The sequence below is a fragment of the Carassius carassius genome, chromosome 30, assembly GCF_963082965.1.
Source record: "Carassius carassius chromosome 30, fCarCar2.1, whole genome shotgun sequence".
NCBI lineage: Eukaryota > Metazoa > Chordata > Actinopteri > Cypriniformes > Cyprinidae > Carassius > Carassius carassius.
Window position 1 is genome coordinate 7914889 of NC_081784.1, and position 288358 is coordinate 8203246.

The 288358-nt window shown below is 38.3% G+C and overlaps 14 protein-coding genes and 1 long non-coding RNA gene across 23 annotated transcripts in view; 8 read left to right on the top strand and 7 right to left on the bottom strand.

Annotated features, from left to right (window-relative positions):
* Nucleotides 1-4479: 4479 nt before the first annotated feature.
* LOC132110523 (uncharacterized protein KIAA1522-like) lies at nt 4480-39962 on the top strand. 2 transcript variants are annotated; one of them, XM_059517210.1, is made up of 7 exons: nt 4480-4757; nt 17697-17945; nt 35028-35165; nt 35293-35336; nt 35558-35699; nt 35844-35954; nt 36080-39962. In XM_059517210.1, exons 2-7 carry the CDS (start codon nt 17705-17707, stop codon nt 39280-39282), a joined length of 3879 nt encoding a protein of 1292 aa, XP_059373193.1. In that variant the 5' UTR covers nt 4480-4757; nt 17697-17704; the 3' UTR covers nt 39283-39962. The 2 variants fall into 2 exon arrangements, with proteins under 2 accessions (XP_059373193.1, XP_059373194.1); XM_059517211.1 differs by lacking the exon at nt 4480-4757 and adding an exon at nt 17560-17607.
* A 6822-nt stretch (nt 39963-46784) lies between these two features.
* Nucleotides 46785-148653, top strand: LOC132110529 (CD276 antigen-like). Of its 2 annotated transcripts, XR_009424657.1 has the most exons (5): nt 46785-47017; nt 49875-50222; nt 50340-50624; nt 50731-51111; nt 148633-148653. XR_009424657.1 is itself a non-coding variant. In XM_059517218.1 (4 exons), exons 1-4 carry the CDS (start codon nt 46963-46965, stop codon nt 50943-50945), a joined length of 903 nt encoding a protein of 300 aa, XP_059373201.1. In that variant the 5' UTR covers nt 46785-46962; the 3' UTR covers nt 50946-51612. The 2 variants fall into 2 exon arrangements, 1 of the variants encoding a protein (XP_059373201.1); XM_059517218.1 differs by lacking the exon at nt 148633-148653 and having other exon boundaries at nt 50731-51612.
* On the top strand, nt 59514-61644 carry LOC132110295 (putative nuclease HARBI1). The gene is made up of 7 exons (XM_059516864.1): nt 59514-59553; nt 59622-59796; nt 59876-59911; nt 60010-60564; nt 60634-60749; nt 60846-60957; nt 61052-61644. Exons 4-7 carry the CDS (start codon nt 60093-60095, stop codon nt 61420-61422), a joined length of 1071 nt encoding a protein of 356 aa, XP_059372847.1. The 5' UTR covers nt 59514-59553; nt 59622-59796; nt 59876-59911; nt 60010-60092; the 3' UTR covers nt 61423-61644.
* LOC132110524 (sodium-dependent lysophosphatidylcholine symporter 1-A-like) lies at nt 64480-103792 on the bottom strand. The gene is made up of 13 exons (XM_059517212.1): nt 103524-103792; nt 100685-100822; nt 100177-100301; nt 91167-91290; nt 90600-90678; nt 90003-90172; nt 89809-89899; nt 67570-67691; nt 67033-67116; nt 66814-66897; nt 66619-66731; nt 64932-65075; nt 64480-64790 (listed from the first exon to the last, which is right to left on the bottom strand). Exons 1-13 carry the CDS (start codon nt 103611-103613, stop codon nt 64607-64609), a joined length of 1548 nt encoding a protein of 515 aa, XP_059373195.1. The 5' UTR covers nt 103614-103792; the 3' UTR covers nt 64480-64606.
* Nucleotides 126199-129450, top strand: LOC132110525 (protein L-Myc-1a-like). The gene is made up of 3 exons (XM_059517213.1): nt 126199-126538; nt 127185-127774; nt 128421-129450. The coding sequence occupies exons 2-3, from the start codon at nt 127210-127212 to the stop codon at nt 128975-128977; spliced, it is 1122 nt and encodes a 373-aa protein (XP_059373196.1). The 5' UTR covers nt 126199-126538; nt 127185-127209; the 3' UTR covers nt 128978-129450.
* On the top strand, nt 133439-141469 carry LOC132110526 (transforming acidic coiled-coil-containing protein 3-like). Of its 3 annotated transcripts, XM_059517215.1 has the most exons (17): nt 133483-133589; nt 134198-134319; nt 134810-134975; nt 135384-135511; nt 135885-137036; nt 137287-137353; nt 137438-137612; nt 137702-137763; nt 137923-138056; nt 138241-138322; nt 138444-138593; nt 138671-138738; nt 140472-140515; nt 140596-140756; nt 140841-140947; nt 141074-141194; nt 141316-141469. In XM_059517215.1, exons 3-17 carry the CDS (start codon nt 134811-134813, stop codon nt 141385-141387), a joined length of 2688 nt encoding a protein of 895 aa, XP_059373198.1. In that variant the 5' UTR covers nt 133483-133589; nt 134198-134319; nt 134810; the 3' UTR covers nt 141388-141469. The 3 variants fall into 3 exon arrangements, with proteins under 3 accessions (XP_059373197.1, XP_059373199.1, XP_059373198.1); XM_059517214.1 differs by lacking the exon at nt 134198-134319 and having other exon boundaries at nt 133439-133589; XM_059517216.1 differs by lacking the exon at nt 134198-134319 and having other exon boundaries at nt 133439-133589; nt 137489-137612.
* LOC132110528 (potassium channel subfamily K member 1-like) lies at nt 143848-149401 on the bottom strand. Its single transcript, XM_059517217.1, has 3 exons — nt 148852-149401; nt 145669-146064; nt 143848-144244 (listed from the first exon to the last, which is right to left on the bottom strand). The coding sequence occupies exons 1-3, from the start codon at nt 149204-149206 to the stop codon at nt 143982-143984; spliced, it is 1014 nt and encodes a 337-aa protein (XP_059373200.1). The 5' UTR covers nt 149207-149401; the 3' UTR covers nt 143848-143981.
* On the top strand, nt 149065-151120 carry LOC132110530 (uncharacterized). The gene is made up of 3 exons (XR_009424658.1): nt 149065-149189; nt 149275-149441; nt 150557-151120. It is a non-coding gene; the product is annotated as an uncharacterized LOC132110530 (long non-coding RNA).
* A 2235-nt stretch (nt 151121-153355) lies between these two features.
* On the top strand, nt 153356-182802 carry LOC132110531 (mitogen-activated protein kinase kinase kinase 4-like). Of its 2 annotated transcripts, XM_059517220.1 has the most exons (27): nt 153356-153628; nt 162880-163055; nt 163837-165149; nt 166348-166605; nt 167262-167414; nt 167563-167720; nt 167891-168007; nt 168581-168680; nt 168761-168844; nt 168937-169206; nt 171387-171536; nt 171922-172083; nt 172291-172424; nt 172957-173035; nt 173118-173196; nt 174365-174464; nt 174798-174926; nt 176874-176974; nt 177057-177137; nt 178261-178452; nt 178532-178602; nt 178728-178844; nt 178936-179095; nt 179273-179395; nt 180564-180670; nt 181031-181210; nt 182000-182802. In XM_059517220.1, exons 1-27 carry the CDS (start codon nt 153606-153608, stop codon nt 182018-182020), a joined length of 4638 nt encoding a protein of 1545 aa, XP_059373203.1. In that variant the 5' UTR covers nt 153356-153605; the 3' UTR covers nt 182021-182802. The 2 variants fall into 2 exon arrangements, with proteins under 2 accessions (XP_059373203.1, XP_059373204.1); XM_059517221.1 differs by lacking the exon at nt 174798-174926.
* A 29-nt stretch (nt 182803-182831) lies between these two features.
* On the bottom strand, nt 182832-189184 carry LOC132110532 (1-acyl-sn-glycerol-3-phosphate acyltransferase delta-like). Its single transcript, XM_059517222.1, has 9 exons — nt 188855-189184; nt 186774-186985; nt 186154-186323; nt 185838-185999; nt 185290-185443; nt 185002-185104; nt 184722-184797; nt 184256-184454; nt 182832-183094 (listed from the first exon to the last, which is right to left on the bottom strand). Exons 2-9 carry the CDS (start codon nt 186949-186951, stop codon nt 183003-183005), a joined length of 1134 nt encoding a protein of 377 aa, XP_059373205.1. The 5' UTR covers nt 186952-186985; nt 188855-189184; the 3' UTR covers nt 182832-183002.
* Nucleotides 189185-191555: 2371 nt separating this feature from the next.
* LOC132110533 (endoplasmic reticulum lectin 1-like) lies at nt 191556-197049 on the top strand. Its single transcript, XM_059517223.1, has 14 exons — nt 191556-191684; nt 191998-192102; nt 192205-192285; nt 192427-192504; nt 192917-192971; nt 193051-193103; nt 193182-193405; nt 193620-193773; nt 194026-194187; nt 194275-194334; nt 194423-194547; nt 195771-195848; nt 195931-196006; nt 196183-197049. The coding sequence occupies exons 1-14, from the start codon at nt 191556-191558 to the stop codon at nt 196252-196254; spliced, it is 1452 nt and encodes a 483-aa protein (XP_059373206.1). The 3' UTR covers nt 196255-197049.
* A 779-nt stretch (nt 197050-197828) lies between these two features.
* LOC132111108 (probable G-protein coupled receptor 75) lies at nt 197829-200366 on the bottom strand. The gene is made up of 2 exons (XM_059518278.1): nt 200157-200366; nt 197829-199611 (listed from the first exon to the last, which is right to left on the bottom strand). Exon 2 carries the CDS (start codon nt 199496-199498, stop codon nt 197840-197842), a length of 1659 nt encoding a protein of 552 aa, XP_059374261.1. The 5' UTR covers nt 199499-199611; nt 200157-200366; the 3' UTR covers nt 197829-197839.
* Nucleotides 200367-200671: 305 nt separating this feature from the next.
* LOC132110534 (proteasome activator complex subunit 4A-like) lies at nt 200672-224881 on the bottom strand. Of its 2 annotated transcripts, XM_059517224.1 has the most exons (48): nt 224358-224881; nt 222721-222861; nt 222272-222388; nt 221867-221923; nt 219926-219970; nt 218870-219019; nt 218150-218213; nt 217991-218065; nt 217780-217902; nt 217588-217680; nt 216350-216615; nt 215935-216121; nt 215442-215531; nt 215294-215358; nt 215046-215196; nt 214485-214583; nt 214321-214390; nt 214158-214225; nt 213827-214042; nt 212265-212422; nt 211204-211299; nt 210987-211042; nt 210830-210886; nt 210566-210621; nt 210348-210446; nt 210201-210263; nt 209697-209792; nt 209477-209608; nt 209174-209383; nt 208817-208953; nt 208661-208714; nt 208432-208561; nt 208236-208344; nt 207991-208144; nt 207468-207537; nt 207232-207357; nt 206945-207097; nt 206711-206815; nt 205989-206080; nt 205713-205844; nt 205371-205579; nt 205162-205247; nt 204951-205079; nt 204664-204819; nt 203031-203193; nt 202487-202620; nt 202130-202264; nt 200672-201728 (listed from the first exon to the last, which is right to left on the bottom strand). In XM_059517224.1, exons 1-47 carry the CDS (start codon nt 224606-224608, stop codon nt 202130-202132), a joined length of 5625 nt encoding a protein of 1874 aa, XP_059373207.1. In that variant the 5' UTR covers nt 224609-224881; the 3' UTR covers nt 200672-201728. The 2 variants fall into 2 exon arrangements, with proteins under 2 accessions (XP_059373207.1, XP_059373208.1); XM_059517225.1 differs by lacking the exon at nt 221867-221923.
* Nucleotides 224882-235803: 10922 nt separating this feature from the next.
* LOC132110535 (thrombospondin-2-like) lies at nt 235804-254740 on the bottom strand. Of its 2 annotated transcripts, none has more exons than XM_059517228.1 (22): nt 254445-254740; nt 253452-253523; nt 252618-253171; nt 252375-252459; nt 250464-250657; nt 248715-248855; nt 248530-248623; nt 246178-246348; nt 243746-243922; nt 243403-243576; nt 242456-242583; nt 242052-242204; nt 240991-241209; nt 240667-240774; nt 240420-240579; nt 240069-240187; nt 239720-239954; nt 238096-238323; nt 237722-237993; nt 237538-237635; nt 237314-237453; nt 235804-236886 (listed from the first exon to the last, which is right to left on the bottom strand). In XM_059517228.1, the coding sequence occupies exons 2-22, from the start codon at nt 253516-253518 to the stop codon at nt 236879-236881; spliced, it is 3525 nt and encodes a 1174-aa protein (XP_059373211.1). In that variant the 5' UTR covers nt 253519-253523; nt 254445-254740; the 3' UTR covers nt 235804-236878. The 2 variants fall into 2 exon arrangements, with proteins under 2 accessions (XP_059373211.1, XP_059373209.1); XM_059517226.1 differs by having other exon boundaries at nt 250464-250660; nt 254445-254739.
* A 5750-nt stretch (nt 254741-260490) lies between these two features.
* The window catches only part of LOC132110536 (WD repeat-containing protein 27-like), a 42524-nt gene continuing 14656 nt past the window's right edge, over nt 260491-288358 (bottom strand). For both annotated transcript variants that reach the window (XM_059517229.1, XM_059517230.1), the window contains exons 22-25: nt 285923-286020; nt 280048-280150; nt 277520-277618; nt 260491-260864 (exon numbers count right to left, since the gene is read on the bottom strand). In XM_059517229.1, the coding sequence (XP_059373212.1) occupies nt 260799-260864; nt 277520-277618; nt 280048-280150; nt 285923-286020 (366 nt within the window). In that variant the 3' untranslated portion in view covers nt 260491-260798. The remainder of the gene's footprint in view (nt 260865-277519; nt 277619-280047; nt 280151-285922; nt 286021-288358) is intronic.

The following is a 288358-nucleotide window of genomic DNA, read 5'->3' on the forward strand; positions in this document are numbered from 1 at the left end:
CACAGGATGTTGAACATGTGCATTCAAACAATGTAAAACAAACACTAGCTAGACATGTTTAAATACAAGCTGCACTAAGATTTAATTTTTTATTTTTATTTTTTTATCTGCTTGTTGACAGAGCCATGACAATACACAATTTCTTTCCTGTAGTTAAATCAAAGAACTTTTCCTTGGTTACTGACTAAATGTATACTTATTAAACTAAAATGAAAACTAACCTAAATATCTGAAGGCTGTGGTAATACATAACAATAAGTGTCTTAAATAACTGAGATCACTGCTTGAAAACAGCTGTAGTTTTAGCAGTTAATGAGTGGGTGTGTTTAGTGTAATGGTTGATGTGTCAAGTGCCCTCTGTTTAGAATAATTTGAGGCCACAAACCACTGAACTTGAGGGAGATGTTATGTTTGAGGAGTGTTTGCTGGAGTTTGAGCTCTGTAAGAAAAGTGACTTTGCACTGACAACATGGGATAAACACTTTGTGAAACGATACACTGAACTACTGTCAGTGTTAAGCAGTGAGTTATTGATTATAAAAGCCATAATAAACCTGAATTGAATGGTGAATTTGTTGAATGTATTTTTTCTTTTTTTTTCAATCCAAGTTACAGCTGAATTCTGCTGACAAATAAATACTTGTTACTAGATGGAAATTTTAATTGCATTTTTTTTCTTATGTCATATAGAAACCCATTTTCTTTGCTATATTAGATTAAATTATATAAGAAATAATTTATGTAGCAACACAACTCATTAGTTGTAGGGAATATTTGCAATACATATGCAGTGATTCAGTATGGAAAAGAATCACCCCCTTTACAATAATAAAATGTTGCTTTGCAGGCTGAAATGAAGATGTACACAGTTTTTGTTTCATCCAGCTGTATTTATAAAGTGCAACTTATAACAACCAAGTGAAAGATATAACACCAACATGTCAGAAAAGCAAAAACAGAATGATTGATCACCCGTCTCCTAAAAATGACTTGCAAATTTAATCAGTTGTAGCTAATCACCTTCTTGGCACACAAAGCCATTTGACTTTCAGCTGTGGTCAGCTGTGCTCATTTTGATTAGCTCAGCATTTCAGTCCTTGTATGTGCAATTGAAGCAAACAATCAACTATGGGAGGCAAGGCACTGTTAAAAGATCGAGGATAAAGTTGTGGACAGGTACAAGTCAGGAGGTGAATAAAAAAAAAAATTCAAAGGCTTGATCAATGCATAGAAGCACAGTGACGTATATTATTAAGAAGTGGAAGGTCAGGGAGTCACTCCAAACTGGATAAAAGAGCCAGGATAGTGTAACACTATTTAGAGTCCCAGCTTGGAGCAGACAAGAAGAAGTGGATTTATTTATTTATTTACTGTATATTAGACTCCTGCCACAGAGATCTAATATAAGAATGCAATTGCTTTCCCAACTGTTTATCTTCACAGACATAACTGTTTTTGTAACTCATGTGTTTTTAACAAACTTTTGTGTATTTGACAATTTAATCACAATAAGACATGAAAGAGAACTTAGTTTAGTACTCACATTCCGTATGACAGATGCTTTCTGTGTGCGTGTTTGGGACGTGTGCACTCCAAAAACACTATCAGAAGTTTAATCTAATGTGGCTATAAAATGCATGATTTCAGCATGATAGACATGATAATCAAAACCAAACACTTGTTTATTTTTTTATCAGAGTATCTTGAAGTACAGCTGGAAAAGGGGGCGGGGAGCAGCAGCTCATTTGCATTTAAAGAGAAAGGCACTAAAACGGTGCATTTTCTGCTTCCACTCAAAATAGGCATTCTCTAAATGATATAATAAATTATCTGTGGAGAATTTTGAGCTGAAACTTCACAGACACATTCTGGGGAAACCTGAGACTTATATTAAATATTGTAGAAATGGGCATAATAGGGCACCTTAAAGGAAAATCTGTTGTCATTGGGAAGAAGGTTTACCTTCCAACGACAATGACCCAAAGCACACAAAACTGACCACACAGTGGTTAAAGGAGAAAAAGGTGAATGTCCTTGCATGACCTAGTCAGAGCCCAGACTTAAACCCCACTGAAAATCTGTGTAAGGAGCAGTTCTGCAAAGAAGAGTGGAAAAATATTGCAAATCTAGATGTGCAAAGTTAGTAGAGACATATCCCAACAGACTAAAGGCTGTAATTAAAGCAAAAGGCGGTTCAACAAAATACTGACACAAGGGGGTGATCCTTTTTTCAACTCTGACAAAAGTCAGATACTGACTTTTTTCTGACATGTTGGTGTTATAGCTTTCACTTTGATGTTATAAATTGCATTGACTAAATACAGCTGGATAAACAAAAACTGTGTCTCTCTTAATTTCCACCACCTATGACTTCGATGTGGAGGATGCCCAGAAGCAGCTTCAGGTGAACACTGGTGACATCACAATTGAGGAAGTGACGATTGTGATCAAAAGCCTAAAGAACAAAAGGTGGCTGGCTTGGATGAAATAATGGCAGAGATCTTGAAGTACAGAGGGCAGCCCATGGCGGAGAAGCTAATGTTGCTCTTTAACAAATGCTGGTGGAATGGCGAAGTCCCGGAGGACTTGCGAAGGGGCGCCATAGTCAAGATCCCCAAGAAAGGCAATATTTCTGAGTGTACAAACTAGTGAGGCATCACCCTACTCTCTGTGCCTGGAAAGGCATTCTGTGTGGTCCTCCTCCAACACCTGCAGAGTGCCGGTTTCCGTCGCGGAAGGTCATGCAGCGAGCAAATCTTCATCCTCAATAACACCTTTGAGCATTGTGTCTGCTAGCCATTAACTTCATAGACTTCAAGAAAGTCTTTGACAGCATCCACCGTGAGTCCCTTTGGCGGATCCTGTGCTTGTATGGGGTCCCAGGAGCCTTTGTCACCATCTTCAAGGACCTGTTTCTATGCTTGAGCTGCTCAAGACCGAAAATGGCCACACAGACTTCTTCAAGATTGTGACTGGGGTCAGGCTAGAATGCCTCCTGTCCCCCCTCCTTTTCCTCGTTGCCCTCAATTACGTCATGTGGTGAGCTGGAGCATGTGTTGGGGCCAGCATCCACTGGTTCGAACTTGATCATCTCAGTGACCTGGATTGCACAGATGACATCGCTCTGCTTGAAGAAGATTAATCAAAGTTGTAGCATGCCATTACCGCACTGGAAGGAGAAGCAGGCAAAGTTGGCCTCAGGATCAGCGCCGAGAAGTCTAAGATCATCCACGTGAGCAACACGGCCCAGACATGGGGAGTCAAAGTCAGGCCACAGAAATTGGAGGAAGTAGAGAAATGTACCAACTTGGGTAGTGTGATCTCCCAGAACAGCGACACAGAGGCGGACATCAAGTGCTGCATTGGGAAGGCGGCAGCCGTTTTTTCAGAGGATGAATAAGATCTGGACCATCTCGTTGAAAGTCAAGCTTTGACTAATCACCTCAATCGTGGTTCCAACTGCCATCTACACCAGTGAGACCTGGTAGGTGTCAGGAAACAGAAGTGTCTACGCCAAATTCTGAAGATCAGATTTTATGATCACATTATCAGTGAAGAGGTACTTCTAAAGAGTGACTGTCCGGCCACATCCTTGGTATGGAGAACAACACCCTAAGATGGCCATGCGATGAGTCCCCCTTGGCGCCAAACGACCACAAGGACGCGCGCAGAACACCTGGCAAAGAACGTTCCTACAAGATCTGAATACCATTAACACAGCATGGGATGCCACCCAAGAACGAAGTTGATGGAAAATGATTGCTGCCCAATATACTACATAACATGGGAGGAAGAAAGTTGTCCAAATCTAGAATAATAGGTTTGAATGATAGCTTATGTTTCATAGAGGAACAAATAGTAGCACCTTATAAGTTTTCCACAATGCAACAGAAATATGAGAAATGCACGTAGAGGGTGGATCTGCCCATCAAAAAAACAGAAAGTGATGATTCAAGAATCAACAAGGTATAATTCAACTCTTACGTTCTCAAAAAAGAAAAAAAAAAGCAGCACATTTCACAAGCCAGGAAACTTGACTCACAGCGGTTTCCACAAGATCACAATGTTCATCATGTTGGGATTGTGTTTATACATGCAACTCCATAATCATGGACGTGACTGTGGTGGGAATGACGACATGTTCTTTGATGCATGATGTTGTGGTACCAATGTCTGACTGCCTGATATTGATAAAACTACGATGAGATCCTGCACTAGATCTGTATTTACTACATACTCAGACACTTAAAAACAGGAGATTATAATTGAACATTAGACCTGTGTATAAGACCCTATATATATAAATAGATATAATTAAATAGATATTTAATTATTATTTCATTCATAAAACTGTGTCCTGCACTTTACATAATACAATGACATATAAATCAATCACGCCCTTTAATCAGTGTGTTACGTAATCAGGTCTACAGGAAGTGTGTGTCTGTTTATTGTGTGACCGCGGAATGGCGCCACTGAGCGTTCAAGTACCTAAGAGCGTTTGGGAACTCCCTTTTAATTCTCACCTGGAGCCTCTTGAAGAGTAAGCAGAGAGGAGTATCTCATGCCAGAGGAGAGCACAGTCTGCAAGTACTGTTCAAGACTGGCTGCTCTCTAAGGAACAAGAGTTTCCTAAGAAAACCGGAATACTGTGGATATGTCTCACCTGAACTTTCCAGACCAGATTAACATGGACCGTCCGATGTAAAGGATTTTATAGCACCGAGCAAAGAAACTGAGGGATCCCGGAGTTACAGGTAAAAGCCCTGCCAAGTCTGCCAACATGACATTAAACTTGTGTAATTATTATACTGCAAAGTCAGAACTAAAGTTAGAATTAAAATGTCTAAGAACTATACTCCATACTCTTTGTAAGCTCCAGTGTTTGTTTAATCATTAAAATGTGGGCGCCCTTATATTTTGGTTTTACTTTCAGTAGTATGTGTGTCTTGGTCTCTCTTTTACTTCTTTGCTAGTTTTCATTTACTAACCCCATATATTTCTAATTCTTAAAGTCAGCGTAGTATTTCTTAAGATCTAATTATATATATATATATATATATATATATATACACACACATAAATTCAATTCACAATACAAAATACATTAAGAATTTTATGTAATTCTAATATTTCTGTGGGTCTTGTCTAAAATGACAAGTTTTTTTATTTATTTATTTTTTATAAACAATCTTCCAATGATATATATATATATATATATATACCCCTTAATTTTTTTGTCTAAACTCCATACACCATACTGACAAAGCAAAAACAGAATAGTCACAACTTCATAAATGTATTAAAATTAAAAATCTGCAATAGGTCCATTGCATAAGTATTCATAACTAAATATGAAGCACATTTACAGTCTCAAGTTTTTTTTATGTTTGATGCAACAAGCTTTGCTCATCAGCATTTGGCAATTATCTGCCATCCTTCTCCTCATCTCTTTACCTCTCAAGCTCTGCCAGGTTGGATGGGGGCACATTTTCAGGTTTCTTCAGAAATATTTGATTGGATTCAAGCTCAGGCTGTGGCTGGGCCATTCAAGGACATTCACAGAGTTGTCTAATGGTGCGTTTCCACCGAGTGGTACGGTACGGTACGGTACGGGTCAGTACGGGTCGGGTCTGTTAACCATGATTTGGCTAGCGTTTCCACCGCCAACAGTACCCTTACTTGATAGGCGTGGTGTATTCCAGAAAGTAGTGATAACGTCACTTGATAGGCGTGGTGTATGACGGAAAGTAGCTTGACGTCATGCGCGGCGACATTGTTGCGACGTTGTTGTAATTTAAAAATGGCGCCTCGTGTGTTGTGTCTTTCCCCTTGCGGCACGCGCAAATGACGATTCTCTGTCAACCAATCAACGTTCTGCAGTGAGTCTAGCTCCACCCTTTAGTACCGTTCCACTGTGCTAGGTACCCCAACGGAAGGGTACCCAAAAAGTGGTACGGTACGGTTCGGCTTTTTGGTACCATTCTCAACTTTTGGCAGTGGAAACGCAAATAAAAGGGTACCGACCTGACCCGTACCGTACCGTACCACTCGGTGGAAACGCGCCATATATGCCACTCTTGCTGTGTGCTTAGGGTCCCTGTCCTGCTGGAAGGTCAACCTTCTGCCCAGTCTGAGCTTCTGAATGCTCTAGACTGGGTTTTCATCAAGGCTATCTCTATATTTTGCTGCACTGAGCGTTCCTTTTACTCTGATGAGTCCCTGCCACTGAAAAACAGCCCAAAGCTTGAGGCTACTACCAGCTCACTTTACTTTTGGGATGGTTCTCTGCAGGTGATGAGCAGAGCTGGTTTCCTTTAAACATGATGTTTAGAATTGAGGTTCATCAGACCAGATAATCTTGTTTCTCAGAGTCTGAGGGTCCTTTAGGTACTTTTTTGTAAATTCCAAGTGTGTTTTCATGTGTCTTAACTGAGGAGAGGATTGAATTTGGCAACACCACCATAAAGACTGGATCGGTGGAGTGTTGGAGTGATGTTTGTCCTTCTGTAGATTTCTTCTATCTCCACATATGATCATGGAGCTCAACTAGAGTGACTCTCAGGTTCTTGGTCACCACACTAAACAAATCCCTTCTCCATCAATTGCTCAGTTTGGCCAGGAGGCCAGCTCTAGGAACAGACCTGGGGTGCGTTTCCCAAAACCATAGTTGCTAACCTGTTAGCAACATAGTTGGTTGGCAATGGGAAATTGCATTGCAACCAACAAAGTTGCTAACTTAGTTAGCAACTATGGTTTTGGGAAACGCACCCCTGGTTGTTTCAAACTTTTTCCAGTAAGGGTAACAGAGACCACATGCTGTGACCCTTCAATGAAGCCACATTTTTTTCTGAACTCTTCCACAGATGTGTGGCTTGAAGCAAACCAGTTTTTGAGCTCTATAGGCAGTTCTTTTGACCTTTGGTTTTTTGCTCTAATATGCATTATCATTAGTTAGACCTAGACAAAACAAAATGTGAACAAAATGAAGGGGTATGAATACATTTGCAAGGCACTATATATATATATATATATATATATATATATATATAAAATCAAAACCAACAAAAATGATATCAGTAAGTTTTCATAGGGTTACTTGATTTGACCTTAGCTAACCCTTTGCCTTTTGGTCAAAAAACAAAACAAACAAATAAACAAACTATATATATATATATATATATATAAGGCAAAGGGTTAGCTAAGGTCAAATCAAGTAACCCTATGAAAACTTACTGATGTCATTTTTGTTGGTTTTGATTTTACATTGAAAACCTTTTAAAAGAAAATAATAATTGAAACTCAAGTATGTTCACGTTGTAAGAAAAATATTTTATTACTTTTAACTTGTGGGTTACACCACATTACATTTTTTATTTTAAATAATGATTTTTGCTGAAAATTAGCAAAAAATACACAAATTAACATGAATTACAATATTCAGTTCCTACATATACTTCACACTTCTTTGTTTCAGCTTTTTTTTAAAAATCCCATTTGTAATTGTTTTTTACATTTTTGTATTATCTCCGACATTCTTATCCGTCGTTCACCTATAGAATTCCTATAAATCATTAAATTCTGGGGGGGGGGGGGGGTCTGTAACAGTTCTGGGCATGCATATTTCTGCAGTTTGTGAGTTCCCTTTACACGTGTATCTCAAAAACGCTTCACCTTGAGCAGGTTTGTACATTAACCTGAAACAGATAAGAGACCTGCAGGGGTTTGGAGGAGGTGGAGCAAGACAGAGACTTCTGGTCTTAGCTAGTATGTTGTTGATCATGGGTGACTTGAGGGAGAGTGATAGAGAAAGAAAGGTGATTGTAGGCATTGTTGATGTTGGGTGTGTCGCTGTGAGGCTGCCATGCTGGGGCTTGTTTCTTTAGAGATTCCAGATCAGTTGCGCAAGTGTGTGCAGAAGCAGGAAGTGTGTGTGTGTGTTCTCCACTGCCAAACTGTAGGAAATAAAGTTACTGACTGTTTTTTTCATGGCTGATTTGCTTTTGCATGATCTGAATCTATTACTCACACTGTTTAAATGTGTATCAGATGCACATATTTGAACACGTGGTGAGGTCAGAGCAAGTTGTCATGAAGACGAGTCGTTTATGAAATGTGTGCAAGTGGTACTCTGAGTGTTGTCAACGTGTCAAGAATATTAATGTTAGCTTGGCATTCCCATTAAAGACCTCATAAGATTTTGGTCATATCGCCCACCCCTAAAAACATTATATCATTATATCATGATATGAGAAATTTTATATCATGATAGCAGTATATATCTTGATCTAGTTATTTTTTCTTTTAATAAGGTTTTTTTGTATTAAATTAAGATTTGATACCATAGAATTTTCATAATCCTTGTCACCAATATCAAACTAATACAAGAAAATAATAATAATAATAATAAAAAAACTCAAGTTCTCTGGAGATACATAAACAGTCAGTGATGAAATAAGAACAAGAAACTAATTACAAGCAATAGGACAAAAACTACAATAAATAAGAAATACATTGTGTAAATGAATTAGTCTTCACTGTGTAAGTTATAGCCATCTATCCACACACACACACACACACACACATATATATATATATATATATATATATATATATATATATATATATATATATATATATATATATATATATATATATATATTAGGGGTGTAACGGTACGCAAAAATCACGGTTCGGTACGTACCTCGGTTTTAAAGTCACGGTTCGGTTCATTTTCGGTACAGTAAGGGAAAGAAATGCAAACATTAAACTGCAGGATGTTTATTACTATACACTTTTTTAAAATACTTTTTAATAAAATATATATAAAATAAAAAATAATAAGAAATAAAATACTGCTGCAAAGTTCTCCACTAAATAAAATACTCTGTCTCAAACCAATATCATATAATAAAATATAATGAAAAATATAAATAACTATGATTACAGTGCAGCATTACCAATCCCAGCATGCTTTACCAGAACCGTGCTGTGCCTGCTGCTGTAGGTGACAGGGAGACCGCCGACAGACCAGGCTCTTGTCTTCATGACAACAATATCTATACTTCATGTTGAGCATATATATGAAGCCTACTGATAAGGCCTAAAAAAAAAAAAAGTTTGGTTCCGGTTGGTTGTCAGTTGAGGTCATTGGTCGGTAGGGATTTTTTTTATTTTATTATTATTATTTTTTTTCTCCAGTGGCAGTTTTACACACACACACACACACACACGCGCTGATTTTAAATGTGTGTACCCGGTACTTTTACGACAGTGATTCTGTATTCCCGTTTAAAGTCTGTTGTTGCCATAGACACGCAAAACGCACACACACACACAAAAAGCCTTCGCGGGAGTTTGACAGGCGATCTCATAGTAGATTAACATGGAGGATTTGAACTTGAAAAACGGAGTGTACAGACATCTTTTTGTAGTCAAACAACATTCTTTGTTATGTTCATTTATGTGGTTTATTTGATTTTGATGCTATAAATTAACTAGAAGCAAGAGACGATCAGTTAGTTTTAACTGATGATCTAACTTACAGCGATCTGTTCGACACATTCAAGAGCCACAAAACGGTATTTATTGTTTACATTTCTTTAAAAAATGACCACATTTGAAAGGTGAAATAACCAAATGAGACTTTGTTTCATATTAAAAGTAAGCTGGTAATGTTAATGTCCTGTCTGTCAGCATGTTGTCAGTGCCCTCTCTGTTCCGCGATATAATATTGTTGACTCCCCCCGTGTTTCTCTTAATGTTACGATTTCCAAACCTTAAGTTATAGCTCACTTTAGGAATTGACAGTTAAAGGGTTTTGATGCAATACTTAATGGTTTTTAACGGATTACTTAAGTGTAAAACAGCATTTAAAGGAAACTGTAATTTAATTAACGATGTGTGAAAGACCGTTCTTCCCCAGTCTCATAAAATAAATTTGGGTCGCACATAAATTGACAGGGTCGGTCGGAAACCGGAACCAAACAATTTTTTTTTTAGGCCTAAAGGACACCGTCAACAGTTTGACGGCAAAACAGACTATGTTTGACAGGTGCAATATTTGAAAATCGATAATTATTCATTTATTTTTTAAATTACATTTATATCTGAATTTATGTCAACCTATAGACTTTCAAACATCAAAGTGTCATGAATTAATATGTATTTGTGTACAAAATGACATATAAACATATTTTCCTATTCTATTTTGCCTGGAAATGCTTCCAACACGCTTGCGTGTCGCGTGAAAAATAGGCGTCGGTTCTATTTCTAGCATGCACGCGTTTTCCGCGCGGCTCGAGCCGCGCCTAAGATTCGCGTCTCACGCAGGCAGTCTGCAAGCTCTAACCTGTTAACATGAGACGCCGGCCTTATAATCAGCTGCAGGGCGGGATTTGCGCTGAACGCAGAGACTTCCGCCACTTAATATGTTCGTTTGTAAACACGAAAATGAACTTGTGTTCCGCGCACAAAATATTGCATTCCGTCATTCGGTACACACGTGCACCGTACCGAAAGCCCTGAACAGAAACGGTTCCGGTACGAATACACGTCCCGTTACACCCCTAATATATATATATATATATATATATATATATATATATATATATATATATATATATATATATATATATATATATATAATATGCGTAATCATTTGCATTATTTATTTATTTATTCTCTTCTTACTCTAGTTACTAAAAGTGATTTAGGCAGAGCAGTGAGAGATTTTCCTGAATGGCAGAGAGGACGAATATTGAACAGGTTCCCCTTTAAGACTGAAGTCCGGATCCAATATACTGTTACATATGCTTTTTCTCTCACAACTGTTTACATTCCCTTAAGACCTAAATGACTTGCATTTGGACGCATATAAGGGTTTATGCAATCGTTCAAAGCCAATAAAGTGGCAAAAATGCTCAAACACTCTATTAGCAGGTGATGCGCAGCTTACGCACTTACAGGGTTTAATTTGGTTTTGTTTGTGCTTTTTTTTTTATTGTATGTTTTAGCCGTGATTCCCATCCATTTACATTATAAGATTGATAGACTGCAACGGTTTGAGTTAAAAATCTTTGTTTGTGTTCTACTAAAGAAACAAAGTCATCTACATCTTGAATGCCCTGGGGGTAAGCAAATAAACAACATTTTCATTTTTGGGTGAACTATCCCTTTAACTAAATCCTGTAGTGGCTCTTTATTTATTTTTTATTTCTTTAAGGGATTTGTCCTTCAAAATGTCTCACTCAAGTCCTGTTTCAGTTGGAAATATGCCACCACAGGACAGAAAACCACTCTAAGCAAATACAAACCCAACTTGATATTACCAATGCCATACTGTCCCAGTTGTATTCTTAAAGGTATTTCACTAAAGCAAGTGTCCTGAGAAATTGTACCTGTCAAGAAAAAGTCAGTGCTTGAATAAGAAACTCTGTCAGCAAAACTTGAAATCACTTACTGTAATTGATCATTTTCCCACACTTGCAAATGTTGCTTTATTCAGAGGGAATTAAAACTGGTTTTCTTTGGCTGATGTGAGGTAAAGTGACTGACAATTGTCTGATTTTGCCCAGGGACATCATGGGTTGTAAAGTAACCTTTAGTAAACCTTCAGCTGGGACCACAGAACTTGATTAGTATTGCCACCCTGCAGCTGATTGATCACTGTGATAGCTTCATCAAGATTTTATAACTTTGATGTGTGTGTTTGTGGAAAATTATATTAGTACAGAGCTTGAGCTGTTTTAATCTAAAACTCTTGATGAAACAGGCTAATCTGACGCTTAATCATTATTTCATCAGCCCTGATACCTGCGGGACTAATTGAGTGCGAGACACTGCTAATTAGTGTATGTGAATAGTTTAGTAAAACATAATGAAAGTGAAACTGTTTTGGATTACATCAGCAATCAGCATGACACAGTGAGTTCTTGATTTATAAAGATAATACAGTGAAACAGTTCTGATTTCTTTTAAGATAATGCAAGTCGATTCTGGATTGTAAGATGATACATTGAGACATTTCTTGGTTTTATGACATTTATATTTCACATTTAGCTGACGCTTTTATCCAAAGCGACTTACAATTGCTACATATGTCAGAGGTCGCATGCCTCTGGAGCAACTAGGGGTTAAGTGTCTTGCTCAGGGACATATTGGTGTCTCACAGTGGATTCGAACCCGGGTCTCTCACACCAAAGGCATGTGTCTTATCCACTGCGCCAACACCACCCCAATGACCCCATCTTATGAAGATGATACAGTCATTATGCTTCCATCCAAAAATGCTAATTTGACTTATGCACAAAACTGGAACATTGCATAAAACATTTGCCAATAAAGCACCGTTTCTATCCAATGAGTCAAATAGAGTAAAATCATCACTTTCTGATAAACTGTCACTAAATATCTCTAAGAAAACTAGGAGTAGTCACTAAATATAATACTTTTCATGTGCAATAAATTACTTGCACTTCAAAGAGCACAGACATAACACAATAAATGCGGTCATTGCTTTTAGAGGTGGATGCCTGCTGTTTGAGAACGCAGTCATGTAAGACAGTAATTATAAAGAAATGCTATGATGACAGACTTTCCTCAGGCATTTCAGAATGACCGAAACAACATGTAGATGCTGACAATCCTCATAAGGCTGCAGTTCTCTCAGTGGGTTGTGCATCTTTGTCTTACACACGTTTTCCTTCCACTCAACTTTCTGTTAACATGCTTGGATACAGCACTCTGTGAACAGCCAGCTTCTTTTGCAGTTAATGTTCGTGGCTTACCCTCCTTGTGAAGGGTGTCAATGATTGTCTTCTGGACAACTGTCAGATCAGCAGTCTTCCCCATGATTGTGGAGCCTAGTGAACCAAACTGAGAGACCACTTTGAAGGCTCAGGAAACCTTTGCAGGTGTTTTGAGTTGATTAGCTGATTGGCATGTCACCATATTCTAATTTGTTGAATTGGTGGGTTTTTGTTAAATGTGAGCCAAAATCATCACAATAAAAAGAACCAAAGACTTAAACTACTTCAGTCTGTGTACATTGAATTTACTTAATGCATAAAAACAACTTCTTTCTTAAAATAGCCTTATGAATTTAATTTTTTTCTCAGAAATTCTGTTGTGTATTTAAATTTTTCTGGTCATCAAATGAAGGCATAAAACATTAATTTAATTTTTATGCCTTTATCAGCTCTATTAAAACCCATACATTAGTAATCTCATCGAAGAAGCATTGAGGAAAAAACAGGATGAGAGAAAAAAGACAATGATGGAAGGAGAGGTGGAGCTGGAGGAGGAACCCACAGGAATTATACAATTAGCAGTTGTTTAGGAATGTTACTCCTGCTCTCAACAAGCTGCTGCAAATCCCTAGAACACACGTGCACACACACACACAACACTGAACAAAAGAACAGATCACATCTAAACGTCAGTGTTTTGTGCAGATGAAATCAGACTGAAATGTGATCCGAATGTCAGTGCACATCTCTGAAGTTTGGAAAAGAAATAGTGATTGTTATTTCTTCGTCACAAGACGATGAAATCCGCTGGATTTCTTTCATGTCACATGGATATCTGATATAAAAACATACCTCGGGTGGTCTTCTCAGATTCATGTGTTTTGTGTCAGTCTGTGTTGTTGTGTGTTAATGCACTGTAATGGTAGCTGTGAGGAAAAAGACACTCCCATAAGAATATAATGTGCAGTTAGCATGACGGCTATCAGCACTTTCCTTCTTTGTTTACCAGAAGCACTGCAAAGACCCTCAGCACTTATAGGGAGGAATTAAGTTCCTTAACCCTGAATTCCTTAGGTTTGGAGCTTAGAAAGAAAGGCGTTTCCTAAATGCTTTTACAACATTCTGCGTTTTAGAGACAGAACTGCTCCTGTCTAGCACAGTTGTGATGCTGCATATAGTTGTGCACATAATGTCTTTTGTGTAACCATCTCAAGATGCGTATCTCATAAGTGAATGTCTCATTTCTTTGACTGGAAAACCCCTGTGCACTGTGTGTGTGTGAGAGAGAGCGAGAGAGAGAGAATGCCAGTCTGTACCATCCACCTGGTGAACATCGTGCCATGATAATAGTACAATCAAACTCTATATAAGGCAAGCATAGTTAAATTCTGCATGTGTCTGTTCATGTGACCACAGCTTTCCTGGTTAATACACCTCAGGTATTTTATCTTCCAGATTTACCTCCTTTTCCTGTAACCCACATGAACACACACCCTCTCCTGCTTTGCAGACCTGCACACACTACAGCAGAGATGATAAGCCAGGTGTCTTGCACAAGATCTCTTGCACACACACCTCAGACTGAGTTAGAGAGTGTAGCTGCTAATCTAGTTTTGGAGTCATTAAGATTTAAAAAAAAAAAAATGAATATTTTTATTTAGCAAGAATGCATCAAATTGATCAAAATTGATAGTAAAGACATTTTATAATGTAAAAAAAAATATTATAAATGCTGTTTTTTAAAATGATCTGTTAATCAAAGAACACTGAATAAAAATTCCACAAAAATATTAAGCAGCACAACTGTTTTCATCAATGATCACCACATGAGCATATTAGAATGATTTCTGAAGGATCATGTGACACTGAAGACTGGACTAATAATGCTAAAATGTTTTACTTTGGCATCAAAGGAATAAATCATGTTTTGAAATATATTAAAACAGACAATGGTTTGTTTAAATTGTAATAATTTTTCACAATATTGCTATTTTTAACTGTATTTTTGGTCAAATAAATGCCTTGGTGAGCATAAAAGACTCTTTTTATTTTGTTTTTCGTAATATTCAAAAATGTGCATTTACAGTATGCAAAAGACTGAGTGAAACCATAGGCGTAATTCCATACAGTATGTTATGTTTAATGTTTCAAACATTAGTATGATATATTGTTGTCACATGACATATGCTGCATGTTAAATTGTTGTTCGGAGATCAAGTTTATCTTGTAAATGTACTACTGAGTAAAGAAAGAGATTTTAAATCTGATATTACTACTGATTCATCATCACACTTGAAATTAAAGCAAAACTGTCTGATCACATTGCATCTTACATTTTGGCATATTTAGTATACCATCTGTGCACAGTATACACTGCAGCAGTATGAAGATAAAGCACTGCTAAAATACTAGTGCAATTCTGTATCCCAGGATGCAGTGCACACAACGTTCCATTTCCAGTGTGATAAACAAACAGAAAGAACTTATCTTCTAATTTTTCATTTTGATTTTTGAATTGAACCACACCATGCTGGTTTTGTCTGACCAGGGGAAAACTGGCCCCCCAACTGAGCCTGGTTTCACCCCAGGATTTCTCGATTTCTGTCACTGATGGAGTTTTGGTTCCTTGCCATTGTTACCTTTGGCTTAGTTGGGGATGCTTGACTGATTGCACAGACGGTATTGGAAGAGAGTGGAACTGGATAATGACATCCCTGAATAATCAGTGAACTGACTTTAGCTGGAAAATACCACAAAAACTTTTTGTTTCTGAGTACCACATTTGAATCCACCCTAAAAACTGTTGAATCAAATGACACACAGACACGCCTGTTGGGATAACAGTGCATTTTTCTCAGATCTGTGAAAGTTTTAGTATAGGAGTGTGTACAGTAATTGTCTGCAAGTGTGTATGTGAGGATTAGACCACAGGAAGAACATCCAAACAAAACAGACCTGTGATGTCATGCAAATGAGTTCCTAACATGTATATTATAATAACTAATGTGACGTAACTGAATGTAAATGAATCATCTGCAGCTTGAAAAGAACATGTGAGTCAGTGTTTATAAAGCTGATCCTGGATCAAACTGATATAATTACAATGAAGAGTGGATAAAGTCTATGGCACCGCTGCATGCTGGTTCTGCTCTGTTTGTTTTTGGACATTTCCATGGTGACAGAGTGAGTCAGAATGCTGCACTCTGATTGGTCCGTTGACCTGATAAACAGAGCTCTACAGCCATGTGAAAAAAGTTGCTCTCAGTCTCACTCTCACACGTGAAATCCACTCCAGTTTCCAGATTTATACCATTGTGTTAGTGTGTCGCTGTACATTTTCTTCTTTTCCATTTCTCCATCATCCCTCTCTCTTTTTAGCGTCCTGCTTTTGAACGAGCTCTGTTAATGTTAAACAGCATACATTTTAAGTTGATGTTTATTTTATGCCTTGTGCATTCATGTGACGTTCTGCTTTTTGTGAATGTTTGTGCATTTCCATTAATTGAGTAAAATGACTTCCCTTGGTAAATACATCTGTTTGTGTATATTCAAGATTATATAATGCCTTAAATGTTTTACACATCATGAATGTGTGTGCTGTGCTGTGTGAGGGTGTGTATTACTATCTGTGTGTATGTAAGGGTGCAGTCCATTACTAGAGGGTCTGGAATGAGACTCCAGTGCAATTTTGGGTGTACGATGTACATTATTAGGGTCATACCCTGATCTATGCAGACCACCGTCTGTAAATAACAATTCCACTTCATCATATGGGACACAATTAGCAGTATTTGGTTTCCTTAGTAAGACATTTTCAAAATAAACAGTTTTTAAAAGATTTATAGTATGTCATTTTTATACTTATTGGCCCTTTCACACTAAGAATCATATCTATAAAGTTAACTATAGTGTGCTGCAGTTATATTGTCTGCGTCTTTAAAGGGTTAGTTCACTTCCAGAATTAAAATTTCCTGGTAGTTTACTTAACCCCATCATCCAAGATGTCCATGTCTGTCTTCAGTTGCAAAGAAATTAATGTTTTTGAGGAAAACGTTCCTGGATTTTGCTCTGTATAATGGACTTTAATGGTCCAATGTTCTGAAGGTCCAAATTAAAGTGTCAATGCAGCTTCAAAGTGCTCTACACGATACCAGCCGAAGAATAAGGTTCTTATCTAACAAAACAATCTGTTATTTTCTTGCAAAAATAAAAATGTATAGTTGGATTCAGTTGGATTTAAACAACTGAAAAATAGTGATCAGGTAATTGACCCTTTGCAAAGACCCGACCCCCTTAGTTACTGTTGCTATGTCCGACAAGCAATGGCATTCTCATACCACACATCATGTTCTCTCGCAGTCGAAAATACATCGCAGAGCAAAGAGGAAACTTACCATGCGCCGACAGACAAGACAGAGCAGTCTTTGCTTTCTAATTTTGTAAAACAATTGTAAGAAATTCAAACAATAAATACTGTTTTGTGGCTCTTTAATGTCTCATGACAGATCGAGTGGCACGTGAACCATTTATCTCTTCCTTTTTCCTATTAATAGCAAGAAATGAACATAAATAAACATCATGAGGTTTCTTGTTTTATTCACAGATGATTTCAATGCACACCATTTTGTCCACCAATGTTTATCTTCTCTCCTGTCTGGTTTGTTTGTCGGTCAAAATGGTAGATTTTGCAATATGTTTGGTCAGAGAGCCTGTCAATCAAACTCCCGGCGAAAGGTCATTTTCTCAGAACTGCATTCTGCATTACTGAGGTCTAAAGTTGAATTTCCAGCATTGGAAATGCTGTATGAGAAGATGTCTACAGATGACCAATGATTTGTTTTGAAGGGCATTTAAACTAGTGAGCAATTCCAGGGAATTTACAGCCTTGACAAAAAACAAGCTTTACAAAACAATGACTCATGTGAATTATTTCTGTTTTTGTGGCAGGCTGCGCAATGTCATCTGGCCGTGAGTCTGTAGGGGATCTGATTCCCCCAGATATGCTGCAGGTGTTTAATGAGGAGTGGCAGGGCAGCAGGGGCAAACGGGGCAGGAGAAAGGCAGGATCCTTCAGCCGTGCCTTCAAGTGGTTGAAGAGCCAGCGTAGGAAAACCCGCCAACGTGGTACAGAGATTCATGGAGACTTGCTCATCGCTGGATCACCTGTAGAACTACCAAAATCTACACTTGCAACAGGTAATACTTTTGATAACATGTACTTCAGATGTTTATCGTTTTACAATGATGCAAGGGTTTTTGTTTGCTGGTGGGCCTGTTTCTCTCTTTTTTTTTTCTAGCTTGAAAGACTTGTTTTTATGTTAACCACTAGTTTCACATCAGTTATAACATAAACTGGTTCTGTAAGCAGATGAGTCTCAGGGAAATTAAAGAAAGAAAGGGGAAGTGCAGCCTGGCTAAGGAAAGGTATGTTGTGCCCGGTGTGTGTTGGAAATGAATGTAGGAAGCAAGCAACAGCATCAGCACAAATCTATAAATGTATGTTTAAATTAATGTATTTGACAGACTCTTTTATCTAGAGTGACTTGTATTGCATAGGGCTGCAACTAACGATTGTTTTGATAATCGATTAATCTGTCGATTATTTTTACGATTAATCGATTAATCTTTATGTACTTATATTTCAGTTTTGCCCATTTTTTCCAATTAAATTATTAACAAAGGGTCTTTATCATTCAACATAGACTTTTAGAGATTTTAACCATTTTGCATTGTCATATCCTCATCAAAAATATACCTGGAGTTGTTTTATTATGTGTTAGTAATCCTGTCGAACTCTTCTGCAATCAAAACACTAGGGCTGTTTCGAATGCCATTTTTTGAGCTTCGAAGCTTAGGTGGCAATCAATATCGAATATTCGAAGCTTCGGTGGGTGGGGCTAAATATATAATAATAGTGTCGGTTTGCATTTGTATCATCTTTCACGACTTCACGTTTCACTCTTCGGCATCGTAAATGTGTTGCGGCAGACCCAGTGGAGTGCAGTGTTGCATTTGGTGCAATATGATCAGGTGGCACACATTCTTTAAATATTAATAAACATTTAATAATCTTTTAAATAGAACAGTTTCCGGTACGCATTACACGGGCAGGTTTATGCTCCGAAAACGGACAGTGCACAAGTGATACAAAACACAAAGTCTGTTGAGAGCAAGAACTTTAATAAGGTATTAATAACGAACATTTCTTTAAAACAAATGAATCCCAAAACAGAAATTAAATTAGTAACACACAGTGATTTCAACGAACTGTAATAAATAAAGAACACGGTAGCATGCTTATAAACAGTTGAATAAGAATAAATGAATTGTTTTTAAAATGACACAAAATGTAATATCTATTACAATTAGTTTTATTCTATATAAGGGATTTATTTTGTCTTATTCTGACTTTTTGTTAATTTAAATCTTTAAAATGCGCGATGCTTTTATTGAAAGCATGTTGCGGTGTTTTTTTTAATTTATTATTATTAGCCTGCAGTTCGTTGAACTACACACTGACCCATACTCTAGCCAATTTCACAAGGAGATTTCAAATAATGTTTTCACCATGGCAGTCCTTAGAGCTCCTAAAGTAGTTTAACATCCCGAACAAAGCTTAAGGAATCTTTCAGAACATATTTTCACGAAGAATAAGAATAAAACAGAATAAGATTGCATTACATTGCATTTTATTTATTTTTTTCCTGTAAACACACAGCTTATACCTGGGAAACAGCTTTATAGCTTATGTTGTGAAATTGTAAACAATCCTTTCGAATAAAGTGCCAGCGGCATGAAACCTGAATGGAACTCACATTTTAAAGTAAAATCCATCAGAATGTGAGCGAAAAGAAGTCTAGAAAATATTTGCTTTATCGCAAAGGCATGAGTTTTCCGGGCTGGAATTTCAACATGCCACAGAGATAAAATTTGGCCTCTGCTTGAGGTCACTTTAAGTACTCGCATTGTGTGTATGTGTCTTAAGTGTTTATTGAATGGATGTGAATTATGCCTTGTTTGTTTTTTTTTTTTTTGTCTGTGTGTGCTTTATGTGCTAAGCAGAGGATGAATGCGAAGGTTCCATATGGGATGTAATAGCAGGGAGACCTTTGTGAGACCATACCCCACCCATTTACTGGAGCATGAATCCACACAAACACACACACACACACACACACATGCCAGGCTGACAGAACAGATTGCAGCTTTCTTAAGTAAAAGATAATGTACATCCAGCCGGTTGTTATCTCAGAATGACTCCTGACAGGGTAATCAGGATCTTTAAGTTGAAATATTTGAACGCAAGGCTTCTGTTGAGACAGCAGTTACGAGCAAGCAGCAAGTTCCAACTGGACGGATATTTAAGGGAAATGGTGCAGTCAAACCACTTATTACATTTCACCACAAATAATTAAGGCGATTAAAATATATTGATTTAAGATGTATTTAAAATCTGCGATACCAGGATGGCATAATTAAATAACTGTATACATAATATACTGATTTGAGTTTAAATATTTTATTAGCTAACTAAACGCAAAGCTTCCACAAAGAAAAAATGTTCCTAGCAAGAGTGCAACTAACGATTATTTTGATAATTATTTTTACGATTAATCGATGTAATAATAAAACCTTCGTAATCTTCGGGAAGAAGGAGGCGGGAACCGGCGGACAATCAAACAAAGACTTTAATAACAAAATAAAGACAAAACAGCGCATCAGCCCCTCATGGACGACTGACGCGCACAAATAAAAACCAAAACATAAAATAAAGCCCAGGCCTGGTCCTCTCTCGTCCTTCACTGTCGTCGCTCCAGTTTTATATCCTTCCATCTCCTCTGTGGGACTTTGAGACCGGTGGTGGGTCGCAGGTCGCTGGTTTCCCAATCACTCCACCGGCCTCGCTCGTGTTCCCACATCCCTCGGCCCCGCCCCACTCGTCACAATCAATTAATCGGTTTATGTACTTATATTTTTGCCCATTTTTTCCCCAAGTAAATTATTTATAAAGGGTCTTTATCATTCAGCATGGATTTGTAAGAGATTTTAACCATTTTGCATTGTCATATCCTCATCAAAAATATACCTGGAGTTGTTTTATTATGTGTTAGTAATCCTGTCGAACTCTTCTGCAATCAAACACTGACCCATACTCTAGCAAATTTAACAAGGAGATTTCAAATAATGTTTTCACCATGGCAGTCATTAGAGCTCCTAAAGTAGTTTAAAATTCTGAACAAAGCTTAAGGAATCTTTCAGAAAATATTTTCACGAAGAATAAGGATAAAACTTGAATAAAATTGCAGTACATTGCATTTTATTATTTACTGGGAAACAGCTTTATAGCTTATGCTGTGAAATTGTAAACAATCCTTCGAAAAAAGTGCCAGTGGCATGAAACCTGAATGTAACTCACATTTAAAGTAAAATCCATCAGAAGGTTGTCCAGAAAAAAATTGGACACACACAAAAAACCTGCTGTGTGAAAAAGAGCAGTGAATGCTTGGAAAAAAGTGCATTTCAAATATATTTAAACATTTACCTCTCTTATTCAGTCATAATTAGGCTGCTAGACTGAATTATGAACTGGTAAACGACAAACTGATCACAGAACATGTTTGTAAAGCTTTAAATGTTAACTGTTAAAAAGCAATGTTATTAGCTTTTACGACTAAACATTTGCAAACAACATTGTACTGGAGAATCTGCACAAATAGGGGCCGTTCACATATCACGCCTAAAAACGCGTGGAAAACGCTAGGCGCGCCGCTTTCTCCTTCTTTCCAAAGCGCTCGGGCAGTTGCGCCCCTGAGGTGTCTGCCTTTGCCTTAGCAACCATGACGTGCTCTCTCCATGAAGACGCGGAAATTTCAGCAAAGGATAAATGGATTTGCAGCTCTAAAAATCGCTTGCAGTAGCTCTGCTACTAAATTTATTTCAAAATGGCAATCCATATACAACTATGATCAGCTGTTCCTTCATCTTGGCTGAGCTTTCAACGTTGTTACGGGAAAGGATGAAGCTGATTGGTTAGTTCTTGTCACATGACCCGCGGTCTTTGAAAAGTTGAGATGTTTTTAACTCGATGCGGTGCGGACGCGCCTGGAAAAACGGGCGCGTCACGACCGCGTCGCTTCCATTATGAGCGTGCATACCGCGCGCATACATTGGAAATAACGAACTTGAGCATGCAAAAGACGCGATATGTGAACGGCCCCTTAAACAGTTAAGTAGTGCAGAGTTTACAGGTTACTGTTATTTTTTGAAGGCTCAAAGTAAAGTACTCTCACATCCATAGACCGTAAAAGAAATGGACACAGCGACCCCATTGGAACTCAATTGAGACAAGTGAAGCCCATTTTTAGCTATTTTTGGCACTTCCGTTTCTGACGCGCAGACTCAAACTAAGCTCGATGACGTCAGCAACCTGTCTGACAGATGTAAATCTTCTAGTAGCTGTGCGTGCAAACTGCCATCGTTAATCTTGCAGAGACGGCGAGCTTGAGCGGGAGTTCTTTGGCGTGAGTGAGCAGGAGTAAGTATTCCGATTAATTATTTTGTATAGTATTTTAAAATGTAACGCCAGGGCTTGTATCTATGGGCTTCTCTCTTGACGTCTCCCCGATTGCCTGCGAGCTTCTCCTCCTGTCTGTACGGTAATTTCTCTACTGTGCGACAGAGAGTCGGGTGGTTATGACGCAATCGTTAGCCTATTTTTACAAAAACTGTTTCTATGTTGCCATAATGTAACATAGAAGGTAATGGAGCCCTTTATACATTGTTGTGTATCTTTAGAAATAAATAATGGACAAATGGAGTCTTTAAACGCCTCAGATGTAAAGTTATTCGCTGTCAAAGTGACGCCAAAATGAATGGGAGTCAATGGGATGCTAACGCAAGTGAAGTTCTGCTACAAGATGGCGGCACGTGGCCAACTTCAACTTCCGGTCGACTTCCTTCCCGCCTGCCCACATCCCGCTGAATGCTGCAGAGAAGCTGTTCAGGAAGCATGTGACATAAAACGAGGCCAGCTATTGGCTATTCGCTACTTCTCCTGCTGTACTGGCTGAGTAAAACTGAGCTCATTACTGCCACACTTTGGTCACAGCAGATTCGAAATATGCACGAAATAAGCCGCTTATGTCAAATAAAAGTTATTTAGCAACTAATCGATGACTAAATTAGTTGACAACTATTTTAATCGATTAAATCGATTAGTTGTTTCAGCTCTAGTGCATAACCACAAAAATGTTACTTCTTTTATGTGATTGTTCTGAGGGTGCATTGCTGCCTAACACTGTACAAACAAGCAACCGGATGGATTATTTAAACCCTTCATACTTACCCTGAAATTATGCTGAAATTAAATAGGCAGTGTGCAAACCATCATGACACAATTAGTATTACGCACTGGAGAATGTTACTCACAGTTGATTTCAGTACGGTTTGATGTGGAATATTGCTAAACTTAAGGCATGATACTCTAAAACTCTTATTTCTGTGTTTGTTTGTTTTTTTGTTTTTTAGATTTATAAATACTTTTCATTACTGAGTTTAGTTTTGAGGATTATGGAATTGTCTTCTCAGTAAAGGACACATGCAGAACTGCTTTAGAATTTGGCTAATAGTAGGGACAATATTGTTACCTTTTGGAGCTTGCTTAGCTTTTGTAGAGCATCTATTATGTTTTAAAATTGTGTGATGTGATCAGTCTGGGTCCTTGTGAATGATCCTCTGTGTTGATTTTAAGAATGTCACTTTAAAAAAACACAAAATCTTACAGTGTGTTTTGAAATGTGATAAGATTATCTATGCTGCTCCCATATGGAGTTGACGTTCAGTCTCAGTAAGCGAATTGATTAGATTAGTTTGTCTGGGTAAATTGCACCTTGTTTTCTTGTGACCAGTTTAATTTTTATGTTGTCATTTATGCTTTTGACACAATAACTAAATAATTATTGGATTACAATAAAAAAAACGTGCAGTATAAATACTTTTATAATTACTATTATAATATACACAACTTTTCAACAGTTTGGTATCTGTACTTTTTTTTTGTCTTTGGAAAAAAGTCTGCATTTGTTTGATTTAAAATAAGTATAAACCGTAATATGGTGAAATATTATTACAGTTTTAAATAACTGTTTTCTATTTTATTATACTTGAATTCAAATTTAAACCTGTGACGTCAAAGCATAATTTTAAGCATATAAATTTGTATTTTATATAAAATTATAATATTTTAACTAATAACTTTTATAACCTTTGTAACATCATTGTATTTACTTATTTTATCAATTAAATCTGTCCTTGCTGAATTAAAGTATTAATTTCTATTAAAAGTTTTTCCTGACCACAAACTCATGAATTACTGTTGTACACAAAGTTTAAATATTATATATTAAATTTGACTAAATCAACCAGACTTACAGTAAAAGTAATTTTAATGTTCAGATCAGGTAGAAATAGCTCCTTAAGTTAACAACTGCATAATCTTTACATTTTAGTGCCTAAAGAAAGAAACTACACATCGTATTTTAGTGGTTCTTAGGATATTTTAAGCTTTGAAAACATTTGGGCACCAAAAACCAGCCCATGTTACAGCAACATTTAGCCTTTTATTTAGGGCTTGTTCATGCCCTTAATACGAGCGATTGGAATAGTAATGCTTACTTTAGGAAGCGCCACTAATAAGAGGGTCACAGCTACTGAGAACACACACATACAGTAATATTGTGTTTTGTATCCTGTATCCCAGACCTTGCAATGTCAAAACTTCCTGTGGGAAGTTGCCAGTTCAGTCTGAACAAAGAGCTGTTACCTTAAACCCGTTTCCCATGAAATGTTCCATTGACACACATATACACACACACACACACACACACACACACACACACAGCTATTTCCAATGTTTTTGACATCTCCCGTTGGAAGTTACGCGCTTGCCAAGGGTTACCCACAATCCTGACCTTTCTATTCAACTCATCATGAGAAGTGCCAGTCATTCCTCAACACCTTTTTGAACACTGTCCCTGTGAACATTTGAGACCTGAAGACAGACCGAGATGTTATGTGTCCATTTGTTTATTGTTACGTGTGGGCATGTTTGTGCAGAATTCCATACCTTCCTGAAGATTCTGATACAACAAACGGGTGTAAAGTTGGGAAACTGGTTCTCTGCTTAGCATCATTCTGCTTTTTCAGTTCTTGTAAACAAAACCCAGCTCTACGCCAGAACTAGACTGATTAAGAGTGACTTTTAACATTGCTCTTTCTTCCAAAAATGTTTTTAAGTCATAGTTTTTTAGAATATGTCTAACATCCATATTTAGTTTGGTATGCGCGTGTAGCCTCTTCAAAGCTGTTTCAGCTTGCCTTTTCCTTTGCACCTGGTCTGAATTTAAACTGATCTAAACAAAAAAAAATGTTTTTTTTGTTTTTTTTTTATAATAATTGCATCATAGACTGGCAGTTTCCAATCCTCAGTTGTGTGTGCTTTCATTGTATAAGCACATGTTAGAACCTGATTTAAGGCAAAAGTGAATTTTCAGAAAGACATTTCCGAATTAGAATAATTATTTGCATGGTGCAAGTGACCCACAGCAGTTATGACCACTGGGAATTAAACTATAGTTTGCACCAAGCAATCAAAACCAAGTTTGATTTATCAAATAAAAATAAATATAAATAAAAAGTTACACAAAATGAAAGTATCTAATACATGGGCACACAGAGCTCAACCAGTAGACTTTAATGCATGGCTGCGGCTTTGTGTTTTCGATGATACCAACTGAAGGAGGGACTTTTATCAAAATATTTAATTTTGTTAGCCAGAAATATAGTTCGAGTGACGAATTGAACTCAAACGTAGTCAATCAATCACGCTCAGCTGATTTTAAACTCCTTCCAGTAATTGAATAAGATGTATATTTTCATCCTTACTCACACTTGCCTTAGTCTGTTGCACAGATGTGAACTTAGTCAGCATCAGTTCTGTCATACAGAAACGTGCTAAAACAGCTTGAGTTCTGTCACGTGTCAAATCAGCTTTCAGTTTCATTGAACAGAACATGCGCTAAATCAGACTTTGGTTCTGTCGCACAGAACACGTTGTCAGCTTTCGTTCTGTCGCACAGAAACGCACTGGTCTGTTACACAGACAAACGTTAAGTCAGTTCTGATGGATAGATGCATTAAGTCAGCTTTCAGTCACTAGTCTGTCACAGACACTTTTTATATCATCTCTCAGTCTGTCGCACAGGCACTTGTTTCTAGTTTGGCACCAGACACTTGCTCGACAGCTTCAAAATGTAAATGTTCCCACAGATACTCTCTTATAGGGGTGGTTCATTGCGATTTGACTTTTTTTCAACATTAGTGTGTAATGTTGCTGTTTGAGCATAAACCGTATCGGCAAAGTTACGAAGCTGAAAGTTTAATGCAAACAGAGATATCGTCTTTTAAAATGCAGGCAGTTTAATGCCTATAAAAATGGCTGGTAGGGACTACAACAATTTACTTCCCGGGTTCGTGACATCACAAACCCAGTTAAACACTGCTCTTGGGGAAAAGGCAGCAAAGGTGGTGAGGCCATGCTGCGCTGCTTTAGAGAAGAGGAAGAGAAAGCTAGGGGTGCACGTAAAAATCTATTCATATATGAATCACGATTCTGCTTTCTAATGATTCTAATGGATTCACAAGTTTCAAAATTAATGTTCTAAAGCAGCGGTTCTTAATACTGTGCCTCACATCCCCCTGCTCTTTCTCTCTATCTCTTTCCCTCTCTCTCTTATTCAGATAAGCTCCAGCAATGAGCTGTTACAATTATACACTTATTTTCACATAGCAATGAGAAGCATTAAACATGGACGCCTGTGCAGTTGCCGTACTGTATTAAAGCTTTAAACAGGATAAAACCATATATTAAAAGCTAACATAAGCAGTAGCATTTGCAAATAACAGCATATCTACAAGTTTGAAACAACAACAAACAAAAAAAACAAAGGCTTACCATAAATGGAACTCCAATGTAGTTCAGGCAGACCATGGCTCAGCTGCTTGTAATTCCTCCCATTACAGTTAAATAAGATATTTAAATTCCGTAATCCCACTTGTCTTAGTCTGTTGCACAAACATGTGCTTACCCTTCTCCATCCCCAACTCCTTATACAGGCATGAGCATCTGAGCATGAGCGTCTTCTCCATGGAAATCATCAGCTTATCGTTGCTTAATCTTGTCCAGTCTAATTTACAGACCTGTAACACTTCTGCATGGGATTTTACATCTGTTGCTTACAAAATATTCTGGTAATTGCATAGGCTTTGGGGGGTTTCAAGCCTTCAAGGTTTGCTTGTGGACGGCTCCGAATCTGAACTCTTCAGAGCAAAGCCTGCCACCAAAATGATGTTCAGGAACTCTACAATAATCTTAATCAAACAGAACGGTCCTGAATGCATTATATTATTGATTGATTTATGCAGTGATTGTAACTCTTCTGGGTGCGTTTAACTGATGAAATATTACTGCAAATATTACATTACTGTTGTGATAAAGGTGTGGTAGGCCTTTCCTTACCATTTGCTGAAAATCATCCAAAATCGAAATGCAGGTTGTGTGCATGTGTGTGCATAAGTAAATTTGAATGAATACAAACAATTGAAGCAATTTATAGTCTTTAACGTTTGAGTTTTGTGTACATTTTTGAATAATCTGATGTAAATGAATGTTTGATTTCAACTCCTGAAACCCATTTTTTAATTTACAGCATTTTTCAAAGAAAATACTCAGTGTGGTAAATTAGCAATCACTTTTTCTGCATTAGATTAATACAGTTATTAAATAATTATTTAAGCCTTTATCACTGTTTAAAGGGATACTCCACCGTGTTTTCATATTAAACTATGTTTTTCCCTTAACTAAGACGAGTTGATACATACCTCTCTCGTCTCAGTGCGTGCACTCAATCGCTTTGGCGCGCGGTGTCACTTTGAAAGCACTTAGCAGTAATATCTTCACTCGTGAAAAATCCTCTCACCGGCCCCCGCTCCCTCTAGTGAAGATATTACTGCGCCAAGACAAAGTGCTTACAAGCACTTGCCATGGTATTTCGCCACACAATATAGTTATCCATTTTACATGCTTAGAAAAGTGCAACGTTTTGTTTTGTGTTACCGTCCTAGGTCGAGTTACACTACGCGAGTAACTGTATTTAAATAGGGAAAACGTGGAGGTGTTTGGTAGCTTCTCTGCTTGGCCCATATTGAATGAATGGGCTCAGCTAAGTGCTTTCAAAGTGTCACCGCGCGCCAAAGCGATTGAGTGCACGCACTGAGACGAGAGAGGTATGTATCAACTCGTCTTAGTTAAGGGAAAAACATAGTTTAATATGAAAACACGGTGGAGTATCCCTTTAAGACAATGAACAAGATATTGATGCCAATATAGATACCTATTTTTTATATACAATTGCTGAAGATTTCTTCCAACATAATTATTTTCATGCTAAACATTAATGTTAACATAATAAAATATAAAAAATATAAATATTAATATAGTAATTTAAGACAATTAATATATATATATATATATATATAATATATATTAGTGTATATAATGTTATATATAATATGAAAAAATAAATTGCAATAATTTATAATTAAATTAAAATTTATAAATACATTATATAATAATTAACCAATAAATTGGTACATTTTCTTATCATAAAATCATATCATAGAATATTTAACACTTTTGTTTGCATAATTATTCTTATAAATTGTCATAAAAGCTCAAAAAGTACTTGCGTACCCTATGAAAGCTCAATGTATATACATTGATGTGAGAAAGCTGGTGACTTTATACATTGAAAACAAAAGCAGTCTTTTTGTATGACATGAAAACAGCTACAATGTGATGCCCCCTACTGCCCAAATTCAACACAGTCAAGTCAGGGCAGGACAGTCCCGAGCTCCTGGCAGGACACACATTGCCTGTGGGATCTGGCTGCTAGTAATTCTCTTGCTTCTCCGTCTCTTCACCTATGATTCGACTTTAATGATTAAATGTTTATAACCTTTATTCAATCTACTCTGAAGGACAGCAGCATCAGGCGCCAGGATAAAGTCTCTCTTTGCGATAAAGTCAGGTTTTTTGCTTTGTTTTTTCAAAACCTGAGATAAGCTGATGTTTTTCTGTTGTTTTATTTTTAAGGGTTTTTGCTTTTTAAAAGAAAGCCACAACCACCATAAAACATTAGGTTTAGTTTGATGATAAATGTACAGCTGCTCAGGGAGTCTGTGTGTTTTATCCTGTTTGAGACTCATTGCAGCTGTTCTGACATCTGCCCTCGGCAGGTCCAGGCATGCCCAATCTTTCTCATTCTGTGTTGCTTTTCTTTGGCTTCCTCAGAAGGTTATCAGAGTTTTTAGAAGGTCTCTGAACTACTGAGAATACATGCAAAGATGATCAGGTCATGGTCCAGATTATACAACCTTTAGCAATCAGCATAGTTTTGTGCACACATACATATTTGCACACCCACAAGGAGTAGTAACTATAAGATTACAGCTTTTAAAAAGATTTTTTTCACTAATGTTGTTTTATAAAACAAATCGTTCTAATTTCTGAATTGATAAGCCATATTAAAACATTTAAAATGTTGATGCACTGACCTGCAAATATGGGCAGTCATGTAAATGTTTTGGGTGTCTATTTTTTTTTTTAATGTTGTGGATTTAAAATTATTATAAAAAAATAAAATAAATAAAATATAATAAAAGCAGGAGGACATTAAGCATTTGCATCATGCTTGAGGACGCCATCTCTCTTGGCTTTTGGTATGTTCCTCAGGGCTGAAAAGATGACCTCTGTGGTTGTTCAACTATTTTAATTGTATAAAACCATTTTATCTTCATTTTAAACTTCATTTTATCTAGGGGTGCAGCAGATATGATTTCACATAGAGCAGCTGTTACTACACAGAGCCATTGTTAACTGAGAAGATGCGCAAATCCACTTCATTTTCAGCGTTTATTTGCGCATTTCTCAGTTAACAACGGCTCTGTGTAATAACAGCTGCTCTATGTGAAATCACGCACCTGATGGAATTTACCGCTGATTAGAGAACTGGGTTTAATGACGAGATGCGCATAACGATCGACGGTTCGTGATCGGCACAGCCCTAATTTTATCTGTGGTTTGGCTGTCTAGAAATGAACATATATCACTAGTGAGACAAACAAAGTACTCAGAAATATCAACGGTCAGATAAAAGTTATAACCTCTTTCTAACACTCTTTCATTTTTGTTTTGTTCATTCTTCATTTATTTGGTTCTTTAACTTTGTAGTTGTGAATTAATTATTTCCCATCTGAAAAAAGTTGTAAATATCATTGTAGCTCTTACTGGTTGTCTTCTCTTGCTGTGATTAATGAAGTTGGATTAGGTAGGCCAGTCACATGGGATAAATGAGTGGGCAGGGCTTTCTGTGGTGTATGGCATGTCTTGCCTGGTTTGGAGGTGCATTGAGATTGAGATGGGCTGAGGTTGGATTTTAGCATTCCTGCTGCAATCCTCGCTGACCAGAGATCAACTACAGTCGTGGCCAAAAGTTTTGAGAATTACATAAATATTGGAAATTGGAAAAGTTGCTGCTTAAGTTTTTATAATAGCAATTTGCATATACTCAAGAATGTTATGAAGAGTGATCAGATGAATTGTATAGTCCTTCTTTGCCATGAAAATTAACTTAATCCCCAAAAAACCTTTCCACTGCATTTCATTGCTAATAATAATAATAATAATAACAATACATTTTATTTGTAATGCGCTTTTCTTAGACCCAAAGCGCTACAGTAATAAAGTAATAAATAAAGTAAAACAAAACACCAAAAGCAATACAACAATTCATTATAGAAAGACAGTCTTGAATAAATGTGACTTAATCAACTTTTTAAAATCATCCAACGTTGGTGCATTTCTGACGTGCAGAGGAAGTACATTCCATAGCTTAGGGGCTTTATATGAAAAGGCTCTTTCCCCCATGGTCTTTAGCTTGCATGATGGCTGGTTAAGTGAAAGAGAGTTAGTAGAGCGAAGAGAGCGTGATGGAATATAAGGGCTGATGAGTTCACAAAGATACTCAGGTGCAGTCCCATGAAGTGCCTTGTATGTTAAAGTAAGAATTTTAAAATCAATTCTCGCATTTACGGGAAGCCAGTGTAATTGTGAAAGAACCGGTGTAATGTGTTCACGAGGAGAAGTACAAGTGAACACACGAGCGGCAGAATTTTGTATATACTGAAGCTTGCTCAACGATTTAGCTGGAAGGCCAGAGAACAAGGCATTACAATAATCTAACCTAGTTGTTATGAAGGCATGTATAAGCCTTTCTGTGTCTGCAAAAGAGAGAAAAGGTCTAAGTCGAGCTATGTTTCTCAGGTGGAAAAATGCAGTTTTAGAGATGTGTTTTATGTGTGCTTCAAATGATAATTGTGAATCAAAAATGACACCAAGATTTCGCACCTGTGAAGTGGGGATTACCGTGCAGGAATCAACAATCAAACTGATCTGCTCGGCCTTACGTGTGGCTGCCACTGTACCAATCCGCATCAGTTCAGTTTTGGGGCCATTCAGCTTCAGGAAGTTGTTATGCATCCAGTTACTGATCTCTGCTAAACAACCACGTAAAGCTATTAATGAGCAATGGACATCAGGACTAGTGGTGATGTAAATCTGCGTATCATCCGCATAGCAGTGATACCCAAGACCATGTTTCCTAATGATCTGCCCAAGTGGAAGCATATAAATATTAAATAATATTGGACCCAGTACTGAACCCTGAGGAACTCCCTGTCGAACAGGCACGGTATCTGATTTATAGTTACCCAAGCCAACAAACTGGGCACGTTTAGTTTAATAAGACCGAAACCAATTGAGGACAGCTCCAGAAAGACCCAACCAATTTTCCAGCCTGTCAAGCAGAAGAGAGTGACATATAGTGTCAAAAGCAGCACTGAGGTCTAACAAGACCAAAATACTGTATGCACCTGAATCCGCTGTGATAAGAAGATCATTTATGACCCTAATTAAAGCGGTTTCAGTACTATGCCCTCTTCTGAACCCAGATTGAAAAGGTTCAAAGAGACTGTTAAGAGCTAGGTGATTATTTAACTGAACAGCCACAACACGCTCAAGAACTTTAGCCAAGAATGGGAGGTTAGAAATCGGCCTGTAATTGGATAAATCAGATACATCACAACCATTCTTCTTAGGGACTGGTGTAATGGCAGCTACTTTTAGTTCTGGAGGAACAATTCCAGAGGTCAATGACAAGTTCACAATTGAAGTCATAAAAGGGCAGATTGATGCAAGGCAGTTCATGATGACCGAGCAGGGAACCGGATCTAAAATACTGGTTGTAGAGTTCATGGACTTCACTGTACTTATAATAAAATCATCTCCGACCATTTCAAAGTTTGAAAAGGTAGTAGTTGGGAAGTTTGAAGGCTGGATATTAACTAGCTCATTAACTAGCTGGATATTAATTGCTGTCATTAAAGGACTTGCTGAGATCATTTCAGTAATCGTCTTGTTAACTCAGGTGAGAATGTTGACGAGCACAAGGCTGGAGATCATTATGTCAGGCTGATTGGGTTAGAATGGCAGACTTGACATGTTAAAAGGAGGGTGATGCTTGAAATCATTGTTCTTCCAAAGTTAACCATGGTGACCGGCAAAGAAACGCGTGCAGCCATCATTGCGTTGCATAAAAATGGCTTCACAGGCAAGGATATTGTGGCTACTAAGATTGCACCTAAATCAACAATTTATAGGATCATCAAGAACTTCAAGGAAAGAGGTTCAATTCTTGTAAAGAAGGCTTCAGGGCGTCCAAGAAAGTCCAGCAAGCACCAGGATCGTCTCCTAAAGAGGATTCAGCTGCGGGATCGGAGTGCCACCAGTGCAGAGCTTGCTCAGGAATGGCAGCAGGCAGGTGTGAGCGCATCTGCACGTACAGTGAGGCCAAGACTTTTGGAAGATGGCCTGGTGTCAAGAAGGGCAGCAAAGAAGCCACTTCTCTCCAAAAAAAACATCAGGGACAGATTGATCTTCTGCAGAAAGTATAGTGAATGGACTGCTGAGGACTGGGGCAAAGTCATATTCTCAGATGAAGCCCCTTTCCCTTATCTGGAAAAAGGCTTGTCCGGAGAAGAAAAGGTGAGCGCTACCATCAGTCCTGTGTCATGCCAACAGTAAAGCATCCTGACACCATTCATGTGTGAGGTTACTTCTCATCCAAGGGAGTGGGCTCACTCACAATTCTGCCCAAAAACACAGCCATGAATAAAGAATGGTACCAAAACACCCTCCAACAGCAACTTCTTCCAACAATCCTACAACAGTTTGGTGAAGAACAATGCATTTTCCAGCACGATGGAGCACCGTGCCATAAGGCAAAAGTGATAACTAAGTGGCTCGGGGACCAGAATGTTGAAATTATGGGTCCATGGCCTGGAAACTCCCCAGATCTTAATCCCATTGAGAACTTGTGGTCAATCCTCAAGAGGCGGGTGGACAAACAAAAACCCACTAATTCTGACAAACTCCAAGAAGTGATTATGAAAGAATGGGTTGCTATCAGTCAGGATTTGGCCCAGAAGTTGATTGAGAGCATGCCCAGTCGAATTGCAGAGGTCCTGAAAAAGAAGGGCCAACACTGCAAATACTGACTCTTTGCATAAATGTCATGTAATTGATGATAAAAGCCTTTGAAACGTATGAAGTGCTTGTAATTATATTTCAGTACATCACAGAAACAACTGAAACAAAGATCTAAAAGCAGTTTAGCAGCAAACTTTTTGAAAACTAATATTTATGTAATTCTCAAAACTTTTGGCCACGACTGTAGTGTATGAGAGTTAAAAATTTATATAAATACTGTTCAGTTTCTTGCACAGACTGATCGTTTCGTGTCTTTACACATCAACGTATTGTCACGAGCTGCAGGGTTTAATTTGGTTTTGTTGTGTATGTTTTTTTTGACTCGCCATTATTCCCTTTCACTTCCATTATATGACTAACAGACTGCAATGGTTTGAGTTAAAAAAAATATTTCTTTCTGTTGAACATGTTGGATGCCCTTGGGAAAGCAGATAAACATCAAATTTTCATTTTTGTGTGAACTAACCCTTTAAGCACACCTGTGACCTAACAGTTCCTTTGTTCTCCTACTCCATCTAGTGGTGCTTTGATAAAAGCACTGTAATTGTGTCTTAAACGTGGTCCAAAACGACAGAGGTACTTTATTCCAAGCTTTAAGCATTTTATTTTCATATTCACATGATTCATCTTTATATTCATATTCAGTGAAGAGTCTGTTTACTACAACCTAGAACCTTAAGAAAAACAGTACATAATCTATAACTACCTTTTTTTCTGCAGTTACACTGTTGATATAGCTTTTGTAAGCTTTACTAAAGCTTTCTAAATAATGTTAATAAGTTAGTGAAGCTTTTCACTCTAAAATTAGTCTTTACTAAAGAGTGTGCCATCAAATGGAGGATGTAATCACTTTAAACTCTTGTGGTAATGCAGAAATTATGTTCTAGCTAAATCAAAATGACTGTTCTCTTCTGTCCATCTTTAAAACAAAAGAAAGTCTTTGTCAGATTTTGTTATATGTCACATTTTGGTTAAATTGACTAAGAAACTTTTTACAGTAGCTGTCTTATGCATATGTTCTTCATTAATTTCTCATTTTCAATTTGCGTTATCAATCATGTAAAGTTGTGTGTACATTTAAAGGCTGAATGATGAGTTTGTGAAAAGTATTGTTTTTAACATTTTTCTGTTTTTATTCTGCAAAGGTTGTTATCAGTATTTTGCCTGGTAAATAATTGTGTGGTTATGGTAGTACAGTAAATCACAAACATAGCATTTCTATCAGGAGATGCAATGGATAGAAAATGCTTCAGAAGACCCAAATGACTGGAAAATAATAAGTGAGTCAGCTGGTTGAATCAGGACACATGGTTAATTTGAGCATGGTCTTTTATACATTTAGCATGGTAATTGATTTTGCATTAGCTATAGTTGTTACTGAAACTGAGCTTCCTTAGATCAGATAAGTTGCTATATTATTTGCTTGTGTGTGTGTGTGTGTGTGTGTGTGTACTTTTAAAACATCCAAACCCTGTACATTGAAACATCCCATACTGGATTTGCCATCTGAAAATATATTAAATATTAAATGCAGTTATTTGTATTTATCTCTACAGGCCATAAAGAGGAAGCTGTGGGTGCTACTTCTGTTCAGGGGTTCCAAGAAAATGTGTTTGTGGAGGGTAATCAGCCTAAATATGTGTTGGACCTTCACACAGAGGCACAGCAGGGCCTTAAAATGCAGCAGCAAGAGGGTGAGAAAAGTCAAACTCCAAATCTGTTTAAATTGCACACTTTCTTTTGCTCTGATCCAAGCACATGCATTTCTTCAACATACAGCAGTTTATTTTATTTGGCTAAGAGTGATGTTTTATTTTACAGATGATAGGAATGGGATTGATTACCCTGATGACCAAAGTATGATTGTAAGTGTTATTGATTGTAATATGATTGTAGTGTTACTCCATGCATCAATCAATCTTCAGTTCCTGTTATGAGTGATTATTTATGTTCCCACCAAAACAGTGACATCCAGGTTTTTAAACTGTGCACATAAGCAGCTCCATAACTGCAATATCACTGACTACTTTTAAATGGCAGACAAATTATTATAAATTTGAAAGGTTAACCATGCTGTTTGCTTTAGTCAACAGTAACAGCTCAGACTGAATACAGCATGGCCTTCAGTGAACTGCGAGGCTTTGAGTCTGAGAGCACAGCTGCTGATTCGGTTTCCATGCGCTCATCCATTTCTTCACGATCAACACGCTCAGGACTCAAACGTCAAGGTGACAGTTTATACATAAATTGTATCATATAATGTTTTTCATGAAACATCTTGACCTAGTAAAGTTACATCCATAAAGTGATGTAATCATTCATGTCACATAAGCATTGTCAGAGCAACATTGTTTTCTGTTTCCTTTCTCCAGCCTCAACGTTCAGACCTTTGAAGCCAGATAAGACTGCAGAGAAGACAAAGTCTCGTAGGAGACATGTGAGAACTGTTGTAGGAATTCCTCGACACATCCAGAGAGAACTGGGTATGTTTTACCGCAGTCTTCTATAGTGCAGAGAACATCTGGAGTTTTTTAATGGAAAACACTCAAATGTAAAAAATATATACATGTTTAGGTATATTTTATTTTTGCATATTTTATATCTGAAGGTTTGGACAGGGCAGCATGGATCACCACCAGTCCTCTTGATGGAGACATGATCATACCCACCATAATTTCCACTGTGGATGGTGTGTCTTTCAGCTCTGAACAAGAAAGTGTACAAGACCATCTACAAGTTGTGCAGAACCTGTACACTGTTAAGGAAAACAATGCAGAGCTCCTCACACTGACAAAACCTAAAAATGACATCTTCCAAGGGCTCATGAACCATTCTGTAGATCCAGAAAAGTCAGGAGCAGGCATTCTAGGTGTTCCTTGGACAGAGAACCAAACTGGTGCGGTGATGTCCATCTCACCTCAGGCCACATACATGTCTAAAATCATTCCAAATGCTGTTCTTCCACCATCTGTGGATGTTGTGGAAATCAGTCGGAGCCAAAGTCGCAGCAGTGTCCGAACCGTCAGCAAGAGCAGTCTGGTGTCAGCCAGCCCAGCATCCACACGTGCTTCCTCCAGAGTCTCTTCACATCGTTCCACAGCCTGCTCACACTACTCTGGGTGGAGCCACTCGGGATCGTCAGAAACACTAGTATCAGATTCTTCTACCATCTCCAGCAGTAGCACTCCCCGTGTGGCCAGCAGAGGGAGTCAGGTTGAAAACACTGATAGACCAGCCAAGCTGAAAAATGATGGTTCCCATGTTAAAACTACTCATGTGAATGGGGGCTCTACAGAGGAGGAGGATAGCAGAAAAACAGGATCTGCTGCTGCTTTCACACGTAACCTATCAGTGATTAAAAGGGGAAACAAACCTCCAGCTCCTCCCAGCAGGTCATACTCTTTACACAATGGGAAACAGGCCTGGAAGGCATCTAAGAGTAATACCTATTTTGCTGATGTCAGCACTCCAGATGAGTCCCCATACCCAGGTGTAATTTCTGTATCTAAAACGAAGGCCACCATTCACAAGTTGAGCCCTAAAATAGGCATACCTTCCTCCAGTGGACCCACAACTATCACATCAGAGGAGAGCCAGCCAGTCAGCAGAAACAAGAAAACAATGTTACCTGAAATAAAGATATACAGCAATAACCTTCAAGTGTCTTCCATTGATGCACCCTATTCATACACAAATGGCACCAGTAAGCTTGCTGAACTTAAGAACACCCTTCTGTCAAAAAGTCTAATTAATAGTAACAGTTCCTCCCCAGCTGTAATGGCTCTCCGATCTCTGTTTGAGATTCCCTCCCACCCCAAAGTACTGGCTCCGCCAGCTCCTCCTCCTGAGACCTGGGCTCACAACCAACGAACTTTTGAACTGCTGTGTGGACCCGGACCTGTTAACTATGCACGCTGGGCCAAAAAGAGAGGTCTTAAAATAGCAGATGAACCAGAAGTAGCCTTGGCAAACGCTGACCGAGTAAATGCAACATCTCTATTGCAGGCAGTAGAGATAAAAGGCAAAATTGAATCCATAGCACCATTTGCTTGTGTTGCCCCATCTCCATCACCTCCCCCAGAACATTGCCCACCAATACCATACAACAGCCAAGCCATACCTCCTCCACCCCCTCCAGACTTTGTTCCTCCAACTCCTACCCTAGCTGCCAAAGCAATAAAGGACTTAACTAGTTGGATCCCTCCACCTCCTCTGTTTCCTCCTCCGGCGCCTCCAGCAGGTACGGCTTCGGCAACTCCTATCGCTGTGCAAAATGATACCGACTTTCCTCCACCGCCCCCACCATTTTCGCCAGAGTTTTTACTGACAATGCCTCAATTACCTCCAGATATTCCCTTGCCACCGCCGCAGGAAGTTCCACCTCCACCAAGACCACCTTCTGAACCACAGAAAATCCCATCCCCTCCACAAGAATCTTCAACACACAATGTGTTAGTAACATCATCTGAAACTTCTCAACAAATCAACGTTCCTCCACCTCCTCCACTGCTCACTGATGTAAGATCTCAACGAGTCAGTGTTTCTCCACCTCCTCCTCCACTACGTACTGATGTAATATCTCAACAAGTCAGTGTTCCTCCCCCTCCTCCTCCACTACCTAGTAATGTAAAAATGGAGGACAGACTAGAGACAACAGAATCAGAAAAACGGACGAGCACTCCCTCTCCTGCCAAAGAGGAGACCTCTGGTCCTTTGGTCACCCAGTCTCTCCTACAGATGGTTCATCTTAGGTCAGTTAAGTCCAATCAGAGCCTTGCTGTAGAAACTGATAAAACATCACAACCCAAACCTAAATCAAGTGGCAATCAAGAGGCACCTCCAAAGCCAATCAGAAGGTCTTTGATTATAACATCATTGCCCCCTGATGTGGAAGCTCTTTCCAACACAGAGCAAAAAACTGAAGCTTCGTCCCTCAACACAAACGCAACCACTGTATTAAGTACTCAGCAAGGATCATCTGAACGAGAAACTCAATCAAATAAGATTTCTCAACAAACAGAAAAAACAATACTTGAGCCAAATGTTCCATCAGCTACATGTCCACCTACCGAACCAAGTAACAATCCAGCTCCTCCTGAACCAGCAACTAAACAACCCTGTGCTGAAATAGAACTCAAACCCCAAACCCTCATGGAACAAATTCAACATTTAGTGCCTGACCCAGCAACCCTGCTAAGCACAACAGAACCAAACGACCAATCAATCAAAGAGCAAAAGTCTCAACATCAGGCACAAGAACCCAAAAAGACCCCACATAATTCAGAGAAGCAATTAAGCAATGTTGAAATGCACTCAAAGGTAGAAGAGGAGCAGCCAAAGACCCAAACAGCAATGCCTATTGTCTCTTCCACACCTCCCATAGTCTCTTCGCCAGCTAACCCCTCCATGCGTCTCCAGGATGCCATTCGTCTAAAGGCTGCCACTATGTCTTCAAAAGACAACCAAGCCAAGCGTTTTGGTCTGTGCTCCCCTCCCCCAGCCATGGCTAGTGGCACCACTGTACCAAACTCCCCTGCATCTACAGCCAGCTTCGTCTTCTCCAAAAGCCCAAAGAATAGAGAAAAAAAGCCCATAATAGAGACACCATCATCCTTAGAGGTTCAGGGTGACCTGAGGAAAACTCTGGTGGCAGAGTTAGCATCTGTCTCTGATTTAGCCAAGTCTACTGACTCGCACAAGATGGCTAACAAAGTTCCTCCACCTATTGCTAAGAAACCCAACACTAAGGTTGAGAGAGTTGCTCAGAACTCTGCAGAGGCCGAATCTGTAGCCAAGACTGAGCATGTGTAAACAGAAACTGTACAAACTGCCGGACAGGAAGTACAGAGAACTATGAGAAAAGAAGTGAATGAACGTGCACAAATGATTAATAACCCTTGAGTTTTTGCTTTATTTTGCAGATAAACCAGGCTTTAGATCCTAGGCCCAAACTGCTTAAGCAATTTTTAAATATACCAAAAAAGTCTTTATGTACAGATAGGCATATTGCACTTTTTGTACACTGGTTTAGTGTTACTGATTCTCATTCATCATGGGAATGCATGTCACTGGTATTTGGAAATTATAAATATTCTTATTTTATTTATATGTCCTCAGACTTAAACAGAAGCCATGCTACCTTCTAGTTTAGTGAACTCCTCCCTACTGGTAGCACTATAATAACTGTGTGGCAACATAGCAGGAACGCACCAAAAGAGAAGTTTGTAAGTTTATAATGGAATTGAGCAATCAATCTCTATGCTGGATTTTTACAGATATCAATGAATGACTGAATATGGGAGCAGTACGAAAGGAAATTAAGGTAAAGAATGTAAAGAAGGTGAACAAAAAGACAGAGAACAGATGGGAGAATAGACCACTTGTTTTGGGGTGGGGGTTGTGACTATTCTGTTTTCCATTTGCAGAGTGTAGCTAAGCCTATTTTTACTAAAACGCCAACTCCTTAAAGGTAATGTTAATGACATTCCCCACCCCAAGTATCTATATGTAGAAATGTGGAGAAGGAATCGGAGCAAATCTAAATGTAACAGAAGGATAGAGCCAATGAATGAAACCGAAGCTGTGTTCTCAACATTGTGAGGTGGCAGGTAGGGCCAAGAAGGTGGTCAGAAGTCATGAAACTGCCGAAACAAAAGACCTAAGGTCTTCATCTCTGTGTAATCAGTACTTTTGGTTTAACTGTTTTTATTTTAACATAAGTTCCATTAGTTTACACAGGTCATGTACATTATAGTCTACAGACAGGACAAATAAAAGAAAATGAATGTTTTTAATACATTAATTTTTTTTCTCATGCACTATGCTTACTTTTTTATTGTTGTTCCTTTGATTTCAGCAATCTCTGTCTCTGATTATAATCTCTTATAAAGGAGAAATGTCTTTACATATTGTGTCAACTGATTTTCTACAAATATAAAAAACTTTATTCATTGTGTTTCATCATGTGATGAATAATAACAAAGTTATTAATGTAGCTTCATGGTGACTTCTGATACTTTCAGGTTTTATTTTATTTTTTTATTTTTTTTATCCAATGCTGCAACATATAAAAATTATACTTCATTCAAAATAAAGAACACTGACTGCTTTACAATTCATAAGAACTGTTATATCAGGATGGTGGTAGATTAATCTTTAACACCCAGGTCAGTATTGCAAATGTTGTTGTCATAGGCATTACATATTCAGCTAATAGTATGGACTTCAAACAACAGTCAGACCAGTGTAGACTTACCATTTACCTACCATGTTATTTTTTCCCCCCAAGCGGGGAATTGGGGATTAGATATTCATCTATAGGACCTGTTCTTTTTTACGTACTGGAGTAGACGTACTCAGTGAGAATGCTTTTTTCACTGCAGAAGGCTCTGGCTGTGTTTCTGTGAGCATGGTGGGAGACTAGTTGACCGTGGAAAATTATAGTCCACAACATAGTCGTCCAGGTGCTTAGGAAGCTTACTCTGTCTCACTGATTTCCCAGCTGAATGATCTAGACTGGACAGATTATCATCAGGCAATGACATATCTGCAGTAGTCAAATCTGGCTCGAAGGACCATGTTTTGATTTAGGATTTATAGCTGGATTGATTTGCACCAACCACTACAGTATGTGGGGCAGCTGTGGCCTAATGGTTAGAGACTTGGACTTGTAACTGGAAGGTTGCAGGTTCGAATCTTGGTGCTGATGGGAGTTGTAGGTGGGAGGGAGTTAATGAACAGCGCTCTCTTCCACCCTCAATACCCATGGCTGAAGTGCCCTTGAGCAAGGCACTGAAACCCCAGTAGCTTCCCAGGTGCTGGATATATAGCTGCCCACTGCTCCTTGTGTGTGTGTGTGTGTGTGTGTGTGTGTTCACTTCTCACTGCTCTGTGTGTGCACTTGGATGGGTTAAATGCAGAGCACCAATTCCGAGTATGGGTTACCAAACTTGCCAAATGTTACGACTCTTTTTTCACTTTCAGTATTCTTGTCAGAGAACTGTCTTGTCTCAGTGATAGCCTTTTAATGATTGCTCTGGCATAAACATAGATGGACATGTCCAAGGTTTTCTAGAACAATAAAATAAAAATAATAATTAGCAGATAGAGCACTTAAGACTCTGAGTTCTCTGACAAGAGCAGTCAGTGCAAATCGATCCAGCTATAAATCCTAAATCAAAACAATTTATATAATATATGAAAAACGTGATTAATGGAGTTATTTAGTATATATTTAGGATATATAGTTTTGCTACAATAACCATTGTTTAACCATGATATTTGTAGTAAAACTGGTTATAGGCTACGATTGGTAATATAAATGCCAAAAAATTAACTACATGGCTAGCCTTTTACTATAATAATGTCATTGCTAATTTTCATAAGGAATTGTGTATAATAATATGAAAAATGTTTTAATATATTATGACATCACAAAATATCAGGGAGTGAGATTTATTTAATTGTGATGCAAAGGATGGTTATTGTTAGGGTTGTGCATTTTAAGCAAAAGTAATATTTGATAATAGCTGGGTATTATTTGATTAGTAGTTGAAAATTGCACCCCTCCCACACACCCATAAAAAGAGAGAGAGGGAGAGAGACTATTCAGGCTTTCAATCTGTTATGATAACAAACTGTTTAATTCATTAGAGAAGGTCTATCCTAACCCAAGCCAATTAATGCTTGTATGATAGCGGAAACATATTAATATAACATAAACGAATGACATCACTTATTAATATAACAGTCCGTTGATTATCAACTGCTCACAAGGCTGTAGGAGCCTAGGACATTTCTATAAAAAAAAAAACATTAAAATTGATAGCATTTTAAAAAAAGTTTACAGATTAAGATTAGAACAGATTAATTCAGCCATAGTCTTAAAACACATTATAATATATAGGTAATATTTGACAGTTTGCATGATAATCCAAATTTGGCATCTGGAGTCACTCATTACATCACTTTATTCCCATGGTCACCTGTGATCCCTAGCATCCCTAGGCAGCATGGGATTTAACATTTAAATAGGATTCTCAGAATTCCTCAACTCTTGTGAGAACCAGAAGTTATATTATCTAAATAATAAATCATCAGTGTGGCTATTTCAGTTCAATTGGCTCTGTCTTAAACACAAAAATAACACATAGGAAAAGTGAATATTGTCAATTATATTCTAACAAGGTCACATGTAAGGTTCTGGGTAATTTATATGGTAAATGAGTGTCTTTGACAAGGGCTTGTAGGGTGCTCCTGGTCAGTATTTGCCCAATGTTGTGTGCTCAATAGCCCTTTTAATGTCATGTCCTGAACCTCTATCTCTCTCAGCTTATTCCTCATCAGCTCTCTCTGAACCTCATACCTGCTGCACCTCAAGACCACATGCTCCAAGAGTAAAGATTTTTATTCGTCACATACACAATTATATAGAGCACATATAACCAGCAGTGAAATGTGAGTCAGGTTCGCTCCATGGACAGTGCAATTATTAAAGAATACAACACAGATGAAAATATACATAAATATAGCTATGAAAGAATGAAATAAAAGTAAACAATAAAAATCTAAGAATAAAATATAAAATTTTGTTTAATAAACAATGTCCCAATCTTAACCTAGAAATGACTGTTTCCTTTCTGCAATTTCCACTTCCAATTACTGAACATTTAAACATCCTTCTGGATTTGCTATAAATTCCTTCCTTTTCCCACTCTATCCCACCTCTCCTGCCACATTTGATTTACTGTCTTCCATATTACATTTTTAACCTCTGCTTTACTAATACTTACTTGCATTTCTATGTTTCCTTTTGTTAATGCTGTTTTGGCTAATTTATCTGCCTTTTCATTTCCCTTTATCCCTACATGTCCTGGTACCCATACAAATTTGCCATCCTAGATTAAATATTCTTGTAACTGACTGTAGTACTTCATACAGTATATCTTGCCGACTTTTTTTTTTATAAAATGACCTTATAATTGCTAAAACTGATGGTGAATCTGGACAAATTAAAACATCTTGGGTATAATCAAACACATTTTTGATTACTTTTAGATTTAGATTACTTTTTAGAACTCATTTATCACATTGTTTTAAAAAGGATAATCCATAGTGATAAAAATACAAAAAGAAAGAAAATATTTTCCAGTCACTGTTACTGACAAAATGAAACATTACACCACATCAGGGTAACAAAACAGTAGCAATTCTTATCTTACTAGTCAGATTTTACTAGTCTTATAATATGATGTTCAAAGTTCAATTAAATATTAGTTAAATTAAAAATCTTACTAACAATTTTAATAAGCACTAGTATCTAATGCATACAGACCAGTAGGCTATTTAATAAATAATAACTAGTATCTATTTAATCTGTAATATCTAATAAATAAGTACTTGTATCTAATGAATAACTACTAGTACATACAAATTATGTAGTCACAACTAGAATACATATAGTCAAGACTGAATAGATATCTCAAAAATCCTCATAGAAGTCAATGGCAAAAATGTAACAATAGAATAGTGTACTAATCTGCTGATTAGCTTCATCACTCTGTCTCCTCTCCACCAGTAAGCTGGTGTGTGGTGGGCATTCTGGTGCAATATGGCTGCCATCGCATCATCCAGGTGGATGCTGCACACTGGTGGTGGATGAGGAGAGCCCCTGACAACGAAAGCGCTTTGAGTGCCTAGAAAAGCGCTATATAAATGTAAGGAATTATTATTAGTAATTATTATTATAATCACTATTGAAAGTCTAATGAATAAGTATATATATTTAATGGGAACTTAAATAAATACTTTTATGGGCAAATAAATACTATTATCTAATAATAAATACCAGTATCTAATAAATAAGATACATAGCCTAGTGGTTAGAGAGTTTGGTTGTGGGTTCGAGTCTTGGGCTGACAATACCAGCAGTTTGCCCTCTGTGGGATTACAACTTTATAAAATGTTAAATCTAGGTTCCAATGTAATGCTATATGAACTGAAAAAGTTATGTACATTGTGATTCACATTTTTGATGTAAAAAAGGATTACATTTCTAAAAGATCAAATCAGGAAGCCCAGGTGTCTTGCTAATGATCTTTTTATCTTTATGCTTTTCCTGACCATTTGGCATGTTAAATTCAAGACATAGCTTTGCCTTTTGTCTCTATGATAATGTGAAGGTATGGGCGAGACTGTCAGGCTGATTGGATTTAGCATCTATGCATTTGGTGCCAGTGTCTGATTCCTGTACTGCATTTGCATTTTATTGTGTTGATTGTCTCCACCTCTACTGTATGTATCTCTCCCCCTTGAATCTATATAAACTCCAAAGTATCACTGCATTGGTTGGACTTTTTGATGAATACAGTGCTGCAACGCGTTTCTCATTAAAGAAATCTACTGAAGATTACTCAAGAGTCTAGATGGGAACATTTGTAACAAAACTTCTTTGTATGCAATATTGAGATTATCTGTAATTTTATTTTTGGTACCTTGGCATTAATAAAATAAAAAATAACTTATCAATTCTCTTTCCGGCTCAGACTGCATTGGTTAGCTTATGGGTCTGTCACGTGATAAAGGAACGACTCAAAAACCCAAAAGACTCATGAGATGAACTAATCAATTCTCTTTGTGGCTCAGATTGCATTGACTGAAACAGGTGTACTAGACTAATTCCAGTACAGAACCTATAGAATTTTGCGCATACGCGACTGAATGAATCACTCCCCGAGCCGATACACTTTTTAGGCTAAAGGTGCATTACTAAAAGTACACATCCTTTAGTAATGCACACTCAGTCCTATTTTGAGCATAAATAGGAAAAATATTACTTCTCTCTAAATACATTTTAAGTAAACATATGATAATCCATGTTTTTCTCCAGTGAAGAATTGACGTAGGAGTGTAGCATACAGGAGTTTCCCTGTCAGTGCTGCATGTGGCTGGTTGTTCAGGGTTCAGTATCATATCTTGCTATAATGCAGCCATCTGTCACACAATATTGTTGAGAAAATGCTTCTGTGTGCTTAAAAATTCCTTCTTGTGACTGTACAGTAGCTTAACTGCTTTAACTCATGAGTAGCTTGTAGCTTATCAAGTCACATGTAGTTTATCAAGTTACAGTTTCAGAGTAGCTTCACAACACACGGATGTGTATCTATGTAAACAATCGTGCCATGTGACGCAATGACGTAGTGTTTCCATGAGAACAGATACTAGGCGTATCCATAACTTTCTAATTCTTGCTGTTCAGGTTTCTATGTTTATGTAACTTATCTCGACGTTTTATTAACCAGTAAAACGACAACACAGTAACAAAGTTATTTTCTGTGTGTAGTCTTGTTTGTTTACCTGGTAATCTTAATTACTATGATATTTGTTCTATCCTTCGTGAACTGCGATATCAAGAGGTTTGTGTTAGGGTAAGATATAGGGCTGTTAGGATTGGGGGTTTAATAAATATTACTTTTGTATAAACACGCAACACGCAAATGCTGAAAGACAGAACCAATCGACCCCAGATCAGCGTTGGTGAACTTGAGACTTAAAAATAATATTTAAAAAATCGTACTGACCCCAAAATTTTGTATACATGTATTATTTTAAATTGGCCAGTTTGTGCAAGTAAATGTATTTAAACTTGTTAAAAGTTCAAATGGATTGTGTTATATTTTCTGTAATTGCTGTTATGAAATCTGTCAGAAAGAATATGCTAAAGTTTCATCTTTAAGGGGTACAACCGTACAACAGCCTGGCAGCCTTTTACAAAAATTAATAATGGTTTATGACATTAACCACAGTTAACCACAGTATCACAAATTTACCATGTTAATAATAATAATGCATTTTAGTACTTATGTAACCCTTTGTCTATTTTTCATGAGGTACCCTCAAATGTGCACCTTTGTAACTTATCTGCCCTTAAAGCATGCATACTTGTATGGTACTAATATGCTCCATTTTAGGGGAATATGTGCACCTTTGAGGTTACTGTCCCAGTAAAAGGCTAAAATACAATTATTGTATATTTTATTTCTGACAGTGTAAACAAAAAAAGACCCATGAAAAGTTAAAAACACGGTTTTAAAATCTAATATTAAGTGAGTATAATTACTGGTTATATTATTTTAATTATGTAAAAGATCAGTTTAGATGTATCGGTATCAATATACTATATAAGAGGTTACGTCTATCACTACTATTGATTGTTTTGGAACAAACAATGGTTGCTCCATAATACGTAGCTTCCGGAATCTCCCATGGGGCGTGACGTCTGCGTGTGAGACCAGGAAGTGTCGAACAACTCGATAAATACAATGGCGTTGTGGACTGACATTTTAAAGTCCGTCAGATGTGATCGGTACAAGATCTCTGTTGTCAATCTCGGAGGGCTTCCCCGACATACACTAGAGGACGTCATCAAGTTTGATCTGGTGATTCAGGGATTTACAGAGGATTTATCTGTTACCATCGGCCGTGGACCGTGATATGAACCTGAAAGTGTTGTGCCTGACTCTCCTTCTTTCTGAAGCCACCTGTTTCAGTAAGTATTTCTGATAAATTATTGAAACTATAAATTATTATAAATTAATTAACTATAAATTATTAATTATTAAAACAATCTTTATAAAGCCCCTCAAAGAAGTCCAAGTTATTGAGTCAGTATTTACAGTTATGTTTCGCGAAACTATCGCTTATGAAATTACAAAATGTAATCTGATAATACCTTTTTATTAGACTCCATAACACAGGACTAAACAAACTTCTCAAAATAACAAAGTGGTCAAGTGGCTAAACAGCTCTAGTTTAATAACTTAAACTTTTTTGAAGTTCATTCATAAGTCCATCCACGTGTGTGCAGTGCGCGTGATGTGAATTTGTTTATCAGTAATGTACGCGTAGCGTTGACCAGTTTAGACAAAACAGGTGCTGGCAGGGACTTATTACGCGGGGGACGTGTCCCCCCACTTTTAATATCACAGAAATTTGTCCCCCGCACCCTTTCGGTCAAGTGTGTTCGAATAGAGGTTTTTAAGAGCTGGTGTGAGTGTATATATAGATTTAAATTCAAAGAGACAGGATACTCTGCGCATGACATAATATCTTTTTCGAACCCAGAAGGCGTGATGAACATCAAGGAGCGCTAAACACTCATGCAGTGTGTGTTTCATTCATACTCGAAGCCAGAGGGCACTCTCGCGCAGAAAGCCGTACCAGAAAACTGCTTATATGGGCAAAAGCGTCCAACTATCACTGTATGATAACAGTTGTTTTCACAGAAAAACAGACACTTTTGGCAACACGAACACACAATTGCGACAATATATGTTTTTTTTTTCGAGTCATCTCCGGCAGGTGATTAATAAAATATGAACAATGCAGTGCTAATTGCATTTATTACACTATAAAATCTATTCTGCCTTATTTTTATGTGATGAAAAAAAGTTTGTAGTATGTAATCAAATCATTATTATTTGTTATTGTCCAGCAGTTATATATTTCTTCGCTAATTAAAAGCTAGATATTAAAGAAAATTTGAAGTTGCCTATAGTATCCACTACCAGTCAGAAGTTTTTGAACAGTAAACTTAATGTTTTTTTTTAAAGAAGTCTCTTCTGTTCACCAAGCCTGCATTTATTTGATCCAAAGTACAGTAAAACAGTACAATTTTGATTTTTTTTTACTAGCCTATTTAAAATAACTGTTTTCTATTTGAATATTTCAAAATGTAATTTATTGAGATTTTAAAACAGAATGTTTAGCATCATTACTCCAGTCACACAATCCTTCAGAAATAATTCTGATTTGCTGCTAAAAAAAAACTTATTATGATAATGTTGAAAACAGCAGAGTAGAATTTTTCAGGTTTCTTTGATGAATAGAAAATTCAGAAGAACAGCATTTATCTGAAATAGAAATCTTTGGTAAAATGATGTCTTTATCATCACTTTTGTTCAATTTAAAGAATCCTTTCTAAATAAAAGTATTCATTTCTATAATTTATTTTCCAAAAATTTGACAAAAAAATAGACTAAGCTTTTGAATGGTATAGGCTATAATGTTGTTTTGTTACACATAAATGCTGATTTTTGGATCCTTCTGTTCATCAAAGAATACTGAAAAAATTTACTCCTCTGTTTTAAATATTGATAATCAGCAAATCAGCATAATCATTTCTGAAGGATGTAACACTGAAGACTGGAGTAATGATGCTGAAAATTCAGCTTTGATCACAGGAATAAATTACATTTTATAATATATTCAAATAGAAAACAATTATTTTAAATAGTAAAAATATTTCACAATATTACTGCGTTTGCTGTACTTTGGATCAAATAAATGCAGGCTTGGTGAGCAGAAGAGACTTCTTTAAAAACATTACAAATCTTACTGTTCAAAAACTGTTGACTGGTAGGCTATAATGATTACAGGAATGTTATATTGTAATGTTTTATATTATATTGTAATGTTATATATAACAATTTGGTTGTCAGTTATAATGATCAACATTAAAAGAAATAAACATTTGAAATACATCAGTCGGTGTGTAATAAATGAATATAATATACAAGTTTCACTTTTTGAATGGAATTAGTGAAATAAATCAACTTTTTGAGTATATTCTAATTATATGATCAGCACCTGTGTAACACTGGGACTGAAATAAATAAATAAAGTTTTGAAGTCCTTTGATTAAATTCTGATTTTGATTTAGACGTTTTCTCTGAACCATAAAAGAACCAGAAACCCTTCTGTTCTGCTTCAATAGGGCAGCTTAAATCATTAACAATGTTTTGTATTTATAATATTTAACATGTATGTATACCTTATTTATTTCTAAATGATATATTAGTACCTTATTAGTAGTTACTACATTTTAAAAGGCTGGCAGGTTTGGTACCTTGTTTTCTTGAAGTTGAACAGAAAAAAGAAAATGTTGAAAAAAGAAAAAACAACTCTAATATGATCACAAACTTTTGTTCATTTTCACTAAAACTTTTTAAATTCTTCAGCTTACTGAAATTGAGACTTATTAGAACTAATAGATCTATTACTGGACTGATCAATCAAACTTGAGACTTCTCAGCATTCCTTGCATCTGTGCAATAACAATTTTCCATTCCTAGTTTGGAAAGTTTTGTGAGTTGTAGGGGTTTTCATAACTCATGTTTAAGGATATAAGGAAACATTTTATCTTGGTTTCAGTGCAGTTAAAAATTATCTCTGTCCCATATCATTCATCCTTGCCAAAAATGGCATTACAGCTTAAACGGCTAGTTGAATAATGTTTAGAGGAGGAAATGCTGTGAAATACTTACTTAAATTATCATCTCATTAATCAAGTAATAAGTGATTGTGAAACTCAGTTGTGGATATATTTTCTCTCTTTCACTCTCTAGCTGGGTTTGAGATTACTGTTCCCAGAGACACAGTCACTGGCTTTTACAGTGAGGATCTGATCCTCCCCTGCACGTTTCCTGTGGACAGTTCATGGGATCTGAGAAGCACTGTTATTACCTGGCAGCGTGGACTGGATGTTGTTCATAGTTTCTACTACAACCAGGACCAGCTCGAGCGTCAGAATCAACCTTATGTCAATCGCACCAGTCTGTTCAGTCAGGAGATAGCACAAGGAAACGCATCACTCAAACTGGACAAAGTCACTCTTCAGGATGCTGGTGTTTACACTTGCTCTGTCAGCACAAACACTGGCAGCCAGAAGAAGAGCTTTGGAGTGAAAATTGCAGGTAACAAAGCAACATTCATTCATATTCATAGAAAACCGTGTGAATCAATATCAGGGTCTTACAATGTGACTGAAACTGCCCTGTGTTTTAATGCCTTTGTTTTATCGTGTTTTTCAGCGTTCTACTCTGAACCTCGTCTGCAGTTCTCTCTGTTAACTGATGGAGTGAATCTTCTAGTGACTTCAGATGGGGGTTACCCTTCTCCTACACTGCAGTGGCTGATGGAGAACTCAGACATCACTAACCAGACACAAACGCACCTCATGCAGGACACTCATACCGGACTTTATGTTGTGTCTAGTTGGATAAATCTCACTGAAGTCACAAACTCCTCTCTGACGTTCATACTGCACAACAAACCCCTTGGACAAGACATCAGGAGAGAGATCCAGCTCTATTCAGGTAAGGACTTTCAAAAACAAGTTGTTTAAAATTCTCTTGAATTATCAACCATATTTGTGTCTAAAACTAATTTGCAGTTTATTTAATTTTCTTTTCTACTGTACAGATAAGAGTGAGAAGCAAGTAGAGTCAGCAAACAGAGACCCTGGACGCTTCATATTGATCTCTGTTATTCTGCTGCTGCTGCTGTTCGTGATGAGTGTATTGTTTGTGTTCATTACAAGAAGAAGGAAAGAACAGACCAAACCAAATGACTTTATAGAAGAGAAACAAGCTTCTGAAATTCAGATTCTTCATGGAAAAAATACAACATATCTATAAAGGTTATGTTACAAAACCACTTAAACTAAGTTATATATTATGAAACCTATGTTCTCTGATTTGCAATACAGACATAGCATATTTTTTATATTGAATGAAATATATTTATAATGTACTGTACACATTATTTTCTAACCTTGGCAGCTTTTAACAAATAATAAAGTTAGTGTTACATGACACTGATCCCTTACATTATGTAACATTTCAATTCAACATTCATCATTGTTGTCTTAACAGACCCAAAATAAATTCTAAATAGAATTTGTCCCTCATGATATATGCTCTATGAAGCATTGTTCTTTTTCTACATTGCAAAATTAAGATTGAGATCACTTCCATTAGTGTTCCATTTAATATTCATGATTGTGTTCTGCGCAATTGGAAAACCTTTTTTTTCACCTGCTGGCAGGATGACATTGCAGTGTAATAACAGCATGTTTGCAACATTATTTATTGAATATTATAGTGTTTTGTTTATTGTTTTTAGACTGGTTTTTAAATTCATTAAACTTTTATTTTTTTACTATTGTAAACTACATTGTATTGAGATTTTAACTAGTATGGATCATGTAAAATCACTAGTGATATTAGAGATGGTAGTATTCCAAATGTTCTGTTCAGAATAATCATACTAGGCCTGTTATAGGTTTATCTTATTACACTGACAAAACACTGCAGAAAAAAAAAAAAATACTTGCAAAGTATTTCACCAGTGTGGTTTCATAGATCATGACTGTACATGTACATCTATCTTTTTCCTTAAAAAAAATAAAATAACGTGGGTTAGTGCTAATGGAAACCAAATCGGATGGAATTGTTCCAGGAATAATGGCAGTACAAACAATCAGTTAATTCAAATTACAACCATTATAAGTCCTGTAGAGATTATCACACACATGAAAAGGTCAGTGTGGGTGAGGAACACAAAATGTATTTTTATATCCAAAACTGATATGATGTGAAAAGGCATTCCAATGAATGAATTTTGTCTAACTTTACCCACAAGTCTTGAAATTTCATTGTACAGACAGAAAGACCCAACATGTTCCCATGAAGACCCATAATGACATTACACATGATCCTAAAGATCACAACTGTTCTATGTTCTGATTCAATCATTACAGTGGAAACCATTTAACCAAAGGAATTTGTTATCTCTTTTAATATATTTTCAATACATGCCGTAACAAGAAAATTTATTTCTTGCAATACTGGTTTTAATGATTAAGCATTACATGATTCTTTGGTTTATTAATAAAAAATAAAATAAAAAAGAGAATAGAATAGAAGTAGAAAAAAATAAAATAGTATCCCATTCCATCTGAAAAACAATGATTATCTGATTTTTGTGTAAGGTGTAGTTTTCTCACAGTGCCCTGCTGTACCAGTTTATCAGATCCTGGAAACTGTTTTTTCAAACGGTGAAAAAAAAAAAAAACCTGGTAATTCAAACCTTCTTCCTTTTTATTTTCTGAAGAATTTTCATCTTCTGTTTCCTTTTGCTCTAAGTTGAATGATGGCAGAAACACCTCACCCAGTTGTCTGTCTCTCAGTGTTGATTCATCCATATTGGAATGTTGCTCAATGGATTCATTGTCCTTACCTGAAGTCTTTGTGGAAACTTTGTCCTTCTCAGGGACTTGTCCCATTCTCTGAACTTCCCTCAGTGAGTAATGTGAACCATTATACGTGTTGTGCATTTTCCTGGCGCCAGACGAGCCCAAGGATGTAATGTCAGTCTGCTCCATGGGATCTAAATCTGGCCTTTCAGATCACACAATACTCTTACTGATTACCATAAAAATCTCAACATCCCCATGTTTCTCTTCCTCCATCTCTTTCCTTTTCTCATCTGTGAGCTCCACTATGCTGATTTGAGACATGTGCTGTCTCTTATTATGGTCCTCTCTAGAAGATATCAGGTTAACAGAAGCAAAGAAGTCCTTGTGGGTGTAGGACCTCTGCGGCTCTCTGGCCAGTTTGGCTTCAAACCAGATGAAAGCATCATTTCTGTTATAACAGTGGAGTGCAGAGTTGAGGAAGCCAAAGTAGAGAGAGGAGAAGTCACAGGATTAGAGAAGAGTACTTGTTTACTGTTTACGAACCCTGATGCACAGAAAAAAGACCTTTATTTACTCTGTGACCTTTATTAGCTATGCAGCTGAGAGAGAGAGATTCATTTCCTGTGTACTAATTTCACCAAGTTAACCTAAAACCTCTCCTTAATCTCCTTAATATTAATCCATGTTTTAAAGCCACAACCTTGTACCCATAAACATATAGGAAAAGCTTAATAATTTTGGACCAAATAAAATAAAGGGAAAAGAAAAGGTCAGTCCATGATATCACCAAAAATCAATTCCATAGATTTCACTGGTGTTTGTGCACTAATGATGAAATATACTTTTTAACTTAACCTTAAAATAATTAAAACAAGAATTAATATAAAGCTCAATAAAACAAACGTTAGTTGGAAAAATGTAAGCTTAGTTCATTTAGTTTGCCAAGGCAACATTTAGATTTTATTTCTTGCAAAAAAATGAATAAAAAATAACTCAAGCGAAATAGAAATATTAAAAACACTATTTAAGGTGAAAATATAGAAATATAAATGAATTTAAAACATTAATAAATTGTGTAAAAAAATATGTAAATAATAAAAAATGTACTGACACAATTTGTACTTTTTTGCCGTAATATATATATATATATATATATATATATATATATATATATATATATAGTACAGACCAAAAGTTTGGACACACCTTCTCATTCAAAGAGTTTTCTTTATTTTCATGACTATGAAAATTGTAGAGTCACACTGAAGGCATCAAGGGCTATTTGACCAAGAAAGAGAGTGATGGGGTGCTGCGCCAGATGACCTGGCCTCCACAGTCACCGGACCTGAACCCAATCGAGATGGTTTAGGGGTGAGCTGGACCGCAGACAGAAGGCAAAAGGGCCAACAAGTGCTAAGCATCTCTCGGGGAACTCCTTCAAGACTGTTGGAAGACCATTTCAGGTGACTACCTCTTGAAGCTCATCAAGATAATGCCAAGAGTGTGCAAAGCAGTAATCAAAGCAAAAGGTGGCTACTTTGAAGAACCTAGAATATGACATATTTTCAGTTGTATCACACTTTTTTGTTATGTATATAATTCCATATATAATTCCAAATGTGTTAATTCATAGTTTTGATGCCTTCAGTGTGCATCTACAATTTTCATAGTCATGAAAATAAAGAAAACTCTTTGAATGAGGTGTGTCCAAACTTTTGGTCTGTACTGTATATATATATATATATATATATATATATACATTTATACATTTCTTCTGTGGATATTGTGCAGATTTTGTCTTCCCTTTAAGGACTTTTTTTAGCTGATACACCATTAACGTGTTTTTGACCAGCACCGTAAGAAATAAAGTGAACCAATTGGTCAGTTTCAGAGTTCTACTGGATTTAGGTTTGATTATTTACTTTCTTCCGTATGGAGTTCGTTTAGTTTTAGGATGGTTGCAGACTGACTCACAGCAGTCACAGACAGAATCTTGACGCAGAGATCGGTCTAACCAATGAAAAGTTGTGGTAAAAGAGGTTTTTATGACCGAAAAAGAGTGATTCGTGATCTTTACAATGCTTTTTTCTGCGTGGCTGTTAAAACAAGACTTCTGTACTGGACTATGGCCTCCACCAGACACAGAGAGCTCACAATGGAGAGCAACCTACAATAAATCAGATAACATGATGAATCTGAATCACACAATGAATGAACGCATCACAACACACAGTACAACACTGTATTGTCTTCACAAATGCGTCAACAGTGAGAAAAGAATCAAAAGTACAAACACACCTGGCCATCAATGAATTGGAAGGCACCAAAGGAGAACCGAACAATATTATCTGCTCTGGAGAACCTGAATGCTGAAGCACCTGGATTTTTCCGTCTTTCCCGTAAACACCTGGATGTGTGTGTGAGACAGTGTTTGTGTCTGATAAATGGTCCACAAAGTCAGTGTTTTGTTCCACTCACTCGTAGTTGCCTATGATGCTGTGTTTGGTGGCTTGACTCAAGGGGTTGTAGCTGCATAACAACTGTTGATAAAAAAGCTTGACCCCACGGTAATCATGTCGGGTAGAGACCTGCATATTAATCTACTGACCCAGCAGGTACACAGCAGACCTGACTGGAGAAGACCAGGGACCGGTTCTTCGTACGTCGCTAACTCAGTTAGCTGGATTTGAATGTTGACGATTTGGCGTGATCTTGGATCATTTGGTTCTTCGAAGCTCATCCCGGAGCTGCTGTCATAGCAACAGTTCCGTAAGCTTAAACCTGCTCGGGAGCAGCTTACTTCATGTAAACAGGATTAGATCGCTTCTTTTCAACCAGAAGTGATACTCAAAATATGTCTGCTACCACCGCTACTTTATTACAAGAGTATCGTACTGATCCAGGGACAATAATTTAAAATAATAATCATTTAAAAAATTATTTTAAAATAATATAAAAATGCTGTGTAGTCCATAACAGCCTACTATATTCAATTCAATTCAATTCAAGTTTATTTGTATAGCGCTTTTTACAATACAAATCGTTACAAAGCAACTTTACAGAAAATTATGTTTCTACAATATTTAGTAGTAGCTAGTAGTTTGTGCACGTTTGACAGGATTTTAGAAAAATAAAAATAATAATAATAATAATACAAGACGTAGTCAGCTAGATGATGAACTATCAATATTATTAATTAATAGTAATTATAGGATGCAGTCACACATGTAGCAATAATTGTTAGTTCTGTTTGTTGATTCAAGGTTAGCATCATCTGGGGTCCTCTGAGGGTCAGCATCATCTCTTCTCAGGTGTTCTGGATCCAGACTGGAGCTTGTGTAAATCCTAGTTACCACGGGATGTAAATCCCGTGGCAAAACATAGAAACAAAATAGAGACATCATTAGCATAGCTGCTGATCCAACAAAGTAAAATTAGTTTAACCCAAGCTAAAGAATAAAAATGCAGATGCAACTACACTCACAATTTAAGAGATACATTATTCGAATGCTTGGTGAAAGAGATGCGTTTTTAATCTAGATTTAAACAGAGAGAGTGTGTCTGAACCCCGAACATTATCAGGAAGGCTATTCCAGAGTTTGGGAGCCAAATGTGAAAAAGCTCTACCTCCTTTAGTGAACTTTGCTATCCTAGGAACTACCAAAAGTCCAGCGTTTTGTGACCTTAGGGTGCGTGATGGGTTGTAGCGTGGTAGAAGGCTAGTTAGGTACGCAGGAGCTAAACCATTTAGGGCCTTATAGGTAAGTAATGATAATTTGTAACTGATACGGAACTTAATAGGTAGCCAGTGCAGAGACTGTAAAATTGGGGTAATATGATCATATTTTCTTGACCTGGTAAGGACTCTAGCTGCTGCATTTTGGACTACCTGTAGCTTGTTTATTGACGAAGCTGGACAACCACCTAGAAGTCCATTACAATAGTCCAGTCTAGAGGTCATGAATGCATGAACTAGCTTTTCTGCATCAGAAACAGATAACATGTTTCGTAGCTTGGCAATGTTTTTAAGATGGAAGAATGCGGTTTTTGTAACATTGGAAATATGATTTTCAAAAGACAAATTGCTGTCCAATATAACACCCAGATTTCTGACTGTAGAGAAAGTAACAGTACATCCGTCTAGTTGCAGATTGTAATCTACAAGATTCTGTGTGGTGTTTTTTGGTCCAATAATTAATATCTCTGTCTTATCCGAATTTAATTGGAGAAAATTATTTGTCATCCAATCTTTTACATTTTTAACACACTCTGTTAGCTTAGATAATTGGGAAGTTTCATCTGGTCTCGTTGAAATATATAGCTGAGTATCATCAGCATAACAGTGGAATAGACAGCTAGTTTAACTCACTGGAATATTTATTTGTCATAAAATTATTACTTCATAATTGTATTAGAGTCTTACACACATGCTATACAGATAATAGAGTCGTGCATTATTTGGAGTGATGACTGCTATTATAAGAGTGGCTTGATGGAGTGCAGGAGATGCAGATAACATGATATTGACCCTTAAGAAACTTTCATTAATTCTGTCACGTAACAAATTTGTCCAAATATAAAATGAAATGAATAGATAATTTCTACATTGAAATAAAAATTTAAAGACTGTACAACTATTATAAATTGCGAATATAAATAATTGGGAATCATGAAAAAAATTCTAATAAAATCAAAACATGCATCTATTATCTGTTTCATGTATCTATTATAACATTTATGTAGTTTTGTTTGCTTGGCTGTTTCCTTATAAAAGTCCAGAAATTTGTCAAGTTTTTCGTCGGGTGTCATTTTAAATTATATGACGTCATTACATTGCCGTCTTGCCACCAGCCAATCGCTGCACTGCTGATCATGGTTTCGAGTATCGATACATATCCCCTTTTAAACCAACACATGAACGCGCAATTATCTCAGATAACTCAATCCAGCGATACTAATCATACACAACAGAGGCCTGTTGCACAAAAGTAGAATTAAGACATCCGGGATAAATGACTCAGCTGAGCTCAATGAAGCCAAAACATGTGCGTCCAGGCTTAATTGGTTGCACAAAAACCAAGCCAGGATGAGCAGACACGGATTCATTAAGCCAGGTGAAACCAATCCTGGATAGGTGCGCGCTCACGGCTCACTCAAATAGACCCCGCCACAGATCACAAATTAACTGATTTACCATGGCAACTAGAGCCGCGTACTTTTCCCCGTCGGAAGCACAAATCCTCATGGAGGCATACGAGGAGGTAAAAGATATAATTAAGAAGAAAGGCAACACCGCCATAGTGATAAAGCAAAGAGAAAAAGCCTGGCAAAGTATTGCAGACCGCCTGAATGCGTAAGTAGTGCACAATTACACACTCACCGCTCCGCTGAAACATCACAATTACAATTCAAATATTTAATTCACATCTCCAAAAACGCAGTTGTACTGTAATTATGAAACGGTTAAATTTTTAATTGAAATGCACTGCAGATATGAGTGAAATTGTGTAAAGTAACTCCATCACACTTGTATAAAGTTATGATAAATTATTATTAAAGCCGTACATTATTATTTAACGTTACTACGCTCAGTACGGTTTAATCTTAGCCGTTGTACTCTGCTTCTTATGTTGTCCACCGTTTTTTTTTGTGTGTTTCTCCTGCTTTTATTAATGTAAAGCGTCTTTGACAGAATGAAACAATTGTGAAAAGTGCTATATAAATAAAATTTAATTGAATAAATAGATGAGCTATAATAATAATCACTTTAATTTATATAGCGCCTTTCAAAGGACCCAAGGTCGGTTGCTCACTGCACTGCAAAAATGTCTTTCTTACTTAGTATTTTTGTCTTGTTTTCAGTAAAAAAAAAAATATCTAAAAAAAATCTTAAATATTTTCTTGAGCAAAATTACCTAGGAAAATAAGCAAAAAAAATCTGCCAGTGAAACAAGAGAACTTTTCTAAAATTAAGTGTTTATGGAAAAAGTAAACTTATTTCAAGAGAATTTTTCTTATTATATTGACAGATTTTTTTTATTTTTTTGCTTGTTTTAAGCACACATTTACTTAAAGGTTATATTTTTTGTCTAAACTATACTTATTTTGCTAGGTCATTTAGCAAATCAAGAAAATACATCTTTAAGATTTTTTTTTTATATATATATATTTTTACTGAAAACAAGACAAAAATACCAAGTCATTTTTGCAGTGTGACACCATTAAATGTTCTTGTGATAAAGAATGTGTGTGTGCGTGTGATGTAGATTAAACATGAATGGGCCAAAACAGACATGGCAGCAGGTCAAAATCAAATACAAGAACATTCTGCAGAATGGTATGGTCCCTGACTAATATTTAACAAAGCACAAGCATATATTGTACCCAGAAGGTGCCTGCTCACACATTGTCTGTACTGTTTTAGCAGTGAAAAAGAATACCCACAGACAAGGCACGGGTGGTGGGTCACCAAAGGCTGACCTTACCCCAGCAGAGGACATGGCCTTGGAGCTAAATAAAGGCAGGCCCGTCTTAGAGGGGATCCCTGGGGGGAAAGAGACGAGCATAGGTTCCTCCCAAGATGCCACCCGCTTCATTCAAGGTATGTTCTTCCATCTCTACATGGGATACAACCACATTCATATTGAATCAATTTGGACTGTCTGACTTTGGTTTACCTATTGCCTTGCAGTGTCTGGCAGCACTGTGTTCCTGTTAGAGCCACCAGCACAAGCACCAGACGATGCTGATCCAGTGAGTACTCCATCAAAGGCATACTGTAGGCCTGGCATGTCTTGTCTACTAGCTTCAATATGAATCCGATTAAATGTGATAGGGTGAAAGCCCCAGTGCAACAGCACATGATGGAGACGATGATGAGGAGGAGACCATCTCTCTGGATTCCAGAAGGCATGAGGTATCATGTTAAGACTGTGAAAGTACTATTTACTCTACAATGGTGAGGAGTCCTCATCAAAATCAAAAAATCTAATTTCTTTTACAGGACCCAGATGCTATACAGTGGGGAAAACCAGCCTGGCAACATAGTGCGTATTAATAAAAGGACACCACATCCTGCCAAATTCCAGCTGCGCTAATTGTATTGTGTTCACAGAGCTCACAAGCTATCAGAAAGTTGTATGGCAACCACCTCCGGCGCCAAATAGAACTGGCAGACATAGACATTCAGTACAAGAAGAAAAAGATGGAAAATCTTGCACTGGAGTCCGAAATAAAAAAAGAGGACAATTAGGAAACTGGACCTTGAAATAAAAAAACTTGAGAGGGAGGTGAGATATGCCTTCAATGTACACTGTATGCTAACTGTAATACAAATGTATTAATCATTATTTTTCTTTCCTCCCCCAGCTCCAAGAAGATGACACAGCTCAAAATAAAAATTAGGTATATTCTCGTTAAGTCAAGTGAGCCATGACATATGAGCTCTTATTGTGAGCACACAGGACGGTGGCATCTTTCTAAGGTTTTTTTTATTTTCCCAGCAATCAGTACAACCAAGTCATCGTTATAAGGCACCGGCCTCTTTTGCCCACCCCCCCAGCACCAGGTGTGGCCACTAGCCTATATGAAGGCCCAAAATTGTTTGTTCCTTTCTGCTCTGACAATGGCATGCCCATTCTTGCGAGATGTGGTGGATGAAGAAGCACTTGTGCTGAGGAGAGCCTTCAGGCAAGAAAGGGTCTTCAGGGACCGGTTGGACCCACTGGCCTTCCCTGATGACCATCTATATGAAAGATACAGGTTTTCTGCAGATGGCATCAGGTATCTATGCAGACTACTGGGTCCCAGGATTAAGCACCGCACTGCGCGGAGCCATGCACTGAGTGTGGAGCAAATGGTTTGTGTGGCCTTGCGCTTTTTTGCTAGTGGAGCCTTCCTGTACTCAGTGGGGGATGCAGAACAGCTGAACAAGGCCACAATTTGCCGCACAATAAGGAGTGTGTGTCTGGCTATCAAAGCATTAGCAGATGTCTTCATCTCCTTCCCTGGCCACAGAAGACTCTGTGACATCAAAGAGGAGTTCTATAGGATTGCAGGTAAGAGGATCTACAAATTACAAGACAACTGTTAACACATTGTAGGATACTCATTACTTTGTGTGACAGGTTTCCCCAATGTCATTGGTGCAGTGGACTGCACACACATAAGGATAAAAGCCCCCTCAGGTGCCCATGAGGCCGGTTTTGTGAATAGGAAATCCTTCCACAGCATTAATGTTCAGGTGAACATAACTTTTTGATATTGTCCATTGACGAACACTCTGCATTGCCAGTGATGTGCATTGATTGGTGTAATATTCCTCATCTTATGATTTCAGATGGTCTGCAATGCTGACTGTGTGATCAGCAATGTCGTGGCAAAATGGCCTGGCTCAGTCCATGACTCCAGAATCTTTCGGGCCTCTGAAATCTATCAGTGCCTATCACAAGGTAAGCCACACAACCCCTATTTATAACCATCATGGCTGTGTCAAGAATATCACTGTGTTTATGAGGTAGTAATGATGAGATTTTGTGTTGACAGGTGAATTCTCTGGTGTGTTGCTGGGAGACAGGGGGTATGGCTGCCAGCCTTTTCTCCTGACACCTTTCAGAGACCCCCAGGAAGCACAGCAGGCCTACAACCATGCCCATGCCAGGACCAGGGCCAGAGTTGAAATGACCTTTGGCCTCCTGAAGGCACGCTTTCACTGCCTTCACAAATTAAGGGTCAGCCCTGTTAGGGCATGTGATATTACTGTGGCTTGTGCTGTCCTCCACAATGTGGCCTGCCTGAGGAAGGAGAGGGCCCCCAGAGTGCCACCAGCCATGGACTGGGACAATCCTGCAATCTTCCCTGATGACGACAGTGGTCGGCTGCTGAGGGACCAATATGTGTTGAATTATTTTAGTTAGTATGTGTGCTTTCAATTTTGGTTAAATATGTCCTGCGGTGGCAGAGGAATTTGGGTTTTTTTGGGTTCGTTTTTTTACGAATTTGGCCTCTTATGATGTTTGTGCGGTATACTGTGTGTAATACAAGGCTGCAGGGAGGCTACTGCATCCATTCATTTGTCTGTTCAGTTGATGTGTATGGATTTGTCCTGCATTTATTTTAGTGTGCAGACATGCAGGGTGTGTTATACAGACCTTTGAATGTGTATGTATCATTTTGTATAATATGCTTTGATTCTGTGCTTTTCATCTTGTAGAGTCACTGTGACTTCAGTTTCGAAAGGAGCTGATGGTTTGCCTGCTTTGTTTTGTCCTTATTCAATAAAGGAACATAATGTTACACATTGTGTTTTTATATTCATATGGAATGTGTATTTGTTTATATGACAGAGTACTAGGGCCACACTGAGGAAAAAGGATAGTCATAAATTTATGAGGCTGGTTCTTTCTGCAGAAAAGCTACATATTCTTTTACAGTTTTGATACCTATGACAATGTGATGCTTAATATTCTGGCACATCAGCATGTCTTTGTTTATGAAACCATACTGAAGTACAATTTCACGAAATGCCCCACATCTGTCATTTTAACAACTGTCCTCCTTTAAAACAACTGGTTACAATATTATGACTTGTCTTTTTTTTTTCCCTCTGTGGCCCTAATATTCTATCACTTTATATATAGCCTTATAGTCTATGGGAAACTGTAAATTATCTAATGATAGCAACATCTAAAAATCATTATTTATCCAAAATGAATGAAATTAATGATCACAAACGTTTAAATAATGACAGTGGGTCTAGTTATATGTGATAACAATGTATAGTGAGCAGTGAAATAACTATTGGTTTCCATTTGTGGTGACTGCTGACTGACATTAGGGATGAGATTAAATAGATCCTGGAATTTAGCCTGGTCTGGAGCAGGCTAGCTCCACAGAATAAATCTCCATGGTAATTTATACCATAACATATCCTCCTGCCCCCTATCCAGCTTTAGTGCAACCGGATTACGGATCAATTGAGCCAGGATCACCAAGACATCCTGGCTTAATCCCTTATCCTAGTTTTGTGCAACAGGCCCCAGTAGTGTATATTGTTATTACAAAATATTTATATTTTAAAAACATAGCTTTTTTTTTCCTTTTTTTTTTTTTTTCCTTTTTATTCATCAAAGTATCCTAAAAAAGTATCACATGTTCTGAAAAAATATTAAGCAGCAGAACTGTTTCCAACTTTGATAATGAATCATCATATTAGAATGATTTCTAAAGGTTCATGTGATAATGATCCTAAAAATTCAGCTTTGCATCACAGAAATAAATGATAATTTAAAGTATAATAAATTTAAAAACAATTATTTTAAATTGTAATAATATATCACAATATTACATTATTTTCTGTATTTTTGATCAAATAAATGCAGGCTTGATGAGCAGAAGAAACTTCTTTCAAAAACATTAAAAATAGTAATGTTTCCAAACTTTTGGTCTGTACTGTATATATATATATATATATATATATATACAGTCTAATATATATATATATATATATATATATATATATATATATATATATATATATATTATATGGTCTGTGGTAAACAATAAAAAAAAAAACCTTTATAGCGACACTCAATGCCCACGTTGACTGTGATAATGGAGGGAGATTCGGTGTGATAGCAGCAAGTAATGAAGGACATATTTGTACAGTTTACCCATGGGCAAAGAAAGAAAATAGTCTATGTATGATTATTTATTTATATCCAAAACAAGACGATGTGAACATTATGGAGTGCTGAACCATTTAGTTTCTTTAAATAAATACCATTAGTGGTCTGGTCTTATATTTTTCTCAAAACAATCGGTCCCTTCATTGTTCTAGACAGGATTACAGCCTTGTTTTCTATAAATAAAAAAGGTTGAAAAGTGTCACCAGTGTAGAAACAATGAACCAGATAAAGAGTACAAAGAGAGGTTTTTCTTTACTATTCAATGAAGAAAAAGTTTATTTTGCTGTGAAAGTGCATTATATTTTTCTAGGTTACACTTTTCAGTGTACATATACTTTAATATGGTTAATATACAGTATAAATATCTTCTAGACTATATGTGATATGATGACTAAAAAATGCCCACCCAGGATATCTCCCAGCCCACCCTTCTATAGCCATCAAGAACCGGACCTGATACATAACCTCTGAATACATAAACCTGTGCTTGCTCTCATATGCATGTACTGTCACGATCTAACGGATCCTTAAAAACAATTACCAGAAAGCAAAAATCCTAAATCTGACACTTTCTGGAACAGGATCTGGCTCAAATTAACACAGTCTGTGAAATAGCCGAACTACTTCATGTGTACAATCACTTTTTGAACACACACACAAAACAATGTAAAGAGATACTGACATTTCATGCTGGAAAAAACAATGCACCGATGGACATTCAAAATTATAATCATTCCTTTGGTCCGTCACTAACTCTAATTCAGGGAATTGTTGTTCCTATATGAGCTGTGACTAAAACTTTACATGTGTCAATTCTTCACCAAACTGAAACACGTCCTCAAACAATTGCAACTCAACATATCCTTCACATTCAGAAAACAAAATATAAATCCATCATCTCAAATGAGAAAATATATTTGCAAGAATATGTGATGTATAAGTAGTTGTTAGATTTGTACCTCATATTTATCATACAAGTATCCCTTTGTTGACCAGGGAGAGCTGTTAGTGCGAGTGAAAGCAGCAAATAGTATCTTATAGTTAGTTGGTTATAGTAGCGTTCATAACAGGAGTGCAGTTTTTTTCAAAGGTTAAGCATCCTTCATTGTTCCATTTACACTTCTGAGTGAGGAAAGTTCTGTCCCTGAAAGATCAGCCTATAGATTTCCTCATTACAGCGGTTAAGATGTGTTTTGTCGCCCTCTGTATAGACCAGAGCCGGTATTTCATGCTGTGATGTCGTGCTTCTAGGCCATCTCAGACATCTCAGACTCTAGTAGCTACTTCGTTCCTGGAGGTGAGAAACGACACTCTTATTTTCAACAGGAAGTGCTGCTAACATGACTATAGTGGCATTCGTGATATTTTTATAAGACCTCTGAAGAAAATACAGATATGATCATAAGTGTATGTCCTACTGCAGCAGCAGCTGAAGCTGTTTGTTGTTGTACTGTCTGCGTTCTTCATTGATGGGATACATTTTAAAGATGAGCAGCCCCAGAGCTATAAGTGATACAGGAGCAGCCGACACCAACATCCTCAACGTCAGATTCACAGAATCAGACTGAACACAAACTCCTGTCTCATAACCTGCAAAGCTAAAGGGACAGAAATTAGAAGAACCTAAATATGAGCTGATGAATGTAAAAAGCCAGAATGTAAATCACAGATCATGATCTGTTCACAAAGGTTTTAGCTTTTTAATGTACATGCACTGAGGAAGATAGAGAATGAGCTACCCTAATGCTAGTGTTGATACTCCAAGCGACACTCCAGAGGCAAATTTGGTGAAAAAAACATAAAAAGAGTAGAAAATAGCTTCATGCCCTTGAGAGGTGGGATTCTGGAGTTTAAAATCATCGACCACATCTGGAAGCATGGACCTGAAATGGAAGCATTTGTAAGTGTGAAATTATGAACTTGATATTTAATGCTTATATTCATTATGGTATTGTTTTATGGGATCAGCTGAGTTAGTTATATCAAACTGTTGAATCTAGAAAAATTATCAACAACTTGTAAATATGGCTATTTATTCAAGGAATTCATATCATTTACTGCTGTGACACAGAGGAGCACATGGAAATAAGCAATGAGCATTTTCTTGCATGTCAAAGGCAGGAAAATATATTATGAGACAACTAAATATAACTATTCAAACATTTGGGGTCTGTAAGGTTTTTTTAATATTTTTACAAGAAGTCTTTACAAGAATGTAGTTTATTCCTGACGCCAGTCTTCAGTGTCACATCATCATTCTAAAACGCTGACTTTGATTATTAAGATTTTAAGATTAAGATTTGTTATTATCATCAGTGTTGAAAACATCTGCTTAATATTTTTGTGGAAACCATGATAAAGTTTTTCAGGATTCTTTAATGAATAAAAAAATTCAAAAGAACATCTTTTACTTGAAACATGACATTATAAATGCCCGTAATTCATCCTTGCTGAATAAAACTATTAATTTCCTATTGAACCCAAACTCTCCAATGGTAGTATATAAAATACCTAGATAAGTTATCTTAATTTGTTTGTTTCAATGAAGGGTATTTTGGTTTTTAATACATTAATTTATTTTTAAGTCAAAATTTCTTGATATATTACCACATACAGAATATTTAATAAAATGTTCCTTACTCATTGTTTAACTTGAATTAACGTGAATAATCTCCAGCAAAGTAAGAAAAAGGGATTATTAGCTGTATCAATGATTTATGTTCATATTAGTGAATGGCACTAGCAACATTGCTTTTTTTCCCATGTTTAACAAACTAGCAAATTAAAAGGATGACATTATGTCATTAATCACTTACCCCCATGTCGTTCTAAACCCGTAAAAGCTTAGTTCATCTTCGGAACACATTTTAAGATATTTTGGATGAAAACCTGCAGGTTTGAGTCTGTCCCAACTAAAGACTGCCAAGTAAATAACACTGTCAAGATCCAGGAAAGTATGAAAAGCAGAAAAGTCCATCTGTCGTCAGTGATTCAACTGTAACGTTATGAAGCGACGAGAATACTTATTGTACATGAAGAAAACAAAAATAACGACTTTATTCAACAATTCCTCTCCTCTGTGTCTCTCCAAATCAGTGTAACGCCATTTTGACAAATCTTAGCAGTACGCAGGGGGCTTACACTCTTCTGTGTCAGCTGAACCAAAAGTATACACTTTTTACGTGTATTTACTCTTTGATTTGAATGAAAATAGCGCATCGGCACAGTGTGGGGGTAAGTGATTAATGACAGAATCAATCATCATTTTGCAGTAGAGTAACCCTTTAAGTCACGTTGGTGTCTGCTGAATGTATAAACATAAATATATTTTTTGGGAAGTGTTTTGTTATAGATAATTCCTTTTAATATCAGCTTTTAAAATCCTGACATACAGCTCTGTCACAACTGCCATAGAAAACCCCTCACCAGGGCAGGAGGAAGGCCGCTGCCACACTGGCACCAGCTGCAACTGATACGATGTAGCACACCAAGAGACTACTGTTTATACACACCACCAGAATCATGAAGGGCACCGCCCACTAAAACACAAACACACAGACCATTAATCATGACTGCCAGTACACCTCTCTCACTAATGGAACCCAAGCATCAGAAACTCACTGTTATGCCAATGTATACAGCTGTCTTTTTCCCAAACCGGCAGAGGAACCACTGCCACATGGGAATAGTAAGAGTGGCAGACAGCTGGGAAGACAAATCACACAAACATGTATTTATGTCTGATCACTACAAAACCTCATTAGCATATTATACAACACCAAGATAATCGTGCAAAAACACAAAAAACATATTCAAGCAGTCAGTTGAAAACACTCTCACCATGATGAACAGTAAGATGTTCTGAAAATCCTCTCTGAATCCCAGTGTGTACTTGATGAACACAGCAAAATTTCCCTCCATCAGCTGTGAAAGGAAAACAGACAGATTAAATGAGATTCCATCAAGTGACTGATGATTTTTGTCCACACAGTGTCTTCATTTCAAACCCAACTTCAATCTCAAAACAATTCTGAACTTCACTTTTGATCGCAAACCTGTCCTAATGCTGACTATGATTCTAAACCTAATCTCTTGCATGGCAGCTTCTCTCGCTCTCTCTCTCTCTCTTTGTGGCTCTCTTTGTTTTAACACACATAGCTCATCTCTGTAATGTAGAGCTGTGCCGTGGTCAGTTCCAGAAACTGCTTTCTCATACATATCACAGATGTTTGTCACCTGAGAAACTGTTTAGTTAAAACACCAATTTTGCATTTTTTGTAAATGATATGGAATTAGATATCTATCATCATAAAACAGGAATAAAAATAAGTACAAGAGTGACATGTTTCAGGTGCACTTCTAAAGTGTTGTTCTTACCATGAAGGCCAGAGAAGTGAAGAGGAAGGCCACCACCAGTTTCACATACGGCCCATGACCCATCACCAACCGCAAAGACTTCTGAAATGACACATGCTTCTGTGCTTTTAAACCACTCTGATCTGAAAAATACAACCATAAAAAAACCATTAAATGCATCAAAATACACATTTAGTGTTAATACACCAAGTTTCATGGTGAAATGTAAACAGCCTACAATTAGAACAGGGTTTCCCAAACTTGGGTTCGCAAACCCATGGGGCTTCATGAGAAAACTGCAGGGAGTATAAGTTACTGAAGAGGTAATTTTTAAAACACATTTAATTTATAAAAAAAAAAAAATATATATATATATATTCATGTACATTTATAAGATATTATTATTAGGATTTATGTTTTTAAATGATGAAAATGTAAAATTTAAACAATTTAAAAATCAAAACAATTAGCAATCAAAAATAAAACACCACAAATATGAAATATTTTAACTTATTTACCTGCATAGGTAAATACGGTTCAATTCGTTATGAGTAATTAATGCATTTGGTCTCATCAACTAACTCAGAACACATAGAAATATTATTAGATTATATTAATCTAGGTTTGGAGTTAATTTAGAAATACTACTCTTGTTTATTATCGATCCAAGTTCATTCATGCATTTTATTCATTTATCCATCAATCCACGTTCATGTTTGTGTGTGTGTGTGTGTGTGTGTGTGTGTGTGGGTTTTTGTGATTTACGAGGACATTTTATATGAATACACGCCACACTACGAGGACATTTTGGATTATGAGGACAGTGTCAGTGTCCTCATAATTCAGACAACGTAGAAGTGCTTCTACATGTGGGAGGAGCTCAAATTCAAATTTTCTCCAAAAGTCCTTATAGTTCACAATCATCGGACTTTGTGTTAAGAGTGTGTATCGGAACTGCGCTCCTGCAGGTGGGTCTTGGTACTGCACCTCCTCATTAATATTCACACTTGTGAATGGAATCGCGGGTTTTGATTGGCTGAAAGGTGAGAAGTCCTTGTAAATTCGGGTTTTGTCTAACCACTGTGTTTTAGCCATTCACACAAAGGACAATAACGATAAAGATATGTTTGTAAAATAGATCTAAATATAAAGGAATAACAAAGTCCACACCACAACTATAAAAATAAAAACACAGAGAAGCAATATCATTGGAATCATTTTCCTACCCTCCCCCACCTCCGACCGAGTCTCTTCCGGCTGAGATAATCAGCAAGTCACCCTGAAGACACTTAAGGTAAGATTGATGATAAAACTCAATAAACAATAAAACAGTATATTATATTAGTTAACGTTATAAAACAGACAAACAGCTTTGGTCACGTTTGTAAGCTTTTATCTAGCGTTTCCTCACAAAATATAAGGAGTATAAGGATATATAAGGAATTAACTATTGACTTTCTAACGTTAGTCTGACAAATAAACAAGCAATAACTAAACCGCTTGTATTATGTATGTTTTGGGTTTAAAAGTTAATGGCTAATGGTTAAATAACTCATGATGCCAGATTGAGATCATATTTATTTTGCTATCTGGGCAGTTCAGTGTTGTGATAATGGGGTTAATCTATGAAAGGCCTAATGGACAAATATTGTAGTGTTTGATGTAGTAAATTGGAGTTTACTGCAGTATGTTAGTATAATAGTGATTACTACACTTTGTTAATGCACTTCAGTATCCTGTAATATTAGTGAATTGATAAACCATAGTATTCTTTAATTTTTACTATGGTAAGTTTAAAAAAACCTATTGTATCTAGGATTATTACTCTAGTTTACTATAGTACAGAAGTCTACTACATGTATTTTTCATATGGGAATGGTGAACTTGAGGTTTTTCAGGGCACACAGCTGTTTAGTTGTAAACTATTTGTGTGTCTGATCAGATCCTTTTAATAGAGCTCCGGGGGCTGACGTCATGCAATCTAAACTCCGCCATTTTGGCAGTCAACCAGGAGAGCACCAGAGCGGCTTTTGCGTTATCGATAGCGGTCGGGTCGAATAATAATTCAAAACAATTACTATTTCAACATGGTGGACAGCTGCTGTGTGCCTGGATTCCAGAACAGGTGGAGGAAAGCATTTAAAAGCATTTTAAATGCTTATGGAAAGTGTATGAAATTATTTTTTTTTATGTTCAGTCACAATTGTGACCGGTGGGATAATGTGTAAACTAATATCAGTTTATATATATATATATATATATATATATATATATATATATATATATATATATATATATATATATATATATATATATCAATCAGATACATTATCCCACCGGTTTATGATTGGACATAAACTCACATTTTCACACACTGTCCATAAACATAAAAAAAAAACAGGCTTTTGTAGGCCTTTAAAGAGTCTCCGGAATAGGCCGAGGAAAAGTTAATGAAGTAACGTTAGTTATATAACGTTATATCAGGATACTGCAGTTCAGGAAAGCTATAAGTTCCTTTATTAATACACATGAAAAGCACCCCGGGGGCATTATAGGGATCTGTTATGTTTAATCTATTAAGTTTTGCTATGTACAGGTCTATATCTTTTTAATTAAAGTGCGCAGTGAACTCTGTTGCCTTAAAACTCATGCTGCCGTCATCCGTTCACGCTCGTCTCGTACGGCCTCTTTACTGCCAAAATGGCGGTGTAAACAGAATAGGTCACGTGGCGTCCGGAGCTCTATTGTTTACAGTTCTTTGTGAAGGTTATTCCTGTAATAGTACAGTAAGGGTAATCGGTGTTGTTTTATCAGACCTGCTGTTAGTTTTAACCTTGCTGTAGGTGTCTGTAGAGGTTTCATATACTGTATACAGGTCATTCTCAAAAAATTAGCATATTGTGATAAAGTTCATTATTTTCCATAATGTAATGATAAAAATTACACTTTCATATATTTGATTTATTGCACACCAACTGAAATATTTCAGGTTTTTTATTGTTTTAATACTGATGATTTTGGCATACAGCTCATGAAAACCCCAAATTCCTATCTCAAAAAATTAGCATATTTCATCCGACCAATAAAAGAAAAGTGTTTTTAATTAAAAAAAAAAGTCAACCTTCAAATAATTATGTTCAGTTATGCACTCAATACTTGGTCGGGAATCCTTTTGCAGAAATGACTGCTTCAATGCGGCGTGGCATGGAGGCAATCAGCCTGTGGCACTGCTGAGGTGTTATGGAGGCCCAGGATGCTTCGATAGCGGCCTTAAGCTCACCCAGAGTGTTGGGTTTTGCGTCTCTCAACTTTCTCTTCACAATATCCCACAGATTCTCTATGGGGTTCAGGTCAGGAGAGTTGGCAGGCCAATTGAGCACAGTAATACCATGGTCAGTAAACCATTTACCAGTGGTTTTGGCACTGTGAGCAGGTGCCAGGTCGTGCTGAAAAACGAAATCTTCATCTCCATAAAGCTTTTCAGCAGATGGAAGCATGAAGTGCTCCAAAATCTCCTGATAGCTAGCTGCATTGACCCTGCCCTTGATAAAACACAGTGGACCAACACCAGCAGCTGACATAGCACCCCAGACCATCACTGACTCTGGGTACTTGACACTGGACTTCAGGCATTTTGGCATTTGCTTCTCCCCAGTCTTCCTCCAGACTCTGGCACCTTGATTTCCGAATGACATGCAAAATTTGAGCAACAGTCCAGTGCTGCTTCTCTGTAGCCCAGGTCAGGCGCTTCTGCCGCAGTTTCTGGTTCAAAAGTGGCTTGACCAGGGGAATGCGGCACCTGTAGCCCAGTTCCTGCACACGCCTGTGCACGGTGGCTCTGGATGTTTCTACTCCAGACTCAGTCCACTGCTTCCGCAGGTCCCCCAAGGTCTGGAATCGGTCCTTCTCCACAATCTTCCTCAGGGTCCGGTCACCTCTTCTCGTTGTGCAGCGTTTTTTGCCACACTTTTTCCTTCCCACAGACTTCCCACTGAGGTGCCTTGATACAGCACTCTGGGAACAGCCTATTCGTTCAGAAATTTCTTTCTGTGTCTTACCCTCTTGCTTGAGGGTGTCAATGATGGCCTTCTGGAGAGCAGTCAGGTCGGCAGTCTTACCCATGATTGCGGTTTTGAGTAATGAACCAGGCTCAGAGTTTTTAAATGCCTCAGGAATCTTTTGCAGGTGTTTAGAGTTAATTAGTTGATTCAGATGATTAGGTTAATAGCTCGTTTAGAGAACCTTTTCATGAAATGCAAATTTTTTGAGATAGGAATTTTGGTTTTCATGAGCTGTATGCCAAAATCATCAGTATTAAAACAATAAAAGACCTGAAATATTTCAGTTGGTGTGCAATGAATCTAAAATATATGAAAGTTTAATTTTTATCATTACATTATGGAAAATAATGAACTTTATCACAATATGCTAATTTTTTGAGAAGGACCTGTAAAAGTCTGATAGCCATAATCATAATGTTTCTCTTTAGTGACAGTCACAGTGTAGTTGAGAAGGAGAAAAGCAGCATGTTTCAGATTGTTAAAAATACTAAACACATTTGTAAGGTCTAAGATGCTTTCCTGTTTCACTGACCTGCAAGTAGTACATAATGATCCCTATTGTTTATATTTAAGCCCTCTACAGCAAATAAAAGTATAAACTCATTGTTGATTAGGTCAGTGATGTCTAAAAAAAACATATAATTATTATAATTTCATCAAGTGACCAAATACATCATCTGGCTTTTGCAGGAAATGGCAGGAACAAGGTCCCGGAGGGCCAAACTAAAACCAAAGGATGAAGCTGCATATTTTTCATCCATGCTCAAAGATAAGGATGGATTTGAAATAAAATACATAAATTCATTTAAAGGTGAGTAACACAATTGTCTATGTTTTAAGTATTGTTTTAACTTCTACCCTGACTGATCTGCTCTTGGTTAGGTCGAGGAGTGTTCAGCTGTCGCCACTTTCAAAAGGGAGATTTCCTCATTGAATATCGAGGGGAAATCATATCTAAAAAAGAATATGAAAGAAGGCACAGAGTATACCATGCTGCACTTGAAGTTTTTTTATTTGAATTTCGTTGTGATGGAAAACAGTTGTGGTATGTATAAACTTTGCATTTCCTGATGCAGCAGTGGTAAACTAGAATTAACTTTTTATTATTATTATTATTATTCTGTGAAACTTTCCTATTGTATGATTCAGTCAATATTACACCGTGGAGATAGCACTATGTTCTTGCTGTTTCAGGGTTGATGCTGCCAGAGAAGATGCTTCTTTAGGGAGAATCGTCAATGATGATCATGTGAACCCCAACAGCAAAATGAAAACAATCAGAGTGGACGGAAAGCCCCATCTGTGCTTATTTGCAGTAAAGGACATAAGTCCTGGGGAAGAGATAACGTATAACTATGGAGATTCTGACTGGCCATGGAGAACAAAGGTATTAACAGATTGAAATAATCCTTTTACTTTAATTTAAAGACACAGTTTACAGTTACATGTGGAGAAGTGTTAGTATTTGATTTTGAACCCACACAGGTTTGTTCTGAGGTTGTACGAATTGATTTCTTTAAAATTTTCATAAAAAGTGTTTTATAACGTAGTATAGTTGACCTTTTGTCAATCTGATTACACAAATCTTTCATATTTCACAGGTTTGTTCTGAGACCGAACAACAGGTGCATGCTTTGGTCAGCTGTGCAGCAGGAGATGGGTCAAAGGAGGTAAGTGTGTGTTTCTAATGCTCAACAGGTAGTTAAATCTCCATTAACTTTGGTAAGATGATGCAAAATCCTTATAAACTATTGATTTCTTTAAAATTTCCATAAAAAGTGTTTTATAGCATAGTATAGTTGACCTTTTGTCAATCTGATTACACAAATCTTTCATATTTCACAGGTTTGTTCTGAGATTGAACAACAGGTGCATGCTTTGGTCAGCTGTGCAGCAGGAGATGGGTCAAAGGAGGTAAGTGTGTGTTTCTAATGCTCAACAGGTAGTTAAATCTCCATTAACTTTGGTAAGATGATGCAAAATCCTTATAAACTATTGATTTCTTTAAAATTTCCATAAAAAGTGTTTTATAGCATAGTATAGTTGACCTTTTGTCAATCTGATTACACAAATCTTTCATATTTCACAGGTTTGTTCTGAGATTGAACAACAGGTGCATGCTTTGGTCAGCTGTGCAGCAAGAGATGGGTCAAAGGAGGTAAGTGTGTGTTTCTAATGCTCAACAGGTAGTTAAATCTCCATCAACTTTGGTAAGATGATGTAGAATCATTACCTTAGCATTACAGACGATTAGGACTGTGTGCTGCAATGAATTCTCACATGCCCTGATTGTTTGATCTAAGAATTCACTTGTATTATGTCATTTTCACATTAGTTGTTTTGGATACTCAAAGCATCACCATGTACTGCCGTGTTATCCAAATTTAATGTTCAGTACTCAAACCTTTTCAGATCTCAACAACGTCTGATTCTCAGCTGACATGTCATGACAACACTCAACAGGTAATGTACTTTCCATTAAAAATGAGCATTTAATAAGCATTTATTTCTTAAATGTTCTTTAGTTGGCAACAACAGTGATTTTTAATTACAAACTTAAAGAATTAAAAAAGATAGTGATAGGCTGATGATACACAGGACAACATTTTGAGCAATCTTGCCAGGCAACTTTTTTTGAACAATGTTGCTTGGGCACTTTCCCAACTGAGAATGGGTAAAAAAAAATTTTTTCAGACTTTAAATCAGTCATGGAACCTGTGTCTCTTCTGGTTGCCCACTGATGCCAACATTAACCCAAGTTGCCCCGCAACGTTGCTCATAAAGTTGCCCCATGTATCATCAGTCATAGGAATTGTTTAATTTACAATGGTATATGGATGATGGTTCATTCTAAACTAGCATGTGTATCATATGTTGTATGTCCCCATACTTACTGCTTTTGTCATTTTGTGGGGGATGGGTAGAAGTTCAGGGTACGTTTTGTCAAACTGCACAATGGTTTGTGTGTCGTATGTCCCCCATACTTACTGCTTTTGTCATGTTGTGGGGGATGGGTAGAAGTTCAGGGTGTGTTTTGTCAAACTGCACAATGGTTTGTGTATCATATGTCCCCCATACTTACTGCTTTTGTCGTATGTCCCCATACTTACTGCTTTTGTCATGTTGTGGGGGATGGGTAGAAGTTCAGTGTGTGTTTTGTCAAACTGCACCATGGTTTGTGTATCGTATGTCCCCCATACTTACTGCTTTTGTCGTATGTCCCCATACTTACTGCTTTTGTCATGTTGTGGGGGATGGGTAGAAGTTCAGGGTGTGTTTTGTCAAACTGCACCATGGTTTGTGTATCGTATGTCCCCCATACTTACTGCTTTTGTCGTATGTCCCCATACTTACTGCTTTTGTCATGTTGTGGGGGATGGGTAGAAGTTCAGGGTGTGTTTTGTCAAACTGCACAATGGTTTGTGTATCGTATGTCCCCCATACTTACTGCTTTTGTCGTATGTCCCCATACTTACTGCTTTTGTCATGTTGTGGGGGATGGGTAGTTGTCATGTTGTGGGGGATGGGTAGAAGTTCAGGGTGTGTTTTGTCAAACTGCACAATGGTTTGTGTATCGTATGTCCCCCATACTTACTGCTTTTGTCGTTGTGGGGGATGGGTAGAAGTTCAGGGTGTGTTTTGTCAAACTGCACAATGGTTTGTGTATCATATGTCCCCCATACTTACTGCTTTTGTCGTATGTCCCCATACTTACTGCTTTTGTCATGTTGTGGGGGATGGGTAGTTGTCATGTTGTGGGGGATGGGTAGAAGTTCAGGGTGTGTTTTGTCAAACTGCACAATGGTTTGTGTATCGTATGTCCCCCATACTTACTGCTTTTGTCATGTTGTGGGGGATGGGTAGAAGTTCAGTGTGTGTTTTGTCAAACTGCACCATGGTTTGTGTATCGTATGTCCCCCATACTTACTGCTTTTGTCGTATGTCCCCATACTTACTGCTTTTGTCATGTTGTGGGGGATGGGTAGAAGTTCAGGGTGTGTTTTGTCAAACTGCACCATGGTTTGTGTATCGTATGTCCCCCATACTTACTGCTTTTGTCGTATGTCCCCATACTTACTGCTTTTGTCATGTTGTGGGGGATGGGTAGAAGTTCAGGGTGTGTTTTGTCAAACTGCACCATGGTTTGTGAATCGTATGTCCCCCATACTTACTGCTTTTGTCGTATGTCCCCATACTTACTGCTTTTGTCATGTTGTGGGGGATGGGTAGAAGTTCAGGGTGTGTTTTGTCAAACTGCACCATGGTTTGTGTATCGTATGTCCCCCATACTTACTGCTTTTGTCATGTTGTGGGGGATGGGTAGAAGTTCAGTGTGTGTTTTGTCAAACTGCACAATGGTTTGTGTATCGTAAGTCCCCCATACTTACTGCTTTTGTCATACTACAGTGCAGTACATTTGTGATATACATTTTGTTATTTGTGAAATTAAAATAACTTGTTCAAACCTTAGCCCTATGTCTTAAAGGTGCCATATAATGAAAAACCTTGAAATTTACCTTGGCATTGTTGAATAATATGGAAAGATAAAACTGTTTCTAAATCATTTTTGCCCTTACCTAAGCCACATACCTTCTGTATAGATATCAGAGACCAATTTAAATATTGTATTAATGCATTATATTGTGCCTTTAACACCTAACTATAGTAATACAGTATAATTTCCTCTAATCAATTATAACTTTTTTTTTTCAACAGAACTGTAAACATGTCATAATATCTACAGTACTATCAAGCTTGAATAAATGTGATTGCTGTAGTGGTCCTTATTCCGCTTTTAAGTGGGCTGGTGTGAGATGTAAGGGTAAGTATTTTGTTCAGACAATTTTAATACTTTTAAAAATGCTTTACCATTGAAACCCTAAAACTGTGTAATCTTGACGTTCTAAATGCATCTTTAAATTAGCTTGAAAAAGTTAACTTTTCATTCTTTCTTTCTGTCTTGCTCAGTCTGTCTGCCTGTGTAATTGTGTAATCGATTCATATTTATATTAGTCTTCTCCTTTCTCTGTTCTCTTCCATCTTATAGCCACACTTTCAAACACACTGATCATCTATCACTGCTTTATCTATCACTTTTTAAAGCATCTTTTCTTAAATCACCTTTTATTCAAATGAAACCAACCTTGTTTATTATATGCTCAATCTAGTTTGTTCCCGCTTCTGGCATAAAACTTGCTACGAGAAAAATGTGAAGCCCAAACCTGACCCCTCAACATCCGTAAGTATGATTTATTAAATAGTCAGATATGTTTTATTTTTCAGCAATTTTCTTCCTTAGAACTAAACTTTCTGAGTATTTACAAAAGATATGTTTACTATTTCAGGATTCCGAAGTAGAATTTTCCAGTGAGAACATGTCGGATGAGGACTATGTACCTAATTCTGTCTCAGAAGGTTCAGACGTAAGCATAGCGCCTCCAGAAAAACTCTTAAACATTAAAAATACTGAAGTGTTCTGCATCAAATCTACTGCAGAAATTCAAAATGGCAGACCATGCCAAGAAAGTGTCATAGGTTCACTCCCAAAAGTTCCAGTCTGCACAGCACAGCTTGAAATGCCTAGTAGGAAAGCCATACAAGTACAAATATCGAAAGTTCACAGCGATGGCAATACTGAAAGCACTGTTGAGGATATCACAGGCACAGGGGAAGATCCATCTTTACAATCTTCAAATATATCCTCTTCAGTAAGCAAGAAGAATTACTGCTACATTTGTGGAAAACCGCAGTCAAAATTTACACGCCACTTAAAAGTCCATGAGAATTCAAACGTCGATGTTGCTCGGGCTTTGGCTCTACCAAAACATTCCAAAGAGCGTCAAAAACTTCTGAACAAACTGCGGAACAAAGGAAACTATGAACACAATGCAGATGTTTTAGCGAATGGGACTGGATTGTTAAAACTCAGACGTAAGCCAAAGAAAAGATATGATTCAAAAGATTATGTGCACTGTATGTATTGCCATGCAATGTTTCTCCGAAGGGATCTCTGGAGACACGTTCGAAATTGTCTTTCCAAACCAGTGGAAGATCAGGCAGAGCCAGGAAGAACTAGGGTCTTGTCTTTGGCAACAATGTCTAATGCAGCCCTCTGCCAACAAATATCACAAGGTGTTTGGAAACTGCTAACTGTGATGAAAGACGATGACATCTCTGCTGCTGTGCGGAGTGACTTTTGCATTCTTCAGCTGGCCCAGTCATTTTACAATAAACATGGGCAAGATCCCACTAAATTTGACTATATTCGACAGAAGCTCCGGGAAGTTGGAAGACTTCTGCTGATTCTGAGAAAGGAATTTTCTGTACAGACTCTTGAAGATGCTGTGAGACCTGAAAATTTCAATGTGGTTATCCAGGCTGTCAAAAAGGTATCTGGGTTTGATGATGTAAAACACTCATTCCAGACTCCAAGCCTTGCCCTTAAGTTGGGCCACTCACTGAATAAGATATGTGACATTGTACATTGCCGAGCTCTAATGGCAGAAGATGGTGAGGGGATAAAGTCAACCCAAGCATTCAAAAAGCTGTATGATGCTAAATGGTCTGAACTCGTTTCCCACACAGCTTTGACCACCTTGAATGAGGGGCGCTTTAACAAGCCGTCTACCCTCCCTTTCACAGAGGATGTACAACTTCTTCACCAGCATCTTGAAAAGGTTGTTGATTTAGGTTCTGAGAACTTGAAACAGATGCCATCAGCACAAGTCTATGGCGACCTATGCAAAGCAACTCTTGCAAAAATAATTGTGTTCAACCGGCGACGTGGAGGAGAGGTTGCAAAAATGCAACTCAAAGGTTTTCTAGAGAGGGATACAGCTCCCCTACACAAAGATGTTGCTGTTGGGCTAACAAAGTTTGAACAAAAACTTTGTACACATTTTAGTCGGGTGGAACTTAGGGGTAAAAGAGGGCGAAAAGTGGCAGTTTTGCTGTCACCAGACATGGTTGATGCCTTAACCCTCCTCATAAGCAGAAGAAGGGAATGTGGAGTCCCTGAGGAAAACCAATTCCTGTTTGCTCGACCAAGCTGTTTGAGTTGTTATAGAGGACAAGACTGTCTGAGGATCTATGCACACGAGTGTGGTGCACAAAACCCGGAACTCCTCCGGTCGACCCAACTGCGCAAACATGTGGCAACTTTGTCGCAGGTGCTTAACCTGAAAAACCACGAGTTGGACCAAGTTGCGGACTTCTTGGGCCACGATATTCGTGTGCACAGAGAATATTATCGACTTCCGGAGGCTACAACCCAGCTGGCCAAGATTTCAAAGTTACTCCTCGCTATGGAGAAAGATTCTCTTTCAAATCTCCACGGCAAAACCCTAGAAGAAATTGAAATTGAAGGTAATGCTACTAAAGTTGTTACAAATGACATTTTGAAGTTAAGTAAGTATATTCATATCCTAAAGATAATCCCTAACGTAGATCTTAATGTAATGTTCACCAGATATTAGAGTTATCACTATGTCTTCTATTTTTACTCTAACATTAGCAATGTTAAGCTTACTTGATACTCAATTTTTTTTTTAGACAAGTTAGACTTTTCTGATTCGGAACATAGTGAAGACAGTGATGCTGAGGAGGCGCATCCACAGACACAAACAGAAACAGGTAAAAGCACATAAACATACAAACATCAAATCAGTAAAGTCAGTGTAAGAAGTGCACCATATGATGCACCAAAACATTATACAGTAGTTCAGAGATGTCACAGAAGCATAATTCATATAGACCAAGCGCCGCTGCTGTTTGTTATAGCATTTTATTTTTCTATTCACAGATACTGATCCTGCCTTAGGAGGCCCATCTAAAGGTATGACAATACTAAAACTTTTTTAACTTCAAACCCACATGTGTATATATACTTTTGAAACCAAAATGACTGTTAGAAATGTTTAAAATGCAGTTTAGGTTGCTTTTGATTGCTTAAATTATAACATTGTGTAAATGATGCAAGTTTTTGGGGAGCACTTTACAGTAGGGGTACATGAATTACCATGAATTAATGCATAAATTAATGAAGAATTATGAATTACTTCATCCATTAATATCTCAATTATCAGGAACTAGCATGAGTTCAAAATCTTTTATTCATGACCTCATAGATGAAAAACACCTTAAGACATTCACTAAGATGAGTACATCATCATGATTAATAGGTTATTATGCATGATCTTGATGTTTTCTTTTTCACAGAAAACAAGATTTTTAATATCCATTATGGATAAAGCTATGCTTTTGGTACATGTACTAAAACATTTGTTTTCTCAAATAAGATTACTTGAATTATTATAATAATATATACAAAAATCTGCATTGCCTCATGCATGCATACAGGTTAGAACAGTATATCAGTAACAGTAATTAATGTGAGAACTAATGTTTTTCATTAATTATGATGAGTTATCAAGCACGTATACAGTATGTCTTCTTCATAGCAGCCTGCATGTAAATGGACAGACCCCCAACACTGGCCAATCACAGCACAGAGTATGTGAATTCTGTTGACATCCAAATACAGTAGTCATCATTAACTAAGCATTAATTTCTTATGACCTCATCGTGTGTGAACCCTCAAGTAAAGTGGTAACTTGGTCTTCTGGAAATACTGATAAACAGTGTGTTATTAAAGCGATAGTTCACCCAGAAATGAAAATGTGAGGTTCAACTGCTAATCCCTAGGAGTCAGTGATGTAGATGACTTTGTTTCTTCAGTAGAACTCAAAGATTTTTAACTCAAACCGCTGCAGTCTTTCAGTCATATCCCTGATAGCGCACGTACATCTAGAAGATGTCTATTTGACGTCTGCATTTACATCTGCAAGATGTATTATTTAGGTTATTTGCTCATCTGCAATACGTCTATTGGATGTCTCTTTTTAGATGTCACATAGACGTCTGTTAGATGTCTTTAAGATGTTTATAATTTAGAATGTATGTAAAACTGACATCTGAAAGAAAGTTTTTAGACAGCGGATGTTTCCAGATCAAGAGATCTTTAACAGACATCTTGCAGACTTGCGTGTGTCATCTGGGATATAATGGCAGTCAATGGGTCCCAAACATGCACAGACTAAACCAAATACATGCTCTGGCATAGTAGTATTCTATCTTGTGTATAGGTCACTTATTTGTTTATACAGTGCAGAGTGATTGTGGTCACTACAGCTAATCAGAATGGTAATTACTTGTGCTTATCCTGATTGTTGCAACCGAATTTTGTTTAACCGTTGTATTCACAATCTCTGCACTGTGTAAACAATGAGTGACATATACAGTCTGTATTTGGATGTAAGACTACTGTATTTGGATTTACATTTACATTTACATTTAGTAATTTGAAAGGAAAAGTAGAGAGGTAGGTCTGTAGTTCTCTACAAGTGATGTGTTAAGTGTTGATTTTTTCAGCAGTTGAGTTACCAGAGCCTGCTTGAATGCAGTAGGAAAAGTGCCAGTATGGAGGGATGAGTTGATGATGTGTGTGAGAGCTGGTAGAAGTGTGTGAGATATGGCTTGTAGAAGGTGTGAGGGGATGGGGTCAAGAGGGCAGGTGGTAGGATGACTGGAGAGGAGAAGTGTAGATACTTTTTCCTCGGTTAGCGGAGAGAAGGAGGAGAGAGGGTGATTGGCTGTGAAAGGGGTCGGTCTGTGCTCCTGTGTGTGAGGAGCTGAGAACTGACTGCTGATAGTTGTTGTCTTGTTGGTGAAGAAGTTCGCAAAATCGTCAGCAGTTAAAGAGGAGGTGGGTGGTGGTGGTGGAGGAGGACAGAATAGAGAGTTGAATGTCTTGAAGAGTGATCGTGTGTTGGAGGAGCTGTTGATCTTGTTGTGGAAGTAGGAAGATTTTGCAGCATGAACATCAACGGAAAAGGAAGAGAGGAGAGATTGATACATACTCAGGTCAGATGTGTCTTTTGATTTGCGCCATTTCCTCTCCATTGCCCTGAGTTCGGTCCGGTGTTCACGAAGAACCTCAGACAACCAGGGGTTAGAGGGAGTAGCGTGTGCTGGCCTGGAGGAAAGAGGGCAGATATTGTCTAGAGAAGAGGTTAGAGTGGAGCATAAGGTGTCCGTTGCGGTATTCACATCCAGAGATGAGAATTGTGGGGGTGAGGGAAGAGAAAATGACACGGCAGATGAAAGATGGGCGAGAGAAAGTGAGCGCAGGTTTCGCCTGAAAGTGACTGGTGGTGGGGTTGGTGGTGCAGGGGCAGAGAGTTGTAGACTGAAAGTGATGAGGAAATGATCTGAAACATGGAGAGGTCTCACCAAGATGTTGTCTGTGATGCAGTTGCGTGTGTAAACCAGATCCAGTTGGTTGCCTGATTTGTGAGTGCCTGTGGTGATGAATTGTTTGAGATGTCAACAAATTTTGCACACTGTGCTGTGATTGGCCAGTGTTGCGCTCTGTCCATATTCCTACAGGCTACTATGAAGAAGACATGAACATGCTTGATACCTCATCTTTAATGAAAAACATGAGTTCTGACATTAATTGATATACTCTTCTAGCCTGTATGCATGCATGAGGTAATATTTATTATTTTTCTATATTCCTTTTAATAATTCAAGTAGTCTTACATGCACAAAATGTTTTTTTGTATTTTGAATCATGTGCCATGACTATAGGTTTATCTACAATGTATAGTAAATACCTTGTTTTTTGTGAACAATGAAAACATCATGATCATGCATAATAAACATAAATCATGATGATGTACTTGTCTTAATGTCTTAGGCTATGTTCACACTTAGTGTCTTTTTTGACAAGAAAAAGTTGACAATGCCGTTTTTTTAGCAAAAAAGAAAACGCTGGCAGCGTTCGGTTCTTTTGTTGCTATAACAACAGCTGCAACAGTAGCCTAGTGCTGTGTGATGCAAAAAATGTCGAGAAAGAGAAAGTTGGCTCTTGCGTTGGCTTTTGAAGTTACCGGGGAGGAGAATGTCGGTTCACAAAGACGTTTGTGGGTGCATGACATTATACGGGAAAGGAAACGCGAAAGGAAAAAGACGCCGGCGGTGGCGTCTAAAAAAGCGCTCAGGACTTTTTTGAAAAAACGGTTTACTCCATAGGGTTATAATGTAGAACAGACGCTGGTAGTTCGAAAAAAGACGCTAAGTGTGAACATAACCTTAAGGTGTTTTTCATCCATGAAGTCATGAATGAAAGACTTTGAGCTTGTGTTAGTTCCTGATAATTCATGAGATTCACACTTGCCATAAAGTGTTACCATGTTTTGAATATGTATTTATTTATTTATTTTTAAAGCTCATTGCATGAAGGACAAATATCACAGCAGGAGGGAGGAGCATGAACAACCTGGTAAAAGCACACAATCATATAAAGAAAGAACACTGTACTAGGGAATTCTCTAGATCAATCATTTTAGCTGGTTTTATAGTAAAGGAGGATTTTTTGCTAGAGATTTACAGTTTCCACTTAAATGTGTAGAATAATTTATGAAATGTTTGAGTATGTTCCATCAGAACCTTTATTCTGAGCCATTCTATTCATACCACAGGAATGAAGAAAGCTAGGCGGCCTGTTGTGAACCCTACAGGCACCTCAGATGGTATGAGCATCTACCTCACTCAGCCAGCATATCCATTAAGGTTTGATTCAATTCATGCAGACCAAGCAATACTACTGTTTGTTATAGTGTTTTATTTGTCTATTCACAGATATTGAGACTTCCTTTGGAGGCTCATCTCAAGGTATGATGAGAATACTACTAGTATAATGAGAACTACTTATCTATATTGGCCTGTCATGATAACTTTTTGTTGGTCGATATATTGCCCCTTAAAATAATTGTGATAAGTGATATTATTGTCATTTTAAGACCATTTTATGCCAGTGAATGTAAAATAATAATATAACAGCATAATAATGCAAGAAGGCCACACACTTTCAATTAATAAACAAACATTTAATTCATAAATGATTTAGATCATGAAAATTAAGTGTCCAAATATTAGATACCTTAAAAAACTTGAATAATAGTAAAAAAAATTAATAATAATAGTAAATCCACATTTTCTTACAAATAGAAAAAAGACAAATGGACGAAGAACTGTTATGGAGATTTTTCCATCTACAGATTTTTCCTTTTTTTATGTTTTATGTTATGTTTTATGTTATTGTGTTTTTTATGTAAATATAAATGGTGATGTATTGCATTGGCAAAAATTGAGATCATGTACATTTATTGTGCGATAAGTCGATATATTGATTATCGTGACAGGGTGGGATGCAGCGATTATAGATTTTGGCTGTACGATTATAGTCTGAGGAATAATCACGGTTTCACAGTTATCACAGTAATTATTATTCATTAATTCATTTCAAAACACTATTAGTTAAAACAAATAATAGTCCATTTCCAGTCCTGTAATAATTTTACACTGAAAATATATAACAGAATAATGAATAAATAAATAAAAATAAGAATAAAAAATAATAGTATTTGTCTATATAAAATCTTAGCTAAATATTAGCTAAGTATTTCCCTATTAAAGAGGACAAATGTAGTTAAATGCACTTTAAGTTGTGATCAACTATATTACAAAATTGTTTGGTATTTTCATTTTTTTTGGACCAGAGTAGAAACATTGAAAATAAAAAAGCTCTAACTGGCTTTTGACTTAACAATATAGCCTCCTTTTGAAAATGAATAATGCAGTACAGTGAAAATAAATAAAAAGAAACACATCTCTGGTATTGAATATTAGCAAGCTATACATATCCTTTTGGAACAAAACAAGGAGTCAAAAGCTGCAGGACCCACATACAACATGGCCCTCAAATTGCACACTTATCTTCAGTCCTTTCTGTTCATATTATAGTGCAGAAATGTAAGCATGTTCACATTCTCAGTGCTCAGTCTTGACCTCTGAACTTTAAGCTAGCGCACAGTTGGAAAAACTTTTAGTTGCAGCAGTTTTATTCCGTGCAGAAGAAACGCTGTGTTGAGAAGCCTTAACGATTAATTAACCGTGACGAATTAAAGCACGGTTAATAGTGAAATCAGTTTATCGTTGCATCCCTAGTGACAGGCCTAAATCTATATTAGGAAATAAGCAACCATGTAGTCAGGTCTTTAATTTTATTCTTTTATTTACAATTTGATATTTGATGTATGAGGAATGTAACATTGGGCCAACAGTTAAAACCAATTTTACTCTTACGGATTAGTGACCTATACAACAAGACTTGACTAAAGACAAGGGTTGGTAAGAGTGTGGCTGGTTGGGAGAAGAGGGAGAGGAGCTCTGGCCATCATAGTGTTCAACCCAGGGTTCAGGAACCTGTTTTCCTCTTTTGTAGGGAATCATGAAAATTCTGCTGAAAAAAATCTGGATGATGCTAAAAGGAAGCAGAAACAAGCCTGGTCTCCAACTGAAATTGCAGCAGTACAGAGGCATTTCCGCGACCACATAGCAAGGGGTAAACTCGCCACTAAAATTGAATGCCAGCAGTGCAAGAATGCTGAGCATCCAGCTTTGGCTACTCGCACGCTCCAAAACATTAGGGATTTTGTCAGGAATCGCGGCTTAACCCTAAAAAAGAAACAGTCTCATTAGGTGTTTTTGTTTTTTACTTTTTGTTTATATGTAAGCAGAATATTCTTCTGCTGTTAAAGTTTGTTCATGGATTCAGTATGCTTTCAGCAATGTTTAGTTTAGCTGTTATGCTTAGGAACAGTTAAAATATTTAAGTTGTTCTCTTTACACTTACAGTAAGAGCGTTTGTTTTTTCATTACACACAGTACACACAGGATGTTTCTTGATACACAAAATGATCTTGTGATGTAAAATATTAAGGGCAACTACAGTAATTTTGCTGTAAACAAGAACAAAATAAACTTTGCTCTTTGTTCACAGAATGTGCATACTGTTATGTCTGCACCGCTTGTTTGAATGTTGTTTCTTCGCTTAAATATGATCACCCACTCTCGGTTTTTCTGCAAACAACCGGCTAGATTTACATTATGTGTATAGATAGATAGATAGATAGACAGACAGACAGACAGACAATCCCTTATGTCACTCCCAAATAGTACATCCTTGAATACACACTATAAAAGGTAAGGTAGCATATTTACAGCACTATACAAAAATATTTTACACACTTGCAAAATGCGTGCACCATGTTCTGAGTCTGATCATTGGTCCTCAAATATCAGGTATGTCCCTTTAATACACAGTATTTACTATTGTGTATGTGTTAAACCATTAGTCCTCATATATCAGGTATGTCCCTTTAATACACAGTCTTTACTATTGTGTATGTGTTAAACCATTAGTCCTCATATATCAGGTATGTCCCTTTAATACACAGTCTTTACTATTGTGTATGTGTTAAGCCATTAGTCCTAATATATCAGGTATGTTCCTTTAATACACAGTCTTTACTATTGTGTATGTGTTAAGCCATTAGTCCTAATATATCAGGTATGTTCCTTTAATACACAGTCTTTACTATTGTGTATGTGTTAAACCATTAGTCCTCATATATCAGGTATGTCCCTTTAATACACAGTCTTTACTATTGTGTATGTGTTAAACCATTAGTCCTCATATATCAGGTATGTCCCTTTAATACACAGTATTTACTATTGTGTATGTGTTAAACCATTAGTCCTCATATATCAGGTATGTCCCTTTAATACACAGTCTTTACTATTGTGTATGTTAAACCATTAGTCCTCATATATCAGGTATGTCCCTTTAATACACAGTCTTTACTATTGTGTATGTGTTAAGCCATTAGTCCTCATATATCAGGTATGTCCCTTTAATACACAGTCTTTACTATTGTGTATGTGTTAAGCCATTAGTCCTAATATATCAGGTATGTCCCTTTAATACACAGTCTTTACTATTGTGTATGTGTTAAGCCATTAGTCCTCATATATCAGGTATGTCCCTTTAATACACAGTCTTTACTATTGTGTATGTGTTAAGCCATTAGTCCTCATATATCAGGTATGTCCCTTTAATACACAGTCTTTACTATTGTGTATGTGTTAAGCCATTAGTCCTCATATATCAGGTATGTTCCTTTAATACACAGTCTTTACTATTGTGTATGTGTTAAGCCATTAGTCCTCATATATCAGGTATGTCCCTTTAATACACAGTCTTTACTATTGTGTATGTGTTAAGCCATTAGTCCTCATATATCAGGTATGTCCCTTTAATACACAGTATTTACTATTGTGTATGTGTTAAGCCATTAGTCCTCATATATCAGGTATGTCCCTTTAATACACAGTCTTTACTATTGTGTATGTGTTAAGCCATTAGTCCTCATATATCAGGTATGTCCCTTTAATACACAGTCTTTACTATTGTGTATGTGTTAAGCCATTAGTCCTCATATATCAGGTATGTCCCTTTAATACACAGTCTTTACTATTGTGTATGTGTTAAGCCATTAGTCCTCATATATCAGGTATGTCCCTTTAATACACAGTCTTTACTATTGTGTATGTGTTAAGCCATTAGTCCTCATATATCAGGTATGTCCCTTTAATACACAGTCTTTACTATTGTGTATGTGTTAAGCCATTAGTCCTCATATATCAGGTATGTCCCTTTAATACACTCAAATGACACTTTTGTGTGTTGTATATCTAGTGTCCTCAGAAATCACTTTAGTCCTTATAATAACGTTTTGTGTCATAGGTGGGGCTTGTGTATCAAATTATAAATTGTCCTCATAATTGTGTATATTTTCAGGTTGTTACATTATAGATTGTGTTTTGTGTAAACAAACTTTAAAGTGAAATCTGTGTTGTATGGGTCAAAATAGATTTTTTGATCTTCACCACATCTCTGTACAGCAAGTGGAAAGGGGTGTCCCCCTAATACACCAACACACCTGTTTGGGCTGCAGTGTCCTGGTAATTCACAAAAACCAGTATGTGTGTGTGTGCAGGGGCGTCGGACTGGGGGGGTAAAGGGTACCGAGTACCCAGGGCCCGAGGCAGGGGGGGGGCCCTTAGACGTCAGTTTTCTATACATACATGCACTAACATTTGTATAGCATTTATGTACAACTAAAAAAGTTCCTGTGCAAAACTAAACTTGTAGTTAGGCGCTGGTTTGGTATAAAAAAGTCATTTTCATGCTGTGCAGGGCCCCACACCCCTCTCGAATCAATGCAAATGGTACGACCCGCAGGCCAGGTGCTTCTGCTGCGGACCCGCGGTGATTGAATCAGTTGATGAGACAGGAGCTGGAGTGAGCCGTGAAGAGTCATGTCTCTCCTTAAGAAAGGAAAATCAGGGGCTCAAAAACGAAAAGAGAAGCAGAATAAAGAGAGAAGGGCAAATGAGGGCAAGCAGTTGCTCACAAATTTTTTTGAAAAGAGAGGTGAGCTCCAAATGCATCATCAAGCATTGACATTGTTTTAACATAAATATCTACTCCCGGTAGAATAGCATACATTTATGTTTGCATTTATGAATAATATACCAATACTTTATAGTATCACACCCTTCATAGCGAGCAAACAATGTTTCTGATTATTACATGGCTTGGCTGAATTCCAATGTAGAATGCGGTCTGTTATTTCTTGATAACAGACCGCTGCGAAGTATAACAGACCGTTGCCATGAAAAACAGCGCGTTGCTATGGACGCGGAACGGACTATTTTCTTTGGCGGAAGCAATACAATCGTTTTTAAATCAATAAACTCTTCTGCTGCAGTTCTCCCCACTCTCAGAGTCAGAAGTTTACATGAAAACACTGTATATTTCCCTCCATTGTCAAAATCTAACACCCGCGAAAACACAGATCGTTAGCGCCTATTTTACCGCATTGTTATGCAAATTAGCTCGCACACGCTCTTACATTAAGTACAGGATTGTTCTCAGTATAATAATGCACATCTTAATGATTGAAAAATGACTTATTTTAAAACATAATTCAAAGACTGAATGTCTAGTTTGGCGGTTAGTTTACCCTGTGATTCTATAGTGTAGTCTGCATTTATTTTAAACAGACAAATAATCATCAATTATCTTGTACTTAGCCTACACTTTAAAAAAAAGGTATTGTGACAATAAAGGATATTTTAGCAACCATTTGAAGCCATATATTTCAGTTTCCGAGTCAGACCCTGCAGCAGCAGGCCCCTCATCATGGCTAGGTGAAAGCAGTGACAGTGAGGTGGATGTGAGTGTGACAGTGAGACAAGGTGAGCTTTTTAACACTTAGTAATTAGTAATTAAGTGTTAAGAGGAAATAAGCAAAATTAGTACATTGTTATTGTACACATTTAAACTTTAAAGTGTAATTACTAATTACAGTTTAAAGTTTACAGTTTAAAGTTTAAATGTGTGCAATAACAATGTACCCATTTTGTTTATTTCCTCTTGTAGCAGAGGCAGAAATAGAAGATGAGGTTGATATAAGTGATCAGAGGGAAAGTGAAGAATGTGATGAAGGTAGTCAGGAGCAGGAGGACAGAGCTGAAGAGGAAAGAGAAGAGAATGAGAGACTTAGGGATACTGGAGAGGGATTGTCAGAGGACCCAGGATTATGGCCAACAACTCTTACTGATAAGCACAGGAAAACTATTGTTCAAATGCTAGCAAAAAACTGGACTTTAAAGACCTGATCAGCAAATTTGCGCATGCAAAGACCCGTCAATGGGCATTTAGTAAAAACTGACATTATTTAGTTTGTGTTTCAGACCAAAGTTTTTCTCATTTGGTATGGTCATTTTCAGAACTGCTTTACAGTATATTTGATTTAGTCCAGGTTTGGACCTGCTAGACCTTTTGTCATCTCAGTAAGTAGTACTTTCGACAATAAAACAAAAATATATTAATCAGAGTGTGGCCTATTTTGTTTACATTTTAAGTGTTTTTATGATAAAAATGCAATACCTTACCCATTGGTATCACTATGGTATTGGGGGCCCAGCAAGATGGTTTGTACCCAGGGCCCAAAATTTGGTGCTACGCCCCTGTGTGTGTGTGTGTGTGTATGAGGGAGTGTATATGTACAAATACATAAAGTATTACCATTAGATCACTGTTACTTAAAATCACTGTAACTCATGGTTTCTCTTAGCATATTTTGATGTTTTTGTATTCCATATTTTGTACTGACTCAGCATGAATAATGTGAATGTGTATAGTATGTAAAGGGAAGTAACTCACTGTCCTGCTCTCTCACTCCGAAAAACAGCACAACAGCACACAAAACATAGATCAAACTTATGACTGCAGATGCAATCATATACGCACGCCTCTGTGAAAGAGAGAGAGAGAGAAAGAGAGATGATAATTCAGGTGCTAGAGGTAGATGAGATATGAAACGTCTTCTGCTTTATAATGATCATGGCCCCTCTCACCTCATTAAATAATTTGTTGTCCAGTAAGATCTGAGAGTTATTAACATACATAGAGTGGCCGGATGTGTTGGTCGGGGATGTGCTGTTAATGCAAGGTGTGTTGGCCATGCCTACAATCTGCCCCTGAATGGCAGTGCCTATTACTGTACCCAACACCTCTACAGTCATACCTGAAAGAGAGAGAGAATAGAAAAGACATCACTAAAAGAGTCAAATTGTTTATACTTGGAAGGACAGGTGTCATACATAATACACTATGATTGATATGAGCGTGTGTGTGTGTGTTTTTTTTTTTAAGAAATTAGAACTTTTCAGCAGGGATGTATTAAATTGATCAGTGACAGTAAAGACCTTTAAATTGTTACAAAATAATTTTATTTCAAATGAATGCTGTTCGTTTGAACTTTCTGTGCATCACAGAATCCTGAAAATAATGTTTAATGGTTTCCCCAAAAAAAAGAAAGAAATTAGCAGCACAACTTTTTCATCATTGATAATATTAAGGAATGTTTCTTGATGTCACAGTTATAATGTGTTGCATGTATTATGTAGCTGATTGCAACAGTAAGGCATTAAAATGTGTGTAAATGCTCTTACGGTACGCTGTGGCTGAATCTCGTTCCTTCAGCTCAGTGCTGATGAACATGGTCAGAGATGAGTAAGGCACATGAAAGCACTACACACACAAACACACAGAGTAACTCATGGATGGCTCACAACAAAAAGGCATAAATATGCAAATTAATGCAATTATCATGCACTACCAGTCAAAAGTTTGAGCACACCTTCTCAATCTTTATTATATAATAAACACAAATGGAAGTGTGAATATGTGATTTAAATAAAACTTGTATGCCGGATGGATCCCATGTATGCTCTCCTACTCATTCATTAAAAAAAAAAAAAAAATTACAAAAAAAATGATTGTACTAAAAATATATTTGCGTAGTTTAAATATTAACTTTAGTGTTAAAATATTATTTAATAAAGACATTCATATATAATTTTAAGCATTTAAGCATAAATGTTTAGATTAACCCTTTTTTATAGTGTCCAGATGTTTGACAAGTAGTTGACATACATGTAAATAAATATAATGTTGAACAGAAAACAGAATATAATGTTGCATTTAATTCATCAAAAACTATGTGAATGTGTACTAACTGTCTGTAGAGTTTGGAAGAGACAGTAGAAGAACAGATACCACCAGATCTTTCCCTGTTCTACAGGTGGAACTACCCATATGAGGAAATAACACAACACAGCTGGTGTGGTGGAGATCAGAATCCTGCAGAGAGAAAGCAGTCATCATCATCTAATTTTACTAAAGCTTGTTACAGTTGTTGAGCCTTAGGGGAAGAACCGAGAAAGAACTGATTGGTTAAGAACTGGTGTAATAAAAAACCCATATAGGATCTCCGTTCATTTGATGTTTGAGGTTGAATACGGTCACTTCTGTATTAACTCATCTGTATGAGGTTAGGTGAGATAATGAGTGCGAATCACATCTCTGTGAGGTTCACTGATCTTTCCCCTATGGCTCTAAACAAAAGTCAGTGCTGCATGTTGTTTCATTAGATATTTAACTAACAGAGTCAGCTAGAGTTTGGCAGGCCGTGAAAATGATTTCTAATCACACTACCTCATTCCAAAATTCCTCGCACTAGTCCAATCAGAGAGTCTACTAGGAAAACAGTTGTAGCAAATTTAAGCTCAAAAGGGAAATGTATATAAATAATTACAATTAATTATGATTAAAATTATTTATATGACTTGCCAGCAGTAACTGTAGTGGAATTAAATTGGCATCAACTAATAATTTCATATAAACTTTTAAAAAAGGATATTTACGTGGCCACAGAAAATACTTTTATACAGTATTAATGCATTAACAAAATTGGAATCGTAAAGGGACATTGGGGTTGCAAAAATTACTAAAGGCTCTTAGAAAACTAATCTGTTGCATAAGCACAAACATATAATATACACTCTCCTTTAGATAATCAGAAGACAAATTCATAGATAATAAACATGGTAAGACTACATATAGGTAAGATTACATAAACGAGTGCTTCTATCATAAGCATGCATAAAACAGTCAAATTCAACAGACAATATACAAAAGCAGCAATAATGTACACAATGACCTAAAGGATATGTGTGTTCATTTAAAGAGAGGTTTTCTTATGAACCTATTAGAGAAGAGTCCCTTTCTATGGGCATTATGTGTCTGTTTTTGAGATTCTGTTTGTTTTTAGTTAAGAATTGCTTTGCAACATTCCCGGGAGCCATAAACTAGAGCTATCAGATAGTGTGCCTGTTCTGCCTTTTTTTGAGGTGATTGTTGCATTTCGGGGGAAGGGTCCATAGACCCTTTGGTTAGATGAGGGGGCGTTAGATATTATTTGTTAAATATAACTAATAGTTGTGTGTCTGATTGGTCCAAATGCTACACAGTGATCAATAGGAGACGCTCTGAAATCAATGGTTCAGACTGACAGCAGTGTATACAGCGGGATAGAAAAACCTCGTACAATAAGCTGATCTTTCTTTTCTATTAGACTGCAGAATTTGTGTTGGCCACACTGCATTTTGGGATGCAGTAATTTTTTGTGCTGTGTGTTCCATTGTATAAAGATATTTTTGGAAATGTAATGGGTTTCATAAATACAGCACAATATGTGTAGTATGAGTTGTAAACAAATGACTATTAGAAGCAAATTCCTTTAAAGGGATAGTTCACCCAAATATTTTAATTCTGTCATAAATTACTCACCCTAATGTCGTTCCAAACCCTTAAGACAGTTCGTCTTTGGAATACAAATTAAGATGTTTTTGATGAAAACCAAAACACAACTACCACATTCAAGGCCCAGAAATATTGTGAAGACATTGTTAAAATATATGGTTCAGCCTTTATTTTTATGAAGCTACAACAATAGTTTTTGTGTGCAAGAAAATATAAAATAACTACTTAAATGGTTAGTTCACCCAAAAATGAAAATTAGGCTGTGTTTAACTCCCCCCAGAGGCAGTCTAGGTGTAGCTGACTTTCTTCTTTCAGATGAATCCAGTCAGAGTTACATAAAAAATTGTCTTTGATGTTTCAAGCTGTTTAATGCCACTCAGCTGGTGTTGCATGCATCAGTCCAAAAGAAGTTAAATAAAAAGCACCCATCCATAAAAATAAAAATAATTACTGTCTCACACATCTCCGGGGGGTGAACAAAGGCCTCCTGCAGCGAATTGATGCATTTTTTAAGAAAGAAATCCATATTCAAAATGCAATAATCACTTTAATGTAGCTTGCGCCAACAGTTTAGACAGAAGCAGCTCCGGGCTGATGAAGTATGAGGTTGGTGCTGTGCATGCGCCTTTGAGTCTCATGAAAACCAATGTCTTCTGAGCGGCACATACACAAAGCCAAACTCCATACGTCGTCCGCCCAGAACTGCTTCCATGTACAACAAGCTAAATTAAAGTGATTACGTTTTGAATATGGATATTTTTCTTTAAAAAAATCCATCAATTCACTACTAGAGGCCTTTTTTCACACCCCAGAGCAGTGTAAGACACTTTTTTTTTTATAGATTGATGCTTTTTATTTAACTTCTTTTGGATTGATGCATGCAACACCAGCTGAATGGCATTAAACAGCTTGAAAGATCAAAGACAATATTTAATAAAACTGGATTTGTCTGAAAGAAGAAAGTTATATACACCTAGAATGCCTTGGGGGTGAGTAAAACACAGCATAATTTTAATTTTTGGGTGAACTAACCCTTTAATTCAACAATTTCTTCTCTTCGGTGCCAGTCTTCAAAGCGCATTCATGAGAGTACCCCGACGTATGCATGTGCATTCCTCTACTTGTAAACAAGATGCAGTGCATCCGGGTTCTACATCAGAATGTCGGCTCCTGTGTCAACAGCACCACACCAATGCAATTGATTTTCATACAAATAGTTAGAAACCATATAGTTATATAATGTGTGGTTATATATGTGTGGTTTTAACTGTGGTTATGATGACGTAAATGTTTCTTACTATGTAAGACCAATGGTTAATTTTAATAAAACCCAAACAGTCAGAATAATTAAAATTCACCATATAAAAATAGATTACTATTTTACAGATGTTACTGTTTTTGAAAATGAACAAATTTACATCTGCATCCTAATTTAAGCTACTGCTATTGTCAACTCAAGTTACTTTCAAATGTGCATTTCTACGGGGAACAAAAAGATAAAAATTATTAATATTGCAGCCTGCATCAAAGTCAGGCAACAAAACTGTTTCATGATTTGAAATGATATCACTCAGAGCATACCGAAAATAATAAATGGATTTTTCTATTAAGATTAGGGCTGTCATAACGCTTGCGATTGATTTTACAATCCTTAATGCGTAAAAATAATTTAATGCAATTAACGCAAAATAAATGGAAACCAGCCTTATTATTACATTAGAGATTGTAGAGTGAACAGAAACTCGCTTTGCATTATCAGTGAATTATTAATTCCAGCATGTTTCCATTTTTTCCATTTTTCTCTGAAGAGCACAAGACCTCACACGTGCTGTGTGAAGTACAGACTGAGTGTATGAGTGCTCTTGACGCACTGATAGCACATTTGGCCTCATTCATGAAACTTAAGTAAATATATGAGTAATTTATGAGTCATAAATTAATGAGGCACATAAATCTCAATTTCGACACTTAAGACTGGTTTTGTGGTCCAGTAATCTTCAAATCTTTTTGTTGGCTAGAGATGGTTTTTTCACTTCTTAAACTATTTTGAATTTACATTGTGAATATAAATTAATAGTACCCACTGCAAATCATCCTAGGGGTGGCCACAGGGGTGGCCAGAGTTTATACAGTGGTGGCCGTGTCCACCCCTGGCCACCCCTTGGGGGCGCCCCTGGTGTGGAAAGGTCTGAAAAAGCTCATCAACTACAAGACACCATCCCACAGCACTGTGGATAATCAATAACTTGCAGAAGATCTGAATGAGTTTTACTGCAGGTTTAAACACCCCCCACCCGCCCAGAACACCTCTTCACACAACCATTCACTGCACCTCCTGCATCCCCCTTCTCCTCCACACCTTCATCAGTGAAGATGATGTGTGCCAGGTCATCCAGTAGCAGAAAAGGAAAAAAGCACCAGGCCCAGATTGTATTACACCAGCCTGTTTGAAATCCCGTGCTGACCAGCTGGCCGTGATCTTCACAGAGACCTTCAACAGATCACTGGAGCCGTGCAAAGTCCCTTCATGCTTCAGACACTCCACCATCGTTCATAAGTCCACCTCTGCTTCATTTACAGCAGAAAACAAGGAAATGCTTTAAGCACCACCTGGCAGAGAGTGAATCTGCGTCTCATATATTGTTTCAAGCAGATATTTTTATGTATAGTTTCACAAAATTGAAGTCAAAACATTGTTTTTGCTTCAAATTTCGAAATTATACAATACTAATGATACAATACTAATTTAGATTAAAAACTGCTAATGTTGCATGTATGCAGCATCCTTGTTTGGATAATGATTAAAATGCAGTGGTTGCCTCTCATTTTAAACGGAAATAGCACATTTTTATTTGTGTTATTTATTTGATTTGGGGCTTGTTTTAAAATTTCAAATAGTTTTGCTATTTACATTTACATTAGATTTAAATTTTGCAATTTAGCAGATGCTTTTATCCAAAGTGACCTACAAATAAGAACAACAGAAGCAATCAAAACTAACAAAAAAGTAATATGGAAGTGCTATATTAGAATATTATTACAGTATTATATTTCAGTTTCACAAAGAAATGTACAGCATTTTCTCCAAGCAATTAAAAGGACAAATTTAATTTATAATTTGTCTTAAATCTCATTTTGTAAAAAATAATAATAATCATGAATCGAATCAAAATGTGAAATCAAAATAGTGAATCGAATCGAATCGTAAGTTGAGTGAATCTTTACATCCCTAATTCCCATCCCAAAGAAATCCACAATTACAGGACTAAATGACTACAGGCCTGTGGCTCTAACATCTGTGGTCATGAAGTCATTTGAAAAACTGGTGCTTGCCCACCTGAAGGACATTATTGAACCCTTGCTGGTCCCTCTTTAGTTTGCCTACAGAGCAAACAGGTCTGTGGACAATGCAGTCAATATGGGACTGCAATACTTTCTGCACCATCTAAACAGATCTGGGACTTGGGTGAGGATCCTGTTTGTGGACTTTTCATTCCAAACCTCCTCCTGCCCAAACTAACTCAGCTCTCCGTGCCCACCTCCATCTGTCAGTTGATTAACAGCTTCCTGATAGACAGGCACCAGCTAGTGAGGCTGGGAAAATTCTAATCCAGTACCCATATAATCAGCACTGGAGCTCCTCAGGTTTGTGTTCTCTCCTTACTGCTCTTCCCTCTATACACCAATGACTGCACATCTAAAAAACCCTCTGTCAAACTCCTGAAGTTTGAACTCCCTCTGTCCCTTATTTGGGAGCGAGCAGACCTTTTCAGTGGCTCGTCTTCTGGGCTGGGTGCAGCTTTCCTCCTCCGAGAGACAGTGTCAGGAACATGGCTTTGATTGCAGTGCCGGTGACCTGCCGTCTCTGTCAGGATGGGGTCTCTTGCACTTTGAGCCCTGATGGTGCTTTGGCCAAGGCTGTTTTGGCCTCACCGCTGGCTCATGTTCGCACCGAACAGCAGCAGAATACCTGATACACATGGAGTATCACCATGACATGCAGTGCTGAAGCGGCCTGGCCTGCCGCGGAGAAAGCCACCAAAATGGCATCATCTTCATCCTCAGTTTACTCCATGGCACTGAAAGACATCATATCCCGCATGCTGGGGGAGGGAAAGAGATCCGCGGTCTTGAATTGCGCTGGAAGGGAACCTGCAACAGGGGGGTGAGGAGCGTGTGGACACTGAGGTGCGAGCTTGTCACCTGAAGAGTGCGGCAGAGCTATTTGGGCGAGTTCATCACCTTGGGTGATGACCGAAGGGTCGTATCTCCACAGTGGGGGCAGTCCGATCCCTCAAGCGCCGCCTCTGTGTGTGTGCGACCCAAGCAGAAGACGCACGATTCGTGGCCATCAGCCCCCTCATATTTTGTGCACTTGACCACCATTGGCCAGTTTCACTGGTGTGATTCAATAAGACTTCAGTAGTATTTGGAGGAAAGTGTACTTCCCATAGCAATGTAGAGTGACCGAATCGAAAGGGAACTGAAACTGTCCTACACAGCATAAACAAACCACCTTTTAAACTGCCTCTCTCTTATCTCTGATTGGTGAATTCTGGTGGTGTTGTCGGCGGAGCCAATCAGAAAGCAAAATTTTTCCCTATGTCATACACACACGCACACCTTACAAATATAACAATAGATTTGCATTGTATTTCACTTCAACTCAACAAATATGCCTGTATTCTTACTGCACAAACTAAATATTGGTGTTACAACATAATATTCAATCAACTCATTTTACCAATAAGTTTCTATTTCAAACCATTAAACAAGTATAATTTTCTCAGTACTGTTATTCTGTATAGCTTTCATAATGAACGCAAATAAAAAAAGAACTAGTAAGCTCCTAACTGGAGTGTGTGTGCCCTTTTCTATTGGCTTACCGATTGGGATTGAAGATTTTTGTTTTAGTTTAGGTAAGTCAGTACTGGTAATATTTAAATACAATTTCTAAAATATTGATAAAATATCCATCAAACTGTTTTTTTTTTGTTTTGTTTTGTTTTGCTCTAGTTCTTGTACAAGTTCTAAATTGGATTTCTCAATTTTTAAATGTAATAAAAATGTTGTAATAACATGTTAAAACCTGTTAACATAAAAAATGTGTACATTCACTCAAAAGATACATTATTCGTTAATAAATTAACTCAACTTGGCTGAATGTCACTTCACTTTTATATTGTAATGTTATATATATATATATATATATATATATATATATATATATATATATATATAAAGATCGACCTGAAATTAGTTCAGAGGCTGTATCGCGTCCAAAATTTGATCAATCGACAAAAAAACTTGGTACGCTTCATCAACACACCATGATCTAAGAGTCCATGCCAAAGTTGGGAACAGTGCCACCTATGGGTTAAGAGATGCCCAAAATACACATTTTAGCTTGAACAATCAGTCTGAAAATTAAGATCTTGGCATCACATTACAATATAACATAAAACATTACAATATAACATTTCTGTAATCAATATAGCATAAGTCAAGAGTTTTTGAACAGTAAGAATTTTATGCTTTTAAAGAAGTCTCTTCTGCTCACTGAGCCTGCATTTATTTGATCCAAAATACAGCAAAAGCAGGAATATAGTGAAATATTTTTACTATTTAAAATAACTGTTTTCTATTTGAATACATTGTTAAATGTAATTTATTCCTGTGATCAAAGCTGAATTTTCAGCATCAGCATCATCAAATCCTTAACATATGTAAACCTACTTACATACAGTGAGTCAGAAGTTCCAGACTGTCCTTGTAAAGAGTTAGGAATGGCCAGTGGCTTGAGTGAGGAATAGCCGGGGGCTTGAGTAAGGAATAGGCCGCAGCTTAAGTTAGCAGCAGCCAGCAGCTAAAGCGAGGAATGGCCAACGGATTCAACGAAGGAGCAGCCGGGGGTTGCGGCAACCACATGTGACGAACCAGGTCTAGACTACAGTGAAAAGCAGTGAAAGCAGATCCGGAGATCCACAGCATGAAGTTGATGTATTTCCTCAGCGACCAGCATGGATCAGCTCTAGGCATGACGAAGCCGATATTGTGCTCTTTTGGAAGGCCTAACAAAGTAGTTTCACTTTCAGAATGAAACACACAGCTTCTCCACAGCGAGAATAAAAGGTATGCTGCCTTTCTTTGCATGAACATTTGGGCGGCGTTTTGCAAATCTTCCCAAGCAGTGACATAGATGTGGGGGCATGTTTAAACAACCCGTTTCTTGACTTTTATAAAGAGTATCTCTTTGGATTTGAGACTTTAGTCTTTGCAACTTTACAGATCTTCTTTATGCACCAAAAGCTTGTAACAGTCAAAAGAGAAAGGAAAAATTGAAATCGCATCATATGACCCCTTTAATCATTGGCATCTATGGATTTTAAATTCAAGTCCTGCTCTGTGTTCTATGCTAATAACCCGACTGAGAATGATGCAAGCGGTGTCAGTATGTTGTCACTGAAGCTGCAGCCATGGCGGGTATGTTTTTTGGTGTGCAGGCAAAACATCAACAACAATGTGCTACATGTTTCTTTTCCCGGTTTTTTTTTTCAATTGATGAAAATCCATTGTAGCAATGAAAAACTTTAATCCCTGCATAAACAAAATTGATTTCAAATTTAATTTATACCCTTATTAATAGACCTATGTTTGTTTTTAAGTAATTTCCAGGATTTGAATCCACATTTATTTTTATTCAAGAACTTCAAATACTTTCAAGAAGCGTGGGAACCCTGTGCAGAGTTTAGCTCTAACCCTAATCAAACACATCTGAAAAAGGTAATCAAGGTCTTCAGGATTACTAAGGTTACAAATAAGTGAGGTTTTTTTCAGGGTTGGAGCTAAACTCGGCAAGACAACGGCACTCCAGGACCAATGTTGCCTATCCCTGGGATACATAATCCAGAGCAGATGGACTTGGCTTGGACCACCATGGCTAATGTTCATTTCTCTGTTTTAAATACATCTCTCTTTCTCTTTCTGTGAACAACCACCCAATCCCAGAGTTCCAGTTTATAAAATACAGAGTTTTAATTTCCTTTTAATTTTCTCATGAATTTAGAAAACACTATCATGCATATTGTACATCCGGCACATTACAACTCAACTCATCTGCACATTGTTTACATCTCTGCACATCATCTGTATAACAGTTCTTGTATGAGCATCTGTGTAGTACTTTAATATATTGTGTATATTTCATTATTTGTATTTAATTATCTTTTATTATTATTTTTTCCCCCTTCGGATATTTCATTATTGCATTTAATTTTCTCTTCTTTTTTTTGCACAGTCTAAAAAGAGTATGCCAGATCTACATTTCACTGCTTGTTGTATGTCATATAATTTGTACATGACAAATAAAATCTTGATTCTTGAAACAATATAATTTCATGGTGTGGATTTCTGACAATCACATACCAGGGCATCATGCGTCCATGCCGTGTCCATGGGGTTCTGCTTACTAAAAACCCAACTGTAGGATCAGTCACAGCATCCCAGGCCCGACCCACAAACAGGATCACAGAAGCATTGAGGGGATCCAACTAGAAAGACAGATTTGGTCATTAGTTAATGTAGGATTTACACACAGCATTGCTTTCTAAAAAAAAAATGACTAGAAAAAAAACATTTTGAAGAACATTAATTTCAGTATTTTATTTAAAGCTGCTTCGAAACAATGTGTATTGTGAAAAGTGCTACAAAAAATATAATCTACTTGACTTGACTAAACATGATAGTTCTTTAACCACATCTCACTTCATCTGGTACCAATCCTTCATTTGCTCGACAGACTCGGATGAGAAGATCTGATTGGTTATCGCTATGGAATCGATTGTAATAATGAGGCAGCAGGAGTTTTGATCAAGATAACTGGAGCTGAGGATCCTCTGCCATTCAGTTATAGTGTTCACATATGCATGCTCACCAGTGCCACATCAAGCAAAAAGATTTGTAGAAAGAAGCCCAGGGCACTGCCTGTGATCTGATATGGAGCCCCTCCAATTGCAAAACACACCTTACTCCATACAGTCAGACCTCTTTTGCTCTCCTGCTGTGGTGAGAGCTGAAAGGAGGTTTAAAAAAATGTGATTATAAAAGAACGGACAATGACAGTGATTTAAGCAAGTAAAACTAGACCCATGAGAAACCAATGAACTTTTCACTGCAAGAGGACACAATAAAATCCTAACTGAAGGAGTTGATTAAGCTTGGATTCTGTTTTTGGGACTTTCCATTTAAAGCTCTTAAAAAATACCAGTGTTCAGCATCAAAAACCCTTCATAACTGCTGGAATGCTCTTAGCATTACAGTCCAGCAGTAATAAAACAATCAATGTTCTCCTGCTTTGGCTCTGCAGGGACATTACAGATAAACTGGACATTTAAAGGGATCATATGATGCAATTTCAAGTTTTTCTTTCTCTTTGGAGTGTTACAAGCTGTTCATGCATAGAAGAGATCCCTAAAGTTGCAAAGACTTAAGTCTCAAACCCAAAGAGCTATTCTGTATAAAAGTCAAGACTCATCCACGCCCTCCAAAAACGCCTCATTTAAACACACCCCCACATGTCTACATCACTGTGTGGGAAGATTTGCATAACACCACCCAAATGTTCATGGTTAATTTATATTTAGAATCAGAATCAGAATCAGAATGAGGTTTAGACAAAGATAATAAAAAGAATAATATAAAAATAGACAAAAAAACAATGTGCAAAAAAGCAAAAACACAAAATATAATATAGACAATTATGTACAGGTATGATATATGCAAAATCATAACTGCTCCAGAACAGTTTTTTCAGCTTTTAAGAACATCCAGGTTACCGGTAGCGGGCGGAACTAATGCACAAACGGCAATCTCATTGGCTGTCGTTCACCTATTATCGTCCCTGTTTTGATTTTAGCAAATAAGTTCAAGCGAATGCACACAACCTGATTAATATTCATGAATCCAGTAGCTGTTAATCCTTAGTGTGTTTTTTTAGTTCTTATTAGTATTCTTATCATTATTATCTTAACAGTAAGTTTTTTCCCCTTTTTGTTTTACAGAAGCACTGATTCTTCAAAAAAGCACCACCACCAATCCTAAATTCAGATAAAATGACTAATAGCTACATCAAGTTTTAATTCTAAATAGATACTCAATCAATCTAAATTCTAAAGTTCTATCATTAAGTAATACTTGATTATCATGTTATAATGTTTGATTGACTGATGTTAAGAGTTTACATATAAAAATGGCACACACACATTTTTTTTTTTACTTTAAGAAATATAACCATGCAATATAGTGACAACAAAAGCACGTTTTTAAAGAGATTCAGTGTTTCTGGCGTTAGCAAATAAAATAATATTTTCCAAAGACAAGATCATCATGATTAGCTCTGTCATAAGCGATAAGAGTGAATCAAATAATATGACTGTAAAGGTCAGAGTAGTGACGGCCTACTTGTCCCTAGACACGGTTCTAATTACTTTTACCTGAGAAGATTTTGCTGCTTCATTTCAAAGTTTATCTTTACATTTCCCTTCTTTATTCTTCATAACCGCTGCGACCAACACGTTCTCACTCCCAACTCGTCACATATGGACGGCTTGGTCAGGACCTCTTGGCGTCACATTTTAACGCACTGGGTATCCCTTTGGCGTCATTTTTCAACGAGCAGGGCAGTCCGTTAGACTTCTATGGAACCCTGAACCCGAGCCTGAGGCACCAAAATTTGACGTTTTGGGTAAGCACACGCGGCCCTTTGTTTGCTGTGGATGAAAAAAATAAAAAAGTTTGCTGTGGATGGATCGAGACTACAATAAATACGAATAGATAGGCTACAATAAATGATCTTTGCCGAGGCTGGTCAAATGGTGTCCTCCATATCATCTTTATCTGGCCACACAACTAGGTTTTAATGTTAAGAAATCCCTCGCAGTCTGATATCAAAGCGAACCTCTAAGAAATAGGGGGAGCGTTCATCGTGTAGTTTAACAGCATTCAGCGGTGAGTTTAACAACGCTCTACTGCAGGTAGAACAGCATCCAGATGTGAGTTTAACCAAAACAACGCTCAACTGTAGGTAAAACACTATTCAGAGGTGAGTTTAACAACGCTCTACTGCAGGTGGAATAGCATCCAGATGTGAGTTTACCAAAACAACGCTCAACTGCAGGTAAAACACTATTCAGAGATGAGTTTAACAACGCTCCGCGGTGCGTGCAGTAAGCAGTTTAAGCGTTTTCTGCCAGGTCACAGGGTAAGTGACTAATTATAGGTGATGCATGCTGGATAATGTACTTTTTTAATAGGAGTCTGGTATTGATAAATAAATGTATATATGCTTGTGTTCGATTAATCAATGTCTTGTTTATTTATTTATTAAATATCCTCTAAATGAATAACTCTTTCGTGAAACGGACATGAAACGGCTTGGGATTCGTTAAAAAAATTACGCATTTCAATGATTCAGAGTCGACTCTTTCTTTTGAGAGACAATAAATGTATACACGGTGCACTTTCAGATGTAAAACTTTGCATGATATTTTTATTCACTTAGAGCTGTGTTACACAATGCATTTCAAATATCTATAACGGGGCACTTTAATCATTATATTCAACATCAATCTAAACCCCCGCCTTATTATTTAACCCCACCGTCTGCTCTGAAAGTACCTACTTGGAGCCAAAAATACAAAGTACCTACTTGGAGCCAAAAATACAAAGTGCAAAAATCAAACATCAGTGATTTAATTCATATCCAAGTAACCTACCGTGGGAATTCTAATTCCATCTTGATTGATAGTTATGGCTGTAGGTAACAAACCGGATGAGAACTGTTCGGCTCCCTCTTCACTTGCCATAACACTAATCAGAGGTATTTTTTATTTCAGGTGCAGAGCGTGCTTTATTCTTGCGTTCAGGCTAAGAAACACTGTTTGATAAAGTGCTGCTTCCACGAGCGAACAAACGTATGCTGCTCTCCACTTCTGCCTTGTTGCTGAAGTGCCCGTGTTCACGCCCACGCGCTTTTTTTATTCACCGTCACGTATCGAAAGATGAGCACACGCAGGCGAATGCCGATATGAACATCTATATGGTGGGGTGGTGGATAATCCAAAAATATCTGGTGTCTCGTATCATAAGATAAATGTTTTAACCTTGGGCCAAACAGAATGAGCCCAGAAGCGCTCTTGGGCAAGGTACCCATGTTGCTGTGATTGTTAACATAAATTGGTAGAAGTGTGAATTAAAGTTGCAGTGAAATTGTGACATGGATCTGAGTGTAACAGATTTTCAAAAAATACAAAAAAGTAAGAAGATGACTTGGTTTTATCCACCAAGTCTGTTCATTAAATGAAAAACATTAAAAGCAGAAAATAATAAATGCATAAACATTCACCTTCTACATTCACATTCTACCTCTAAAAGTTGTTGACTTTATCTCTTCATCTCGAGCTAAGCCTAGATGCTATGATATTTTCAAACCTGTAATCTCGTAATGTGAGCGACACAGTGCCAAGTGGAACTAATCCAACCAATCACAGTGCAAATGGCATAAACACACATTCATCTTAACGAACAGAAACGAAACGCCCAAAATGAATCAAATCAACTAAATAAAAAGAAAAAAATAAGAAAGAAAAATTACCGCTTCAAAAGGCACCTATAGCAAATAATGAATTTGCATTTTCATTCAGCCCACCGCCGAGAACACCAAGTGAGCGGGCAATATGGGGGCAATACGACTCGTTTCAATGATAGCTGACTTTGTTTCTGAGAGACAATAACTTTATGCATGTTGCACTTTCAGATGTAAAACTTTGCAGTAGGTTTTCATTCAGTTAGAGCTGTGTTACACTATGCATATAAGGTCATTTTCAGATATCCATAATAGGGGCACTTTAATCATATTCAACATCAATTTTAACTCCAGCCTTAATAGTTAACCCCATCGTCTGCTCTGGATGTATCTACTTGGAGCCAAAATTACATAGCTCAAAAAATCAAACATCAGTGATTTAATTCATATCCAGGTAACCTACCTTAAAAATTTAAATCTTAATTGACAGTTTTGTCTGGAGGTAACAAACTGAATGAAAACTGTTTGGCTCCATCTTCTCTCGCCAAAACACTAATCCTAATTAAATATAAAAACTTTATAAAAAAAAAAATTCATCAGCATTCTTGTATTCTGTCTGGAATATGTTTCTGGACTCTGCATCACATCTGGCGATTTAAAAAGGTCATTGTGATGACGAGTGCTAGGGTGACCTCATCACTACCGCCATAGTAGGAGCATGTGAAGTCTGTATAAGCAACTGTTTTATGTATCTTTACATTTGCTATTAATGTTGGAGTAATTGGCCGGCAGACATATCACCCTGGAGCCCAAGACCGGTTTCCCACTGAAGCAAAGCAAGGCTGAGCCTGGTCAGTACCTGGATGGGAGACTTCCTGGGAAAACTATAGGTTGCTGCTGGAAGAGGTACTAGTGAAGCCAGCAGGGGGTGCTCACTCTGTGGTCTGTGTGGGTCCTAGTCAAACCAACTATTATTCAGACACCAGATATATATTTATATACTAGGTGCAGAACACTATAATACATTTATGCAAGTGAGTATAGCAAAATAAAGTGAACTGTGACATATTCAGAATCAGAATCAGAATCAGAATGTTTTATTGTCATTATGCTCACACATAACGAAATTTTGTGTGAGACTCTCGGCTTAAAACAGTTATCATACAAAAAATGACACAGCAATTATATAAACACAAGCAATATATAAATATAAAATAGAAATAAATACCTCAAGTAAACACCGGACACCAGAATACATTCAATAGCAGCAGAGTAAATATATATAGGCCTACTAGAGTATTAAAATCAAGTAGATTAAAAACATAGTGCAGCAATGCAAAACAATCAGAGTTTTTGTATTCAAGTAAGTATTTTGCATCAGTAGGAGTAGGGTGCATGTGAGCGAGTAAGTGTGTGGCTATATAGGGAGGTTGCATGTGTGTTTGACTGCGAGGGAATGGAGGGGGTTGATAGCTTTCACAGCTCTGGGGAAAAAGCTGTTTTTGAGTCTGGTTGTGGTGGTCTTGATGTTTCTGTACCGCCTTCCTGAAGGAAGCGGTACAAACAGTCCATTTCCCGGGTGGATGGGGTCGGCCACGATGCGGCTGGCCTTCTTCCTGATTCGGACAGCATATATCGTGTCCAGGTCTTGGAGATGGCAGCCCACAATCCTCTGAGCAGTTCTCACCACCCGTGCCAAGTCCTTCCTTTCCTTTGCAGTGCAGCTGCCATACCACACCGTTGCATTTAAGCAAAGTATGCTTTCTATTGTAGCACTGTAGAAGTTCTTGAGCAGCTGAGAGGAGAGTCCAGTACGTTTTAACTTCCTGAGGAAGAAAAGACGTTGTTGCGCCTTCTTCACCAGGTGTGATGTGTTGACAGACCAGGACAGGTCAGATGAAATATGGACGCCCAGGAACTTAATACTATCCACACGCTCCACTTCATCCCCCCGTATGCAAAGAGGAGCGTGCTTTGTCTTCCTGGACCTCCTGAAGTCCACTATGACCTCCTTGGTCTTGTTGGTGTTCAAAATAAGATTATTTGTTGAACACCAATGTATCAGGTGCTGGATCTCCTCTCTGTATTGAGTCTCATCATTGTCAGATATGAGACCCACCACGGTGGTGTTGTCTGCAAACTTCACGAGCGTGTTTGTGGAATGAATAGCAGAACAGTCATGAGTAAAGAGGCTGAAGAGGACCGGGCTGAGCACACAGCCCTGCGGTGTTCCAGTGTTCAGGATCAGGGTGGAAGATGTATAGTTCCCTATCCTCACCAACTGTGGACGATTTGTGAGAAAGTCCCTGATCCAGGAACACAGTGAAACTGATAGTCCCAGGTTGTGGAGCTTCAGCACCAGCTTATCCGGGAGAACAGTGTTAAAAGCTGAGCTGAAGTCCACGAATAGCATCCTAACATAAGTGTTGGGGTGCTGCAGGTGTGTCATGGCTATATGGAGTGCTAGCGAGACAGCATCCTCCGTAGAGCGGTTCTTCCTGTAAGCGAACTGAAGGCTGTCAAGTCCAACAGGGATAGCATCTCTGATGTAATTAAGGAGGATCCTCTCAAAACACTTCATAATTACCGGGGTTAGGGCAACTGGACGATAATCATTGAGGCATGTGGCGACTGATTTTTTGGGTACAGGCACAATGATAGAGGTTTTGAGGCAAACAGGGACCATAGAAAGCTGCAGGGACAGGTTGAAAATGTCCAGGAAAACTCCTGCCAGCTGGTCAGCACATGATTTCAGAGCCCAACCCGACACCTTATCGGGTCCTGCAGCCTTGTTGATATTGATGTTCTTTAGGGTAGAACACACTTGGTGCCGCTGCAGGACTAGGGGCTGGTGCTGCTCCTCTAGTTGGGGGAGGTGTACAGTCTCTCTGCTGCTCACTGAGTCAAAGCGTGCAAAGAAGCTGTTCAGGGTATCTGGCAGAGTGGGGTCATGGCTGACCTGCCGGTCACTGTGCTTATAGTCCGTAATGGTCCTTATACCTCTCCACATATTACGTGGATTGTTGTTGTTGAAATGCTCCTCAATGCGCTGTTTATATCTGAGTTTTGCTAATTGGATACCCTTTTTCAGTTCTTTCCGGGCCCTACTGTAAGCCAGCCTGTCTCCTGACCCGTAAGCTGCGTCCCGGGCTTTAAGCAGGTGCCACACTGTGCCGTCCATCCATGGCTTCTGGTTGGGAAAAACCATAATGGTCTTTGTGGGCAGGACAACATCAGTGCAGTAATGAACATAGGACAGAACAGCAGATATTATACCCCAAAATTCTTCATACAGTGGACTACTAGTGAAATTGATTATTATTATTATTAATAATAATAATAATAATAATAAAATTGGGACCAAAAATTATTCAGCACCATATAAAGCAACATGTTTTACTTATGTGTTTTTTCCTGAATTGCTAATGCAATCTTTTCACAACAGTCAGAACAAAATTAAGCATTGCTTGGTAACTGGTCAACAAAGTATTGATTGTTGTGTAAATATTGTCATTACTTTATTTTTAAGTTCTTGCCATATTTTATTACCATTTTCCAAACTATAGCAAATAAACTGTGATAATGTGAGAAATGTTGATGGTGTCTGATTACATTTAGGTTTGATTGTATATTTTATTTTACATTGAAGACTATGCAGTGTTATTTTACATTTGATTATTTAGTTTCTGTACCTGGACACCTACAGACTTAAAAAAAAGTAAACTCTGTGTAAATAGCACTAATAATAAAAAAAAAATGAACATACAAATTAAAAATTTCGAACAGGGCCCACCGGTTCAACCTGCACCGGGGCCCCGCAAACCCCAGCTACGGCCCTGAATAACCCACAACGAACTGTTGCACACTGTAACATGCAAAAAACTTGTATCGATGTTATTGGTTACTTCAGTAACACAAGCTTACTTCAAGCTGCCTTGAAGGACAAGCGAAGGAGGAAGATGATGCCACTCCGTGTCTCTCCTGAGAGCTCATGTCTACAGACTGAGACAATCAAAGGTCAAATATTATTTACATATTTATTAATACAAAGCACAACGTATTGCATACAAATCACCGTGAGAGCTTTCCAATATGCACGCCACTGAGTAACGTCTGTACTTCCAGGTCAGAGAGCACCTGTCCATCAAAAGCTCATTACCCAAATCAGAGTAGATCACCATTAAGCCCGCCCCCACGAGAGTTTTGTGTCAAAACACCAAACGAAAAACTGTGAAGCGTAAGCGAAATCTGTGGCAATGCATTCAGAATCCACGATTAGCAAAAACGAATCTTTGAAAAACATTAACAAAGAATGAAGCATATTTGAAGAGCCTGTTAAATTTGTGCAACTGAGTTCATTTTTTTTCATTTTCATTGTGTTTGTATTCTTTTGTAATGACATATTTTTGATAGTTTCTGAAAAAGTTACGTTCAGTTTTATAAAGTCACTTTCATTTTTATTTTTTTTTGAAGCAAATATAATTCCATAGGACTACAGCTTCCCTTTTTGGTGATGTTGACATTTAGAGATGTCTTATGGTGTAGATAACATTTGGTTTATGTTGAAGAAATTGCATTTATGTTTTTATTGTATGTATATTTGAAGTTTAAGAGTTTGAATTGTTAAATGATTTTGTGTGTATGCTTCAAAAGTTTTGGGTACTGATGCCCCTGCAGTTGGTATGGTCTTCTATGTAATGAGCCTGTCTTAGGCTATATAAGCCAGTCTAAACTGAACCTTGGAGAGAGAGGTGGGGGTATACTGCTTAAAGTTTCTATGTAGATTTTGCTGCCTGTAGCAATTTGTGTTCTTTGGTCGTTTATATACAAAGTGAGCACTGAGTTAAGTGTCTATTTTTTTGTAAGTTTTTATATTTTATAAAATATTTTGTAAATTTGTTTGTATTTTTACTGTGAATATGTACACCCCTACTTCTCCACTGGCATTTAATAAAAGTCCTCTTTGGATGACATCAGGGTTCTGAGCCTATCTACCACCTCCTATTGATCCCTTCGGGACATGTTATGACAAATGGTGGCAGTGGTGGGATCCAGTGCAGTAGAGGGCTTCAGTAAGACATCAAGATGCAACCCAAGAAGCAGACTTATCAGAGAACAGTGGAGGAAGATGAATATAGTGGTGAGTCAAGGACGGACCAAGAGGGTATAGGGTCAGTGGTAACAACTTCAGTGATGGCAGACCCAATGGGGGAGAAAATGAGAGTCTCTTTTAGAAAAGGAAGCACAGCGTCAAGAACACAGGTGGCATACTCTTCAACATCAGTTTGGGCAGTTGCAGACAGAGGTACAGAAAGAGCTTCGGGTGCGGCAAACATTGGGAGGTGTGTCAGAGCAAGCCCTTCCCCCTTCAACATCTTCATACCATTCAACTTTGCCCCCATGTATTCTCCACAGCAGGAAGAATAGTGAAGAGGGGGAGCAAGAGATAGCACCACCTGTAACTAGGCAAGGAGTTGCTTCACTACAATGAATGGGCTGGCAAGGCCCAAAGATGTTAACTCTTCAAGAGGATGATGACATCGAGCACTATTTGACAACATTTGAGCGGATTGCTCAAGCCTGTAGATGGCCAACTGAGGATTGGGTGTTACATCTAATGCCACTGCTGACAGGCAAGGCAAGAGCAGCTTATGTTGCCATGGAGCTTGAAGATACTTTTAAGCAGGCAGCCATATCACTCTGGAGCCCAAGACCGGTTTCCCACTGAAGCTAAGCAGGGCTGAGCCTGGTCATTCCTGGATGGGAGACTTCCTGTGAAAACTAGGTTGCTGCTGGAAGAGGTGCTAGTGAGGCCAGCAGGGCATGCTCACCCTGTGGTCTGTGTGGGTCCTAGCGCCCCAGTGTAGTGATGGGGACACTATACTGTCAACAAGCACCATCCTTCGGATGAGCCGTTAACCCGAGGTCCTGACTCTCTGTGGTCATGCAAAATCCTGGCAAAATTTGCCCCTTGGCCTTCGACCATTATAGAATCCTAACAATCCCCATATCCACTGATTGGCTTCATCACTCTGTCTCCTCTCCACCAGTAAGCTGGTTTGTGGTGAGTGTTCTGGCACACTATGGCTGCCGTTGCATCATCCAGGTGGATGAGGAGATACCCCTCTGACAATGTAAAGCGCTTTGAGTGCCTAGAAAAGCGCTATATAAATGCAATTAATTATTGTTATTATTATTATTATTATTATTATTATTGAGTATGTTAGGGTGAAAGAAGCAATCTTGGTTAAGTTCGAGATTAATGCAGAGACCAATAGACAACGTTTTAGGGCAAAAGCCCTCCGACAAGGGGAGACTTCCAAAGAGCTGCAGGCAAGATTGAAAGATCTTTATGACAAATGGATAACATCCAGGCATTGGACTAAGGAGGAAATTGGAGAGATGATTATTCTGGAACAGTTTCTGGCAACCCTGGTTAACCCTGAAATCAGAACTTTGATCTGTGAGCACAACCCCACCTCTTCGAGACAAGCAGCAGAGCTGGCTGAGACATTCATTGAATCATTGAACTGCTAGACGATCAACTTACCAACTGGGTCACTGTCAAGGCGGCATCTACAGTGCGACTGGTAAGTCTGGGAGAGGGTTTGGCAGTGGTCAACCTTATAGCAGTATAATACAGCCTCAAGCCTCAACAGCTTACTCTCCCTTTGAATTGCTCTATGGTCACCAGGTACGTGGGCCACTGGACATTCTGAAAGAGGCCTGGGAGGGAGAAAAACCAAGAGAAAAGGTGAATGCATTTCATACATCTTTAAAATGAGAGAAAAAATGGACAGAACTGGTCCACACCAATATAGTTAAGTCCCAGCAGCAACAGAAGTCATGGTATGACCAGTCGTCCAGGAAAAGAACTTTGAACCCTGGCCAAAAAGTGTTACTTCTCCTTCCAACGTCAGACAGTGGGCTGCTTGCCAAGTGGCAGGGCCCTTATGAGATACTGAGGAAGTTGGGTCCTGTCAATTATGAACTATACCTGCCTGACCGACGGAAAAAGAATCAAATCTTTCACATCAACTTGCTAAAACCCTGGCAGGATAGGTCAGGGCCACTGTCAGATCAGCTGTTTGCACTGAAAATTGAGGAGGAGGAAGAATCCAACGAGCAATACTTCCCGACAGCTATGAATTCTCCCGTCTTTTCTGAGTTGAGTCATCTGACGTCAGAGCAGCAGGAAAATCTTCAATCAAGGGTCACAGAGGTTCTTTTCAGTGATAGACCAGGTAGAACAGAGGTAATGCAGCATGACATCCACCTTCTATCACCTGGTCAAATTTGACGGACCTGCTGTAGGGTTCCTGCAAGGCTCATCCCAGAGTTAAAGAATGAAGAAAAGTAATGGTGGAAATTGGAGTCGAGGAGCGAGTGGTGTAGTCCAGTTGTCTTGGTGCCGAAAATAGATGGCACATTAAGATTCTGTGTAGATTTCTCCAAGCTGAACGCTATTTCTGCCTTTGACTCTTACCCCATGCCAAGGGTTGATGAACTCATAGAGCGTTTGGGAAAAACCAAATATCTGAGCATACTGGACCTATGTAAGGGGTATTGGCAGATTCCTTTGATGGACACTTCCAAGGAGCTAACTGCTTTAAGGGTCCCAAGTGGGCTTTTTCATTTTATGGTCATGCTGTTTGTCCTTCATGGGGCCGCAGCCACTTTTCAGAGTACTATGGACTGTGTATTGAGAGGTACTGAGGACTTAACAGCAGCCTACATTGATGATGTGGTGATTTACAGCTCGTCATGGGAAGACCAGCTGGAGCACCTGTCGGCTGTATTTTCAAGAATTTTAGATGCTGGGCTGGTGGTTAACGCCACTAAATGTCATTTAGTAAAGCCTAAAGTGTCTTATTTGGGGTATGTGCTGGGAGGTGGGGTAATTAAACCTCAAGTTGACAAAGTGGAGGCTGTACGTTCTTGCCCACCTCCAACAACCAAAAAGAGGGTGAGCTCCTTTTTAGGTCTGGTAGGCTGGTATAGGCAGTTTATTCCCAATTTTTCCATTCGAACGGCCGTACTCACAGACCTCACTCAGAAGGGCAGCCCCCAAAAGGTTGTGTGGTCACCTGAGTGTGAGGAGGCCTTTCAAGATCTCAAGGACTGTTTGTGTCAGGGTCCAGTGTTGCAGAACCCCAAATTTGATTTTTCTTTCACAGTTCAAACAGATGCATCAGGAGTAGGTCTAGGAGCCGACATGTTGCAAGGTGACAGCGAAAGTCGAAAGCTGGTGTAGTTTATTAGTCTGAAATTTTTCCCCTGACAGATTAGGTATTCTACTGTGGAGAAAAAGGCACTGGCTATCAAGTGGGCATTAGATACTTTGAAGTATTACCTCATTGTTAAAGACTTTACATTAGAGACTGATCATTGTGCCTTACAATAGATGAAAGACAGCAATGCCCGCATTACCCACTGGTTCCTTTCGCTGCAACCTTTTAAATTTCAAGTTAAATATAGGGCTGAAGCTCAGAATGTTGTAGCTGACTTTTTGTCCCATCCCTATGATGAGTGACAGGCTTAAGGGGTGTGATGACGGGTACTAGGGTAACCTCATCACTACCGTGATAGCAGGAGCATGTGAAGTCTGTACAAACAACAGTTTTATGTATCTTTACATATTAGGTTTAAAATATAATTATGTTTGATCTGGTTTGATCATTATGCTTCAACATTTATTTATATACAGTTAGATATCATGTGGTTAGTGTTGCAGATAGGTGCACATATCAGTGGTCATCGCATCGTGTTATGTCTACCATAGTTCCCCTATGATACATTTATCCCCATTTAACCACACAGAGACAAGTTGTAGTTTCTGTTATTTATTTCGAGTCTGTATTTATCTTCACATTGCAAACAGCCTCCTTCCATGCGGTGTACTCACCATCTCCTGGTCCGGTGACTCCTCAAAGGAGGAGGCAGGACTACAGCTTCCCTTTTTCTTGTGATGGATTAAACCATTTCTACTAATGCAGAGGGGACCTATCTCTTAGTGATGTAGACATGTAGAGATGTCTTATGGTGTAGTTAACATTTGGTTTATGTTGAAGAAATTTCATTTATGTTTTTATTGTATGTATATTTGAAGTTTAAGAGTTTAAACGGTTAAATGATTTTGTGTGTATGCTTCAAAGGTTTCGGGTACTGATGCCCCTGCAGTTGGTATGGTCTTCTATGTAATGAGCCTGTCTTAGGCTATATAAGCCAGTCTAAACTGAACCTTGGAGAGAGAGGTGAGGGCATACTGCTTAAATTGTCTATTTATTTTATTTTGCTGCCTGTAGCAATTTGTTTTCTTTGGTCATTTATATACCACAGTGGTCAATGAGTTAATTGTCTATTTTTTTGGAAGTTTTTTGTTATTTTGTAAATTATATTTAAATTATATTTTAATTTTTTTTTTTTTTACACTTACTGTGAATATGTACTTTTATTTAATAAAAGTCCTATTTGGATGACATCAGGGTTCTGAGCCTATCTACCACCTCCTCTTGACCACTCCGGGACATGTTATGACATATGTCATGAACTGCCTTTTTTTTTTTTCGTACTGTTCTCTGAGGTCCACTAAAATGTTATAATTACTATCAAAATACATCATCATTTGGAAGTAATAGGGTACTTTTCTCCTGTTTTGACCTCCTCATCCGAATTCTCAGTTTGAATAGGCGTGGGGTATGGTAAATTCAGACATAAACGCCCACTGCTAGGATTGGCTAACAGTTGTGTATGTTGGCAGCCTACAGCCTTCGCAATGATCAGTAATAACAGTTATGGCAACAGTGGTCACATAATAAAAACAGTTACTTATGCTCTCAGTTCGGCTCAGTTACAGCTTTCTCAGTTCATGACTGCTTTAAAGGGAAACGCCACCCACAAATGAAAATGCTCTCATCATTTGGTCATCCTCATGTTATCCTAGATGATATATGGCTTTCTTTCTTCAGATGAACAAAAACAACGATTTTTAGTCAATAAAATGGAAATGTATGGGACTGCTTCAAAAACCAGCAAGTGAACGCAAAGGTAAAGCTTAAAGTATAAGTATTTTTTCCCACACACACCTATCATTTCACTTCAGAAGACACTGATGCATAAAAGGTGTCATACAGATTATAGTCATTTTCAATTTGTGTAGTTTTTCAAGCATCATCTTTGGACATCCTGTACATTTGCATTATATTCAGAGAGATGGATTTTTTTCTAAAGAATTACTGTATGTATTTATCTGAAGAAAGTCAAACATGTTTGCACAAGGGTGTGAATGGGATGATTCAGTATGATGAAACAATGTCCTCTCTCTCTCTCTCTCTCTCTCTCTCTCTCTTTTATTTAATTTTTTATTTTTTTGCTAGGTTACTTCTATTTTTTTAATACTTTTTTTTTTACTTTTACTCAAGAATGTTTTCGGTTATATACTTGTACTTTTAACTGAGTAAAATTTTCACTGAGTATCTGTACTTTCACTTAAAGGTTTACACCCCTGCTCATTACCAACTGTGTTATTTATATATTTATGGGGATTTATCAGTGTTTTATAAGGGTACAAATCTTTTTAGTGCTTCAGTAGGTTGTCATTTTAACATTAAATTTAAGTTAAATTCTTAAAACCTAAAATGTCACTACCATATTTTTACTTTAAAGTTTTGGAAAACACAGCTGCCATTATCTTACTGTAAAATTCCCTGATTATTTATTTATTTTTACAGTGCTAACAGTTGTTCCAGGATCAACAGGGATGATGATCCAGGAACATGTTGTACTTGGCTTCAGTAAGACATCAAGATGCAACCCAAGAAGCAGACTTATCAGATAACAGTGGAGGAAGATGAATATAGTGGTGAGTCAAGGACAGACCAAGATGGTATAGGGTCAGTGGTAACAACTTCAGTGATGGCAGACCCAATGGGGGAGAAAATGGATCAGCTCAAAAAGACGTTGGAGAGCTTTATGCAGTCACAGCATACCAAAGAGTCTCTTCTAGAAAAGGAAGTACAGCGTCAAGAACACAGGTGTCATACTCTTCAACATAAGTTTGGGCAGTTGCAGACAGAGGTACAGAAAGAGCTTCGGGTGCAGCAAACATTGGGAGGTGTGTCAGAGCAAGCCCTTCCCCCTTCAACGTCTTCATACCATGCAACTTTGCCCCCATGTATTCTCCACAGCAGGAAGAATAGTGAAGAGGGGGAGCAAGAGATAGCACCACCTGTAACTAGGCAAGGAGTTGCTTCACTACAATGGATGGGCTGGCAAGGCCCAAAGATGTTAACTCTTCAAGAGGATGAAGACATCGAGCACTATTTGACAACATTCGAGCGGATTGCTCAAGCCTGTAGATGGCCAACTGAGGATTGGGTGTTACATCTAATGCCACTGCTGACAGGCAAGGCAAGAGCAGCTTATGTTGCCATGGAGCTTGAAGATACTTTTGAGCAGGCAGCCATATCACCCTGGAGCCCAAGACCGGTTTCCCACTGAAGCTAAGCAGGGCTGAGCCTGGTCAGTACCTGGATGGGAGACTTCCTGTGAAAACTAGGTTGCTGCTGGAAGAGGTGCTAGTGAGGCCAGCAGGGCATGCTCACCCTGTGGTCTGTGTGGGTCCTAGTGCCCCAGTGTAGTGATGGGGACACTATACTGTCAACAAGCACCATCCTTCGGATGAGCCGTTAACCCGAGGTCCTGACTCTCTGTGGTCATGCAAAATCCCAGGATGTCTTTCGAAAAGAGTAGAGGTGTGACCTTGGCATCCTGGCTAAATTTGCCCCTTGGCCTTCGACCATCATAGAATCCTAACAATCCCCATATCCACTGATTGGCTTCATCACTCTGTCTCCTCTCCACCAGTAAGCTGGTGTGTGGTGAGTGTTCTGGCGCACTATGGCTGGCGTTGCATCATCCAGGTGGATGAGGAGATACCCCCTGACAATGTAAAGCGCTTTGAGTGCCTAGTAAAAGCGCTATATAAATGCAATTAATTATTGTTATATTATTATTATTATTATTATTGAGTATGTTAGGGTGAAAGAAGCAATCTTGGTTAAGTTCGAGATTAATGCAGAGACCAATAGGCAACATTTTAGGGCAAAAGCCCTCCGACAAGGGGAGACTTCCAAAGAGCTGCAGGCAAGATTGAAAGATCTTTATGACAAATGGATAACATCCAGACATTGGACTAAGGAGGAAATTGGAGAGATGATTATTCTGGAACAGTTTCTGGCAACCCTGGTTAACCCTGAAATCAGAACTTTGATCTGTGAGCACAACCCCACCTCTTCGAGACAAGCAGCAGAGCTGGCTGTGACATTCATTGCTGCTAGACGATCAACTTACCAACTGGGTCACTGTCAAGGTGGCATCTACAGTGCGACTGGTAAGTCTGGGAGAGGGTTTGGTAGTGATCAACCTTATACTGCTATAAGGTTGACCACTACCAAACCCTCTCCCAGACTTACCAGCATTAAAGGCTATAGTTCACAGACTCCCCAATCCAAAGCTTACCCTAAAAGTTATCAGCAGTCAGAAGGTCAACACAAAGAGAAGCCAATGATTATCTGTCATGGATGTGGCCAAGTAGGACATAAGTAATGTAGTAACTGTAGAGTCAGTAATGGGCGTCTTTGTTATGTCCCCAAACCGTCTCAAATACTAGGTGAAGCAAGTCGGAATATAGATACAGTGGTCCAGGTAAAAATAGGAGGTAAGCAGTTCATGGCTTTGGTAGATACTGGATCTAGTCAGACGCTGGTGAGACAGGAGTATGTTCAAGATCTACAGATGTCCAGTCAAGGTAAATTAAGGGTATGTTGTGTCCATGGAGACGAAAGAGAGTATACTACTGTTGATTTCAAGATGGAGATTGAGGGACAACCCTACCTTTTGACAGTAGGCATTGTGGACAAAGCCCCTTATGCAGTTATTTTGGGTAGGGATGTGCCTGTACTGGTTGACTTATTGCAAAGACAGATTGTTGTAGCTGATGTCAGAGCAGTTACAAGAGCAAAGGTAAGATGGGTAGAAGAGCATAATCAGACTCTTGACTTGTTGCCTTTTACAGAGGAGCCCAAAGGTAAAAGGCCCTAGAAGAGAGAAAATAAAGGGAAAAGTCAGGGGAACAGTTTTGGCTGAGCAACTCCCTGAACCAGACAGTGATGACCTGTATGACATACCTCATAATATGGCCGATTTGCAGAAGCAGGATGTTGCACTTGAAGGTCTATTTCAGAAGGCTGATAGTTCACAATTGGGAAACAGATTTCAAGACAAAGAACAGTTTGTGATGAAGGATAACATGTTGTACCCGACAAACAGATAGTGGTGATCAGCTAGTTGTCCCACAGTTAATCAGGGCTAAAGTGTTGCAATTTTACTGGACCCGATTGTACATGGATGTGCTTGACTATTGTAAGTCTTGCCCAGAGTGCCAGTTAACAGCCCCTGTTAAGAAGGGTGACAGAGCACCCCTGGTTAGCCTACCTATAATTGATGTACCTTTCACAAGAGTAGCTATGGACATAGTAGGTCCTTTATAGCGAAGTAGGTCAGGGAAACCGTTTTATTTTGGTTGGTGCAATTATGCTACCAGATCCCCCGAAGCCTTTCCTCTTAAAAAGATTAAGGCCAGGCAAATTATGAAAGCCCTTGTGCAGTTGTTTCCACGGGTAGGGATACCTACAGAAATCCTTAAAGATCAAGGCCCGAATTTCACTTCCAGACAGATCAGAGAAGTCTATTCACTGTTAGGCATACAGGCCATTAAGACCACTCCGTACCACCCCCAGACTGATGGCATGGTTGAACGGTTCAATCAAACCTTAAAGGCGATGCTCCGCAATTTCATATCTGAAACTGGCTCAGAGTGGGATCAGTGGCTGCCATACCTTCTCTTTGCCTATCGAGAGGTTCCTCGAGCCTCAACAGGTTACTCTCCCTTTGAATTGCTCTATGGTCACCAGGTACGTGGGGCGCTGGACATTATGAAAGAGGCCTGGGAGGGAGAAAAACCAAGAGAACAGGTGAATGCGTTTCATACGTCTTTAAAATGAGAGAAAAAATGGACAGAACTGGTCCACCAATATGGTTAAGTCCCAGCAGCAACAGAAGTCATGGTATGACCAGTCGTCCAGGAAAAGAACTTTGAACCCTGGCCAAAAAGTGTTACTTCTCCTTCCAACGTCAGACAGTGGGCTGCTTGCCAAGTGGCAGGGCCCTTATGAGATACTGAGGAAATTGGGTCCTTTCAATTATGAACTATACCTGCCTGACCGACGGAAAAAGAATCAAGTCTTTCACATCAACTTGCTAAAACCCTGGCAGGATAGGTCAGGGCCACTGTCAGATCAGCTGTTTGCACTGAAAATTGAGGAGGAGGAAGAATCCAACGAGCAATACTTCCATACAGCTATGAATTCTCCTGTCTTTTCTGAGTTGAGTCATCTGACATCAGAGCAGCAGGAAAACCTTCAATCAAGGGTCACAGAGGGTCTTTTCAGTGATAGACCAGGTAGAACAGAGGTAATGCAGCATGACATCCACCTTCTATCACCTGGCCAATTCGACGGACCTGCTGTAGGGTTCCTGCAAGGCTCATCCCAGAGTTAAAGAATGAAGTAAAGTAATGGTGGAAATGAGTCATTGAGCCATCGAGGAGCGAGTGGTGTAGTCCAGTTGTCTTGGTGCCGAAAATAGATGGCACATTAAGATTCTGTGTAGATTTCTCCAAGCTGAACGCTATTTCTGCCTTTGACTCTTACCCCATGCCAAGGGTTGATGAACTCATAGAGCGTTTGGGAAAAACCAAATATCTGAGCATACTGGACCTATGTAAGGGGTATTGGCAGATTCCTTTGATGGACACTTCCAAGGAGCTAACTGCTTTAAGGGTCCCAAGTGGGCTCTTTCATTTTATGGTCATGCTGTTTGTCCTTCATGGGGCCGCAGCCACTTTTCAGAGTACTATGGACTGTGTTTTGAGAGGTACTGAGGACTTTGCAGCAGCCTACATTGATGATGTGGTGATTTACAGCTCGTCATGGGAAGACCAGCTGGAGCACCTGTCGGCTGTATTTTCAAGAATTTTAGATGCTGGGCTGGTGGTTAACGCCACTAAATGTCATTTAGTAAAGCCTAAAGTGTCTTATTTGGGGTATGTGCTGGGAGGTGGGGTAATTAAACCTCGAGTTGACAAAGTGGAGGCTGTACGTTCTTGCCCACCTCCAACAACCAAAAAGAGGGTGAGCTCCTTTTTAGGTCTGGTAGGCTGGTACAGGCAGTTTATTCCCAATTTTTCCATTCGAACGGCCGTACTCACAGACCTCACTCAGAAGGGCAGCCCCCAAAAGGTTGTGTGGTCACCTGAGTGTGAGGAGGCCTTTCAAGATCTCAAGGACTGTTTGTGTCAGGGTCCAGTGGTGCAGAACCCCAAATTTGATTTTTCTTTCACAGTTCAAACAGATGCATCAGGAGTAGGTCTAGGAGCCGACATGTTGCAAGGTGACAGCGAAATTCGAAAGCTGGTGTAGTTTATTAGTCTGAAATTTTTCCCCTGACAGATTAGGTATTCTACTGTTAAGAAAAAGGCACTGGCTATCAAGTGGGAATTAGATACTTTGAAGTATTACCTCATTGTTAAAGACTTTACATTAGAGACTGATCATTGTGCCTTACAATAGATGAAAGACAGCAATGCCTGCATTACCCACTGGTTCCTTTCGCTGCAACCTTTTAAATTTCAAGTTAAATATAGGGCTGAAGCTCAGAATGTTGTAGCTGACTTTTTGTCCCGTCCCTATGATGAGTGACAGGCTTAAGGGGTGTGATGACGGGTACTAGGGTGACCTCATCACTAACGTGATAGCAGGAGCATGTGAAGTCTGTACAAACAACAGTTTTATGTATCTTTACATATCAGGTTTAATATATAATTATGTTTGATCTGGTTTTATCATTATGCTTTAACATTTATTTATATACAGTTAGATATCATGTGGTTAGTGTTGCAGATAGGTGCACATATCAGTGGTCATCGCATCGTGTTATGTCTACCATAGTTCCCCTATGATACATTTATCCCCATTTAACCACACAGAGACAAGTTGTAGTTTCTGTTATTTATTTCAAGTCTGTATTTATCTTCACATTGCAAACAGCCTCCTTCCATGCGGTGTACTCACCATCTCCTGGTCCGGTGACTCCTCAAAGGAGGAGGCAGGACTACAGCTTCCCTTTTTCTTGTGATGGATTAAACCATTTCTACTAATGCAGAGGGGACCTATCTCTTAGTGATGTAGACATGTAGAGATGTCTTATGGTGTAGTTAACATTTGGTTTATGTTGAAGAAATTTCATTTATGTTTTTATTGTATGTATATTTGAAGTTTAAGAGTTTAAACGGTTAAATGATTTTGTGTGTATGCTTCAAAGGTTTCGGTTACTGATGCCCCTGCAGTTGGTATGGTTTTCTATGTAATGAGCCTGTCTTAGGCTATATAAGCCAGTCTAAACTGAACCTTGGAGAGAGAGGTGAGGGCATACTGCTTAAATTGTCTATTTATTTTATTTTGCTGCCTGTAGCAATTTGTTTTCTTTGGTCATTTATATACCACAGTGGTCAATGAGTTAAGTGTCTATTTTTTTTGGAAGTTTTTTGTTATTTTGTAAATTACATTTAATTTTTTTTTTTACACTTACTGTGAATATGTAGTTTTATTTAATAAAAGTCCTATTTGGATGACATCAGGGTTCTGAGCCTATCTACCACCTCCTCTTGACCACTCCGGGACATGTTATGACATATGTCATGAACTGCCTTTTTTTTTTTTTACTGTTCTCTGAAGTCCACTAAAATGTTATAATTACTATCAAAATACATCATCATTTGGAAGTAATAGGCTACTTTTCTCCTGTTTTGACCTCCTCATCCGAATTCTCAGTTTGAATAGGCGTGGGGTATGGTAAATTCAGACATAAACGCCCACTGCTAGGATTGGCTAACAGTTGTGTATGTTGGCAGCCTACAGCCTTCGCAATGATCAGTAATAACAGTTATGGCAACAGTGGTCACATAATAAAAACAGTTACTTATGCTCTCAGTTCGGCTCAGTTACAGCTTTCTCAGTTCATGACTGCTTTAAAGGGAAACGCCACACACAAAATGAAAATGCTCTCATCATTTAGTCATCCTCATGTTATCCTAGATGATATATGGCTTTCTTTCTTCAGATGAACAAAAACAACGATTTTTAGTCAATAAAATGGAAATGTATGGGACTGCTTCAAAAACCAGCAAGTGAACGCAATGGTAAAGCTTAAAGTATAAGTATTTTTTCCCACACACACCTATCATTTCACTTCAGAAGACACTGATGCATAACAGGTGTCATACAGATTATAGTCATTTTCAATTTGTGTAGTTTTTCAAGCATCATCTTTGGACATCCTGTACATTTGCATTATATTCAGAGAGATGGATTTTTTTCTAAAGAATTACTGTATGTATTTATCTGAAGAAAGTCATACATGTTTTCACAAGGGTGTGAATGGGATGATTCAGTATGATGAAACAATCTCCCCTCTCTCTCTCTCTCTCTCTCTTTTATTTAATTTTTAATTCTTTAATTCTTTATTTAATTTTTATTCTATTTTTTTTATACTTTTTTTTTTTACTTTTAGCCTACTCAAGAATGTTTTCGGTTATATACTTGTACTTTTAACTGAGTAAAATTTTCACTGAGTATCTGTACTTTCACTTAAAGGGTTACACCCCTGCTCATTACCAACTGTGTTATTTATATATTTATGGGGATTTATCAGTGTTTTATAAGGGTACAAATCTTTTTAGTGCTTCAGTAGGTTGCCATTTTAACATTAAATTTAAGTTAAATTCTTAAAACCTAAAATGTCACTACCATATTTTTACTTTAAAGTTTTGGAAAACACAGCTGCCATTATCTTACTGTAAAATTCCCTGATTATTTATTTATTTATTTTCACAGTGCTAACGGTTGTTCCAGGATCAACAGGGATGATGATCCAGGAACATGTTGTACTTGGTGAAATCACACTCACCAACTGCTCCCACTGCACACACACACATTGTGAAATGAGTTTGCTGTATGTGAACCTGATACTGTGGACATCTGTCTTCTGTAACTCGCACCTGTTTTCATAAGCGTGTGCGTATATTAATTCATGCACACACGTTGTGTATTTGATAAGACAGGAGAATGGCTTGAAATTTTTGTTAGATGTGTTAAGAAATTCTCCATTTCTTTTGTGTGTGCCTCGTAAATGTTTATTTCAAACTGATTTCTCGTTTGCAGAGCTATTGACATAATTTGCTACAGATATATTCTGTATTGTTGTTATCTATTATTATCACAATGATTCAGAGAAGTAACATGACCAGCGATTCAACTATTAAACTCCTCCACTTTCAACAAAAACTGTATTCTGAGGCTGTCCCTGCATGAATTTAAGGTTGTGCTGCCATCTGCTGGAAAAGATCTGCATCTGCAACTACAAACAATAAATAGATGAGGTATAATTTGCTCATTTGGAAATATGATCAGTTCAACCGAATCAGTTTTTTTTAGTTCAAATGATCGTACATACAATAAAATCATACTTAATTGTCCAATAAAAGAAGACTATATGATTTAGCCAAGCACATGAAAATAGAAAATAAAATGCCACCCTTTACAAAGATTACAATGTCACTTTCCAACTTCACTGTGAAAAATTAGTATGAGCTCACTGAATGTGTCTGGGGTCATGACATTTTAAACAGACTTCTCTAATCTCTGTTGTTGACTTGTTATATGAATTTTACATTTTGTATGGCCCATCCTCAGAACACAATGGCATTTGTGCTTACATTTTTTTTATATTTTTAACCCTTTCTTTTGAAAGATGCGGCCAAACTTCAGTGTCTTTTTGAACAGTACTATATAAACGGCAAGATTAACTTCATAAACTTGCAACATGTATTGAAACTCATTCAGAGTTTCAGCACATAAAATCTTTCATCTTACAGTATAGTCTATAAGGTAAGACTGTTTGAGGTTATTTGGGTCCAAGGGGTTAAAGGTGAAGTGGGGGTAAAAGGGGTTTGAGAGCAGAAAGTTGATCTAAAGATCAGACTATTCTCAAACACTCATCAAATAACTGAGGAATTATTTCAGCAGATCTTCATCCATAGCTTGTGTTTACTTTAACTCTGGGTCAGAACATATACTTGGTCTTTCACCATCAGTCAATTTGCATGTGTACAATCAGTTATTATCCATGTACAGCACCTCAGTTTCCTAATGAAGCTGTTTGCTCTTCTCAGTTCTTCTTTAGAGAGTGTTAGTGTGTATAGATAATAGTTTATAATAACTGCCGAGAGGTGTCAAGTCTCCATTTTTTTCTCCACACGTACATATGAGACTGAGGCTTGAACAATACCAGCTCCCAGCACACGGAACGACTGCTAGCCTGCAGCGCTAACCATCCCTAAACCCATTGTTAGGGGCTAATCTGTTGCCTTAACAAAGGACAGTAGCATGTTTTTGTCTCCCTTGACGGGGGGATGGTGGGGTAAAGAAGCAAGGGAGTGGAAGAAGAGGAGAGAAAGAAAAAACTGAGAAGCAGAGTGGGGGATTTGGATAATATTGGAATGTCTTTGGGCAACAGCTTTTGTTTCGGTGAGTTGTGGTGATGCTCAGATAGGGTTAAGTCTAGGGTTTAAACACCCACTGATATAAATTACATTCAAATTTTGAAAATGTCTAAATATATTCACATTATGTGCTGTTTTATTTAATTTCATTGCCGTCAGTATTATAGAATTGTCTGTATACAAACCCTTCCGGCAGGAAAGAAGAGAGTATGAGCTTTCTTTTTGAATGGGGGATGGAAGAAGAAGGAGAAGAAAATCTTTTGTTTCTTTCATGCAAGCCAGTGATGGGTTAGGAAGTGTCATGCATCCTTTATGCAGTAGGAGGCGCCCGAATGCAGTCTGAGCAGTCTGAGTTGAGAATGTACACGTGCTACTTGAGAGGTCTGTGGGGGTTCTTTGTGTGTCTAAGTACTGCTCACTATAAGCTTTTACCACTTGACTGGGTGTTTAGGCTGACCAGACTTATCAGCAGATGTTCCGAGCAGTTAATAGAGCATATCACGCTCAAATGCGTGTCTCCCAGACTTTTAAATTAAGTAAAAATAAACTGAATGTACTCAACAGTGCTGACCTGTACAGTATATGAAAATGCTGAACTGGTTGTTAAGAAAATAGTCACTGTTTCAGAACTTCCATTTCTCTAACTTTCCTGTATGTGTGTAGGGGTTTGATGATGGTGTAAAGTATATTCAGTTTTCAACTTAACTGCACACACTTTCACGTCCAAATTGCATGTCTACATTAGTATTGAACCCTTTCTTTGTCTTTATCCCATAAATACATGGGATGAGTACTAATGTAATTAGTACTCAATAATAACTCAATATAATGAGTACACCAGACACATTTCTCTTTTAGCACTGACACTTTTTACTGTAATACTTCAACTTTATTTTTTACTTCCATATTTACAAAGTATCTGTACACAGCTTGTGAAATAGAGCAGTTTTAAAGATATTTCCGCATGATATTACCTAATAGAAATGTCTCTGTGCAGTGCTGGTTCTGCTCTGGTTATTTGCGTAGATGTGTGATGCCCTGTAAGGTCAAGTATTAGATCACACCTCTACTAGACTATCGTTCACGCTGTGCTCTCAAATGTGTTGGGTGGCCAGGGGGTGGAGGGGTGCGTGGATGGACTCTGATGTCAACACAACCATTAACTGCTCCAATCCAGATGACACGAAGAACACAACACAAGAGTAGCAGAGTTGGAATCTCTGACTGAAATCATGTATTAAAAAGAAATCCATAAACAGTTCTTCAACAAATTTGAATAATACAACACTTATCAATGATCCATAAGACATGGGACAAAACGTCCCAGAACTATATGTGCAATTGGTTTGGTGGAATACATTAATAGATTAACTGAATAAAAACATCAATTGAAAAAGAAATCCACCTTTGTTGGTTTGTTTGGTCTGACTGGTGATGATTTAATGGGCAAGACAAAAAATTTAGCAAAATGGGAGCATGATGAGATAGACCCACAATTAATACAAAATATTGTATTATATAAACTTTTTATTTTCTTTCATTAGTCTAGGTTGTGTAGGCTCTTTTGTCCCAGAATCAGTGACACCCCAAATCTGGTGAGGAAAACTATATATATATATATATATATATATATATATATATATATATATATATATATATATTTTTTTTTTTTTTTTTTTTTTTTTTCTTATTGAATGTTATATAATGTTTTGTTTTAATTCTCTACAATATATTGCTTTCGAATTGCCATTTTATAAAACTTTTATAATACTAAATTATTTTTTATTTTATTATTTTTAGATATATTTTTTTCTTTGATGTTCAGTATATTTGATCATGCTAATAAAGCATTCTTAAAAAACCTTAAATAAAATCCTTAAAAAAAACTTGTATATAATTTACACACATTAACAGTACAGATACAACTCCGTCTGCTTCTTGGTTTTTAATTAGTGCGTGTTGTCCTCAGTTCAGAGCTGTTTTTATACAGTACAGTCTATGTTTCAGACACAACATATTGATTAGTGCGTCATGCATTAGAACACAGTTAAAACGACGCATCAGCGTAGATTGGATCGGATTGGAGTAGTGAGGTAGAGGGTTCTATTTTCATTCAAATACTTGTTTTAGTGCTGCAAATTGCCTTCACATTCACAATAAACGGCGGTTCACACGCTCTCCCCGCCCTGCTCCTCCGGTGGGTGGGACCAAACTGAGCTCTCGCACACAAAGACGTAGATCTGGCGCGAAAGCACTTTTACCGGCAGCGGGCTGGGGGAGGGTGCGGCTGCACCACGCGGATCGATCGTTGCTGCCGTTGTAACAGGACACCTGCTTTATTTCCACAAGGGGAAAAAAACTTTTCTAGTTGTTCTAGTTAAACGACCGTGAAACAAGGGCGGTTGGAGTCGCGCGCTATTGTTTAGTGAGCGCGTGTGTACCGGAGTTCTACCGGACGCTGCGCTTCTTTGTTCTGATCTGCGCGTCCCGTAGACTCTCACTGTACTTTGCAGGTTTGCTACCCCATGGTAAGTGAATTTTTACTCCAGGATACCATTAACTTGATTTGACATGAATTCAAAGTTAATTTCGTAGGCGTTAACTCGTGGACTGTTGAACATTTCCTGGGTCCTTTAATCGGACAGGGAACTCCTTTACCCCCTTGTTAGTGCGTCTAATCTTTGTGGGAGTAGTAGAGTTACTTAACGGTTGCGTTACTACAGTCACTTCGCAACCGTTGGTTTCTGTGGGACTTTCAATTTGCTGTGGTTCGTTATTATTTCCTGCTAATGTTGGTAAACTTGACGTGTTACTTTGGTGGTTCTGGTGCTGCAAAAAGCTTTCTTCGTGCGGTTAACGTATCTGTAGTAATGCATATGCTACAGAAATATTCTGTCCTATGCATAAAGTATTTTATCAAGCGCGAGCATTTGAGTTTGCGTGCAAAAATCGAATTTGCAATGCACTTATTGATGATGTTTGCGTGTAAATATTGTGCTTTATGCTTTGCAAATGTGCATTGAAGTATATTGTGAGATTTACCAATGCATTTACTGAGTTGACTGAATAGTGAATACATGCAATTAGTGAGTGCGTTTTGCCTGTGCACTGCGACGCATCTTAACTCCACGCTGGGCAGGTATCGTTTGATCTAATGACCCGTTGTCTTCTCAGACAATCTTGTAGAAGTTCTGCAGCAATGCCTGGAGTCAACACACACACTCTCTACGGCTGGGACATGGAGCACTACTTTTTCGACGAGATGGACACCGAGGAGGATTTCTTTAAATCTACAGCCCCCAGCGAGGATATATGGAAGAAATTCGAGCTGCTTCCCACCCCGCCTATGTCGCCCTCGAGGACGCTGGATGGAGACTGGCTCCTGTCGCTACCGGGTGACCGCCTCGGGTGGGCGATGCCTAAGGTTTTAACATGTGACGAGGAGTACGACGGGCTGCATAATTTCGACCCACTGGACATTTTTGGGAATTTGGGCTCTATCGTTATCAAAGACTGCATGTGGAGCGGCTTTTCCACGAGTCACCGACTGGAAAAAGTTGCTCATGTCGAGCGAACACCGGTGACTGCTCCGATTCAGACCTCGACCGCACAGAAAGCTGCTCGTTCCGCATCGGGCACGCTCGTGACTGGGACCCAGGCGGCACAGTATGTGAACCCCGCCGCGGTCCTGGAACTACCTGTTCCGCGTAACAAGAAGGTGGCTGCAGGCTCCTCCGGTTCCGAGTGTCGATCAGATTCGTCCGGTAAGTGACAACATGTTATTACCTTCTAGCATTGGCATAAGTCGATATGCACTTCAGAGTAATCCTGAGACAATGATGTGATGGTATGTTGTATAAGATGTTATGAAGTTAAGTGATAAAGTAATTAATATCTAACTTGCGATTCAGACCAAAATTGACAGCTGGTTAGTGTACATCTCCAAATAAAATGATTCCACAAGAAGCCAAACCACCAGGCTTTCCCTGTGACCATGTCTCTTGCCAAATAAAAGTTGATGTGGAGTCTGATTTAGTGGAGCAGATTCAATTTTCCTCATCTAAATGCTGTATTCCATTCCATTTCCACTCCTAGTTTTTTCCTGCTCCTTCCACAATAGTGAGGGGAAACTCCGTTCCTATCACCAGGGACACCTAATGTTTTGCTGAAGGCAAGGTCATGCCATTTGCCATTGAAATGACCATGAAAGCTGACATCGTGTTAAAAACCAGCTCATGTAGCTGTAGAGATGGAGTGCAACTTCCTTGCCAAAAACTGTAAAGCATTCAGCAGACTGACTTATTAGTGAGGTCAAGTGTGTAAATGAGCATACATTGGTTAATAGTTATACAGTGGATGCACTGATGGCATTTGCTTTTTCTTAATGTGCCAAACCTTTTGTTGTTTTAGATGATGATGATGATGACGAGATTGACGTGGTGACAGTGGACAACCGACCAAAGCGTGGCCGTCCTCCAAGTCGCCGTACGCCGGTAACCATTACCGTAAGCGCTGATCCATTTGGACCATGTCCCAAGCGCTTCCATGTGTCTTTGCACCGGCAACAGCACAATTACGCTGCCCCCTCCCCTGACACGGATCCGGAGGATGACTTTGATGAGATTGAGTCTGTGAGCAAGCGGCCACGTCTGGAGCCCTCATCCTCTCCGTCGTCTCCACTTTCTTCACCTGCCACATCAGACTCTGAGGACTCCAGCGAGCAGCGTCGGAACTTCTTGGAGAGAAAGAGGAGAGATGACCTTCGCTCGAGGTTCCAGGCGCTCCGGGAGGAGATTCCAGATCTGTCTGCATCCTCAAAGACCTCGAAGGTGGCGATTCTGACACAGGCAACGGAATACTTGCTGCAGTTGCATGCATGCCAACGGCGTCAAGCTCAGGAGAAGAGAAAACTCAAAGCCAAACAACAGCAGCTTCTCCGCAGGATCAACGTATTACAGAACTCCTAAAAAAACGTCTGCTTTAACATTAATATTTGCAGAGCTCATTATGGATGAGAACTCATTGTCATTCGATAAAATGACACTTAAAACACTGCAGGGAGATCTTTAAAGCCACACTGAATTATGCCCTCCTTGAGGGATCTGTACATTTGAGATGTGGAGAACTTTGTGTGAGCAGACAATTACAAATGTGCACATGCAATGCCTTCATAAACCTCAGCAGATGGAGATGCCAGAGGAAGTTATATTGGCGAATTTACAATCTAGCAAGCAGGGTGGGTGGCATTTGTATGCATGTGGGTGGTGAGGGGAGCATGGTGTTCAAACCCATTGTGTGGAAAATTTGAAGTGTCTTGTTCATAACTTGATCTGTACAAAATCTGCTGTAAATACTATATTCAGAGGATTTTCTCCTCCTGTATCTACTCACAAAACTGCCAGAGATTCTATTTTGTTAAAGAATAAAGCATCTAAAATGACATTTTCTCAAGTACACAGTCTTTTCTGAAATTTCCAGAGTTTGGGTCCAAAACTAACACTTGCCAAATAACTGTGAACTGCTGACTTTCTCTTTCTAGTTCCTGATATAATGCAAGTGGCATAATTCCACTGAATCAATGAAGTAACAATCAAACTAAGCTTATATCAAGTTCTTGATTCACCTGGTGAAAATTAGATTTTTGTATCCTTGCCAAAAATGAGATGTTTGTCTTAAACTTCTTGTGCAGCGGAACCATTAAGGTTAAAATGATAAGTTTTTCAGATCCTTCCCTCTATGGTCCTGTTGTTAAAGCAGAAAGAGGAAGTAGTTTGGACTGAAAAAACGGGTAGTTTAAAATCACTTTTACCCCTTTTATCCTGAACAACAGGTTAAACAGTGATGGTAGAGACGTGAAAACTGACTTGTGCTTATGAGAGTATAATTTCACTTGCAATTTGAATAAAAACAAAATTTGTCAGTCACTAACAGAAGTTTATTCTTTCCCTCACACACACTTTAAATGAAATCACAAATGTCTAATTTTTTCAAAAGAATTCTTTGAGCTGCAGATGTGGGAGAAGTGCACTTTAGGATGCAGGAAGCCAAAAGAGGAAGTGATGCAAGCAGCCAAGTGCCTTTTCCTCTATGTCTGAATTTCTTCACCACATTGGGATTAGTTTAGTGTGTTGTTAGAAAAGTTTCAATCTCAAATAAATGCTGTTCTTTTAAACTTTGTATTCATCAAAACATCCTGGAAACAGTTTAATGATTGCCACAGAAGTATTTTCAGTGTTTTAAACTTTAATAAGCAAATGTTTCTTGAACACAAAATCACCATATTAGAATGATTACTGAAGGATCATATGACATTGAGGACTGGAGTAATGGCTGCTGAAATTTAATTTGTAAATACATTTTTTTATTACCTTTTTAAATCATAACATTTAACAATAATGTTTTCCAGTTTTTTTTTAAATAAAGTAATACACTTATTTAAAAAAATAAAAAACATTTTACCCTATATATAGGGTTTTTTTTAGGTGAAAAAGATGTTTATGGATAAAGTTAGATATGAAACTTGCCTGCTACTTTATATACATCCCACTGTTAAAATTTGTAATTTTATCTATTGGATATTTTTGTTGGTGCAGATATTACTGGGATCTGGTGTGTTTGTTTTCCATCAGTGCTAAAAAGGTCATATCCATCTCTTTTCCCTTTTATTCAAAGTATATTAAATAAGAATCCACACATAAACAGTGTCTCCTTCTTTCAGACATACAGCCAATACTGGCACCACTGCTGCCAACAACTGACCCAGACTCCATTCCCATTGAATCACAGGAAGTCAGACAGCTCCAAACAACTGCTGACCCACTGATCCTAATGAAGCTAATCTCTTATTTCGTTCCCACTTCCTAATCCTGTCTGTGATTCTTTCTCTCTTCAATCTCTTTCATTTCTCTTTTTCTCTTTGTCAGAGAGTTATGTAACTGTAGTTACACAGAGGACAAGCAGTGTTTATGTTTCTCCACTCTCAGTCTGTCTCTCACCTCGCTGTCTGTGAATGTTTTGGTCTGGGTGTGGCACAGAAGCAAGTTTATTGCATTTTACTCACTCTGAAACTCATCTCAATCTTTTTGTCCACATTGTTTATATATATATATATATATATATATATGTGTGTGTGTGTGTGTGTGTGTAATTAAATCAGCAACAGCCTTTATTGGGTGTGAAATAACCTTAATCTCATTGGTTTAAAAACTACAGCAATCTGGTTGCAATACACATGTCTTAGGCACCGAAAGTCATCTCAAAATGGATATGTATATTTTAATGTGTGTTATTGGTCTAATTGTGAATGAATCATTTGTGCATACATTTTATTAGAATTTTTTTTTAAATATAATTTTTAATCAGAACTTGCTCTTCCCGTGATATGCTCACTACTCTCTGCTGACGCATACAAGGCCACACTTCGCTTAAATCAAATGTATTTAGATCTGCCTATATTACAGTATTCAACATTCACTTTTCAGTGTTTTTTTATCTTGTTTGATAGCCATTTCACTTAGAAATGCATACAAAGTAAAAGTAATGCGAAATGTCACGCTTACCTTGCCAGCAGGGACTTTCTGAGGGGCATTTTTTTACCTGGAACATTATTTAGTTCCCGGTTCCTGCGATGGAATCACACCAAGTACCAGGCCAAAGTCCCTAGTTCCTGGCTTAAGTTCCTGCGGTGGAAACGCGGCATTAGTAACCTTTTTTTAATAAAAATCTCTCACTGTTCCTGAGTCATTGTGCCATTCTTTTTGTTGAAGTGTTGAAAGACTTAATTAAATCAAGATTATTTTGTATTAAGTAAAACTAAATTAAATTGTTGTCTTAAATGCAGGAAATACATTTTTTTTTTGTGAACAGTTTTGCATTTAGAAGTAGAAAAATGAAATATTTTCTTGTAAAATATACTCCCAATTTTGTTTTATGTACAATTTCATTTGTAAGATTTTGTGTTTGTGTGTGTTAGATTCCTAAGTGGTTTTTACATAGGATTTCAGGGGATTGTCTCTATATGTACGTTTAAACAGTTGCATCGTGTGGATGCACTCTCAGAAGAATAGAGAAAACCTTCAACTGAACCTAGACCCAGTGGCATCATTTGAAACCGCCCCTCTGTACTGTGATTGGCTGAAGAGGTTGTATCTTTGTATCTAGCAGTTGGCATTAGATTGGTGGGGGGGTCTTTGTCTATTTGGGCTTTTGTCTTCAATGAGATTTAGACTGCCAACCATCAGACCAAAGCTTCAGTTATCGGCAGCACCATGACTGCATTATAACTTCAATGCATGATCACTAAAGCTGTTTACAGTTTTCCTGAATGCAATATTAAATTACAGGAATTCTGTGTGCAATTTGGATATAATAGGTAAAGAGGTGCATCATTTCTAAAAGGCAATACAACAATACATTTACATTTTATTGTAATTTTGTACTAGGCAAGCACTAGAAACTCTGACTCAATGCATATTTGTATTATAACTTAAAAAAATAAAATAATCATAATAATAAGTAGTCACCTGGGAAAGAAGAGCCCTGTAGCGTGTTAAATTATGGTCTGTGATGAAGCATGTATGTTCAGTGTATATGTAGACTTGACTGATGTAAAATGTGGGGAAAGGGCGTACAAGCTGAGCTCAGCACAAACATGCTATTGTTATGTAACTCTTCTCTTCCCTGCTCTCCCTCATTCTCTCACTCTTCCTTTTTTTTAAGATTCATACTCTGATTTTTCAAGCTTTTTGGCATGATAAAATAATCTTTAATCAGCAACATCCACATTTACATATAAACACAAACTGTTTTTATCTCACCAACCCATTGATGATCTCATAAACGCCATGCAGTGTGGTATTAGTTGATCCGTTGCTGCCCTCTGGTGGAAAAATACGCATAAGTTATTGTCGCGTGGATAGTAGTCACTGATCCCTTCATCGTTTTGTTGTTCGTGCTGTTGTTGTGGGCTATTGTATAATTTTATTGCCTACAGATCAAGTGTATTGATTTTAATTTCAATTCAAGGGATAGTTAATCCATAAATGAAAATTCTGTCAGATACAAACGAATTGTAAAGAAAAAAAATTAAATAACAATAATAATAAAAATTATATATATAATATAACGCTACCAAATGTGTAGAGCTAAATACTCTATGACGAAAACAACACAGACACTTATATTTAATATTCAAAATGCAAAAGCAATACTAGTTTACGCGGTCAAATTGTATACTTATTTTACTCTACTGGCAAAAAGGTTAAACGAGGACATATTTATTTTCTTTCATAAGCTGTCTACGTCAGCGACTTTTCCCCATTGGATGATTTTGATGTCTATGAAATGAACAGCCGCTAGAACGACACAGTTCGACGCGCATTTCTATTGGTCGATTCATATGATCGCCCCGCCTGACGGGCGCCGAATCTTGCGTTTAATTGGCTGAGACGGCGCCGTTTAAATTTGAACCGTTTCAAACAGGGAAAGTTATAAACGCAAAGGAATCTGTCTGTGTGTCCTGCTGTCTTTCTTTGAGAAGAAAACGATTTATTTTTTTAAGTTTTGAGCAGTCTGAGTAAGGTACGTATTCCAGAAAACCGTGTGCCCGCATTAAAGTGAGCAATAATGAGATTTTGCGCGATACTGAACAGTAAAAGTAACGTTAGTTGCTATTGACTAATTTGCTAAGTTAGTGCTAGGTTTCTAGTATGTTGATAACTGCGCATGTGATGCTGTCATTTAAAAAAAAATATACGTTATATAATTAATTTAACAGTTTTTACGCAGAGGTGTTTGCCTTTACTGTTATTTTTAAGAAATAAATTGTTTGATAATTGTTAGAGATTTAGAGACGTTGTATGTATTTCAAATAAAAAAATCCAGTGTTTTGCCTGTCTTGAATTTTATGGTCGTTTCATGATTTAGTTTCTAATCAACCCTGTCATCCATGTAGGCACATGTTAGTTTTTAGGGGAAGCTAGTTTGAAATTTCCAGAGTTTCACTAATTTAATTAGTAGAATATGAAATCGTTTCAATTTCCCACTCATTCCACTGGCTGTTCTTGTTTAGTTTCTTTTATGTTCTTGCTTTCACTTGCACTGGAGTGGTGGCATTGTCTGAGATCTGACTGTGGCCAGGTTATAACTTGATCTCACTTATGATGGTGAGCTGTTTATCACCTGTCCAGGCAGGCTGTAGAGGGGAGAAGCTGTCAGAAGTACCTGTCATTACAAAGCTGACAATCTTATTGACAGTCCTAACTTACACAGTTGAGCAGAATCCAGGAAAGGACAGATGAGGCCAGCATTGGTCACGACCCTTTGAAGAGTTTATCAGTCTCTTCCTTGTTCCTCCTTATTCTCATAAAAAATAAAAAATGCAATCAAAGGATTGCCACAGTGTCTGGTGGATCATATCTCACTATTAACCAAATTACAAGACTTCGCTGCCATCAAAATGCTTAGTTATTTGTTTGTTGTAACCTTTTAACATCTCTCTAAGGCATGATTCCTTCACAGATACAGAACCACTTTGTTCTCTCAGCACATGGCTGAATTACACCGGTTGGTATCACATGTTTGGGTTGTTAGTCATAGTGGGTTAGTCTGATATCTCTGAGTGATGCCATAGAGAGTGATGCTCAAAAGAAATGCAACAGATTTGAAGGGTCTCTGGGTGTTGGAAGAAGATCGGATGCCAGCCTCCAGGTCTTATCAGTAAAACCAGCTGTGTGTGGTGCCCACTGGGCGTAGTTTCCCCTAAAACCCGTGTAGTCATATTCTGTGTCTCTGTTTTGCAGTATGAGTTCTGAGGCACTAAAGGAGAATCAGGGAGCTGTATGGATAAACAGCAGTTCTGAAGCTGCTTGTGATATTTTCGCATTGGAACAGTTGACTGGCAGGCCCTCGATCTTACGGCAGTCACAGGCTGACAACATCAGCAAGGCTGTGCACAGAGGTGCAAAGGTAGGCTTTCTAGAGGTTTCCATGCAATTTTCACTACTACTTCAAGCAGTAAAAAAAATATTTTCTATTTTAATAATTAAAAATGTAACTTATTCCTTTGGCAAAGATGAGGTTTCTGCATTTATTACTCCAGGCTTCAGTGTCACATGATCTTTCAGAAATCATTCTTGCATGCTGATTTGGTGCTCAAGAAATGCTTATCAGTTTTAAAAACCATTGTGCTGATTAATTTGTGAAAATAGGGATACTTGAGATTCTTTGAGTAGAAAGTTCTTTAACATATAGGAGTATTAATTTCTTTTAAAAAACATATTTACCCAAAACTTTATGGTATAAAGCATTTGTTTATGGTGTTGTCAGGCTTGTACTGGAGTTAAGATTTACATAGTTCTTGTTGATTTTGTATAGGTTTGTTTTCAAACTCCACGGCGAGACCCAGTCACAAAGAAGATCATGTCCCCGAGCCGCACCAGTATGCCGTCCAGCCAGGAGGACAGTAATAAAGCACTGGACACTCTCACGGCCTCTACTGACCAGTGAGCAAATTTCTTTTAGGGCTGTAGAAGTAAATTGTATACTATTTTAAGGGTATTTTCTTTAAATATCCTGTTTGTGCATATTCACACCCATCTTCACTGAAATGGTCATGGTTCTCATGCTGGTGCCTATCCAATGGAACTGCTAACTGACCCGCTTTTCCTCAGACTTCCAGTGATCTTGACGTTACCTGGCCACAAACACTGTTTCTATTTATGAGCCTGTTGAAATATTCTAAGTCATTTAATTAAGAATCTTTGTTTGGTCACAAGCAGTAACATTCAGAGTTTATGTATGAGTAACATTCATAGTAATCTATTTACACGAAAATGGCAAAATCCATGAACATGTAAAATTGAATGTGTTTTACAGGAGTTCACTGTTGAGTAACCCTTCCACCATACCGATTGACATGCAGAGTAACAGCGTTGCCTTCCCTGATGATGAGATCCCTGTCCAGAGCAGAGGTGCCTATACCTTCAATCCTGACAATCTAGATGCCATCAACCCTTTTGTGGGGTCCAATAAAATGGAGAATTCTCCTCCTAAATCTTCTGCTTTACCGGAGTCTTGGACATCAGAGCTTTTAGGGTCAGATGCGTCTGCAGCCCATGTTTCTGTACCTCAAGCTGAGGTTCCAGAGGTGACTGACACTGCACTTGATGAGACTCTTCCCTTTGTTCCATCAGTGGAGAATTCCTTTGCAGAATGTTCTGCCAACATATCTTCAGCAGAAGGCACCGTCATCATCAAGACTGACAATATTGAACACAGTGCCACAGATGTGGAGGAGTCTGATATGACTGAACAAGCACCCGCGTCACAGCAGATTCCTGTTTTAGAAGATCAGCCTGAGATCCAGGACTCGCCGCGACCCCCTGTGGGATCCTACAACTTGGATTTTGATGATCTCAGTTTGCTCAACCCATTCCAAACTGGTGGCTCAAAGATCCCAAACTCTCCTCTTATTGGCAAGGCATCAGAAGTTTCCGATCCACCCCTGCCAAGCCAAGAAACTAAACAGGAGCTCTCAGTCCATACCCCAGATATCCCAACATCTTCAGAGGCCTCCATGCCTCCTCAGGACAACACCACGACCATGGAAGCCTCATCTACAACACCTCCTAAAGAGAACCAGATGCTCCTAGAGTTTAATTTTGATGATGGCACTGAAGTCAAGCGCAAACCTCCTCCGAAACGTCTTGGGGTCAAAAAACCTGCAGGTCCAAAACCTGTTTCCAAAAAAACAGCTGCACCAGCCATGGAAAAGAAAGAACAAGAACCCAAGCAGTTGTCTCCTAAGAATCCAGAGGAGACTGGGCCTGTGGATGTTCCTATTGCTAAAAGTTCTTATACATTTGATTTTGACAAGTTTGATGACCCAAACTTTAACCCCTTTGGCACAAAGGTTAAGATGGGTAACTCTCCACCTCGTGGTGTCCAGACAAGCCCAGTTTTGATGAAAGAACCAGCTCCACTTCAGCAATCTGAGGCTCCTGCACAGGATGACCAACCAGAGCACTGGTACAGAAACTAGAACTTGAACAGCATTTATAAACATAACATATATTTTATTTGTATAGGCTAATTATGTTTGAGGTACAGGTATGCTTCTGATTCTGAAAGTTGAGGTCATTGGTTTGAATTTGAGGGAGTGCATGAAATAATTAAATATGTACCCTGAATGCAGTGAAGGTTTCTTTAGATAAAAGCATTTGCCAATTGCATAAATGTAAATAATCATTGAGCTCAGATTTTTCTTTTTCTCATACAGGTCTCCCCCCTCAGTTTCTGAAACCATTGAAAATATGGCAGATGCTGATCTTCCTGTCACTAAGCTGGTAAAAGTGTTGTTAAATGTACCAATTCAATAGAAAATTTGTTTCCACAAACTCTGATCATGTTGACACCTGTTCTCTTACTAGCCGACAGAAAGTGCAGAGTCATTCAATGTGCCCGTTACTAACATATCCCAGAATCCAGCAATACAGGAGCCAGAGCTCATGGCAACACAAGAATCTAAATTGGATCTACAGAATCAGACCTGTGATCTTGGAGTGGTGGCACCAAGTGAGGATGAGTTTGTGCCGGGAGCATTGTGTGAGTAAACCTGTTGCACTTTGATCTACACCGACTCATCTGGCGTCTCAAGCTTTATACATCATGCGCAATATTGTTGTTTGTCTCAGTCATGCCAGGGGGAGATTTGGATGGACAGATTGATTATCTAGAGCAGTTTGGATCAAGCACTGTGAGTTTCTGTTTATGAGCCTTTCCATAAAACCCAGGTAGTGTTCAAGTAATGCATTTTATTAAAATTTTTAAAGATTATTGCACCAAATATATTAGAGTCTGTAGTTTATTAAGCAACATTTCACTTGTTCAGTGCTAACTAAAACACTTTTTATAGTTTAAGGAGTCTGCCTTGCGGAAGCAGTCACTGTATTTGAAGTTTGACCCACTCTTGAAGGAGAGTCCAAAGAAAACTGGAGTGGACAGTGGCAACTCTGGATTCAGCCTGCCACGGCCTTCTCTTGCCATCAGGTCAGTCATCCTCAAAAACATTCATATTAACAATGTTTCATAATCTTCTGCCCTCCTTTGAAATCTTACTGGAAGTATTACAAATATGCCTTTAAATTGAGCTAAATGGTTCATTGCAATAGATATTGTGAGCAAAATCCAGAGTGCACACATAATTATCAAACATTTTTTCTGTGCATGTTAGAATGATGGAGGCTGCAAAGTCTGAAGTAAAGCAGAAGTCTTGCAGTGACAGTATGAAGCTGCTGGATTATCTGCCACCACAAGTAAGATGTTGAAACAAACATGCTTTTTTGCATCTTTAACATTCTGACTTCATCAGTAGTCACCAAAACATTCAGACTTTTGCCCACTGAAGTCCATTCAACAATGTCTGTTAATCTCAAGCCAGTGGAAACTGTGGTGCCAGATCCAGCTGTTCTGGACTTGCTGGTTCCCACTTTAAAACAGCCAGTGAAGACGGAGGACTCCATCATAGAAGTTCTGAAGTACAGTCAGAGAGACATGGATGCTGCATTACAGAAAGCAGAGAGACAGGTTACTTCCCATAGCCTCACTCACAATGACTGGCACATCGGATTGGTCTTTCTAACATTTTAGTTTTCTTTTCTTAGGCAGAGGAACGGCATCAAGAGCTTAAGACTCAGATTGAGAAGCTGCAACTGGAAAATCAACACATGCTGTGAGTCTCTGATTTGACACATTCATATGATACCTGGAGAATGAATGAATTAGGGTTCCTATAATATGCAAATCCTAGAATTGTCATTCAGCATTGGAAACGTGATGGAAATTCCTATAGTCGGCTTGATCCACTCTTGAATTGTGAGTTAGGGTGCTTTCATGCCTGCCTCATTTAGTTAGGTTGAATCGTACCAGAGTTCGTTTCCCCCTTTGGTGCGGTTCGATTGGGCAGGTGTGAAAGCAGCAATCGCACTCGGGTGCAGACTAAAAGCGGACCAAACAAGCGTACCGAGACCTGCTTGAAGAGGTGGTCTCAGTACGCTTTCAAACGAACTCTGGAGCGGTTCGTTTGTGGTGAGAACGTGATCCGACCTCGAATAGACCCAACTGCAAAAAGTACTGATCATTTTTGGACTAAACCAGCTGCTGTAGTCAGCTGCGTTGTGCATTATGGGATGAGGAAGTGTTTGTTGATAGTTTGCACTTTGGCATGGCAGCTCATGGACAAACTTGGAGTAGTGAGGAGGTGCGGAGCCTCAGAAATTTGGTCAGATGAGCATGTCAGAGTTAAGAAGAATTAATGCACGCCTCCACTTGAAGTTACGAGTGATTCAACCTCGCCGTTTGCAGTGCATTAGAACCGAGCGCCAACCTCCCGCTCTCTCTCGTGACGCCAATAAGGAAGTGACTAAAGCTGCAATTCATCGACTGGCCGCTTGAGGCTGGCTGCAAAAGGGAGTCGGTCCCATAGACTCCCCATGTTAAATTGCCCAACTTTACAGCAGGAAAAAACATGTTTACAGCCTGGTTCAAAAAATGATTGTGGTCTAAATAGCTAATTTTGCCCTTCGTGACAACTGTGAGGGGGGTGAATTTTTTTATAACTCATCCATTTAAATTATATTAAGACTTAAAGTTCTGCATAATTAAGGGCGTAGCCACTTGAGTGACAGGTGGATTGCCGCTGCTGACACTGCCATCGTGCTAGGTGGGTGTGGCTACAGCAACTAGCTCCCGCCTTTTTGCCCATTTTTGATTGTCCAGGAGAGACGCGCGGTGACGCGCTGCCAAGATGGCGACGGCCCGCTCTACACACTTTAGGCTTCAAAAACACATTTCAGGAGTGTACGGGAGACGTCACGGACACTACGTCCATGTTTTTATACGGTCTATGATTAGAACGTTGTTTTCAAGCTGCATCCGTGCTTCATTATAGAAATGTATTTTTTGCATATTGTGGTGCATACAAACAATGTAATAGATTATGGCCAGGGACAAAACCAGCCCGTGTTGTCGTGTAGTTGTGTTGTCTCCGTGTTGTTTGCTGGCTTTTCCTCTTATGTTGGAATTTTCCCACACGTAAATTCTGACCAATCGAAAAGCAGTTTAGGAAATACGTCATGGCCAATGAGTGATGTAGATGTTGTCATGTGACTGCATTTTGGTTCGTTTCAACTGGTACGGACCAAAGCAATCAGTGTGGTGTGAAAAGGTACCAAAAAAGCTGAAAAATGCTACAATGTATAATTGTTTGCCCTTGGTTCGGACCAAATTAATCGAACTAGAGATGTGAAAGCACCCTTACTTTGAGTGTCATTTTCGGTTTGATTCTCAAATGAGTCTGTCATTGGATTCTCTAGTGAATGATTGAAGGTGTTTTTCCACAAAGTGTGGGATCCCTGATTTATGACTGACATTTGAACAGCATGCCTGTCTTTAATCTCTTTTCAGGTTTATAGTGTCAGAGTTTGAGGCCACCATCACTCAAATCACAGGTATGACAGTTGTTTGATCAGATTCTGTACATTATTTTGAAGGCAGTATGTCAGATACAAACAAATCACTGTGTTTACAGATGAGCATAAACAGAAGGAAGATTTGGCTAAAATTGAGTTGGAGCGAGTCCTTCAGGAAAAGGATCAGCTGTCCAAAGATTTGAATGAGTTGGAGGGATCCTTCTCATCTGTTGTCAAACGCCTTGACAGATGCAAGGAAGTTATTGAGGGATTCAAAAAGGTATGCTTTGAGACGTCTGCAACAAGACCGTTTAGACATAATTTTAGTGTAGAATCGTTATTTGTTCCCCCTTCTATCATATAGAACGAGGAAACTCTGAAGCAGTATGCGCAGAACTGCATGGACAGACTGCAGAAAGAGGAAAAGCGTTATCAAGCTTTAAAGGCCCATGCTGAGGAGAAACTAGATCAGTATGTGCTTATCAAACAGTCTGAAACATGTTCTCTCTTATGAGCATGATAAAACAGTCTCTCATAATGAATACTGAGTGATAAATATTCCTGAAAGCATCACTAATGACACTGATGTTGTTTTAGTGCGAATAAGGCCATAGCTGAGGTTCGTACTAAACAGGGCGCAGAGGTGGCAGCACTGCAGGTGCAGCTCAAGAGGGAACAGCTGAAGGTTCAGTCCCTAGAAAAGGATCTGGAACAAAAGGTAAACGTGCACACACACACACAGGGGAAGTCACTGTTACAGTGGTTTCCTTTTGAGTGTAGTTCTGAATTGCTTTTAAAATGTAATATCTAAAATATGACTTTCTATTTTCTCTTCTCAGGTTAAAGAAGTCAAAGATGTCACAGAATTGTGTGATGAGCTGCTGCTTAAAGTGCAAAAGCATGGTTTTTAGTTTTTTTTTGTTCATTATTGGTGTTTGTTCGTTTTTTGTATTTGTTCAAAGCAATTTTAATAAATAATAATAATTAAAAGTATGAATGCACAAACCTTCGTCTTGATGTGAGTACCCATGAGGAATGCCTCTAATACTTTACTGTCTAAAATATACTAACTCATAAAATTACTACTTTTTAGTAATTTAAGTTCCTTCGAAGTTGCACTGGAAGCACTTTTTTTGGTGGCACAGATATTAATTATTTTATATTATATAACAATATATATTTTTTTTAACAGGATAATAGTATGTCATTACAATACAAGATATCTTTTTTTTTCTTCTCTCAAGTCAGATTTTCCTTATTTTTTTGTCCTTTAGTTGATCACCTGAATTATTTAGAATATTTAAATAGATTAATAATAGCTTTCCAATTAAAAATAAATGTATTCAATACTATAGATCCATTTATCTTTGGAAATGACAACAACTGAAGCCAATCATGACATTATGCCTTTTGTATTTCTAAACATATTACTGATAGACAAAAAATGAAATATTCAATAACAAATGCATACATGATTCTGTGCTGCACTGATACAATGTCAAGACACAGTAGCTGATCATAGAGACTCATGCGGCAAAACACCAAGGGCAAATCAGCACAAAGAATCCAGCAGTGATGTCACAGAGCATTTCATTATTCACACAATAAAAATGTCACATCAGCCCATTCAAATTCCCATGGCCGGAGGTGCTCATATTCAGTATGTTCATGTAAAAATGACACCATCTGTAAATTATCTCTACAGTCAGACACAACAGCTGTTAAAATGAGGCCTTAAAACATTCAGCTTTTATTCTATTGTGATAAACATGTCATGCCATTCTACTGCGGTGACAGTGATACAACAAAATCTGCAAATATCTGTAAAGTGTGATCTTCCAACATGACCTTAAACAATAGTCATCAGTCTATGCCTACAAGTCATTCTCATAAAACAAACGCAAGCATTCTATTGTAAACAACTCCTCAAAGCATGTTTAAAAAATATAATTTATTCTTTTATGTTTATTAAATAGCCACAGAAATGTTCTGAATGCAAACAAGTTAAAGATCTGGATGATCTACGTTTTATACAGTCAATTAGTCGATAATACTGAACCTTTTTTGGTATGTAACGGCATAGCTTAGAAAAAGGACACATGAAGCCAGCCATTATTCAAAATGAATTCAAAAATCCATGTAATCGGAGTTCCACCTACTCTGTCGAGCTGCGCATTTTAATATTTAGATCAAGGTAAAATATCACTTTCTAAAATAAGAAAATGATATAGTATAACAGGTGTTTCCCTTTAAAACATTTAAAATATCCCTTCAGATAAATGTTAGATTATTTTAACTACAAATGTCACCTAGAAGGTGTAATGACTCCTTTTTGAGCAGGCACATTTTTTTGTGTTTCTACACTGATTATGCTACATTATAGTCTTATTAGAGCAATACAGGTTCATGAGAGATAGTTTCTTTCACCACTAGTGGCAGATATTCTTTGAGTCTTACTCTAGTTAAGCTGGTGCAAGCTCACAAAGTAGATCACACCAGAAATCAAACTTAACACATGATGTGCAACTACTATGTTTGATGACAGTTCTCCACTATATGTAAGTGAGCTTCACAATCTTTATGAAGATCTGAGAATATGGTGGTCTTTATTCAAAGCTTAGATCAGAGATTGAATGTTTTTTGAGTCCAGTATTTAAAATTTGGAGTGTTAAAGAATATTCCATGTTCCATACCTGAAAAGTAAAGCTCAACTGGCAGCAATTGTGGCAAAAGTTGGTTAGCACAATTTTTTTAATTAAAATTGTAATTTCATAATCATAATTTTTTTTTTATTTTAGACATATTCTATTTAAAACGTCCACTCAAAAAAGAAAATTCTGTCATCATTTATTAATCTACTGTCACATAACAAAATAGTCTCTGTTCCTATTGACTTCCATTGTATTTTTTGTCCATAGAATAGAAGTCAATGGGAACTGAAATTACCAACATTCTTTGTGTTCCACAAATGAAATACAGGTTGAGGGTGAGTAAAAAAAAAAATTATTTTCACACTAAAATCATTTTAATTCACACATACCATGTAGGTCATGTGTCTACACTATTAAAATTGTGTTTTAGAGGTCACAGATTGGCGTCATTCATGTCAGAAGTGCGTCACTGAAACCCAGAATTTTTGTGAAAATTTTTGTCCTAATCAACATTATGCCACAAATGCTGTCAGCATTACTTCTACCATATCTGCAATCTCAGTTTGCAAGTACATACTATAGTTTAGTGTAATTATGTATGCTTTTTAATGTAGTTTGCTGATGTAATGGGGCAGCCTAAGTGTGCTAATAATCATTTACAGATATTCAGTCAGTGAATGATTTTATCACGTCAAGGAACAGGAAGCCAGACTGGCACGGTTTTGTAGAGGGCTGTTAAATCTGACATATTCAAGTAATTTTTAACAATTCTGTATCCTGCCAATCACTTGCAAGACCCCTCGGCTACAGATGTCTCCCTCGAATGAGAGTTATGTTGATGGAGGCTAAAACATCTACTTGATCATGGGGTCATCACCTCCCGGAGAGGTTAAGATGGGGAAGTCCACAAAGGGTTCGGTTTTGTCCTCCTGGGGCGAGTTGACGGTACCGTTCGGCATGGAGCTAAAAGCCAGATGGTCATGTTCCATGATGGTCAGGCGGTCCTGGGGCTTCTCCTTCTTCAGATAAAACATCTTCCTCAGCTGCTTCAACTGCTGCAGCTCACAGAAGGTTTCCAACACCACCAGCATGGCAATCAGGCCGAGGAGGAGATACACTGTGGGACACGAAGGAGAGACAGATTTATTTATTCCATTTCTAACCACCTGGGTCCAGTATGGCATAATGACACCCATTTCCACAATCCAATTCCTGATGGATAAAGTTATGTCTAGCTCTACATTTCTTCATGAAAATACACACAACAAAATAGAGCACAAAATAGGTTAGGTTGCAACTGTTTCAACTTTACAGGAAAAGTGTGTAAATTAAAAATGACATGGTTAAAATAAAGTAGTGAACTCTCTTGGCCACCTCAAGGATCATGAATAAGATTATTTTAGCCTGCATCTTATCTTTCATCTCAGCCACATCCTGATAACATAAATGCAGAAAGAGTCAGAGTGAAAGCAATATGAGACTTCAAGACAATTCTCAGCATCCGTGGGCCTCACGTATGCCACATCCTCCACATTTACACTTCAAGTCTTTCTCACAGTCCCTCACACACGGAACAGGAAGACGGGACAATCTGCAGCAACTGAACCCACACACGTACGAAAGCCATGTGGCATTTTCATGCAACTTTTTTGAAAATGAGAGCTGTACTGCTTCATAAGACAAACACTAGATGGAACCATAGAGTGGCAGTGAAAGAACAGCCTTGAATCACATGCACTTCATTTTTATCTTCAGACAAGACTTACACATGATGTTTCAATAAATAAAAATATGTCACCGGAGTGTAAGTCTCGTACCCATTTTAATTTAGAATTTATCTTAATTTGATTTGTTAAGAAAGCCAAATTTTTAAGTGTAGGCCTATTTAGAATGCTGAGATGTTACGATGTTACTGAGGACTTATTTTATTTTTTCCAACTTCCAAGTGGCCTATAGCCTAAGTTTGTCATGTATAAATAAACCATTCTTGACAAAAGGCATAAGGGCTGTGTGCGTGTGCACATTTGAATAATGTCGGGCTTTCGAAAAGCTGTCAATCAAAATGTACTTGTCAGGCCTAACTTAAGGCCCAATTACAGCTCTACTTTCTTCTGTGAAACATGAATATTGGTAACCAACAATGCAAGTGTTGACTATCCCTTTAAATCAGTTTACATGACAAATATATCACAGAACATGTTTACTATTCAGCATTTCCAAGACTTTTGAGTATGTTTTCAGTTCAAGGCTTTCTGTCAGTTCTGTTTTGCATTTTGGAAAGCAGAATCTACACTTCAACTTCGAATGCCCTCTCAAGGACTATTAGGTGTTACATTAAAATATAAAAATTCAGATAACGTAATGTAGGACCTACTTACTTAGTGCTATTCAGGTGTGCAAATCTGTAAACGTCTGTTTCTTTAAATAACAAATTATATTTGGTAAAATCACATTCTTCCATATAAAACTCTATATGTAAGTCCCACCATTTTAAATAGATTCAATGCACACCAAAACAAAGCATACCGAAACCATACCTACCAGTGATGCCCAGTTTGTAAAGCTCACGAAACCTTTGGTTAAAGGCCTCTCCGGGCACATAGTCACCAAGACCGATAGTGGAGAGTGAGATAAAGCAGAAGTAGAAGGACTCCAGAAAGTTCCAGTTCTTTTCTAGGGCAGAGAAGATGGCGGCAGGGATGAGGAAGAAACAGGACACGGCCAAGAAGGCCAGCAGGGTTGCATGAATGACGGCCACCAGGGGTTTAGAAAGACCCCAATGTGTATGAATGAACATAATGGGCCGCCATGTGCTATAGACCATGATCCTTTGCACCACAGCCGTGAGGAATAGGAGGGTGAAGGGGATGCCAATCACAGAGTAAATGATACAGAACGCCTTTCCACCATCAGAGAGAGGGGCGGTGTGACCATATCCTGTGAATTATAAGAGTGGAAAATGACACATTAAACACATTTACTTCATGAACACATTCCCCTCCATTTTTTTTCATGGATGAGCACATTCTATCAGGGACGGCGTTTCTGTATGGCAGTCATTCTGGGCTCTGTAATTTCCTTTCTGTTTGTGTATCCCGGATATAAACAGATTATTTTACTCTACTTTCTGCTCTCAGCAGTTTGATGCCTCCCTAGAGCACACATCTAATGGACGATCTCACATTATGGACAGGAACAATCAGGTTTCAGTCTGCAGGGTCTCTCTGACAACAACCTTGCTAGACGGATTTGCATCAAGGAGAAAAGTCTTATACACGTGTCACTTTTAACAGGAAATGGCCAAAGAAAATCTCTTTCTAGTGATAACTAAGTGCACAGAAGCCAAAATGCTTCTGTTTGTTTTAAAAGCTACATTACCATTCACAAGTTTAGGGTCAGTAAAGAAATGTACTTTTATTCAGTAAGAACACAAGAAATAAAGACTGGAGTAATGGCTGCTGAAAATTCAGCTTTGACATCACAAGAATAAATTACGTTTTAAAATATATCTATTAAAATAGATTTTAGATTTTAAATTGTAATAATATTTCACAATATTACAGTTTAAATTGTAGTTTTGATCCAATAAATGCAGCCTTGTTGAGTATAAGAGACTTCTTTCAGTCATTAAACAATTTACTGGCCATAGACTTTAGTATTAAACCTCAGCTTGTCTGGTTGGATAGCTGAAATGTGCCACATAAGATCAGTGCTAACAACCATTCAGGACACCTTAGCATCGCCCAGATTGTGGTAATCAGCTTTCCAAACAATGCAGTTTTTGTAGTTTGTCCCATTTGAATAGTGCCAAGTATAATGGTCTATATTGCTATATCAATCAATTAACAATCTGCAATCAAAATTTGTAGTTGTAAGAGGAACCAAAAAAAAAACCCCTGCAGAATCTAACGGTTCCATTTATGTGAAACACATATTAACATTGTTATTTTCACTGAGACAATTATTTTCATTGTCTAAAAGTAGAGCCAAAGTAGTTCTCTATTCCTTTACTTTCACTAAAATGAGGAACATCATGCCTGTGTAGCCAACCTGTGCCAAGAAAAAATGGTCAGTGCTAAGGCTTAATTCCACTTTCTATCAACCTGTCTTGTTCAAATTCCTTTTGTAGATAAAAAAAGATGATTTGAAAATATCTTTTGCAGAACAAATGCAAAGGGGAACTAGATATTGCACGTCTGTCGTAATAAGACTGTTGCAAATCATTCTTCCCTTGTAAATCATGACAGCGCTTTTACTCATATGGCTGGCTCACACTTCCCCAAAAGAAGCAAACAAGCATCAAATTCCAGTGGTATCCATGCGTTTACCTGGTGGTGTTTGCTTGGGCAGTGGGAACCAATTGTTAACTCTAAAACGCCCTATAAAAAGATTTTTCAAATATACATTTCTAAGGCCTCTAAATTACCAACTTGATAAAAATTTTGCCAAGAAACCTGTTGTTAACAATCTGCTACATGCCTTCTGTTGTCTGACTGATAGTTATGCATTTAATATATATATATATGTATATATATATATTTTTATCTTTCAACAATTTTACATAAATAAGCTTAGGTATACTGTAACTTATGGTTACATTTCAAAATGAACTCTTACTGGATTGAAGCTGGATAGGTGTTTAACTATAGGTGTTTCTTTTCTCCTTGAGTATGATCTTCACAATCTCATTATATAACACACATGCAAACACTAAATTATTTACTAAATTATTCCATTTAAAAATGTAGATTATTTCATATGTCAGGTTTTACAGAGTTAAAAAAGCTGGGTTATCTATCATTTAATACTGGTTTGGATGTATTGGTGCATGCTAGGTGGAGAGTTACATCTGGAAAGACAAAAGGGCGATTTAATTTTAATTATTATTATTTTTATAACTGGGAAATACTAGTATACTTTAAAGGGGTCATGAACTGCTTTTTTAAAATGTATCATTCTCTGAAGTCCACTTGTGTTATTAAGATTTTTACATCAAAAAACAACATAATTTGTCCTGTCCTGTTTTGACCCCCTCTTCAGAACGGTCTGTTTCAATAGACATGGCGGATTGTAGACTTCATAATATAATCAGCACAACATCATCTTTTAGTTTCAATCTTTCCGAAAATCCTGCATCACATTGTGCCTTGTTTGTAAATGAAACCGCTGAAAAATAGTGAACAAAGGCCAAGTTTTTACTGATCCACTTTCTAAGGTTGGGATCAGAAGAGAGGCAATGTAAAGAATATCAAGAAAGCTTGTTTTTACAGTACAATGACCTCTTATCTCAAAAGATCAAGGGAATTTTAATGATCATTTTAATAAAACTGAAAATGAAAGTGATCTTTATGTCTGCACTTCTTCCTGTATGTGAACATAGAGACTTATACCTGCATATAGTTCACAGAATAAAACTGATTTGTAGAGATCTTCTTTAAAGTGTTCTGTTTTATATGTCTGTTTGAGAATTGGACACATGTCTTAAGGTAGCACCACTGTGTTAAGGCACGTGTTAAATGACACGGAACAAAGAAAACGAGATTGGCGCATTAATTTTCTTTTTTTTTAAGGTAAACGAGATATACAAATATGGGTCGCCGGCTGCAAATATTCAGACCCATCAAATGGTGCACTATCCACGGAGTCACCACAGAGATGCCACGTTAGCTATTAAATGTCATGCTGTATCAGTTTTTGACATATCCGCATTTTTCAGCGACTCACCTGTGGTTGATAAGACCGTGCTTGCGAAAAACAAAGACGAAGTGAAGTCCCAGTTCCAGCTTGCCGACGCGTTGTTGAGAATAGACACCCCATAGTTGCTGGCCTCCAGCGCTTTGGACAGAAAGCGCTCCAGCCTTTCCTCGGATAGACATTTGTGCTCCTGAAGGAACTGCCGTTTGATTCCTCTGAGCTGCTGGCGCAGGAGGTCTTCATACGGCAGCTCCACCGAGGAGAAAACCACCGCTCCGAATATGAGATACAGAATATAGCCGAGCACGAGAAACAGAAAATACCATGCCGATTTGTTGCTCTGTATCAAGCGCACGCACGAATTACCGGTGAGGGACTGAAGCATCTTCAGCTTTAATATCAAATCCGATGATGATGTGGTTTAGATGCGTTTTAATGCTCGTGATTGTACAGGCTGCTCCGAATGCAGCGCGGAGGAGATGGGGCTCAGCTCGGGGACGTGACGTCACCGATAACTCGCCCACCAGGTAACGTCAAGAGAGGAAAGATCATCGACTGTCTGTGCCGAGTTTAACATCCTCCTACTTGAATCATGATGGCAGCCTCAGACAGAAGAGGGGGTATAATATGTAGGCTACTTTGTAATTGTGCTAGCCATGGGAATCGATTCTGATTCCATTTCTGATTATCGGTAAAAATAATGTTATTGTTATAAGGGAGAATCATTGAGTTTAACAGTCTGTCGCCAGTGATTGACTCGATTTGTTTATTTATTTATTTATTTTATTTATTTATTTTTTTGAGGCAGCATAAATTCTGTCCAATAACTGGTCTTAAAATGAACAGACTCTTAAGAGTCGTTCTTTGGAGAATCTATACGCTGTTAATATGTATGTTTTGGATAGACTAAAATGGTAGTCTCTCTTTTCTTTTCTTTTTCCTTTTTTTGTTTTCTCCCCTAAACATCATATGCACTTGCCTAATGTATGAAAAAAAATCCCATATAACACATGGGATCTCATTTCATCATTCAGACTTTAACCTTATGTGGCAATAAAGATATATAGCTAAGCTTACTGATAAACACAAACTAAGTGTCACATTTTTCAGAACTATGGCTCTGTCTTCTATAAACAGTGACAGTTTCATTCTTTCATATGGCCTTGTGTTTCTTGAAGATGATGCAGACGACTATCTCCAAGGTAACAGTCTTTGGGATGTTGGTGAGGCGGTGGAATCTGGGTTCTGATAGGCCAGCTGGGAAAAAGGTTCATTCACCAGCATCCCAGCTCAGAGGGGTGGACAAAATAACATACAAACATGTCCAAATTTTGTCATGGGAAAATACTTTGTAAAAACGTAATGACAAAAAGTGTCAAACAGATTGAGTGCATTAATACAGTGACTAGAAATTGCAATATGTGCAATAAGTGAAGCCACAAAATAACCTCAGGATAGAATGAGCTTCTCTTCTTAACAAAAACTTTATTGTGAGTTGAAATATCTGGCAAGGGTGTTATTTAAAAGCAACGTGTATAAAAGAGATAACTTGGTGTAGTGCAAAACATGTGCAATGGGAAAAATAGTGATTTGATCTGATGAGTCTTCCTGATATCAAGATGTCTAGCCTGGTTAGAGAAACCAATTTATACCCAAACTTTCAATTCTGACCAACATCAAGCAAGCCTTCTGTGACTTTAATATGAATTTTCTTATCCTCTTCTTTGCCAGGCAGTACAGATGCTAAAAATAGAGGCTGTTCTACTGGGAATTTAAACCTTATGAGAAGTAAGATGTTATGCAGGAGGTTGATTGCAAAAGTTTTTTTGTTTTTTTTGCTGCTCGCACAATGCGTAAATGATCTATTTGCTTAAAGCAGGGAAAATGTGTGTGTTACAGGACCATAACCAGACTTTGACTAGGACAAATCTCTCTAGTATTCAGATAAGAAATCAGTCAGTATGGATTTTACAGTGAATTTAAACTACAGTAGACTGCAGCAGTGTTTCTTTGCAATAAAGTATCCATACACTGTCTACCTAAATAATAAACAGGTGTACACTAAGACAACATTATCAATCCTAGAATCCATAATGTCAAGTCATTATAACTTCCAAAAAAAAAAAAAAAAAATTACCAAATAAACAGACATATTGTGTTCACACATGTATGAAACATATGTTTTATCATTTAGAAATTCCTGCAAATTGTGGCTTTTTTTCAGAGCAATGGAGTCTGAGATCACATGATTATGTGTTAATGAAGCATTCTTATGATTTGTTGTTGACAGGTTTTCAGGACAAATACAATTTCAAATACAATAAAGTTTACTATTATTAACCACAGCAAGTAAGTTTTATTGCTGCTTGAATGTTGGAAATCCCCAAACTGCACTCGTAACAAGGTCTGCATGATTTCAAGGACTTTAATGGAGTCTAACCATGGCTCTATTTTGGACCTTTTGACCTTAAAGGAAAAGATTAAAAAAAGAGTCAATCGTTTTTAACATGGAAGTCAAGAAATATAAAAAGATAATCATAATATTGTAAATTAAACAGTGTGTGTCTTACATGTGCAACACTGGAATCTTCATGAATGGCACACTGGGTCCCAAATACCCCCTTTTTGCAGTTGGTTCTGCCCATCTTCACAGTGAAGATGTATTTCAGGCCAGAGACAACCCTGGACTGTTAACCAGAAACATGTTCAGGTTCAGACACAGTCGGACCAACCCTGAGTTGAAAAAAAAAAAAAAGTCTGGCGCCCAAAATTCGTAAAATAAATAATTTGTGGTGCAGCCACCACTGTAACAAAACCATGCTGGAGAAAGCTCTCTCTCTCTTTCTCTTTCCAAGTTTCAATATTTATTGAACATGTTTACCAAATCGCACCTGAACAATCCTTTACTCTCTTACCTTATATAAAATCATTATTTTCTTATGTGTAGCATATAATAAATAACGTTCAAGTTGAAGCAAACAGTTCTGTTTTTCTCTTTGTTCAACTGGGAACAATTTTACGGTTCTGAGATTTCACACAATTCTAATTCTAATTCACAAATCTTTACATGTCATCATGACAGCGTTCTTCTAGGTCTGCCTCCTCAAGCAACGTTTTTGTAACCGTGAAAGATATCAGCACAATGGCGCCACTTGGTGTGAAAATTCGATACAACACCCGACAAGAAGACTAAAATTATTAATTTGTAAATAAGAGGGCGAAAAGTGATAACCCAGTTCTCAAATTTTCTGCGTTAGGACATATAAGATTTTCTAAAAAATAAAAAATATTATGTTGTATTTACACTACTTTTTAAAAATGTAAATACACAGCTGTCTGTTACTAGACACACACTGAGGCTGTCATGACATCTGGAATTCACTGTGGTCCAGCCATCTGAAATAATTTTTTTCTAAAATGACCTGTAAACTGTAATCCTCATCTTAAACTGCTTAATATATTCTTGTCAGTCATTCTGCTTTATAGACTTGACAATCTGCAATAATCTCCTAAAGAAGAATTTTTACATATAGATCCATGTGAGCAAGAAAACCCAAAAAGGGAATAGCTATTTGACCCAGTTTTTCATGTGTTGTTAATGATGGGTATTTCTTTTAGTAACATTTTGAAAAGTGCAAGCTGTGCCCTACATGAGGGGTTTTATCGGCTGATGGGCTTGAGATCTAATTTAGTTGTTGTAAACATGATTTCTGTAAAAAAAAAATCATATTGTGAATCGTTCAAAACTGACAGATATACATGTAAGAGTAATTAAAAACATTTTATTTAAAATCACTTCAGGATTTTTTGGAATAACTTCAAAATTTCAGTTCAAATCAAAGCAACATGTAATTATCTTTGATGTGGTCTGATAATTAAGCAGGAATTGCTGCTCAGTTGGACTGAACTTGTTTGAAAGCGAAAATATTTTTATTGAATGTGCATGCTTTGAGCATAATTAACTAAGGTAGCAATTATTAGAGAATTATCCACATAAGTGACAAAAGAAAAAACAACAGTGCATTGAAAACATACTTTAAATAATTAACATACAATAAATAATTTTTTTAAGAGTGGCTACGAAAAGTCTACCCACTGTAAAAAATTAAATAAATCAATAGAAAAATGAAAAAGAATGAATCCAAGAAAAATTGTGTAAGATATTTTTCCACCTCTAATGTAATATTGAAACCAACAGAATTCATATAATAAACAAACAAACAGAACCTTAGAAAAGAACAAAAAGTTAGTTAACGTAAAAAAATGCTTTTTATTATAAAATATTAGAATTATAATAATTGTTTTTGAAAATTAAAAACAGAACATAGTTGTTACTATTATTAGATTTTTTCCAACATGTACAGAAGAGCGACAGTTACGAAAGAAACATGCCCTTTAAGAAATTGCATTATTATTTTAAGTGATGTGCAGAAAGCATTCGTTCGCCCCTTGCACATGCACATCAAATCTGGCAGCTGGATCTTTTGTAAGGTCTTTTTTTCTGCAGTTCCTGGCTGCGTCTGAACGGGGCGGCCGTGATCCGGTCTGTACTGCGCGAGCTGCCGTAGAGTGTGAGTGTCACTCCCTCATCAGCGGCTCGCTGGAAATATGGCGTCAGTGCACACACGGGCGAGCCTAAACTCTGCAGACGGATAGAGATAGAAAGTGTGCAGCGGGACTCGTATCACACCCCAGTCTTTGCAAAGTCGACCCTTGTTTTCCTGGACATGTTCTGATTCATGCACGGGTGAACGGAGAGCCATCCCGTCGACTCGGTCCCGGTTATGGAGCCTCCGGATGAGAACAGGTAAAGGAAGCGAATCTGAACCAGTGCGTTTGTATTAGATTCTGTGTGTCTGTATGCACATATATATATATATATATATATATATATATATATATATATATATATATATATATATATATATATATATATATATATATGTGTGTGTGTGTGTGTGTGTGTGTGTGTGTGTGGTCAGGGAACTACACAGCCGGGATTCAGGACACGCTGCCAAATAGTGCACCCATTGAGACCGTATTGGGCGCGACTAGAGCGCAGCGCATGCGCGCTTCAGCTTCAACCCGCCAGTGTTGGGAAGTCCGAGTCATTTCCGCGAATCGTTCGCTTCAAAAGAATTTAGATTCCGCAGTCTTTTATGGCGTTGCATATTTCATGTTTTAGAAATAGCCGGTTATTACGTGTATTTATTTAGTTTTATTAATAAGGGTATCCATTTATTTATAATTCAATGTCTGTTCAGTTTGTTGCAGCCATGATTTAGCTCATTATAAACTAAAATTTAAACTGATAAACTTCTTAACATTTTAATAAAATGCTATTTATTTAAACTTTTTATTTGCGCTGATAGAACTGGAAAAAAGAGGATAGTTAACACATCTGCTATTAAACTTACTTTTATTTTGCCACATCCTTGGTTCATTCAAATTGGATAAATCAAATACTATAGATAAAAGGACTTTGGTTGAATGCATCTCATCATAAATCATCATCCTTGTCATTTCTTGATACTTGATCATCCAAGTAATTAGTTTACCCAAAAATTGTGTCATCATTTATTCATTAAAGTTGTTTGAAACCTGCATGAGCTTATTTCTTAAAAATAAAGTATTTTGAAACTGTTGGTGGCACACACAGTATGAAAACTCTTTTATGAAGTGAACTCACTTAAAGAGTTTAGTAAATTTTTGCCAGAAAAAGTTTTAGAATTTTGATCACGTTAATGTAAAAAATCTTGTGTGATATAATTTGTTTGTTTGTTTGCTGGTATTTATTGTATTTGTTGTATATATATATATATATATATATATATATATTATTAATAATAATAATAATATTATTTTTTTTTTTATTGTTTTTGCCATGAAAAAAGCTTTTGATGCTGTCATGGCATTAAATAAATAGATACCATACTCTGGCCGATTCAGTCCATTTCAACAGTTGTAAGCAGTTCAATCAGTTCTTTGAAAAGAATTGACTCACTAGAACGATTCATTCACGAATCAGACATCGCCGCAACTAGCTTCCTGCCACAAAGTGATCCCGCTTTGCAGCGCAACACTAAGCAGATTTTCACATCAAAGTTGCAAACTTTTTTGTACAAGAACTAAAAACAGCTTTCTTAAATAAGCGAATGCACGATTACATCCGTTTCTGTGGGGAAAACACAGTGTTGATGGAATCGAGCCGACCTGTGGAAAAGAAGGTAAAGAGATCGTGCCTCTATGTGCAAGATCATTGTACCCAGCTAGAGCGCGAGTTAAGTGTGGTGTCCCTCTCTTTCACTTTCTACAGTGTGCCTTTTAAAGTTTCAGGAATGAGTTCCATTTCAGTTGCATGGACAGATCACCGGTTATATCCGGTTTCGATCTCAGCGTTCGATTATACATTTTGAGATTGTCGGTTGAGTGTTCAAATTTGTTTGCATCATTCCTCGAGTGCAACTTGAGTTGCAGAGAACCCTAAAAAACAAAACACACTAGGAGTAAAGTTGGACATTGATCCGATAATCGGTATGAAACAACAGCCGTAATTAAATATATAGTAGCTATACAGCGGGACCATGAAGACTCCTATGATATGAGTCAGATTGACACACTCCCTCAGTGAGTTGAGGAAATGTTTGATTTGCTATTCCGAGAATCACCCGGCTGCTCTCTTAGCAGGAATTCTTGGGTTTGACGTGCAACATCTAGTTTCTGAGTGTTGTAATCAGGGAATTTAGTTGTTTGTGTTGGTTTTTTATTAATTCACTGATGTTTTGAGTTCTTTTGAGACTCTGTTCAGCTTGTTCTGGGATTTTATTTTCATCCATATCTCATGCCTTTTTTGCAGTGCATTATTTGCTGTCATTAATGGTGTGTTCTCTTGCATTTGAGTCTTTCTGTTTAAGATCAGGTTCAGAAAGTGTTGTTTGCTCACTGCCATGTGCACAAGGTTTTAGCTGATAAGCCCAGTGGAATGTTTTGTTTTCTTAGTTTTGTCTATTATGACCCCACGCAACTTCACCAAAAGAGTTTGCCCTGAATGCCTGGCAACAGCTTGTCAAGAATGCCTTGTTTTGTCTCTTTTTCTTCTATCCCCACCCTTCCTAGCAATTCCTCTTGATAAACAACTTCATTGGTAAGTGTTAAAGATAGAGATAACTTAGAATGCAATATTAAATGCAAAATTAAAGTTGTGCACTTTAATTTCTGTTTTATCGTGCAGTTAATGTGAACTGGGCCACTATGAGGCGAACTATAAAATCAGCTTGCATAGCATTTGTTGGTTGAAAATTGCTTAGTGTGTCAAGAATGCATTTTTTGGCCTTGTGTGGTGACTTAAGGTCAAGTCAAACAGTACGTATGTTATTCAGTAATGTTATTGATTATTCTGCAGCTGTCAAGCAAGCAATTCTTGCGTATAGTTGTTTAACTTGCAGAACTGATGTTTTGAGGTTTTACGTCAGTGTGTAGCATGCTGTAAATCCCCATCCCTGTTCATTTATGACCACAAGCATGTCTCAATTCCAGGATGTGGTGCACTAAAAGAATGTTGACCTCGCGTCCTGGAGGCACCCATGGCTGGATCTCATTAATTTATTTCTTTGCACAGTCCATGGTGCAGTGCATGTCTTATCTGACTTTGAGAAGCATTGTTTCTCCCTTACAGCTTTCATTACCAAGTAGATTAATTGTTTAAACTGTGTAAAACAAATGTTTTGGTCTGTTTAATTGTTTGTCATGAGACAATGGTTTTATCAGGACAAACTTTGCAGGACATGGTTTGTAAGATGGACCCAGGAAAAATGGAATCTTTTATGGAGTATTGTGTATGCAAAATATAAATAAGTTGAATTTTATTAAATGTCTGCATTTGTATTGTTTGTATTTATGGAATTCAGAATCTTCTCTGCCAAGCTTATCCGCTTGTGAAACTGATATGGTATTAAAAGTAAATACAATAATTAAATATAATCAAGGCATGCTTTTTTACTAAACATGCATTATTTTCATTAATATCTGCAAAAATAAAGCAATATTAAATAAACAGCAGTATACATTATTTAGTCTTATGAAAGCATGCAAAATCACATGCAGTTATTTCAGTAAACATTTTTGCATGATGTAAACAAGTTGTTTTGAATTGAATAATTTGAACAGCTGATTCAGGAAAATGAATTGAATAAAAATGTTGAAAAGAGATGATATTGAATATATAGATGATGATATTTTTAAACTTAATCTACTTCAATATTTAGATTTTTTTTTTGTTCAATTAATTGGACATTTGTGACACAAGCAGTTCACACAAAATTGACCTACAAGCCAAATAAAAATTGTTTGATTTTTTTCTTCATGTCACTGCCAATATAATATTGATAATGTATTAAAAATTGGATATTCCTGACAGCCCTAGTAGTTCACACACCTGTGCTCTGAAGCCACACATGATGCTTTTGTGGTTTATATGCATGTCTCTGATATTTCTTTCCTCTATGTGGTATTTTGGTTACAAGGTTAGTATTTTTGGTTTGCATGTTGGCCAAGCACCTGCATCTCTCTGCCCAGCAGAGCTTCAGCTCACAGTGTCCTCTTTTTGATATGTCTTCAGGAAGGAAGGGCTGAGATGTAACACGGATCATCCCAAAGCAATCACTTGTCTAGCTTAACTCCCAAAACAGTCTTTAGTTTCTCATGTAATACCTTCCATTATGCTTTCAATTGTCCGAAGAGGGTGTGCCCTGGGGTGGAGGTTAGAATAGCGGCTTATGTTGAGACTTCAATGCAGAGGTATCGGCTAGACAAGGTTGGTGGATTTTCATTTGTCCCCATACAACACTCATTCCATTTTGCTCTGCATGCTTATGTCTTAATGTCACCCACCCACATGCACACACAAACACATAAGTCATTCTGCCCTGCAGCTGCACATGGTCATTATGTGGACACAGGAAATGATATTGTACAAGTCTGTGGCATAGTGATGGGAAATAGAGCAGAGGAAGTAGCTTGTTTTAAAATTCGAGGAAGTCTGCTTTAGCATTCCTGGAACTCACTTTTCTTAATGTGACTTTGTGCTATTCCACTTCATTCATCCACGACCAACAGCAGTCACTCAATGCATAAGATGTATAGTCTACAATTATAGCAATGAATCATAGATCTAATTTGTGCCTATAGAGATCTTATTTAAGAGGCCAACCTTTAACTTAACAAGCACCATTACTTTTATTCAGTTTGTGTCATGCGATTATAAGAATGTGTTTTCTTGCAGAATGCAGATACATTCTTAGCATGGAAGTGCGTGTATGTTGTGATATGGAAGATGCAAATCAATAAGACCGAAACCTCGAAGTGCTGCAGTTTTGCTGCTTTCACAATAAGGAAAATTTGCAAGAATGTAGAGTCTTTCTGGATCTTGATTTGTAATACAGTTAGGTAATGGCCTGAGTGCAATGCTTTTGACTCCAGTAGGACATAATCCTGACAGGCCATGAAACCAGTTTACATTTGCACAGAATTGCAAATTGTTTTGATACATTGTTTTCTTCTCAAACAAACGGCTTGCAGTTTTATCTGGTGCTGCTTACGATGCAGAAGTTACACATTTGACCATTTAGTTTTCTTTGTAGGCTCCGATTCCGAACCACAAATGCAAAAATCCAAACCAGAATCATTTCCATTCCTTGAACCTTCACGTCTCTGAGGAAATGTGAGTATCAATTGCATGACGACATGAGCTCAGAGAAAAACACTCAAGGGTACATCACAGGCCAGTGGAGTTGTTTACTAACAATGTCTCTGGATTGTGTTTCCAGGGCTTCTGGGAAAAGGTCATGTTGATGTAAGTTTGGTGCTTGGGCTGCAGCTAACAACTGTTTTGATAATCAATTAATTGGTTCGATTTTTTAAATGTAATTAATTGCCATTATGATTTTTTTATGTAATTACATTGTAAATACACACTGCCATTTTCAGTCAGAGAGATTTAAGAGATTTAAAAAAATAATAATAATATGCTTTTATTCAGCAAGGACACATTAAATTGATAAAAAATAACAGTAAAGACATAATGTTACAAAAGATAAAAAAAAATTAAATTCACCTGTGTATCAGTGGTGACTGATGGTGCCCAATCAGGTCTTCATGTGACTTGAAGGGCTTCAATCAGTCAGCCTGCGGCTCAGCAGGGATGTTGTCTGCCTGTTAGAGAAGGAAGTGTGTGAATGTGTGTGTGTGTGCACATGTCAGCGGTAACAAAAAATTGCTCGCAAGGGCTTATGTCAAAGTTACGTGATTCAAAGAGTGTGGCGTGGCCTACTATTTTGGTTTTGTCTTTAACATGATGTTCTTTTAGGTTTTGGCCACGACCGTGAACATCCTTTGAAAAACCATTCCATTTATTTTCATTCTCTCCCTGTATTCATCACAAGTCCATGTTTCTTCTAAAAAAAAAAAAAAAAGCTACATTGGATTTTTATTTTTTCACTAAAGGGAAAAATTGCAAATACTTTCCCTCCCTATCAGCTTGTCAACCTCCTTTTTGCCAGGGTGAATCTTAAGAAAAGTCACACCCCCCCCCTAAAAAAAAAAGAAAATGTTGTTTGAATATTTTATTTTAAAATACAGTAATACAATACAATAAAAACAGTTGTGCTGCCTAAAGGTAGGGTGGGCGATTTCGGAGAGGCTAGAAATAACAAGCTAGCTTTACCACTGCGAGGTACGACTTGGCACGGCTCTGCATGGCTCGGCTTGCTTGCTTTTTTAACTGCAGTTAGTAACGCTTGAAAGTGGGTGGGGTTATAGACCAGTTGCGCCGCCTCTACTGCAGTGGTTCGGTGTCTCATGTCGCAAATCTAATGACGCTGGTATTGACTTGCAGTGTTAACATGTCACATTTTAGTATCAGTGTGGGTGGGTACTTTTAGTATTGGAGGTGTTACTATTTAAGTGAGCTGTACCATGGAGTGGAAAAACACCAGAAAGTGAGCCGGTCCATTTTGTGCAATGGAAAAGTGGCAAACCCCCCTCCCCCCTCCCAAATCACTCTCCAAAGCCACGCCGCATCCAAAACACATGAACATGCACAGGCAGACCAGAGGCTAACCAGCAACATGGAAAGAGATAGCGTTGCTGGAGGGTTGAATGCAATGCTGTCAGATTACATCATGTTTCATTTACCGGTGAGAAAACCTTACAGTACAATGCGCATAATATTACAATGATAACACCTTCCATTCTCACTTGGTCTGCAATGGTATAACGGAACGCACTGATGACGAATCATACCTGCACGAAAAGGGTCCTCGGTAATATGCAAATACATATGTTGACAGACAGCCAGTCGTAGCCCTCAGGCTGATATATAAATACATATGAATACATGTAGACCACTTAATTTAGTGACTGCTTTAAGGATTTGAAGACCCTTTCAACCAGCTTAACAAAAAATCACCTACCCAGCCTTTAACCTAACCTTTAACAACCTTAACATTTTTGTGGAAACACTGATAATTTTTTTTCAGCTTACTTTTATCAATAGACAGTTTAAAAGAATAAAATGTATTTTAAACTTAGAATTTGTGTTTGATCAATTTAAAGCATTTATTTTGGGGAGAAAATGTTTACCATTGCAAACTGAACTGCAAAGCCCTTATAAAGAGTTGTACACTTTTTTGCCTTGATCGTGTTCATTTAGTGGTAAACTTTATGGGGCTCGGGACCATTTTTTTGGTCTAGTGAGCATGTTATAATATAGAGGATCTTAGTGGGCCCTATTCTGTCCTTATTATAAATTTTGAATAAATACTTAAAAATGTCTCTGTAGCATATTGAGTATTGTCAGAAGTTTAAAAAAAAATTAGAATTTCAGCAGTGTCATTCATTCCTAATCCTATCACTGGCTGCTACCAGCCATTAGTTGCTGAGACCATTTGGTCCACGTGTCGCTCATACACAATGAAGCGCTGCAGGCTACAACAATGACTCCAGTGGCGGGTGGGGTCAGAGTTCACTGGCCTCTCTTGACTGCAGCGAGGCAGATGTGGTCAGCTCTGTTTATGGCCCTCGTGAAAGGCTGTAACATTCCTCTGCTGTATAGTTTGTTCAAGATATCCTTGGATGAGCTATTCAGTAGACTTGAGCTGCAAATGCAGCAATAAATCAACAACTTGTTTCTTTTGTGCATTATGGGGTTGCACAGCACTGCCGTGGTGTTCCTGCAGGTTGGATGCCTTTCAGTGGGATGATGGTACAGAGGTGGAATTCTTTAGACCTTTCTGCTCTAGTGCTCAAGCAGTGTTCAATGGAGATACGTCATAGCAACCAAACAAACAGCCAAAGCCTGGCTGATTTCATTATATCCTGTGTCATTCCTGAAGGGTTTGGTCACTGTTAGACTCTGCCCAGGCTGCACCTTCAAACACAAACACTGTCACTCTCCCAGCAGTACATATTTAGAAGTTATGGAATCCTTCTTATTGCTTGTGTGGTCAAGTGTTTAGAATTCATGTCATTGCTGTGCTCATTATTGAAAAAAGACAGATCAGTTTGCATGCAGTGTTTAAGTGTAGGGCTGCACGATTGATCAAATTAGCTGAAAGTGTGATATGGCTTAGCGCGATTATCAGATCGCAAAATCTGCATTTTAATTAAATAAATGTACTTGCTGCATGGCAATGTGGTGTTTTAAACACTATCCGCTCATCTGGAGATTAAAAAAAAAAAATGTTTTTTTTAATTGTGTTTCAAAACGGCTTGGCTTGCAGAAAATGCTGCTCCTCATGAAGTCATCTCTGCATGCACTGTGAGTTTGGGTTGTTTATAATGTGCATTTGGGAATGCAAAATGTGCCAACTATCTTCTCAAACTTATAAGAAGTGCTATTAAAGTTTATAAATATGAGTATTGTGTATATATACAGTTTTACTTTCAAATAGATTAAATTATGATGATTATTATATTATTTTTCTTAATAATTGTCTTTTATTTTAGTTTTTTGTTTAATATTACTATTATTAATAAATATTATATTATAATTATACTGAAATATAATCATCACAAAGTTTGGGCATATTGTGCAGCCCTAAAAACAAGCGCAACAAACCTGGAGCTTTAAAAACCATGCAATTGAAATTTTTATCAGAAAAGTCACAAGTAAAATTTTTCCTGCAACTTGTGCAACCATAGTAGATTGTGCCAAAATGTTGCTTTTTTTTAAAGTGATGCAAGTCAGCTAAATGTAAATGATGGGTCTTGGGGTGGTATCCATATGTTTAGTTGCGGCAGCGGTAGGGTGCAGGGCAGGGTGTCAGACGGGCTGTGTCTGAATGTTCTGGCACGAGGACCACAAACTGCAGCAGGTGTCTGGGGGGGACTTTTGGGCTGGCTGGTGACTCCCTAGGGGATTGTGGGTGAATTTATGTGTGTGAGGGGCAGATGATTCTGGCTTTACTCTTAGTGGTCTTTTTGATCGGAAACACAGATTAACTCAACCAAAGTCTGACCCCACAGTGAAAGTGATCCCTTTCTCCATTGCTTGACAGTGGCCCTGTATCAGTATCATTTTCCTCCCACACACACAGACATGCACGTGTCCAAATACACCTACATACACAGTTTGTCTCTGCAGGATGGCTAGTTTTGCACTAGTTAGCAAATCAGTCCCTTTTTTTGTTTCATTGTCTAAGGGATGAATGAACTCTTCTGATTTAAAATCCTCTTAAAAACTGTAAGACCCTCAGTGTTCTTCTTGACCTTGCTGTGCATTTATTTTCTTAGGTTCTGCTTTATAATCTTATTTGAAAGTGAAAGTGATGTGATGTGCAGCCAAGTATGGTGTTCATCCTTAAAGTTTGTGCTCTGCATTTAACCCGTCGTGGTACTGAAGGTGGAAGAAATAGCTAGTCATTCACCCCCCCCCCCCCCCACCACCTACAGTCACTTCCGGTACAGAGACTCAAACCTGTGACTTTTGGGCTGCAGGTCTGACTCTTTAACCATTAGGCCACAACAGTCCCATATTTTAGATTTGTTGTGATTTCTGTTCAGGCTCAAGAACTCGTCCAAAGATGTGTCCCAGCAGAACACTGAGGTGGATGAGTCTTGGGACGAGCCCAGCCAGGAAGAGGAGACTCTCTACAGCACCTCCCCTCCCCGCACTCCTCGGCAGATGAAACGTATGTCCAACAAACACCAGAGAAACAGCCAGGGGTTAAAGGGCAAAGGTGAGAGCCCTTAACTTTAACTTTAACTGAAACATATGGTAGGCCCCAGTGATGAGTGACATTCAAGCGCGTAAGATCATGTTGAATGAAAATAAAGAAAACCGTAGTACCTCTAGCTCTGCACTGATATTTAATCATTAAGGGGGAAAACAGTTATTAAAATTAAAGAGTAATAACTAGGGCTGCCACTATGCAAAATGTAGAGGTTTTTTTTTTTTGTGAAATTGAGCAGAACCAGACAATATTTAAAATGTTGTGTCTAAAATGTAATTAAAGTTACAAAAAAGTAAAAAAAATAAAATAAAAAAAAAGTTTTTACTTCGTTAAAAGTAGTTAAAAAAAGTGTTATATAAAATCAGTTTCACATTTGCAGTTCTTCTGCTTGTGTGATATTGCTAATCATGTCATGTGATGTAATGTAAGACAAAACCCCATCCAGGGGCATCTTTTGCCCTCAAATCTTAAATTTTAGGGGCATATAATTGCATTGTAATCACATAGTCAGTCATCGCCCTGCATATTTGTCAGCAACTGCATTCAATGTAAGATGATGAACAGGTCTGGGTCAGGTACATTAAATGTGTTGTTAATTTTAACACATTATTTTTAGTAATGTTCTATCATATTGCTTGTATTTAATGTAAGAAGTACAGTAAAGAAAAAAAACAGACTATGTATAGAAGTATATTTAAATACATCACAGGAGATTTTTTTTTTGTAACCTCATTGGAATAAATGGTTTAGGTCATCTGTCACCTACCTTTATCTCTTTCACCAACAGAGAAGCCAGGTTCCTCCAGTCCGTTGTCTCAACGAGAACGTGAGGGAGCCAGATCAGTCGAGCCTTCTGAAGAGCACAGCTACAAGCAGGAAAAGAAGCAGCGCTTCAACCAGCGCTCCAACCAGCGGGACAGCAAGAAGACATTCCAGGGCTCCTTCATGCTGGATCCGTTGTCCAAGACCAGTGCCATCGGCTCCAGAAACATGGATCCCCGCAAGCCCTACCTGAGCCTGGGCATGTTGCCCGTTCGTACCCACCGGCAGACCTCGCGCACAGACTGTCCGGCAGACCGCCTCAAATTCTTTGAGACTCTGCGGCTGCTCCTTAAGCTCACCTCCATGTCATCCAAGAAGAAGGAGAAGGAGCAGCGAGGCCTGGAGAACATGGCCTTTATGGGCCAGAATAATGAGGTCATCTGGTTGGAGTTGCAGGCTTGGCACGCCCGCCGTAGCATCGCGGAGCAGGACCTGTACCTGTACACTGCTCGCCAAGCCATACCTGACATCATCAGTGAGGTTTTGCACTTCAAAGTGGACTATAGCAGCCTAGCCGGGCTTGACAGCAATGCCTCAGTTGAGGAGAGCAACTCCTGCCATGGTGAAACCAACTGCAGGAATGATTCATTTAGCTTTAGCACCTGCTCCACGTCCTGGGGAGAGATCGATGCTGCTGCTCCTTTTTCTTCGGCGCTGGAGTGCCGGGAGCACCTGCAAAGGCAGCGGGTAGCTTTCGATCAGGTCAAGTGGGTCATGTCGCTGTTAGAGTCGGTGGAAGCTCTATACCCATCTCTGCAAACCTTGCAGAAGGACTATGAAAAGTATGCAGCTCGAGACTTCCAGGGCAGGGTGCAGGCGCTCTGCTTATGGCTCAACATCACTCAGGACCTGAACCAGAAGCTGCGTGTGATGGGCACCGTGCTGGGCCTCAGGGACCTTTCCCGCATCGGCTGGCCCATCTTCGAGATCCCCTCACCTCGCTGCTCCCATGGCAATGATGACAATGAGGTGGACGAGGATGAGACAGAGTCTACTGCTGACATTGATGGGGAGGAAAGGACCTTAAATGAGGCGACCAGCGACGGGGAGCAGTCACCTTGCCCCACGCCAAAGTTTTCACGCCTCCTGTCAGAGGAGGAGTTCCTCCCGATGGACAACGAGACCTGCTACTTTCCCACTGCCATATACAGGCCGTTTGTGGATAAGGCACTCAAACAGATGGGACTGCGTAAACTGATCCTCAGACTGCACAAGCTGATGGACCGTTCACTGCAGAGGTCCAGAACTGCTCTGTTGAGTCACGTGCCGGCTCAAGAGGTGAGAGAGAGCCGCTGTGGAGCTTCTGAATGTTGGCAGGAGATTAGTTTTGTTGTGAACATGTGGAGTATCGGAGAAAATGGGAAAACATTCATTTTGGTTTCATGGCAACTTGGAAAGAATGAGAAGCTTACATCATTACCTCACCTTCATTTTGTTCCAGAACTAAGACTTTTCTGCTTCTGTTGAGGACAAAAGGGGAACTGTACTGGTTGCTCTTCCATGCAGTTGCTATGAATAGGATCTAAATCTTAAAGCTCCAAAAGAGTCAAATATGCAAATGTTTCTCTTTATTTCCAGTGAGCTGTTTATCTCTGCAAATGGGTCATTGAGTCGGTGAATATGAGAACTAGATCAGTTAGATCATCAATCATTCCATCAGTTTCCTGAACTGCGTCAGCAGATTTGTAAAAAAAAAAAAAAAAAAATTCAGAAATTTTGTGCACAAATTAATCTACATCACTACGAGCTGAGTGACATAAAGTTGCGATGTGACAGAAGTAACATATCTTTTTTTTTTTCTTTATAGTGACACATCCGAGTGAAACAAAAAAAAGAGAGTAAATGGAGACTTCATTCAATTAATCAGTTATTGATTGGATTAAAGCAAATCTATATGTGAGCTTGCGGTCAGTTGTGAGTAATGGGTTGGGTTTATGCAAACTAAATGTTTTGAGAAGTCCAGCATGCATCACCAGAGAAAAGTCTGTCCTTTCATCAGAAGATTGAGATTGATTAAAAGCATTTTAATTAAATATTTCGAGGTCAAAAAATAAAACGTATGCGTGGATTAATCATTTATAAAAAGACCAAAAACACATTTAGAAAGTAGGGTAAATGTATGTATGTTAGGTGTGTTTATATAGCACAGGGGCCATGTAGACCACTTTCATGGTGCTCTTTTTGATTTTGGACCTTGACAGTACCATTACGGTATTCATTTAGTTTGAGCATATTAAAAGTTGTGGCCAGGAAATGCTTCAGAAGCTAATCTGTGTTCTGCCAAAAGAAAGGCGTATAATTTTGGAACAAAATGAGGGTGGAAAAAAGAGATTTATCAAGAGATTGGTGTCGGTGTTTTACATTCTTACCAGTGTCTCTGCAATATTTTGTGTTCAGTGTCTTCTGTTTTATGTTCCTAACCAGAATCAAATACTAAATTTCAACGTCCGTGTTCTCATTGCTCTGTTCCTGTTAGCTGTCAGCGGTCCCGGGTTATTCTTTGCAGCACTGTGACTACCTTCCAGAGCTCTCTCGTCATGTGCCTGGTCAGGTGGAGGAAGAGGCGGAGTCGGGACGAGTATCGTGGAAGGAGCTAGTGGACATGGACCTGCCCTCATTCCGGCCAGCCTTCTTGGTGCTTTGCCGTGTGCTGCTAAATGTTATTCACGAGTGCCTCAAACTGCGCCTTGAGCAAAGGCCTGCAGGGGAACCGTCCCTGCTCAGCATCAAGCAGGTCATTACTTACCTAAACTTACATGTTGAATATACACTGCTGTTCAAACGTTTGGGATTTAAATTAATCAAGAGTGACATTAAAGACATCAGTAATGTTACAGGTGATTTCTGTTTCAAATAAATTGAGTTCTTTAAAACTTTCTATTCTTCAAACAAATCTTATATTCTTTAAAGAATGGAATGCAATCCTATATATTAAAAAAAAGAAACATTTCTTGCGCACCAAATCAGCATGTTAGAATAATTTCTGAAGGATCATGTGATTCTGAAAACTGGAATAATGGCTGCTGAAAATTCAGCTTTGCCATCACAGGAATATATTACAATAATAATAATAATAAAAATAAATTTACAATAGAAAGCATTTATTTTAAATTGCAATAATATTTCACAATATTAGTCCATTTATCTGTATTTTTTTCTATATTCTATATATAAGATCCTATATTTAAAATTTCATTTTTATATTTATGCATTGCTTCGTTGATTTCTTAGTTTAGAGACTAACTGGTTGTGTTTTTTATAAATGTTATTTTATTGGTTATTATGACTTAAGGCTGTTTTGAAATCTGATGCCTTATGGGGACATCGTGTTTGACTGTCTTCAAGACTCAAAAATGGCTGATTTGTGTGTTTTGTGTCTGTGTGTTGTAGTTGGTACGTGAGTGTAAAGAGGTTCTTAAAGGAGGGCTCCTGATGAAACAGTACTACCAGTTCATGCTGCAAGGCGTCGTCACTGACCCCCAGGGTCTGCAGACTAATGCCAACATTGACGAGTTTGAGGAGGATCTGCACAAGATGTTAGAGGTGCGATAAGGGCTGTCTGGTGCCGTATTTCAATTAATGGTACAATTATTTCGTTGTGACTCAGTGGGAGTGGTTTTCAGTGATGGCTGCTAAACGGTAGCAGGGATTTTTGCCCAGCTCTGTGCTTTATGGTTTTTTTTTTTTGCAGGTGTACTTTGACTACATGCGCAGCTGGATCCAGATGTTGCAGCAGTTGCCTCAAGCCTCCCACAGCCTGAAGAACCTGCTAGAGGAGGAATGGAATTTCACCAAAGTCATCACTCCATACATCCGAGGTGGAGAGGCCCAGTCTGGGAAACTCTTTTGGTTAGTCTTATACTCTGCACACTAACTGTACAAACTGAATGTTTTCCATGTACCATAGAAAAGCATTCTATGGTATTATATTTTCATTGATCCTTGGGCTGGAATCCAGATCAACATCTATAACAAAGTAAAGTGCACAAAAAGCATCACTTCTTGTTCGTCTTTTCCAGTGATATTGCTGGCATGCTGCTAAAATCCACTGGAGACTTTTTGGACGCTGGCCTTCAGAAGAGTGGCAATGAGTTCTGGGAGTGTGCGGATGACAGCACTGCCTCGGATGAAATCAGGTGCGTCTGAGACGACACGAAATGAGTAATAAACACAGTGCTAGACTTATCAAAGCCTGCTGAACAGTCAATTCTGTCTTATTCATTCTAACAAAAATGCTTTCTCATCTAAATTCTGTAGAACATTTTGGGTTATAGGAAGAATAGAATAGTGAATGCGTTTGGAATCCAATTCTGTTTGGTGCTGTAAAGTGTCAGACACAAATGTAGGTGTAATATCTGTCTGATTTTACTCAGCAAGGACACATTAAATGGATAGAAAGTGACAGTAAAGACATTTATAATGTTCCAAAAGATCTGTTTAAAATAAATCCTTTTTATTCATCAAATAATCCTAATTTTAAGCAATTCTAAGAAAAATAACTGATTTCAACATTGATAATAACAAGAAATTGTTTCTTTAGCACCAACTTGCATATTAGAATGAATTCTGAAAGATTGAGACATCTTAAAAAAGCTTACTGACCCCAGACTTTTGTGTATATAAGTGTATATTTATTTTTTATGGTCTCATGATAGTACATTGTTAAACTTTATTTAAAAGCATTTATCTCTATTTTTCTCTCCCTGCAGACGTTCAGTGATTGAGACAAGTCGCTCACTCAAAGAGCTCTTCCATGAAGCCAGGGAGAGAGCATCTAAAGCATTGGGCTTTGCCAAAATGCTGCGCAAGGTGAGTTTTACTTGGCACTGTTTGCACTGTGGTGTGTCACTGTGATGGACAGTTTTAACATTCTTCTGTCTTCTACTCAGGATCTTGAGATTGCTGCAGAATTCAGGTCAACCACTGGAGTTCCCTCTCTCCTTCAAGCACTGAAGGCCAAAAATTATGTCAAAGTAATAAGACATTCTTCTATATTAATGATAGTCTGCTATAGACAGATGGTATACATGTACTTAATAACTGTCATTGTGTGTCCCTTTTCTAGGTCCAAATCCCAGGACTGGAGGAGCTCCAGGTGTTCGTCCCTTGTGATCTGATGGAGCAGCGGTTGGTCATCTTGCAGCTGTTAAATGCAGCAGCTGGAAAGGACTGCTCGAAAGAGCCAGACGAAATCCCAGAAGATGAGGCGTATCTGCTGATGAGCAAGCATGGAGTCGGAGACTTGACCACCGGTGGTGCCTGGACTGAGTGGGACGGCACGGTGCTCAAACTAGTGCCTCAGGTGGAGACTGTGGACACATTACGGTCCATGAAGGTATGAAGTTAAGCATATGATGATCTCAGTTTAACCGTTCAGTGCTGTCAGTGGACAGAAGTCAGTGATTTAATATCTACTGATGTTTTCACAAAAAAAGTGGGTATACACTACAGGTTATTACAAGTTAAAAGAGTAATTAAGATTAAGATGTCTTGTATTCTGACCAAGGCTGTATTTTTTTGATTGAAAAAACAGCAAAACAGCAATATTGTGAAATAATACTACAATTGAAATACTACAATTTATTTCACTAACTTCCAAAAGCTTGGAATAAGATAAAAAAAAAGAATATTATACTTTTATTTAGGGATGTGCACGGATAGTCGAACATTCGAATATTCGTTCTGCTCTAATTATTCGATAAATAAAAATGATATTCGAATTTCGCAAAAAAAAAAAAAAAAAAAAAGTTCACAATAAAACCTAATTTGGTCACTTTCTGTGATTCTCCACGGCATATTTGAAGGTGTATGCAAGCAAAAAATAATTAATGAATGATTAAGGGGCCATTCACATATCGCGCCTAATAAGGCGTGGAAAAGGCTATGCGCTCCGCTTTCTCCTTTTTTCCCAAAGCAATCGGGCAGAAGCGCTCCTGAGGCGACGCGTTCTCTCCATGAAGACGCGGAAATTTCGGTAAAGGATAAATGGATTTGCAGCACAAAAAAAATCGCTTTCAGTAGCTCTGCTACTAAATTTATTTCAAAATGGCAATCCATATACAGCTATGATCAGCTGTTCCTTCATCTTGGCTGAGCTTTCAACGTTGTTACAGGAAAGGATGAAGCTGAATGTTTAGTTCTTGTCACATGACCCGCGGTTTGCTTGCGAAAGTGATCCAAGAACATTGTTGCAGCATCTCTCAAGCAACGAATAAACACCGCTAACTTGGAGAATGCAGTGAAAACTCCTCTTCTCGCGTCTGCCCTAGACCCTCGGCACAAACATCTCAGGTTTCTCGATGAAAACATGAGAGAAGTAAGAAAAAAAAACTTTTTTGAACATTATCGGATCATTTCCCTTGATGCGAGTGGTGCGGATGCAGCCGCCACCAACGATGAAGAAGATGCAATGCCCACTCGTCGGAAAAGGCAGAGCCAGTTCTCCAGCGATGATTACAGAGAGTCCAGCCGAGACGAGTGGGAACAGTTCTTGCTGGAGCCATGTATTCCACCAGATGAGGATCCCATTCAGTGGTGAAACGAACACACGAAGCGCTTCACAAAACTTATTCGCTTAGCACACCGTTATTTGTGAGTCCCGCCAACGTCTGTGTCGTCAGAGCGCGTTTTCTCCGCGACTGGCCTTATTGTTAACAGACAAAGGAGCAGACTTTCCTCCGATCATGTTTACATGCCCGTATTTATTAACAAGAACATTTGAAACAATAGAAAAAAAGAAAAAAATATTTGCTGACAGTTTAAAAGTTAAGTGTAAGCTACATTCTGTACAATAGCCTAATTGCTGCAGGCTGCTTTACGTTTTTTCTTTGTTCACTTTTTTTTTTTTTTTGCTTTTAATCTGTACTTTTGTTTGTTTGCACGCATTGTTAAAGGTTTTCAGCTACAAAACACGATGTGTAATGTTCAAGCTTATTGTAAGCTTGTTCAAATGACGAAAACAAATGTTGCTGACAAATAACGTCTGACTCATTAAACTTAATTTAAATAAACGAATATTCGAATATTCGTTTTTGTGAGCTCAAATATTCGAATGTGATATTTGTGGAAAACGCCCATCCCTACTTTTATTTAGAAAAGATGCATAAACTTAATAAAAAATGACAGTGAAGACTGAAATATAAAGCAGCAAAAACTGTTTACATCAATGATAATAATAACAACCATTATTAGTAATTGAGCACCAGTAATGATTGAAAATAATTAAGAACCAAGTCAGCTTTTTAGAAAGATTTCTAAAGGTTCACGTGACACTGAAGACTGGATTAATGACTGCTGAAAATTCAGCTTTGCCATTATAGTAATTAATGTTGCTAACGATGCTTTGTATTTCATATAAATGGCCTATATTAATCTATTTTGTCTTTTGAAGAACAAAAAATGTGTTTTGCAATTTTCAGGTCTGGAATAAATCCATGTCTTTGGAAAAAAATTCAAATAAAAATAAATTTTCTATATAATCATTACAGCTTCTAATATGTCACATATGATTCCTAGGTGGACAATCTGTTGCTGGTTGTGATGCAGTCGGCCCACCTGGTGACACAACGCAAAGCCTTCCAGCAGTCCATGGAAGAACTTCTCACCCTCAGCCGAGAGCAGACATCCAGCCAGCCGCTTATCGTCTCTGCCCTGGAACAGCTCAAGGTGATACAGACCAAACCCAGAAAAACCAAATATATTTTATTCTCCCAGTTTCTGTTTTCTGACATAAACTGATGTGTACTTTCTGACTGTCACAGTTTTTGGAAACCCACTTTCATATAATACCAAGCAGGGGTTTCAATCTGTGTCACTTAATACTGATCTAGTAAACAAATGGAGTAATGGAGTACATGCGCTTTCATACAAATACACTTGGAAAACCTAGGCTTGAGGAGCGTAGAGACTTTCGGTTTTGCTCCATAGACATATGGAGTAGTTACATTACATGATGATATGAAAACCCATAACAGTGCATCAGCAAATAGGATGTTTGCAAAGCAATTTTGGTTTGTGTTGCTCTTTTAAAGAACATTTTCTGTGCTTTCAGAATGAGGCTCTCCAGCTGTGCATCAAAATCAACACCGCGATCGACCGTGTGGATTATATGTTCACGTCAGAGTTTGAGGCTGAGGTGGAGGAGACGGAGAAAGCCACACTGCAGCAGTATTACAGAGAGGCCATGATCCAGGGCTACAACTTTGCTTTTGAGGTCCGAAACTATTGGGGTTCTGTGTATATGATTTCTGCACAGCACCTTAAAGTCTGCATAAAATGAGGAATTAGCAACAATCCAACTGATCCAATCAATTCCCTGTGGACAAATCAAGTTCCATTGTATATTTGTTGGCCATTTCTTTGTATACTTCACCATAGGGAAGAAAAGATGATCGCAATTTCTGTTTTTGCTCTCCTGCAGTACCATAAAGAGGTTGTGCGGCTGATGTCTGGAGAGTTCAGGCGGCGGATAGGGGAGCGCTACATCGCTTTTGCCCGCAAGTGGATGAACTTTGTCCTCACAAAGTGTGAAAGTGGAAGAGGCACTCGTCCAAGGTAAGTGGGCTCTGTTATAATAACAAATAGGGTCTTATGCAGTGTACTTCCTACATAGACAGCTGCCTTCTATGGCATCTTAACTTCAAAACATTAAAAGTCAATGATTTGGAATGTGCCACTCATACTCGTACTTCTGGCATAAAAGTAGTGTTATTACCTCTCGGTTAATTAAAACCGAGTTTGTTCTGATACAGAACAGTGTTCTAATAAGCATAGAAAATATAGTACATACGTTTTTGCATTTTCTGTAAAGGATACATGCAGTGCTAAAAAAGTTTTCTGAGGACCCTGCATTATTCCTACATTTTGGAGCAGCCTTCACTTTGGGAGCGTGTCTGTGTTGCCTAAACATGCTGTCTCTATAGGAAGCTCACTAGGTTTTGGAGAAGAGCCAGTGCTTCATCCCACAGAGATGCTAATGTTCAAAGAAAATGTTTCCAGCTTCTTTATCAATAAATGATATTGCCACCTTGTTCTTTTAACATGCTTATGAATGCTATTTGAGATTACATTTTTATTTGATCTCTAGGTGGGCGACGCAAGGCTTTGATTTTCTTCAAGCAATTGAGGCTGCGTTTATATCAGCCTTGCCAGAAGATGACTTTCTGGTGAGATTTCCCATACACTGTTGGTTTAATATCCGTTTTAGATTGCAATTGAGTTTATAGTTGTTAATCTTGTGTGCTGCAGAGTCTGCAAGCGCTGATGAATGAATGTATTGGGCATGTTATCGGCAAACCGCACAGTCCAGTCAGTAGTATCTATTTTGGTAAGTGTTCTTTTCCTCTGTGGTGTTTTAAGATCATTTTTAACATTAATTTGAAACACTTTTATTTTATTTTTGTATTTATTTATTCACACACAAAAAAATTAGGGCAATTTGTAACGGTTTAGCAGTAAATCGATAATGGCATCTAGTGTTGTCAAAAGACCCGGTACTTCGGTACCAAGTCGGTACTAAAAAAATGAAAATGTCACTGTACCAGGTTTCTTTAAGTACCGGTGGTACCGAGGACTTGTCAAACCCGGTTCTGGATGCATACAGCCCTATGATTTCCGCGAAGCAGAAAACACAGACTTAAAATTAAATTTTAATATGGACAGTCACAGAATTTTTAAAAGTTAGCATAAATTAATCAAATCAAATCTCCATATGGACCAGTATCTAGAAATGTTAAGCCGCAAAATTTGGATGAAATATGAATCCTGCATGTTCTGCGGATCTCTGTGTGAATGAATGAATGGTAGAGACGTGCCGGTTTGTTTACTACATAGACTGAAGCGTGTGACGCTTGCAGTCATTTCAGCATCTGCCGTCTCAATGAGGACATAAATACATAAACAACATCACCAGAACTTCTCAGAGTCACTTCATGAGCATTTTACCATTTCATTTGAGTAAAACCAGTGTCAAAATAAAAGTAGCCCTTCAAAATAAAAGTTCATTTTTACATAAAGGCATTGTGCTAGAAATATTACTATTATTTAGTAGAATGTATGTGATACTGCTACTTCTGTTGAAAAAATTAATAAATCTTTATTTTTTAAAGAAATAAATCCCACAATATTTCTTCCATGTTTAAATTTTAATAGCAGATCCCCTTTATTTACCAAAAAATTAAATGTGTTTAAATTTCATAAATTAAGACAAATTAAATTAAAAGAAAAAGTGAAATTTGTTTACCGTTTTTCATAATTATATTACTTGTTGAAAAACTTTTAACACAATTGTAAATAAGTTCAAAGGGCATTGGTTTTATTTTTAGTGATAGTGATTTTAGTGATTTTTAGGTGTGTTTTTATTTAAATAGCATATTTTTGTGTTTTGCTTTGGTACTGAAATTGGTACCGAGAACCGTGGATTTTAACTGGTATCTGTACCGAATTCTGAAATTTTGGTACCGTGACAACACTAATGGCATCTGATCTTCCATCAGCCCCACGAAACAGCCCTCGACCTGTCAAAGTCCCCCGTTGCCACAGCGACCCTGCAAACCCATGCCTCTTCATCCCTCCATCTCATGCTGAGGCCTTCAGGTAGGTCATGTCCTGGGTCTTCACCAGTAGCACATCTTGTGGCATTGATAATGCTTGTGTATATGTACTTCCTATGCATGCCCTTGTGTTCTGTTTAAACTGGAGGAGGGTTTAATTAAATGAATCACGCTGCTTTTAATGCTGTAGTTTATATTAATACTTTAACCACTATCTGTGCTGCATTATGGAGCTTCATATGGGTGTATTTTGTGTTTTAATGCTGACATATGAACGTGTGTAAAGCTCTGCCTCATTTAATATTAAACACATTCACACATGCACACATCATCCAAAGCAGAATGCTGAGGCCATCAGTCTGTTTTTCCACCACAGCTCTCGGAGTCTCCCGTGTGATCTGCGTACCCAGTTGTGTCCCTCAGGTCCCCGCCCCACCCCTCCATTACCCCCAGGGGAGCACGGCCACACCACCAAACCCTCCGGCGGTGTGCCCAGTGACACCAGGTAGTCAGGATCGCCCGTTTTCAACCCCAGATTGAGCTCTGCAACATTTTCAACATCCTAAGCATTGCGTCCGTGTTATAACAGCATCTCTCGTGGATTTTGGGGTTCATGAGTGAATTGGCAAAAATCAGAAAAAAATATGAATGTTTTATGCCAACAACAGAATTATGGGTACCGGAAAAAAGTGGAACGGGCTGCTCTTTCTGTAAAATGTTCTGTTTTCTCACCCAAGTCCACGAGAAAAGCATGCATTTTCTGAGTAATGCTGTTTTTACACAGGATGTTGTGAAATGAAAGGGGTAATATTATCAGGAATCAAATTTCCTTGAACTTCTGAGAGGCACTGTAAAAAACATGCTGTCACAACCTTTATAACAACAGCTCACGACAAAAATATATACTTTTGAAACCAAACTGCATAAATAAATCTGTTTTTCGATTTCTGAAATCAGAAAGCCAAAATGTTCAAATGATTCATTTTAAGTGTTAACAATATCTATTGGATAATCAGAATAATTAGTGGTGCATATCATAGATAATTACAAAAAAAAAAACTAGAGGATCTGACAATAAGAGTAACGCTTGTTTTGCGAATGTGAGAATATTCACTTATCCTTGTGCAGTATGTAGCAGGGTAATTATAATAAAAAATTGTGTTAGTTGAAATACCAAGCATTGACTAAATTTCTTATTTTAATTTAGGTTAGCTTGAATTAAAAATACACATTTCTTTATATAAAAAATACTATACAGACATTAAACTATTAAAGATAGCAAACACTACAAAATGACTAAAACTTGAACTAAAATTAAAATGAAAACAAAAAATATAAAAACTTATATATTCAAAATATTAATCAAAACTATAATAATATATAAGGATACTATAGGATATAATAGGATCCCAGTATTAAAAATAAAGTTTACTTTAGTATGGACTTGGTTTGTGATTTTATTTCACAATGTAAAAAATTCTTTGCATCATTACTGGATAAAGGGGCACAATCCAAATTAGACACAATGAAACCGTAGCTAATGTGTTGCTGAAATATGTGTTTGCGCTCCATTTCATTTCACATGGAAATGAAGCATTAAAGGCATGGTAATAAATTATCTGGTTAACTCAATTGAGTGTCAGAGAGAGAGAATAAAAATAGTTATTAAAGACTGAATTATTGTATAAAAAACATAAGTGAACATTAAAAAAAAAGATGATATGAGCTCTTTAATTGTAACACATTTGTCCCGTTCATGAAAGTGATGTGGTGCTCCTTCTCAAACTCCCTGCCAGCTAGTTTGAATATATATTATCAGCCCACATTAATTGTCTTGGTTCCACGTTGCTGTGCACTTCAATACTGTATGAGCCCTTAGCAGATGATTTGCTGAATGATAAATGTGTTTGGTGAACTGTGATCTTTGCAACTTTCACAGTGTCCAGTGCTTCTATATTAATAGCCTTTGTTGAGGCATGCATTAGCATGCATCACTAGCTTAAACACCCTGTCCCGCTGCCACCTGGGAAATCCCTGAATCAAAATTACACATTGATCCATGTCCATAAAGATCGCGAAGTCCTAATCGGTACTCTGATATATTTGAAACATTTTGTCCAACTCTCAAAACATACACTCAAAACAATATAGGCTGTCAAGCAACATTAGTAGCTTGAAGAGTAGTTGGCATAACTTTTTCATGTTTAAATCTGAAGCAGAGGTTGTTGTTTAAGGTTTGAAAGAGCTTAATGCTGCTTATTATGACTTTTAACACTGCTGCGCTTAAACAGAGCTGGCTTTCCCTTCTGCATTATGTGGTGCTATAAGACTTAAGCATGCTTGTCATATCTAACGCTTCATTTCACTCATTGCATGCGATGCGTCTCAACCCGTTTCTGTCTGAAGGAAGATGGTGACCTTATATAACTTTAGACTCTTTTCTGCCACACAGGGTGTCTAGTGTACATGAGAACGACCGTCTGTCATCTGTGGCGGCGGAGCTACAGTTTAAATCCCTCAGTCGCCACTCCAGCCCGACAGAAGACAGAGAAGGTACTGATGCATTGTTTGTCTTTGTGTAAGAAATGTCATTTTTCTTCAACGTATTCTCTTGAGTTTTCTCTTGTATTTCCAGAGCCCTCGTATCCTAAAGCAGACCCCAGCATTACCGCCCGCCGCAGCTGGGAGCTCCGCAACTTCATCAGCCAGTCAAAAGGTACACCAAAGAAAATAAATTAGGATGATGAGTTCATCAAGTCAAGTCAAGCTTTATTGTTAATATATTGCTTCACATAATACTGTACATGTGCAAAGAGAAACATCGTAAGCCAAGCATGCCATGCAAGATGACGGATGAAAGTACAGCTGTGCAAAATAGACTAAAATACACATCTATATTTTTCACAGCTTCTGACAAAGTTCTATATACAGTATTTGTTCTTTATGTGCTGTATTTGCTCTGAAATGGCTTAAAATGGTGATTCAACCCATGGAAGTTCAACCAGCTGTCATTATGGATTTATAATGTTTAATGCAAGGATAAATACTGTAAATTCTTCATTAATACTACAGTACTGATATTATAATCTAAATGCACCAATACAAAAAGATATAGTAATCAACAAAAATATATACCGTATTTTCCGGACTATGTCGCACTTTTTTTCATAGTTTGGCTGGTCCTGCGACTTATAGTCAGGTGCGACTTATTTATCAAAATTAATTTGACATGAACCAATAGAAAACATTACCGTCTACAGCCGCGAGAGGGCGCTCTATGCTGCTCGGTGCTCCTGTAGTCTACACTGAAGACATAGAGCGCCCTCTCGCGGCTGTAGACGGTAATGTTTTCTCTTGGTTCTAAATAAATGCGACTTATATATGTTTTTTCCTCATCATGACGTATTTTTGGACTGATGCGACATATACTCAGGTGCGACTTATAGTCCGAAAAATACGGTACCTTAATATTTACCTACAGTACACCTCAGGGGTCAGTAAGATTTTTTGGGTAGATAAGTTTTTTTTTTTTTTTTATTAATTTTATTTAGCAAGGATGCATTAAATTGATCAAAACTGACTAAAGAATTTTACATTGTTATATAGATCACGTTTTACACAAAAAGCAGCACAACTATTTTCATTATTGATAATAATAATAATAATAGTTTCTTGAGCATCAAATCAGCATATTAGAATGATTTCTGAAATATCATGTGACATTAAAGACTGGAGTAATGGCTGCTAAAAAAATCAACTTTGCCATCCCAGGAAGAAATGGCATTTTGAAATATATTAAAATATAATGTATATAAACCCCTGTGCTGATTGTCCTGCAGACATTGCAGCGCGTCAGAGCCCTATGGAGGCTGTCCGGCGCTCTATACGCATCTTTGATGACAAGCACTATGTGCTCATGAGACAGCGAAACATCATCGGACAGGTGTGCAACACCCCCAAGTCCTATGACAACGTCATGCATGTGGGTCTGCGCAAAGTCACATTCAAATGGCAGAGAGGCAACAAGATAGGTCAGTGGTCAAAAGTATGCTTATATTACATAGCAGAGGCCTTTCTTGTTCCATTTAAATTTTTTCTTTTCGTTGACAGGCGAAGGGCAGTATGGAAAGGTTTACACATGCATCAATGTAGACACTGGTGAACTGATGGCCATGAAGGAGGTATGTGCCTGAGTCTGTTATTAATTTCTTTTTTAATATAGATTTTTTAAAATATTAATATATTATTTCATTTATACATGTATAACTATGTTAACTTGATTAACGGTAACTGAATTTGCTTCCAGATTCGCTTTCAGCCCAATGATCACAAAACCATAAAGGAAACAGCCGATGAGCTGAAGATCTTTGAAGGAATCAAACATCCCAATCTTGTTCGCTACTTTGGTGTGGAGTTGCACAGGGTAAAAAAAAAAAAAGTGTTTTTGTTCCGGCAAGGTCTGCTGAAGTCTTTCTTTCCTTTTATTCTTCATTGTTTCTGATTGGCTCTTGCAGGAGGAGATGTATATCTTTATGGAGTACTGTGATGAAGGGACCCTGGAGGAAGTGTCTAGACTGGGTCTGCAGGAACACGTCATCCGCCTCTACAGCAAGCAGATCACGACGGCAATCAATGTGCTCCATGAACACGGCATTGTCCACCGTGACATTAAAGGTGTTCATTTCTAGCTTGACTTGCAGCAAGATTTCCTTTCCTAATTTCCTTTTTTCTTCATCAAAATGATAAATGCCATTCTGGGATACAGATGTACAAAATTAGCTTGTTTATGCAATGTCTAGCTAATAGTTATTTTGTTGCATTACTATTTATTGTTGTTCTTTTACTTCACAGGAGCCAATATCTTCCTCACGTCGTCGGGCTTGATAAAGCTAGGGGACTTCGGCTGCTCGGTGAAACTGAAGAACAATGCTCAGACTATGCCTGGAGAGGTGAACAGCACCCTGGGAACAGCAGGTGAGAGACTTAATGTTGAAGTTTCCAAGTTTAGACACCAGAGGGCATGAATGGTATAGTGATGTGTCCTAAAGTGACAAATTGCATACCGAAATACTGTCTTTACTGTAGATCTCAAAAAACTCTTGATGCACGCTGGAGGTCTAGACCTTTATTTTAAGCGCTTTTTTAAAGTTTTCTTATCACCAGTGCTGTCAAAAATGAATCACTGTAAAAATTAATTTGTTTACATTTATTCATTTGGCAGACGCTTTTATCCAAAGTGACTTTTAAGGAATACCACAAATGTAGGATGGCAATAAAGTGCCAGTTACACAAGATCTCCATCATCGTTCAAAATGGTAAAAGCTAGGACAGGAAGCGAATAAAGGGATACTGAGAGCAATACTGAATTTTTTTTTTTTTATCACCAGTATTGATAAATATCAAAAATGTTAAAAAAAATGGTAGCTTAAGTTTAAAATATATTTTTTTATATTTTCATATATATAAAATAACATTTCAATGTTAAATATAGCTTCTAGCATCAGTGTTACTATTAACTAAATCTAATAAAAATATTTGGTAACACTTTAGAATAATGGTCCATTAGTTATTGTTAGTTAATTTATTAATTAACATGAACAAACAATGAACAATACATGTATTACTGTACTGTTATTAATCTTTGTTAACGTTAAGTTAATGAAAATCCAGTTATTCATTGTTAGTTCATAATAATTCACAGTGCATTAACTAATGTTAACAAGCACAACTTTTGATTTGAATAATGCATAAATGCTGTAGAAGGATTGTTCTTGCCTAGATCATGTTAAAGTAGTTAACTAACATTAACTAGTGGACCAATATTCTAAAGTGTTGCCAAATATTTTTTAAGTGAAATTGAGCTAAAATAAAATATTAGATGAAAAGCCCAAAGGCAAACAACAACAACTAGAAATACCTTGGCAACTAACGGAAATAAAAGATTAAGTACTATAATTACTAAAACTACAACTGAAATAAAGATGAATAGATACGAAAAAATACAAAAGTACATAAATTGACTACAACTTAAACTGTAAAAATAAAAGCTAATAAATAAAAAAAAGTTAAATTCCATAATGTCTGGTGTCTATAGCATTGTGATGATTATCACAAAAAGCATTGTTTTCTTTCTTATTTCTAGCATACATGGCTCCTGAGGTCATCACTAGAGCAAAGGGTGAAGGTCATGGTCGTGCTGCTGATATCTGGAGCCTTGGTTGTGTTCTCATAGAAATGGTCACTGGAAAGGTAAAACCTAGTCTATGTGCATGAGTTTGGTCTAATTCTTTAATTACCTATGTGCACGCTATTCACAAACTGGTTTGAAAATAGCGTACTGTTGTGAAAACATATCCGCACTGCGTTCATTCAACACCACATCAAAAGGAATGTTCTGGGCTTGTCTACGGTACGGCTGGGTAGGGTTTCCTGAAGCGTAAATAATCAAATTTCCACCAATTACAACAAAACAATTTGGATATTCACCAGTTTTAAAGTTTATTCGTCTTGTAGTACCATCATTTAGTGACCATTTTTATAAAAAAAAAAATTCTACAAACATCATGCCACTGCAAGTAACTTGTGTTCCATACTGTTTACTTAATTCAGAGACCTTGGCACGAATATGAGCATAACTTCCAGATCATGTATAAAGTGGGAATGGGCCACAAGCCACCCATTCCTGAAAAGCTGAGCACAGAGGGGAAGGACTTCCTGGATCACTGCCTGGAGAGTGAACCGAAGCGGCGCTGGACCGCCAGCGCTCTGTTGGACCACCCCTTTGTCAAAGTATGAACTCCCTCTCACCCATACAGCTAGTTATTTCCTTCAGCTAATTCATAGGGTCACACATAAGATGGAGATGAGGAGCTGGTTTTTCTGCCAAATTTCCAATCTGTTACCCAAATTAGATCCAACCAGCATTTGTAGTTCATCCACCAACATGTTACACACTTGAAAACACATGAAACAGACCCTTACACAAATCAATTTGCACTTTGAGCACTACAGCAATGACTTCTTTTAGTGATGCTCTAAAATTTGCCAAATAGAAATATTTGGCCAAACATGAATATTGGAAGGCCTAAATCATTATTAAACTGTGTGGACCATACGGCTGGGTTTACAATATTGATTTTACATTTTTAACAGACATTAATTTTAATAATCTTTCATTTAATATGTGAACAAAATGTAACAAAAAAATTATTTGTAATGCGCCTACCATCCAATAATCTCAGTAAGCTTTGTGCTCGGATACTTTGAAGTAGAAACAATTATATAACTAAAGATTAAAAAGCTGATATAAAAACTTTCTTTAATTATAATTTTACATGTGAGTTGATTATCAAATAACTCTTGTCAGTGATGCACCGTAATAATCTCAAATTATTAAATAAACTTAAATGTAGTTTTTTGGGATAAATAAAACCTAAATTTCGGTTTAGGTAACAAATTATAATTATGGTGCATCGCTAATTTAATTACAGAGGGGTGAGGTAGACCATCACATGCTGTCTCCTGATTGGCTGATGGAAATGGCACTAACACCTCAATCTCATGTCTTTTTAATTGCAGGTCTGCACAGATGAAGAGTGATGGGGAAAGACGTGTATTCTTTTAATGTTTACATAAATGCTAGCACTACTTCACACGACATGAGGGAGGACGAAGGAAAAACAGACACGCTCTACTTGACATGAGCCCCTTGCGACGTTAAAAGCGGGGAAAGTCTTATATGTACAGTAACATGAGCAAATGGGATGGAAATGTTCAGACAAGTGTGTTATGTACATACTGTAAGAATAGGGTTAGGGTTTTTCTGTGTATAAAGTATATTGTAAAGCTGAAGTTTAATAGCCACTTTGTTGGTGATCGAGTCACAGGGAATACGTTAGGAGACAGTACATTAATTCAAGGGATGTTCTCTTCAGAGAATGGGAGATGGAGGGAGTTTGACATTGACTGACTGTATGTACAATTTCAATGAGTGTTCACTGAAGAAAGCATACAAACCTGGGGCTGAAAGTCTCAGAGAAGGTTTTAATTGTATTTTTATTTTTGTTAAAATGGTATTTTTGTTTGCCTTGCTGCAGAGCCCACTGTTAACAAGTCATATTTAAGCCTTATAGGTAGTTGTGCTGCGTTGGCTCAGCCTTGTGCTGGCCAATCGCGTGCCTTTAACCATCTGGGTGTATAAGAGCATAATCAACCAATGAGAGGGAAGAGGCCAGTCTGACTCTGCCTTTCTGCTGCTGCTGCACTCGGATGGGTGGACGAACATGCTCTTACACGGGCATCAACTGCTGGTTCTCTGCTCCTCCAACAGTGTTTGCAATATTTAAAAAAAGAATATGAATAAATGGACAGTTTTTTTTAAATGGCCTACTTGTCTCTTTTAAAAAAAAAAAAATGCAGAAGCATTTTAAATTATTTAAACAACTCTTTCTGAAAACAGCATGAGCACGACTTCCTCAAATTTCACTAACGACGGCAGTTGGACTTGGCTAATGGTAGTTCCCGTTGTGAAAATGCCCTCATGACTGTAAAGTAGCATGATCGTTTTGCCCTGGTGGATGTCTCAGTTATTGTTTATTTGCATCTCTTTATTCCCGTAGTTCGAACCCTTGTCAATCTCGGTCTGTCCAATCATCCAGCGGATACCAACGGACACTGAAAATAAAAGCAAAAAAAACAAAAAGTGTCAGTCACAGCGCAACAACCAGTCACATTAGCATGCTTCATAACTAAACTAGTGCTACAAGCACTCAGATTCATATTTTCATTCATTAGTTCAGTGGTTCTCATGAAGGGGAGTTGACTGGGCGGTTGAAAGCAGAAGATTTCATTATTAAAAACATGATCAAATTATCTCTTTAAGCTAAAATTCTGAAAAGCACAACGATCTAAACTCAATGTAAACTGTTAAATTATAAAATGTCATTTCCTTCTCTCAATAACTATTGTTTTTGAGAAAATACATAGTTCCTGAAACTTAAATCAGAGTATGTAAACAAGATCTGTCATAATTACAGCAGAAATACTGAAAATAGCCTATATATTGTGTTGGACAATGGGAGCGTTAAGAATCTTAAAGGCTGAGAACCACTGCATTAGATCATAATAATAAAAAAAAAAAAACAGGATTCCCACGGACATGGAAAACCTAGAAATATCAGGGAATTTTTAACTTCTGAAGTTTGGAAAAGTCATGGAAGTTTGTGAATGCTAGAACAATATAGATATAGCTATGCTTGGCTATCTTCTATTAGATATTACTCTATAAATTCATTTTCTAAAATAGTTTTTCAGAGTTATTATAAGTCGTTGAAATTCCTTGGTCAACAGGTGTGGGAACCCTGTAGTAAGTAAAGGGAAAGTGAAAGACTGAAATGAAAGATTTATTTAAGCAATATCTAGTAGATGCAAGAGGTCTTCTAGTATATCTGAATCATGTAGTTCAAGGTTTATTTTGTGTGCATTTAGTGTTTAGATGAAACTTACATCTGAAATGAATCTTTAAGCCTGTTCTCACATGCTATGATATTCAAAGGCACTTTCAGTTCATTCAAATGTGTCATGCGCTTATGAATTGACCAGCATGCAGTAAATCTAGATAGAAGTGGTTGATATACTTACAGCTATAGCACCTAATTGGCCTCCTTTATATTTTTTGAAACAGATTGGGGGAAAATAGCAGCAGTATATAATTCCTTTGTTGCTTGAAGACAAAGATTGGCTAAAAATCATCTGCTGCAATCTTATTCTGCTTTTTGTTACATCAGCTTACAATAAGAAATAACCACCCCATGCCCTTGTCCTTATCCCAAGTACCTGCTAGACAGAAGACACATGTACAGATGACAGTGAAGGTGGATCCTGATAGCAGCATTTGGAGCAGTAACATGCAGAGAGGGTAGACCAGCAAACAGACCCAGAAGAGCCAGTTCAGCAGGGCCCAAGGTCGGCGCGGAGGACTTGTAATGGGACCCGGAAAATGTCCTGTCTTTCTGTAATGCTCTTGGAATTCATCCTGTGTGAGTTGGCACAACAAAATTACTTAATGCCCATATTTGTCCACCTACTGATGTACTAATACTAAGTGAAATGGTAATACCAGCACCAGTGGAAAAACTAAAAAGAAAAAAAAAAATACTAAATCGAAATACTAATAAGATGACCAGATCAGAGACAAAATAATAATAGACAATTCAAAATATTAATACATGCTATAATACTATACTAAAATGACACTGACCGGCACAAAAACACCTCCATTTAAGGCTGGTAGTGCACTTACTTTTTCCTGATAGAGTTTGTGAAGCCAGGCCGCGCATTCAGTCTCATCCTCTGGGATTGTGTCCAGAGGAATCCGCCTAACAAACAAGGAAATCCATGAAGTTTTATCTTGATCTTGCAGCTGACAACGCATTCATAGAGGAAGCCATTAAACTAAAACATTATGGAGACTGCATATTGACCTTTGTTATAGCAGATATTATCACAGATCATTTAATATACAACAGGCTGTTAAATATTGCCAAAGGGCAATGTGAAGAAGATTTTTCTTTCATTCTTACCTCACATATAAATCAGCATGGTATTTTTTCCCATTGAGCACTCCTAGTAAAGTTGGCATTTCGTTGTTTCTGAAATTAAGTGTAGAATCGTACACAGCAGTAACTACAGAGGAGACACAAACCAAGTCAGCGAGACAAATTCTTAGAGGCTACATTGGCCAAAAATACATCATCTTTCACTTTAAGTATTCAATTTTAAAGACGTCAACAGAGTGATTTGCCTGAACTCACTGGAAGATCAACGAAAGCATTGACAGTATCATTACTTAAAGGCCAAGAAGCTCTCACCCGTTCCCCTGAGGTTCTGGGCCGTGACACAAAAGCCCTTGGTCCGAGGTAGAAGGTGGTACTTGAGTTTGGGAAGACCTTTCTTCTCTGCCACCTCCATACTAATCTTGTGCTTCTTTTCTGTGTAACGTGTGCCTTCACAGTGCAACAGGAACTACAGACACATCATAAAAATTTACATCAACCACACTAGGGGGACAGAAAAGATTAGTAAAATATGGGATATAGTTTATTTGTTAATGGAACAGTTTACCCAATAACTGACTTGTTAATAGTCAGATGGACTAGATTCATGGTGCTCATTTGGAGTGATGACCAACTGTCATCACTTGGAAAGGGCTGCCTGAATATTTTTCAGAAAAGCTCCTATTATGTTCCACAGAAAATATAACAGCATTTGGGCTGGGGAACATTTTTCTTTTTAATTTTTGGGTGAACAGGTTAACTATTCCTTTAAGTAATTGTTTGTCTAAGATAAAGGAAAAGAGAATGCTGAAATCAAGTAAAATCACCAGAGTACAATGTGCAATGAGATTTCACAAATATACCCAAAAGTTTTCTGGGTAATCATGAAGGTTGCGCAGGCTTTGCACTACTGTCTTGCGATCCTCTTCCCATTTTCTTTTGCAGAAGACAATTTCCTGGAAGTACCACATCCAGCCAATCACAGGAACAAAGGAAAGTTCCTTTTTTGCCAAAACCTTTGAGCTCTGAAAGCAAGATATGATAAAAACAAATGCGTGAGAGCACAACAAAATAATCTGTAATCTGACACTATTGCGTCTTTAAAAATAATTTAGAGTCACGCACATGTTAAGGTGTGGGAAAGTTACATTTTGGTATGAAACTGTATTTTTATCTTACCCCTAAAACCCCAAATCTCTCACAGAAGGTCCAGCCGGTCATAAAATCGATCTCAAAGTTATGATTGAGGACAACAATGGCGTTTTCTTTGCCATAGAAAGGATAGCTTTCTGGATCTGTGTAAAGTGTGCATTCTGTCCCGGACCACCACTCCAACAAAGCCACCAATTCTGAACAAAACAACAAAAAATACATTCTGAATTATGATCTATATAATGCAGAATGCATTTACATATTCATGAATGTGAGTAGTCCAACAAGTTCATCAACTTTGTTTGTAAATAGAGAAATTTGCAATATTCAAAAATATCAACTTCCTGTTTTGTTACCCTCAGAGAGACACTGAGGTTTTCAAACAGGAAATAATGGTTTTATGTTTTGTGCATCCCACAATAAAATCAAGGCACAACGCAACAGGAGACATGATAATCATGATCTCCATCACTGATACGCATTACTGACCACTTTTTACTTTGTTACTATTTTTATGTGATTTTGTCACATGCTGTATTTCTTTGTCAGTCCCAGTAAGCACTGGAAGCTTGTTGCATCATGGCTGGTTATGACAGTATCTTTCTTTGGAACATTTGAGCCCACATGTGACAGCTTGCAGGACTTACGGCTAGAAACGGAATAACCCAATCTGCAGTTGATCTTGCGTGCAAGTTGCTTGTTAATGGGCCACAGTGGTAGAGTACAAAGCTGGAGCAGATTGATAATAAACCCACTGACTAGGAACACATAACAGATAATGAGATGACACAGCAGCTGGGTTTTCAATACTTGAAGGATTCCCATCCTTATGTAGTCTTGACTGTCTCCACTAAATCCTCTGCAGAGAGAGAAAAAAAAAGTTAAATATAAACAACTTTCATATTAGGCAGAAGACTGTTGTTATGAATAAAGATGCAAAGCACCTCGCAAAATATGTTGCACATGTAAAAAACTGTATTTGAAATATGAAAATCTACCCGAGCCAATATTCAAATAGCATGGTTGCAACAAAGAGGAATAAAGTTCAGGGTTGTTGTTTTTTTCGTTCCTCTTTTTCACATCAACCCACTTGAATGTGTGAAAATGGTTAATAGTTAAAAAAAAAATTATTATAACTTTATACACTGTGGTTTAACAAACTGCCACATTTTCCTAAGGCTCTTTGTGTGATCCTGAATAGCTCACCCAAAACTTTAGATGGTTTCATTATTCTCCTTGATTTTATTCCAAAAACAATAAGCTGTTATTTTAAGTGGAACAAAAAAAATTTGAGATTCTGAATAGTTTTCGGGTTCATAGTGACCATAAAACACCAAAACAAACAAAAAAAGCATCATAAAAGTTGTCCATTCTGACTCAAGAACCTGTGTGACTGGATTATTAAGACAATGAGTCCAACCCTAATTGAGTTTTGAGTGTGTTGTGAGTTGTTAAAACTTTGAATGGTATTGTTTCTATCAAGAGCTAGACAACCCAGCCACTTCAGGTCAGGCGAGGAATGTGCTCTTTTATTACTCTGTGGCATACGCTATTTTCATGAGTAAATAGTTCATTTAAAAGCAGTGTTTGTGAAAGAACTAAGACCAATAGCTAGCACAGAGCGAGACGAGACCTGTCCCTATCATCGCTGTCAGCTCTTAGACGTGAAAGTCACTCAGGGCAAAGGCTGAAACAGAAATGTCACAGTGTTACATGTGTGGCTGTGTCCACTGTGTGTTTTGGCATAAGCACATTCAGTGTGAGGGTGCAATGTTGTCTACACACTCTCTGCTAGTGGTCACAGAAAAAAAGTGTGAACTTTAGTTGTTTTAAATCAAATAGTATAAATCAAATTTTTGCAGTCATGCGTGTAGAAATGAGACAGATTACTTCTAGGTTGATAAAATGTAAAATCTGCAGTAGTCGAGGGGATTTTGATTCATTTCAGTTACTCAAATCAGAGTCGTCCACCTATTTGACTCTTTCCGCAGGTAGCTACTCTTGTGCAAGAACCTGGCAACAAGAATCAAATACTGAATTCGTGAAAAACAAAGCTGATCGAAACATACGCATTCAGAAAGCAGCTCTCCCGTTTCATAATAACCTTATATAATTAATAAGACAATATTATAGAAAATAAATGATTTCTCCTGTACGAATGAGATGCTGTGTCCAGTGAAGGGGAACTACTGTTCGTTCAGTAGGTTCAACCAATGAAAGGATCATTCAGAACAGGTCTCGAAAGCTATTGGTTTGTGTTATAATCAGTTCACGAATCATCCAGAACAGTCGCTTCAAAAGCGAGAGAACTAGAAATATGAGATGGTCTGTAGAAATAATCAAAAACGATTCGTTCACTTAAACACAAACACACACACACATTCATAAACATGGAGAGAAACGACTAATCTGTACTAAGTTAACACTACAGGGTGTGCCTTGTTTGGACTATCAGTTTAACCTTCACACTCACCCGCAGGTAACTGACTGTCAAAAGTACAGAATCTGTTAGTTCACAGTATATTTGTTACAGTAGCAGATACATCTTTCTCTTCTGGTTATTTGTGTTACACTTAAATGTTTCGTTTTGTTTGCCTTGGCATCATGGACATCAAGAGTGAACAGACAGCCATTGAAAACATCGAGCAAAACTCGTCTCGTGCACATGTTAAATCGCATACAAAGAACGGGACTTTATCTTCCATCAGAAGACACAAATAACAGTTACCTTTTCCCCTGGCGCGGTTAGTGGTAGTAGTAGAGCATCCGTCTCATCATATGGAGATGATTAGAGACCGCATGAGAGAGATATGAATCTGGAGGATGTTTTAAGTTGGCCAGGACAGGCTGAGAGAGATTCCAGCGTTGGGTGGAGGAATATGAGACCACACCCGGCAAAAAGACGCTGCGCGAAGAGCACTGGAAAGTGGGCAGGGACTTCAGCAGGTCATTATGTAATTTCCTCTGTTCAAAGCCAACGCTGCTTCGGTTTCTTTACACAGGCTGCTTCACACTGTTCAGTGACAGTGTTCACTTCGACCGGCAAATGAACGTAACTGCCAGAAACACGCTGGCAACTTTCGGACACCATCACCTTAAACGTGGGGCGTACTACAAACCCAATTCTCAGAACGATTGCGCCTTCTACTGCATGAGAAGAGCTTGGCTGGGCTTTATTTCAGAGACAAAAGAATACAATGTTGATACAATGTTGTAAAGAAGCTCATTGTTTTTCTGTGAGAGAAATAGAAAGGCGTGTTTTCTTGGGGAGAGAAACTTTTGATAGGATATTAGTTGATATACATTTTACACGACCTTAGTTTGCTTTGCATTAGAGAAAGAATTTACATGCTTTTCTTTGTTCCTAACAAAAAGCTGAATACAGAATTGGTATTCAGGCACAATGCTGACTTAAATATTTGTACAGAGATGCAACCCTGAGAAACACATTATATTTGTCTATGACAACATTTTTGTCTTTTGAATAAATGACTGTTCTTAAAGGGATAGTTCACCCCAAAATAAACAATTCTGTAGAATATATAGTAGATGGAAAAGCTACAGATTCACAATACCCTTCACATGTTGCATCCAAATTGGAAACACATATGGTAGATGGAAATGCTTAAGGACTCAAAAGAAGATATCAAAATATTATTTTGAAAGAAGTTTTTTTTTTCCATACAGTAAAAGTCAGTGGGCTCCAATGTTGTTTTGGACTTTGGACTTTGGACTTTTATGCCAACAATATATTTTAATGTAAGTGATCAGAAATTTTGAACCATCAACTTGGACATTTATTTGATACCATTCAGTTAATCTATCTATGCAAATGTTTCTGAAACAATGATTAAACCACCCAGATCATCAAATTATAATACAAAGGACCAGATTCTGCCCTCCACTGATTGAACTATGATTGAGGTCCACTTTAGTGCCATTAAGAGAGGCTCTCCACCAGCATCAAAAGACCTGCTATGACATGAAAATACTTAATTTATTCAGTGATTCACAAACCATGTGGAAAGGCCATTCAAATATGACACTCAAAATAGTAACCTCTTCACTCGAAGGGAAATGAAATCTATTTTTGCATGCTGGCATTATTCAGGATAATACACTATTCAGATTAAATTGGCTGCTTATGAAAATAGCACAAGCTGTTAAATTCACAATACCCTTCACATGTTGCATCCTAAATTAAAAACATAGTGGATGAAAAAGCTTAAGGACTCACACACTGAAAACACAGGGGGTGAAAATGTTCATCTCTGCCAACTTTGAGAGCAATTTGTGTTTTATAGATTTAAATGAGGACACTGGAGAAATATGATGGTAACCAAGTATGCCCTGGCTGATGTAAGTAGTTACTGAGGTTATCTGAAGCCTGATGGGATAGAGCCCCTCAGCAGTGGAAAACTGAAGATCAGGGAATAGTTTAATGAAGTGCATGTTTAAAAGCTCGCAATTGAAGGATGTGATTACACATTTATGGCTGTATGTAGCAAGGCATTTATTTATTTATTTTTTGCAAAATAGTTTACATGATGATTTTACAATATACAAACATACAACATAATTAAAAATAAAATCAATATTTTAGAGAAAAAATTATTTGTATGCCAATTATTTGAGCCATAATGTATTGGAAATGAACGGCAAATCGTTTTTCTGAGATATTCTTGTGAAGAACTATAATGTGAAGATTTTGCTTTTTTTACCCATTGTGTAATTTAATTATTGGAGAAAAATGCTTTAATAGAAATTATAAATAGAAAATCATAATAAAAAATAACCTGTGTATAAACAAGACAATAAAAGTAAATTAAATTATTGGAGAAAAATACTTTAAGAACTGTTTTAAATAAAATTAGGCCTACATTTATAAACAAGCAATACAACGTTTTTGCTTATGGATACAGATGTGCATTTTCTTAAAATATTATTATTTAGCACAAATGGAGCATCTTACACAATTGTTTTTTTTTTCTTAATCGGCAAAAACATAAATATTAATATGATATCACAGTGTATGTTATGACAGTAGCAGGAGACATGAGCACGGCAGCGGCTGGATGACGGACGGATGGCGAGACGATTGGGCCAACCGGATTGGCTCTCAAAGCGGTTGACAACAACTGTGAATGGACAGGGGCTTGCAGAGGGAAGTGACGGGTCAGGAAATGAATAAGGAGATGGGAGTAGGTGCAGTTTATAAGAGGGTCCGTATCATATTTCCATGGCCATGCGCCTCCACGCGCTATTGGCTCAGGGGAATTTCCGTTTGATGCCGGAAATGCACGTGGCAAGATGACAAAATAAAGATGGGTTTCCTGTTTCAAATCTATTCAAGATATCAACAGTCAGTTGGCTTCTGACCCTTTTCCTCCAGCTGTCCCGATAGCGCTCTTGGGGGCTCTGCAGGGGCGATGCGGGTGTCTTGGCGCTGGTTTTTGGGGCTGATTTGGGTCGGAGTGTCTACGACTCGTGCAGGATCTCCTGTGTTTTCTGATGAGATCCCCTTCAAAATCAAATGGCCCGGGGCAGACTTCACCCTGGTGAGTCAAAACATCTAATAAACCCAGACGTTTTGCATGGCAGCTGTAAATACATATGTTTGTTTAGCTGTCAGCTTGCTGACTGAGCTCTCTTTATTATCTTGGACAGCTGGATGTGTCATGTTTTGTTTTGAGTTTTCTTGTAGCCTGTTGATATTCTCTCTTAACAGTATCATGAAGTATTAAAGTACACAAATGTCAAGTAGAACTGTCTGGTTTATCTCTCTTTTGCTGTTGGCATGGATTTGTCAGCTATTTACTCTTTCAGAAGTTAAATATGCACTAATATGTAATAATATCCCCTTTCCTGCAGTCAACTTCAGGAGGCCTGTACAAAGAAGATGACTTTGTCATCATGACAACTGCAGAAAAAGAAAAGTACAAATGTTTATTGCCATCTTTATCCAGCAACCAGGAGGTGTGGTTATGCATGACCAAATTTTTAGTTATTATTATCTTGAGCCATTCTCTGTATCGTATATTTTAGTTTTATTTGATGTCTTTGTCTTTTTTTTTGAAGGATGATATGAAGGAGTATAGTGGGCTGAGTCCAGCTGAGCTGCTGGAGCCGTTGTTCAAACAGAGCAGCTGCTCCTACAGAGTGAGTTTCATGTCTCAGTTTCTGTATGTAGCTTATAAACATAGTCATAGCTCATATTTCACCCCCAAAAGAGAATTAAGCTTTTTACAAAGAGTCAAATGTTTGAATAAATTATTTTTGCATTGATTACAATTCTGACAGATCGAGTCATACTGGACATATGAAGTGTGCCACGGGAAGCATGTACGTCAGTACCATGAAGACAAGGAGACGGTGCAGGTAAAATCACTGTTTATGATATATGTTGCCAGATCATTATATATCCTTATCATATTGGAAATACCACTCAAAAATTTGGGATTGGTAAGATTTGGTAATAAAGTTTTTTGTCTCTTATGCTCCCCAAGGCTGTTTAAAAATACAGTATAATATTATGAAATATTGTTCCAATTTAAAATAACTGATTTCTATTTTAATATTAATTTCTGTGATGACAAAGCTGAATTTCCAGCAGACATTACTCCAGTCTTCAGTGTCCCATGATCCATTTAATACATCCTTGCTTATTAAAAGTATTAATTTCTAAAAAATCTTACAGATCCCAAATGTAAGTGTATGTGGATGGATTATATTTAGATATTTCTAAGCAATATAAACATTTCAATGGTCTTATTTGTCTCTGCTCCCTCAGAAGATCAACATTCAGGAATACTATCTGGGTACCATGAATAAAAAAGATAGTGCAGGTTGGCAAATATTTAAACTGAAGTTTGCAATTCTTGCTTTAAATATTCTAGTAAAGTATTACATTTATCTTCTCATCAGAATCAGGAACATCCAGCGACTCTGAAACCGAAGAATCAAACACGAACACGGAGGTTTGTAGCTGTGAAATATAAGGGTAGGAAATGTATGTCACCTGAGGATTTTTTTAAAAACTCTCTGTGTGTTCCCAGGTGCCCACAAAGAATATAGAGGGTCAGCTGACACCATACTATCCCGTAGAGATGGGACATGGGACTGAATGCTCTTTGAGACAGAATGAACCTCGCTTTACCACAGTGCTGTACGTCTGCCACCCGGAGGCAAAACATGAGATCCTTACAATCGCCGAGGTCATCACCTGTCATTATGAGGTAGTGGTGCTCACATCCCTCCTCTGTCCTCACCCCAAATACAGGTACATACACAAACACATTAAGGTTCCATAGTTTATCATACTAAATAAGTGGATAAAGATTAGTTATTGATTTCTGTTCACGGTTTAGTTCTTGTGAATATGTCAAGAAATAGAAACACCTATCCCTCACATATATTGTGCTTTAATAATAATAATATATTTATTTAATACATTTTTAGTCATTTGTGACATAATCCAGCCCATATTTCCTCAGGTTCAAGTCCTCCCCTGTGAATGACATCTTTTGCCAGGCTCTGGGTGGCTCCCCTCTCAGACCTCAGAGTCTGTCCCAGCTGGATCGTGAGCAGGAAGAGCTGCTCAAACCACCGTTCCGCTCAAGCAGCGAAAGAGATCAGAGAGGATCCAGGGTGAGTATGCAGCTGCCCTTTATCTTCTGCATTTACACTAACCTACTAAGTGAGCGGTAATCAATAACTCCTTCTATAAATATTTTTGAATGGACTCTTGAAGTTGCTTTTTATTAAAGGACAAGAACAAATTATATTTGCAAAATGAACAAAAAAATAATGCCGAAAAGTATGTAACTTATTTTAAATTATTGTAAAAAAAAATAGAAAAAAATGAAAAATAAATGTAATGCCTCCGTCTTCCTTGCTAAGGAGGACACACCTCCAGTGAAGGAAGAAGCGTATACTTCTACCCATAAGCCCCTGACAGTGGGCGGGCAAGCCCAGGTCACCGTTGGCAGCACCCACATCTCTCGTCTAACTGATGAACAGCTGATCAAGGAGTTTCTGAGTGGCTCGTATTGTCTGCATGGGGTGAGGATGGATGGATGGATGGGTTTAATTTCTATATCTGTGGATCTTAGACATATTCCCAGTTTAACATCTTTTTTTCCTCTTAAGGGTGTTGGATGGTGGAAGTATGAATTCTGTTATGGAAAGCACGTCCACCAGTATCATGAGGTAAGAGTCGCCCAATTCTTATATAACAATTCCCAGTATAGTATAAAGGTCTGGATTATGAGAGATGCTAAATTGCATTTTGTTGAAGGACAAAGAACAAGGGAAGAACATTGTGGTGGTGGGCAGCTGGAATACGGAGGATCATATTAACTGGGCCAAGAAAAACGTGGCACGATCTTATCATTTGAAAGATAATGGAGGGCAGAAAGTCAAGTATGATTATATTTCCCTCACATACAAGGTGCTTTAAAAAATAACTGGATATTATAATGTGTATATTTGAGTCATTGTGTGTGTATATACACACACATACAGTGGAGATTAGAAAACAATCTATATAAACTTGATTTTTGTCTGAAATATCTTCATCACTCAAAATTTTAAGGAATATCAGCTGTAAGTGTATACCACTGTTCCACTAACATGCTTGACAAAATAACCAGGGCATTTCAACAAAAACACTGTGATCAGAATTTTGAGAACAGTAACCACTATAGCACGAAAGAAGATTACAACTACAATTTCGAAGGGTTACAGCAGTCTGAAATTAGTAGGGAGTGTAAAGGCCCTTGCTTTAAAGGACTTCAGCACATCTGTGGCAGGACATCACTAGTTTCTCAGACTGCGCTGGAGTGATCTTGGTTCACTCTTCTTCCACAGTTCCATAACTGTAGTGGGTTTCTTAGCCATGACTTTGTCGCCAACTCCTGCTGAAGAAAACATCCCCCAAACCATGACCCTTCCTCCTCCACCTTTCACCGACTTTACACACTTGGGCTTCAGTCTTTCCCAAGACTGTTTGTTTGTTTGATGCCAAACAAAATGTTTCCCATTATACCCAAATAAATTAAACTTGCTCTCATCACTAAAGTGAACTCTGGACCTTTGGATGACTTCTCTTAAACACGCCAAGACAGATCCTTACCCTATTCAGCACTGAACTGGCAAGCAATTCCAGCTGCAATATGTGAGAAATCACCGATTTGGAAAGACTGACTTCTCTTGCAATGGATGAAAGGGACATTCCTTTGGCCTTCATCTGGACAACCTCCTGTCGCAGAGTTTCAGTTACCTTAGAGCGGCCTGCCATCTATCATTCTCAGTGAAAATTGGAGGAATTCTACCAGTTAAATAGGGTTTGTCATATAATTGAGGAAATTGGCACCAGGTGCCAGATTAACACTAATAAATTGGAGATATCTGTAAGTGTTCTCTAATTTTGATCAGTTAATTTTTCAAATATCTAATTTTTTTATATTGTGCTTCAGAATACAATTAATTTATAAAATATGCGTAAAAAAATGCACTTCTACTCCTGTTACGATAACCTCAAATAAGACTAAGCAGTGACCTTAAAATTTAGGAAATTGTGACTCAAGGAAATTGAGTCCAGTTTTAATAGTTTCATGTATGTTGTTTTGGTGATACCTCATCAGGGTCGTATCTCACTTTTATGGCCATGGAGATGTTTGTGACCTAACAGGGAAACCGAGACAGGTTATAGTCAAACTCAAGTGAGTTACCCAAACTTCTTGATACTATGAGATTTTTGGGTTTCTTGAATGCTGCCACTAACGCTTACCTGTTCTGTCTCAGGTGTAAGGAGTCAGAGTCTCCTCATGCTGTTACAGTTTACATGCTGGAACCTCAGACCTGTCAGTATATTCTCGGGGTGAGTAGAAAACAAAATGACTTTGAGATTTGAATGCTATTTTGATTTTAGTAATTGTACAGTCTTATTAGATGGTTCCAGTGACGAGCACATTGTGTTTTTATGTGATGGCTCATGAAAAGCTGAAGTGTGATCATTTCATGTGGATAACCTTTATCCTGGTTATTCTGCCACAGGTTGAGTCACCTGTAATATGCAAGATCTTGGACACTGCAGATGAAAATGGATTTCTTTCAATCCCTAGCTAACCTAGACGGAGGAATACATTTTGGTTCGGAGAATGAACAATACAGAAGAGGAAGGCAGTATGACTGTCAGAGGGAGAGATAAAGGTCTGATAAAGTCTAGTTCCATAGATCATGGTGATAACATGGACTTGCTGAACCTCAGGCCTCCATCCTTTGAGGAAGTCCCTCACTGACAGCACTTTCTCTTGTTTGAAGACTAAACAAGGAGGAAATCTGATGAAACTTTTAACCTGGAGATGCAGCTAGGACTGAATCTTCAATGTTTTATTTAGAAATCTCAAACCTGTTGAAGAATATTTTTGTTCAGCTTTTTTATGCTTTGGCACATTTAAATGGTTGGCTGTGGGAAAGTCACTTTAAGATCTAATCAAATGATTAATTTGTTCTGTTAATCAATTGATTATACAAGTTGGTCAGCTGTTTTTAAATATACATTATTTATTTAATAACTTCTGGTAGTTCAGTGCTTGCCATCATCACTGTGCATATGGAGACGGTTATATTGTTTTCAAAAGTGATAGAAGTAATAATGGGGTCTATGCAAACTGCAAGGGAAAATACATGTATGCATTATTTTTTTTTTTGGCAATCATGGGTCATTATTTTATGTTCACAATTTGTGATTACCCTCACGTCAATGTAACCACTTCCACTACTGTACGATACTGTGTTTAGTGAAGGGCTCCTCTTAACTCTTAAGAACACATTTATAAAGACAAAGATTATTTCCTTACATTGCTGGTTCTTTCTCAGCCTGTACATGCTCAGCTGAATAAATTGAGTTTCATGTTTCAAGTCATTTCAGAAGATTCATACACTACCTTAATGAATACACTGCAAAAAAAAATTATTAGTATTTTTGCCTGGTTTTCCAGTACAAATACTGAAATGTTCTTAAATCAAGACACATTTCCTTGATATGCAAAATGACCTACGTTTGCTGAAAATAATATGAAAATTACTTATACTTAAAAAAAAAAAAAACAATCACTGAATTCTTATATTTTTGTACTGTAAAACAAAGCAAAAATTCAGAATAATATTTTTTCTTCATTTACAATCACTCAGACAGCGCTATTCGTTATAACAGTGAAAAGATTTCTCATGGAGAAATAAACACGCTTGTGCTAAACCCTTTACCTGCACTAGGTGGTGCTAGCGTGCCTTTATGTTTAGGTTTTTTTCAGAGAACTAATGCTCTTACATAAAAACATCCATCATTAGCTTATTAAGGCATGTGAATACCTGAAAGAGATGATCAACAAAGCAAACTATAGCAGTATATTATTAAACATTTAGTCTCAAATGAAAGATGTCAGGATACACTTGCAAAACATTTAATCAGTTCATATATAAAATGTAGGATGTTTCACAAATACATAATCTGCCTCAAAACTATTACATGAAAATGCCATGTAAATGTAAAAATATAACATCCTTCAGTCCAGAAAATATTGATAACACTTTAGGGGAAAGCGACAATTAGCTAGTACCATTTTCGCACATTGTCTCTTGAGCAAATCACAAGCAAACATTATAAATGCTTCCCTTTGGATGCTGGGTAAGTAGCATGACGTTCTACAGCTCAGACTGATGGGATGGGAATGTGATGAGCTGAAGTGCTGTCGAAGTCCTGCAGCGCCTCCTGGTGGGTGTGGTAATGCATAGCCACGTAATTTTTGGCAAAGGCTGTGGTTTGAGAGTTGACCGGCTGCAGGCTGTTGGGGGAATTCGGGCCTGCTGACGGACTGCTGTTATAGATACTGTAATAGGGCTCTATGCGCGTATTGATGGGTGTAGATGTGCTCGGGGGTCGGGGCTTGCGTCCAGCGGTGGCACCGGGGCTAGGCATGCTGTCCCGGGAGTGACTGGGTCCACAAGCCTGGTCCACCAGCCTCCTCTGAGGCTTTGGCGACAGCATGTACGCCGAGTTGGTCTCGTGGTGCGAGGACTTGTTGCGGTTGACTTCCAGACTTCCTTTGCCCATAGCGTGTAGGCGTGTCTTGTGCTTGCAGCACAGGAAGCTCAAGGTCAGCCACTGGAGGCAGCAGAGCACACGGCGACGCAGACCCGCGCTGTTGCGTGAATACACAAACGGGTTGATTCCAGACTTCAGGAAGATGAGGGCGAATCCACAGAGCTCGAACTGGTAGTGGACAAAACTGCTCTCTGGTGACACCATATCCTGTGCCAAAGATATACCTAGCGGTAGACAGCACAACAACACAGAGATGACGATCACTATGCATGTGACCACAGCCTTTGAATCCTTGGCTGTCGCCAGGTTAACTGTGGAGACCAACTGGCAGCAAGTTGCTCCAGTGGCAGCCCCGGGCACGAGGGGCTGGTTGGTTCTCCTGGTAAAGGAGTGCGTCTGGACATGTTGGAGCTTGTTATATGTCTGGTTGCGGTACAGCGAGGGCACCTGCACTGTACACTGCATGCCTTCGAAACCAGTGGCAATTAGCGGTGGATGAGTAGGTGGACGTGTCGCGTCCACCGTAATGATGGGACACTTTCGAACCTGAGCATTCTTCCTCAACGCCTGAGCAATCATGAGGTATGAGATGGACACCACACCTACACAGAAAGCAAAGTCTGCAATGTATACGTACAATACTACCTTGGCCTTGTTGCCAGTAAGACCAAAGTGCGGCAGGCAAGGTCCGGAGCTCCTTGGATATGCTCGTAAGGTGACCAACGCCGCCAGTGTGAAACTGGTGGTCCATAACAATGCAGTGAGGGCCAGAGTACAGGGGAACGAGGCTGTGCGGTTGGGCTGCTGACCCAGGACCATGCGGAGCCGATGCAGGGCAATCACAGCCACTGTTTCGAGGGACATAATGATGAAGCCAGAGCTGGTGAGGTGGAAGGCAAAGCAGAAGCCCTTGGACACGCCGCTACCTGCATCTCCAGCATCCAGAAAGAGAACCAGTGCAAACATGGGCGCAGTGACGCAGCAAATGAACAGGTCACAGAAGGATAAGTTGAGGATCATGAAGTCGAAGTTGGTGCGGAACTTGCGGAACGCCGGGTCGAAGAAGGACAAGAAGACCACCAAGTTTCCATAAGAACCGAGACAAAAGATGAGGACCAACAGGAGGGAACAGGAGGCAAGGGTAGCTGTGTGGATTAATGCCCAGCCGCTCATAGAAGCAGACTGGCTCTGGGAGCTGTTGAAGCCCCGAGGTTTCACAAACTCAGCCAGGTCCAAAGGCCAGGCGGTGCTGTTCATTGTACACATGGGGATGCAAAGTGGTCACAGCCTCAGAGTGTTGCCCATCCTGCCTTTAGGTCACCCAAGAGTGAACTAATATTCCCATTGTGCACATAGATCATGGTAAAACCTCTGGATTGCTGCAAGAACACAGATAAATAATATTCATTAGTAACAGACAATATGTAATACAATGTACATAACAAATAATTATGACAACGGCCTAATGGCTTTTTTTTACCATTTGAGGGATTAATTTGAATCTATGTGATATCTTTACCATCACTTGATGCACAAATGATTTGGAATTTCTTTAAAAACACAGAACATCAAGATGACTATTATCTAATATGTGCGCGTTCCCGTCATCCACACATCTATCGATTAAGATGAGTACGTGCCTGCAACAATCTGCATAGTATCTGAATTTCTTTTCTTATCCGTTAACCACCTCTGTTGAGAATGATATTACTGCAGGTGAATGTGCGCCGACTATAAAATCGTGTCAAAATGCATCCAGCCCCCATCTTTGAAAGAACACATACAATAGATCACATGCATCATTAAAATACATGTCCAACAAATATCTTATACACCGTTCAGTCCATACACACAGTCGCCTATAAAATAACCCTGCGGCTTTCTTTCTAACGTTACACCTGCCGACAAATTATGATTTTCTTACCATGTATTCCCTATGTGTGCCTTTAAGACACAGCGTTTTCCACATTTGTACGGATCTCCAAAGTACACGAACGCTACAAGCATCCTATTTAAAGAAAGACTATCACAATATAAGATGAGAATGAAAAACAGAGTGAATTCAATGCGCAGAAGGAAAGTGGGCGCGCCATACTGGAATCATATTGAAGCCCGCGAATGGACAGCAAGCGCGTGCACGTGAGAACAGGATGCTCAGGCAGGAAGCACAAAGAGTCTAATTTTGTCCTATATATATATATATATATATATATATATATATATATATATATAGTTCATTTAAATAAGAGTAGAGATGAGGAATACTGTCGATTCCATTATATTTATCATATTTTTTGATTTCACGTACATATGTAAGATACACACACATTTAAATAAGATTATATATATATTATTTAAATGCTTAAAATAGCAAACAAACTGTTATTTGTCATTAGGAACATGGGAGAGGCACACACACAAAAAAAGACTTTACCCGCATAATTTGACACACTTTATTACAAACATCACTTGACATTTGTCAAATATTTGTAAAAGGAATATCAAGAGAACAACAACAAAAGTGATCAATTAGTCAAGCGTTAGCATAGCATTATAGCATTACTTTGTCTTATAGTTTACCAACCAAAGTTAAACTACACATTGGCTCATGATATGATTTTGACAGCATTGATTATACTTAATGCAAGCATCCCAACAAATCACTGCATTAATGTACAATCTAAAGTTGTTGCTATTGACAGGCTTTAAAAAGCTTCTGATATCTGGATACGAGAACACCTGGCTTGAAGCAAAAACTGGGAACACTAGACTAAATGTAAGGGTCAACTAAAAAGACAGACCAAAGTTTCAATTGCATAAACTAATAATAATAATAAACAATTTATGAATGCAAAATAATATGAATAGAGAAAAATAAGGACTACTATTTTGTAATGTTATTGCCACCGTGATTATATTAAGTTTTCAGTTTAGTTCAGCTGTATTGGCATGACAGTTAGAGAACAGCATCACTAAAGCATATAGTCTTTACATACACTTTTTAATTGATGTAGTCTCTATGAGAAATGGGGAAATGTACAGTGCTACTTCAAAAAGAAATTGGTACTTTTACCTCATACACATATGTAACATTTACCAATATTACTTGTGTACAAGTAATGTTGTGTATTACTGCTAAAATTGTAAAATACTATTATTACAATAATTATGCAATGCAGAAAACTGCTTTATATTGGGCTATGACAATCCATACGGCACACTCGCAAGCAAAAATGAATATCTGTACAAGAACATTATAGATGCAGGTCAGCGATGCCTGCAATAAAGTTCCCCTTAAATATTAAGTGTACTCAAAAATAATAATAAAAAAAGAGTTTAGTAAAATATTCTAGTTATCTTGTAACTAGACGACTGCATCTATTGCTACATGAATTGTTTTGATTTCCCTCTAAAACAATCCCAGACATTCAGAGCAAACAAAAATTCAGGTTTCATTAAGCTTTGCCTTTCCTCTTCACCAGGCATTGGCATCATTCTGAAAAACAGAAAAGAAATGATCATAAGAAGAGTCTGAGGATAAAACAATGTCTGAACTTGCATGTATGTGAACAGTATGTTCCAAAATCCAGTTAGATGCTATAGGCAGCATTTTATGATATCACATTATATGGTATCAAAGTTCCAGAAAATGAAATGACCCAGAAAATTATTTAATAATTAAAAAAGTATATTTACTGTTTTACTGTAGTATTAGATCCACTATTTGTATGATGAAGAGTTGCTGCCTACAGTGTGCAGATTGTTCCAAATCGCTCATTTGTGCAGATTTATTGGAATTAAGTTGCTGCCTTAAAAGGCATAGTCTATGTAGGCAGCAGAAAGCAAGGCAGCTCACTACGTTTTGGAAAAGAGCCTGTGTGTGTGTTTATAACAGACCTAAGCGTAGTAACAGGGGGAGACCAGCAGATCTGTGAGCACAAGCAGCTGGTCATCTGTGAACTTCTGCTTGTGTTCCTGCCAGTTATCATGATGAGTGCGACGGAAATCCGACAGTGTTTTCTTCACAGTCATCTAGAGAAACAGCAAACATATAAATCTTGTGCATCACTCATTTAAAGCAACTGGCTCTGGGTTTAGCTATGATTCTCAGTATTGATCAGTATTAATGCTTAAACATTTCATCTCTGCTCAGTCAATCCCTGGCTGCCCTGCAGACTGCAATCAGCTGATCATTCCCAATGAACACCCCTCCCCCCTTCTCTCCACAGCATTAATTGAGAGCGAGAGCTGTACCTCTATAGGCTGTGTGTCATTGAGGTGGGCACTCAGGTCCATGAGGATCTGGGGCATCCAGGTGGGCACATCATACGGGCTGGAGAGGATGCAGGCACTCAGACCCAATACACCTGCATGCCGCCGCACCAGATCTACACACACATGAAAAATGAAAGTTATTTAAGGTATATAAATATACCTAGGAAGAATTCAGGTAAATTCATCTGAGGGAAAAAAAGAGACCAAGTTTACCTGAATTCACCCTCATCATAACCTGAGACAACATTTGAAAAAAATGTCATGATGCAAAAAATAAAATAAAAAACATTGCATCCACAAAAATTTCTCCTGATGGTGGACTCATGAACTTAACATTAACCAAGGTGTTTAAATGCTTAGAAATTACCCTGGGGTCCTTTGCAACTTCACAGACTATTACATGTCTTGCTTTTGGAGTGATCTTAGATAGTTGACCACTTCTGGGAAGGTAACACTGTTCTTGAGCTGACCCCATGCTTGAACAGTAGTGTATGTACTGTATACATGTCTGTGTGATCATTACCAGCAGAAGGGATCATGTCAACCACTGAGCCCAGCTCTCTCCTCTTGCGCTTGGGAAGACGGGTCTTGCTCAGGGCCTCAAAATGGGCCAGCAAGGGTTCATCAATGCTGAGAAAATTACACTGCAGGAATCCACTTAGAGTGGTTGCGGCCATCTCCCTCACCTAAAAACACGAAGAGAGAGACGAAGAGAGAGAAGGAAATAAAGATCATTACATAGTTACGGTTCAAGCTTAATCTTGTGGCCAAAGATTCAGACAGTTTCTCTTTACAGTTATCTGAAAATACTGTGGGGAAATGCAGAACAGGGAGAGACAGGGTCTTTTGTGTCAGAGCTTTTCTTTAAAGAAGAAAAATGCAGAGGGCCTGAAGAAAAGAAAGTGTATAACGGCAGAATGGTGCCATCTGCATCACAGAACAAAACACGATGTTCCAGAGCAGAACTCCAGTCAGACTGAAATGGGTAAATAAGCAAATTTAGAGTTTATTACCAGTGATGTGCTAAACAAATAGTAATTTAACCTGTCTCAAGGAAGAACCATGTAATAAGAGAAAAAATCCTCAGTTATTAAAAACACACAGACAGCCATAAAAGCTGACTCAGCAATAGCAATTCTCTTTGCATGTCTTAAAGAGTTTAGGACACGCATCTGTGGTGACAAAGAAACACAGCTATTGTTTTGAAGCTTCAAAATCTAGTGACCTTGGCCTGTGTGCTCGGATATTTGACCTTGAAAACAGTCACGTTCTCATTGGCTGGTACCAATCAACTGAAAAGCTGTATTACATCAGCAGACAGAGGTTAGGTCGAGTGCACCACGGAATCCAAGGTGCTTTGATTTAATAGTTTTCTTCCACTCATAACCCTATTCTTTTCCCCCTTTAGCCTCTTCTCTCTGGAAATTTGAACATCTATCACCATGGAAACAGAATACTTCAGCAGCAGGGAGTTGCCATGGTAACAGTAAGAGGGATAGAAGTATAGAGAGTGTTAAAGAGAGAAAGAATAAATGAAAACAAGAGAGTGCTACACTGAAAAGAGAAAACGGAGAAAGAGATACTTCCACCACGGCGGCCTACATAATTGGTTTTCGACACAGTTAACCTTAGCGATTATACTCAAACACATGCATGAACAGAAGGTCGTGCTTACTTTTAGTTGCTTCCGTTTAGACTTTCCCTCTAAAAGAGCTCAAATATAGACAGAGATATCATCTTGAAGAGGGATCAGGCTTAATTCAGTGTAGCTGAGAGAAACATTTCTTAAACATGCAGATATCATGAGAGTGAAATCATAAAAAGACGGAGCTCAGAGGAAACTTGTGTCCGTCTGTGCAGAAGTCTGCCGAGTTTGTCGAATGAGAGATTGTTGTGCAATTCTTCACTGCTGAGTCAGTCATTTTATTCTAATGTTCTGCTGATTGGCTGTCATAGTTAAAGTGCTTTTAATAAAGTTTTTAGAATTTTATGATGTTGATTGATAATATTCAGTATGAAATTACTATTAGGTACTCTCATATTAGGCTTGGCAGATAATAGCATTTTCCTCACAGAAAATAAAGGGCCAGAGACAATCCTATGCCTTTAGAAACTGCGAAACAAACCTTTATGCATGTGCAAGTTAATTCACACACCTCAAGTTGCTCATCCTCCAGCAGGTGAAGTACCAGAGCTCTCACATCACTGACGGCCTTGGCATTACTAAGGAAGGTGAAAAGATTGTAGAAAACCATGATCTGCAGGTAGGTGAGAATGGTGTAACGTGCGTGCCATGAGCTGATCCTTGAAATCTGTAACAAATAATGCCATCTGCTGGTCAAATCACACATCAAACCCTCACAAAATCACACATAACTCCTACTAAATATGCTGTTTTCAGCTTTTAGTGTGTGTGTATGTTTTATGGGCACTGGAAAGTCACCTCCTCAAGTGCATTGAGGACTTGTTGGATCTGCTCTGAGTACAGAAGCCCCTGGGACATGAGAGACAGACATGTCTTAGCGTCTCTCTTCATCTCATCATAGCTGTCATCATTCTCCACAGGGGCAATCTAGAAACAGAGAGAAAGAGATAGGCTAAAAACACAAGATTTGTAGAGAGTGAACTCACTGTCTGGACAAGTCTGGACTCACTTTAAAGAGTAGAGGGAGGAGACGAAGCTGTTCAGGGACCGCAGAAGAGAAGGAGCGTCCAGTACTGGTCATCAACCACTTCAACACTGTCACAAAGACAAAACACTGTCTTTAAAGAACCCCCAAAATATCCCTGAAACACTTCTGCACATTCGTTTTCTCAAACAATCGTGTTCGCACACAAACAGCGAGACACACTAAGTACACACCAGTTTTGAGTAATTTGATGGCTTGTGTCCTCTCGTCCTGGTCTCCCACTGTGTTCTCCTCTACCACATGGTTCTGGATCTCCTCCTCACCCTCCGTTAAAGGCTTGAGTCTGGCCAGCACACGCTCTGTGAACTCTGCGATGTGCGGAGACATGGTGGGCTGAGTGTGTGGTAGGTTCACGTCAATCATAAAGATGTAGGTGAGCACACTGAGAGACAGAACAAGAAGAGAGAAAGAATGAGCTGCAGTTGCTGAATGTGTTGCTAACATACAGCGGCTCTGAACGAAAACTGAACATGAAAAAACACATCGAATGTTGATTTTTGTATTTAAGCACATACCTGCCGATGCGTTCGCGTACATTCTTGTAGACCTGAGTGAGTTTGGTTTCTAGGTATTGTAGTAACCTGTGAAGCAGCTCTGGGACCCTCCACCCCTGCTGAGCAAGACCTCCCTGCAGCACATACAGACGGCTGAAAAAGAGACATGACGTTGTGTCCATGTTACATGACGAACTTAGACATGAAATATATACAAGTCACATTCATCATTCCCTGCTTTTAATCCATCACATTCAGCTTTCAAAAGAGGATGTGTGTTTGGTAGTGATGTCATACCAGGCGTCCACAAATGAGCCTCCTTCTCCTGTGACCAGTGATTCCATCAGCATCTCATACAGCCAGTGCAGCTTTCGTGGGTCTCGGCTCTCCTGTACAGTGCACACATACACAAGGAATCATTTTTGGGGAAAATATGCAAGCATATACTACTGTTTAAAAGTTTTGGGTCTGTAAGATTTTTGAAATGTTTTGAAAGAAGTCTTTTATGCTCAGCAAGGCTGTTTTGATCAAAAACAAAGTAAAAACTGCAATATTGTGAAATATTATTTTAATTTTAAACAACTGATTTCTGCAGATTTTTCAGCAGCCATTACTCCAGTCTTTGATTTCATATGATCCTTCAGAAACTCTTCTAATATGCTGATTTGATTCGCAAGAAACATTTTTATTAATATAATAAATGAAAACAGTTTTTTCAGGATTCTTCAATGAATATAAAGTTCAAAAGAACAGCATTTATAAGAAATATTTTATAAGAAATATTTTGTAACATTATAAATGTCTACTGTCATTTGATTAAAAACTGCAATCTTTTGAATGCTACAGATTTTTCTTCCTTATTTATATAAGAATATGAGACTTTCATTTAATACACAATTTAAATAGCATGTTTTTTTGGTAGATATTTGTGCAGAAACTCAATGATATAAAACATATAGGTCTACACCCTACTAAAAGAAGAGTTCATGATCTACAAAGCGTGACAAAGGTGTCCTTACGCAGGCAGTGGCAATGCAGGTGCCCCAGTCTGCATATGTCTCAATGGTGATATTGGAGAGAGCTTTACGGAGGAGTGGACACAGCAGAGCCCACAGTTTTTCCACCTGTAACAAAAAACACAATCACATACAAACTCAAACACGTTTACATCATACTGCACCAAGCCAGTGATGTTGAAGACTCAAATCCTCTGAACTTTGTTGAATTGCAACTAAATGCATGTGTGCGAATACCTTGCTGTAGCTCCAGTGTTTAGAGCCCCTGATGAGTCCAGAGATGATCTCCGCCGCACAGCGCTGGGTGCTCTCGTGGGAATCTGCAACCAGACGCTCCATATGAGACTTCAGCAGAGGCAGGAAGGCATCATCAAAGTTCCGAAAAAGACCCTTTTGAACACAAGACAATGTTTTATGTTTTTGCGGTAAAAATGTTGCTGATTTTTTTTAATCGGCTGGATGTCAGATATAGATGCAGATCAGTTTATACAATGGACTGTAGATGCACGTCTAAAGACTCTCACCTTAAAAAGGCAAAATCGTCGTGGGCTGAACTGATCGTTCCCCTTCCTGTCCTCCAGAGACAAATAGTGGATGAACTGATCTATGAACTGCTGGTCTGAGAAATGATCGTATATGATCTGTTCACTCTACAACACAGAAAACAGGCAACAACAAAAAATGAGGTGGTATGAGTATCTGTTGAGATTTGTAAGCAGTGGTTGGGTTTAGATGTCATTTAATTTTCATATTTATGTACCTCATTCATTTCTTGTCTTGATTTGCCCTGTTTAGGCTGTTCCTCAGGAGGGGCATAGAGCATCAGCGTTCTTAAAAAATGAAATTTTAAAATACATTGTGTTGTTCTCCAAATCAACTGATAAATATATGCTACCATCCAAAAGTTTGATTTTGAGCAGCCATTACTCTAGTCTTCAGTATCACATAATCCTTCAGAAATCATTCTAATATGCTGATTTGGCACTCAAGAAACATTTCTTGTCATCAATAATGAGAACAGTTGTGCCGCTTAAATTATTCATATTATTTTTTTTTTATGTGTGAGAAAAACTGATACTTTTTTTTTTTTTTTTACAGAATTCTTTGATGTATAGTAAGTTCAAAATAAATCTTCTGTAATACTGAAAAAGGCCTTTCTGTCACTTTTATGTGTACATCAGTTTTGATTTATTTTTATTCCTCACACAAAGCTATTGTATGGCTTCGGAAGACATTAAATACGGTGCATGACTCTTATGTTTAAGCACTGTAAGCATGTGTACCGTGGCCATGTGGAATAGCCCCAGTGGGTTTTCTCAATGAAGCAGCATTCATCCCAGTCCTGCTGGGAACGTGGCAACCTGCTGCTGTCATACTGCAGCCACTGGTTATCAGGCCTGTCTCCCACCAGCAGAGAGTCTAGCGCTTTACCGCCACCTACATGAAAAACAGGAAGAAATATAGCACAAATCTCAGAAAAACTATTTTTTACATGAGACAATTCTTACTGTATGGTTAGTGTACTCACATGATTGTAGAGATGTTTTGAGCTCAGATAAGTCGTAAGGATTCACTGTCACTTTCTTGTGAGGTCTCTTAAGCTGCTTTAGAATTCCACTCACTGCTGATATTGCAGCCTGAACAATAAATGAAGAACGAAGTGAGTTTTTGTGTAGCTTTCCTTACACATATGTTCATAAGTATAATTCTGACAATTCACACACATTGCGAACTAAGAGCGAGTCATGGATCAGGCTCTCAGTGAAAAAGAGGACTGCAGAGGAAGGCAAGGGGTGGTCATCTCTCAGCATCAGAGAGAGGAAGCCGAAGGTTATCTGCTCAAACTTCCAGGGCCTGCCAAATAAACAAGCATTTGACCAGTGAGTTATTTCCATTACTTTACCATCCAGACATTTGCGGTCTAATCTAACCAAACACAATGAGTAGACATACAGGTTTCGGTCGTGAAGGCAGTCCAAAAGTTCCACTACTAGCTTCTCATACATCCTGTTAAGATTAATAAAACAGGAAAAAACTCAATTTTGTGTATATCCACTGAATAACTGGATACAAATTGGAAAGCATAGTTTTTTTAATGTATTGACTTACTGTACTGAGTCTTTGTTTTTCTGTTCCTGTCTCTTTCTTCCCTCCAGTTCCTCCTGTTCAGAGGCGGCACATGGAGTCGGTTCTGGGTTACTAGATTTCATCATTTTTAAAGCAACATCCACACAACTCTCCGGGATCTGAATATGAGACATAATAAAAATACTTATACTTTTGTTATAACTGCAGTTCTAAAGAAAGTAAAAGTTGAAGCTGGTGTGTGATGACAAACATACTAGCAATGATTATTTTCACTTTATATTAATACATTAAATCATGAACTAAGGGTGTGTAATTTTTTCTCTCCAGATTTTTAGTTAATGTTTCTTCCCCATTTAGGCTACTATTTGCTGAACTCACAGAAAAGTCAATTCCAATGGTCTCGTACTGGCGGTGGATTCTGTCAGCAAGATCATCGAAGAGCCGGACGACTGAAGGCTTCTCTACAGACATGGAGGGGCTCATACCAGAGCGTATGATGGCAGGCCATGTGAGAGTAATGCAGTCCCAGTACTGCAGGTTAGCAAGAAAGATCCCAAACGGGTTCCCTAACAGACAGTACAAGGCACCCTGGAGAAGAGTAAAAAAATGTCATATGTTATATGTCAGAAACATCCAGTTTCTTTTAGTGCAGTTATTCACCATGAGCGGTATAAGACCTACTTTGAATTGCTGCTGGGTAACGTCAGTGCGGTCTGGGTCCAGATACTCCAGCACTTTAGGAATGACATCTCTGCAGCATAAGCTGTAGGTTCCCAATGCGGTGAACAGCACATTCTGAGCTTTACTCCTCACCTGAGGTAAAATAGATCCTCTTAATGGTGTATTCATTTCTTTTGTGTGTGAATACATATGTATCTGTGTGTTTTTGGCCTTGACATACCTGACTGTACCTGCTGGTGGACAGTCTGAGCAGGTCATTTATCAGTTCCCGATGAACACTTCTGTAGCAACATCCCTCCTTGGTCAGATTTCTTAACTGAAACACACACACAGAGGCTCGAATCTACTGAAATCTTAACAAAACAGGCTGAAAAGTCCTAAAATATGCATTCATATTTTATGGTACCCAAAAATATTATAGATACTGTATAAAGGGGGGAATCTCGTGACATTTTCAGGTCAATTATTTTACACTAAAATCTAAAGAATTCAATAGAAATATTTAGTTATATTAAAATATAGCTTTCATGACACATTCCACATAGATTTCATTTTCTTTATACACAATATTATAAAGAACACATTAATACAATAAATCGATAAACTAAATGCAATTAAATACAAATTAAAAAATGTAATATAAAATTAATCAAATAAATATGTCTTTGTGAGATTTGCCCAAATGCTTTATAAAATGTTTAATATTTGAATTATTAGGAGATACCTCATGCTGCAACATGACTCTGTCTAGGAGTAGAGCTCTGATGTGTTGTTTACTGCCGTGAAGCTGGAGAGAAGAAGAGGGAGTGAGTCTCAGTCAACTACACATCAAATATAACGATTAGTAACAGACATTCAGTGTGCCTCTAACCTTGTTCTCCATGGACTTCTTAACAAGACTGAAACTTCTCCAGCGGGAGTCAAACTCATGTTTGTGTGCGCCTTTGAAGTTAAGGAGGTCATTGATGATCTATAGAGGGAAAACACCATTTGTCAGTCATACCACTGCTTATCACCAATACAATACTGTAAAGGTAATGTGCACATACACACAAATGTTAGAGAAAACCTGACAGTGTTTCAATTCACCTTTATAATGGAGAAGAGGGATTTGATGTCATCCTCTGAGTGCTCTAGAGTATGGTCTGTACAGATAAACATCAGAGTTGAGAGAGTCTTGACAGCTTTCAGTTCAGTCAACAATATAATATAATCATTTATTTAATTAAACTAATTGATCACATCTATAGATGTTGCAAATGTTATATATATATATATATATATATATATAAATTTACCTGCTGTAATAAACTTGAAAATTAGATTGGGACTCGGTGTGTTGGAGTAACTTACGTAGTAGAGGTCGAATCATCTTACAGATGTCCTCTCTGTAGTTCTCTCTAGACAGGTCTGCCACATAATCAATAATAATCAATTGGCAAGCAACTAATTCATTAATAAGGATATCTCTTGCACTGATTCTAAACACAAGAAGGAAATGCTCACTTACCATAGTCTACTCCAGCATACACGTTTGTCTCATCCAGCTGAACCATACTGATTGCCCTGAAATAAGAAACATTGCAAAGTTAAAATATTACTAAATCAATATGTTGAGAAATAAGTGTACCAGAGCATCACATACTGTCTAGTTTCACAATCCATGCAATGTTAAAATGAAAGATTTTTGTTGTTTTTGTAACTGTAGTCCATTGTGTGTCACTCACATCTCTAGCACAGGTTCTCCATGCAGTGGAGGCAGAAGGCTGCCTGCTCCCAGAAGGCAGTTATGAACAATGGACAGACTCTGCAGAACGTCATCCCTAAAGAGACCAAACACATTAGCAAACAACTCTTTCTCTGATCTTTTTTCTTGAATCCTTTTCTTTTGTGAATTAATGCATTAAATAAAAAAATCTGTCCATCTATGAAAGAAACAAAAGTATCTCTAAAGCGCTTAAATCTTAAGTCATAGCTCTGATTTGTCTCTACAACTCCAATTGCAGAAAAGTTGGTTGTTTTGTGAAATGCCATGTAATCAAGAACAAGTTATTTGTTCAATTTCTTTAACCTTTATTCATTGATTAAAGTACAAAGAAAAAAATTCCAATGTTCCCTTTCAGTCGGTCACTTTGACGTTGTGTGGAGGTTCCAACACTAAGGGTTGCACTTGGGAGCCCAGACACCTCTGACATCATTGAGAAAAGCCTGACGAAATTGGCCAGCAAAATTTGCATAGCTAGCCAAGACATGACACCCTTCAAAACAGTGTTCTTTGGATATTTTCTACCCTTCTCACTTTTATTTTGCATCCGTTCCAACTTATTTGAAGTGTGTTGCAGCCATCAAAATATTTTTTTTTTTTGTTGGTCAGCGAAAGTGTTGGGAATCTTTTCATTGCACAAATCACAGTTATCAAAAAAAAAAAAAAAAAAAAAAAAAAAAAACAGGTTCTTCATTTTAATGCATTTTGCAAAACATCCCAACTATTCTGGAACTGGGGTTGTAAATCATTGATATGGGAACGTGCACCACAGGAGCTGTGGGAATTTAAAAACATACAGATTTTTGCCTCTATGAAACAAAAACTAAAATATATGGAGAGAAAAAAAAGTACAGGATTAAATAAAGCACAATTAATCTCTTGTTATAAACACATTCAGTCCCTTTTTAAAGAAAATCCAGTATAATATGAAGAAATATCTGGTTTGATGTTGATGAAGGGGAACACTGATGGGGCTGTGGGGGTTCAAACACAGATAAGATGTTACTGTATCCTGTGGCTGACCTGCTGATGACTTGTTCTCCCTGTGTGTGTTTCTGCAGACGCAAGAGTTCAGGCTTTAACAGCAGATCCAGCAGGTAGAAAACAAACTCTTTCTCTTCTGTGCTAGGCACGTGCCATTGGATGCCCAGGTTCAACAGGTCTCCAGGCTGCCCCCAGTCCTGATTCAGAGAGGAGACAGAGACAACTAGTGGAACATCAGCCTCCATGACATGATTTGTTTTTTTAGTTTTTTTTTTTAATCACAAAAACTTTTTATTTTTAAGAAATCAGGGACCAATGTTTTGTGTAATTGCGTATACTGATGATAACTGGCGTAATGTTTAAAATTATCCTTGTTAGTTTCATGCATTTTTCATGGAAGTTTCATGGATTTTTTTCATAAACTCAAAAAAATGAGGGGAGTAGTTATGATTTTCTGAGAATGCTGAGGTGGAGTCAAATGAACCATGTAATAATACATCAGACAGTGAGGAAGAGCGACGTCTGTCCATCTAAGAAAAGGTGCTCAGGTTAACCGATGCTTGAGACGGTGACGAAGCACCACCAATCCATCCACTCAATCATCTCATCTCTTTCTCTTCACTCTGCTGTTGTGAATGGGAATTAACACATTTTGGATTTTTTTTATTATATTTTCAGACACTATTCACATTTATTCATTTGGCAGACACTTTTATCCAAAGTGACTTATAATTGAGAAATACAACAAGCGATGTATCATCAGATGGCAATAAACACGAGAAGAGCCCGTTATATGAGGTTCAAGTCATTGTTTAAAAATAGTAAAAATCTAGGACAGGAGGATAATGAGAAAAAGTGAAGGCATTGAATTTTTTTTTTATTATTATTTGAGGCAGTTAGATGCTCAAGGAAGAGATGAGTTTTCAGTAGTTTCTTGAAGACTGTGAGTGTGAGGCTTTCGGCTGTTCAAATGGATTACAGTGAAAGAAACTGTCCTTGAGAAGTTATTTAGTCCCCTTTACTTGTATTGTCAATTTTTTATTACTATACTTAAAGGGATAGTTCACCCATAAATGGAAATTCTGTCATCATTTACTCACCCTCATGTCGTTCCAAACCTGTACGAGTTTCTTTTATGTTGAGCATAAAAGATGATATTTTGAAGATTCCTATTAATCAAACAGTCGGAGGTTGCCATTGACTTCCATAGAAGGAAAAAAAAAATACTGTGGAAGTCAATGTCAAATAAAATATATTTTATGCTCAACATAAGAAAGCAACTCGTACAGCTTTGGAACAACATGAGGGTGAGTAAATGATGACAATTTTCATTTTTGGGTGAACTATCCCTTTAAGGGTGCTCATATATTATATTATAATATTTATATAATATGAATATTTACTAATTTATATAATATTATTGCACACTAATATCACAATAAAACTATTTTTTTTTTCAAATGGATCTCTCGGATAGTCTGCAGATTCTTCAGGATTATGCCATCATATTTCAAATTCGTTCTAAGGAGAGCTGAGGCTCATGTCACTATGAGAGGGTTAGTGGCTAAATCAAGCCATCTCATTTTCCATTTGAGACTGACCTTAATTGGTAGGTATGCGTCACTGTGCTGCTGGACGCCGCCGGGCACACTGCAGTATTCTTTGGGATAGATGATGGACATGGAACGCAGGATGTGATAGAGCAGCTTACAGGCCAGATTGTAGCCCTGCTTACATTTCAGGTGCAGAGTTAACTGAAGAATCTCCACCAGCTGAGACCTGTAGAGTAACAGCTGATCACCACCCACACGGGTCACCTACAGACAGAGACAAGGGCGGTAATTTTAGTTAACTTATAGATCTCTAGATAACGATTTTAGCATTTCTACATTTCTATAGCTAGCTGGGTTCTAGTGAGAATCTAGTGCTGACCTCAGAAAACAACTGGAGATTCCACATCAGCTCTTTATCCAGCTCCTCTTCATTTAATACCTCTTCATCTGAGAACACATGGTATGTTAATGGGAAGCTCACACTGCACATATAAGCAATATGTATATATTACCATTAACCCATTACATCATGGGGAACTTACTGGCTGAGATTTGTAATATGGCATTACAGCAGTGAGGCAAAAAGAGTTTCAGAGCCTCTGCCGGGTGACACTGAAAGGAGAATACGCATTTAAATTGGTCAGTCAAACATTGTGAGTAACACTGTCAGCTGTGGATGTCTGTGAGTTGAGCTCAGAACACTGACCTTGGTTGCAGCTCGGCACATGTCCGCCACCATCCGTCCAGCCACGTGAGTCTCAAAAATGTTAGTAGTGGCAAAGTTAAAGACTTTTTCCAGAGCCACCTATGAAAATGAAGGAAATATGTTCAGATATCATCACACAGTACTATGGAAATATACTTCAGTGTAAAAAAGTTTGTGGTATGTAAGATTTTTACAGTAAAGACATTTATAATGTTACAAATTATTTATATTTAAAATATATATTTTTTACTTTCTATGTATCAAAGCATCTGGAAGAATATGTATCATGTGACACTGGAGATTGGAGCAGTGGCTACTGAAAATTCAGGAATTGCCATCACAGGAATAGATTACATTTTAAATTAAATTTAAATACAACACAATTTTAAATTTTAGTAATATTTCAAAATATTACTGTTTTTAATGTTTTTTTTATCATAAAAAAAGCTCAGGTAAAATGTAAAAAATTCAATTAAATAAAAAAATCTTACTGACCACAAACTTTTGAGTGGTAGCATAAGTTATGACTAGGTTTGACTCCATGTGTGTGTTTATAATAACCTGGAATATTTCTATAGAGCATTGTGTGAGGATAGTGCAGAATGTGGAGGACAGGCCCAGCTCCACCAGACTCTCCAGATGAGTCAATTTCTCTGTCTCCATCTCCTCCCGAGTCTGTTCCAGTGTACTCGTGTCAATCAGTGCAAAACATCTAAATACACAAACATGAGAGGGAGAATGAGGATACAAAAAGAAATACACATGCACAGTATTCACAGACAACAACAACAGTTCTCAGAGTTCTGTACCTATCAATGAATTGAAGAACAAAATACTCAAACTCTGCCGATGCGGAACACAGCTCTTTTTCCACCTGCACAAACACAATCAATGAAAAGATTCAGCTGCACATTAGTTATGACATGTAAAAAGACTAATGACAGGAAGATATCTCACCTGTGTGAGGTCATTTCTTGTCTGAACAGCAGCTGAACAGTCCACCAATGGCACAAGAGTAACAAAAGTTGCTAAAAACTGGAATGTTATCTGAAAAAAAATAAAAATAAATTGAGAACATACAGACATCTATAAAACTATTTGCTGGTCTTGGACAAAAAATAAATAAAATCCAGATTTAAATTTGTATCGTAATCCTGCCTGAAACTGGAATAGTGCCTGGTTGCTGCACAGTGTTATACTTTAAATTGCAGTATGATATTTTTTAAATATATATCAGTATTCATTTGAATACAGTATTTGTAATATTTGTATTTATTATTATTTATATAGTTTAATTAAGTAATAAAGTGTAGGTAATATTGTTATGGGCTTTTCTCATTTTTTTTTTTTTTTTTTTACTTCACTTTAATTTATATTTATTTCAATTCTAGCACTTATTTTATTTCAGTCAACTGGTGATTTTACATAACTGCCCAGAACAGACTCTCACCATGCACTTGCTGAAGTCGTTGGGGTCGACCCCAGGCAGAGCCCTCATGAGGAGAGGCAGCATGTGTGTGGGGCCCTCTGGAAACCTCTGGCCCCCAGCCACCAGGCTCTGTGCCACACCGATCATACAGCTTAGGGTGGCGGTCAGCTGGTGAGGCTCAGTGAGGGTCTCCATGGCAGGATATGTCCTTAAATGAGACGGAGAACAGGAGAAATGTGTCTCGAAAAGGCTTTTATGTGATAATGTCAAACCCATCATCCACTCGTCATCAATTTATTCTCTCAATTCTAAACTACCAAGGGTTGTTAACAAATCAAATTGTACAAAACATCTATAAGATTATTTTACTCTTAAAATTGTTCATTTAAAATATATTAGCACGTCCAGTTAAAAAGAACAACAAACAAAAACTTACTTCTCCAGCAATGGAGGAATGACTAGCTCAGGTCTGAGCAGGGCAAGGTTTTGCAAGGCCTGGGCAGCATCCAGGCTGCCAGTTTTGCTAAACATCGCCAACAGGACGGGCTGCTTCATGCTTTCCACAAAGTCTGTGATGTCTTGCTCACTGAGAAGGTGGCTCTTGGGAACAGGAGTCAGCCACGTTGGCGTCCGGTAACGTTCTCGATGCAGTCGCTTCACAACGCTGGCAGGTAAACGCTGAAGGAGCTTCATGAGTTTCATCTAGGGATGGACGGATGGAGCCAAACAAATAACACGGGTATTTATAAATTAAAAAAACTATTTTTTTTATATTATTTGATATTTGTCCATTATTAGGTAGTGTAATAAGGGAAAAAAAGGGCGGAATGAACTAGAAATGGAGCAATGACCATAATGATATTATTACAACTGGGAAAACAGACCCACATATCTAATGTGTCTGCAATTATGAGTTTTATTTAGACACGTGTCATTGAAGCCTAAATAAATAAAGCAAACATGGATTAAATGAAATGTTAGCTCTACTGTGCCTTTACTGTCAAAAAAATGGCACTGCAACTGCCATTTGATCAAAGGGATGAACTTTGGGATCGACTTCTGATACCCATCTCACTGAGTGAGCATGTTGGCCTTTGGCACATTCCTTCCTGCAATAAAACATTTTGTACCCTGTGATGCCCACCGCAAACCACACAGTTCATTTGCATCAAAGGAAGAACACTTTCTGGGAGCTTTTGAAAACAAATCAGATGTTCCACAGACTGCACACATCTCAGCAACAGCTTAAAGAGGAAGACAAAGTAATATTGCAACAATGTGGCGACAGTAAAAGGACAAAGCTTTCACAGGGTTTACTGTGACATTTGAAACTCAGAACTAGATGCTTCCCTCAGTCAGCAAGCATGCATCCCTGGAAAGATAAACTATCCTGTTGTCTATGAGGAGATGTTTCTAGAAAAAGAATGGCATGCACTGTTGATAGCAGCAGTTTGTTTCAAACGGACAAAGGTGCAAGCTTTTAAAAAGCACTCTGGGTTACAGATTAGCAGCCTTTACTGTTCATTTTTTTGTTAATTTTATTAATTAAATGGTTTATGTTCAATTATTTGTTTATACTTACAAATATTCTAATACAAGATTTATACTTCATGTATTATTTAGCATTTGATAGAGTATTTATTTCAGATTCAGAAATCTCCATCAGTAACTCACCAGCCAGCGGCCGTGGTTAGAAGGGTGAAAAAACGAGGTGATACTGTTGAAAAGGCCACTGAGCTGGGTCTGGGTCTGCTTACTGGGCCCTCCCTAAAATACATGATTAAATATAAAATAAATGTATTAATTAACATCCTGGTGGTTTTGGGCATTTCAATAGCAATTAAAAGCATAGGTGCTTCATTTTACCAGCAAAGCAGAAATCCAGATGACCACATGACTGATGTCATAGGCATTTGTCAGATATCTGGAAACCAGCATCTGACTGGATCCTACAGGAAGATTAAGACTCCTTAAGATCCTAGTGAAGATCTGAAAACAGAGACAGAATATAAACTGTGTAACCAGAAACACTGAGGCAGCTCTGGACTGAATGCCTAATCTGAATGGTTTATGTTACCTTGGGAATATAAGGGTCCCAATCTATGTAACCAATGTTGTCATTGGCCAGTCGTGCAAAAAGACTGACGAGATTCTGGAACAGACAAAATCGGGGTTGATACTAATGTAATGAATTACCAAAGCTGTTAAAATTCAATAGTGAGGCAACTATACTTACGACTTCCCAGCTTGGAAGATTCTGCACCGACACCCACAGGCTTATCAACTCATCAAACCAAAGTCTGCAGAAATGCACAAACCAAAATACTTACTTCATGGAACTTGGCATAACAAAAAAGTATTTACTATTAAAGTCCATGAACTTTGGAAAAAAATATCATTTGCATCAGATGTGTAACAGTTACATAATATACGCTATTTTCCATTTCAAGTTAATTTCTATGACAACAACTTTGCATTAACTTGTTATTCTAGTTTGTGAGAATTGTAAGAAATTCTATTTAATATAAAAACAACATATATCATGGTTGTTCCATACATCTGTCATGATGCATTCTGCATTTCATGATAAATACAATACTATTAGAAGCTTGGGGTCAGTACGACCTTTATTTTTAAGAAATTAATTCTGAAAATTGTTTGAAATTCAGCTTTGCCCATCACAGAAATAAATTACATGCTAAAATATATTCAAGCTAAAAACATTTATTTTAAATTGTAATGATACTTCACAGTGTTAACGTTTTACTCTACTTGTGATCAAATAAGTGCAGCTATGGTGAACAAGAGAAACTTCTTTCAAAAATTCGACTGATTCCAGGTTTTAACAGTAGTGTACGCGTGTGATTTCAGTCAAGTCCATTACAAAAACCAACAGGACTGACTGTGCAAGTTAAAGCAGACTGAAAGATTGTCATAAGGTTCAGGCAGTGCTCACTTAAAACCCTTATCATGCAGCTCTGGGGGAAGAGTGGTGGGCAGGAAGAGGTCGAAATATCCCATGGCCTTCTGCATAGTCTCGTCAAACGGGCACATCAGAGGTCTCCATTCATCCAGCATCTCCTGTGTGGCTGATTCTGGGAAATATCTGCACGCATGCACACAGACACACACAGAATCATTTTTTTTTTATCCTGTTGCTGATATCCGTTAAGTTTTATGCACAGATATGACAATACTAAAACTTTGTGATGTGCCATTTAATTATCATGGTAAACTTTATGCAGTACAAGTAACTGGATAAATGGTTAATGTGCTTTAGTTAAAGGATTATTTTCTGCTGGTCTAAGCCACATCAGGAATCCTGACATACACCATGCGGGACTTCCTGTCAAGTCCATCCATGAGCATTCTGTAAACCAGGGTCCATCAAATCTTGTTGCGGAGGGCCAATGTGCTGCAGAGTTCAGTGCCAACCCTGATCAAACTCAACTACCTTTGATTTTCTAATGATCCTGAAGACATTTGATTACCATTATCAGGTGAGTTTTATTAGGGTTAGAGCTAAACTCTGCAGGAAAGTGGATCTCTTGGGCCAGATTTGAGGATCCCTGCTGTAAACGGTGCATTATTTGGTCAAACTGAAGGTACGGCCTTCACTGGCCAGGCACATGATCACCTTTTCTGTAATCCTACTGTAGATGAGCTGAGAGGAGCTTTGAACATGCAGTCTCACCTCACCCTAAATATCTTCCATAGAGTCCCTTCTGTGTTTAAGTGCAAATAAGGCAAGCAAGCCAAGCATACTTTTTTTTTTCCTGTTTCTATTTCACTAAGATCATTAAAAATATCTTTCAGTATTGAACTGTTTTTATCCCAATTTGCTGGATATGATGTTGTTTTTGACCTCCTGCTGAAGAAGGGATAGCACTGATCCTAGGAGACTGAGTCGCAGGGTCAGGAACCTCCCACAAAGCCAAATTAAAAGAGCATTAAATAGGATTAACAGCTTAAGGACATCATGAAACAGAAGATATGCAAGTACTGTACTTACGGTCTGCAGTTCTTGATTAAAGCCTTCAGAACTGCTTCCACTGAGCTGCAAACGGAAGAGAAACTTGGAAGTGACCAACACTGGATACAACAGCACATTGTAATTCCATGCAAAAACAATTCTACAATGAACAAAACCAACACAATAGTGTTGTTAGACACACTCATGCATCACAAAATATTTTATGTTATATACCCATAAAGGCAGTGAAGAAAACCGAGGTAGAGGAATTTTGGGGAACAGTTTTTATTGGGGTCATTTTATTTGAACACAGCTGTGCTGTGAAATGATGGGCATATTGGGGGCTAATGGTCCATCTGTGACCTATATGCTGCTGAAAAGCTGGTCAGTGCAGTCCTTTTAAAGTTTTATCAACCCCCTTACTCTTTGCATCTAAAGTAGAGGGGATACTTCATGAAGTTCTGATCTTCAATACCAAAACATCAAATCACATTCATCAGTTGCATGAAATCCATCAAACACATGCACCATGAAAACCACACAGCTAAACAAATGTAAACAAGCCAGTGAGCGTCACCAAAAAACTGCAGATATGTGACATCCAGACAGGGCTTCTGAACCTGATGATCTTTGTTTCGAAACTGGCCAAAGTTATCGTTTACCTCTGTACTCATACAGAAAAAAGAATCTCTCAGTAGGGATTCACTGTTGCAGCCCATGTAGGAGGAGCCAACAAGGATACAAGGAGTATCAGATGTCTGCATTAAATTGAATGGTGGAAAACAGACTCTACAAACACGCTCAGCACTCAGAAACAACAAACAATACAGGGCGTTGATACTGAGAGCAACAGAGTGTTACTGAATGCTGTGAGAGCAGCACTGTGTGAGTCCTGAGTCCAACAGCCTGTTGGAGTGTCAGTACTTTTTTGTGCAATGTGACATGCATCTTCTTTGGTAAAAGTGCACTCAGTAATTTTATATAATATTAATATTTTAAAATAGTTATATAATGTTTTATATCAAATCAATATACAATATTAATTGTATTTTCTTATTATTCCCATTATGATTATTCCTCTACACACACACTTCAGAAACTCTAAATTACATACAGTAAATGGTCGCCAATTTGCTGTTCTGTAAAAACAGAAAAGCAACAGCTTGCTACTTTAAAAAAAAAATCTGTTTGGGATTGTTTATAATTTAAATAATACATGCAGAAAATATCTAAAAGTATACCAAAGGCATCAAATGCATAGAAGCAGCAAAGTCAGACATGGATCCATTTTGGCATAAGTATTTCAACAGAAACTAAAATTTCCAAAAAGCCAACAGGTTTATTAGACCAAAGAACATAAATTTCATTGATGTATACAGCAGGGCTCTAGACTCATTCTTCCTACTGGTCACACTAACACATGATTTGATCACACTTTTTTTTTCATGAGATTGATCAATGCATGCTTGATGCATAGTTTTTCTGTTATCATTGTTTATAGTTATATGGTAACAAAAAAAAAGAAATCTCACTTTTTGAATGTCAATATGATCAATTAGTATATTTGTCTACCATTATTATTGACACAGTCAATAGACAATCTCACATTCTTTGGCAGAGGTGTCTGTTTCACGATCAGTCATAAATGATAGATAGTGGGCTGAGGAATTTTTGTCAGCTGTCTTTTTTTCGGATATTGTCTGCTATTACTCCTATAAATTGGGCACAGGCCATGTCATTGGCATAACTGATGCTGCACTGTGCCGTGGCTCTGCGGCACGATGTATGGATTGAAGCAGAGCCGACCATGTCAAATTTTAACTTGCACATTCTCAAAAAATGGTAGCAGTCTAGAACCCTGTACTGTATGAGATGGAAAAAATATGATGATCAGCAAGCAACAAAAAAGCAGTGAAAGCCAAAAAAAAAAAAAAAATTATTGAGTGCACTCAAAAATTAACAAAGTAACATGGTCCTTACCACCTCTGAGCAAGTTTAACGATTATGTGTTTAGAGGAAGAGCGTGGCCGCAGAGAACTGAACATGAGAGGAGAAAAAAAAAAAGACAGGTTCACTCAACACTTCTCATCTACTTAAACAACATTTTTATTTGACGCTCAACATCAGCACCAGTTTTATGATGTGTGCAGATTCTCACAATAAAGCAGGCTGAGCATGCTTCTGACACAATCTTCAAAATAGGAAGCTGAGATATAAGTTATTAGGATCATTTTACTGAGTAGATATGCAAAAGTGATAAAGCAAAACAGATCCCTTTAAAAAAAAAAAAAAGATGTATTTTTTAAATATTTTGAGGAAAAAAAAACTATTTTTGCTTTAATCAATCCATTTTTGTGTAATGTTTTTGATGGGATATGCATGTACCTGGGAAACCAGTTCAGGCCGAGGTGCTCTGTCTTTGAGTACAGGATCCCATCCTGCAACTCATAAAGGGGTCGCCATGGCAATTCCAAGTCCTCTCTTGAAAGCAGCTCCTTCTTCCTTGAAGGCAAAACCATTTAAAAGAGATGATTTTCTTTATATAGTTTGTTTGTGCCACAGGTGTGAGTGGATATTCAAATCTCATGAGCTGTTGTCTGTCACTCCACGATAATAATAAATTAGTTATTTGTAAGCAGTAATGTACAGTCATAATTGCATTGATGTGACGTGAAGATTACATGTCTACACAAATAAACATAAAATGAAGATTTTAATTATTGCATCTTAATTGTACATTAGTTTCTGCTAAAAAAGCCAGTTAATTTCAATGTAGAAAACAATCATTAAAAAAATAAAGAAAATGAAGGAAGCATGTAAGAAGTCCATCTTACTTCAGCAGGGTGATGAGGAGACGGGCGAAGCTCTGGATCATACTGATCTCCAGTTTGGGGATGGTGACCAGCTCGTACAGCAGCTTGATAAAGAGCACATGGTCCTCTTTGCTGAACTTTCTTCCATACAGTCGCATATACCTAAAGGACAAGAACGGATAGTGGGTTTTTTAGTATTAAAATGTAACACTTTATTCAAACTATATGACATCTCCATCTGATATTAACAGTTAGGACGGTGAGTTGTATGGTACGAAACAGATCGGCAATTGTCTATTTTATAAATGAGAGTGTTATTGTTCTGACCCTGAGCTTCCAATTCATGAAATTCTGTTTGATTAGTGTAGTTATTATACATCATAGCATCAATAATGTGAATTTATGAATTAAAAAAAGAGAAAAAGAAGATCAAATTCAAATTGCAATACAAAGGATTTCCATTTGGATGTTTTTAGTTGCTTCATGCTGAAAGGTGAAGACAAAAGCAACAGGTGATACCCAAGCAAATCACTTTAATTAGAAGATTTAGGTCAAGTTGTCGAAGCTTGATTTCCATTGAAATGGAAGTTGGCTCATGGCTGACCAGACACAATCAAATAATTTAGGTCAGACCAGGATACCACAGCTTCCGTGCTTGGGCTGGAAATGCCAATGGCTTGCCAAAAGAGGGTTTTGTTGGGATATTTTCTGGAATAGTAGAGATAAAGAAAGCCATGTCCTAAACACCCAAGGGCACACAGAGACCAGTCCCAACACAAACACTGGGACATCTCCAAACATAGACATAGCTTGCATTCTGGGCTTACTGAAAAGGAAGACAACCTGGAGAGATACAACACAAGATGATTCATTAATACATTCAGTGAGGAAGTATGTGATTACACAAATGTCTTGGATGACATTGAGGACAATATTTCAGTGCATGTTTACTGTTTACACCAATGAGTATTGCATCTTATAGAGTCACACGCAGTCTGACATCAGTGACTGTTTGTGCTTGTTGTGCTCTTAAAATAGTATTGAGTGTTGAAACCATGACCAAGTCATTTTGCAATCACTGACAAAATATTTAGCTTGTTAAACACCAGTCAATTCATTACTTTCACTGTAATGAACACTCAAACCAATAACTTATTATCTCAACACACCAAAAACCAAAACATAATCATGGTGCCCAAGCTACTTGGATTTCTCAACACTGGCTCATAAAAATAAGAAACCAAACAACTCGAGGTAATAGGGATTTTATACAATACCAAGTTAAAATATCACACACTCTTTTAAGCGTTCCAACTGAACATTCTGTGAAGTTTGTTTGAAAAAAGACGCAAGTGAAACAACGTTAGTGACTACGCATGCGCAACAGCAGTCAGCCCACACTCCCGATTAGCGCTCTATTTAAATCGCATTGGAGATATTTTTACCCCTAGATACAAAAGGGTCATTTGGTGTTCCCATGACTTTAAATAGAGCTGCCTACGGAACATCACATTTTCTGTTCATGATATTAGGATTAAGTGAATGTATTTATTATTTATGCTCATAGGACAAGCCCATAATTGAATTTCGTTGGCAGACAAAACTATCCGGATGAGTCCTGTATAATGTTTGATGAGTTATGCCTCTTAAATACTTACGTGGAAAGTTTTCTCGTCCAAAACAAGACTCCTGGCCATATCTCTCGAAGTTGGACGGCTCTGCCGAGGTTTCCTTTGATCTGTGCCAAAATTTCTTTGGACTCTTCGTCTAGTTTGTCCTTATAAGGCAGAAGTTCGTTGTAAACAATTTCTTTTTGCGGAACAAACCCTAATAATTTGGTTGCTTCTTTTTTCATATCACAGTCCCCCAAATGTGGCTCCTCCACTTCGATTATATAAGAGATAGTCATGAATGAAAATATTCCAAACAGTGATGAGCTTCAGAGAGTATAAGATAAGTAAATTACAAATTATAGAACTACTATAAATGTCAGAACCACAACAGAGTCATGGTATTTTCTTGTTGGAAGATGCGCACTGTCATCACTCGTGTCGTTTCTGAGCTCTTCAGAATAATGATGACTTCTTTTAAGCAGACCCGGTTGTTGTCATGCGTCGTATTTCTATCCGAGCGCTCCATGTATCGGTTTCCATTCAGCTGTAACTAGCCAAACACACATGCCGCAACTCCACCCTCCTCAGCTTGCGTCACTTCCACCTAAACAGTCGATCCAGGAACAGTTTATTGAGACTTGACACCGACGAGGAAATGATACATTTTACTATGACGAAGGATTAGTCCATGACTCAATTCAGAACCATCATTTTGTACCCCAAACAAACAAACAAACAAACAAACAACAACAACAACAACAACAAGCACAACAGTGTATATAATCATTTCAAAGAATTCTATTTTTAAAGACAATAAAACTTGGGACAACATCTTCATTTGTGTAAATAAAGCTTAGTCTACATATAATAAAAATATTATTACACAGAATTCAACCTGTTTGTTTTGTATAAAAACAACAAAGAATGTTATATTCGTGCAGTTTTTAGTGAATCAAAAGCACTCAAATCAGTTACTGAATTGTCAGGCAAATTTCCTGAACCGCAAATCAAGTAAGTATGTCCGTGAAATTTAAATCAGTAGTAGCCTACTGACTTGTTGTTCATACAAGTTTTTTTTGAATCAGTGGAACTTTTCGTATTGTTAGTATCTAGTAATGTCAATGTAGTTTTGATTTAATTTTTTCCAAACATTTCTTATAATTAACATTTTAAGTATGAACTAAGATTTTTTTTAAGTATTAAAAAAGTATTAAAGTCATTTAAAAAAACTTTACCATAGTAGGATTCGTAAATTAGCCTCTCGATTATTAAATTAAATACATCGTGCAGTTGACATCTCTAATACTAGAAAACATGTTTTCTGTGGGGAAATCTATTTATGATTCTGGGTTGGTCAGTTAGCCATGTAGTAAGCAGGAGCTTTAGATTCCTCTGTCACGATTGCGCAGCAATTATGATCAGATATATTTAGTGACATCTCCTCTAAAATGTGATTACTCAAGAGCTCAGTCCATGAGATCTGTAAACAAGAGGGTCTCAAAAATCCCCTCAAAAGGTCAGCAGGTTTATTACAGGGTATGTGAGCCTGTGCACATGTGACTGGGCTGTACATTTAGATCTACAGTAGCTATCAAATTCTACAGGTTTGTTTTCATCACAAAGACACCCCAGAAGAGGAATAACATATTTGTAGCTATGAAAATTCTCCTATTCCAAAAAGAGATGACAAAAAACACAATATGTCCATTATAAAGTGTACTTAATGAAATGTGCTTATATTAATAACATATTAATAGCATTGTTAATATAAGTAGGCATTATTATTATTATTGCATTATATTCTAGAAATTCTATATATTTTATATTCTATTTAAATAAAATCTATATATTGCATTTTTCCTTGTATATATATATATATATATATATATATATATATATATATATATATATATATATATATATATATATATATATATATATACCTATTAAAAGTAGTAACAGGGTAATATTTTCCAGTAGAGGTCGCCATTGTACAGACAATATGTTTGCTTCTGTAACATATTTCCCTTGTGAGTTGTACATGAGTGCAGTTCCCTTTCGAGAGTACTCTCGTACTGCGTAAGCTAGCTTACGCTATGGGAAAAGGTCCCCTTTTCCCGAGAATATGAAGCCAAAAATTATCCTTAATTTTTAAATAATGTAAAACGCAGTGCTGCAGCACAGCAGACCCAAGCGAAGCGGCTCGCGCGCTTATTGGCTGTGCTGCGGCAACTGCAGCAACCTATGGTGAGGCGGCGGAGAGTAACGAACCAATGGGGGCGCTTCGCGCCCATTGGACGTCAGAGCGCGCCAAAATAGGCGTGGCTGGAACTATATAAGCCACCGCTTCACCATAGGGATCAGATTTCATCTCCTTCAGCGATCTCACCTGCACTTCGCTGTCTTCTCCGGAGAAGCCTCTACACGCCGTCGAAAAGCCTCTCAGCGGGATAGCACTGCAACGCAGATCTGAGGACGCCGGCTCGTGCTTCATCTCGACGCCGCCTTCAGCACTCGCTTCCTGCTGCGCCATCCGGCGTGACTATATCCTTTTCAAAGCTAGTGTGTTTGCCGCTGCATCACACTTTTTTCCTCCAGAATTCGAGGCGTTGTTTCAAATGCCTCGGGCCTGCGCTTCCTGCCGAGGCCCTCTGCCCAGCGAGGACCGCCACATCATCTGTGTCTCCTGCCTGGGCCGCGAGCATGCTGAGAGCGCACTCTTCAAGGGCGGCTGCCCTGAGTGCGACGACATGGCTATATCGACCCTGCGGGCTCGATTAGCTCAAACCAGCCACGATGCTCCACCCGCTCCGCCTCTTCTCTCTCAAGTGCCGCGTAAGAAACGCCGCGATCAGAGAATGCCTGAGCACACTGCTACACGCGAGCTCACGCCGGAACACTCCCCGCGTGCCTCGCCCGCTCTCTCTCCTTCGCCTGTCCTCTTCGTGGACGAGCAGCGCCAGTCCCTGCTCACCAGCGCCCCCTTCTCCTTCGGAGCGCCTGAGACGGAAGAGGACAGACACGACAGCCTTTCTCTCGCCGCGTCCAGTAGTGAGGAATGGTCGGGCTCCATTGCGGACCCCCCCCCCTCTACAGCACCCAGCTGCACCGGACAACGCGCCGATATCGACGCGGAGCTTACTCGCGTGCTTACAAGGGCTGTCAGCGACCTTCAGCTCGACTGGTCTCCTCCAGACGAGCCCGCTAAAAGCAGGCTGGATGAATGGTTCCTGCAGGGGCGCCCTTCGGCCCCTCCGCAAAGAAACGCCCCCTTCTTCCCGGAAGTTCACAATGAACTCACGAAGTCGTGGAAAGCCCCATTCTCCACACGCTTGAAGACTTCTGTCTCGTCAGCGCTCTCCTCTGTCGACGGCGCCCGAGACCACGGTTACGAGAGCCTCCCCCCTCTCGAGGAGGCTATTGCTGCACACCTCTGCCCGCCCTCAGCCGCTGGATGGCGGTCGAAGCCTGTGCATCCATCCAAGCCGTGCCGCACCACCTCAGCTCTCGCTGGCCGAGCTTACACCTCCGCTGGTCAAGCTGCTTCGGCTCTACACACCATGGCTGTGCTGCAGGTTTTTCAGGCCAGACTTCTCCGTAACCTGGACGAGTCTGCCCCAGATACCTATGACTTTAAAGATCTCTGCAGCGCTACTGATCTAGCCCTGCGTGCGACAAAGACCACAGCACAAGCGATCGGCCGAAGCATGGCAAGCCGCGCTGTTTTAGAGCGACACCTCTGGCTCACGCTCACGGAGATGAAAGACGCCGACAAATCCGCCTTTCCGCGACCAAAACCCAGCACCGCTCTCGCTCTACGAGCCGCAAACCGCCAGAGAGACGGGGACCTCGGCCCAGGACTGTGCTGAACCCCGAGCCTCCGAAGCCCTCCTGACCTTCGGGCTGAAAAGACCGTGGTTAAGTCCCGCTGCGGCCGGACCACCACACAAGAAACCTCACATGCTTCCTCCAATCCCCTCACTAAAGGCGGTTGGAGATGTCTATACTGCAGTAAACGAGCCTGTTACAATGCACGCATGCCTGCACACAAACGCCGTTTTCACGGCGACCTCAATAAAGCACAAAAAGAGCTTTTTCTATGTAGGCAGTGTGCCCACTACACAGTACGCACCCCTACATGTATACACACTCCCCCAAGTGTCACAAAGACTCACTCGGGTCTCCTTTCATGCCCACCTTCCCGCTCGCGCCGGAGGTGCTCTAAATGTAGCGCGCGTGCCCACTTCTCAGTGCGCAACCCTACAAATAAGCGCTGTCACCACAGTGTCACAAGCACAGCATACTCGAGCTACTGGTCCCCTCATAACAGGCGGCCAGTGCCCGAAGCACATTCAACCCATAGCCGCACGAGCCGCTGCATGGCAGGCCATCCCCGGCATATCAAATTGGGTTTTGAATATAATAAAACGAGGTTACTCGCTCCAGTTCGCTCGCAGACCGCCGCGCTTTCGCGCCGTGGTCGAAACGAAAGTGAAAAGCGAAATGACACACGTCCTTCGCGCCGAACTGATAAACCTTCTTGCAAAAGGGGCGATAGAAACTGTCCCCCCTGCGCAGCGCGAGTCAGGCTTTTACAGCCGCTACTTCCTCGTACCAAAAAAGGATGGCGGTCTCAGACCCATCCTAGATCTCAGACGTTTGAACAAAGCGCTTATGACGCGATCGTTCAAAATGTTAACTACCAAACAAATACTCGCGCAAATTCGCCCGAGGGATTGGTGTTTCTCAGTGGATCTGAAAGACGCTTACTTTCACATTCAAATAGCACCCCATCACAGGCCATTCTTGAGATTCGCCTTCGAGGGGCAGACTTATCAGTACATGGTTCTTCCATTCGGCCTCTCCGTAGCGCCCCGTACGTTTACACGGTGCATGGATGCCGCTCTCGCACCCCTGAGAATGCGGGGAGTGCGAGTATTGAACTACCTCGACGACTGGCTAGTTTTAGCCCATTCCGAGGAACTACTGACGACACACAGAATCTGGATCCTCAGCCATTTAGAATGCCTGGGTCTCACGATCAACACTGTCAAGAGCGCTCTGTCTCCCAGCCAGAGGATTTCCTTTTTGGGGATAGACATAGACTCTGTGACATGTACAGCGCGTCTGACGTCACAGCGCGCTCTCACTATTCAGCATTTAGCCGTGTCGTTCAAAGCCGGGTCTCTTTACCCGTTCAAACGATTTCAGGAAATGCTAGGTCTGATGGCATCAGCCTCTGCGGTTCTCAAACTGGGCCTGCTGCGCATGCGCCCACTACAGCGCTGGCTGAGAGACCGTGTTCCAGCGCGCGCCTGGATTTCCGGCCGCGCGCGCATCAGGGTGACCCACGGCTGCATCACAGCTCTGGCCCCTTGGAAAATAGCCAACTGGTATCAGTTAGGCGTAAGCACGGGCGCTGTCTCGAAATGGAAAGTAGTCTCGACAGATGCATCCAACCTCGGTTGGGGCGCCCTGTACGAGGGCAGGTCTGCCTCCGGCCTCTGGTCGAGCCCGGAGCGACTGTTACACATAAACTGTCTGGAGATGATAGCGGTCGAACTATCCCTGAAAGCTTTCCTCCCATTTTTAAAGGGCCACCACGTTCTGGTCAGATCAGACAGCATGTCAGTGGTGGCCTACATAAATCGCCAGGGTGGTGTCAGGTCAGAAACCTTGCACACCCTGACCGAGCGTCTTCTGACATGGGCACATTACAATCTGCGCTCGCTAAAGGCAGCGCATGTACCTGGCATCCTGAACCGGGGCCCGGACATGCTTTCCAGGGCGAATGTTCCCCCTGGGGAGTGGTCTCTTCACCCACAGACGGTTCAGTTGATGTGGAGCATCTTCGGCAGGGCAGAGGTCGACCTCTTCGCCTCAGAAGACAACGCTCATTGCCCAATATATTTTTCAAAGAGCAGGGACGCGCTGGCCCTCGATTGGCCCAGACGCCCGCTTTATGCCTTCCCACCGGTCGCGATGCTACCGCAGGTCATCGATCGGGTCAGGAAGAGCAGATGTGCTATGCTGCTAGTAGCCCCACTCTGGACGACCCAACCTTGGTTCTCCGAGCTGATGCAGCTGTCCAGTACAGCCCCATGGCCAATACCGCTGCGGAAAGATCTCCTCACGCAGCTGAAGGGCGCGCTCTGGCATCCCCACCCCGAACTTTGGGCCCTTCATGTATGGCCCCTCAACGGGTACCCGGGAACCTCCCTGAGGGAGTGTTAAAGACCATTACGGAAGCCAGAGCGCCCTCAACCAGGCGCCTATACGCGCAGAAATGGTCAGTGTTCTCCACCTGGTGCGGGACACGGAACCTAGACCCTCACTTATGTGACGTGACGGAGATACTCTCCTTCCTACAGGAGCGTTTAGATGCGGGCAGATCCCCGTCTACGCTCAAAGTGTATGTGGCAGCCATTGCAGCTTCTCATGCTCCGGTGGCCGGCCTATCACTGGGAAAAAATGAACTGGTCATTCGTTTCCTTAAGGGAGCTCGTCGGATGAACCCTCCCCGACCCCCTTCAATCCCTTCCTGGGACCTGTCTACGGTCCTAGAGGCCTTAAAGGGCCCCCCTTTTGAACCGCTTCAGTCTGTCGATATGAAGCTTCTTTCGTTCAAAACCGCTTTTCTACTGGCTCTGGCCTCAGTCAAGCGAGTGGGGGATTTACATGCGCTATCTGTAAGCGCTGACTGTCTCGAGTTTGGGCCTAATGACTCCAGAGTCATTCTCAGACCAAGACACGGCTATGTCCCCAAGGTGCTCTCAACACCGTTCAGAGCGCAGGTCATCTCGCTGTCAGCCCTTTCCTCGCAAAGCGACGAAAGCAACGCGAGCTTCATCTGCCCCGTCAGGGCTCTTAAAACCTATATTGCGCGCTCCGCCTTATTCAGGAGGTCGGACCAGCTCTTCATATGCTTTGGTGGGCGCACCCGAGGTCTCGCCACCACGAAGCAAAGCCTATCGCGATGGATAGTAGACACTATCTCGCTGGCTTACAAATCTAAGGGCCTTCACTGCCCGTTCGACATCAGAGCCCATTCCACCCGAGGTATGGCCTCGTCATGGGCGTGGTCCTGCGGGAAACCACTGGATGATATCTGTGCGGCGGCAGGCTGGGCCTCTCCGTCCACATTTATTAGATTCTATAATCTGCAAGTCCCTGCCCTGCAGGCCAGGGTACTTTCTATATAGACGTGCTAAGCCTTATCACGTCCCCCTTTTTTCGTTCCCTATATAAAGCTCACTAAGGTTGGCTGTTGGGACTGGGATTTCTCCTGCTATAAATCCCCGAGCTCTCGCCTCGGGCTGTGACAGGTCGAGGTTCCCGAGCACGCACAGCGTTTTACATTGTGTTCCCATAGCGTAAGCTAGCTTACGCAGTACGAGAGTACTCTCGAAAGGGAACGTACTCGGTTACTAACGTAACCTCGGTTCCCTGAGATGAGGGAACGAGTACTGCGTAACCTGCCGTGCTATGTGCTCGGACCGGGTGATCGCTTCAGTCGATTTAAAACCTGATCCCTATGGTGAAGCGGTGGCTTATATAGTTCCAGCCACGCCTATTTTGGCGCGCTCTGACGTCCAATGGGCGCGAAGCGCCCCCATTGGTTCGTTACTCTCCGCCGCCTCACCATAGGTTGCTGCAGTTGCCGCAGCACAGCCAATAAGCGTGCGAGCCGCTTCGCTTTGGTCTGCTGTGCTGCAGCACTGCGTTTTACATTATTTAAAAATTAAGGATAATTTTTGGCTTCATATTCTCGAGAAAAGGGGACCTTTTCCCATAGCGTAAGCTAGCTTACGCAGTACTCGTTCCCTCATCTCAGGGAACCGAGGTTACGTTAGTAACCGAGTACGTTTTGTTTCATTTATCCATCTGCAACCAACTACTGATGTTCTTTATTCAGTTTCCTCCAGTTAAAGGGACAGTCCACCTAAAAATTAAAACTCTGTCATAATTTACTCACTCTCATGTTATTCAAAACCTGTATGAAGTTCTTCTGTGGAACATAAAAGATTTTGTACTGTCTATCTATCTATCTATCTATCTATCTATCTATCTATCTATCTATCTATCTATCTATCTATCTATCTATCTATCTATCTATCTATCTATCTATCTATCTATCTAGTTTGTCTGTCTGTCTGTCTGTCTTTTCTTCAGACAGTGGATAGATTCAGCTTGAATTATAAAGGGAACTAACCATATATCGCCAGCCATTAGATATGAGTATAAAAGATATTTAATGCTTAAATGGCAACATCAGACAGTGTGGGACTCAGTAAATTGTGTCTAGCAGCAGGCCATATATAAAGCTGTGGTTTAGGCACAGTGGGAGGTCTGATTTCTGCTGTAAAGGCACACACCCACAGCAGTTGGAGAATCATTAAGTTCTGGAAAAATGAGGGATTTGGCATGCCACACATTTGGATTTATTAATTTATGAATATCTTTGGAGCTCTGTTCTTTCCACAGAGCATGGCGTGCTATTCATTGATTCATTATTAGAATTTTAACTGGGCTGTACTCATTGTGAACCTGATAAGGTCAACGGTTGAGTGGAGTCAGTACAAGACATTTCAGCACCCCGAGTCCATGTACAAACCTGAATGTCAAAGATAAACTCTCAAGCTTTATGTAACTAAGAAGCTATACGGCAGAGCTTTCAGCTATAAACTCAAGCAGTCACGAGTGAATCATAAAGGTGCTGGTTCATGTTCTGGGAGCTCAAAGCCTTTTTTCACTTGCCTTCCAGGATACTGAACTTCCGACCAGGTCTAATGGAAACTACTTTATGTTTTCACATTGACATGTGATTCTCCAGAACACTAAGAAACACCCTTGCCATTCCGACCGGTGCTGTTTGAGCAACTCTCTAACCCTGCAAACAGACAAACAAATATTTCTGACGGTAAACTGAAACTCAACCAGCAATGTCAAGCATAGACACAATATTTACTCATCCTGTCATAAATCATAATGAAATGCCCTTTTAGCCATTAAAGGAACACTCCATTTTTTTTTTTTTTTTGGCGGGGACATAGCCTCATTTTCCAACTCCCCTGGAGATAAACAGTTGACTTTCACCACTTTCGAATCCATTCAGCCAATCTCCGGGGTCCGTTGGTAGCACTTTTAGCTTAGCTTAGCATAGATTACTGAATCTGATTAGACCGTTAGCACCTCGTTTAAAAATGACCAAAGAGTTTCTATATTTTTCCCCATTTAAAAGTCGACTCTTCTGTAGTTAAATCATGTACTAAGACAGATGGAAAATGAAAAGTTGTGATTTTCTATGCTGATATGGCTAGGAACTATATTCTCATTCCGGCATAATAATCAAGGAACTGCCATACAATGGGTGCAGCAGGTGAGGTGATATTACTCAGAGCCTAGAAACAGTCCCTATCAACTCTACTATTGCCAGTAACTACACTAACTGTCTTGGGATTATTTTCTGTGCTGATGTCCAGCTCATCCTGCTGGGGTTTATTTTACAATAGTTGCAATAATTATCCTTTGCTTAATACTTGGCTATTTGCCAAACATAGCACACAATCAAATCAATTGTTTTACTAGGGTTAACTGTACTTTGATCTTCTCAGAAACATGTAAGTATCTTCTGTAGCTTCTGAAGGACAGTACTAAATGAAAGAATATGTTATGTTGTATAATAATATCATCATCTGGCTTTATCTGTTCCCTTGCAGAAACATGTAATCATTTGATTGTTTCTGTTTCAATGCAGAAGTGGCTCTGACAAGTTTCAGACGCCTGTGATGCTCGGCCACATTTGTTAACATTTATACTATTTGGTTGACAGCACTTGCTAACTTCAAGTCCAGTTTAAGAAGAATTTACCTTAATGTTTACCAAATGTGGATTATGGTGCAGGTCTTCAATCCAATGTTTTTACTGTAGTGCTAAACACATTAACAAGGCTGCAAACTGAATGAGAATGAGAATTAGGATTCTAAAACTGAAAGTGTGAAATGAGTTCAAGAGGAAGATTTAAAATGCAACACTTAATTTCTTCCACATGTTAAAAGAACAGTTGTTTCTGGAAAAGAACCAGATAATGTCTCACTTAAGGTCCATAAGGGAACCCAGGTACTGTTAAAGACTTTACTTTTGAGGACTGGTGTAATTAAAGATCCTGGCCTGATGCCTCTTCATTTAGTTTTATCAGCAGTAGTTGGAAATGACAGTAGTCTTTTAACTTGTTTATCTCTTCAAGCCAGTTGCTGGCTTGTTAAAATGTGCATATTTATGTCTCTTCGGCCTAACTGCATTTACATCATATCAATGGTATCTTGGCTTCGACACTAAAGCAGCTGCAAGTCCCAAATGTCAGTTTGCGTTTTGAAGCGGTCTCCAGGAGATCACAAAGGACTTGGAACCCTTTAAAATGTAAGCAAAAGGGATCAAAATTTGTGATGAGGTTTACAAATGCCTAGCACATGCAATTACAGTGTAATCATGGGAAAGGATGTAGCTGGATAATGTCTGGCTTTTGTCATTTCATTGCAAATTAAACTTATTCAACAAGGTTCTCATATGCTATTGTGGGATGTTTGCACAACAGTGCTCTTTATTTGTAGTCTTTGGGTATTACTGGAATATTTGGGCTTTGAATGTGATTTTAAATGCTTTCCGTTTGTCACTCCCTACTGCCACTTAAAACCTGCCACTGCCACTTAAAAAAAACAGCGGATGTGGGAAATCACTGCTAGAATATCATCATATTGTTTATGCAACAGTTAGTGTTTAACTGGGTATTATTGTGTGTAAATATGCACAGTATTTAAATGTACATTACTACTTATACGAAGAGACAAGACTCAAAGTCGATTGAGGGCAGTTGTGATGATGTTTAATGGTCCCAACAGCCAATTTAGCCACTTGGTAGCAACCATCTTTTTCAAGATAGTTAAAAGCTGATACTTAAAACTCACAATGGGGTATTATTGATGTATTTTATGTTGCTGTATAACATGAGAAGACTGAGATGTGTTAACCACATACCTTATTTCAAATGAAAAACCCACTGACTTCAGGACGATGTAACCGGAAGTCATTTCTGGGTTTTGGCCTACAAAAATGTCATCCATGTGGCACTATTTTTATACAAAATACTTGTTAAAGAGATAGCTCACCAAAAATAGTCATGTCATCATTGAACTAATGGCTGTACATGCTTTGCCAGAGCATAAAATCACATGCACTCATCTATATTCAAGTGAGCTTTGGAGAGAATTGTATATAATCTCACGTTCCAGTACTTTTAAGTATCTTTGTGCATGAACAGTTAAAATAGTTGTTTAGCAATTAAGGAAAGACATGATGCAGGGTTTATGACAGTCACATCTTTTAAAAGCAATCATACATCCTATTATAGTATTTGGAGCTACTCCAAAACACCAGTCCAAATGAAAAACTGTGTCTAAACCTTTTATTAAAGAAAAACCTGTGAGAATAGAAGTTTTTCTGGGGGCGTTGCATAAAAAAATCAAAAGCATTGAACTTTTTACAAAATGTAAAAAATGGTTATGAAAATAAAATCATTTAACAAGCAAAAGAAAGACAAAACAGATGAATGTTCAGGCTCTAAAGATCTGGACGATGAATGACAATCTCTTATGTATGAGAGTCTCTGTTTCTCTGATTCAAACAGAACTGTTTGTCCTGTTACGTACCACAACATTTTCTTTAGTAAACAGAAAAAACATAAGAAACTAAAGGAAAAAGTGGTTCAAGACCAGCAAATTTGTGTTAAATGTAACACATGCAGCATGGCATCACAAAACGAAACAATAGTACACTCATTCTGACATTTGAAAATCACTTTTTACATAGGCATGAAATTGCATTATGGATGTCTGGAAGTGCAGCAATAAAAAAGTACTTTAAAAAAAAAAAAATATTTCTGCAATAATCAAATTTTGTCAGTGTAAACAAATAAATTAGTATTTACAATGTCTAGGTTCTGAAAGCATTACCAAAAAAAAAGACATTATTTGATACTGAATTGCAAGAGTCATATAAATACTTTACACAAGTAATTATGATACAGTCTTAATATAAACATCTTCATCTCAAAGGTCTCTAAAACATTTATGCTGATCAAACCCAAATCCCCTGTTAGAATTGAGGGTTGTAGAAAAAGATGTCTCCATTACAACAACAAATTCTGCACATTGTAATACACAGGAAGTAAAAAAAACCTTGGGCAAGTAAAGCAGTTGGTGTTAAAAATGTCAGAGGAGGAAGTTTTGTGATTTTTTTTCCTCCAGATTGTTTCATTTTGTAAAGAAATACCACATACTGTATGTAATGTTGAATTAACATTACCCAAACTTTGGCTAACAAATACTGACTCAAGGACACAAAAACATTAATTAAATGTGCTTGCAGTATAAGTTAAGTCTTTCTCCTCATGAAGAGCTTTGGAGCCTGTTTTATTTTTGTATTCCACCAAAGTCTTTTGTGTTTTGTCAGAGAGTGTGAAAATCTGTTGTTGTGCTATAGTCCTTTAAGGGAGTCATTTCTTCTCTTTCTCAGTTATCTGAAAAGCAGAAAAAAAGTTTCTTGTAAAAAGAGAAAGTTTTGGCTTTGCTTTTCTGTTAAGCTATACAATATTTTAACACCTAACATAAAAAATTCAAAATGTCTCAAAATAAATTAATAATACAAATAAAATCAATTCCCATCTCTTTGCTACTTAATAAGTAATCTCAGAATGTTCACTAACAATCAGCTGTATGCATACAATACAATATAATATTTGTTTTACTTAATCTATATTAATATTAAATGTATTAACAATTTAAACGAATAACATATTTAAAACATTTATTAAAACATTATTCATATAACTATAACATTTTTTTCATAATTATTTTAATATTTATTATTTTATATATTATAATATATATTAAAATCAAATTATTTTATTTTATTCTGTTCTGTTCTGTTATTGACAAACTACTCACCTCGACACTCGTACTTGAGATCTGAGAAGTAAACCAGTTCTTGGGAAAACACGAACAGTCCTAATCTCCCTCCTGTAAAGGTTTTATCATAAACCGGCCCCGAGTCTGCCATGATCTGTTTCCCCTCATAAACCACCACTCTGGAGAAAAGGAAAATATAGAGCTGTTAACTCTACACACGTTATAGGACTCCTGTGGCAGTTAAAGGCCTTCCTGTTCCTCACCTGATGAACCCTGTCTTAGGTCTGTGGATGAGATGCCACCTGTACGCAGTGTAATCCTTCCAGCCGATATTCTTAGCATCATGCCACAGAGTGCGGACCTGCCAGACAACATGGAGCAATTAGTTTGATCTAAGCTTCTCTTGAACCCTAACAGATGTCGTATTTGATGAGCAGTCAGCCTCACCTGTCCAGGAGTGTCACCGGTGTGCCACAGGGCATTACGCAGGTGCTCCCCTGTGCCTGTGGTAGAGTTGACCACTTTCAGAGAAACTCCAGAGATGCCAAAGGCTTTTGAAGGATTCACTTCCCAGTACGTCTGAGTTATCTGCTTCCACATTACCACATAAAACCGACTGCTGGACTGATAGCCAAACACAAACCCAGCATAATCGTCATCTCTGTCAGTGTTGACGTAGAAAGTGCCACTGAAATCCACAGCGTTGAACTCATCGAAACCTGAAGAAGGATTCAGACGTTGAGGTCTCATTTACTCGATGACATCAAACTCTACGTAAAAATCATGACCAGACGGGCTACCCGGGCAGCTCACATACTCACCCACAGCAATACCAGGGTCAGAATTGGCAGTCTGAACCAACTCTTTTCCCTGATGTCTGACCACCCAGTTGGGATCGATTTGTGTAGTTCCTTTGGGGTCCAAATGCACCATCTGAAACTTCCGGAAGTCAGTGTTACTGATGGCGTCGTTCTCAGGGCACACATCCAAAATGTCTGGAATGTTGTCATTGTCAAAATCATCTTTGCAGACATCACCTCTTCCATCCCCTGTGGATAAAATTAGATTAGTTCATCATTAATCTGTTTGAATGGTTTAATCTGCCATCTAACTTTTTAACAACCAAAAACATGCACATTAATAGTATTAGTCATTCATAGTAATTTATAGTTATTTTTCTTCTTCTTATTATTATTATTATAAATTCACTTTTTAAATAATAAATTATATAAATCAATATCAACATATCAATATTTATATGAAATAATGCTTCATTTATATTAATACTTAGATTTATAAAATGTAAATTAATAATACATATTCTAAAGAAATGTGATGCAACAGTAATCAAAAACATATTATAGCCCTGCCCACAATTTAGAGTGTGGTTATATTATATTATATTATATTATATTATATTATATTATATTATATTTTATCATATATGTGACGAGTGGGGCTGGGCTGTGAGCCGTGGGAATGGAGCGAGGCCGTACCCATAGCTCTCGGCCCCACCCCACTCGTCACAATATTATATTATATTTAGTGGTTAATAATTAATACTGGTTTTATTTTTATTTTAATACTGGTTTTATTTTTTTACTGGTTTATTATTTTTTTAATAATAATAAAATAAATGAACTATTATATTCTATATTATTTTATATTATACTATAGTATATTATTATATATAATATAATTGACTATTTATTTCTTTGTTAATAATAATTATATATATATATATATACAGTATATATATTGAAAGCAATCTCAGCTGTCTTTTCATGTCATATGCATTAACATATGACTGGCTTCAAATGTGAACTCTATTAAATCCAGACTTTAGCACTCAAATAAGAGGGAAAAGTCAAGTAGGCTGCCAGCTCTTTGCTAGTGTGTCTGTTTTTACAGTAGTTGACTTTCTCGCTTTGGAACCATCTTGACACTATCAAATAAACAAAATATAATGAGGTGTGAGAAATATGCTAGCAACTGACAACTTCGACCTCCGACTGTAACCTGTTTCCATTTTCCCACCAACACAAAAAATAAGGTAGCCTTAAAAAAATGCAGCACAGTGGGGTAAACCACACGCACCCTTCAGAAACCACACGCAAGCTGTGAGAGTGTGACATCATTTTCCTTGACCCTGGCTACACTAAAGGAAATTTTCCAGTTGTAAATATGTCTAAATCTCAAAGGATGCAAAGGAGAAAAATGTGACCCAAAATATAACTAAATAAATAAGTAAATAAATATGACTGACACCTTTAAAGTTTTGTAAAGCTGGCCGTCTTTGAGCAAAAAATTACTGCCACTGTTGCATCTCTACACAGAAATGAAGTTTCAGCATTTCTATAACTGTTATTGTATGTGCATACATGTTTTCACAGTCAGTAGAAATACAGACAAACACTAGTTGTTTTAAACAATAGATTCACTTACCATCAGAGTCTAGTTGATCTTTGTTGGGCACCAGTCTGCAGTTGTCCTTGTCATCAGGGATTCCATCATTATCGTCATCAAAATCGCAAGCATCTCCTTTCCCATCTTTGTCATGGTCAGCCTGGTTGGCATTGGGAATGTAGGGACAATTATCCAGGCTGTTCTGGTGGCCGTCCTCATCAATGTCCTGATTGTTGTCGCACTCGTCACCAACTCGGTCGTTATCTGAGTCAGTCTGTTAAAGCATGCAGATGATTTTGTTAAACTGCTGCAAAACATTCCCCCTAGTGTACATTTGTGTTTTTGAGTGTGTGTTTACTGGAAAGAGTTGAGCTAGAGCCTGTTGTACCTGCTCTGGGTTGTGCAGCAGAGGACAGTTATCACACTGGTCACCCACTCCATCCATGTCTGTGTCCTTCTGGTCAGTATTGTACATGTAAGGGCAGTTATCATGCTCATTCAGAACCTCTGCAACACAAGCAAGCAATAGCATTACACTGAGCTGAATAGACCCGTTAACCATATGGAAATACAAAAAAAATCTGCATTTGCATTGATTTTAGTTAACATTAAAAAAGCACTTGGGTTTAAACCCAGCCTGGGTCTAACCACAACAGAATCCCAAGCTTGTTGAGTGTATAAACAAATTGTGAGTTTTATTAACTTAGTAATTGTGGGAATGCACGTGGTAGTTTCTCACCATCTCCATCAATGTCCACAGAGCAGGCATCTCCCTCGCCATTACCGTCTGTGTCGATCTGAGCGGGGTTGTGCTCATATGGACAGTTATCACAACGATCACCGACAAGATCTTTATCGTAGTCAAACTGCCTGGGATTGTACAGTAGAGGACAGTTGTCCTGCAGCACAGGAGAAAAAACAAGTTTAGTTTAAACAAAAACAAAACATGGCCGATTTTTTACATTATTGTTAAGAAGTCTGCCTACCGCCTCATCCATTATTCCATCATTATCATCGTCTTTGTCACAGGCGTCTCCTTGACCATCTTTATCAAAGTCCTCTTGACCTGAGTTTGGAAGGTTGGGACAATTGTCCTGCACAGGAATAGGAAAAATTATTATTTTCCTTTAACACACAGGTTTTTACTGTATTTTTGATCAAACAAATGCAGCATTGGCGAGACTTCTTTCAGTTACTGGAATTATTTTCATAAGCCTTTGCGATTAATCGGTTACATTTTTAGTCAATTAAAAGTCACAGTTATAACAAATTATGTCTTGCAGCCACAGAAGAGACAATAACTCTATTACCTTTTTACAGTGATAGGACTGGTTGGCTCCACACACCAGGTTCTGATTGGGCCAGCCATCAAGGTCAGAGTCCTCTCCGCAGATGAGACCGTCCCCAGCATAGCCGATCTTACACTCGCATTTAAACATGGGATCACTGAAGTGGCCAAGGAAGATGCACTCAGCGGACCTGTGGCAGTTGTGAGTCTTGTCTTTGCAGGGGTTTTCTTGCTCACACTCCTGAAAAATAAACAGACTTAATAATAATAATAATAAAAAAAGACTTCAGCAACTCTCAATAGCAGTCCTATTATGGCAAAAGAACTGGTTCATAGCATGGGGAGACAACTGGGAATTATGTTGTGAGGCTCTTTAAATACTTCCTATTGATAATTTCCTAAATTTTTGTTGGTTTCAGCTGTGCACAACCGGGAAGCTTATTAAAAAAGCTATTGGATCGCAACTATAAAATGTGAGACAATTCCTTACAGCCCTCTGTCAATTTACTGCTCTTGGGTGCCGGATCAAAGCTTTGCAAGCTGGAGGTTGGTGACAAACCTATTAGCTGTGGATGTTATGAAACTTTTGGACAAAAAAAGCAAATGAGTCAGCTTTCCAAGAAATCTGCAAAATTTATTCATCCGTGAGGGATTGAAGAATTAGAGCAAGATCCATATGCTTGGCCACCATTACAGGACCAAAACATTTTTTTCATTTAGAAGACATGCTTTGTCTAAAATGTCTGAGAACACACTTTTTACTCAGACAATCACTCTAGAGAAACTTGTGCAAAAGTTTGACATCTAATCTTTAGCATACATACAAAAAACATGGGAAAGAATTATACAATGAGACCAGAAGAGACCACCTGACTGACAAGCTAAAAAACAACTAGTTAATTTTGTTTAAAAGGCATGAAGTGGCAGTTGTACATAAAATAGTAGATTCCAAAATAATAGTAAAGTATGGATTATTTAACAAAAAAATACTCAGAAAACAAATAGAATATTTCACGTTTGAACTTGCGCTTTCCAATTTTCATCCAGGCTAAAGACACATTTATATACTTGTGTATAACTAACCTGTTTATTTAGCTTGGCAGCCTCTACTCCCATTCCAAAGGGCTGATTGCCTTTGTATCGAGGAGGGCAAGGCAAGCAGTGGAATCCTGGGTCTGTGTTGACACAGCGCTGAGATTCACCGCTTTTAAAACAAAGATCAGGCACCATGTCACACTATAGGACAGAAGAAGCAAACAGGAATGTTAGGAAACATGTTTTAAAAAGCATTTTTCAATAATGTTCACATTTATTTGGATTTGTTAGATTCAAATCAGTGTATCTATAGAGCAAGGGCTGGAGGAACATTTTTTGTTTGGCTATGCTTTCTATGTACAAGTAATTAAGTAATGCAGTATAACAGTTGCTTGTCACACAGCCCTAACTGCATTATGCTTTTCCCAGCTCCAGCACTTTTCCCTTTTTACCTCATTCACATCCTCACAGAATGTTCCATTGCCACGGAATCCGACAGGGCAGGGCCCACACTCCCACGAGCCGTCAGAGGAGCTGGTGCAGTCAACACCCCCAAAGCACGGGTTAGATAGACAACCATCTGAAGAAGCATTGAATAAAAAAGGAGGGGCTTTACGTTTACTCATGAAATTGATATGTATTTCATAAATCTCAAGATGATATTAGAGACATTATGCATTACGTGTCAGTCTATAGAGGGCTTCAAATAATAGCACCCACTGATAAGATGAATTTCACATGTATGCAACCATTCGAAGGTTTTTGAAAGAAGTCCCTTATGCTAACAACTTATCTGTTCAAAAATGCAGTAGAAACTGCAATATGGTGAAATATTATTACAATTTAAAATAAATATTTTCTATTTTAATGTTTTGAAATGTAATTTATTTCTGAGCTGGCAAAGCAGCCATTACTCAAGTCTTCAGTGTCACATGATCTTTCAGAAATCATTCTGATGTGCTGATTTGTTGCTCAAGAAACATTTATTATTACTATCAGTGTTGTTGTGCTGCTTAATATTTTTGACTGTTTTTTTTTTCCCAGAATTTTTTTGATGAATAGAAAGATCACAATTTATTTGAAACAGAATTTTTTTGTTATATTATAGACGTCTTTATAATTACTTTTGCTTAATTTAATACTTCCCTGCTGAATAAAAGTATTCATTTCTTTTAAAAAAACCTAACTGATCCCACTTTTAAACAGTAGTGTATCACCTTGCTTTTTAATTCCCCTGTCTCACCCAATCAGATGCTAATTCACCTTTCTCCTTTATTGTAATGGCTCAGCAATGGGGACAATCTACAATATGGTCCCATAAATATATAGCCAAACACAGTCAATGAGAGAGAATATGTGTGGAGTGAGAAATAAATTCAAATATTGGAAAGTAACATACCAACAGGGCAGTCCCGTTTGTTGCAGGAATCAGTGTCCTTGGACTCTCCTGGGCATTTCTTGCCGCCGTACTGTGGATGAGGGCTGTTACACACGCGTGTTCGTGTCCTTGTTCCTCCCCCACAGGTAGCAGAGCAGATCGCCCAAGGAGACCATGGACCCCAGGCTCCATCAACTACAAGAAGAAGAGAGTACAGTAAAACTCTGAGTTTACAGAGACAAATTATCCATGTAAACTGTTATGTTCCAAGATCATACTATGCAAACTGGTCTAATATAGTCTTAGCTTCATTTCTCAAGTGTTTAATACACAAAATAAGAAGCGCAAGGCTCCCAGCACTCACTCGGACAGGGTTTGGCTTCACATTTTTTCGTCTCTCTCCCGCTGCCCTCACAGTCCTTTCCTCCCAGCTGAGGGACGGGCGAGTTACAGTGGCGAATTCGCGTGATCTGTCCCTCTCCACACGTCACAGAGCATGACGACCAGGGGGACCACAAACTCCAACCACCATCTTGACGGACTATAATGAAAGGCAGAGATCTGGCATGGTCAACAAAAACAATGGCATATGCTGCCTTTGAGTCCTTGTAGAAGATCCTGCTCTTGTGTTTGGAAGTTGTAACTACAGAATGATGTACTTTTTAAAGGTAGTGTATTTAATGCTCTCTTCTCTCTTACACTTTAATGGCAAAGTTAAGGCATTTGTTTACCCCTAATTCAACAAAATGAAAAGGAAAGAACAAATTATAGATATGCATAAAGCTTTGTCTGAGTATATTATATTAAAATTAGTTTTTTTTTGTGTTTTCCGGCAAGTAAAACTTAACTATGATTGAAAACAAACTGCCAATAGAAAGTTGGGGCTAAAACTAAATTGTGGAGGTGTTTATGTGCACTCATCTCATAAATGCGATCATTCTTACAGGACTTGAAGACAGCGTTAACAATGACATCTTTCATTTATATTAGTAAGTCCAGAGGTATGAAGTCCAGGAATGACACAGGGCGGGACGGCCAATAAACTTGATGAAGCGATGACCACCTAGCCCACAATTCTGGAGCCATCACCTCATCCTCTCTTTGGGATTCAGCATGGGAAAGACTTGATGGTGTATTCAGGCCAGTGGTGACACAGTGAGCATTAAGTGTGCCTCCTCACACACTGTCAGCTATATTCTTTTCCCACAACCACATGGGTCTGAATATACTAACTGACAACATGAGGAGGAGAAACACTATGATTCTTTTAATATGAATCTAAAAATTCTTAATGTCTGAATACTTATAGGTATTGTTGAACGGTAATTGGCAAGTTTGCCCATCCCTGTCCAAGATACCAGGTGGTTACATTTGTCGGTTATAAGAAAACATCTGAGTCTACCATAAGCCAGAGTTAGCACTGGTACACCACAAAGAGCCATATGCCACTCATTAAAACCTCACTGAGCATAAGTGATGAATACCAACTCGTTCCCTCGCCGATGGAAAAGAGTTTATCTATTAGCACACGCTTCATAAATATTTACAACAGATGATGAAAGAAAACACCGATGTTACAGATTTATCCAAATTCCACAAAATTAGGTCAGTATCATGTCACATTCTGCAAGGGAATGGAATGGCTTGAAATCACTGTTTGGCTGATGAACATCAGTTGAGCGATGTAACATTGACTCAGTAGTAATAACTGATTTGATGAAATCTAGGTAAGTAGGTGCTAGCCATAGAAGGATTACTGCTTACCACTTGAGTGTCATTCAGCCTGCTGCCAATGCAAATGGTTGGCAGGGATTTCTGCAGTTATTATAGTTGATGATTTTTGGTTGATACGACCCATTTTAAAGGTTGATCCAAAATTCAAAATTCACTCAGTATTTTCTTGTGTTGTTCCAAACTCATATGCATTTATGTCTTTTGAAGAACATGCAAGGAGAAAATTTGACAAATTGTACCGGTTGCTCTTTTTCATGTCATTACAATAAGTAATAAAGGACACAAAGCACCATAAAACAAGAATAATAAAGTGATCTAATTTATGCACTATAATCAATGTATTTTAAAGTCCTCATACAAAGATATTGTATGGTTTCAAAAAATGGTTTCAGACCTCACTCCTTGTAATTGCATTAAGAGCAACCAGTAAATTCTCCATTTATTTTTCATGAAAAAGTCATACAAGTATGGAATGACATGAGTAAATCACAGAATTTTCATTTTTGGATGAACTATTCTTTCAAAAGCTCATAACCAATTCAAAACAACAAAAACAACAGCTAAAATAAGCATTTTCTTTCCCATGAAGATTTAGTGATTTTGGCTGAAACTAAACTGAGAGCCGGTGTCTTGGTGAACTGGTTCTTTTTCTTCCATTTACATTATTTTTAACAGCTGTTTAGATATTGTGACAGCTGCATTTCAGATCTCTCTTTCTACTTGGTTTAGAACACAAACCCTTTCATTCTGGTCTGTGAAGAGGTTACAGATGAGTGCACTACTTTCACTTTTACAATTATCTCTGATGCACTGATCCTCCTGAAACAAATCAGTGCGAGAACAAACCGTGCACTTGCAATTATAGGGTGACATACCACATTTCTTAAGGCCACGAACAACAGAATTTAATCCAATTCCACTTAAACCGCTGTTATGTGGTTTTCTTTCAAGGTTTTAGACTTTATGGACAAAACAGACAGGAAAATTGAGTCCAAAATGTCTCTACATGACCAAATTACAGGTGTTCAAAGAAAGTGTGCAAACATATACTGGCTGTCTCACCACGACTGTCGCATTTTCCCAAGTTGCATCTGCGGGTTTGGATGGAGGGGCCACTGCAGGGGTTACTTGTGGCATCACATGACCTGCCTCTTTGCTGGGTGCCCGTTCCACATGTGACGGTACACTCCGTCCATTCAGACCAAGGAGACCAGCCATCCTCGCTGTCTTTAGCTGTACACACATAAATGCACAAGCACATTTGGCACTTGTAACTTCAGGCACAATTCAGCTCGTTCTAACCCCAGCACACCAATCATATGGTGCTCCTAGTATATTTGAAAAGCAAAGGCAACATTGTTCTTTGCCTCTGATGTTTTGGAGCTTAAGTTATACATGACATCATCTTTCTTAACCCACTTCAGAGCATGGGAACATACAGTAATGCTTTTTACTCAGGGATAATAAAAATGTGTGGTTGGTAAACATAGGCAATTAAAAAAAAACATTTCTGTACCATTAAAGAAAAGACAATTTGGAGAAAAGTTCCTCTGCAAAGCTGGCCTGTTTAAGCTTCTGTCCAAAAGTTTGGTTGGAAAGATTTTTTTAAATGTTTTTGAAAGAAGCATCTTATGCTCACCAAGGCTGTATTTATTTGATCAAAATAAAGTAAAACAGCAATATTATGAAGTATTAATTTAATTAAATATATTGGTTTTCAATTTTTTTGGAATACTTTAACATTTTATTTATTCCTGTGACGACAAAGCTGAACTTTTAGCAGTCATTACACCAGTCTTCAGCATCACATGATCCTTCAGAAAACATTCTAATGTGTTGATTAACTGCTCAAGAAAGATTTCTAATTATTATTAGTTAAAAAATTGCTGTGCTTCTTCCACAAAAGATTTGAAAGTGTTTCTTCATGATCATTTGATGAACAGAAAGTTTAAACAACAGCATTTATTTGAAACATACATCCTTTTAACCTTATAAATGTCTTTACTTTCAAGTTTGTTCAATTTTATGCATCCTTGCTGATTAAAAGGAACATGAAGTTATTTCTTCTTGAACAGAAGTGTATTTGTGTACGCACCCAATGACATGAAAAACTTTGTATGATACAATATTTTGAGGGAAATCCATTCATATTAAACTATCATGGGCTATTTTAAAAACATTTCCACACAAGGTTAGCATGAGAAACATCCCAAGTTGGCTTTGATGTAAAATTCAGGCATTTAAATACAATTCACACAAATTATATTAGTGAAGAAAAGAGAAAAAACATATCTGAAATGAATAGGGGTGCACCGAAATTTCGGCCGCCGAAAATTTTCGGCCGAAATGGCATTATCGGTTTCGGGCCGAAATAAAAAAAACAGCCGAAAACGTAAACCGAAAATGAATGTCACCCGCCCCTCCCATCCGTGAGCAAGCGCTTAGGTTTCACTCACGGTCGAGCTGTTATCACGCGTCTGCCTATCAAAGATTAAGCATGTCAAAGGGCTGTCACAATCAAAAAAAAGCTTGTCACAAAAGCTGCACAATCGATCGGACCAACCAACACAAGTTTCGAAAACGAAAACAGGGAATCGATTTTAACGGCCTTCTCTCGGAGCGCGTCCAGCTCGTCACTATACGCTCGCAGCGAACGCGCGTCACACAGCAACTGCAGGTTCTGACACACACACACACACACACACACACACACACAGAGCCTATTAGTGCACAATATCAGTGTAGCCTTCAGTAATGTTTTTCATTGATGTTATGGCAGTCCACATTGCTGACTTGTGCGCGTCTCAAGCGCCCTCTTTACGTTCGCCCTAATGCCTGTTTAGTTGTCGGTGGATTTGCCTATATTTGGCGTTGAAAAACGGATCAACGCCAAATATAGGCAATTTACTAACGATTCAATGAACACTTTGCCTATGTCTCAAAAATCGAACAGGATTTTTTTTTCACAAAAGTGACAGCCCTATACAAGAGGACACCAAAGTTGCAATATGTAACATTTGTTCTGCAAAAATCTCCAAAATTGTGGATTTTTTTTTGCACAATTTTTAAAAAACTATTTTATTTGATGGAACATAAAACTTGAAGAATAATTATTATTTATATTTATTGTAAAAAATATTTTATGTTTTGTTATGTAACTGTTAATAAAAGTTTGATTATTATATTGTGATTTTTCAATTCAGATCCATTAAATCCAAGCAATATATAAATACGTTTTTAAAAGAAGCCATTTTCAGCTTCAGTTTCGGTTTTCGGCCAAGTGCATCCTAAATTTTCGGTTTCGGTGCAGAATTTTCATTTCGGTGCATCACTAGAAATGAATGTGCGTAACCTGTAGACATGAAGTGAAAATGAGAGTGTGAATATCAGCAATGTATCAGAATCATTACTCACGCAGACACAATGGACAGCATTCACCATCCAGGAAAGTTGGGCTGGCACAGGATACTGGAGGACATGTGATCTGATGGCATACAATCTTTGATTCCTGCAACATAAAGCCATACAGCATAAAGAGTTAGAACAAAAGCAGACTGTCATTCGCTCCTTCTTTCATTATATGTCACAGTTTGTCCTACCTGACAGGTACACTTAGTGCAACTGTCCACAACCCAGTCCTCCTTATCCTCAAAGAGACGGCCGTCTTGCCAGCACATGCGCTTGTCTTTGATGTTCTTCATGTTCCCCAGCACCTCCTTCATCACGGTGTTCTCCTCAGTCTAACCGACAGAAGCACAGCAAGACATATGGACGAATGGTCAACTACTTCTGTCAGTGTCTTCCACATGTAGATAAATAGAGGTGTCTAAAACTGAAATGGGATGAACACATCCTTGACCCTAAGAAGCTCTGCCCCAGGAAATCTGGGATGATTTTCTCATTGTGATCTCTAGACCTTGGAATCAAAATGACATGCTTTGGTTGATCTCTAATGTTAACCTGTGAGAAATGACGAAGAACTTTGTGCTTGTTAAGGATCTCCATATACACTACTGTTCAAAAGCTTGAGTTCTGTAAGATTTAAAAAGCACGTTTTTGAAAGGAGTGTCTTATGCTCCCCAATCTGCATTTATTCGATAAAAAATAGTGTAAAACCAGTAACATTGGAAAATATTATACTACAATATATAATAACTGTTTTTTAATTCAATATATTTTAAAATGTCATTTATTTCTATACAACCCAATTGCCATTTCTGGTTAACCATCAAGTAGAAGTAAACCGTCCTCAGGTAACTTTTGATCTACATGTCATTTATCTTTTCAGAATTTTGCTTCTTTGTTCATCTTTGCCAGTTGTTTCTATATTGTTTTCTTTCTTTTTAAAAAATAAATGAAAAAAAAGAACACCCAAACTAGAACTTTGTAGTCTTGAGATGCGTTAGCACAAACTAGCATGCATTTGTGGCCACAAGTAAAGAGTTGGGAAAGAGGATAGAGACAGAACAAGAGGTTGAGGAAAGGGGAAAAAAATCAAATAAGAGGAATGCAAAAGAGGGGAAAAGGTTATTAACTTCTGAAGCACAGTAAGTACATACAATAACACACACGAAAAAGTTATTTGGCTGTGCAACAGAACACCACATGATCTGGAAGAGCCTATGGGACCCGCAGCATCCAGTGGCTGGATTTCCCAGAGATTATGCCCAGACTCCCTCATCGCTGGGAGGCTCCCAGTGGAGGATAAAGGGGCTGTTTAAACACTGCCAGACATGACTCGGTTCCAATTCACACTTCCTATCTCCCTCAAAAACAAACCATAAAATCTCAGCCCACATCTTCATGTTTTCCACTGCCTCTTTAGCTCTGTTTTCCTTTAATGGTTCTGTTTAGACTAAAATAATTTTTGCTTGCACCGTCAGATATTTAATCTGTAATAAAATTCACCAAATCACCAAGTTGTACACCAACCTGAACAATGGGGCTTTATGACATAGCGTGTACTTTTCAAATCACCAAATCAAACATGTTTATTCACCTGCATGATTTTCCATATCACTTTGAATGAATGACTGAAGCATTTATAAAGTGTTTTTAGATGCTAATGTATGCTCAAATCGCTTCATCTTCTGTTTTCTATGGAAAACATGCAATACAAATTTCCATGCAATTACAATGAATGAGAATTGAGGCCTTCAAGGAGTTGTTTTTACACAAAGATATCATATGACTTCAGAAGACTTGGAGTATGGCATGAAAGTCATATGGACTACTTTTATGAGACTTTTATGGTGCTGTTGTGACTTTCTTACTGCTTGAAAGCCTCAGCCCCTATTCACTGCAACTGCTTTCAAATGAAACACATCAATTAAGTAAAACACATTTACCACTTTCTGCAAGCCATCGATGAGATTGCCCACAACAATACGGAGACCTTTGAGCTCCTGGACCATGTTGGTGAGTTCCTCACAGGAACGTTCGCACACGTCCGATGCTATTTTCTCCTTCTGTTCAATGAAGTTGGTGGAGATGGCCGTACCGACAGACACAGTCTCCGTACTCTCATTAACCACGTTAACTTCTTCTAAGAGAGAAAAGAATGCAGAAGATGGGTGTCAAAAGATGTAATTGATTAAATAGTAATACTTATTACTTAAGAGTAACTTCATAACATGACCAAATTTAAGAAATGACCCTAAGTATAAAGAAGAAGTAAATTAACTTTATTCTGAAATAGTATATGTGAATTAACACAATGTTAATACAATATTAATACAATCTTTCTCTCACTACATTTCTGACATAATTATGATAAATGGTCAGAAGCTACCCAGAAATAGCATATAAAAAATTATCTGAAGAAAGAAAAAAATGAAAGAAGTCTTGGAAAAGGAGGATGGTGGTGGGGTTGGGGATACGCAGCATCAGAGGAATGCTGTCCATTATGCCAAAACTCCCATTAGATATCTGCAGCCATTTTGGGGTCATTTGCATAAATTTTCTCCAGATTAATGGAGGACAGAAGACATTAAATCAAGAGCCATGTTGTTACCTCCAGAAGTTCCTTTGAGTCTCATGCAGGGTTAGCAGCTTTTTAGAGACTGCTGAACTCGTTCAAATCTCTTGGGGGTTTCAGTCAGTGCTGGGAATATGTGTGTGCGTGTGTCTGTTTCAGCAACTTTCTTAGCAGGCTTTTGGGCAGTTCAGTTTAGCTTTTATTTAGTAATACGTGGCACTCCAAGACTGGGGCACTAGAGAGTTTATAGAGACCTCTGCACTGGCATCCTAACATTCAGCAGTTGGCATGTATCCATGCTGGCAATGGAAATGGAAGCCTTTTTGACTGCACATATCCTATGCATGCATACTTATTCAATTACAATTAAATGAACTGAGGCAGCAGTGCCAGAGAAATGGTCACACCTGCACATCTCACACAAAGCTTTATTTTGTCATGGTCTAAAACTGCTTATTCCAGCACAAAAGTCAGTCAGCTCTAGTGATGAGTTTATTTACTTGTCAAATAGACTCATCACTCTTCTCTGCATTAAACTGCAATGGTTTTTATCAAATTTTATATTTAATAAATATTTTTCATTATAATATACATTTTTTTTGGGGGGAGTGACAAGAACAAAACGTTTCTGAAGCAGTTTGCAAGGTATACAGATGTACAGGAACAAAAAAGTAAGATTGTCATTGGAAATGTAGTACTCACTCACAAAGGGCAAGTGACTATTTCATAAACTGGCGCAAAACTCTCTTTGGACCAGTGTGCCACCCTTAATTTTGAGCCCTGGAAACCAAAGCTTTAGGGAACAGTCAGTCAAACCGGCCAGTCTATGCTCTTACCAAGTGTGTGCATAAAATTATGAGTATGTACTCATTCCATTTTTCCACATTCTCTTAAAGTATGACCACCCTGCCAATGTATATTAATGTGACAATCTTTATCCTCTTTATGGCATGTGCAAACTGGTTGACCCTTATACCACCACACTAACACGAGTGTTTCCCGTAAACATGATGTAATACAGTCAGAAATTTCCACAGCTCTGATCTGCAGATATTGTGACCCACTTAAGTGAAAGCCAGAGAAGATTTAAATGAAAACTGATTCCAACAGAAAACATACCAACCCTCTTAAAACAAATTTGATCATTAACTGCACAGAATGAATCCAATAGAGCTCCTGAAACCTAGAACATTCAGAAGTCCATTCATTAGGAGTGCATAACCTGACCCCTGAAACACCAGTCAAACACAAAAAATAATTGTAGCTCTGAATGAATTCTTACCAGGTTTGGCAATCTCACAACCTTTGTTTCGCAGGATTTTCTCTATAGGTGTGTCAAAAAGGAACTGTACATTCTGTAGTAAGCCCTGTAAAAGGACAGAGATAATAATTACAATGTCAAATTTAAGAAATCTTTGATCATTTTTCTTCCCTATTTCACAGCACAGAAAATCATTATGCAGGAATTCCATAAAAAGCATGGAATGAAGTACAGATGATGTTTATGGAGAAGAACTGGTCTTACCCTGAAGTGGTTTTCCCGGATAGATCCCTTGGCCACAAACATCTGACTTCCCTCTGGCTGCAGATGATCATAGAAAGGCTCATCCAGGATTACACTGTCGATGAGGCTACATCCTACGTAAAGGTTAGCATTCTCTCCGTGAACGTACAGTGTAATGTTCTTCCACTGTGAATCAGACAAGTCCACATCCTCAAAGGACACCACATTCTGAGATCCCTCAACCATGTAGACCAGATCCAGTGTGTTGGTGCGCCCGTTGGACACAATCTCAAACTGACGGCTCCCACTGGGACCCTCCAGACCAAACAGAGTTCCCCTGGAGCCCTTGTCTTGTCGTATGGTGGCCACAAACACAAAGCCCTCATTATTCTGGACCTGCTTTAGGAACTGATGGAGGGCCGGGGTGCTCACAGCAGGGATGTGATCAAAGCGGATGAAGCGGTATGCAGGTGAGTCCCAGTCGTGGCCCTTGAAGAGCTTGGCACCAATAGTCTTTCTGCTGATGCTGCTGATTTTGAAAAGGTCGAAGATGGATTCATCTTCCACATGGCCATCTTTGAATGAGTCAATATAAGCATTTCAGCATAGTAGAGATGATTATGTGAGAATACAAGATAGATGTTATGTGATGATTAGGTAAGCCCATTCAAAATATTTCGGGAACTATTACATAATCTCAGATCAAAACTATTCGAAATCTGTTTTCCATTGAATGCCACATAGAGACTCTATGTGAATTAGATATGTACATGTAAACATCAATGTCAATAGAAGAATTTATGTCAATCCTAATTATTTCTAAACAATTTAGTAACAGGTGGATCATGGATTTACCTTGAGGTAGTGCTCTGATGCACAGTAACAGCAAAGGCAGCAAGTAGAAATTTCTCCTGAGTATCATACCTCCTTTAAAATACACATACAATTATTTAGAAAAAAAAAATCTTATGAACACATTTATTCTCAAATATTATTTAGACAGTCCAATGAAACCCTGCATGCCTTTAAAACAATGTTTAAATACGTAGAGTGAAAAAAAGTGTGCAATAAGACAAAAAAAATGGGGGGGGGGGGGAATGTACAAAGAAAACGAAAAAATAATAATGAAAAAATATAATAAAATAAAAGTTAAATCAGGCAATTGTGTGGAAAAGGGGATAATAATACAAATATATTATTTAATATAATACTTCAACAAATGGGGGTTTGGGGTTTTCCTGTTTCCACATTCATTGGTATTACATGAGAGACCAATCTTAGTTAAGAGATTAATAATAGACTCTTAAACTATTTTATGTATCTCAATTATAAAATTTTACGTAGATTTGACATAATCTTTAAAAGGAGCAAAGTGTATGATCTGATTAAACAGCTGTGGTCATGTGACTATTTAAACCAGCTATGTAAAAGTTCAGATAAAATCAAAACAGTCAGAATTTTAATTTATAATTCACATCTTTGATTAAAAATACAAAAACAGGACTTCCTGGCAAGTCAAAGCCAAAAGTAAATGGACACCATTAAATAAGTTAATATCAATTGCACTATGCTTCAAATAGACATTTATGTGCCATTTGGCATTCAAAAAATGTTAAAGCTAAAATGTATTACGCATTATTATTAGATTGACATGCCAAACACTTTTAGTGAGTGCATAACAGTTCTTTAAAAGCGTTCAACTGCAGCAGTCTAACAAAATTAAGACATCTGTGACAACTGTGAAAGTCTTTCAAGCATAGTTTTAAACGCAAAGAAAGTAATTATAAAAAAAAAGTCAAGTCTAGGGTGCCAAAAAGTATAAAATGCTCACACATAAATAAGACTCACCTGCTGTAATGTGCAATCCAACGATAACAACACAAAGTCAAGGCTATCTGTCCTCTACGACAAAAAATCTTTAGAAAAAGGTCTACTAGCAAAAATGCGATACGAAAGGACTAAAATCCACAGTGCCTAACATCCACCCGGCTCTGGGTTTTAGTTCAGTGGCCCGAGAACTACTGGACTGATGCCCTTTATACGGTTCAGTCCGAACCATGTCAGTCAAGTTCAGTTATAAAAACTTAACCTGCTGAGGGGGGTGAATTATATGGTTCCCATTCTATAATGTCATGCCGGTAGCCTACCAATGCAGTGAAACCTCCTGTCCTCCCCTGCAGTGACGTGTTCGCGTCGCGAGCCAGTTACTGGGAGGAGGAACAGAGAGATGTGGAGAGAAACATGCTCGCGCAAGATGCGAGAGATGCTTTAGAGACTCGAGGATACAGCCACTCACTGTCAAATACAGTATACGTTATGTTACAAATACATGTTTGTTTACATCTATTATTGAACAGTATTAACAAATAAACTGACATGTTCGGAGTTTTAGCACCCAACCACATGCAGCGTTTAGCTTTTAGCGGCTTGGAATTACAGTGCATGGTTATATTGTCCACTTGTCCAATATATTGATTGTAAACATAACTTGGTCTGTGAAATTGTTTTTATGAAATAGTTCTTTTCGCCAAAAAATACGTTTGAAAAGACGACAAAACATTTAGTTTCTAACCAAAAAAAAAAAAAAAAAAAAATCAATTTAATTTGTAACCACGAAACTCGCAGACTTAAAGTAGCACCATGTGGAGCGGAGCTACAGGGATTCCCCGCTCCAAGTGTTGAGACTTAATCAGTTGAGAAAACTGGTTTGTTTTAGATACTGTGGCATCAATCAAAAGATTTCTTCTGGAAACTACTGTACCACTTGGTCAATTCAGAATGCTTATTTTGCAATTTAATAGTAAGAGTATGTTGGTCTCATGTGGTTCCATTCAAGCCCCTGAGAGTGATTCATCCAGAGCTAAGCAAACATGCACACTATCAAAACACATCACAGTTGAACATACTGAATATCACTTTGGATGTTGACATTAATTCTGCAGTTTCCATACGCTGAATATGTGCATTTCAAAACTGGGTTAGTGTGACATGGACAGGATTCCCCACAGATTCATCTCTAATCCCAATATGTCTCTATACACGGATGTCTCTGTCAAGATAATTCCTCTGTCATCTCTGTGGAGATTTCTGCAGTGTCTTTATGTTGATCCATTCTTGTACACCCAAGAAGCCACCTAACGTTTGCATCCAATGTTCTAACATGACAGTTTCATAAATCAATTTTTAATGAACATACATTTTCACTTGTTTTCATATTTATATATACACACTTACCTTTTTTATTAGTTCATAATTAAGGATGTTTATTTCATGCATGTAGTTTGTGTGTTAGTGTGTGTGTTTTCTTTCAGAAAAACATCATAATTTTTCTTTAGTTAAAACAAGGGTATGCTTATAGAATCTGTGGTATTTAATACAATCATTGCTTATTTGAAAGGAGGTTATGCAAGTTGTGAAGAACTCACAGGAGGTGGAATGTTCCGTTATGATGTTGGAGAGATGGAGGAATCTTACCAAAACACAGATAAGACATCTGATTTCATGAAGCGACAATAAACAGCTTACATAAGACTTGACTGAAGCATGTTTTATGGCCTCAGCAGGTTGTCAAGACCCACAGGATGATGCAAAAACTGATGTAAAAGATTGCTGAATTTTGTTTTACTTTTTTGAACGAATCAATTCACAGAAATGATTTGAACTTCCCGTTACTTCTGTTAAATGAATGAAACATCTGTCAGCACAATTCAGAAAGCTCATGTAGCTACTTGGAAATTCAAAGAGTTGCATGACAATTCGTTTTTCGTAAGGCTTTTATCTTCCCGTGTTGCAGATTAAATATCACTTACCAGCTCATCATAAATCTATGACACTGTATGTTTGCATTTTCTTGCATGCACACATCTTTTAAAGGGTTAATTAACCAATAGGGGAACAGATGTCCAGCATTTTTCAATTATATGCAGTATGAGACACAAAGGAGTCAAGATGATTGGTCACACTTGTGGCCATGATGCTAAATGCATCTGAATGCCATTCAGTTGTTGTCCTTTTTCTTCTACAAAGAAACAAAACCATGCCTGAAGACAGACAAAACGCTGAGGAAAGTTACTGTATTTACAAGGAACAATAGAGTGATAAAATGAATCTGAGTTGAAACTTTCTGACTTTAAAACAAAAAGAAGCAAAAGAGAGAACATTAGGAAGACAGAGAGTGAGAGAATAGGCTGTTTCGGGAGGGAGGAGCTCTGGCCTTGGGTCCCTGGGCACAGAAGGTGCTGCAGTGCTGCATTACTAACAGTCTGAATGGGAAGCACCTCTCAGCTCCATTGCCTTTTTTATTCTCTCCCCACCCCACTAAAAAACGTCTTCAAGTCTACAACACAAACACAGCACAGACATGTTCCTCTGTCTCTCGTTCTCAGACTTTGAAGCTCCAGTGCAATCCACATTACTTCCTGTCCTATTTAGTTAAAATCATGGTATTCATGTCAGATGCATACCAGCATTCAGCTGCACTCAGTTCCATGATCACATTTTAGTTTGAAGAATGAATTGCTCTTAAATGTTTCTCTCTATATGTATATCTATGAATAGAAAGTTTAAAAAAGTCTGTAAACATAAAAGTCACATAAAAGTGGGTATACACACACACACACACACATTTGTATTTTTGAAAATATATTTAATGTTGTCTATTCACGACTTCTTTTTAAAGTTCAGAATGTTTTGTTCTTTGTCTCAGAATTGGATGTTAGAACTGACAAGGAGTAAAACTTGTATGTTGTTGGAGAGAATCTGACAAGTTTAAAAAATATTTTCTGGCCGAGGTCACACAATCAAATGACTTCAGTTACAAGAAACATCCTGCAGCTGCCTTCCATGTACCCTGACTGTACACTTTCCCTCGCCATAAGGACAATATGAATGAAAACAGATATGTTCATTGTAATTGAGTCTTGAACTCTGGGAGCCTGATGACATAACCTCACACAACTCAATGTGAAACATCTCTAAACTAACATGCTATTATTTGAAAAGAACAATAAAGTTTCTAAAGGTCTGAATGTTTTTTCTTATAATGGATCCAAAATCTGAGACCACATTGAAAGGCTGGATTGTTTTTCATTCCAGCCTTTCAAAGGTAAAGTGTAAATTTAAGTGTCAGAGGTAAAGTGAAAAATGTTTTAATGATGCATTAAACATCAGTGTACCTCAGGAAAAATATGATAAATGAAATGATGATATGACATATTTAGGTCTGATGTGTCAGACTTTAAAGTATCTATGTGTCAGTCTCACACACACACACACACACACACACACACACACACACACACACACACACACACACACACACACACACACACACACACACACACACACAGACATTCTCATGGTTATGTATTTGTTCTGACTTCCTACGTCAAATTCAGCAGCTGTGTCCATCTGTTCCTAATTTCAGTGTCAGTCACTGTCTGCAGGGAAAGAAAATAAAACTGCCTGATCGAGTGTTCCGTTTGGGCGCCTGGTGATCATTTTATCAATGTAACCCAGCATCCAGACATCAGAGAGTTCAGAAGGTCCTCCAGTTCTCTCCAAAACGTCACATGCAGCATAAAGCTAAAATATCAGAACTGGACTTTGTTAAAACTGACAAGCAGTAAATATTGTATGTTGGTGGAGAGAATCTAAAAGCGAGAATCTTAAAAATATTTTGTGGCAGAGGTCATACAATCAAATGACTTCAGTTACAAGAAACGTCTCACAGCTGCCTTCCGCGTGCACTGACAGTAGCACACCATACGGTTGATGTGAACATTTATAACTAAAGCTTTTTATTTGTGCTGCTGGTGAAGATCTTGAACTCTGGGAGCTTCCTGTGACTGATGATAATTGCTACTTAAAAAAAAAAAAAACGTTATTCCTATTTTTCGCAATTCTGAAAAAGAGTTAGAATTACTAGATATTAGCTGAATTGATTGCAGGATATAAACTCTCTACATTTCATAGTTTATCACAATTCAAACATTTTTTGTTTGAATTCTGAATTGACATCTCACAAATGTTTTTTTCCTTGTATCATGCCTAAACCATTTCTCTCACAATTCAGATTTTTCTTCTTGCAATTGTTAGTTTATATCTCACAATTCTGACTTTTATTCTCAGAACTACAAGTTTATATCGTGCAATTGCGATATATAGTTACGAGATAGAAATGTAGAATTGCAAGAATTAATTGTTAATGAAAAAATTTCCTCTGCGGTGAAAACGAGCTTCCAACACAAAACTGCTTAAGAAAATAACTTCTGCAGAGTAAACTAACATATTAAACAAAAATCACTAAATGAAATAGAACTAGCAGCCACATATCTCACACATGAAAATGAACTCATGCATTTAAAAAAATAAATCTTTCTCTTATCATTAATGTGTAGACTACTCCTCTCTCCCCATCAGCTATATCTGAAATAAATGAATTACATCCTGTACTGACAGAATGAAGGAAAGTCCTTTGAATGAACTTACAGATAAGGCTAATGTGGGAAAGTCTATTCATTATCCTTTAGTTTGTTAACTGCTGAGGGAAATAAAGCACCAAAAGTTTTTCAAATTTCAAAGACCTGGAACAATCCAATGAGGTGCACAGTTAACACTTTTTGTGACTTTGATAATTAAAGTTTGTTTTCCATGAGCATTTAAATGACTTGAAAACAGAGGTGTTGAACAACTGACTATGTAGCAATAACTGGTATATTTATTTATTATGTTGTTTTTATTTTAAATAATAGTAATAGTTACACTGGCTGTGCTAGTAAGAAGAGGTTAAGAACATTATGGCCAATTCAGTAATCTCCATTTATTCTCCATTTTTTTGGGCAGTTCATTTCACACATCACCAAAGCAAGTTTTCAGCATCCTGTCCCAAACATGAAGCCGTTAGGTGCATATTTCTAAAAACGAGGTCTTTGAAAATAGCTCACACACAGACTTCACCAGAACTTGTTATTCACAAAAACAGGTTATCATGAGGTAGTTAAGTGCATCCATATTTGACATCTCTCCTTTTACCATTAGAAGTGCACAGCTTCTTTGTTTACAAAGAGCAGCCAACCCCAATTATTGTATAAGAGAGAAGTTGAAGCATTATTATTTTTCTTTAATTCAAAAGTAGAGCTCAAACGTGACCCATGACAATGAACAAAAACTGCTGAATTGATTCCATTCACAGTTAGAACTTATGTCCAAATAAAACATTAAAAAAGTACTTTTCTTTAGTTTTATCTTGGTATTTCATATACTTTCAAAATAGAAAAAAATGTAACCCACAGTACATTCTCACATACATAGGAAACATATAATCCAGCATTAAAATATTATTCATATTTAGTTTTTTTTTAAATGCAAACTTATTATTTGCTGTACATCAATACAGTTAAATATTAAGGTATAACATTAACAGTCAGGAGAGTCAATATAAACCATTGCAAAACGTGCTTTGCTAAAGATAACCCTCTATGGGATAGTTGCTAAATGGGCAGAGCGCAGAATGACCTCAGAAAAGTTATTGGCGCAGAAATGCTGCCAGCAGTTGTAGTGGACACCACCCATCATTAAAGACTCAGCATTCTTCTCTATCACTTCAGGCTACTGAATCTTGTCTTTCTTGCATGCATTCTGCAATTTATTGCCACCTTCACACAACTATTGATTCTGGTGAGACTGAAAGATAATGAGAATGCCGAAGTGGCTCTGGTGTACAGCATTTAATTTATGCAAAACCAAACCTAAAACATAAACTTACCTAAAAATTATCTCCTTTCATCCATGTTCATTCAAAGGAGAGCACCTTAAAATGAATCATTTTGGGTCTGAAATCACAGGTGCATAGTATATGTAGATTTTACATAAAAGGAGTCACTCTAAAAGAAGATTTACAATCAAGATTTAGGTTTACTTTAATAAAGAATCTTACATATAAAATGCATGGAAACATGTTGCTAAGTTCAAATGGACTTTTCTCTGAGAGTGCGTTTTTGGCTTGGCAATTGAGGGCGTGAGCGTGTTGTCACATCTGTAGGTTGTCAATGGCGGCTGAAATGATGATATCACAGATCCCGTCCATGATGTCGGTCTCAGAGGTGGCATGCCAGCAGAGTAATCTCAACGTGACTGATTTCATTTGTCTGCAGCATCGGTGAACTTGGGGCAAGAACTGAGCCATTGGGGCAGATTCCACACTTAAGGGAGAAGAGCTTCGGCCGGATGAAACAAAGCCAGCTTTCCATCGAGTGTTCCAGTCAACAGCTGCGAACAAAAAAACATGAAACATCCTGTCGAAGCATGAATAAGTTTATGATAAATCTGTCTATTCTAACTATGAGCTCCTGAATGATTCAAGTGAACTTAAATACTTGTTTACAGTTATTAATTGAACATAATCAATGGCATAGTTTGGGCAATTTCGTAATCCAATATCACAAACCACAAACAAAACAGAAACATTATTTCATGACAATACTAATGATGGGGTAAAAGGGTTGATGGTTTTCATTTATTTATATTTGCCAATAAAAACGTATCTATTGGCTCTCTATATATTTTTATGTTTTGACAGAGACACATCAGAAACAAAACTTCATAAGTATGTTGTGACGTGACGTAACATAAATGACCTCATCACTTTGACATAGGTGGGAATTTGTCTAGTCAGGTACTCTTACGAGAGCTCTCTCGTACTGCGTCTTAGCTAAGACGCTACGGGAAAAGTCTCTTTTCACGAAATACTGAAGCAAAAAATTATCCTTAATTTTGTATTTTTGTAAAGCGCATTTGCAGCAGTACACAGCCATAGGCGAGACGGCTCGTTCACTCATTGGCTTGTTCTGCGGCAACTGCACAGCCTATCGAGTGCAGGCTGATGCAACATCAGACCAATAAGGGCGCTTCGCGCCCTTCTTGCCACTTCCCGTCGAAACGGGTGTGGCCCAACCTATAAAAGGAGCTCGAAAAGGCTGACTCACCTGATTTTTCATCTGTTCAGCGAAGCTCACGCATCGCTGGATCACGGAGGAAGCAAGCGCCGTCTGAGAGGCATATCAGCGGGACGAGCCATTCTGAAGCTACTGGCCTTCGCCGCCTTCCACTGCCAATCCTGCTGCGCTGTCCGGCGCCTATATACTTTCAATTCTGTTATATCCAACTGTTCTTTATCTGTGTGTGTGTTCGCCCTGCGACACACACTCGTAAAAGAGCTCGCGTCTTTTTTAAGACGTCATCTGTGTCTCCTGCCTGGGTGAAGATCATGCAGCGCTCGCGCTCGCTGACGGCGGATGCCCTCACTGCGAGCTGTTGCCATGGTGACTCTGAGGACTCGCCTGGCCTTTTTCTCTGAGCCTGCATTCTCCGCTGCGCTGAGGCGCCATAAAAGCGTCGCTTCCAGCGGATTCCGGAACTGTCTTCAGCTCAACCGAGCTCGCCGGTTCGCCCTGCTTCACCGGCCCCCCCTGCATCGCTTCCCGGTGGGCAGCGCCCGCTGTTTGCCGGCGCGTCATCCGAGGAAGTCGATCTCAGGGCCGCGTCGGGGGAAGACGACACGCACTCTCTGCTAGCTTCGGGCAGTGAGGCCTGGGCGAGCTCCGAGGATCTACCAGTCACTTCCGCCGGGGGAACAGGCGATAGCGACGCACTTTTGTCCGCCCTCTGCTGGAGGGCGGCAAAAGCGGTGTTGCCATCTAAAGCCTGCTGTGTGACGCCGCGGCTGCACTACTCGCGATGGCTGCTTCATCGAAGCGCAGGTGTACGAGTTCCGCTGTGGCCGAGCTCTCACCCAAGCGCGCCGCTGTTTCAGTTCCAGGAATTGTGACTGTCTCAGCGTTTTCTGCAACGCGCAAGCCTGCACAGTTGCCCGCTTGCCTGCACACAAAAGCCGTTATCACAACAGCTTCAGCAACGCAGCTCGAGACCCCCGTTCTCGCTCTACCGGCCGTCGCCCCGCGCCGCGGGGACCGCGGCAGAGGATTACGGTGAGGCCGGGAGCCCCGAAACCATCCTAGGAAAGCCATCTATGCATGCTGCATGACGCTGCGTCTGCACTACACCAGATGGCTGCTTCATCGAAGCGCCGGTGTTCGAGTTCCGCTGTGGCCGGGCTCTCACCTAAGCGCGCTGCTGTTTCAGTTCCAGAGATTGGGACTGTTTCAGCGTCTTTTGCAATGCGCAAGCCTGTACGGTTGCCCGCTTGCCTGCACACAAAAACCGTTATCACGGCTACCCGGATGTTTCCCGAAAAAGGTGTAATTTCTGGTGTCCCGGCCACGGCCGATGGTGCTATCACACAGGGCTCGCGCCCATAAAAGCGACTCAGTTCGATCACGCGCACTACATAGTAAACGTGCCCACTCCTCAGTGCCCACAATCACTATGTCACATGCGTCATGTGGTTTCTGTAAAAACGAAACCCGTGCACGTTCGTCCGGCCACGGCCGATGGTGCTATAAATGTAGTGACGATGCCCACTCCTCAGTGCCCATCTCCACATGTAAGCACAGCCCTGCACGCAGGGCCCGCGCCCATAAAAGCGACTCAAGTCGATCACGCGCACTACATAGTAAACGTGCCCACTCCTCAGTGCCCACAATCACTATGTCACACGCGTCATGTGGTTTCTGTAAAAACGAAACCCGTGCACGTTCGTCCGGCCACGGCCGATGGTGCTATAAATGCAGTGACGATGCCCACTCCTCAGTGCCCATCTCCACATGTAAGCACAGCCCTGCACACAGGGCCTGCGCCCATAGAAGCGACTCAAGTCGATCGCGCACACTGTATAGTAAGCGTGCCCACCCCTCAGTGCCCACAATTACTATGTCACACGCGTCATGTGGTTTCTGTAAAAACGAAACCCGTGCACACTCGTCCGGACACGGCCGATGGTGCTATAAATGCAGTGACGATGCCCACTCCTCAGTGCCCATCTCCACATGTAAGCACAGCCCTGCACACAGGGCTCGCGCACATAAGATCGACACAGATCGGTCGAGCGCGCCGCATAGTAAACGTGCCCACTCCCCAGTGCCCACATACACTATGTCACATACGGCACGTGGCTTCTGTAAAAACGAGGCCCGTGCACGTACGCTCTGCACAGGCAGACAGCGAGTTGAAAGTGGTAAATGTGCACATATGCAGCCCACAGTTACTCCCAGACATATCGAGTCCCACGGGACCTGCTCAGCCTTCCCCCAGTCGGTTAAGTGCCGGGACGGGGTCGAGGAGGAGCGATCTGCCCGCTGTGATCAGCGCGCTCCCCGCCTCAAATGCGCAGCACACCCGAGCGCCGCCATTGCCCAGTCAACAGAGCGCGCTTCGCATCCAGCCCTTAGCCATTCATGCAGATGCATGGTCAGCACTTCCAGGAGTTTCGGATTGGGTGCTAGGCATTATAAAGAGAGGCTACTCGCTACAGTTTTTTCGACGCCCTCCGCGCTTTCAGCGCGCGTCGAAACTACGGTCAAAACAGAAGTAGCACACATACTTCGGGCCGAAATATCAAAACTGTTGAGCAAAGGGGCTGTAGAGCCTGTGTCTCAAGCTCAAAGCGAGGGGGGGCTGTACAGCAGATACTTTCTGGTGCCCAAGAGAGACGGGGGTCTCAGGCCCGTACTGGATCTAAGACAGGTGAACAAGGCATTGATGAAACGCAGTTTCAAAATGCTTACGACCAGGAAACTCATGGCGCAGATTCGCAGAGGGGACTGGTTCATGTCAATAGATCTGAGGGACGCGTATTTTCAAATACAGATAGCGTCAAACCACAGGCAATATTTGAGATTCGCCTTCGAGGGTCAGGCATACCAGTTTACAGTCCTCCGTGGGTCCTCGTACGTTTACGAGGTGCATGGATGCAGCGCTCGCTCCTCTCAGACTCAGAGGCATGCGAGTGCTGGATTATTTGGACGACTGGCTGGTTTTGGCCCGATCACGAGCGGAGCTTGTGGACCACAGGGCCGTTTTACTCGATCACCTCAAGAAGCTCGGCCTCAGTGTCAATTGGGCGAAGAGTTCGCTGAACCCCAGTCAGACGATTCTGTTTCTGGGTATAGTTCTGAACTCGTGTTCCATGACGGCGCGGCTGTCACCACAGCGCGTGATGGGCATTCAGCGTGCAGCGATTTCTTTCTGCTGCGGCGCGACCGTGTCGCTCAAACACTGTCAGAAGATGCTGGGCCTCATGGCCTCAGCATCTCCGGCTCTGCAGCTGGGCCTGCTCCGCATGCGACCCCTGCAGTTCTGGCTGAAGACGCGGGTGCCGCGCAGAGCGTGGGCGTCTGGCCGGCTGCATCTCAAGGTCAATCAGAGCTGTGTCACAGCTCTGGCACCTTGGACAGCGAACGGCTGGTACCGATCAGGTGTAAGCCTGGGGACTTCCCCGAATGTGAAGATGGTGTCGACAGACGCCTCCACTTCGGGATGGGGAGCGCTGCTCGAAGGCAGACCGTCCTTTGGCCTATGGTCAGAACGGGAAAAGCTCCATCATATCAACTGTCTGGAAATGCTGGCAGTGGAGAACGCGCTGATGCGCTTTTGTCCCCAAATCAAGGATCACCACGTCTTAGTCCGTTCAGGTTAGAGCTCCGTCAGACACGACGTATGTATGCCTCAAAGTGGTCGGTGTTCTCCAGCTGGTGCAAAGCTCGAGGATATTCACCCCTTAATTGTGAGGTGACGGAGGTTCTCTCCTTCCTACAGGAGCTGTTGGATAAGGGCAGAGCCCCATCCACGCTCAAAGTTTATGTGGCGGCCATCGCAGCGTTTTCTGAAACAGCGCTCGGTCAGTCAATAGGAAGGAATGATTTGGTCATCCGGTTCCTCAGAGGAGCTAGGAGGCTGAATCCTCCCAGACCTCCGTCAGTCCCTATGTGGGACCTCGCGGCGGTTTTGGAGGCCATGAAGGGTCCCCCTTTTGAGCCTATCCAATCGGTTAGCCTTCAGCATCTGTCGTTCAAGACAGTATTCTTGTTGGCTCTCGCTTCGGTGAAGCGTGTGGGTGATTTGCACGCGCTCTCGGTGAGCCAGTCGTGCTTGGAGTTGGGCCTAATGACTCAAGGGTCATACTCAAACCTAGGCACGGTTATGTGCCGGAATCCCTCAACACGCTGTTTCGGGCTCAGGTTATTGCCCTGTCTGCCCTGCCGGTGTCAGGAGAGGATAGAGACTTGAGTCTTCTTTGCCCTGTCAGGGTTTTAAGAGCTTATGTGTCTCGCTCTACTGCCTTTCGGCAGACGGAGCAGCTGTTTGTCTCGTTCGGTGGACGTTCCAAGGGAATGGCTGTTTCGAGACAGACTCTATCCAGATGGATATTTGACGCCATAGCGTTAGCTTACGCTTCCAGGGGCCTTCAGTGCCCGTTGGGCGTCAGAGCACACCCCACAAGAGGCGTCGCCTCGTCGTGGGCGTGGTCTACTGGGATCTCCTTGCAGGATATATGTATGGCGTAAGGATATAAGGAGTAGCCTCACCGTCTACATTTATCAGGTTCTATAACCTGGAGGTTCTTTTCTTGCAAGCAAGGCTGCTGTCGGTATAGTCGAATCAGGGCCCTGAGGGGAATTCTGAGTTCATGAGCGCTATGCGCTGCCGACTGTTATATGGGCAGTATTGCATAAGACCCGCATTGCCACATTGGTCAGGCTTTGCCTCGGCTGTGTGATGTCATATTGCTGCATCTACGGATGCTGCTAGATATGGGACGGAGGGCTTTCCCCCTTTTCTGTCCTGGACTCTCTGTGAGTCCCTCAGGTGACGGTGCACTGTAAATCCTGGGCGTTGCTTCAGGTTTATTGGTGTGTGATCCCTGCGCGCACGGCGTTTTACATTGGGTTCCCGTAGCGTCTTAGCTAAGACGCAGTACGAGAGAGCTCTCGTAAGAGAACGTACTCGGTTACTAAACGTAACATCGGTTCTCTCTAGAAGAGCGAACGAGTACTGCGTTCTCTGCCGTGCGCACGATTCACTCTGGTTTGCTTCGGCGATGAAATAAATCAGGTGAGTCAGCCTTTTCGAGCTCCTTTTATAGGTTGGGCCACACCCGTTTCGGCGGGAAGTGGCAAGAAGGACGCGAAGCGGCCTTATTGGTCTGATGTTGCATCAGCCTGCGCTCGATAGGCTGTGCAGTTGCCGCAGAACAAGCCAATGAGTGAACGAGCCGTCTCGCCTATGGCTGTGTACTGCTGCAAATGCGCTTTACAAAAATACAGAATTAAGGATAATTTTTTGCTTCAGTATTTCGTGAAAAGAGACTTTTCCCGTAGTGTCTTAGCTAAGACGCAGTACTCGTTCGCTCTTCTAGAGAGAACCGAGGTTACGTTTAGTAACCGAGTACGTTTTACAGAGTGACATGAAACTGTCTTGACAGCGGTCTGGAGTGGGTTCTGAACAGAGAATGAAAGTGGAAACCTAGTATGATGCCTAAAACAAACAAGGAGTGCTTTTTGTGTAATCTGAATTCAAATATTCACACTCTTAAAAATCATATGTAACCTCTTGAATATAACAAATAAAAAACACACAAGCATAAACGGAAAAAAAATAGTACAAAATATTATAGTTGCTTATTTATGAAGATATTTTCATATTTCATTGAAAATATAATATATAAGTTGGATCAGATGCATTTTGTTGTGTGGAAGAATGCAGAAAGAAGTTTCCATCATAAAATCTCCATAAAAAATCCCTTTCCCATGTATCCTGATCTTCTTTTCAATGAGTTTTGCTACCACAGGAGTGTACTTTATCCTAAATGGTTTTACAAGCAACTTAACAATAAATCAGAATGCAAAATATCGTACTTTCTGATGCTGGTTTCATAAGCTGATTTACAGCAAGGCTCACTGGCAGAAGGCTAAGCAAGTAAGAAACACTAATCAAGACTTCAATGGAAAGCTGAGCGATAAATTACTTGTAGACACGTTTACATGTTTGTTTTTAGCTCATATAAGGATCGTTTTATATAGACAGAATAGCCTCTTTAGGATATAAAACTTTTAGTCAGGCTATGCTTGCAGTGACCCAAGGAATCTGTATCTGCCAGATACAGTATGCTATTGCTCAGTTGCTCTAGTCTAAACCTTAAAAAGTATTTTTTAAAAAGTGATTAGAATTATGAGAACAAATAAAATGACATAAAACCTTCTTCTGCCAAATAACAGCCTGGCATAACAGTCTGAGTTGCTTTGAATAATCTACACTGAAGAATAAAGCTGGCTGCTTTAATGCTGGTGTAGAGGGGTGTCTCCAAAAAAACGCATAGACTTTCAGAGGGAAAAGTTGAGAGCTGAGACAAAGCAAATTGACAGTGCCACTGCCACTGCCCAAAGCCACAGGAGTTATACAAGCAGGAAAATATGCCATCCCGCTGGGATAAAACTGGGCGAGAGGATTTATTTAGTATGCTTGACCATTCACTTATTCTACACAATTCATAATCATAAGTCATGATGCACTGTGTATTCAAAGACTTTTTAATATATTACTTTATATATAATGGCCTGAATGAATTCTACCTTCAGTCTCTATTACAACTACAGCCCAAAGGCTGGCCAAAACTCACCAAAGCTGTCAAGAATAGCAAATTTTTCCAGACACATTAAAATGCAAGCTCAAGACAGAGCTCTTTAGGTCAGATCACTATCACTGTCCTCATTAGAATCCCTTATTTAGGCTTAACTCTACACTTCTTCCATGTTCATATATGTGACCTTGGACCACAAAACCAGTCTTAAGTCGCTGGGGTATATTTTTAGCATGAGCCAAACAAACAAACAAACAAACAACAACAAAAAAAACATTGTATGGGTTTTATCAATTTTTCTTTTATGCCAAAAAACATTAGGATATGAAGTAAAAACATTTGTTCCATTAAGATATTTTGTAAATTCCCTACTGTTAACTTAATTTTTGGTTAGTAATATGCATTTATAAGAATTAATTTTGATAATTTCAAAGGCGATTTTCTCAGTATTTAGATAATTTTGCACCCTCAGATTCCAGATTTTCAAATAGTTGTATCCCAGCCAAATATTGTCCGATCCTAATAAACCACAGTTTTCCACATCAATGGAAAGGTTATTTATTTGAAATATTGACACTTAAGACTGGTTTTGAACATTTTGATTTGATATTGGTTTCAGATATCTATAAAATGTAGTACTCAACATTTTATTACATAGATATAGATACAGATTTGTTTCTCAAAAGTCAGCACAGAAAATCAAGGCTGCATTTAAATATAATAATATATATATATATAATACATAGTAAATATAGTGCTAGCAACCCTTCTGGAGAACAAAGAAGACATCTGTTAATGTCACAGAAGGGTCACACCTCTGCACTAACTTCCACAGGAACATCTCAGACTTGGATTATGGGTAGTGTCTGCCTAAACGGAAAGTCTCTCTAGCTCTCTCTCAAACCTATTAGGTGGTCAAGCTCTAAGCATTTGTGGAAAGAGAAATCAAGGCCAACTAAAAGGAATTATGCTTTCAGAATTACACATAGTAGTTGTCCTATTTGGACACCAAAGGTGTAAGTCACACACTGATATCTTCATGTGCACAAACCACTGTTTAAACAACTACATTTTTCTTACCCGATTCATCTGCCAGTAATGACTCATCCTTAAATGTCTTAATAACACAAAAAGCCAGTGTTTTGAAAAGAGGAACTTAACTCAAACAACTGTATTAAATACTATACACAGTGGCTTTTCACAATACGAACTTCTGTAAGTGGCTGAATAACAAGCAAAAGTAGGTTACAGAGGCTCACTGCAACATCTTCCTTGTGTTATTATGTGAATAATATATTTAACATGAACACAAAAAGCTACTTTTTGACATCACATTGCTTAAAATTACAAAAGTGCGTGAGACTGAATTAGCAGAGGAAAAACCTAGCAGTAGGAGAATATTACACCTGAAATACATTAAAAAGGGGAATGTCCTAGAATGAGGATGACATCTGCTTTGGCAGAGTCCACTGAAACATTACAGATCGCATCTGCAATGCAAAATGGGATGATAACCTCATTTTAAATGCTATAAAGTGCCCAGTTACACTATGATAGCAAGGGCAAACTGCTGACCAAGCATTTCTTAAATTTAAGTAAACAATAAATAAAAAACTAAGAAATAGAAAATAACTAAATATAAAAATAATATAAATATAGAATATGAACATGAATTTTGCTTGATCTAAAAAGGCAAAAATATTTGAAAGGATTTCTATAACCGCATGAAAGGTTGAACAGGTTGAAGTAATGACCTCAATGTTCTATATTTTTTTATGCAAAATGGTTTCTATAGCACTGGATCTCTCCACACTTACGACCAAAAAGCTGACAAGAGATACAGCTACAGCTGTTTATGCAATAAAATCCAGCCTCTGTCTAAAGATATAACTCTTTCTCGTCACACATACTGAAGCTTCCCAAATTCATGTGCTACAACTTACAGACAAATACCGCTGAATGTGCAGAAATCATATAGAGTGGCCTCAAAAAGTATTTTTGACACTCAAGTCACAAAAATTTCTGGAATACCATTTTATTATATAACAAAATATCAAAGCAAGTGGCATCTGCAACCAAATTCCAAAATTAAATACACTTTTCTGAGCCATTTTAGTTACTTTTTAAATTTACTCACCAAAGCTGCATTAATTTGATAAAAATGTAGTGAAACAGTAGTTTAAAATATTTAAAAAATTTAGAATTCTCAGCATCCATTGCTCAAGTCTTCAGCATCAAATGATCATTCAGAAATCATTCTTATATGCTGATTTGGTGATCAAGAAATATTACTTATTATCATCATTTAAAAAATGGTGCTGCTTATGTTTTTTGTTTTTTTATAAACCATGATCATTTTTTAAGGATTCTTTAATGAATAGAATGTTTAAAAAAAACAGCATTTATTTATCAGATATTTTAGTGCATTTCTTTTTTAAATCAGCTGTTCCAAAGATGATTTTTATTGGATGTATGAAGTGTGGTTAATTATATTTGTTCCATTTACGCTTGACCAGTACACTTTTTTCTTAATTTTGAACAGTTTATCTAATTTTTATTATTGAAAATCTATCAAACATTATTTATACAAGAAATACTTTGCTTGTAAATTGCACCTAATTCAATGACGTCACGTTCAGATAATAAGTGTGACATCGGTGTCCAAACATTGGTGAATGAATGTTGACTTATGAACTGAGCTTTTAAACTCCACAGTATTGTATCTGAGCCAGTACAACAGCGAGCACGAAGACTTTCCACTTCCAGACTTGGAAATCTGAATGAATAAGAGCTTGGAACAGGACAAAGAAAAAGAGCAAAACAGTGCATGAAAATCCAAAGGCCATGTGTATATCAATACCAGCTCAAAACACAAGGACCAGTTCACACTGGAGGATTTAAGACATATTATGGGACTGGATGTGATTACACCTATCAAAAGGAATGAATAATGAACCACTTTGTGAATCAGAGACCGCCACAAATGAAGACGGCCAAAGATTCATGTTTATTTTTTCCCCAGAAAAATAGGAACATGGCATTTTTTGTTCCCATAATCGGGAAATAAGCTTTTAAAAGCAAAAAATAATACAAAAAGTCTCGTAATAGACTTCTGAAGCTAATCATAGCTTTGTGTGAGAGAACTCTGGATCTAGTTACTGATAATCTTGCCCTTCAGTGAATTGCTAACCTCTGTCTATGATCAACCAAGTCGTTGGAAAAGATTCTACTTAGAATCTTTAATTCATGAATTGGACTGCATTTCTCTCATGAATGCAAGAAGAGCTAGAGGTCAATGATTATTGTTCTCCATGTAAATGTATTGTTTTGCCTCAGAAGACTACTTTAATTATATTTTTATGGTGCAGCTGCAAACTTTTTGAAGCTTGAAAGCTTCATTCCCCATTGACTGCAATCACATGGAAATGAGAACGAAAAATTATCTTTAAAACATCTTTGGTTCTATCCTGTAGAAGATAGACTGTTTTGGTATGAAAAACATGAAGGTGACACAATGCTGTATGAATTATTTCTTTAAGTGATTAATTTGAAATTGTGGCTGGAGACATCTTCCAGAGGACACTTAATTTCCTTTTTGAGAACAGATAGGCTGCACTTGAACATCCGCTGTGTGTGCTTGAACAATAAAGAGTACAAAAGCAAAACATACTCCACGTAATGATCTGATCACCCATTGTAGTGAACAGCCATGGCCAAGATCTTAACAAGCAATTGACATCCAGACTCAAACAAGAAAACAGAAAAGAAGTAGTCCTTGTTAGGCTAGAGATGATGACACTATAGACATGTGCCACAAGTACATTTCACACTAGCTGTATGGACACTACTCTTATATAGAGATCCATCAAAAGCACTGCATTTATTTATTATTTTTTTCAGGTCAAGGACCTCTTTAGTGGATAGAGAGCAGGGCCCCCCGTGACATCTTAAATAGAAATACCTAAAAGTATAAAAGTGAGTGTTGCATGTGTCCGGTCTATCATAATATGCACAGTTTTCCATCAAAGCATTTACTAGCATTTGTTATTTTTAAAATGTAATGACTTTAAAATAATCATCATGAAGTCATATACTTGATATAGTCATAGATTGATTACAAAACTATACAGGTATTCAAGGGCAGGCTCTAAGATGGTTTAGATCCTACATGTCTGATTGCTACAACATTATTTATTTAAATGGAGAGACATCTGATTTATCACCAGTAAAATATGGAGTGACACAAGGATCTGTCCTAGGTCCTCTGCTATTTTTAATATACATGTATACATGACAATAATATTAGAAAATACGGGATTAGTTTCCACTGTTATGCTGATGATAATCAACTATATATCTCCACGAGACCAGATTAAACTTCTAAATTATCTAAGCTTACAGAGTGTGTTAAAAATATAAAAGATTGGATGACCAATAATTTTCTCCTATTAAATTCTGATGAGACAGAGATATTAATTATTGGACCAAAAAACTGTACACAAAATCTCATAGATTACAATTTGCATCTGATCAAATGTGCATTATTAATCTTTAGCTTGGGTTAAACAAATTAATTTATTTGGTTGGAACAGCAGCTACGCTAATTATTTCTCTATTTGATTCTCTGTCTTGCCACTGGATTGATAAACAAGCTTCAGTCTGGATCCAGAACACCAGAGAAGAGATGATGCCAACCCCTCAGAGGACCTCAGATGATGCCAACACTGAAACAACATACAGAACTACCAAATTTTGCTATAAGTTTGATTGCATCATAATAATTGCTGTTAATAGTGTTCGTTGTCCATTTGATTACATCTTTAAAATTGATTTTTCCGTACATTTCTGCCATATGTACATAAACTGAGTCACCACTGATAAGCGACTACTAAATATAGAAACATTAATTTTTTGTAAAGTTGCTTTGCAACGATTTGTATCGTAAAAAGCACTATACAAATAAAATTGAATTGAATTGAAGACTTAAAATAGACTATCTTTTCACAATACTGTTTAAAGGTTTAGGGTCAGTAAGATTTTTTAAATGTTTTTGAAAGCAGTCTTTTATGTTCACCATGGATACATATTTTATCAATCTATTTGATCAAAAATACCACAACAAATAATTTAAAAACAAATTATATTATGAAATATTATTACAATGTAAAATAACTGATTTATATATGAATAGATTTTAAAATATAATTTATTCCTGTGATGGAAAAGTTTAATTTTCACATGATCTTTCAGAAATCATACTAATATGCTGATTTGGTGCAAATGTTGCATTTAATTATTTTTTTCTTTGTAAAATTATGCATGTCTTTATCTTTAATCAATTTAATACAACCTTGCTTAAAAAGCATTAATTTATTTTTAACAAATGTTACTTACTCTTAATATTTGAATGGTAGTGTGTGTATGTTTTTTTCTAAAACGTTCACAAAAATTTGTTCAAACAATGGTTGTGGACCCTCTGCTGCACCACTGTGGACCCCACAAGCTTTGATAAAGTACAAAAGCCCAACTATATACCAACTGAAGTCCCTGCACACATCTAAAGGGACATCATTCCAGAACTATACTGTGGTGTTGAGCACCTAATGCAGAGCAGGTGCATGACATTATATTTTGTCAGGGCTAAAACATAACCATGAAACTAGAGTCCGTACTCAAGTATGGAAGGGTTTTTCAAGGCCATCTCCACGAAATATGATGCTGCATCTGTTTCTGGCCTCAGACAAGTGATTCTTTCAAAAGCTCACACTGATCATTTAAAGTGCTACATCCTGACCTCCTACAAACTCCAACATATAAACAGATGCACCAATGGATCATTCAGAGCATGCACTGTCAAAGCCTGTAATTCAGTTTGATATTTTCTATGTGCTAACATGAAACAGATAAATCATTTGGGGATCTGTTGTGGCTTTGTACAAGACTCGTAGCCACATTTACAATACAGTTTCCCCAGAAAGATGTGATTGGTGTGACCAATTAATGTCATCTACGCAACCACAATGCTTGTAAATCATTCATAGGGGTTTCAATCGTTTATCCAGGAGCCTTTCAGCCTGATGTGTGGTCACACATTGATGGACTGCACACAAAAGTTCTCATTTTTCACAGACACTTTCTGACACAGATTTGGACTTGGTTTTTTATTCTCATTATCTTTCTCACTCATCCGATTATAATCCTTCTGTTTTAATGTGTTTTACAGGACAATATACCTTAGGGAATGGTGTAACTATAATACAACCAGGGTCTTAAATCATTCCCAATAAATCCACTCATACATCTTAATTAAAACCATAAAGCAGCCATGTACAAATATTATCTGTTTTTCTTATTTGCAGGGTAAGATCAGAAAAAAATAATGGCCTTATAAAGAATAAAAAATAAAGGCCTTAAGCTTTTTGAAATGCCTTCCATAAAGATCCACTGGATCTACAGTCAAGTAATTGCAATGACCCTTATAAACAATAAAATAACTAACATTCATCAGATGGACAAAAACATTTGAAACTTTCTTCAACAGAAAAAAGAAAGTCATTACTGTTTGTTGCTTTACAGGAAACCCTGTTTGTTATTTTGTTCCAACAGCTGCTCATCTCTCAAAGATTCTCAAAGAAAACTAACTTCATACAGTCATTAAAAGTAATCTTGGAGGCAGTTAGGAACAAGTAAAGTTATTTCTGAGATACACTCTAGCATCATTTGTACTGGAATTGTGGTTTAAGTGTCCCAAAAGTATTTTTTGGGGTCACTGTATCTGGGATACTATAAAATCTAAATCTGAGAAATCAAAAGAAAGAAACATTAATTTATTACTTGCCAAAGGTGTCACAGCCCTGGGGTTTCAATGTACCAAAGCTTTTAAAGGAAAGCACAAAGGTCTTTCAGAGGATCATTCGCTCAAGGGCCAGAGACAAGGCAAGCTTTCAGACAGCTTCCCCTTGTCCACTGATATACTGACCAGATAATAACCGAGCATCTATTCGCCATCAAAGAAGATCTCCCTCCCTTTCATGGCCCAGTGAATCAGGGACGTGAGCACACGCTGAGCTCACTCCAGAGTGTTTTATAAATCCCACACATTTGCAATGCATAAATCACACTTTCCCTTGCAAAAATGTCCTGTAGAACTAACCCCAAGAAAACATTTTACTGCCCTGTTAATTACCCCTGACCCCACCCTGCATTCCACTGTCCAAGGTTATAGCACATTCGCATCCACCATTGATCAAAAATGGTTACAGTGAGATTGATCATTTGTAGTTTAAAGACATAGTTCACCCAAAAATGTAGGTCCTGTTATGTTATTTCACATCAATATGACTTTTCACATTTAAATTACAATGAATGGAGAATACGACAAATTATCAGGGAATAACGACTTAAATGTTCATCTATTCGAGTCGTATGTAGTATGGACTACATTTATGACTCTTTTATTGTGGTTTTGCATCTTTTTTATAACCTCAAAGCATCAGCCCCAATTAATTTGAACTGCATGGAAAAACTTAAAGAAAAACTATTTTTTTCCCCACATGGACTCCAACAAATGTCTTTGTTTGATTCTCATGTTCAATGAGAATCTTCATTGCGATCTTCCACAAAAGAAGGTTGTACATTCTTTTCTTTTTAAAGATCACTCGAAAGGGAATTTCTTTATGTCTATTTTTTAAATGCATACAATTGATCTTATTGTAATTTCTTATTCCATATATGTTTTATTTATTTGTTTATTTTTTGACCTTTTAAAAAAATTCTTGAATCATTTTGTCCACATAAAAACTGGCCCCTTTCTTAAAGTCGATTGCAAGCTTGGATTCAGAACTGCCTCCATCCAATCAACAACCAGTGCAGAGAACCAATTCCACACCCTACATTTTTTCTTTTGATAATATATTTCACCTGGATGTATGTCACAATACAGAAAAAAGTTCTGTCACAACTTCTGTAACATTGTCACTATATTGCTCAAACCATAGCTTCTAAATCAGGACGGACTCACTGGACCCTTGAACCTGCTGGACTCTCAACCTTTGAAAAGAGTTAATTTTTAGAGCTCTTCTGTGCATAAAATAACAACCTTAGCCGAGTACATATACTTGATTCACAGTCCTCCATACACTTAGGAACACAACACATAATGCTACTCAAAGAATATATCAAATAAAAATAAAAAATTGCAAATGCACCTTTAGCACAGCTGGCAAAAAGGTTCACTTGAATGTGAGAGTGAAACAAAGACGTATGCTGGAGTCAATATGACAAAATTTAATATGAGGACTCAGCAGTATGATGGCTGTAACAGGCCAATGTGAGTGATGTGTCGAGTTGTGTTTGAGACCAGGGACTGAGGTGAGGACACACTGGACCGAGCGAGGGGTGTAGAGGCTTTGATTTGCTGCTTGAAACCCCATTGCGGACGCTTTTTCTGTGGATTCATTTAACAGTAAAAGGAAGATGGGGTTCCTCATAGGTCCCACAGAAAGGCAGTGGGACAAATGAGGAACACTGTAAAACATATTTAGCTGCACTCAACGAGATAGGCTGTAATAAAAGAATCCCATTCAGTAGTCGAAGAGATTCATCTTTTCAATGCCTTCATACCTCATGTTACTGTAATCTGTCATATTTGAGATGGAAGGGAATCTATCTGTAATTTATACCCTTTGTGGTTAGAAGCAAAGCAAAATTCAAGAGCACAAAAAAAAAAACAAGTACACACAAACAATTAAAAAATTTACAGAGGGGCTCTATTCCAAAATTGAGTGATCTGCCCACAAAGGTAACATTTTAAGAGACCATAAACTCCCAACACAAAGGCTGTATTTAACCGTATCTGCTCATTAAACCAAGAATATTTTATTATGTTGATCTCCAACACCACGCTGACCTACAGAAAACTGCTTTGTGGTCCACACTGTTGACAATGGACCTTTATTGGCATAGAAAATTGCATTGAAATTTCTATTTAAAACTATTTCCTAAGGCACTATTACTATAAGGCAGGACAGCATGTATCCTTTTTTGGATGTAGACCTTCCTTAGAAGTTAGTTGCCTATGTAGGTAACAGCAGCTCACTTGGTTTTGGAACAGTGCTTGATTACAGTGCAAGGCAGCACTGTATTTATATTTGTACATTTAAATTCCTATCCTATTAAATTTTAAATTCTTATGATTCACATCGTTTTGTAGATAATTTCAGTCTTTCAGGTTGTGTGATCTTCTGCGTTCTTGTTTTCCTATGGCTGTTGGCAGACTTAATAAATGCAACTGTTACTAAAATTACCTAAACGTTAACACTAAAGTTTTGCACTGGTAATTCATCACTAAAATGAGTTGTTTGAGTTGACTGACTGTTTAATGAGTTTTTACCTCTGGATTAGCAGGGTTGAAAGCCACATTCAGGACAGTTTCAGAGTGTCTTGGGAGCTTATGGAGAAAGTTGCTGCTGCGTGTGTCATATATATAGGCCTGAAAGAAAGTTTAAAAAAGGTTAATAATGCCATAGATGATACAGAGCACATCTACAGTATCTGTCAGTAACACGGATAAACACAGGAGATGAATCTCAGCAGACTGGTTGGATATCTCCATATGTTTCTTATTCAGGCCTCTTAGGAAATACACTGAGGGTGTTCTGTGGAAGACACAGGTCTCGGTGCCAGAAAGAAGCCAGAGATTGCTAACAGGTTTTTGCAACATCCAATTATGTGTATATTTAAGTCATTTAGCAGATGGCCTTATCTAGAACAAGTTACAAATCAACTTCAGCTTGAGTGCAACAGAACGGAGGTCCATGATATCTGCCAACTGTCCAAATAAGATGCGATGCAACAAAGCAACTATAAGTTAAAGCTCTTTCCTGTTCAAGTTTTATTCTTCTAACCAGCTACCAACAACGTTTTTTTGTCAGCATTTTGTTTTTATTGTCACTTTGTTTTGCTGGGTAGCTCCGCCCACATTTGAAATCAAATGCACTTCTAAAGTTCTCTTGTGTTACTTTTGTTCTTAAATGGATAGTTCACCTAAAATTCTATCATCTTTTTCAAAATCATATCGCTTCAAATGTGTATGCATTTTTTTCACAAAAGAAGATATTTTGAAGATTTTTTTTGTTTATACAATCTATTCTCACTGTATGTTTCACAGTTGAAATTCACAACGACAAGGATGGTGCATAAATGATGATAGTATTTTTATTTTGGGGTAAACCATCCCCTTAAACTGTTTATTATAAGTAATGGCAACACAGATGGTTAAAAGTTTAGGAAAATAGCACAACTCGCCATGTTTTCCATGTCGTCACTCCTAGATGTGGTCAGAATCAGTCACTTTTTGTTGATCATACTTGTATTTGTTGCTTATGGCTTAAACAAAATGTGGCTTGGAATTAATGCAATAATGGGGTGATGATAGAGTTCCTTTTCTGTGATTGTCTTGTGAAATATAAAATACATCAACAAATTCATCTGGCTTATGGAAGTCTCAAGACAGCCACAAATAACAGCATAGTAGCTCACTACTCCTGTCTCCGTTTTGCTTCTAAGAAACACTGGAAAGTGGGCGGTGCTGTTGTGGAGAACTTCTCCAATCTGTCCTGCTTTACCCAGTGCTGACGATTAATAACAGCTATCAACACGCACATATTATTCCACTGACTTGAGCAAAGACTAAACACACATACACAAACAGAGAAGAGACAGCAATCCTCCCACATTGGTGGAGCAAATGGTGACACATATGGAAAGTAATCGTTCAAAAAGACTAAAAATCTTTAGTGCAAAATTTGGATTTTATCATTTTGGATTCTAAGAAAAAAATGCTATTTGCTTGTAAATTTAATGACAACTGCACTCAAGCTGCATGAACTCCACAATTTTGAGTAAAATCTAATGATTATGTACTCCAGGGTGATGTGAGAAAAAACCAAAGAGCATCTTGTGACCATCTGTATAAAAACATTTGCATAATCAATTTAGCAATTTGAAACTAATCAAATTGTGTTCAATTGCCCTAAAAATAGTGCCTTAGTAATCTTCTCTGTGAAATGAAATCTAGGTCATTCAAAACCATTCACATGAGACAAAACCCATTATTGCGAGTAATTTTTCATGAAATTGTTGAATAGGATCCTCAGTTTATTTTCAAGGTCACTGGGACAAAAGCTCTGTAAAAGATTTTTTTCTCAGATCTTTTTTAACAACAGAACACCATGAAAGCATGGATAGCTCGCTGTTTTCTTCATATGAGAGAATTGTTTTGACAATTCTGGCAAAAAGCACAAGACATGTAGAAGCTCAGCAGTAAATGTGATGCAGCTGCTGGATATGATAAGACATACTCAGAGAGGGAAAATTAAAGAGGTCAGCAGAAAAAAGTGGTCCAGATGATTGTAGGTTCCTCTCAAGATCCCCCTTCTAGATATCGTTTGTGGTGTGATTTTAATGCACTGTTAAATGCAGTGTTTCCTGTCTGTCTGTCTGTCTGTACTTCAAATCAAAGCATTGCAAGGCCTTTCCTAGACAAACGTTGCAATTCCATTTGGTGCAGAAATTATACATTTAACCTTTGGCTGTGGAGCTAGAACAGTCTATATTTGACACTGTTTTTACAGATTCAACTCCATTTAGAGATAAAAGAAAAAAAAATGTTCTTACCTATAATGTGAGAAATGTGTTCAGCAGTCCTGAAAGGCATTTTTATTGCCACAGGCTCACATTGGGCCAGAACAGGATTATCTGATTTACAACTATTCTGTGCATTCTGTACAATGCTTGTTAAAATATGAAGGTGCTATGAATTATTGGCTTTGTGAATTCTATTACAACTTAATAAACACAGGGAGAAGATGAGCTTACAGGAAGTTGTAGCAGGATATGTATTACTGTAAATCTACTCACAGAATGGTCCTCTGAGCCAGTAGCTATGAAGCGACCGCAGGGTGAGAAGGCCGCAGTGCAATGGTGACAGCGGTTAACATGGCTCTCATAACGGCGAACACACCTGACAGAGATGGACAGAAAAAAGATACTATTAGGTTTTGTAAATAATTCTTGCATGTGCCTAATTTAGATTTTTTGGCTACATAAACTGGCTTGCGGGCACTTTGTGAATAATATGCAAGGGTTTGACATTAAATACCGAAAACTAAAGTGACTCAACTTTAATTAAAATATTTATCCATTAGGATCCTCTTCTTTGTCTGATAAGCAGTTGAAAAATGCATGCACATGGACTAAATGACATACAGTATAAATTACTAGTACCAAATTTGGACACGTTTGTGTTGTAGACAATCACATTTGACTCAAGCAGTCAGAAAGGGGAATCCGAAAAAAGAAAAACACTCAGGAAAGTCAAGTCTTTGGCATGAAAAACAAAAGGGCCATCGGTTCTTAAAGTGGATCTGATAGAAATCAACTTTTCATATCCACGGCTAATTTTGGCTTTCTCTGTAGACATCACCTCCTTTAGGATGTAAATATTTAATGAGCAGACACTAATAGTACTCATCCAAAGCAACATACAGAACCATCTTCTGGAACACTGTGATGGCTAAGAAGACATCAATTATGTCTTCACAAAAGTTCTATCAAACAGTCAGGATCCGTGTTTCATCAGACTCCAATGTGCTCCAGAGGGACTATGTACACTAGTGGGAAGAAACTTTAGAAAGCACATGAGACTATGTTTCACTTCATTACTTCCATGGAAGATGGGGATTATGTTTTCAACTGCTAGACCATATTTCCCAGCATACTCTAGTTTATTCTTAATGATGAAGATAACTTTACATACTTGGAAAATTTTCAAGTGAAAAGAAATATAAAGCCACTGTAAAACAAATGTGAATTCAATCTCAGCAAAGCCTCTTTAAAAAACGTCTCCAGGGGTTTGAGTGCTCCATAAAGCTTTGAATGCAGAATTTCAAGTGGCCAGGTAAGGGCCAAAACTGATGTCTAGAGGGGACATGTCTACAATATTTGTTTTTTCAAACCTTTGATCCAACCTTCAAAATATGAAGAGTATGTTATATTAGAAAGAAAGAAATCTAAACTCGGTTAAGGTATTTAACTGACAATTATTTGGCAAGGCAAACTACAGACTATCATGGAATATGGGTTTTATTTTGCTATACAAAATGCGTAGAAAAACAAAAAATAAAGCATATAAAGAATACAATATAATCAGTTTTTAATATTTCATCGTTTTGGATTATAGCAGCCGTTCTACGTGGCATTACTCAATAATAATAACTCATTATACACACATAAGTCAATCATTGACCTACAGTCCACAATGATCCATTTAAAACAATTAATTTGTTAATAAGTATTATATAGATTTAGAAGCCAATCACGAAAGACACACAGCTTTGTGGATCATTTTGTATGTTGTTTGGGTAACAACATGGAATTCAAACAAACATACGTTCAATTGTTGAAAATTTAGGCTCTGCACTTTAAGCATCCACAATTTAAAAAGTGCTATTTTAAAATCCACAAAGGAGAAATTGCCCGTAGTGTTTAACCCTAACCGGTTTACAAATATAAACTGTGATTTGAGCCTAATGAGATCATTATGCCATTAAGAAAGTCACAAAACAGGCACATAAAGTGATTTAATGCTATAGCATTTAACCCACCTCCTGTCATCAGTCTTTATTGAGCAGCACAACCATATAATAAATTAACTCTTTTAATGACACTGCATAGACTGCCAAAGCCTGCTGTTTCTGCCCTTACAATAAAAACAAAACAAACAAACAAACCTGGCATAGACACAAACAGACAACTCAAGAGATATTAATATAAAAGAAAAAAAATATTGCACTGCAACAGGAAAAGAATAATATCATGGAGCAGCTTGCCTGAGGTTCTTTCTCATTACATGAGTGGATCTGGCTGGGTTCAGACTGATTGCTTTGCACGCCTTTATGAATCTAGGGTGCTTTTCTGAGGGTTTGGGTCTTGATTCACATCCTGTGCAAGCCATGTTAATCTGCTTCTCATTACCAGAAAAGATTATGCTTTAAAAGAAAGCATAAACAAATTTATTGTGTAAAGCCCACATATTTTCTTTGCGTTCAGTGAACCACCAGAATGGAAACAAACAGCATGCCAACCGGAGAGCCACCAGACCTTGCAAGCCTGCAGTCACCTTTAAAAATCAGAATGAAAATAAACTGCTGTATTATGCAACTGCAAAATTCAGTTATGAGAATCTATAGATATCGCATAAGCTGTGGTGTGAAATGCAAACGGTGTAGTTACTGTGTAATACTTTACAATGATATCTGATTTGATAATAAGAGCAAAAAGTACTTAAATTACTATAAATAAGCTATCTGAGGACATTGCCAAGTTGGCTGCTGTGTGAACTGTTCAGAGTCAATCCCAAATAGAATCGATTATCTGATTCTGAGGCAACAGTCAAGTTGTTCATATTTTTTCATGTGTTTATTCTTTCTGTAGGTTACATCATTATATCCATGACTAATTATAGAATGTAAAAAATGATTGCTGCAATTAATTATCACGATTTAAAAGTCAGCATTAGAATAACATTAAACAAAAAATTAGACTAAACTAAATAATTGTAGCACAGATTAACTAATAAATCACTGGCAGAGCTTTTAAAAACACAGCATATATAAAAGAGTGATTGTCTTCAGAAACATTTTTTGTTATGCTGGTTGAAAGTCTCTTCACATCCCATAGCAATCATTAAGGTCTAAATGTATTTATCTGTATTTATATATTCTGTGGAAGGCGTAGGACCAAGTAACGTCGTCCAATCAAAATGCTTGGTCTGAGCGTTTTAAATAGCTTTCCTACTTCAACTTATATATCTGGATACCTCTGCGCACCCTGTTCGCGACGACAGGATATGTCATCACCGCATTCACGCATGCTGTGCAGACAGAGCATGAATGGCAGACAAGCATCAACAACCCGGTCTTCTGCATAAATGCATTCAGGGGCTGTGGCTTTGGACGGCGATTGCAGTGAGGGTGGGATGTTCGCTTTCAGTGCTATCAGGCCAATGTTAGGATTTTCCAAGATCTCCAACTGCACCTCTAAGGATGTAAAAACACACAAACAAAAAAAAAACTTTACAGTTTGCGATCAGGGGCCCACCAGTGGTGCCTTGACTCCTGTGCAGCTGAAGACAGTGATGTCTTTAGGAGGCACTTCAGGGTCTGTTGCCAGTATTTCTCATGCATAATTCAAGATCCATAGGGGTGCTGCTCCCCTCTTACTTAGCCTGAAGCATTTTAATTGTGATATGCAAAACAGAACAGGCAGAGAAAGGATGATAGAAGATGAGAAGATTTTCCATAAGTCTCAGTCTTCCAGAACTCCTTGGCCTTTGCCTGAAGGTTTTGTCTTGGCCTGTGGAATGATGTCACTTGTGCTTTAAATGAAGTCTGGGGGGAGATTGAAAGATTTTAAGCCATTTCACGTGCTTGAAGTCGGAGCACTGTCAAAGAGACAGCTTATTGGAAAACTGGAAAAATACACATAAAGTGGCCTATGCCGAAAAACTTCATTGCCAGACCTCAGTTTGTCATTGACAGCAGGCAAATGATGTCACTAATTTTCACATTTGCTCCCATCCATGTTTCCTGTGTTTGACCTGCATTTATCTTTAGTATTCTGTCTTAAGTGTTTTTCATGATTTCCTTTCTTTGACAATTTTCCTTTCTCTTTTCCACTGGAACTAATCCTTCAGACAAGTGAAAAAAATATGCTGTCCTGCAAGGTTGCTTCGGCCAGTCACTGTAATGATGCCATTTTTCTGTAACTCAAGAGTGATCAGTCACATGCTTTTTATAACTAATGTTGACATTCCGTGGTCCCATGAGCAAAGATGGCAAAATTCAACTTCAGGGGGTCATACGGCAGCAGAAAAACTGCCACTACGATGAATGGGAAAGCTAACAGATAGCTTTCTCTAAATATTATAGACCTCTTTGGGGAGGAAACTGTCAGTTGTGAAACTTACAGTATGTTTACTTAATATATCGAACTTCATTTTAAAGCAGAGAATTCATGCTTCATGAATGAAATTCCTGAATTCCTGGAACTCGGTGCAAATATTTATCAAGGCAAGTATAAGGGATTTGACACTTTCTAGACTTTGAAAGCGGGAGCAGGAAGAGCTCCAAGCATAATAGGATACAGGATGTATATGTATAGAAGCAATTCACATCATTCTACAAAGGGAGGGAATAAAAGAAGGGTAAAATATATTTAATCCAGTCCTTCTGCTGTCCTTATAAATTAAATGAAACTAAACGGAGAGGTTGAGGTGCAGAATATCTATATAGACATGAAACATCACTATGTTCGTAGAAAAATATTTTTAGATTCTGGAACTTTCCACTCAGATTCCTTGACCTGTATTCACTGTCTCTGTTCTAGTTTTGTTTCTCCTTTCATCGGAGGATAGATGGGTTCAAAATGATTTTTCCACCCTGATTCTTTTACAGAGTGTTCTTAAAGGAATAGGTCACTCAGAAATGAAAATCTGTCATCATTATTCTTCCTAGTTTGTATCCAAAGCTGTGTGACTTTCTTTCTTCTGTAGAACATAAAAGATGAGTTGTTTTCCATATAATGAAAAAGAATGGGGACTGGCTCCTAAATGACAAAAACAAACAAACCAAAAACACCATAAAAGTAACAGAAAAATATTAATAGCTAAGAAGAAGGTAGCTAGTTAGTAGAAAGTAATAAATGTCACAACTTTTTTCCAAAATATTTTTATACTCACACAAACACACATAAAAATATGATGCATCATGAGGGTTCACAAATGATGACAAATACATTTTTGGGCAAACCTTTACTTTAAAGAACACTCTGTAAACACATCAAGTTGAAAATACATTTTGTACTAATCTGCCGTCCTATGAAGAAAGAAAGAAAACCAGAACAGAGACAGATACTGCAGGTAAAGGAATATGTGCTGAAAGTTCCAGACTTGCCAGACCATGCTTCAAGAGGGTGAACAGATTATCTATTACAGATTTCAAGTGATAAATGGATAAGAAAACATGTTCACCTTCTCCTTCACTAAATTAATTCTGAACTAGAACTAATTGAATTAAGATTCGATTTACAATTTATTAGCAGGTTTATTTTTCAAATTGCTTTGGTGTTGGTGTCTATTTATCTGTATACTTAACATGGTTTTACACAGATTAGCACGGGACTGTGAAAGAAACAGCATTTGTGTATTCACTCAGTGTCCAGCTAAAGCAGTGCGGTTACTGTCAGATCAACTGCAGAGAAGGAATTCTTTCCAAAGCCCTTTTGGCTGAGGTCCGGCCAAGGCTCAGCTTTGAGAGAATCTGGAAATTTTGGATTCTTAGTTTAAATGATAAATGTACCTTTCTGACTGGACCTAATCCAAAAGTTTTTAACAATCTTTAGGGGATTATGTAATGGTTGTATCCCACAAGCCTATAAACACCCTGGGGTTTACACTGTTATTCACTTTTCTGAAGGAAAGGTTATCAGTGCTTTAGTGAGGTGAGAGATTGAAAATGTATGCTAGACTGGAAAAAAAACATAACTTAAGCATCATAAAGTATGAAGAAGGCCATTGCAGCTAGCTAAACCATACCAATATTGAAATCTTTGTCAAAGGATAATGTGCATCAAGAAACTATTGAATATTCAACATTTAGGTCTTTTTTTTACTGTGAATTTTTCAGTCTTGCCCTCTGAAGGTCTCAGAAAAAACCCCAGAGATCAAGGGACCTACCTTGCAGTGCGCAGGTCCCACAACTTCAGACCATCTGTTATAGCGCTGCTCAGAAAGAGATTGTACGATTCCAAGGCCTGTGTACAGAACGCGGATCCCTGTAATATTAGAAACAAAGGAAAGAGTCACACCAAAAGAAACTGGCACAATAAAAGGAAATCAAAGATCCTTAATATAGGGAAACATTGGCAAACCTGCTAAGTAATAAGGACACAATAAGGACATCGACAGCTTCTACAAAAGATACTAAAGAAAGATGTTCATTGACTTATATAAGCAACTAATTACTCTAATATTTACAGAAAATATTGCAGCTTTTTTAAGTTTTACTTATAATATAATCACTCTATGAGCTGCAAGATCAGGTCAGTCTTTAAATATCTCTAAGATTTTTAAATGCTTTTGAAAATAATCTTTTATGTTGACTGTGATAGAAAAGCTGAATATTTAACACCAATTACTCCAGTCTTTAGTGTCAGATGATTCTTTAGAAATCATGTTAATATGCTGATTTGGTGCTCAAAAAAGATTTCTTATTATTTTCATGCTGCTTAAAAGAGATCTAACGAACAGTTTCTGCCAATCTCATGTTAATCTTGAGTACCTATAGAGTAGTATTGCATCAAATCTTTGAAGAGACTTTAGTTTTATCAGATTTATAAAAGGCAGATAGAACTGTACTGCTTCTCTCTGGGCGCAGATAAAGAGTCACAAGCATGTGCAGATTTTGCGTAGTGATCGCCTGCAAGTTGCAGCATCAACATAAATAAAACAGGGACAAAAACTTTATTGACAAATTAACTATTGCTAACAAATTAACATATTAATCACGACTCACGGCTCTGGTTGATGTGTGCGCACACTCTTCCTGGAGAAGTGCCTTTACAAGGAATCCTGCACTTTATGACATACAGGGCCATACTCGGAAAAAACATTCCGAAACTTATGCAAACCCTGAAGGAGTGTATAAGGCGCAGAAATACTCCTACGTCCAACTCATTTTTTTATAAACTTTGGCCATGTTTAGCATGAGAATCCAACTTAACTGTGTAAACAAGTCATGGACCTCCCCTTTAATGTTTCTGTGGAAAATACAAATCATATTATTAACAAATCTTACTGACCCCAATCATTTGAATGGTGGTGTAACTGAATTGGAAGAAAGATGAGCGTAAAATTGATTTGGTCTAAAGTATCTCATTCATATAAAACTACTATCCTAAATAAATAGTTATTTAGTTATTATAGCTGTTGACCGGCCATAGAAGAGACACAAATCTGGTGGGAGATTGCAAACAATCTGCACATGCATGCTGAAAGTGTGCTGACTTTCTAGAACTGAAGTTATACCAAAGAGCCAAAAAAAGTCCACAGAATGGAAATGTTTGTCACACATTGTGGAAGATCAATAAAACCATCTCTTTCACCCTAACACAAATACAAAGGGTTCAAGGTATTCTGCATGGCTACTCAAACACAATTAGACATCCATCAGAAATATTCTCAATGAATGTGGCTTTAGAAAGTGGAACATGTAGCCCACGGTGGAGAATGCAGAGTAACTGAGAAGAGAAAAGGTTTGTTGTAAGCTCATTCACAGCTGGAAAGAATTCCCAGCGATCAGCTCTCTTGATCCCTCTAGGCGTCTCTAATGTGTGGGCTTCTTGTTGGAGGATCCCACGTGTATGTAAGAGCCAGGTTGTGTTATTGTGAAGTGATCAGATTCACAAGAACTGCAGACAATGTGTAGCGTGACTGGAGGCTTGTATGCTGGTATGGAAAGTGGACGCTCAGGAGAGTGCCTGCTAGCTAAAGCCATTATACTGTGTTAGATCAGTTAATCCAGTCCACTGTCCTCTTATGTACCCAACTAATCTCAGCTGACCCTCTCAAACTGGGGAGAATCTGAATACTTAAAACACGTGATACACTGCTCCTGTCATACAAGTAAAGACGTTCAGTAAAGACTTACAAAGAATGCTGAAAAAAACTGAGCATGGCTTCCACAAAAATATCAAGCAGAACAACCATTTTTTTTCTATGGTTTTCTGTTTTGCGACCACCAAATCATCCCATTTGAATAATTAGAGTTATATGGATGTTGTTAAAAAAATAGATAGATATAAATATATAAATCTAATAGAAAATTAATAAACTATTTATAAACATACAATTTAAATCTATTTAACAAATATTTTAAATGATGATTTCTGCTGTATTTTTGATCAAATAAATTAAACCTAGATCAACATAAGAGACTTAAAAAGGCTCTTTCAGATGGATGGAGTGCAATGGTCATGTTAGTCCGACACAGTCTGACAGATGGAAAGGGACAGTATACAGACATTTGCAAGACATCACCATCTACAGATGGAATGTACTTACCCAACATCCTTGGCTGAAGTCAGATCTTCCCTAAATTTATTTCATATATCC

Coding starts and splice junctions, on each gene's coding strand:
- LOC132110529 (XM_059517218.1), top strand. CDS start 46,963: ATGAACCTGAAAGTGTTGTGCCTGACTCTCCTTCTTTCTGAAGCCACC. Junction 47,018..49,874: donor TTCTGAAGCCACCTGTTTCA/GTAAGTATTTCT, acceptor TTCACTCTCTAG/CTGGGTTTGAGATTACTGTT. Junction 50,223..50,339: donor CTTTGGAGTGAAAATTGCAG/GTAACAAAGCAA, acceptor CGTGTTTTTCAG/CGTTCTACTCTGAACCTCGT.
- LOC132110525 (XM_059517213.1), top strand. CDS start 127,210: ATGCCTGGAGTCAACACACACACTCTCTACGGCTGGGACATGGAGCAC. Junction 127,775..128,420: donor GTGTCGATCAGATTCGTCCG/GTAAGTGACAAC, acceptor TTGTTGTTTTAG/ATGATGATGATGATGACGAG.
- LOC132110535 (XM_059517226.1), bottom strand. CDS start 253,518: ATGATACTCAGGAGAAATTTCTACTTGCTGCCTTTGCTGTTACTGTGC. Junction 243,577..243,745: donor TGAAGCCAAACCCTGTCCGA/GTGAGTGCTGGG, acceptor TTCTTCTTGTAG/TTGATGGAGCCTGGGGTCCA. Junction 237,636..237,721: donor CCGGTGACACTCCTGGACAG/GTGAGGCTGACT, acceptor GTTGTCTGGCAG/GTCCGCACTCTGTGGCATGA.
- LOC132110524 (XM_059517212.1), bottom strand. CDS start 103,613: ATGGCAAGTGAAGAGGGAGCCGAACAGTTCTCATCCGGTTTGTTACCT. Junction 100,302..100,684: donor TTTTGCTTGATGTGGCACTG/GTGAGCATGCAT, acceptor CTGTCTTTCTAG/TTGGATCCCCTCAATGCTTC. Junction 66,732..66,813: donor CTGTATACATTGGCATAACA/GTGAGTTTCTGA, acceptor TTTGTGTTTTAG/TGGGCGGTGCCCTTCATGAT.
- LOC132110531 (XM_059517220.1), top strand. CDS start 153,606: ATGGAGCCTCCGGATGAGAACAG. Junction 153,629..162,879: donor GAGCCTCCGGATGAGAACAG/GTAAAGGAAGCG, acceptor ATTTCTGTTCAG/GCTCAAGAACTCGTCCAAAG. Junction 177,138..178,260: donor CTTCATCAGCCAGTCAAAAG/GTACACCAAAGA, acceptor ATTGTCCTGCAG/ACATTGCAGCGCGTCAGAGC.
- LOC132110295 (XM_059516864.1), top strand. CDS start 60,093: ATGAAGGCCCAAAATTGTTTGTTCCTTTCTGCTCTGACAATGGCATGC. Junction 60,750..60,845: donor TCCACAGCATTAATGTTCAG/GTGAACATAACT, acceptor TTATGATTTCAG/ATGGTCTGCAATGCTGACTG. Junction 60,958..61,051: donor CTATCAGTGCCTATCACAAG/GTAAGCCACACA, acceptor TTGTGTTGACAG/GTGAATTCTCTGGTGTGTTG.
- LOC132110534 (XM_059517224.1), bottom strand. CDS start 224,608: ATGACTATCTCTTATATAATCGAAGTGGAGGAGCCACATTTGGGGGAC. Junction 216,122..216,349: donor ATTCCTCCATTGCTGGAGAA/GTAAGTTTTTGT, acceptor GTCTCATTTAAG/GACATATCCTGCCATGGAGA. Junction 215,359..215,441: donor CAAGAAATGACCTCACACAG/GTGAGATATCTT, acceptor GTGTTTGTGCAG/GTGGAAAAAGAGCTGTGTTC.
- LOC132110528 (XM_059517217.1), bottom strand. CDS start 149,206: ATGCTTCAGTCCCTCACCGGTAATTCGTGCGTGCGCTTGATACAGAGC. Junction 146,065..148,851: donor CACGGTCTTATCAACCACAG/GTGAGTCGCTGA, acceptor TATAATTCACAG/GATATGGTCACACCGCCCCT. Junction 144,245..145,668: donor TTACAAACTGGGCATCACTG/GTAGGTATGGTT, acceptor CGTGTCCCACAG/TGTATCTCCTCCTCGGCCTG.
- LOC132110523 (XM_059517210.1), top strand. CDS start 17,705: ATGTCATCTGGCCGTGAGTCTGTAGGGGATCTGATTCCCCCAGATATG. Junction 17,946..35,027: donor AAAATCTACACTTGCAACAG/GTAATACTTTTG, acceptor TTATCTCTACAG/GCCATAAAGAGGAAGCTGTG. Junction 35,166..35,292: donor TAAAATGCAGCAGCAAGAGG/GTGAGAAAAGTC, acceptor TTTATTTTACAG/ATGATAGGAATGGGATTGAT.
- LOC132111108 (XM_059518278.1), bottom strand. CDS start 199,498: ATGTGTACAATGAACAGCACCGCCTGGCCTTTGGACCTGGCTGAGTTT.
- LOC132110533 (XM_059517223.1), top strand. CDS start 191,556: ATGCGGGTGTCTTGGCGCTGGTTTTTGGGGCTGATTTGGGTCGGAGTG. Junction 194,548..195,770: donor AATGGAGGGCAGAAAGTCAA/GTATGATTATAT, acceptor ATACCTCATCAG/GGTCGTATCTCACTTTTATG. Junction 196,007..196,182: donor CCTGTCAGTATATTCTCGGG/GTGAGTAGAAAA, acceptor ATTCTGCCACAG/GTTGAGTCACCTGTAATATG.
- LOC132110532 (XM_059517222.1), bottom strand. CDS start 186,951: ATGGGAATCCTTCAAGTATTGAAAACCCAGCTGCTGTGTCATCTCATT. Junction 185,105..185,289: donor CCAGAACCTCAGGGGAACGG/GTGAGAGCTTCT, acceptor TCTCCTCTGTAG/TTACTGCTGTGTACGATTCT. Junction 184,798..185,001: donor CATGCTGATTTATATGTGAG/GTAAGAATGAAA, acceptor CTTGTTTGTTAG/GCGGATTCCTCTGGACACAA.
- LOC132110526 (XM_059517214.1), top strand. CDS start 134,811: ATGAGTTCTGAGGCACTAAAGGAGAATCAGGGAGCTGTATGGATAAAC. Junction 135,512..135,884: donor CTCACGGCCTCTACTGACCA/GTGAGCAAATTT, acceptor TGTGTTTTACAG/GAGTTCACTGTTGAGTAACC. Junction 140,757..140,840: donor TTATTGAGGGATTCAAAAAG/GTATGCTTTGAG, acceptor TCTATCATATAG/AACGAGGAAACTCTGAAGCA.